At 35.4% G+C, this 288,358-nt stretch overlaps 10 protein-coding genes across 20 annotated transcripts; 2 read left to right on the top strand and 8 right to left on the bottom strand.

Moving 5' to 3' along the window:
• Window positions 1-32,028: 32,028 nt before the first annotated feature.
• On the bottom strand, window positions 32,029-63,274 carry INPP1 (Inositol polyphosphate 1-phosphatase). The gene is made up of 8 exons (XM_051210010.1): window positions 62,880-63,274; window positions 62,013-62,379; window positions 60,215-60,329; window positions 59,195-59,392; window positions 53,709-54,011; window positions 47,330-47,595; window positions 44,131-44,246; window positions 32,029-41,363 (listed from the first exon to the last, which is right to left on the bottom strand). Exons 2-5 carry the CDS (start codon window positions 62,235-62,237, stop codon window positions 53,872-53,874), a joined length of 678 nt encoding a protein of 225 aa, XP_051075496.1. The 5' UTR covers window positions 62,238-62,379; window positions 62,880-63,274; the 3' UTR covers window positions 32,029-41,363; window positions 44,131-44,246; window positions 47,330-47,595; window positions 53,709-53,871.
• A 9,388-nt stretch (window positions 63,275-72,662) lies between these two features.
• STK39_1 (STE20/SPS1- proline-alanine-rich protein kinase) lies at window positions 72,663-116,879 on the bottom strand. 2 transcript variants are annotated; one of them, XM_051210008.1, is made up of 13 exons: window positions 116,499-116,879; window positions 116,346-116,464; window positions 116,199-116,307; window positions 110,841-110,982; window positions 106,940-107,114; window positions 103,356-103,457; window positions 99,071-99,256; window positions 97,642-97,746; window positions 96,474-96,995; window positions 88,730-88,832; window positions 84,680-84,748; window positions 78,434-78,495; window positions 72,663-74,369 (listed from the first exon to the last, which is right to left on the bottom strand). In XM_051210008.1, exons 1-13 carry the CDS (start codon window positions 116,593-116,595, stop codon window positions 74,271-74,273), a joined length of 1,890 nt encoding a protein of 629 aa, XP_051075494.1. In that variant the 5' UTR covers window positions 116,596-116,879; the 3' UTR covers window positions 72,663-74,270. The 2 variants fall into 2 exon arrangements, with proteins under 2 accessions (XP_051075494.1, XP_051075495.1); XM_051210009.1 differs by lacking the exons at window positions 72,663-74,369; window positions 88,730-88,832; window positions 110,841-110,982; ... (1 more) ...; window positions 116,346-116,464; window positions 116,499-116,879 and having other exon boundaries at window positions 76,066-84,748; window positions 106,940-109,018.
• A 7,773-nt stretch (window positions 116,880-124,652) lies between these two features.
• MS3_00002423 (uncharacterized protein) lies at window positions 124,653-134,566 on the bottom strand. 2 transcript variants are annotated; one of them, XM_051210006.1, is made up of 9 exons: window positions 134,470-134,566; window positions 132,322-132,424; window positions 132,152-132,286; window positions 132,055-132,117; window positions 131,791-132,019; window positions 131,598-131,757; window positions 131,427-131,563; window positions 131,095-131,124; window positions 124,653-130,977 (listed from the first exon to the last, which is right to left on the bottom strand). In XM_051210006.1, the coding sequence occupies exon 9, from the start codon at window positions 126,593-126,595 to the stop codon at window positions 125,510-125,512; it is 1,086 nt and encodes a 361-aa protein (XP_051075492.1). In that variant the 5' UTR covers window positions 126,596-130,977; window positions 131,095-131,124; window positions 131,427-131,563; window positions 131,598-131,757; window positions 131,791-132,019; window positions 132,055-132,117; window positions 132,152-132,286; window positions 132,322-132,424; window positions 134,470-134,566; the 3' UTR covers window positions 124,653-125,509. The 2 variants fall into 2 exon arrangements, with proteins under 2 accessions (XP_051075492.1, XP_051075493.1); XM_051210007.1 differs by lacking the exon at window positions 134,470-134,566 and adding exons at window positions 133,624-133,909; window positions 133,989-134,016 and having other exon boundaries at window positions 130,286-130,977; window positions 132,055-132,286; window positions 132,322-133,576.
• A 4,068-nt stretch (window positions 134,567-138,634) lies between these two features.
• Window positions 138,635-165,260, top strand: POFUT2 (GDP-fucose protein O-fucosyltransferase 2). The gene is made up of 11 exons (XM_051210005.1): window positions 138,635-139,375; window positions 141,089-141,204; window positions 141,254-141,334; window positions 144,021-144,283; window positions 146,419-146,594; window positions 147,401-147,591; window positions 148,454-148,526; window positions 150,621-151,002; window positions 152,901-153,030; window positions 161,241-164,195; window positions 164,238-165,260. Exons 2-10 carry the CDS (start codon window positions 141,137-141,139, stop codon window positions 161,545-161,547), a joined length of 1,671 nt encoding a protein of 556 aa, XP_051075491.1. The 5' UTR covers window positions 138,635-139,375; window positions 141,089-141,136; the 3' UTR covers window positions 161,548-164,195; window positions 164,238-165,260.
• A 126-nt stretch (window positions 165,261-165,386) lies between these two features.
• On the bottom strand, window positions 165,387-192,392 carry MS3_00002421 (uncharacterized protein; the record flags this gene model as incomplete). 2 transcript variants are annotated; one of them, XM_012939274.3, is made up of 12 exons in its annotated part: window positions 165,387-167,159; window positions 168,318-168,610; window positions 170,968-171,683; window positions 173,890-174,776; window positions 175,524-175,992; window positions 180,847-181,553; window positions 182,333-182,476; window positions 186,881-187,042; window positions 188,316-188,401; window positions 188,446-188,546; window positions 188,588-188,720; window positions 192,236-192,392. In XM_012939274.3, the coding sequence occupies 12 exons, from the start codon at window positions 192,390-192,392 to the stop codon at window positions 166,719-166,721; spliced, it is 4,296 nt and encodes a 1,431-aa protein (XP_012794728.2). In that variant the 3' UTR covers window positions 165,387-166,718. The 2 variants fall into 2 exon arrangements, with proteins under 2 accessions (XP_012794728.2, XP_051075490.1); XM_051210004.1 differs by lacking the exons at window positions 180,847-181,553; window positions 182,333-182,476; window positions 186,881-187,042; ... (2 more) ...; window positions 188,588-188,720; window positions 192,236-192,392 and having other exon boundaries at window positions 173,890-180,780.
• Window positions 192,393-214,435: 22,043 nt separating this feature from the next.
• Window positions 214,436-236,066, bottom strand: MS3_00002420 (uncharacterized protein). Its single transcript, XM_051210003.1, has 12 exons — window positions 235,606-236,066; window positions 235,359-235,547; window positions 235,247-235,321; window positions 235,087-235,182; window positions 234,604-234,699; window positions 223,130-227,992; window positions 222,170-222,248; window positions 221,948-222,136; window positions 220,860-220,934; window positions 220,715-220,810; window positions 220,289-220,384; window positions 214,436-214,869 (listed from the first exon to the last, which is right to left on the bottom strand). Exons 7-12 carry the CDS (start codon window positions 222,236-222,238, stop codon window positions 214,717-214,719), a joined length of 678 nt encoding a protein of 225 aa, XP_051075489.1. The 5' UTR covers window positions 222,239-222,248; window positions 223,130-227,992; window positions 234,604-234,699; window positions 235,087-235,182; window positions 235,247-235,321; window positions 235,359-235,547; window positions 235,606-236,066; the 3' UTR covers window positions 214,436-214,716.
• Window positions 236,067-242,529: 6,463 nt separating this feature from the next.
• On the bottom strand, window positions 242,530-250,548 carry MS3_00002419 (uncharacterized protein). Its single transcript, XM_051210002.1, has 8 exons — window positions 250,165-250,548; window positions 249,494-249,634; window positions 249,262-249,450; window positions 249,136-249,210; window positions 248,976-249,071; window positions 248,842-248,931; window positions 244,697-246,953; window positions 242,530-242,709 (listed from the first exon to the last, which is right to left on the bottom strand). Exons 2-7 carry the CDS (start codon window positions 249,557-249,559, stop codon window positions 246,801-246,803), a joined length of 669 nt encoding a protein of 222 aa, XP_051075488.1. The 5' UTR covers window positions 249,560-249,634; window positions 250,165-250,548; the 3' UTR covers window positions 242,530-242,709; window positions 244,697-246,800.
• Window positions 250,549-252,871: 2,323 nt separating this feature from the next.
• MS3_00002418 (uncharacterized protein) lies at window positions 252,872-257,472 on the bottom strand. The gene is made up of 6 exons (XM_051210001.1): window positions 256,958-257,472; window positions 256,726-256,914; window positions 256,617-256,691; window positions 256,378-256,473; window positions 256,232-256,327; window positions 252,872-253,713 (listed from the first exon to the last, which is right to left on the bottom strand). Exons 1-6 carry the CDS (start codon window positions 257,024-257,026, stop codon window positions 253,564-253,566), a joined length of 675 nt encoding a protein of 224 aa, XP_051075487.1. The 5' UTR covers window positions 257,027-257,472; the 3' UTR covers window positions 252,872-253,563.
• A 4,306-nt stretch (window positions 257,473-261,778) lies between these two features.
• Window positions 261,779-272,987, bottom strand: TSPAN12_1 (tetraspanin 12). 8 transcript variants are annotated; one of them, XM_051209997.1, is made up of 6 exons: window positions 272,657-272,822; window positions 272,408-272,596; window positions 272,285-272,359; window positions 272,146-272,241; window positions 272,007-272,102; window positions 261,779-261,983 (listed from the first exon to the last, which is right to left on the bottom strand). In XM_051209997.1, the coding sequence occupies exons 1-6, from the start codon at window positions 272,720-272,722 to the stop codon at window positions 261,966-261,968; spliced, it is 540 nt and encodes a 179-aa protein (XP_051075486.1). In that variant the 5' UTR covers window positions 272,723-272,822; the 3' UTR covers window positions 261,779-261,965. The 8 variants fall into 8 exon arrangements, with proteins under 8 accessions (XP_051075486.1, XP_051075479.1, XP_051075480.1 ...); XM_051209993.1 differs by lacking the exon at window positions 261,779-261,983 and adding an exon at window positions 266,968-267,481 and having other exon boundaries at window positions 272,657-272,987; XM_051209994.1 differs by lacking the exon at window positions 261,779-261,983 and adding an exon at window positions 266,968-271,964 and having other exon boundaries at window positions 272,408-272,987.
• Window positions 272,988-282,950: 9,963 nt separating this feature from the next.
• On the top strand, window positions 282,951-286,934 carry MS3_00002416 (uncharacterized protein). The gene is made up of 8 exons (XM_012939281.3): window positions 282,951-282,989; window positions 283,038-283,120; window positions 283,169-283,338; window positions 283,409-283,597; window positions 283,657-283,731; window positions 283,786-283,881; window positions 283,928-284,023; window positions 285,815-286,934. Exons 3-8 carry the CDS (start codon window positions 283,183-283,185, stop codon window positions 285,977-285,979), a joined length of 777 nt encoding a protein of 258 aa, XP_012794735.3. The 5' UTR covers window positions 282,951-282,989; window positions 283,038-283,120; window positions 283,169-283,182; the 3' UTR covers window positions 285,980-286,934.
• Window positions 286,935-288,358: the final 1,424 nt, after the last annotated feature.

Genomic DNA, 288,358 nt, shown 5'->3' with positions numbered 1-288,358 from the left:
ATAAAACTAGAACAAGAAGGGAGATAAGATTGATTTTTAATCTGTAGACTATTCTGTCTCATGTTTGTATCCATGTGAATAATAATAAAGAAAAGAAGAAAAAAAGAAAACGACTAATCGTGAAAGGCAAATTAAAAGAAGGTAAAATAGGAGGAGTTAAACAGAAGAAAAGAAGTGTGAATAAATAGAATAGCTCAATGATATTTATTATAGAATATATACATAGTTTATTGTGGAATATACTAATGAAAAACTTAGACCTTGGAATAGTGAGCTATTTCCATGTAATAATTAATAGTTCTAGATTGATTAACAAAAAAAAAATAAGACTTATGTAATGGTATATTTGAAGCGATTACAAGTTCATTTAGTCTGAGAACGGAACAAAAACTCTATGACCAAAGGCTAATAAGCTAAATATTACGATACAGCCTAGACTTGCTAACTAGAGAGAGAAGTACAAGTTTTAAATAGGGAAATATATTCCGTAAGCAGTCAGAAGCACGAGCAAATGTATATATACATCATAAAATTTTCCTTGGTAAGCGTCAAAAAGTAGCATACTAAAAGATACAATGAACCAATAGCGTTTAAGATTCTCCCAAGTGGGAAATACGACATGAAGAATAGAAGTTTGTGCTGACAATGTCGTTCAGAAGAAGAATGATGAAAACTCCACGACTAAACCATCCAGCTCAGAGAACAAAACACCACCAAAATATCATTCATAGTATAATACGTCCAGTATGTAAAATTTTTGTTCAGTAATTCCAAATGAGAGACATTCATTTTTATAGACCTGGATTTTTAGTTTTGATGGTTAAACCCATGAGTCGGTGTAAGTTAAACCACCATTGAAAACATGGACGTATTAGATGGTTGTTTCGTCCTAATATGGGTCTTCTCAGGCTTGTGCACCCATAATTTCGCATGCGGGACTCGAACATAGGATAATCGGTTTCGCGTGAACACTTAACTTCTGGACTATCGAGCCGGCGTCTACTGGTGTTAATGTCTTTAGTGTTGGTACCATTTTGTCACTTAATGTTTATTAATCATCCTATTTACTAGTGTAGCTTTGTATATCGCTTTTTCTCAGCACTTTATTCATTCGTATCCATCATTGTTCTGTATTATTCTTTCTTGGTATTTTAAAGAAATATTGCATTTTGTATTGTGTAGGATAACAAGAGCTCTACCTGTAAATGGAAGACTCTTTAATGTTGTTATGTGTTTGTAATTAGTTGGGGGCGGCCAAACCAAAACGTGGAATCAGTCCACAAAGTCACTAACTTGTTTTCTTAGCCACATCGGTAGATGCAGACCACTTGGTTGGGGTCTGCGTGACTACCGTATTAAATGGTTAGAGACTCTGGGTGACGTGTTTCAGAATCGATCACAATGGCGTAGATGTGTACACCCTCTGTCTTCCCTTAAACTCGCTTCATTTGTTTTCTACAAACTAATTCTTTCTTCATGTACTATATCCTTATATGCAATCTTTGTTTCATATATTACCACCATTGACTTAACTCCTTCTATGAATCCGGTGTCCATCTTGTTGTGTTAATGAGGTATGGCAACTTGTACCGATGCATATATGTGCCTGGTCCTACGTTGTAGCTGACTGACTGAATGACTATGTTTGTAATTACTAGATAGAATTTTTCAATTTTTGTAAACAATTCACAGATACTATTCAGTCAAACTTCAAGTTATCCGCTTCATCTATAAATATATCTACAGTTTCGCAAAACGAATTACAAAAGGTAATTGAAGACTCAATAAAGTACGATACACACAATTCATTGATGTTTGCTTAGCGATGAATCTATGCAAATATCCAAGTGCTGTAGGAATTCAATTGCAAACTGAATACCCCAATGGTAATATCCCAAACTGGGAAACTCAATTGTCTTTATTTTAAATCGCACAGGGAGCATCATTTTTTTAAGATCATAGGGATGCCTTATTGATGAGTACCAAGTAGTACGAAGCTCAAATAAAAAATTTTCCTGTCGACTATCGTCAATCGCCTGATATATCCTTCATAGCAACATAAAATTCTCTTAGTTTTTGTTAAGAAGTTGTATGCAGTGGTAATTTTTACCATGACGGAAGTGAGACGATCGTCATTAATTTCCATGACAGTTGGCCCAAGAATATCATTATCTTGAATAAAACTGGAATGATGAATCAATTAAAGTCTAGTCAACGGTTACTAACTAACTGATCTGTTACTCCGTGTGAATAATGTAGTTCTACACGAGATAACTTATTGTTCAAATAGTTCTTTGATACTAACATCTTCCATCGTGACAAAGATCCAAATTCTGAGAAGAAATATAAATTTCGTCAAAATTCCCACATGTAACTAATTGATGAATACCAAATAATATAAAATCTATGTCAACTAAGGCTTTCTATCGATCACCTTCAACAAATCAACATCGTGGATGCGTACTGCTGAGGAATCCCATACTGGGACGAAACGGCCGTCCAGTGCTTCCAGATTTTCCATAGTGGTTTATCTTCAATTGACTCATGATTTCAACTATTGCAATTACTATACATTGAGTTGATTATTGGCTTATATTAGTTGACTTATGAAGCTAATGATGTGCATGCGTTATTACACTTATAAAGCAATTACCATGCATTTACTGAATTTGGAATTGTTGGGTGTTTTTTTTCCCAAGATCTATAATAATCTGTTGCTATTTCATTATTATGCATAACATGTAAATAGTGAAATGATTAAACAGGTGAGTAGACATAGTCTTTATCTAGAATTTCCTATGGTTTTTCTTTCTGACACTTATTTTTGATTCATTTCTCTCATTTTCTTTTTCAAGCAGAACAAACATTGAATTGTGTATGACAGGTTATAATGGAGATTGTTACTTTACGTGACACCCAAATGTTTCATGACTGGTTATATAATCACTTATTGTTTAATTGAGTAGAAACACATTTATGTAGACAGACATAAGTGATTATAATGAAAGATACAGTACAATTCGAAATGGGAATTTATGGATAATTTAAATAGTTTTAATAATTAAATTCATGAGTCTACCTAAGCTAGACCACCACCGAAAACTTGGACAGCTGTTTTGTTGCAGTATGAAACTCCTCAACAGTAAGCACCCACAATCTTACACCAAATTCACCAGCTAATAAGAGAATGGATTAATAATCGCATGGTTGAAACTCATTTCAAAAGAGAAACACAACCAGAACAAACATTCAAACAACAACCATACAGTTATATATAAAAACTAATCATCTTTCAAGTCAATAGAAGAAAGTACTAGAGACAATTGTAGGTAAATTTTAATAGTTCCCTTCTCTTTGAAGTACATGCTGATAATGTTGTTCAGGAGAACAATGTATGTTTCATAACCCAACCTTTCAGATTAGAGATTACAACACTTTCAACAGATGGGTGCTTCATTGATGTTAAAGTGTCGCACTTAATCAGAGACTAGAATGAAATTCCTATTTTTATTAGGTTCTACTGGCCTTATATGTTTATGACATTACCTCTTCAACAGTAATTTCCTCAATATTACAATAAAAAAAACAGAAGCAAAACCAGATTTGAATAAGCGATTTTTCATACACTCCGAAGAAGTTACAGTGTAATATAGAGAGTGTATTCATACAGTAAAAACAATGACCGTTCGAGTATATACTGAATTAACAAATTAGAAGAAGTAACCAGTCAGACAGTAACCGTAATCATTTGTTAATTATGAAAGGTCGGTTATCATTGACTCGATTTTTATTCGTCAGAATTACAACTCATTAAAAAAAAGAAGCAATCAGATAAATTGATGGAGCTCCTAGAAGGTGTAGATCATTGGTTCTATTCACTAGTTTCCTACGTCATTATTGATTCCTTCGAATTTTCAAGGAATTTTCAGTATGGAGTTGTGAAGATTGTTGAATATAATTGAAATAACTAATTGACTTAAATTAGACAACTACTGAAAACTAAGAACCACCGTTTAGCTGTTTTTCTTCCTAGTAAGTGACTCCTTAATAGTGAGCACCCATTATTCTATCTAGGATTAAATTCATAGTCATCAAATAACTTAATGATAGTGGATATTCTTTCCATCAAATCCTTTTTGTTTAAAGTAAGAACAGCATACCTACAATTAAAAAATATCTGCGACTCAGAACAACTGTCCTCAAGCCAAAACCAAAGTCAGAATTTTCAATGCAAATATCAAAACAGTTCTACTGTATGAGGCAGAAACTCGCAGAACTATCACAACCATCATCCAGAGGATACAAGTGTTTATTAACAATTGTCTACGCAAAATACTTCAAACACCTTCAGCAACAACCTACTGTAGGAGCGAATAAACCAGATCCCAACGGTGGAAGAAATCAGGAAGAAGTGCTGGAATTGGATAGGACACACATTGAAGAAACCACCCAACTGCGTCACAAGACAAGCCCTCACTTGGGATCCTCAAGGTCAAAGGAGAAGAGAAATACCAAAGAACACATTACACCGGGAAATAGAGATAGATATGAGAAAAATACACAAGAATTGGATGGAATTAGAAAAGAAGTCCCAGGACAGAGTGGGTTGGAGAATGCTGGTCAGCGGCCTATTCTCCATTGGGAGTAACAGGCGTAAGTAATTGTTATCATACAACTAATATGTAATTGATCCAAAGATTGATTAAAAAACAAACTAAACTAAACAGATTGATAGTTCATGATGTTTCTTGGTTTTCTTTTTGAATTATAACACAATTCAAATCCTTCTTTTTAGTACCGGTTTAATGATTCAATATAATTCATTTTTGTTTTATTAGAATGTTTGTAAAACAAACACATTGGACATTGTACATGATGAATTGAATTCATTTCATAATTCAATGGTATTCAATGGTATTCATTGTTACTTTCTCACTTTCGACATGATTCAATCTTATAAAACTGTTTCCCTTTTTTTTCTTTCTTTAAGAAACAAGCAAATATTTCAACTGATAAACATAATTATAAAGAGGGGGGTGTAGGGTAGGGTAGGGTAGGGTGGGGTGGCGTGGGAAATGTTTGTTTTAGTTTAATTCCTTGAGTTTTAATAGAAAACAGAAACACTTTTTCTATCATACACCTATGTGTTGTTTTACTCTTTTACATTTTGATGGAGTTTTGTTTCACCTGAGTTACAAGTTTTCTCCACCAACTCTTTTACATGAAAAAAATATACAAACGTTTTTTTTCGTTTGCTTGGAAAAAAAAGAGATTATATTTTTAATCAAAGAATTATTTATTTCATTAGTTGAGATCATAAGTTAATTGAAACTAGTCCACCATGGAGAATTTGGAAGTACTGAACGGACATTTCGTACCATTGTAGGAGTCCTCAGTAGCGCACATCTACAAATTCACGTATCCATATATCTATTAGAATCTCTTGTTTCTGTGTGGGTGAGGATAATAAAGATTAGTTGTTTGCTTAGTCAGATTGTAGTGTGGGTTACTTATATCCACATAAGTAGTATATAACAGTGGTTAGGCATAGAGTGAATTTCAGCAGAAGATCGATAAAGAAAGAAAGGGAACGGCACGAAATAAGTATGAAAATGCATGAACAATGAAATCTGAAACAGTGGACTGATACTTGCAAAATGAACAGTGAAGTTTGAGACGACAGATTGATATTTTACAAATTAACTATTTACTATATGGTTCTCAGATTCTATTGAGATGCTCTGTAATTTCATTGCAAATACATTCGATTGTCTCCACTCGTATCCTTGTTCACTACATGATTAGTAGATAGTCTGTCAGCCGTTAGATGACTGTTATATTCTCCTGTCCTTATTATTATTATTATTCATTGTTTTTGTACTGTGTCGGTTTTCAGTGTGGAATTATATTTACGTTCTAATCAGGCTAACCATGTGTTCTTTATCTTCTGAGTTGTGTTGAAGTTCTGTAGAATAGACACTGAGAGGGAATCTAGTGTAGATATTCGTCTAACATCCCATTCTTATAAACGTGGAAAACTGAGCATTATGAAAGTTTCCTTATTTGCCACAAGGTTTATTATTAAAAAGGTATTTTTGAAAATGCTTTTTTTTTATTTTTAAAGAAACACACCAATGCAACTGACAGTAGTTATGTAACCATAACTTATAATGTCCGTATATATATATAAATGGATATAAGATCATATGTTCATTAATGGGTACGAACAAAATGCTTTAGAATCATAATTACATAATGGGTTTAAATGACTTAAATTAAAGGGTTTGGTTGGAAGTTATATTAAACACACTTTAGTATAGTATAGCAAGAGTGTATATAAATTTAATAGACTAAATAGTGTAAATGTATATACCTTATGTAAGTGAACATGTCACAACGTTGATTGTGACAACAGCTCAAACGGCCAGAATTGAGTGATTACATAATGAGTAAACGCTGATAGCAATAAAATGAGTTTTTGAGCTCAGTTAATGAAATAAGATTAATAATCTACAAGGTATTTGAAATAATACTCAGTGATATAATGGTTGAGATCATTAGTCAATTGAAGCTGGACCATCATGGAGAACCTGCGAGCAATGGAGTGCCGTTTCGTCCTATTGTGGGACTTCTCAGCAGTGCTCATCCATAATGACCGCCTTACAAAATTCGAACCCAGGACTTATCAGTTTCACTTGTGAGCGCTAAACCTGTAAACTACTGAGCCGGCATCCAACGGTGTTAATGTCTAATTTCAATCAATCCAAGAAATTGAGAGATACATCCAACATTGTCATCAGTGAGTTACTATCTCACAACAGACCCGATTGAACTCCAGTGATCATTGATTGTCACTAGATCTGCAGGAAATATCTCTTGAAGCCAGTCACTATGTTGAATAATATCAAAAAGGGTGTTTTGTGGATATTACAGTAATTTCAATAGTTGAGTTCATGAGTCATTTGAAGTTACACCACTACGGAAAACCTTCTGATGAATCCCATACTCTAACAAAACATCCAATCAGTGCTTCCAGGTTTTCCATAGTGATCTAGTAACTACTAGATTGGTAGATGTTTATCTTAAATTCTATGTTATTTGAATGAATCAACTAACTAATTGGTATTTCTAATATTATTATAACTACAATATGAACAAGTTTAATTGGCTTAAATTATTTTTTTCATTTGACTGGATCACCAAGATGTCAACATCTGAAGGGAAGCACGGGGTACAGTGGACATCTAGGATGAAGCTGGACGATCTAGATTTCGCAGATGATCTGGGTCAACAAAAAATGCAGGAGAAAACGATCAATGTAACACCTGTCTCAACATAAGTTGGTCTCAACATACCTAAAAGGAAAAAGTAGGATTCTCCGATACAACACAACATGCAACAATCCAATCACAGTGGACAGAGAGGCTTTAGAAGATGTAAAAACCTTCAAATATCTGGTCGGCATGATTGCTGAACACGGTGGATCTGATGCAGATGTGAAGGCGTGGATCAGTAAAGCAAGAACAGCATATCTACAATTGAAGAATATCTGCAACTCAAAATCACTGTCTGTAAGGCAACACCAAGGTCACAATTTTCAATACAAATATATAGACTGTTCTACTATATGGAACGGAAACTCGGACAACCACGAGAACTATCACCCAGAAGATACAAGTGTTTATCAACAACTGTCTACACAAACTACTTCAGATCCGTTGACCAGACACTATCAACAACAACCAACTGTGGGAGAGAACAAACCAGATACAAGCGGATGAAGAAATCAGGAAGAAATGCTGGAAGTGGATAGGACACAAATTAAAGAAAACACACAAGTGCATCATAAGTCTATCCCTCACTTGGAATCCTCATGGTCAAAGGAGGAGAAGTGGAAGACCAAAGAACACATTACACTGAGAAATGGAGAAGAACGTGAGAAGAATGTACAACAATTGGATAGAACTAGAAAGGAAGGAAGAGTGGGGTATAGTGGGTTGGAGAATGCTGGTCAGCGGCCTATTCTCCATTGAAAGTAACAGACGTATATAAGTAGTAAGTAATACGAACAAGTCAATTCATTAAATAATTACAAGTTATTTTTTTATACAAATAATACTACTATAATTGGTTATTGAATAAATGTGTTTGTTTTAATTCTATATACACAACTTGAACATATAGATTTATGTATATACCATATACATATATAACACTACTTTTATACACTGCTATAGTTTCCAATAGTAACAATAATGATGAAACATTAAAACAAATTCAAAATGATCATAAAACTTCATCAAACATAATGAGAAAAGTATGATGGTATCTATGTAAGTCAACAATAAAAAAGAAAACACACCATAGAAGACATGGAGATCAATATGATCAATAAATTTTAATGAGAGACAGAGAGAGAGGGGGAAGGGAAGAAAAAAGGTGAAAAGGAAACATTAGAAAAGGTCAACAATGAAACTGTTCTTTTCCTGTTAATTAAGAGATAAAAGACAAGAATTACAAAATTGTGTGAAGAGTGATTTAATGATATTACTATTATTTTTAGTAATGGTAATAATAATAATAATAATAATAATAATAATGGTATCTATAATGGTAGTAGTTGCATCAGTATTAACAGTAGTAGTAGTAGTAGTAGTAACATATGCAATAGTAAAGTATAATTAACAGTAGTATGCTTACATTGAACATAATTCATGTGTTGGTTAACTGTTTGTTATAAAACCCATCGAAACAAAAAAGAAAAAGGAATCTTTACTGGCACTATATATATATATATACTTCTATTCCCTATTATTATGCAACTAATGTAATAGAAATACAGAATAGTCTACTAAATTATGATGATGATAACCATTGGTATTTTTGTTGTTATGTAAACATTAATGAGTATTATGTAGCTTAATAAATTAAATATTTAAAAAAATGGTATGTAAATGGATTGAGTTCCAGTTTGATAGACCGAATAAATAATAAGCAATGGAATTTGATGAAGTTTTATCCTCTTTGCTGAATAGTTTGGTTATGGAGCTTTCATTGTTTTTTTTTTAAACGATATCATCAGCATAAACTTCATCCATCTAGGCTACAAATCTTTCCGATCATCTCATTAAGCAATGAAATCTAGAACAATCAGTTCATCTCATTTGAAACTTGTCAATTGAATATAATCACATCTAACATGTTAAATTCTATAGAATGAATTATAATGGTGAGCTTGAAAGGATTGTTTGAATGATTTTAACATTGTTTTTTTGGTTTCATTCAGTTAATCATAAAAGAGAAATATATGAATGAATAGTTACAATTGATTGCTGACTGGGTGGTGATCAATGTCATGTGTGTCAAGTCCTTATTTAGTGCAGATCGAATGCTATTGATCAGCTACACCTTGCTGACGAGTGCCAAGTAGCACAAAACCCGAGTCCAGGGTGTCCTGTCGACTACCTTCAACCACCATCTAATGAATGAATAGTTTATAAGCTTAGGATTATCATATTGATTTAGTAATATGGCTTAGGATTACAAATTACAGTTAAGATGTGAAGCATAAAATTTAAGATTAAAGTAACGGTTATTAATTAGGATGGGAATTTTACAATCAAATTATAACGATGAGTACACTGATTACCTATCGTTTCAAAATAACGATATACCAATTATTTATTAGCATCAATGTCATCGTTATACTAAGCATTCTCCAACCCACTATACCCCACTCTTCCTTCCTTTCTAGTTCTATCCAATTGTTGTACATTCTTCTCACGTTCTTCTCCATTTCTCAGTGTAATGTGTTCTTTGGTCTTCCACTTCTCCTCCTTTGACCATGAGGATTCCAAGTGAGGGATAGACTTATGATGCACTTGTGTGTTTTCTTTAATTTGTGTCCTATCCACTTCCAGCATTTCTTCCTGATTTCTTCATCCGCTTGTATCTGGTTTGTTCTCTCCCACAGTTGGTTGTTGTTGATAGTGTCTGGTCAACGGATCTGAAGTAGTTTGTGTAGACAGTTGTTGATAAACACTTGTATCTTCTGGGTGATAGTTCTCGTGGTTGTCCGAGTTTCCGTTCCATATAGTAGAACAGTCTATATATTTGTATTGAAAATTGTGACCTTGGTGTTGCCTTACAGACAGTGATTTTGAGTTGCAGATATTCTTCAATTGTAGATATGCTGTTCTTGCTTTACTGATCCACGCCTTCACATCTGCATCAGATCCACCGTGTTCAGCAATCATGCCGACCAGATATTTGAAGGTTTTTACATCTTCTAAAGCCTCTCTGTCCACTGTGATTGGATTGTTGCATGTTGTTTCGTGTCGGAGAATCGTACTCTTCTCTTTTATATATGTTGATACCTACTGTTGTTGAGGTTGCTGGTACACTGATCGTCTACTCCTGCATTTTTTATTGTATATGCGATAATAGAACCAGATATGTCTTAAATCTGGCTTTAATCAATTTCTCTATATAAAAAGTTTATTAAAGAAGGTAATCATTGAAAAGATTGCATGATTTCTTTCATCATTTTTTTTCCTCATTAAATCAAATTATCATTATTATTAATAAACATTTACACTGATTATTATGATTATGATTACCATTACCATTACTGTTACTATAATGATGATAATGGTGATGAAGAAGAAGAAGAGAGGAAAAAGGATCATTGAATGTTTTCAAGTTGAAAGGAAATAAGATTGAATTGTTAGGTGAATGTTTAAATTTCTATTCATGTTCATGAATTTTTCTTTTTCTAATTATTCATTTATCATTTTTTTGTCATTCTATATAGTGTCCCTCTTATTTCAATCACTATCGTTGCGTGATTATTGAAAGTAGTAAAACGAAATTAATGACTTTAGCCAATTGCCAGTAAAATACATGACCCTTTTTTATATAAGAAAAAACACATTCATACTACTTATGTGTAGCTAAGTATTGTGAACACAAATTATATGTATCGCTCAATTTCATGGATTAGATATCAACGCAATTAGTCCTGGGTTCGAATCCCTCTAGGTGGGATTGTAGGTGCGCACTGTTGAGAAGTCACATACTATGACGAAACCGCCATCCAGTGCTTCCAGGTTTCCTGTAGTGATCTAGCTTTAACTGACTTATCATTCCAACTATTGAAATTAATTTTTGATTGAAATCATGAGTAAATTGGAGCTAGACCACCATGGGAAACCTGGAAGCACTGAACGGCCGTTTCGTCCTAGTTTGGGACTTCCAGGTTTTCCATAGTGATCTAGTTCCAATTGACTGATGATTTCAATCAAAAACTTGACAATCTCCACAACCTCTAAACTGATATTAAAATTACTATCATGTTCATAAAATCCCCTTCTGATACAAGTCATATTTATTTATTTATTTATTTGAACACATATATATTGGTACAGGAGTGCGCCAAATATATATGCGCCACAAAAAACAATGCGAATTTAAGGAGAAAAAGAAAAAAGTGGGGAACGTAAAAAAAAGATATAAAAAAAGACAATAACGAAGAGATTGGTGTAAGGTAGTGTAGTAATAATAATAGTAATAATGATGGAACAGAAGGTTACAATCAGAAGAAATCTTTCAGTTAAGGAAGATACAACCACGTTTTATGAAGAAGGTAAAAGAAGGTTGCAGAAGGATCGCCACTGGCTTCTATTCTGAGCCATATCCGATAACGTCTCTAGCCACTGTGTAGCACCATATCTCGGACCCCAGACAGGGAGTCGTGAAGGACCAACAGAAGCCAGTACTTTACAGCTTTCTTTCATGCCACGACGCCATGTCATGCACTGACCACCTCTCCGCTTCTTCCAACCAGTCCCAGAGTCGGCAAATAATGCACGACGTGGAATTCTCTGGGACGACATTCGGAGAACATGTCCAAACCACCGAAGTCGGTGTTTCAAGATGGTGACACCAATTGCATTACCGTCTCTGTGCCCGAACACACGATGCCGAACCTCTGCATTACCAACATAGTGTTGCCACTGGATGTCAGCAATCCTTCAGAGAGAGCGGTGATCGAACACAGAGAGTCGTCTAACGTCCTCAACTCGGAGAGACCAGGTTACACAAGCATAGAGCAAGACTGCTCTCACCGACGCGTTGTAGATCCGACCTTTTATAGCCAGACTAACATGACGAAGGCGCCAAAAATGGCCCAGATTGGCATAAGCCGCTCTGGCTTTCACTATACGTGCATTGATCTCATCACTCACACCCCCACCAGCACTTATGCAGCTACCTAGATACACGAACCTCTCGACTACTTCTATCTGCCCACCATCCAGGGTGAGTACAGGATTGGAATCCTGCCAGTCTTGTGGAAGTACTTTGCACTTCAAAGGTGCAAAGCACATACCATACCTACGGACACTGATTGCCAACTAATTAAGTGTGGATTGCATGGCTTGGGCGTTATCGCGCAGTAAGACAATATCGTCCGCATACTCAAGGTCGAGAAGTCTTTCTCCAGGCAACAGATCCACACCGCCATTACTTAAATTCATCAGAGCTGTTTCCAGAATGTCGTCGATGGCAAAGTTGAAGAGGAATGGTGAGATTGGGCAACCCTGTCTAACCCCACTGTTCGAGTGGAATAATCGAGAGAGGTGGTTGTATGCTCCCACTCTGCCTGAGGTGTTTGTATATAGGCTTTTAGGATGTTAATAAACTTCTCAGGCACATCCTTCTTCAATAGACAATTCCAGAGAACAGTCCTGTCCAACGAATCAAAGGCAGCCCTGATGTCAAGAAACACTACGATTGTTGGCCTTTGAAAAGTATGGCGGTGTTTTAACATTTGGCGGAGGGTGAATATATGATCAATAGATCCTCGACCAGAACGAAACCCAGCCTGCTCCTCGCGAGTCAATCTTTCTCGGGTTTTGAACAACCTACGAAGTATGACGGAAGCCAATAGCTTGGACGCAATCGGAAGTAGACTTATCCCCCGATAGTTGTTACAGGAACGACGTGAACCCTTTTTAAAGATAGGGACAACTATCGACTCATTCCATGACGTTGGTACACTCTCTAGTTCCCAAACCTTTGTAAACAACGTCGTCAATTCCTTAGTCAAAAAGTCACCACCATCTTTAAAAAGAGTCGGAGGTAAGTCATCTGGGCCAGGTGATTTGTAGCGTTTCAAGAGTTGGAGTTCCTTGCGGATTTCTGCCTCATTTGGTGGATCAGTCGTCACCGGCCATGGAGGGTAGGACAGTCTGACCGATGCTGCCGGAGCAGCAGGCCAGTTGAACTGCCCTTCGAAAGATTCTGCCCATCGTCCAAGACGTCGATGGATGTTAGTGATTGGCATCCCGTCGTCCTCACAGATTGTTTCGCTCACACCAGACTTCTTGCTACCAGTGTCTCGGATGAGCTGGAAGAGCTTCCGGTAGTTACCAGATGCAGCTGCTGCTTCTAACTCATTAGCACGCTCCGACCACCAGGCTTCTCGGTCCTTACGCAAGCTTTGCCTAATTTCCTTACGTAACAACACGTACACACGAGCAGATGCAGATGAAGACAGCCAGTGTAGCAGCAGTCTCTGCATCAGTAGGCCTCAGTATACACAAAGAGAAAACCAAAGTCCTCAAATTCAAAGCGGATAACAGCAATCCAATCACTTTTCATGGAGAAACTCTGGAAGATGTAGAATCCTTCACATACCTGGGAAGCATAATCGATGAACAAGGAGGATGAAATGCAGACGTACAGGCGAGTATCGGCAAAGCAAGGGCCGCATTCCTACAATTGAAGAACATATGGAACTCGAAACAACTTTCAACCAATATCAAAGTCAAAATCTTCAATACGAACGTTAAGGCAATTCTACTGTATGGAGCTGAAACTTGGAGAACTATGACAACCACAATCAAGAAAGTACAAGTATTTATAAATAGCTGTCTACGCAAGATACTCAACATCCATTGGCCGGATACCATCAGCAATAGCCTTCTGTGGGAGAGAACAAACCAACTTCCAGCTGAAAAAGAAATTAGGAAAAGACGATGGAAATGGATAGGACATACATTACGCAAATCGTCAAACTGCATCACGAGACAAGCCCTAACTTGGAATCCTGAAGGGAAGCGAAAATGAGGAAGGCCTAAGAACACATTGCGTCGGATAATAGAAGCAGATATGAAAACGATGAATTACAACTGGACGGAGCTAGAAAGGATTGCCCAGGACAGGGTTGGATGGAGAATGCTGGTGAGCGGCCTATGCTCCTTCACGAGGAGTAACAGGTGTAAGTAAGTAAGTAAGTAAGTAACATCTTTCGTTTATGGTCAAACTCACGGTCACCCGGAGTAGACCGACGGGTTTCAATGAGTTGTAGGGAACCTGTAGAAACCCAGTGCTTATAAGCGGGACGTTTTGCGAACCCACAACTGACTGTACCCGCCATTTTCATGGCGTCATGCAATTGCAACCAATGCTCATCTATACTTTTCGGTGGTATGGTAGCTAGCCTAGAAGCTAGCTGGATTCGATACTTACTTGCAACAGGAGTTGCAATCAACTTGCTGACATCAATCCTTTGATGGCGATCACTTCGTTGTCCACTGAAAAGTATGGTGAGATTGGCGCAGACCAAGGCATGGTCAGAGTCCAGATAGGTACTCCAAAAGGAGCGGCAGTCTTGTACACAACCACGCCAGCGGTAGCTGATCGCGATGTGATCAATCTGAGTCCAGGCTTGAGATGCAGAGGGAGGGCGCCAGGTGGCCCATCGGCGATGACTGTGCCGAAAGTTAGTGCTAGCCAGAAATATGTTGTGGTCTGTGCACAGTTGCAGTAGACGGTCCCCGTCATCTGTCTTGCGACTAACAAGTCCCCATCGGCCACCTAAACGACCCTCCTCTGTGCCTAGACGCCCGACCTGAGCATTCAAGTCTCCGGCTAGTACTACAATATCTGTCGAACGCACTTTCTGAAGAAGGACAGATAACTGGTGGTAAAACTCATCCTTGATTGCATCCGGGCTGCAATCTGTCGGGGCATAGGCGGAGATGACGAAAAGACATCGTTTCTCACGCCGATTTCTTCTCACTTTGATGGAACTTTCTAATCTAACAGCACATAACCGACTGTTAATGGGGATCCAATCGACTAGTGCTGCCTCAGCTCTAGCGCTTAGTGCGACACCAACGCCAGCAAGACCAGACGAAGATGCCACAGGGTCCCCGGATAAGCGCACGTAAAACAAGCTTTTCGAAGCGATAGATGGCGAGCGAATTTGTAGTACTTCACCAGAGTCTTGAATACGGGTCTCGGATAGACAGCAGACATCGATATGAAGACTTTCCAAAGACATAGCCAGCCCTATCTGTTGTCCAACCTGCATAAGTGTGCGAACGTTGAAGGCAGCCAGTTTTAATGGTGCACGTGGTTTTAGAAACACTGCTTTAGTACTCGTATTCGGTGGTAGCATACAATTTTCAACCAGGCAGTGACTCGATAACGTTTAGATAGAGCCGGATTCACACCACAGACGAGCTGCTGTATAAGTCGAAAAATAAGTATACACAGAGTGGGAATAAAAGAGGGTGAATAAATGACGTAGTAAATAATAATAATGATAATAATAGCAATAATGATAATTGAATCATTTGAATGTTCGTCGAAGCAAGAGAATTAGTTTCCATGATCATAGACAGTTCAGTTCATTAATTGCGTGTGGGCTGCGATACTGCCCAGGTGCCCAGACCGAAGCAGGTGGTTATCTTAGGGGGCCAGACCCCGGGCCTTTGACCTAAGGGTCTAACCCACAAGGCAGTGGAGCATCGTAAGGAGATGCAGTCCCATGGTAGCCGGTGACCAAAAATTGGTCCGTACTCCATTTGTTCCCGCAGGATACTGGTGCCCATGTGCACCATTGGTTTGGGGTCCGGTTAAAGCGCCGGACATTTGCTTTTCGTCCTCTCGATTTCGTAAACAAACCCTCGCCACGAGAAGACAGTGAGTAGGACTTCCCTGGCAGAGGCTGTATACGCGTGGCCGTGTGAGAGTATTTCGAGAGGGAGGGCGATCCCACCCCGCTCTCGGCCATACCAGGGCATTTGGGGGCAAATTATATCTTTTAAATCATATACAATAGTTTGTAGATATTATAAGTAAATTTGATTGAACCTAGTTGATATATGATGTATCGTATGTGAAACGCTGAAACATTTGAAATTCTCGATGAAACAAACCATGAGGACCTCATCATTCAGTCCCTTAACACGAACTAAAGAAGTCATAAGAATACATTTTTCTGCTCAAAGCTTTAGTTAACTATAGTTCTATACAAATCATTCCATTGAAAATGGTGTTATCTCTATAGTAAATAATTCAAATATAAGATCTCTTCCTGTTATGACTTTATGTCCGGCTTTTTATCACGTGATTTATCTACTAATCAAAATATGACCTACACAATCTTCGCAACTGTGCCAAACCAATGACGTTCGACCGGTATGGGCAACCTAGCGTCCTTATTGGTCCTATGTCCGCTTAGCTCGTCCACTTGAGTCCAGAACACCAATACCAGCTTCCACTATGCGAATCGAATCGAATCGTTCATTTCACACATACTGGGGTTTATATATCAATCAAACAGACCGCAACGCACCATAAAATAGAAAACAACATTTGTACACAATAAAACCAAAAAGTGACTGTGAACGTGGGAGGCAGTAGTTAATAAACTGAACATAACTTAAGAACAGTAAATCGTACAATAATAAATTATAGGTCAAAATGAAGCTTATAATAAGGGGAATATAAATATACATAATCTAATTATTGAATAGCTATACCATAAGAATATATAGATAATATTAGTCCATTAATAGGTCTCAGCAGAAGTTACTCGTCACTTAATCTTCACTAGGATATAACACTTCCCTAATTCAACAAACTTATATTCTTTTGTAGATGATAAAAATTATACAATAATGAACTGATATTCAATATACATTTTATCCTTATTCATATTTAGATATTTTGTCTGTTATTCTGTCTATTTTCTATTTATTATTGACTGACTTTATTCAATTCAATTAATTCTCAAATCTCTCCGAGGAAATAGGGAAAAAACTAAAACTGAAACTAAACTTTCTCCATAATAATAATAATGATAATAATAATATGAATTGAACATGTAACGTTACTTTTTGTTTTCGCCGTTATTGTCGTTGTTGTTGTTGTTGTTCTTGTTGTCATGACATTTATATTCTTGTGTAATTTACTCGAATGAGAGGAGAGAAGTCTATTTATTTATTTATTGAAACAGGTATATATATCCAAGTTTCTATGATTGTTACATGAATTCGAATCGATTTTTATTTGGGTGAGCGGGGGGGGGGAAAGAAAGGGACGAACTAGTTTAATTTGCATATTATAACTTATATCATTGAACATATTAGATGATGAAAAAATTTAGTAATTTTTTTGTTTTGTTTTTCTTTTAATACAAAGTAACTCGAATATAAGTTGAAGGTAAAAATACTTACTTACTTACTTACTTACTTACTTACTTGCTTACTTACTTACTTACTTGCTTACTTATTTACTTACTTACTTTCTTACTTACTTACTTACTTTCTTACTTACTTACTTACTTACTTACTTACTTACTTACTTACTTACTTACTTACTTACTTACTTATTTACGCCTGTTACTCCTTATGAAGCATAGGCCACCGATTAATTGTTGTTCATTCTTCTCATGTCTATCTTCATTTCTCGGCGTAATGTGTTCTTTGGTCTTCCTCTTCTCCTTTGGCAAAGTGTTATTCTAATCATTATAAATTAATTTTTAGAAAAAATACCAACACTACTGGGAATTAATATGTCTCATATTTGAATCGCATATATTTACAAATATTTAACGTTGATTACATAACATGGTTGTGGTTGAACAATTTAGGGTTTTCTTGGAAATTATTCAGTTTTGAAATTGAATTCATGATCGTTGTATAATCACTGAATCAAATAGCTTTTTTCTCTTTCAGGAGACCAAGTGTGACTGAATGAGTTTCATAAGAAATCATAGTGAATATTTTTCAGCACGTAACAATGACTTCTAATGTGTTTATTGATATAGAATAATAAGACAGAAGGTTTGCGGTTATTTCCTGAAATAGAGTGTGATGTACATTATGCACTGTTTTTAGGTAGTCAGGATGGTAGTGTACCTGAATCGGAGTTCGTGAATTGTAAAAGCGCCTTACCGCATAGACTACTAATTTTAAAAATTAAACGGTTCACATTGCTGGCCTCGCTACAATCACTTAAGACCAGTAATGGTACCTGCTTCATATCTCTCGACAAAATTGAGAAATACAATTCAGCACTTCCTATTAGAACTCTCTGAGCTCCATAGATAAAGAACAACAAAAAATGAAAGGAAACTTTTTTTCAACTGTAAAAAACCGTCGATTAAGAGTTTCAGCAAAGTTTCAATGGAAAATTGAAGTTTTATTCTAAGGGATATTATTGTCAAATTATTCAGATGGAAACCAAACGATAAAAAACTTGTGTAACCGAATCAGATAATAAGTAACCTGATTCTGGTAATTCATAAACAACAACTCAACTTTTTGTATAAATTATCTTACTACTTATTATTGATAAGTAGCTCATGCGGTAACCAATCATTTTTAGTAACTTGTAAGATGAGACCATAATTTACGGACGACCTTTGAGCGATGCCAAAGTGACCTTGAGAGTGTCTACCTAATTCATCATGAACTGACATCAGCCTAAGTGCCAAGAAGTTATTTGGACAAATGGGTGAGTGAATTTCGTACCAAAATCCATGACCTGTTATTCTAAATCTGATTGATTCGTCCATAAATTATAGTCTCGCCTTCAGCTCCGCTGTATTTAGAACATTTTGAGGTTTTACATATCTTAAACGATATTTCAGTTTTCTGGATAAACATGACCTTTTTCATTATACACTATGAATCTATTAAACGAGACAATTTGTTTCTAACTTATATTCGTTAATTGTCAGTGTTTCTATGTGGTAGAGCTGTATTGTGTTGTATAATTCATAGAATACATGATAGTTTGTATTTTATAATTTCTTGTCTATTCTTTAGATTAGACAGAGGGAAATAGCTATTTAATAAGTTGAGCATTTAAATACAAAATACTACATAAGGCTGATGATGTTAAAATGCTTCTTAATGAGATGTTGGCATATAGTATAGATATATGGTATACTTTGCTTTTAAAATATTTCCAAATCTATATAATTGTATGTGTATTTCTAAATCATCTTACTATGGATTAACTAAGAAATTGTAAATTGATTGGAGCTGAACTTTTACTATTAGGAGGCGAATCATTGTTTTGAATAATTTAGTATTCACTCGAAGATCTGAAAGTTTAGAATTCGACCCCATATCAGATGTTGAATGTATAGTTCTATGGAATCCTATAGTTGGATGAAAAAGCTAACCAGTACGTTCTGGATCTCAATGTTATCTTATATGGGATTAGTCTGTTTGAATATCTGGGTTAACTGTTCTTACCATCTAGATATTTCAACAAGTTATTTGTTTTCTTGTTTGTTTTAACAGATCATTATGTAAATTAATTGCACAAGTTATTCAGGTGCGTTTATGAAAAGTGTATAACATTTCGTTGTACAAGTTACAAAAGAGCCTAATCAGTGATATTGTGGTTGCTGGTGATATGCAGCGAAAAGATTGTACATTAATCATATGTTGATTCCTGAACTTCTGACATCTAATTCGCAATCACTCAATGTTTATTGTTAGTATCGATCAAGAAATAAGTAAAGGAAACTTGTTCAAATACTTTGTGTTGAGGATTCTATATTGTATAAAGCTAATGGTAATAATAATAATGTGAGGCGAGACTATAATTTATGGATGAGCCAATCAGGTATAAGATAACTGATCTCGGATTTTGGCGCGACATTCATTCATTTATTTGGATAAATAGAGTTTTGATATTATAGCTGATATTAGTTCGTGATGAAAACCCTAAATCTTATTCTTAACCCTAAACATCAACTGTAAATAGGAATTCTGACTGCTTTATAACCCTCATTTAGTCATAATCAGTAGGTGTTCACCCTCAGGGTCACTTCAGCATCTCTCAAAGGTCGTCCATAAATTATAGTCTCACAATTGATTGATCACTGGGTGGTGACCAATGTCATGCATGTCAAGTCCATATTTAGTGCAGATCGAATTCTATCGACCATGTTGCAATGTAAATCACCACTCTAGGTGACTAGACACTGCGTGCACTATAAATTGAGATTAGTGGTTGGAGGTAGTCGACAGGAAACCCTAGATCCGGGTTTCGTGCTACTTGGCACTCGTCAGCAAGGTGTGCCTGTAGTCTTGAGGGAACTGGTGCTCCCTGGCGGATCCGACCCCGTGTCACCCAGCTTTACAGTCAGAGATGTTACCACTGAGCTATCCGGGCCGCGACTGATCTCCTGTAGGACTGAGATGTAATCACAATTGATTGATCACTGGGTGGTGATCAATGTCATGAGTATCAAGTCCTTATTTATAGTCTTAAATTAGAGTCTCACTTATTTTGACGGAGTTTTGTTCTCTGAGCTGGATTGTTTGGTCGTGGAGCTTTTATCATTCTTCTGAACGACATCATCAGTACAAACTTTAGGTAGAAGTGAAGTGTTCGAATTTCTTCACATATGTTTTAAAGGTCTAAAGGACAAATTGTGAACCATATGTGGAGAAATTTGAACACTTCACTTCTACCTGAAGTTTGTACTGACGATATCTCTTAGAAGAAAGATGATAACTTCACGACTAAACCATCCAGCTCCGAAAACAAAACTCCACTAAAATCATCCAATTGAGCTACAAATCCCCTCTACCATCTCAAAACAATGATAATAATAATAATACCTACAAATTGAAAATTTATTCCGATAGTTGAAATCACGAGTCAATTGAAGCTAGACCATCATGGAAAACCTGCAAGCACTGGACAGCCGTTTCGTGCTATTGTGGGACTCCTCAGCAGTGCGCATCCACGATCTTGCCCCCCCCGTAGCGAGACTCGAGCCCAGGACCTATAAGTCTCACGCGCGAGTGCTTAACCATTAAACCGTCCAATGCTTCTAGGTATTCCATGGTGGTCTAGTCTCAATTGACTCATAACTTCAACTATTAAAATTACTAAAATCTCCACAAAACCCCCTTTTGAAATTTTATCCTCTTAACAAGACAGAATAAACTTTAAAAAACAAATAACAAAACAAAAGAAAGAAAAAAATGAATAAAGAAATAGTAAACAGTTTTGAAAGAAATTTTAACATAAAAAAAGGAAAAACATTGTTAAAATAAGGTAAACATGTTAGTGACAAGTTTCCCTATCTTAGTTCACATATGAGTATATACATACATATACATATACATCAATATACACCTTACATGTGTTATTGGTTTTTCCAAAATTAAGTTGACCAATTGAGTATTATTGTCATTAGTATCAGAAGGGGTTTTTTGAAGATTGTAATAATTTCAATAGTTGAAATCATTAGTCAATTGAAGCTAGACCATCATGGAAAACCTGCAAGCACTGGACAGCCGTTTCGTGCTATTGTGGGACTCCTCAGCAGTGCGCATCCACGACCTCGCCTCGCGGGATTGTTTACCTTATTTTTTTTTAACCTTAACCATTCCAGTAATGTTCAATTCATTTTGTGATAAGGTTTAGTAAAACAAAACAAAAGAAAAAAACAAACGCAAATAGGGAACATTGTTTATGTTATTTTAAAAACTATTATTATTATTATTAGTGACTACCTTTAAGAGGTATTTCTTGGAGTTGTGGTGAGAAGCATTGATCAATGGAGTTCAATTGGGTCTGTTGTGATGGAGTAACTCACTAATGAAGTTGAAGTTAGACATTAACACAATTGGATGCTGGCTCAGTAGTCTAGTGGTTAAGTAATTACGCGCGAAATCGACAGGTCCTGGGTTCGAATTTCTTGAGGCGAGATTATGGATGAGCACTGCCGAAAAGTCCCATACTAGGATGAAACGTCTGTCTAGTGCTTCCATATTTTTTTATGATCTCAACTATTGAAATTACTATAATATCCACAAAAAACTCATTCTGATATTAATTAACATATGCACACTAGGACGGTCTTCAAGAGGTATTTCTTGGAGTTCTAATGAGAAATAGTGACCAGTGGAGTTCAACCGGGTCTGTTGTGAAATAGTAACTCACTGAAGACAATGGTAGATGTGTCTCTCAATTTCATGAATTGATTGAAATTAGACATTAACACCGCTAAATGCCAGTTCACTGGTCTAGTGGTCGTGGATGAGCACTGCTGAGTAGTCCCATACTAGGATGAAACGGCTGTTTAGTGCTTCCACGTTTTCCATGATCTCAAATTACTATAATATCCACAAAAAAACCATTCTGATATTATTATTTACATTAAAATAGTATCGTTTAAAGAGATAGAAATAATTAGTGTTCAGCCCTTATAATGGTTACAATACTAATTAATCGTTTATTTTGATATTTAATAACTTAATTCTTTTTTGAAATTTAATCCTTATAAGATTATGTGATGTAATTTGTATTTCGTGTCATTGTTAGATTGATAGAATTGTTCGTAGCCTCTCCCGCTCCATGCTTCACAATATCATGGTTGATTTGATAAACTTTAGAGAAATTCATTAGAAACCAAATAATTCATAATGGATGAGTGATCATTAACTCTGTATGGAACCCTTCTGGGGTTATTGTCAGTTCCAAAAATGGATAAAACAATAGGGTTGGATATCGGGTCAGTAGAAAACAACCATGTTAAAAGAAACTAACTAGAAGAATCATGAAAAGCGCCTAAGCTTGTCTTTAAGAGTTAAAGGATCTTCATTTAAAAGAATTATGACGCGTCATTGGGAAGCAGAGATTCTTCGAAAATCATGTGGCCGATGTTCCTTCTGAAAAGCAGAACAATAATTAACGCATCCATACATAATGTCTAAACAATGGGAGAGAACGGGAGAACCAGTTATATGGCTGCGGAAATGGGGAAATACAATTTGCCAGTTCTCGAAGTAAGTGATACCCATTAGACCCAAGTTGGACAGAAACGGTTACACTCGGGAAAGACACTGCTGTATACTGGTCACGAAGATAAAAATGCTTGAAAAAGAGTTGCATTGATACTGTCAGAAGAAGCACTAAATGCACTTATAGGATGGGAATCTCATGGATTCAGGATCATCAAAGCATCTTTTAAAACTAAGTAGGGGTTATAGCAAATTCTGTCCAGTGCTATGCACCCACAAATGATAACTGCGGCGAAGACAAAGATCAATTTTATGAAAGGCTGCAATCGTTCATAGTGAAGTGTCCAAGAGACGACCTCACAATCCTGATGGGAGATCTAAACGCTAAGGTCGGAGTGGACAACACTGGGTATCAAGTCATACATAGAGGGCAGCTTGGGTGCATCTAAGCAATTTGGACCTCGCAGATGACCTGGCCATTCTATTCCATACACACTAACAAATGCAAGTTAAGACTATCACTGTAGCAGCAACCTTTACAGCAGTAGGTCGAAAAATTCACAAGGGAAAATTAGGATCCTAAACTACAACACAGTGAAAATCAACCTAATTACACTTGATGGAGAAGCTTTGAAAGTAGTGGACACTTTCAAATATCTGGATAGCATTGTCGATAAAGAAAGAGGATCCGATGCACACGTAAATGCAAGGGTTGACAAAGTAAGGGCAGCTTTCCTAAAGTTAAAGAACATATGGAACTCAAAACAACCGTCAACCAATATCAGAGCCAGAATTCCCAATGCGAACATCAAGAAAGTCCTACTGTACAGAGCTGAAACTAGGGAACTACTACGACCATAATCTAAAATGTGCAGATATTCATAAAAAGTTGTCTACACATGATACTCAGTGTCCGCTGACCGGATACCATCTGCAACAGCCAACTATGAGAAAGAACAAATTTATTTCAATATGAAGAGGAAATTAAAGGAAGATGATAGAAGTGGATAAGACATACATCATGGAAATCACCAAACTGCACCACGAAGCAAGCGCTAACTTGGAATTCTGAAGGTGAAAGGAGAAGAGAAAGACCAAAGGACACATTACGTAGGGAATGAAAGTCAGACATCAAGAGAATGAACTTCACTTGACAACAACTGGAAAGGAGAGTAGAGGGCAGAATTGTTTGGATAATTTTGGTAAGCTGTATATAGTCCACGATGGGTGAAAGACGCAAGTATTATTGGACAAAAAACTGGTGTTGTATGTTCTACTTTCATTAGGTCTTAATTAATTATGGACCTATTATTTAGTTTACCTTTCACTTATGATTTAGCTAAGTGCATATTGTAATTTTCTATTTATGTTGGTGTATGGTCAGCAAATTACTGTATATCATTGGATTTGTTAAGTCTTAAAACGAAGAGGATCACATTTCAGAGAAGATATCTGCTCACTATTCCCGTCTTTTGATTGGACACTTGGTTGGTTGTAACTCGACGACCGATAGGTGTTAAAGTCTCGGTAGGTATTCACTAGTCACTGGGTTAATGATGAAATGGGTCATCGGTCATAGAGGTATGGAGTAAATTTATTTAGTAGTCAGACTAGACAATACAACAGTTCCCGAAACAACGGCTCAGTTACATGGGCTCCATCACAACAAAAAAACATGCTCTATCTAAAGATATAACGTATGAAAGTCCTTTTTACAGTAATCATAAAAATATGAAACAAAAATGGGCTTTGAACCTTGACAAGAGGTGTTTTTGAAGCACCGCCTTGCTGATTAGGCTATCAACCTACTAAGATGGCTGTGACATATGTCATACGTTTCCGGTGACTAGCTATTATAACCTGCCATGTTGGCTGACGAGCGAGTAGATTGGAAAAATGTTACGAATGAACAAATCAAGACATAGCATCCGTTTATGATGTCACTGATTCACAATCTAAATTATTCTTGAAAGACCAGAAATCCTAGTTGAATGCCTTGTAATGTTGGCGATTTATAATTAGAATACATTGATTCCCCATCTTGCTTTACACCTTGTCTTTCACATCATTTCTAACTTTCACCCTTTCAGTTCATTTTCATAACTTCAACTATACTTCTCATGTCTGAATCGTTATCGTCTTCTTTTTGTATATTTACTAATTATCATCTCTTTTCATCTTATCAACTTTGTCTCTTCTATAGCTGAAATGTGATACTAAATTGCTATCACGAATGGACGAATGTGAGGCCACTATTAGAGACCTAGAAGTACTGTAAGGCCATCTCGTCCTAGTATGGGACTCCTCAGTAATGTGTATCCACGACTCCTCACGCAGGACTAGAACTCAGGACCTATTGGTCCCGCGCACAAACGCTTAACCCCTAGACCACTAAGCCGGTGAAGGCGGATGTGCCTTGCTGAATAATCTCATACTGGGACGGAATGGCCGTCCAGTGCTTCCATGATTCCAATGGTGGTCTAAGATTGATCCATTCATGATAATAATTTAAATTCAACAGACGATGCTTGTCGAGTTCTTATGTACTAATCGAGATGTGTCACTTAACTTTTAATCAAACCATTAATCTTAGTGACTTTACACTTCATCCCCTATATTTTGAAGTCGGTTGATGATTGAAGGTAGTCGATTGAAAGTCATAATCCACAAAATGCTTCGTCTCAGTTTGGACTTGTCAGTAACGCTAATATGGAATTTTGAACTACCTAATGTTACACATATGATTTAAACTTACATCATTGAGTGTCAGAAGGTATTTAGGAAGTGTCGTTATAGTTACGTGGTGTTGCTTTACTTGTATCTTCCTATTGTTATTTAGGACTGAAATTGATCAGTTTCTCTCTTATTGGCATATGTACATCCTGTGCGGACTGCCTCGATATAGCCTTAAGTCACAAGCTTTATAAACAAGGATGGGTAGTAACTAGCAAAGGAATCACCGACTCGCGTTTCGTCCTATTTGGGACTCGTCAGATGAATATACCTGTATCTCAGTGTCAATGTTCACTCTGGTACTCGAAACCAGTACTGTTTGTTTCAAATGTGATCGCGTTATCCACTTAGCTACTGAGTGCTGATACCCACTTGCTTGTGTATTTGGAGTGAAGCTTAAATTCACTTGATATTGTTCACTTGAATCTTCTGATTGGTGTTTAGGACTACAATTGATCAATCTCTTATTGATATATGTGCATGTTGTGCGTATTGTGTTGATATTGTCAGGACGCGTCCTGGGTTCCACTGTTAGCCACTATCCATCATTTCTTACAAATTAAAACTAGTTTACTTCCCGATCACCTCCTTGCTATACGTTTTATTTTTTGAAAATATTCCTAAAAGCCCTTCGAATTCATGGAACTGTGGTTTTGTCAACAGGGATGTTTCTCATACATTAACCGGAAAATTGAATTGTCTTTTTTGATGTTTGTCAGATGTGATTAACTTTGGAACGATTTTCTTGACTTCAAATCATTAGTTAGAATTTTGTGCAAAGACGATTTTCTTCATTGTTTGGTTATTGAATTGGGGATTGTAAAACACCAGAGGCTAAATATATTTAATGTTTCATTAATGACTAGATGTTAACTAGCTTTCTTTGCCCCCAAATGCCCTGATACGACCGAGAGTGGGGAGAGTCCGCTCTCTCTCTCCAAATGCTCTCACATAACCACGCGTATATAACCTCTGCCAGCGAAGTCCTACTCACTGCCTTCTCGTGGCACTACTGTTGTTTACGAAATTGAGAGGACGAAAAGTGAATGTCCGGCACTTTAACCGTGTTGGTGGACATGGGGAGTCCACCTAGGGGAGTCGGAAAACCCTGATTCCAAACCAATGGTGCACATGGGCTCCAGTATCTTGATGGAACAAATGGCGTATGAATCAATCGTTGGTCACCGGCTACCATGAGACTGCATCCCCTGACGTTGCTCCACTGCCTTATGGATCGAACCTTCAGGTCGAAGGCTCCGGATGTGGCCCCCTAAGAAAACCACCTGCCTCGGTCTGAGCACACGAGCAGTATCACAGCTCTTACACATATCAAATGAGATTTGTGTGGCGCATATGTATTTGGTGCCTCGTTGTACCAATGTCTATGTGTTAAAATAAATAAATAAATAAATAAACTGTCTTTCATAACTACGAGCTGAAATGGCTCACTTACCGTATTTATTAGATAGACTACATAGACTGATCAATGATGATGGGGAAACTAAGAGTTTCTACCTTATTATTATTTTTGATAAGATAATCTCTATGTCCTTAAAATAGTTCATTTAGAATAATATTCATATTGTACATAAGATACAAAAAAGTGAATTATCTGAATTATTTCGCTCGAATTTCCAGTGAAGTAATAGAAGTTATATAAATGGTTATCATTGAATGGAGGATGCTGCTTAAGATATGTTAAGTATGCCTAATGCCTTGATGAGACTTACCATAATCAGACAAACATTATCTATTAAAAAAAGGACAATATTTAAACATCATAATAATAATGTTTTATTCTCTATAGATTGATTTCACTTTGAATATCATTGGAAATCAGAGAGTAGTGGAAAGTGGTAACTTCCTAGTATAAGATTCTTCAGTAGTACACACTTGGGATAGAATCTAGAACGTTCAACTTTTACGCTTAAACATTAGGACTTGTCTATTGGCATCCAATGGTAGAATTTCAACTACGGTCAGTTTATAATATACAGCGGCATCCGTACAATCAAAGTGAATACAATTTTCTCATTCTTAGTACGTCTGAACTTACTCAGACACGATATTCCGCTAGAAATTTAAGAGAATCTTGAAGTAAGTCGGTGTTGAGCCGACTACTAAAGTTTAGTCGAGGAGAATTTGCCAAGGTTGGTTTGGTTTGTATGCGCTGTTTGTTAATGGTACTACAGGCGATATCCGTCTATGAAGAATACAACTAACAGATTGAACCAATCTCTATCAAACTTCTACAACCAGAACAAAGCTAACGTTCTAAACAATATTGTTATACTAAGGCTTCGTGCTCATATATTTTGTTTTGCACTATTCAGTTGTTGAGTGGTATTAAATATAATATAATCTAGGCCTTAATATTGATGAACCATGTTAGTAATCTGCTACTAGTCCAATTGATTTTACTTCACAATACACTTTAACTTTACGACAGTTGGTTTTAAACTATTTAACAGAAAACTCTACAACTAGGTTCCATTTTACATGGTGCTTATCAGTAGACATTATCTGTAATCTAGAGGCAGCTGCTATATTCCACATAGTTCGAAACCTTGCTATTCGGTGTATGTTATTATCTGGAGTTTAGATTCTTGCTATACTGAGTACTACCTGAGCATTCGAACGCTAAAACCCTCCAAGTTGCAATTGTAAACACAGAAGACAAATGAGAAGGAATGTTATTCCAAAGTGTCACGTGGACCTCAACCAAGTAGTCTATTTTTGCCAACATGGCTGAGACCAGAAGTTAGTGTCTTCAAGCACTGATGCCACGTTTTGGTTTGGCCGCCCCTAACTTTCTTCCAGCCACCCCCAAGACTATTCAGCATAGCACGTCGTAGTAATCGGTGTCCAGGCACGTGGCCCAATCCATCTCTGTCGATGAAGATTTACGATCTCGTCAACTGATTTACCATCATTCCCTAATACCCTGCATCTAACCTCACTATTACTTACCCAGTGATCCGAGAAGATGCGAGCAATATATCTAAGGCATCTGTGGTCAAATACTAGTAGCTTACGAGTATCTTCAACTTTTAATGACCGCGTTTTGTATCCGTAAAATAGAACAAAACGAACTTCCGCACAGTATATTCATTCCCCAAACTGATAGACGGATACCTCTCCTTCACCATTGGTGACGTAAGTTGACAAAAGCTAAATGAACTTTCTAAATCTAAATCAATACCATTTGGAAATACATCAATAGTCAGTGAATGAACTTTATCTTGAATCAATATGTAACTATCAAAACTAATTTCCTCTTTTCTTTCGAAACTGTAAAATGTATTATCCATTAAAACTTTCATCTATATAATCATCTTTAATTTATTTTCGAATGCTGTGTTCTTTTTCTTTTTAATAATGAATAGATTATATTTTATAGAATGTTTCTTATAATGAAAAGAACTTATAATATTACTGAAAAGAAATTTAAGGACAAATATAAGTAGTATATGTTTCATCAATAGAAAGTGAAATGCCTAGAGGCAGAAAGTTAAGAAGATCGAAAAAAAGGGAACTAGAACAGAAATTGGTGAATGTAGAAACGAAGAAACAAAAAAAATCTGAGACAAGTAATGAATATTTGACAAATGAAGTATCTACTGTATGGTTCTTAGATTTTACTAAGAGATTCTGTAATGTTGTGCTTGAATACATTTGGTTATCCCCGATTGTGTACTTATTTATTACAATATCATTAATTAGAACTGTACAATCGTATTTATAGTCAGTTAGTTTATATTAATCATTGACAAAATAGACTAACCAAACAAGCAATCGATAACTTGTTGAAATATCTAGATGGTAGGAATAAGTAGTCTAGATATTCAAGCAAATCGTTTCATCTAAGAGTTTACAGAATATATTCTAAATCTTCGAGAAAAAACCTCCAAAATTCATTTCATATCTATACAAATAGTTTCATATATTCATTGAAATATCAATTTCAATTTCAATAGTTCTTGTTGATTGTTTTATGATCTTTGATTTAATCCTTTAATAATAGGTCATTATCCGATTATAGAGATTGAATATTTTAACGAACAGATATAAATGACAACTTTGGTTCTTCAGTACTATACAACAAATTAAGTTTATTGGTCAGTGTTTCAATCTTGTCAATTAAGATTTAAAGCTTGTTTTTTCAAAAGTAAACTATAAGTTGATCTTAGTTGTACTAATATTATTATTATTAGACAGATTGAGCTGTCAATAAAGTAAGTAATTTTAACAGTTGGATTCATGATTCAAGATAAGCTAGATCATCATCATCATTGAAAACCTCGAAGTACTGAATAGCTGGTTCGTACCAGTTGGAGGAACTCTCAGTAGTGCGAATCCATGATCCCACATGTGGAACTCACACCTAGCACCTTTGGTCTCGCACGTGAACACTTAATCTGTAGATCACTGATTCAGCATTCGACGGTGTTAATGTCTAATTTCAATCGATCCATGATCTTGCTCAACCCCTCGTTCATGATCTGAGGTGGATAACAGTCTTTACTCGACACAGATTGAACTCCACTAGTTACGACTTCTCATTAGAACACCAGGAAATTCATCTTGATAGTAAAATAAGTCTTCGTTTCAAAGAAATGATAACTAGATAGTTCCGATGAATAATGTTCAAAGTTTCTTTTCTAGTAACTTCGCATTTGTAAGTGATTGACCATAAGAAAAATCTCCTAGGTCCTACTAATAAATCATGACTCTCGAACTTAGATCATATCGAAAGTATGGTAAGCATTACCGTCAGGGATGAATATCTAAAGACGGATACCCTGGAGAAATTATGAATGCATGCCATCGACTAGTCTCATTCTAGGATATTTACACAGTCTGTTACTTCCTAGTTTTAAATGGTTATTTAGCTTAAGTCAGTTCATAATATAAACTTGGAATTTAATATCTTGAATTATTCAAACTTATTAACTTACATCTCGCTGAATCTATTACATATTCTGGAAATACTGTCATTCTTGCTTTGTTTAAACTTGTGAGAGGAAGATTCATGAAATAAAAATTCTCAAACTACCTATTATACTCTCTATTTTGTTAATGCTTATTACTACTTAAAAGTCTAAAGAGTCCTCAGCTGTGGCATGCCAACGATCATTTAACCAGTGTAGAGTCATTATAATTGATGGCATACAAATTTAACTGAATCAACATATGGATAAGGTAGTTATTATTCATATCGATCTCTAGGTTTCACTAGTTGCAATAAATTAACTTTTTGTCTCAGATGATTAGTTCCTTTTAAGCGACCTGTATAGACTGTTGAATTGTAGAGATACAGGTGATTAGATACAGTTACAGCAGTCTATGTTAAGAAAACGTTCAAATAATTCGAAATTTTATTTAACTACTTATAGTGTTTGTTAGTAGTCTATTGATCAAATGGATAATCACTATGGGGATTTGTGGAAATAGTGTCATTTTCACAGTTGAAATTACGAGATCATAGAAACTACACAATCATTGAAAACTTGGGAGAACTGAACGGCCGTTTCGTGCTAGTAAAGGACTCGTCAGTAGTGTACATCCACGATCTCGCAGGCGGAATCCAAACCAAGGACTTTCGGTCTCTCATGAGAACGCTTAAACTCTAAACCACTGAGTCGATATCGAGAGTTGCCGATCCAGTGCTTCCAGGTTTTCAATGATAGTCTAGCATAGATCGATTTGTGATTTCATTTGTGAAAATTAAATAATTTCACATTTAAATTGGGGGGTATTTATGGGGTTTGTAGAGTTTTCATAGTTTCAATCACGAACTAATTTTAGTTTGACCACCATCGAAAACCTGAAGGCACTAAACGATCGTTCCGTCTTAGTATAGGAAGTTTCCTCAGGTTTTCTATGGTTCTTTACCAAATATCGGTCCATAATTTAAATTATAAATAACCATGTTTTATTTCTTCATTTTCCTTATTTCCATCATTTAAGTATATGTTAACTAATTATCAATAGATAAACAGAGTGTGAAATTTGATCTTAAGGCATTAATGTGTTTGTCGATATTAATATTGTTAATGTTATTCTCTTCCTATGAGCGACGTTTATCCGGTTAATTTCCCCTATAATAAAACATATAGGTAATCAAAGCACAATAACAATAATCATAATAAATATATTTCTTGTTATATCCTCCCCCCAAATGACTTGATGTAAGCCATTTATTCAGAGGAAATAAATGACTGAATTAACACAAGTTTGAACAGAGCAAAGAAAACAATAAAAATTTGTTTTGGTACAATCAAAATCATAATAGAATTGAATATGTCAATGTCAAGTTATTCTTCGTCAAGGCGAATCTGTATGGACTGTCATATATTAATTTATGCATCAGAATTTGGATATGAAAAGTGTATTCATTTCGAATATGAAGTAGTGGGGTTGAAATTTGATGTATGTGTGTATGTATGTATGTAGATTTCGGTCGCAACAACTATATTTGACACTATAGGGGTTGTAGAGATTGTTAAGTTTTTGATTGAAATCATGAACCGATTGATGTTAGACCACCATTAAAAACCTTGAAGCACTGGATGGCCGTTTCGTCCTATTGTGGGACGCCTGAGCAGTGAGCATCCACGATCCCGCGCGCGAGACTGAAGGTCCTGGGTCCGAATCCCGTGAGGGGGATTGTGGGTGCGCATTACTGAGGAGTCCCACAATAGAACGAAACGGCCGTCCAGTGCTTCCAGGTTTTCCATGGTGGTCTAGCACCAATCGATTCATGCTCTCAATCAAAAACTATATTTGAATTAATTTATTCTCGATCATTTATTTATTTTGAACAAGTGACTTACATTGAGTCATAAAACGTCCGAGACACAACTTTTGTACTCAATGGAATATAACAAAAATATATTTATTATTAACTCTGTACCCAATGCTCAATTTATTTGTAACTATCATGTCCAGCCTTGGCATTATTAATAATGATGGATTATTTATTCCTATAGGAGGGACAATAACAGACTGAAGGATAGATATTTCATGTCGAGATAGTAAAGAAGATTTGTAGCTTAGGTGAATTATGAACAAATACATGACCAAAAAGTCAGATCTAAATGGAGATGCAATAAAAATAAGGAGGCATATAATGACAAGTTAAAAGGAAAAAAACAAACAATCAAGATCGATATCGACAGAATAAGCTGAGAGTAATATATGAAGTAGTTCTAACACTTCACTTCTACCCGACGTTTGTACTGATGATATTGTTCAGAAGAACAATGAAAGCTTTACGGACAAACTATCCAGCTCAGAGTATTTCATGTTGTTTGTAGCTTACTACCTGAAACCTAATGAGTTTCAGTGATATAATAATCATTATTTCAGTTACATAACTTGGTTAGAATTATTTACAAATGTACTTACTTACGCCTGTTACCCCTAATGGAGCATAGAAAGCCGACCAACATTCCTCAAACCAATCTGTCCTCGATCTTCCTTTCTAGTTCCGTCCAATTGTTATTCATCCTTCTCATATCTATCTCCATTTCTCGATGTAATGTGTTCTCTAGTCTTGAAGAGTCCAAGTGAAGGCTTGACTTGTGACACAGTTAGGTGATTTCCTCAATGTGTGTCCTATACACTCACAGCACTTCTTCCTAATTTCTTCCTCCACTGCAATCTGGTTTGTTCTTTCCCGTAGTAGGTTGTTGCTGATAGTGTCTGGTCAACAGATCCGAAGTATTTTATGTACACAATTGTTAATAAACTCTTGTATGTTATGGATAGTGGCTTATTTACAAATGTAATAAATGATAATTAATACGATTTATACTAAATTGGAGCAAATTAATATTCTCTTTCATTACCGTTCATTAATGTTGAAAGTCATTATTTAGCATACGGAAGGTTCATATTATTCTATCGTCGTTACTATTTTGATGTGGTAATAAGCATCAGGACAAGGTAGTTGAGTATATCCATCATTCTATTCATAATTGAGTTCTCATTAGATTTGATAGGTTGATGATTAACAGCAGGAACATCAAAGAGTTGATTCAGCTTTGTGGCAACTTGTTTTACTAATATTATTTCATGTTTTTTTAACTGGAAATATTTTCAGCACGGTGGATCTGATGCAGATGTGAAGGCGTGGATCGACAAAGCAAGAACAGTATATCTGCAACTGAAGAACATCTGGAACTCAAAACAACTGTCAACCAACATCAAACTTTGAGTTTTCAATACAAATGTCAAAACAGTTCTACTGTATGGGGTGGAAAATTAGGAGAACTCTGAAAGCCATCATCCAGAAAATACAAGTGTTTATTAACAGTTGTCTATGCAAAATATTTCAGATACGTTGTCCAGACACTATCAGCAACAACCTACTACGGGAGAGAACAAACCAGATTGCAGTGGAGGAAGGAATTAGGAAGAAGTGCTGTGAGTGTATAGGACACACATTGAGGAAATCACCTAACTGTGTCACAAGTCAAGCCTTCACTTGGACTCTTCAAGACTAGAGAACACATTACATCGAGAAATGGAGATAGATATGAGAAGGATGAATAACAATTGGACGGAACTAGAAAGGAAGATCGAGGACAGATTGGTTTGAGGAATGTTGGTCGGCTTTCTATGCTCCATTAGGAGTAAGTAATTTTCAACAATCAGATGTATGAACAAATCAATGATTGTTCTATAGGATTATTTTCTAAAATTATGATGTAATGAATGAATACCAAAGTTCACTTTATGATAATGTATAAAAAAAATTGTATCATTCTTGTTGAAAGTATAGTAGTTTAAAAATACACACATATTAATTGATGACGTTTTCAATCATAATAAATTTGCTTCAAAACGACGAAGATATAACCGAATTAATGTTCTAAATAAACTTGACAGTATAAGCGGCTAAGACTATTGATTTATAGTGGTGACATTCAACGGTTTAGATTCTTCCGTTAAATCCTGAGTAACTGCCTTGATACTGAAGATGCCACGGATATAAGGAGTTTGACAACGCTTTAACCAGTAACACCTTCGAATATGAATCGTGCCCACTAAGTGAAATTAAAAGACAGAAGCGAGGAGGTTCGAAGATATATTTGATAGGCTATCAATATATCGAGGATCGTCTGATCTCATCTGGCTAGCGATTGCAGGGGTTGTTGAGTATTGCGTTCCCACTCATGATCTGGTGCGGATGCATGACCGAGCACCTTCAGCTAGGTGAATCCATTAAAACTAATGTGGTCAGAGTCCAATGTCGAAGACTTACAGAGCTATTTATTTTGGGGATTTATTTACCGCTACAATATTATCTTCAATTACGAATTTTTGATATATTTAGATTATGGCTAGTAGTAGGATTCAAGATATTCGTTTCACTCTATTCAGTAATATTCCTGCTATGATTATGACTTATTATACATTCAATAGAAGTGAATATATCCTTATTTTTCCCTTCAAAATATATCATCCATTGATAAACATTCATTTATTGATTGATTACATTCAACTGAAAGCTTCAATTTATTAATGTTATATGTCAGTGACCTAGGACTAATTATACACCCACGTTTTGACCTCAATGAGAGTATATCTACTACAAATAATAATAACAACAAGTAAAAACCTTTTGTAAATCATTAAATCTTCTTCTATTGAAACGGTTTAGATAATTACGGATAAAAATTTATCAAAATAAACATCATATATATATATATATAATTGTTGCTCTGATTGTGAGAAGAGGCATCAGCCTCGTGACTTCCGAAGGAACTGGGCTTTCATCATGAGGCGTCATAACTCTTTTAAATGAAGACGTTCTAACTCCCAGGGTAGAGTTTAGATGATTTGAATTATTTTTTCTGGTTAGCGTTTTTTTAGTGAGTTAGCTTTCTACGAGATGAAGTCGCTAATTTCATGCCCAACCATACTCCTTTACATGGGCTTAGGACCGGCAGTAACTCTAGAAGAGCTACAGGCGGAGTTATGTATAGATATACTACTACAGATACAGTTGGATAAAAAACATATTATCACCACTGTCATATTCGTTATAATAAAATCAAGTGAAGAGTTTAAACTTTTGTAAGTGTTGTATTGTGTTTGCTGGGGATGTTAGAGCCCAAGAACTCGCTTGGTAATACTTTATATTGTAATTTTATCTCAAAATTTTGAATTTTCTTGTTTTCGCGCCAAAAGCGCTCATTTTTACCTTCATGTCGTATCTTCCACTTGGAAGGATCTTAAACGCTATCGGTTCATTTTATCTTTTAGTATGCTATTTTGTAACGCTTCCCAAGGGCAACTTTATGCAGTTGTATTGAGCATTCAATGTTATTAAATCTGAATATGATATTAATTCTATATGTTTTAGCGTGTATTTTGTTTATTGAGAATTTAAATGCATGCAATGAGATATTATTTGAAGAATATTTTGGTTAAAGGGTTTGTGTATATTATTTTGATTTATTAGCTGCATTCTTTGTAGACTGACATTAGTTAGGATATAACTGAAAACCAAGGAGCAATGGACACCTGATCTTCTCTTGGTATGTAAAATCTTGAGAGTGCTCTCCCATAACGATTCTAGAAACTCAACTCAGTGGGCAGTTAGCATATTATTTTTATACTATTGAGATGGAACCAAGCAGTTCACATTTCAAATTCTTGTCATTTCACAATACGACATAATGATCGTTTATCGGATTACAATTAGCATAATATTTAAAAGATTTGGGTTCAATTTACAGCAGGATAGTAGATACTGATTGCTGAAGCATTATATACTAGTTAGGGGATAAGTTTGCATCACTTCCTGGTTTTGAGAAGTAACCAAATAACAGTTGAATTCATGAATCAAGATGAACTAGATCACTATCGAAAATCTGGAAGTACTGAATGGCTGGTTTGTCCCAGCTTGGGGAACCCTCAGTAGTGCGCATCCATGATCCCACATGTGGAACTCACACTTAGAACTGTTGGTCTCGCACGTCAACAATTAATCTCTAAATTAGTGAGTCAGTATTCAACGGTGTTAATGTCTAATTTCAATCGATCTATGATCTTGCTCAACATCTCGTGGATAACAGTCTCTACTCGACACAGATTGGACTCCACTAGTTACGACTTCTCATTAGAACACCAGGAAATTCATCTTGAAGCTATTCACTATTGAGCACATGATTATTAACAGTATGGGGATTTGTGAATATAGTAGTATTTTAACAGTTGAACTCACGAGTTCATTGAATAAGAAATAAATAAGTTAAATGTTGTTGTAAATACATCACACAAACAAACACATAATTATTATCCATTTATCCCTTTTAAAACTATAAAGATAAGAAAGGAATGTGATAAAATAGTGAACTTAATACCATTATTATTATTACTATTCCTGTTATGTAATTCACTTGAGTTATATAATATACCCTTGTGGGCCGGGGTAATTTTACATTGGTTTTCAGGAGAACCAGACACCATCCGAACTTTCACGTGACAAGCCAAACAGTACAGCCCAATCCCGTTTAGCAGGAGAATCAAATACCGTATAGGCTTTAACGCTACAATCTGAATAGTACAGCTCAATCCTGTGGCGTAACCACACAGGTACCAAGCACCCTGGTGGACCAATGTAATTCACTTACCAATTAGCAATCTATCCATTCAACTATGAGTATTGTTTCTATGTAATAAGAAACAATGATGTAATTCAATTGTTTAAACTAGAAAATAATAACCAGAAAACAGGGTTCGAACCTAAAAAACCCAATAGTCATATCTTTGGTGCATTATTATGTTTATTACATGATAACAATGAATAAATTTAACATATTTGAACAAAAAATTAAATAAAGTAACAAACAACAACAACAACAACAAAAATAATGATCAATTCATCATGATAAAGAACAAAATAAAACTGCATAATAAACGATCAATACAATAACCTCATGTGTATAGAATTATTGATTGAATATTCATAAATTATTGATTCATTATTCATTGAATGATGATCAATTGTATCCATTCTACTTAACATCTATCATGATTTATTGATAAGTTATCATCATTTATAATTCTACCTATAGCTTTTCTAAAGTTACTGCCGATCCCAATCCCAAGTAAAAGAGGAGGATTGGACATAGGGGTTAGTTAATCTATCTCACAGAAAACTAACTCGCAAACACAATGCTAACCATCATTTAGTTAAGTTAATCATAAATAATTGGTTAATTTATTCTCTTTGTGACTAAGGTAATAATGAATTACATAATAATCCATAATTACACTGTGTTAATGATACATGATTGTTTATTACATGGAATGAGATAAAAATGAAATATGTTACTTATATTCTTCTTCTTCTTTTTCTTTTTTCTTCCTGTTTCTATGGATAAAAAGGACAATGATCCATTTGTGATTTAAGAAAAAAAAAGGAAAGAAATGTGTCACAATTCTTTACTAAACTTTTTCTTCTTTACCTGTCTCTATGTGTATGTGTATAAATCTATTGTTATATGTTTCTATTTTTGATTTAATGCAATATGAAGAAGAATTTGACTAGCTATCAATGGATTACGATAAGCTAATAAGCCATTACGATTGCAACATTTGGAAAGATTGACCGAGTTGAGTGACTATCAATCGGAGAGAAGAAAAAAAGGGTGTAGAGACAAGAGAGAGAGAGAGAGAGAAAGTGAACGATAAAAAAAAATAGTGACATTATGATTTACATCACGAATTGAGCTTAGTTAGACAACTGTTGATAATCAACGATAACTGAACTGTATGAATCTACAGCTTCACCAGTGATTGAACTAAATACTTTCATGTCTTATAGCATTGAGTCACCTCAAGTGTTTTTTGCATTTCTAGCTCCAATGAATTTGTGATATTGTGTAACTATCTTACAATATCATTAGTGGTTTCCAACTATACATAGAACATGAATGACCTATTCTGATTAATGCTTCTCAACAGAACTCTGGGAATTACTTCTCGAAGCTATTCATTTAAGAGTACATAATATTTGTTAGTGTAAGCGGCTCTGCAAAAACAGCTTACATTAATAAATATTGTTCAGAAATTCATTAATTGTTTTATGCAATCAATCCAATTAATAAATTTCAAAGTGAAGTTTTTTTTCGAGAATATACAATGAAAACTTGCTAAAACTTATCAGTGACTGTTCTGTATCTTGATACAAGTAGAAGTGAAGTGAGTTTACTTCTACCTGAAGTTTGTGATGATGATGTTGTTCAGAAGAACGATGAAAGCTCCACAACCGAACCACCCAGATCGGAGAATAAAACCCCATCAAAATAGAACTACACCTTATACATGTTTTTAAGGATGTATTGAACTTGAGAAAACGAAGTCATATGATGTATGTGTTTTCAGAACATCTTTTAATGAAATTTTCATGCTGTGAAAATGATCCAACTGAATGTATAACATTACAGATAAGGATCTATCCATCTATTTGTCTATATTGCTAAAGTATATATTAATCGTAAGGTGATTTTTGTAAATAAGATGTAATTAGCACTAGAATCTAAGATATCCCTTTTGTTTTATATGAGATTTCACAGGTTGAAATCATGAGTCAGTTGAAGCTAAACCACCATTGAAAACCTGGAAGCACTGGACGGCCGTTTCGTCCTAGTATGGGACTCCTCAAGAGTGCGCATCCACGAACCCCCCCCCGCCGCGGGATTCGAACCCAGGACCTACTGGCTTCGCGCGCGAGCACTTAACCATGAGATTTGTCAGTCAGATGTACTTTTATCTCAATATTAATATACAGATGAATACCTAAATCCAATGTCATACACTTCGAACATCCATCTCTTTAACTCTTGAGTTTAAATGATCACTGATTTATTCAATGGATATAAAGTTATTAGTAAGGGTTTATAGTTTCTTGTTTTTTTTGATAAAATTTACAATAAACTGAAACACGGCAAGACTATAATTTATGGACGAGCCAATCAGAAACATTTGAGGGATTTCAAAGTCACAACGCCAATTTGAGTACCTGATGCTCACGTACGATCGGTTCACAGCGGATTTTAGAGAAAAACATGACAATTGGGCGACTAGGACAAATAGGATGAATAAGAAGTTCCTTTATAATGTGATTTTGGTAATCAAATGACTTAAGGACCTTATGTAGACTACCATGATGGTGTTGTCTTTCGATGCAATATATGTTGGAGGAAGAAGTCTGCTAGAATAGGATTTTTTCGCTCTATCCAGAATGAGACTAAGGCAAATTATGAAAGTTGCTGCGGACTATATAATAGAAGCACCAGTAACACTGGCTACAGTCAGGTACTACAATATATACGGATGATTAAAGAGCATAAAGATATCTTTATAGACTTGGTTATGTGCATCGTGTCCTTATTGACAAGTCACCTTTCGTGGACATTAGAACCGGAGTACAAACAAACAATGTTGGAGCTATATGGTCGAGGCTGAGAGAGCTTTTGCGACCTTATCATGGCTCCAGAGACCGATTATTATAGAGTCATATGGATGATTTCCTCCACTGTATGCATTACGATTTTAGAACCTGTGAACCTCTTTATAACCTTGACAAATTTTTGAACTATGTAAAAGAAATGTATCTACTTTCATTCTTTGGTTTTGTACAATACATTTTCAATAGTTAAGATCATGAGTCAATCGAAGCTAGACCATGATGAAAAATCTTGAAACAACGGCCGGCCGTTTCGTCCTATTGGGGGACTCTTCAGTAGTGTGCATACACGACCCCGCCTCGAACACAGGACCTATGAGTCTCGCGCGCAAACGCTTAACCACTAGACCATTGAGTCGGCCGGCATCCAACGGACAGTGCTAATGTCTAACTTCAATTAATCCATAAAACTGAGCGACACATCTACCATTGTCATCAGTGAGTTACGATCTCACAACAGACCCGATTGAACTCTACTGATCATGGCTTCTCACAAAAACTCTAGGAAATACTTCTTGAAGTTAGTCAGTAGTGAGCATATGTTGATTAATATCAGAAGGGGTTTTTGTGGATATTATAGTAGTTTCAATGGTTGAGATCATGAGTTAATTGAAGCTAGACCACCATGGAGAACCTGGAAACACTGGATAAGTCCTGGGTTCGAATCTCACGGGGAGCGAGATTATGAATGTGTACTGTTGAGGAGTCTGACAATAGAACGAAACAGCCGTTCAGTGCTTCCAGGTTTCTTATGGTGATCTAACTTCAACGGACTCATGATCTCAACCAATGAAAATAATAACAATAATGACAATAAGAACAAAAAACAAACAAACAAACAAATTTACTTGTATCTCTTCTGATGATTTTATAATATTGTAATTAATTTGATATTTATGTAAATCATTCATTATTAATTGAATGATTAGATTGTAATTATTTGATAATTGTTTTTGTAATAATAATAATTTAATAGAATTTAATGCATATTTTAATTGAATAATACCACCACCTAATGAATTCATGATTGTATGTGGTCCACATGTATCCCATATAAATGTATTTGGCTAATTATAATAAAGAATAATATATATGTTAAATAAATAGTTTTAATAATATCATTGTCAATATATAATTCATGTTAATAGGATGTAAGTAAAAAAAATACACAACTAAATTTATTTATATCATTCACTTAGTATTGTTTTGCTTGAATCTACCCATTGAGGTTTAAGACCGTAATTGATCAGTTTGTTATTGGCATATATGTACATACTGTACGTATTGCCTTGATATAGCCTTAATTTACAAGCTTTATAAGTAAAGATGGATAGTGGCTAATAGTGGAATCCGGTTTGACGCGCATTTCTTCCTATTTACTTATATTATATTTGTAATGTGAAAAGTGGAAATGTTAAAATGATTGAATCTTTGTTTGATTCGAGATTTTATGCTAGTATACACATATTAGTAAGAGATATATCTTTAATCTTACAATGGTTGATTTATTTTTTATTGTTTGATTATTTATTGTAAATATCTCAATTATACAGGAGATCAATTTAAAACTGAATAGCTAAGTAATAACATCTGTGATTGAATGAAGTTTTGAAATATTAATTATCGGAAAACTACGAGAATATATTACTATAAAATATCGACTCGTACGAAATATAGATCTAATCCTCTGTCAATTGCTTTCAGTTGTCTAATATCAAAATATAGTACAAGTGATAAAGGTTTATATTGTAACTTGGTCAGCAGAATTATAGGATTTAGGCAAACAAGCCGTTCGTTGCCATTGAGCGATTAGTCCCTATGCATCTGGAGATATTATTTAGCTACTCAAACTAAAGTGGATAGAATAGGAATTGAACTTGTATATCTATGAGTGAAAATTTAGTGTTTGTAATCACTTAACTTAACGGAGATGATTTGATAAAACAAATTGGCTCTAGAGATTTAGAGGTCAAACGTTCGCGTGGTAGACCTAAGGTCCTGGGTTCGAGTTCCACATGCGGAATCGTGGGTGCAAACTGCTGAAGAGTCCCGTACTGGGACGAAACAGCAGTTCAGTACTTCCAGGTTTTCAATGGTGGTCTAACATTGATCGATTCATGATCACAATCAAAATTACCTCTGAATAAGAACATTAAATGGAATTAATATGGAAGATTTGATAACAAAGACTGATAAGTGAAAACTATCAGCGAACATGTTTTTTTAATTCTCCTTCTTCTTATTATTATTAATGGCTTTGTCCAATATTATGTTAGTAAGAATCTGAAAATGGACAAAATTCACTTGGTCTTAAGTATTGTCTGGGTATACTTAAACTAAAGAACTACAGAACAGATCATAAGATCTACAAATTCCGTTGTAAGTACGACACAATTATGTTCGAAAAAAGTCAGCGTTTTGAACTTCGACCAATTCGCAATGTGATACGACAATGACTACGCATCACTGCTAATTACTGAACGAACTGTCTACTAAGTTGACTCCATAGTTCACTGCTCCACACTGAAACTTCATAAAATTTTTCTGAAAACGAGGTTTCGTCCTATGTATGGGGTTGTGGATGTTTATCATGAATAAGTTCTTTACTTTAATAATTACCCAACTGAAATTATTTTATAATGTAAACTGTAAAATATGATAATTATATTTGTGTTTTTCCTGAATGCTCTGGATTTGAAGAAGATATAAATGAGTAAAATTCTATGATATTGATATTTCTTCTCCATTTGAAATCAGTAAATGTAAGTTATTAAGTAAAACAGAACTTGGTACCTTGTAGAGGAATAGATTGTTGATAAACATTCTTTAATCAAAAACTGGTAGTCTGATACAAAACAAAACTTGTATTTTGTCTCTGTATCAAGAGTTTTTGATAGACAAACAATGAAATGTGATATAGCTTTCATGATAAATGAAGCGATTGATTTGTCAAACTTATTCATTGTTTATTATGAAAATGTGCATCGGTATAGACCACCCATCGTGTGTCATGAATTGGAGAAGTTTGGAATGATTTCCTATTATTCCTAAAATATTGCTAGTCTATTGGGTATTTGACGCTAGAAGCATGAATGTTATCTCTACACTCAAAAAAGACGCTGGTCTAATTTTTCTTTCTCTAATGTGAACTCGTCCATCACAAACTGAAGACGTAGCTTTTGTTCTAAATATCCTATTTTACCAATGAGATCGAAGCAACCAGTTATCATTACTGTTTATCAGTTGAAAGTAATCGTCCAAATAATCCCGCTAATTGTTCATTCACATCATATCCTTAAAGCGCCGTATATATCTAATACTTTTAACATGTAGTGACAGATGATATAGAAGTTAGTTTGAAGGAAACCAGAGGTGGAGAAAACAGAATGTGCTATCGCTACACAAGGTCCTTAACTACCGAACTAAGACGTATTCGTAAGTGCGAACCTGAAGATTGTTGTAGCCAGTGGTTCGAGACGTTGAGTGATGTGGTTCATAATCAGTCACAAGTGAGCAGATGGATTCTGTCTTTGTCTTCTATTAGGTCTTAAAAATATTTTGCAATTTTTATTTCATAAATCAACCCTTTCTTGTTGAATTACATTGTCTATGCCCAATGTTTTTTATAAACGCTAACGCTGTTACTCCCTCTACTACTTTGGAATTTGTCTTGAAAAAATTCATCTCACAATGTTGATGTGATGTAGAAACTTAAATCGATGTACATAAATGTCACGTTCTACTTCTCTAATCACTAACCAACTAATCGACTATTGTAGGACATTATGATGAAAGACAAGAGTAAATTATGAAAATGTGATTAGAACTACTTACTTCCATTAAAATAAATGCGTCCACTTGATCTAATATTACACATAATTGCTTAAAACCAGCTCCGGATGATGACAAAAACACAACATTGACTAAATCTTGATTAGCATCTTTATAGTCTAAACAATAATAATAGTAAGAATGATAATAAATGGAAACAATATAAATAAAACATTGAACATTGAATTAATATGAGGATATAATAGAAGAGTTTTATTGTTGGGTTATTCATTACAAATAATATCCATAATGGATTGTGTAACTTCTTCAACAATTAGAGAACTAGGTGATTCCATAACCACATCTGTTTGTCTGTATAAGTCTCCTTGTGGGGCCCGTAATTTTGTCCTCATTTAGATCAAACGACGTTGTCGAAAGGGCTTTCCACTTTAGTGGCCCGTGGATCTGACAGCATGGAGATTGTAATGATGATTGTTATTGGAATATATATATATCGCCTATCTTCGTATATAATCATCAACTTAAATCGCGTTAGTCAATAACGGAATTAAATAAGTCGAATAACGAGAATGGACTTGTGAATACATATATTTTGTATATAAGGCGAGTGGAATAGAGAGAAGAGGAACGACGCAGAGTGGAGATGGAGGGTAAGCCAACTCCCATTTAACCAAGCGTTAATCAATACCTATAGCTACAGACATGTGATGAGTAATGGGATAAGAAATGTACACACACCTACGCGCTCATATAAAAACAGTCAAGATTGATAAGCGAATAAATAAAAAGGTCAGAATGTGACTCAAGTAGAATGAATGAAATGGCCTGTCCGAAACATAGAATAAGGTATATGGGCTTAACATAATAACCGACACCACATCGTCGAAAACTAAAAAAGTAGGTGGAACGTAAGCATAGATCTACAGTTTTAGTTATGTCTGAGGGAATTAATGAGTATTGTTACTTTAGTTCAGTTTCAAAACTTAAGAGATTATATACAATATTTAAAGTCTTCCTAACAGGAACATTAATGAACAAAGAACAAACATAAAAAAGGTTGACATCAGCTCATTTTCTTCCATATGAACAGTAGTGATAATGTCGTTGAATTCACTAGAATTTTTTATTCCGAATTTAATTATGATTTCATATGGTTTAAGAATATTAGATAGATATTTAATAAGACTGAATGTAGATGAATTAGTATAATCAACCACTGTTTATAATGGAACATCCGTTTAGTGAATTTTGGTAGCCCATGAAATCTAAAAGAGCTGCAGTTTTTTGGTTATAGAGAAAACCATAGAGATGGTCTTAGTTTAAATTTTAGAGTCTTGAGCATCAGAGGCGATATATATATATATATTCAATGAGAATTTTTTTAAAACTTACCTCAGATCCAAACACACATACATACAACTATTATCTTAACATATCTCTACACACCAGATATCTCATATGCACGCACTGTAGAAAATTCTTACTTTTAATATTTTTAACATGATAGCATATAATGGACCGGAGAAACATGTACCTAGATATATTCGATAATTTTGATGTTTGATTATATTTTCTTGAAAATACTTGAACCAGATCACCGAGCAAAACATTAGATTTACATAAAATTCAATCACTAAGAATTTACAAATATAATTTGTCTCAATGTCTTATGCGCCACACAAATCTCATTCGATATGTGTGAGGGCTGTGATACTGCTCGGATGCCCAGACCGAAGCACGTGGTTTTCTTAGGGGGCCACTCCCCGAGCCTTCGACCTGAAGGTTTGATCCACAAGGCAGTGGAACATCGTGAGGAGATGCAGTCCCATGGAAGCCGGTGGCCAACAATTGGTTCATACGCCATTCGTTCCCGCAGGATACTGGAGCCCATGTAGAGCATCGGTTTGGAGTCAGGGTTTTCCAACTCCTCTAGGTGGACTCCCCATGTCCATCAACCCGGTTAATGCGCCGGACATTCACTTTTCGTCCTCTCAATTTTGTAAACAACAGTAGTGCCACGAGAAGGCAGTGGGTAGGACTTCGCTGGCAGAGGCTATATACGCGTGGTCATGTTAGGGCATTACGAGAGGGAGAGTGGACTCTCCCCACTCTCGGCCGTACCAAGACATTAACTCAGTACCCAACTACTATGAACCTATTCGTTCAGATTTAGACGAAAGTTCTTATAGATAAGGAAACAATTAGAGTCCAAATATTATCATTATTTCATCCTTTTTAAAATGAATGGCATCTTGATTATACGATTCCTAAATATACAAGTAATTGAAAATATTATATATACATGTAAGTGTCCACATGCATCACAAGGCAAGCCCTAAGTTGAAATCCTGAAGGGAAGCGGAAAAGCGAAAGACTAAAGAACACATTACGTCGGGAAATAGAAGCAGATATGAAAAGGACGAATAACAACTGGAAAGAAGTGGAAAGTATTGTTTAGGACAGGGTTAAATGGACAGTTCTGGTTGGCGACCTTTTCTCCTCGACGTGGAGTAACAGGCGTAAATAAGTAAGTAAGTACACTATAAACAACAAATAAATCTGTAGGTTGTATTTGTTATATCCGAGCGAAGATTAAATCACGAGTAACTTCTAAGACATATTAATTGATTAATATTATCTATACATTCTTATGGTATAACTATTCAATAATTAGATTATGTATATTTATATTTCTCTTATTATAAGCTTTATTTTGTTTGACCTATAATTTATTATTGTACGATTTACTGTTCTTAAGTTATGTTCAGTTTATTGACTACTGCCTCCCACGTTCACAGCCGCTTTTTGGCTTTATTGTGTACAAATGTTGTTTTCTATTTTATGGTGCGTTGCGGTCTGTTTGATTGATATACAAACCCAGTATGTCTGAAATAAATGATTCGATTCGATTCGCATAATGGAAGCTGGTATTGCTGTTCTGGACTCAAGTGGACGGGCTAGGCGGACATCGGACCAATAAGGACGCTAGGCTGCCCATACCGGTCGAACGTCATTGGTTTGGCACAGTTGCGAAGATTGTATAGGTCATATTTTGATTAGTAGATAAATCACGTGATAAAAAGCCGGAAATAAAGTCATAACAGTATTCATCAAAGATTGATATTAATTAAGATACTATTGAGGTAGAGAAAGTAGTAGCTCCTTATTGCATCCAAGTATACAATAAAATACTATTGAAAATTGTAATAAAACTAATCACTGATATTAAATATAAACTTACTATGGAATAAATTAGTCAAACGACTAAATTCTACAGAACTACAAGCAAGTTTTAAAATTGGTTTCTCTTCATTGAATACACGATCTGGACAAAGTACATCAAAAAAATTATCTGGAAAATGTAGATATTTAGGTAAATTTAAATTATCCAGAGGATTCAATAAAGCTGTTTTAGAACAATTATTTGAATATTTAGTAATAGGTAAAGAATTTCCAGAATCAATAATATTGAAACCCCAAAATATTCTTCCATAATTATATAATGAACTAAATTATAATAATAAAATAAAAAAAGATGAAAAGTTAATTGAATTTAAGTAATATTATATACATTGAGATCAGTTAAATGGTATTAATATTAATTTGATATTATTATATGACGTCTCAAATTTTAAAAGTAAATGACATGGGTTCGAACCTCACAGTGAGCATCATTTTCCTTAAGATTGAAGATACACTTTACTGATAAGTGGCAATTAGCATGGAAACTATGTTGTACAGAATTCTTTATCGACTACTTCTAGTCATGTAAAACAAATATATTATTATTTGTCAGTCAGTTACTTGGTTGCTAGTGAGCGCCCCCAATGCTCCTTCACGAGGAGTAACACATTCTTATTTATTTTAACACATAAAAATCGGTACAATGAGGCACCAAATACATATGCGCCACACAAATCCCATTCGACATGTGTGAGGGCTGTGATACTGCCCGGGTGCCCAGACCGAGGCAGGTGGTTTTATTAGGGGGCCACTCTTCGAGCCTTCGACCTGAACGTCTGATCCACAAGGCAGTGGAGCAACGTAAGGTAACATGTTGACAGAAAGAAACTGAAAGTTCTGAGTATTATGCTTATAAATTCAAAGAGTTCAAAATGGAAACTATATTTTAATCAAGTTCATTCTAAGAAATCATTATAACAAAAACTAACTGACTGATAAATAATAATATATTTTTTTTACATAACTAGAAGTAGTCGATAAAGAATTCTGTACAACATAGTTTCCATGCTAATTGCCACTTATCAGTAAAGTGTATCTTCAATCTTGAGGAAAATGATGCTTACTGTGAGGTTCGAACCCATGTCATTAACTTTTAAAATTTGAAATGTTATCACTTATGTATTCTAACGTTGACTGATTTCCTGAATGCTATCTGCTGACTATCTTCAATCACTTAATAACCTGAGATAATTTCTAGTTGTTAACATGGGAACTAACCAACTCAAAAATAACAGTATGCTAATCAATATTGATCATAGTAAGAATAATTACTTACAACGAACAAATTCTTCATAAACTTTGCATAACAGTTATATTAAACAAAAAGGAAAACATATCATTACACTTATTTACGTAGTATCAATCATTAACAAATAAAGGCCATACATTAAGAACCCTTCGAATTCATTCATTATTTAACATCATTGAGTAAAACGGTATAATCAATAGACTATTAGAGTTTTTGAGTTTAAATCTGATCATAAAATGAAATTTATTTAAGAGAATTATTATCGAAATCATTAGAAGAAAAAGTAGCTATGAAGTTTTAGTTAGTTGCTGTGGATGAAATAAACAAATGAACTACAATTAGTGTAAGGATTACTGTAGTTGTTCAATTTGAATTAAAGATATTCAGTTACCATATTTGATTGAATACTGGCTCTCGATAAAGATAATATACTGGTAAAGTTAAAATTCATTGATGTATATTTGACACAATTTGGGAAAAGTTATCTAATTCTATCTGAAAGGGTTAACATTTTTTCGTAGTTGATATGAAAGATATTATTTATTCAGACGTTACTGATATACGTGCATCCTAAACATCAATACTGAAGTGCAGACACATCCAGCTGACGTATTTCGAACAGGATAAAAGGAGCGTCCTAGATTCCACTGCTAGCCATGATCCATCTGTTCAACTTAACACATATCAGGATGATCCGCACAGAATACACATATAGTAACTATAGCCGATCAAAATTTAGTTCTAAATATCAACAATGTTGAATAGAATGAAATCTGTATGTTGTATTCCTCTTGTTAATTGCTATGTAACATACATTATTGATATACAACCTGTTACAAAAAATGATATATTTCACAATGGTGTTTTTTGATGTAATGATTTATCAAACTTATCCTCATTAAGGTATAAATATTCTAAATCATCGTAAATTCAACAATAATAAAAAAATAATTTCATCAGACATGAATGCAAAATGTATCCAGTAAAATAAAATAGATCCTGAATGAAATAAATCTGATTCTGGTGTAACTGTCAAAGCAGCTACATTGGCCTAACAGAAAGGAGGGTAATATCTTAGATTTTTTGAAGATGTTCCAAAAAGTCCCAGAACAAGAGGTAGAAAGACTCTAAACAGTACAATCACCAAACATCACCTTGATGCAGGACATCTGGTAGATATCTTGCAATTCTTTAAGGTGACTAGTAAGCAGACAAACTCTAGTCTTCTGAAGTTGACTGAAGCCGTTACCAAACTGACTTATGTGTTCACAAAGAGATAGTTATTCATCTTTCCTTACCTTGGTGACAAATATTCCTTTGCTGTATCTTAAAAAGAAAATTTTTCTTCTTTTTCTTTAAACTCTTCCCTGCATTTATTACGTCATTGAGTTTTATCTCAACTACACCCTAAAATCTTGAGACATATTGCCGAATATATCGCAGCCCCACTGACTGTGATATTCAAAATGTCACTTGACCAAGGTGTGTTACCTATGGACTGGAAGGACGCAATCGTCACTCCCATACATAAAACAGGTCTACGACAAGTTCCATCAAATTACAGACCCGTAAGCCTCACCAGTGTTGTAATTAAAATACTGGAAAGAATAATCAAACGGACCATAACGGCATTTATGGAAACCAATAACTTGCTGAACATGGCACAACATGGTTTTAGAAAGGGTCTATCCTGTACAACGAACCTCCTTATAGCTAGGGAGCTCTGGATTAATGCGCTAGACAACGGAAACTCAGTGGATGTTGTCTACATAGACTTCAGTAAGGCTTTTGACAAAGTGCCAACTAATAGACTGCTATTGAAGTTGGCAAACCTTGGTATTGCCGGACCTCTTTTAAAATGGATTAAGGATTTCCTAGTAGGTCGTAGGCAAAAGGTAAGAATAAATTCCAAGTGCTCCATCTGGAGACCAGTACTTAGTGGAGCACCCCAAGGTTCCGTCTTAGGTCCTTTACTTTTTATAATGTACGTTAATGATCTTACAAGTATAGTACAGTCTCCAATGTTATTATACGCTGACGATGTAAAAATTTGGCGAGTAATAACTGGAGACAAAGACGCATTTACTCTTCAGGCGGACTTAAATAATATGATAAACTGGTCTAAAGAGTGGCTAATGCCTATCAACTCGGAAAAGTGTGTCTACATGCACTTGGGGGATTCAAAGGTTAATACGTACAACATAGGGGATGTGTCATTACCCGTAGTCCGGTCTCATAAGGACCTAGGGGTGACAGTGAGCAATGATCTTAAGACGACGGCCCATTGCCGGGAGGTCGCAGTTAAGGGGTTTCGAACCCTCTGGGCTTTAAAAAGGACATTCACTAAGCTTGATACTACCATGTTCACCACATTATACACATCCTTAGTGAGAACTAAGTTAGAGAACTGTGTTCAGGCTGCAAGCCCCTGTTTAAAAGGTGACTCAGACATACTAGAAAAGGTACAAAGGGCAGCTACGCGTGCAATTCCGGAACTCCGGGGTTTATCATATAAAGAGCGGCTTGAAAAACTGAACCTCTTTACTCTGTCCTATCGCAGACTAAGGGGAGATCTAATATTGATGTACAGAATACTGAGAAATGATTTCGGACCTAACTTATTCTCTCTCTTTCTTCCCACTAGATCGGGACACCTCAGAGGACATAGCAGGCGAGTAGAAAAGCCAAGAACGAACAAAATACCCGTGGCATACAGGTTTTCACACCGAGTCATCAATACTTGGAACCTCCTGCCTGAAGCAGTGGTGTCCGCACCTTCAATTGACTCTTTCAAGAGAAAACTGGACACTCACAGAAGCATACTAGAAAAGGAATAACATAGGCCGTAGGCCTTCTGTCCTTACTACACAAATCTGAAATCTGAATCTTTCAAATTAATAATCTTATTTTCTCAACTGAGCTCTACTCATTATATTCCTATCAATGTTTACTCATTATTTAATCACTTGTTCTTAGCCGTTTGAACTGCTGTCACAATCAATGTTGAAGAATGCTCTTTTACATAAGATATATATATTTACAATATTCAGTCTATTCAATTTATTTATACCCTTGTTATACTATACTAATATGTCTTCAATATAACTTCCAACCAAACTCTTTTATTTAAGTCATTTAAACCCATTATGTAATTATGATTTTTAAATATCACAGGTTGTAAGCAGCTGATGAGAACCAGACAAAATCAAAATGAATTCATGCTATTCTGCTAGAATCTTTGTTTTTATTCTTGCTCTTTTCAAGATTATATCACTTGTGGCTCAGTTTATTTTAAATATTATACAAGAGATGTACTAAAAGGAATAATGTATTAAACTCCACAAAGACCATAATCAGATAGCCTAGTTGATATAGATGAATTGTTAGTAACTTAATAGATCATTGTCAAGTTAAAGAATGTCCACTTTTATTCTGTTTCAAACATACTCTTAATCAATTGAAAATATCTTACCTAGTATGCAATAACATCATCTCAGTTGATAAAAATGTTAGATACCAACTATAATCAATGTACCATTTTTACACAATACTCAATGCTTAGCATTAGAATTATGAAGTGGTAAAGTTCTATTAAACATCTACTAAATCATAATAAGATCATTTGTCTATATTAAGGAACTTAATCATATAAGATTACTGATAGTTACCGGATGCTGATCTAATCTACATTCAATTAGCTTAAAATCAATGATTGTAACCAATAATTCATTAGAACAATACATATAAGCGAACAATATTGTTTTCAATTAGATTGTCATCAGGTTTTCCTCTAATATACATGAATATTTATATGAAAATTTTAAACCAATCAAGGCAATATGGGTCAATAATCACAATGAAATAGGATAAGTCTCTACACATAATAGGTAATAGTACAAGTTGATAATAGGAATAGAGGTGTACTGATAGTAGTTAGAATAATAAAATAAAATAGAATAACAAAAGTCATATCAACAGTTAAACATTGGAAATAGAATGTCAAACAAACATGGGTAAATAGAATTACAATAGTCATCACAAAACATTAAAACCATCATGTAATAAGAAGTGAGTAAATAATTAGACAGTGAAGAATACAAACGGAAAGAGGCGGAAAGTTACAGACAAATAATGGATGTGAAAATAAGGTTAATGATGACAAAAATAGAATGAAATAAATAAATAATAAAATGCAATAAAGGATCATTTGCTAAGGTACAACTGATCATGGAAGGGGTAGGAGGGTTACGAATTTCTTCTGTACACATAAATTGAGGTTATCTGTACGAATTCCAATGGCTTCAGCTATATGTAGGAGACAGGAACGAACTCCGTTGGGAAATGATGGAGGTATACGATAGATCACTCGAAATGTTTCCGATTTATCTACAGTATGATCGTTATCTACGTTGTCTACGCAAAATACTTCAGATCCGTTGACCAGACACTATCAACAACAACCTACTGTGGGAGAGAACAAACCAGATTCCAGTGGAGGAAGAAATCAGGAAGAATTGCTGGAAGTGGATAGGACATACATTGAAGAAACCACCCAACTGTGTCACAAGACAAGCCCTCACATGGAATCCTCAAAACTAAAGGAGAAAAGGAAGACTAAAGAACGCATTACGCCGAGAAATGGAGATAGATATGAGAAGAATGAACAAGAATTGGATGGAATTAGAAAAGAAGGCCCAGAACAAAGTGGTTCGAGGAATGCTGGTCGGCTTTCTACGCTCCATTAGGAGTAACAGGCGTAAGTAAGTAAGTAAGTAAGTATGATCGTTATCAATAAGATGTGCCAAGATAGGACTGACTCTTTATAAACCAAGCTAGTAGATGTTCACTCATTCGTTGGTTAAGTTGCCTGGTAGTATACCTGATATAGCGATCTTCACAGGAACAGCTGAATTTGTGATTATTGATTACTGGTTTAACATTTTCGTATATTTTAAAGGAAAGCCTGATGACGATCTAATAATAAACAATTGTTCGCTTACATATATTGTTCTAATTTTCACAATAGGAATCTTTAATAATTCAATAATCAAACAATAATAATATTAGTAATAATAATAATAATAATAATAATAATAATAATAATTATTATTATTATTATAAATCTTACTTTATTTCATCAGTTGATAAATGATTATCATTATTAGGTGAATTGATAATATTATTTAAATAGAATGGTTGATTTATAACACCAATTAATGGTAAACCATTTGAATAATCAAATAAACCTAATAAAATTGTAACATTAATAAGACCACCATGATAGAAACGTATTAAACTTGTTGGATTATCAAAAAATGATTAATTTGATTTAGATTATCTAATTCTATACCAGATAAATGAGTAGATGATGAATTAGTTGAAGTAAAATGAAATTTATCAAATTGATCTTGAGCATAATCAGCTGTTGAGTCTATAGAAAGAAAAAAACGGTCAAAGAAAAAAGAAACAAAAATGAGAAGGGTATAAATAGAAATAAAATTAAGTATAATAATAATAATAATAATAATAATAATAATAATAAAGATATTAATGAACAGTATCAGAAGGGGTTTTGTGGAGATTGTAGTAATTCCAATAATTGAGATCATGATTCGATTGAAGCTAGACGACTATGGAAAGCCTGAAAGCACTAGACGGCCGTTTCATCCTAGTATGGCATTGATCAGCAGTGCGCACCCACGATCACACCTGGCGAAATTCGAATCCAGGGCCTATCAGAACTATCAGTTGTGAGATAGTAACTTACTGAAGACAATGGTAGACGGTGGCGCAATTTCATGAATTGCTTGAAGATAGATATTAATACCGTTGGATGCCGCCCGGCTCAGTGGTCTAGTGGTTAAGCGCTCACGTGCGAGACTGATAGGTCCTGGGTTCGAATCCCCTAAGGCGAGGTCGTAGACGCACACTGCTGAGGAGTCCCATGATGTGACGGAACAGCCGTTCAGTGCTTCCAGGCTTTCCATAATGGTCTAGCTTCAAATGACCCATGATCTCAACTATTGAGATTAAATGAATGCTGTTACGTAGATTACTTTAATAAATAACTTTCGATGGTGTATTTCATCTACTCTACTCTATATATTGACGTCTGGACATCTGAGTTCGTTCCGTTTTCATGTTTATAATAAAATCTATTCTTGGACATGTACAATTTTAAAGTTTTACTAGATAAGACATATAATGTAAATTTTTATGAACGGTAGAGTAAGAATAGATGGGTTGATCGCTCGTTGAGTAGAAGGATATATGGAAAGAGCTACTTTGTTTGCTAGTACACATCATTCTAGTTTCACTTTCATCCGCTACAAGAAAGTCTGATTATATATCTAATAAGCAGAGAAAAAAGATCTCAGATGATACCATAAAGAAGGAGTTGGAGTTTATTAATAACACCGATGTAGATCGGTTACACAGGAAATTTTTAAAAAAGTACATGCATCTGCGGGAAATAAGCTGGGGATATTGACCACTCGACAGAAATATCTGTTCTTAAAAATACAAATCAACGGGGATGTGTTTAGATAATCCCGGTATTCTAAATTAGCGAGGGCAGCTAATATGACATTCTACGCAGCCAACCTTGAGTTGACATTTCCTTGTAGGCCAGTAATGTCTAACCAAGAAAAGGATAAGTTGAGATGGTGGAGAAGATTTGTAGCTTAGGTGGATGATTTTGGTGGTGTTTTGTTCTCTGAGCTTTTATCTGAAGTTTGTGCTGATGATGTCGTTCAGAAGAACGATGAAAGCTCCACGACCAAACCATCCAGCTCAGAGAACAAAACACCACCAAAAAGGATAAGTTACCCAAGTTTGCCTCCTCACTGTGCATCTACTAATCCAGCTGCTCCTAGATAGGTAGCTATATTAGGCCTACCACCAGGCGACTTAACCAACAAATAATTGAAAAGCTCCCAGCTTGTTTTGGAAAGGGCAACACAAAAAAGAAACTCAGCTCTATTTTGGCAAACCTGATTGACAGTGGTTATATGGTGGATAAAAGTGAACCGTTTTGAGTGATCTATCGTATACGTTCGTCATTACCTAATGGAGTTCTCCTACATACAACAGAAGCTATAGGGATCTGAACCTAAAACCCTAAATTATGTGTTCAGAAAAAAAATCGTAACTCATCTATCGCTTCCTGGGTCGGACATGACTTAATAAACGATTTCATTGATTTTCTCACATCCTGTATTTGTTTGTCACTTTTCACCTATTTTCGCTTCTATTCTTCACTATGTAATTATTTACACATTTCCTTTTATGTAATTTTAATGTTTTGTGATTATTATTATTATTATTATTATTATTATTATTATTATTATTATCAGTTTGTTTATTGAAGCTTGACCTACTTCCTATATTGAACTATTGCCCAGAATTTTTGTTATTTTCATCAATACTACTAGTACATCTGTCTTCTTTCTATCATTTTGTACTGTTTACCTGTTAATTTTAGTTATTCAATCTGTTTTATTGTGATCATTGATACATAGATTGTCTTGATTGGTTGAATATTTTCATATAAACATTCATGTATATAAGAATGAAGACTGATGACAATCTAACTGAAAACAATTTTGTTCATTGATATGTGTTTTTCTAATTTTCACAATGGAAATTATTAATATTTTAAGAACATTGTGTTTCATTAAATGAACAGTAAGGCTTTTTTCAATTTAAGAGTAATGATTAAGATATTTACCAACACAAATGAATATTGGTACTGAATGCCCCCAAATGCCCGGGTACAGTTGAGGTTGGGGAGAGTAAGTGTTCCCTCTCCAAATGCTCTCATATGGCCACGCGTATACGGTCACTGCCAGGGGAGTCCTACTCACGGCATTACTGGTGTTTACGAAATTGAGAGGACGGAAAGCGAATGTCCGGCGCTTTAACTGGATTAGTGGACACGGAGAGTCCACCTAGGTGAGTTGGAAAACCCTGATTCCAAATCAGTGGTGTACATGAGTTCCAGTATCCTGAAGGAATAAATGGCGTATGAACCAATCGCTGGTCACTGGCTACCATGGGACTCCATCTCCTTACGATGCTCCACTGCCTTATGGATCAGACCTTTAGGTCGTAGGCTCCGAGTTTGGCCCCCTAAGAAAACCACCTGCTTCTGTTTAGGCAACCGAGCAGTATCACAGCCCACACACAAATATAATGGTTTGTGTGGCACATATCTGTTTGATGCTCCTTTTTATCAATATTTATGTGTTCCAATAAATAAGTCATTAACTTAATAGTTACGACGACGGATGTTCAAAATATCAGTCACTGATCAAAAATTATATTTACTTTAATTAGTTTAGGCGACTAAACAGTGTTACATCTCTTCAGATCTTTAAAACTTTTTATTTAAACCTTACTATTTTATAATATATTTTGTTTAAGTTCGAGTTTAGTGTATCCCATCAAATCGTTTGCCAAGCCTTCAAAGACATTTTTAAAAAAATTATAATATTGATCTGGCTCTTCTATCTCACACACAACAACAAATGCAGGAGAAGACGACCAGTGTAGCAGCAGCCTCAACAGCAGTAGGTCTCAACATACACAAAGGGAAAAGTAATATTCTGCGATACAACACAGCATGCACCAATCGAATCACACTGGACGGAGAAGATTTGGAAGATGTAAAAGCCTCTACATATCCGGGCAGCATGATTGATGAACACGGTGGATCTGATGCAGATGTGAAGGCGCGGATCGGCAAAGTAAGAGCAGCATATTTACAACTGAAGAACATCTGGAACTCAAAACAACTGTCAATCAACACCAAACGTAAAAGTTTCAAAACAAATGTCAAAACAGTTCTACTATATGGGGTGGAAACTTGGAGAACTACGAAAACCACCATCCAGAAGATACAAGTGTTTATTAACGGTTGTCTACGCAAAGTACTTCAGATCCGTTGACCAGACACTATAAGCAACAACCAACTGTGGGAGAGAACAAACCAGATTCCAGTGGAGGAAGAAATCAGGAAGAAGTGCTGGAAGTGGATAGGACACACATTGAAGAAAGCACCCAACTACGTCACAAGACAAGCCTTCACATGGAATCCTCAAGGCCAAAGGAGAAGAGGGAGATCAAAGAACACATTACACCGAGAAGTGGAGACAAATATAAGAACAATGAACAAGAATTGGATGGAACTAGAAAAGAAGGTTCAAGTCAGAGTGGTTTGAGGAATGCTTGCTATGCACCTTTGGGAATAACAGGCGTAAGTAAGCAATAATATTGATAACTAAAGAATTCGTGATAGAAATTTTATCCTACTTAACCTCTACAAACTTTATTCTAGTCCATTTTAATGTTCCTAATAAAAAGAGAAATATTTTCAAACTAGAAAAAAAGACTTTTGATTTATGATAACTAACAATTGATTCATTAGTCTTTAGATTAAAAACAATAAGTTGATTAGTGAATTAAAATAACGATACATTTTATTTTGATCTATCTATCATTAGTTACTAATAACCTATAATATTTTAAAATTAAAATAAAGATTGAACATTAGAGTACATGGATAGATGAAGTAGGTTCGAAGTTAATATGTATAAGTTTCAGTATGGTGTAACAAGAATCTAAGTAATTTTCCTACATTATTTTCCTTTGATAAATTTAATTAGAGCAAGAATATCAAGATTTGTAAAATAAAATGAATTTAACATATCGTTTCATGGAATCTTAATAATTGGTTGCAAATAACCTGAAGTAATATTCGCAGTAAAGATCTGACGGAATTTAGTCAATGAAGTAATGATGTTCGAAACAATAATAACCAAAAGACGAAGACCTAAGAGTACAGTGAAGGTTGACGTATATTGAAGAAGAAAATCACTAGTCATACAAAATAAAGAAGATGAGGTTATAGTTACTGGCAGTTACAGTAACTGATTACGTAAGTAGTCGATATTTAGTTTATTTTAGTTCAGATGATGTTAGATGGTTCAAAGTAAGTGATAACAAACCATGTATAACCTAGGTTTTGTACTAGCTGACATTCGTCAACAAGGTATACTCGGCGTTGTTGGAGAGCTGGTGCTCTATGTGGGATTTGAATCCGTATATTCAGCTTGATACTCTGAAACGCTACCTTAGTGCTACTTGAGTCACTCTAATTCTTTATTTGTTTCAAATTTTTATAGATCATGATAATAAGTGTAGGTATTAACATCAAACAAGGCCAATTGATAACTTTTGATGTCTACATATTATGGATTGTAAACAGATGATGAGAAAAAAACATGATAAAGTGAAATAAACCGTTATATTCTTCTACTGATCGAACCATTATTAAGTCCTTTTCAAGTTAGTAGCATAAATCTGTTTATTAAACAAATAGGCCTTGTAAAATGCGCAATTTAAAAATCCCGGAGAAATAAACATAAACAAAACTGAACTATTTAAAAGTTTTGGTATTTGGGTGGCTGTTGGATTCAAGACACACATCTCGCCTTATTTGGAGCTTGGCAGAATGTACATACACACCAGTATTTATGTTCGTAAACCCTTGCTAAAAGTGGATTTTCCATGAAAAATTTGTAAAAACAGCAAAGTGAATCCAATCACACATACCTATTGGATCGATCCATACACCAAATGTTCCAATATCAGAATATTTTATATCGGTTATTTTAAATAGTGAATTACAATTGGAGATCAAATCTTCCCAAATATTACACACTGAAAATTGTGTCTGAAACGATTCTAGCGGTCGAAAACAAATTTCACTTAATTGATTTGCAAAATCTAAATCGTTGCCTAAAACATCAACTGAAAAGTTAAAGATAAGAAATGAATCCGATTATACAGTCATAAATTTTAGTAAGAAATGTTATATAATGGTGTAAATAGCCGTTAATAGTTACTAGCATGTTTATGCAGTTACGATTTTTAAAGTGATGCATCTAGTAGAGAGTTAAATTCAAAGATTGTGCAAAACAGATTCCCAATGAACATATAATATAGAAAAATTGCAAGTCTGAAAGTCAAGTATTCTATCTTTAGAGGAGTAACCGGTAAGTACCTCTGCGAAGAACCATTCTAAGATGAAGTAGTCATCTTTTTTTCTTTTTGTTCTAAATCGTCTCAAGCCGAAGTGAAACTAGGGTATAAACTGGCCAGAAATTAAATAGCTCGTACAAACTTGAAATTCTAAAGATAAAATGTGAGCTCAGAAGTCAGACAAGAAAATAAGAATCTAATATCAAATAATGTCTACCATTAAAGGCTTTTATATAAAAGTATACACGGTGAGAATTGGTCTAAACTGCACAAAACTAGCAAATTACTACTTTGTTCGTGAACAGCTGAGTTAGATGTAAACGATAATTATTCTGCTACTGCACTTCGGTTTGTTTTATAGCATAATCCAAATAGCGTTTGACTTGCCAAAGAATTTCGCCGTTCAGCTACTTCAGTGATTACTAAAATGAGGGCATGTCAGTGGTTAAAAAGCTATCATCAAAAATTTATTGATGCGTAGCATCTGTTTTGTATGCGTGCTCATCATTAACTATAATGAATACACGAAAAAATGCTTTCTCATTTCACAACCTTCATGAAAATGCAATAAAAAGAAAGCCACACTCTTACCTAAAAGATCAGCGAGATTTTCTCTAGAAGATAGTTGAATTGTCACTGTTTTACCGGAACTACCAGAAAAACGATTATTTTCTTCACCAAACACCGAATTATTGAATCCAGGAAACTGAAAGTTTTAAAGTTAATGCTTTGATAGTACTAAAAAGTTCTATCAAAAATTTTGGGTAAGATCAATATATAACGTTACAACGTCTAATAAACATAAAAATTGTGTAATATAACTAAACTTTGCTTATGTAGATAAAAGAAAGATAAGCGACGATATTTTTTGTCAGTTTTATTTAATGCAGGAGCACTAGTATAACGGTCAAAGAGCTCGGCGTTAAATAATCAAGCTTAAGGCTTGAATCTTGCTCCATTCAATTTAGTTTGGAAAGTCACATAGCACTGAAAAGACCATATTCTATACTTTCTTTAATCTTCAACTTAGCTACTGAGTAATATCTGTTGTTTTGTATGGTTTGGTTATATAGGCTTGCGTGCTTAGACTGTTCCTTGAACATACAACTTCCAATTAGCTCTTTGTTACATCTGAATTTCATCTTGAATAAACTGCAGCCACCAATCTCCAATTTTTCCCGACTTTGTTTCCTATCGCTGCTCATGATTACTGATCAAACTTTAGTTCGTTTAAATTTTCGGTTGTCTTTACTTTGCAGAGAATTTAAAGTTTGGCAGGATGAGTTTAGGAGCACTTATCGACTTGGCAGATGCCACCCAAATCCATTGGTATTGCTTAGTGTTTTGGTTTAAGCCATAGGTGAATGTCATCAGTGTTTTTACAATTTCTCAAACACTATTGGAAGCTGCAATGGATTGGACATCACCTTCATGATCGACCAAGCGCTTCTATAGTTTCTCCTGTGATATACTCTTTGCGTTTCCGCTGCCAAGCTGAGGCATAGGTAAGAGGTGGAAAGATAAATGTGAGAACCGTAATAAAATATACGTTTACACTGATTATGTCACCGAGTAAGGAATGCCACATTATTGTGCAATAGATTAACTATGAAGTTTTTCATGAAAGAGGATAGATTCCCCAAACGTAAAAGCGTAAGTAACTTAGATATTAATTAATCGACACATAATCGAATCAAACTGGTTTAGACAGATTTAATCATGAATAGGGGAAGTTTTATCATAGTAATATCAAAGTAAAATTCATAAAGTAACTGCTCAACTTTCTTGAATAATAGCTAGATATCGGATGACCAGAAACGAAACTGAACGCTGAATACATCGTGGGTAATGATGAATGCATTTATTTTACAATAACCTGAAGAAAGTGCTTTAATGTCAAAGATACAAAAAGGATAATAGGTGCTTGTTCCGTTTACAAAACCCAGCTGTGCAAAAACCATTTCGAACGTGTGCATTTTTAGAAGATCACAGCAAGTGTTGTTGAAGGAGAGTGTACAAGTTTTATAACAACTATTATTTAAGTGCGATATTTGTACTAACTGATGATTCCTTTGTACTTGATTACGTGCTTATTACGAATCACAAAAATAATACGTTAATTTGTGTTCATCTGGTTCTACCTGCCTTAGATTGCACTATTTCGGGTATTTTTAGTTAGCATATGATTTCCAAATGCTTCTAATTATCGGAATAAATTCACACTATTCTTATAGGAAAAGTCATCCCTGTATATCTTTGAATAGTTAGTTAATTTTGGGATCTCTAGCTCACAAAAGGCTGTCCGGCTATTCACTGCTTGATCTTTGGTTTGAAAATGTATCAAGAGGGAACAAAATCAAATACAGCGTTATCAGTGAGAATAACTTACAAGTAAATTTAGGTCGTACTTTACAACTTCTTGAATTAATACATCGGCCAAAGTTTTGACATCTACGCTGAATCTTAAATTAGCCTCAGTTGAATCTTTCACTTGAACAAGTGTTTGAAAGATACCAGTTTGTCTTTTAATTGTACGGGCTATTACGGCAGCTTTTTCGCTGCATAGAATTAAACTTTTTAACAACTGGACACACAATGGATCAGTTTTATTCATTTAGTATGTAACTTTGCTTAGCATTCCAGATAGATAACAGCAGTATATGGATATTAGCGAAGAATGTTTATAACAGAAAGCCTTCAGTTCTTAAAATTTATTTTCGCTGGTATATGAACCATATCATAGCTTAGATCTAAAACTGAAACGGAAAATTCACTCATATTAGTTGGATAATGAATCGATTAACAAAATAAAAGTAGAAACTCACTCTTTCCGTTTACACTAAACATATGCCAGCTATCTGCGAAACGTGTTTACTGAGAATACAAATCTAACTAACGGCGCTTGAAAGTTCTTTTGCAACTGAATAACCTTCAAACCGAGTAGATATTTAAAACTTTATTCTGAAATCGATAAGTTTAATGAAGAATACTAGCTAAAACACATAATAATTAACTAACATAATCACAGAATTGTACTGTGCACCGTTACGGTACTTGTACATGTACAAAACCAGGGAATATATGCTGTCTTTTGAAAAACTCCAACGGAATTAGTGATGAAATCGACTTATCCATATGGATACATATATATCACTTGAATATTCATAAAATACTGAATACAGCAGATTATTACATCGACGTTAGTCTAGCTGAAACTCAATGAAACAACTTTATAATCTGTTAGAGTAACCATTACCTACAATTTGTGTGATACTTGTGTATCATACAGATTTAGATGGTATTGGTCATAAATCCAAAAATGAATAGTTCCTTTTGTTAGTGAAATATGATAAATTTTACTGCTTTTTCTCTTAGCATCGAGCATAATAGCTTCAGCAAAATTTCTCATTGACATGGTAATTGTTTTTGGTATAAAAATAATGTAATCCACGTGTATTACATATTCCACAGTATATAATGGTTTGTCAATAGAAAAATATAAGAGTAAATTCACAAAGATAAATGGTTTATATCAAACAGTAACAATGTTCGGTCGTTATTCTGACTTAGAGTTACACTGCTTACAATATCACGGTGATACGCGAGTTTAGGCAGAAAATGTGAAAAAGCCGCTTAAAAAGTTAATGTTTGTTACATTCAAATGGTTCAAATGGTTCAAATGGTTGTGGACGGAATAGAAGAAGCTTTCGCTTAACAGGCTTCCGTGTCTAGTAGCAGGGGATCACCAAATCCTCCAGGCAGGAACCTAGGTATGTTAACAATAAAAAAGGAAAAGAAATTGGTAAATCATAATGTGATGCTGTCCTTGGTCCTTAAGAATAGGTCAAGTTGCCTCTTGAAGGACTCCTGAGAAGTCGCTTGGACTAGCTCGGCCGGCAGCGAATTCCAGCTTTTGACAACTCTTAAGGAGTAGAAGTTGTGTCTACATTCCGTCTTGCTATGTTGTGTTTCCAGTTTCTGGGTGTTACCCCTTAGATTATTATTCGAACTAAGCTTAAGTAGGTGTTTAAGAGGATGTCCAGAAGTGTTAAGAATACTATAAGCCATTAGTAAATCACCTCTAAGACGCCTATATTCTAGTGGGTAAAGGTCTAGTGAACGGAGGCGTTCTTCGTAAGGCTTAGATTTGAGTCCTCGAACTGATTTCGTAGCTCGCCGTTGGATACGCTCCAAAGTGACCTTGTCCTTATGGAGTGAGGGGAGGAGTACTATGTTTCCGTACTCTAAATGGGGACGGATGAAACTATTGAAGATTGTATGGAAAGTTCGTCCGTCAAACTGTCCAAAAATGCGCTTCAACGTTACCAGTGCAAGGTTTGCTCGGAAGGCATTTTTGTCACAGTTAGCGTAAGACTTTAAGTCATGGGGCACCAGGACTCCTAAATCTTTTCGACTTGGGATACTACTAGAGAGGAGTTTCCTAAGTTGTAACTGTAGTTTGCGACATGTCGCAGATGGACTACTTTACACTTTGAAGTGTTAAAGGTAAGTCCGTTATCGTCTGCCCAACTTTGAAGTCGCGTCAGATCCTCCTGAAGTGCCTGTGTATCGTCTTGGTTGCGTATCTCTCTCCAAAGTTTCACGTCGTCGGCAAAAAGTAGTAAGTCTGACGTTACCTGTTGAGGAAGATCATTTATGTAGATCAAGAAGAGAAGAGGCCCTAGTACTGAGCCCTGGGGGACCCCACTAGGACATTCCATAGCCTGAGATAAAGTGAAATTAACCCTAACCTTAAAGTGTCGATTTTTAGGTATGAAGTAAGCCAATCGATTAGAGGTGGTTTGATACCTAGTCGTTTGAGCTTGTTGATAAGACACAAGTGGTTAACCTTATCAAAAGCTTTTGAGAAATCAAGGTAAATGACATCAACCTTTCCCTTGCGATCGAGGATGCTTGTCCATCTGTCCACCGCAGTCAGCAGGTTGGTTATACAAGAGTAACCCTTCCTGAAACCATGCTGTTGGGGTGAGAAGAAATTTAAGGACAGTAGATAGTCATTTAAACCGTCGCATATCAGGGACTCCATGAGTTTTGAAGGTAATGACAGAAGAGCCACCGGCCGATAACTTGAAGGTTCATTGCGTCGACCACCTTTGAAAATTGGTGTGATGTGAGCCAACTTCCAGTTTTCCGGTAATTTGCCTCGGCTAAGCGAGTGTGAAAACATCACGCTAAGCGGCGTTGCCAGGATTGAGGCTGCCTCCTCAGTATGGCAGGATGAACCATATCCGGGCCAGGAGAAGTGTCAAGTCTTAAGTGCTGCAATTTCCGGAACACCAAGTCAGCGCTTAGGTCCACTTCAGAAAGTCCTGTGGAGTTGGAGATGAGACTGTCGTCAATAAAGTTGATGTCAGCCGGTTGAAATGTTTGAGAGTAATGGGCTGCCAGAAGGTTAGCGGCGTCGCCATCGTTGTTGGTCGGGCCGTTAAGACCTAGCAGTTGAGAAACTCCTGTTTTGGCTTGACGAAGAGAGGCTGCATAACGGAATAGGCTTCTAGGGTTAGAGGCGAATTTGTCCATAAGCTTTGTTTGGTACTGAAGCCTGTCTTCTCTTATAGCCTTCGTGCATGTGTTCCTGATATGTTGAATTGACTTAACAGTTCAGATTGACAATATCCTAATGCTCATTACGTAAACAGTCTTTTGTATAAATTTAATGGCGCAGATAGTTGTCAAGATCAGAAATGCTTAAAAGCTACTTTTAGTTTTTTAACAATGACTACAGAGGAAAAGTAACCTAGACTCCTCTAAAATCACGAGATGAACTGTATTTTCGAAAGCCTGGACTAGTTACAAAATATGCTGTCTGTGTATTTGTGAGCATCGATTTTCGGGATTTTTAAATGGGTTTAATAAAATCAATCTATATATGCCACAGGTATTCGGAGTATGAAAACGCTTTTACATGTAACACCGTTATGATCGAAATATGCCAACCCAAGGAAATCAGAAGTCAGAAGTAAAGTTTTGTTCCGTGAACAAGTCGTGCTGCAGTGCATTCAACGTCAGCTTTCATCGCATTGCGAACACCGGGTAACAATAGTTGACGAGCGTCAGTCGACTTTCAATTGTTAGCATATGAGAGTGAAGCTTTCAGCTCTAGGTGACATCGTTCTGACAGCTCGTTAGCTTGTGAGTGGTGTGTGGTCGTTCGGAATCGTGTGACCCGCAATAGTGTAGTAAGACGATCGAATATTCCAGATTCGAACTAAAATCCGCTGTCTGTGGTAATAGTCGAAGAGCGACCACTCAATATTCGACGAAGGCGTTGGCCACAGGTTTAGCAGTAACGTCTTTAGTGGATACTAATTTTGGCTATCGTGTGAAATGGCCTGCATACCTTAAGAGATAAGGGTATTAATTTGAGTCCGGTAATGGTCTTAAAAAATTAAGGTTAACATGGTCGTAACAAGCATCAGGTGTTGCGAAGCGTTAAAGGGAAGATTATTGTGCCTAGTCACCTTAAATTTTTCGCAACCTACACAGGGGCATGCCTATCCCCTCACGTGTTCATCCATACTAGTTCAGAAAATTCGTTCTGCTATGAGCATGATGGTTGCTTGGACGCATATAGGCGAAATTCAGTGCGATATATTGCGGACATTGTGTCGATAATGTTTCGACATTGCGTGCTAATTAAAAGGACGATTGTATTTTTCCTCACTGAGTAAATTATATTGTTTTGATCGTTTGCTACGTATCAAGACTACTGTTTTCACTTTAATCGAATTTATTTCAGTTAAAGTAATCGATTACAGCATCGTTTCTGTTTCCAAATTAGTTTGTCGTCGGTGTTCCAAAAAGTGCAGTGATTTTGTGATTGTTGTGATTATTCTTGCTTTTGTGTAATTATTGTATCGAAAGCATTCTTGGTCCAAATCAAAGTACTTTAGTTAAGGTTTGAAATCTTGCTGAAGTTTGTCTTGTGGTACCCTTTTGCTCGTTGACTGACACTATGTTCATATTATGTTTTACACCTTAATCTGACAAGAATGGTTGGTAGTACTCGCAAATGTGGACATACAAACTGTTTGTTCCTTGTGGAGGAAGCAATACAATGTGATGAATTCAAAAAGGGGTTCCATAAGATATGCACCCGTTGAAGTATCACTGCATAAAAAAGATGTTCGAAGCCTAACTCACATTGGCTCTGCATGTTTTGCTGCTCAAATAAGACGTTAGTAATACGGGAGGCTATGAGCCTATTGGCTTTGGCCTGTAAGAAGAACGATAGCTCATGCGCTGATAACACGAGCACTGGCAATGACAAATGTGTCAGTGTAGTACGTGCTGTTACGAGACGCCTTAAACAACCGACTTTGACGGACGGAAAATGAAATCTCCATTATCAATAACAAGGGGGGCGGTAGTACCGCCTAACGCTGACATTGGTTACCATGCACCCCTATTAGAAACTGAAGGTCTGGATAAAACTGTCACCGCTCAAAATAGTCCCAGTGTCCTGAGGGATGAAAAATGGACTACAGTACGGAGTAAGCGAAACGAAAAGAAAGAAGCTGTAGGCAGTACGCAGGTGGTTAGGAAGTCACTGGTGGACTCCCATTGTGAGTCACAAAATGCACTACCAAAATCTGATAGTAAGAGAGAAACCCGCCCTAGCGTGACTGAGAAGAAGAATCTAATATCGTCGAATATTATTGTGAGCAAACTGCTGGGGTCAAACGATCCTGATCCAAAAATTAGACACACGCATTATTTGGAGAAGCTGGGAGAATATATTAGTAGTATTTTACCAGATAACTCTAAAGGGGTTAAAGAAAAAAACTGGTAAGAATAGGCAAGAGGACTGAGGACATTGTTGAACCACGACCTTGCAGACTTCTTAAGGTAATCCTAGGATCGGAGAAACAACGGGATCTTCTGTTAGGTAGTGCTCGTTGTCACGACAGTTCCAACATCCAAGTTAGACCTGATATGTCTCTTGAGGATAGAATAAAAAGGAAGAGAGCACTAGCTGAACTTGAAACCCGTCGGCAAAACGGTGTTAAGCGTCCAATCCAATGTGCTCCAAGAATATTACATCTATATATTAGTCTTCCCGAAAGTGAATGTTAGTGAAATCAATTCTCGTCATAAAAAAATTTCCAGGGAAATCAAAATTAATTGAATAAAACAACAACGAAACGTGGAAAAATTGGACATCACAACGAGACAAAGAAAAATTTATAAAGTTCAGCTCTTAGTGTTATATTCTTTGCGTCGCAGCACATCATTCATCAACCACGAATGAAATCATGGCTGGCTAACTAATGGGATTTCAAAAACACGAAACATAGATCATGAGCCAAATAATATGTCCCGGTTACAGCTTGCTCGTTTGTTCCCTTTCTAGCAAGTTGAATTTTCTCGTATGGTATAGGTCATCTTTCTGTTTGCAATATCTATCGAACAAGAGATTAAGAAGTTAGAAGTAAAAAATGTTGAATACTGAAAATTAATCTCTAAGGCTATTCCGATAGCACAATCAAACAACTGATTGTGGAAGTACACTTACACGATGGCAACCACGAGTATCTTTCATGCTTGACTACTTATCCTGAGAAATTAGATTTCATTAGTAGGGGGTGAATACGTACATAACAACCACACCACCTGTGTTGCATATCTGGAAAGATAGTCTCAGGGTGTCTAGGGCTTATGAGGTGAGATGGTTATTCTACTGATTTTCCAAGACTTATAGGCAGAATATGCAAGTTCCTACAAACAATTTCATCAAGCTGTAAGCACTATATGTTTAAGGGGACCCACAAACAAAAACATTAGTTATATCTAAGGTCTTGTAGCGTCGGTTATTATGTTAAGCCCATATACCTTATTCTATGTTTCGGACAGGCCATTTCACTCACTCTACTTGAGTCACATTCTGACCTTGTTATTTATTCGCTTATCAATCTTGACTGTTTTTATATGAGCGCGTAGGTGTGTGTACATTTCTTATCCCATTACTCATCACATGTCTGTAACTTATTTTTGTGTGCCTATAAATATTGGTTAACGCTTGGTTAAAGGGAAGTTGGCTTACCCTCCATCTCCACTCTGCGTGGTTTCTCTTCTCTCTATTCCACTCGCCTTATATACAAAATATATGTATTCACAAGTGTAAAATCCAAACTACGGTTTGGACTGATGGACAGTTGTCTAGATGAGTTAGATACACGCCGTCGCCCGTTTGAATCCAAATCAAAGTAATTGGGTAAGATGACGGTTCTATAATTTATCATAAATTTAAGTGTACATTATTACCTAAACAAATATAACCCCTCAGCTATCCAACCAATAATTGTTCAATTGATCAAATCTAAATTACAATAAATAAGAAAGTTGATAAAGGATGCAAGAAAATTACCAATCACCACAAATAAATGTTGTTCTATCCTGTCTGGATAGATCACGTACAGATTCGTTCAAAAGGTAATAATTGGTGGCTCTACAACACAGAGTGCTTTCAATTCTGGAAGAGTGCTTCAATTCACAACCAAAATGCACAATTTCAGTCAACACAGGTCAAGCAATCAAAAGCAGGAACAAACCGAAATGGCTGCCGCCCAGACTTAGCATAAAGTAAAACAACATAAGTGCAGTTCGGGAAGAAACACGGGGAATTAGTGAATGTGTAGTAAAAACGAAAACTATAATAAAATACAAATATTAACAATTCAAATGTAGTCAAAAAGTTAACAATGTACAACTAAGAGGATCAATAGGAACAAAGTGCAAGTATATACATGGAGGGATTTTCACAAACACACAAAGCATTCAAAATGGATCTTACAACAAGTCCATTCTCGTTATTCGACTTATTTAATTCCGTTATTGACTAACGCGATTTAAGTTGATGATTATATACGAGGATAGGCGATATATATATTTCAATAACAATCATCATTACAATCTCCATGCAGTCAGATCTCGGGCCACTAAAGTGGAGAGCCCGTCAACAAACATCGTCCGATCTAAATGACGACAAAGTAGTGGGCCCCACTAAAGTCTGCACTAATATCCGATACCTACAAAATTATGTGTTGGAAAAAGTTCACTATTACATATAGATTAACGCAAGTGTTTTTGCATAGACGTTTTGTCAGAGAACGATTATTTTGTACTTTTAACAGGATTAGAAAATATGACCGAGTTCATTTATAGTAGTGACCTGAGATATATGATTGTACTTATGGTGCATACATTCTATGTTTAGTTTTACAATCGGTCAGATAAAAGTGACAGTAAAAATAGGCAATATTCTCCACTTCATCAAAAACATCTAGCAAGAAAGTTAACGACGTCTATATAAAGGGTGATTATTGTTTGATGATTTACGCAGTTGTTGGTTATGGTAATCTCTTAGTGATCAAGGACAGGTTTGAATTTATTTTGTCCACGACATTAATTTTTTTTTGCTGGACGATCTAGCGGCTTATAAAGTGTATTTCTCACTCTTTGGCATCCACTATTTCGTATTCTATCATATCATCTTACAACCTGCCTAATAAAGAGAAGGTTCTGTCGATTCCGATAACCTGCATATACTTAAGTCAGAATTCCTTTGTTATTCGCTATTCAACTATGTGGAACAGACTCCCAGTAAATCTCTGTCGCAGTGAAACTATGACCCGGTTCAAAAGTCTTCTTGATGACTTTCCTTCCGAAAGTGGTTTGTCACCTATCAACTATCAGTGTGATTACCAGTGAGCTATACAAAAAAGGTCCGATATCTATCTAATTGACAGTAAAACAAAGTAGAATTTTTGAGATTTTTTCCGTTTATTTTACTTCCTTCCTTTTCATACAAATTGATTATACCTTACAATTAATTGGCACTATCATATCATCATTCTAAAATACTACTGTATAAACTTTGATACTAATGTCAAGTTTTACTTTAAATCGTATTACATCAATTTACTTACATTCACCCGTTTACGTAAATTAGAAAACTAATGTCTTCCTTAAGTGGTCGATATTAAATATACCCGCATTATCATGATTGATCATCTGTCACTTTAGTCGCTTCTTTCTTTTCTCTCTCTCACTCTCGTTTCTTTCTAAATAAATATTATTCTCCATCATTCGAAGTTTGTGACTATGACGCAGTACCCTGGTATTGCATTTCGATATATTGACTTTTCAAAATTCATTTTAACTTCACCACGTATATATAACCTGTACAAATTGATATTTCACAATTATTCTCGGCTTCTGTGGGAGAGAACAAACCAACTTCCAGCTGAAGAGGAGATTAGGAAAAGACGATGGAAATGGATAGGACATGCATTACGGCAATAATCAAACTGCATCACGATGCAATCCCTAACTTGGAATACTGAAGGGAAGCGGAAAAGAGGAAGGCCAAAGAACACACTACATCAAGAAAAAGATGAATAGCAACTGGAGGAGCTGGAAAGGATTGCCCAATACTGGATTGGATGGAGAAGGCTGTTGGGCTGCTTATGCTCCTGCACGAGGAGTAAAAAGTGTAAGGAAGTAATTATTCTCGCATCATTTTAAACTAATGCTGGACAAACTTGTATTGTACCGTCAAATCTTACTGCATTAATGTTAATTGTAAGATTCATTTTGAGTGTTTTGTGTGTTTGTGAAAATCCCTCCATGTATATACTTGCACTTTGTTCCTATTGATCCCCTTAGTTGTACATTGTTGTCTTTTGATTACATTTGAATTGTTAATACTTGTATTTTTTATTATAGTTTTTGTTTTTCTTACGCCTTCACTAAGTTCTGTGTTTCTTCCCGAACTCCATCTGTGTTGCTTTACTGGACACTTGTTCTTGGCGGTAGCCATATTGATTTACTCCTCCTTTTGTGTGTGTTCTGTCCAGTCAGGATAGAATAACGTTCATTTGTTGTGACTGGTAATTTTCCGTCATCTTTTACCAACTTTATTATTGTAATTTAGATTTAATTGATTGAACGATTATTGGTTGAATAGCCGGGTGGTAATATTTGTTTAGGTAACGATTTACATATAGATTAATGATGAATTATAGAACCGCTATTTACCCGATTACTTGTTTTGATTTCGACGGGCAATGGAGCGTGTCTAACGTACCTGGACGGCTATTCATCTATCCAAACCGTAGTTTGGAGTCTACATTATTTATTATTTTTTTGGTACATATAATACCATTTATTAAATTCTTTACATATTTCATGTGCCTTTTCTTCATTCTTTTAGTTTAAAGTCAACTCAATATTCTTCTACACTTAACAGAACCTATTTGAATATGGCGAATATTATGTAAACTACCTATTAAAGTGATGAAGATTCGGTAGGTTTTATTAATAATGAGCTTAACAACTGATCACATATTTCGATATACATTGACTATCTACCAACAACACAACGACGTATCCTACTTGTAACACAGATATCTGTAGGTATATGAACACCTTATTGGGAACAAAAAGACTACAAATCTAAGTTGGCTTATAGTATGTCTGAAGTGTATTTACAAGTTCATCCGCAACGTTTCCAATGCAACAAGTATCAAATACAGCACTTTCCCACTACACATAAGTTTAAAGAACATTTCAAGCCCTAGTTTCACTGTATATTTTCTGTATGCTCAGCCGTATTACACCGATACATTTGTATCAAAAGGTATCTAATAACTCAAGAACTATGAATGAAAATGACACCCAAACGTGAAAGTCACGACTGAATGAAAAAAGAAATGAGTGTTAAGTGCAAAATCTTCTTAAACATTGGAATCCCTCTATTTTCCATTTAACAAGTATGATTTTCTTCCTTATCGTTCTTGGTGTTTGAATACCAGTGTAATCTGGATTTGTTGTACTCTTAAATATGATTATTTGGTAGAATATGAAATGTTTAACTTTTCAGTGAATTTATTAGTTAAATTTCCTGGACTATCAGCCAATTGTGGGAAGTCGATGGAGAATTATAGACAACACATAGATAGGTTAGATTCATACTAGAAAATTTTTAGTTTCAATGAGTTGAACATATAAATATTGGTACAAGGGGGCACCAGATACATATGCGCCACACAAATCTCATCTGATTTGTGTGAGGGCTGTGATACTGCCCGGGTGCCCAAACCGAAGCCTTTCACCTAAAGGTTTAATCCACAACGCGGTGGAACAACGTTAGGAGATTCAGTCCCATGGTAGCCGGTGACCAACGATTGATTCATATGCCATTTGTTCCTTCAGGATACTGGAGCCCATGTGCACCATTGGTTGGAAATCACGGTTTTTTTGGTTAAATCGCCGAACATTCACGAAAATAGACTTTACCTGAGCTTGACATGCTACTTTAAAATAACTAAAAAAAGTCAGCACTAATAATATGAGCAAGAACCAATTTGAGTCAACAAAATTTTATTAAAAGGGATAATACATAGTTTTTTTTGTTGTTGCTGAAAGTCATTATGCAAAATAAAAGCTGTCAGAAAGAAATAAGACAGAAGAAGCAAGTGTAAAAATGTAGGACAGTTTAACTACGTTGTATGTTGAAAAAGAAAAACAAACAAAGAATTATGGCTGACATGCACACATATACACACCACTGTCATTAACTTATTTCGATTCCCAATGTTGCGACGTAGCAAAAGAATTGTTTTCTTCCTAACATGCGACTTTCGGAAAGATTAAATGGTCATTACAGCAATTACACAGTAGAAGTTTTATTGTGATATATGTATATATGAAAGATGAAGAGAAAAGTGAACAACTGAATATCTGATTATGATTGATTGTTCATTAAATTTATGGAAAATTGGCAGAGAACATAAACTGCATATCAACAATTTAAAAGTAGATTCATAATGTAGTTATAGTTTTAAAAAGGAGAATTAAGGTAACAATAGTAATCAAATGAACACAAACTAAATTATGGATATAAAAAATAATATCTCATACTGTCTAGTATACAATTGATGTTCCCTTTCCCCCCCCCCCAAAAAAAAATAAAATTATGTATTTCTATACTGAACATACATATCATTAATTGTTTATAAGAAGGAAGACACACTTGTTAAGACAAGCATAAACAACAAACACATACATTTTAATATAATATACACCATAGAATTTAAAGCAGTCAGTTGAGTTATCCGTCAATATGAATATATAATCGTATCTAATTCTCACTAAGCATATTTACTTATATAATTAACAATCAAACTGAAATAATGCCAGTGATTGAGTAATGATAATAATAATAATGATTATGAATAGTAAGAGAGAAGGGTAGATAGCGATGCTTAGGAAGTGAATTGGAAACAAATGAATGAGAAGGACTGTAACAAAAAGAAAACATGGCTTTTTATTTCTCTGAAATCTTTTTATTAGTGTGTAGTGTAAAACACACACATACACACGAAATAATATAGCGAGTAACAGAACAGTTTTTTGTACTATTAGTAGTAGTAGTAGTAGTAGTAGTAGTAGTAGTAGTAGTAGTAGTAGTAGTAGTAGTAGTAGTAGTAGTAGTAGTAATAGTATGGGAGCTATTCATCATTTGGAAAAGGAATATATAAATAGACAGATCATTTCTATGAATAAACTTGTAAAATGCCGATTGTTTAGTAATCATCATTATGATGTGTAATAATAATGGTTTTCATGTTGTTGTCGGTGTACTAATTAGTCGAATAAGTACTTTTGCATAACCATGTAATTCGGATTCAATTGGAACTTGACCAGCAGCTGGTTGAGAATTCTAAAATCAATAAAATAATAAGTAAAGAACATGATCACTGAAGTAACTTTAACGTAAGTTCATAAAGTTTGTTCAACTTATATCATGTTAAACGATGATATGGGTGAGATGTAAATTTCTCAATCGAAAAGGTGATGTCATATATGTATATGAGTTTGTTCCATTACAATTAATGATTTCGAAAAAACCCTACCAATCTTTGAAGTATTGCTGGTGCATACAAAAATCAATGTAATAAGTAATACTGATGTTGAGTAATGGTATTTGAGTAAGGTGGGAATTTAGATATTGAGTTTATGGATCATCATTAAATGACAGTTGAAATATGGGTTTAGCAAGTTCAACTACCTCGACATCCACAATAAGAGAGAGGTTAAACAATGTGTTAAGAGTGGAAAATCTAAGATCTAACATTGGTTTAATTGATTGTTGTGCTGATAGATGGTATTCATCTAGGACTGATATTACACACTCAGTCAGTCAGCTACAACGTAGGACCAGGCACATATATGCATCGGTCCAAGTTGCCATACCTCATTAACAAAACAAGATGGACACCGGATTCATATAAGTAGTTAATTCAGAGGTGGTAATATATAAAAGAAAGATTGCAATAAGGATATAGTACAGGAAGGAAGAATTAGTTCGTAGAAAGAAAGATATGAATCAATTTTAATCTCATAGTTTAAGAGAAGATAGAGAGTGTATACACCGACGCCATTGTGATCGATTCTGAGCCATGTCACCTACAGTCTCCAACCATCGGTTACGACAGTCACGCGGACCCCAACCGAGTAGTCTGCATCTACCAACATGGCTCAGACTAGAGGTTAGTGACTTCAAGTACTGATGCCACGTTTTGGTTTGGCCGCACCTAATTCTCTTCCAACCATCTCCAATACCGGATAGCATTGTACGTCGTGGTAATCGGTGTTCAAGCATATGTCACACGTGGCCCAACCATCTCAGTCGATGAAGATTCATAACCTCATCAACCAATTAACCATCATTCCCTAATACCCTGCGTCTAACCTCACTATTACTTACCCGGTGATTCCAGCAGACGCCAGCAATATTTCTAAGACATCTGTGACCAAACACTAGTAGCTTACGCGTATCCTTTACCCTTGATGGCCACGTTTCACAGTTGTGAAGAAGAACAGAACGAAATGCAGTATACTAATCCTTTTATTGATAGACGGATATCTCTCCTTCACCATAGATGACTTCAGTTGGCGAAAGCCAAACGAGCTTTTCGAATCCGCGCTATTTTTACACACACTAATTATCGAGCATCTTACTATAAAGCGTCTCTCAAACTAAAAAGCTGAATGACGTAGATTTGCCTTCTTTCAAAGTTCTCTAAAACATTACACATACATCATCTTGACAACTAGAAAATATCACGAAAACCAACTACAGCTATTTGTTTTGTTTTTTTCTGACAATTATCTAATATCAAAGCATTGTATGCATGGTATATAATCTCTTAAATTAATAATCATTATAGAAACTTGATCGATAGAATTCTTTGAAAACTAAACCTGATTAGAACTTGGTTACTAATCAGTGTGATCAATCAATGAAATGGATATATTATTACAACTATATTTATATATATGTAGTATGATATATAATATAAATATTGATACTAATAAATAAGTGTATTTATTACTGAATTGTTTAAGCAAGTAATCTCTATGTTTTTATACAAAAATTTTTTTGAAAGAAAAACGAAACTTCATTCTTGTTTGTTTGTTTGCTTTTTGGAAATCCACTTTGAAGTAGATTGTAAGTGATACATATTGTCTGGAGTTTTATAAGTCAATAACAAATAACTACATCTCTATTTATCTATATTGAGTAAATACTATTTCAATGGTTAAGATAATGAGTCAGTTGAAGCTAGACCACCATGGAAAACCTGTAAGCACAGGACGGCCGTTTCGTCCTGTTGTGGGACTCTTCAGCAGTGCGCATCCACGACCTCGCCCCCTGCGAGATTCGAACCGAGGACCTACTGGTTTCACGCGTGAGCACTTAACCACTACTATAATATCCACAAAACCCATCTGATATTAAATACTATTTACTATGTTATAATGATACCTTAAATTAACAGAATACTTTACGAGTAATGTATGTAACAATGGTACTAGGTAATGTAGGCTCAAATCTTGTCATTATGAGCATTAATTCCATTAAGAGTGGAAATATATCTTGTTAGCAATTTCAAACTAGTTAGCCTCTCGATGGTAGTCTACAAATAATAAGGATTTTCGAAAGCTACATATAGGTAATATAGTTAGCTGCAAATTTACAAAACGTGTGGCTTAAGATCAACTATACAAACTTATACGGTAAACGAATCACAGGTAGCTAAATGAGAATGTCAATTAGAAGTAACTTGAAGGACAAGTGTATATCATTGGCTAAGAAATGAATTGATTTCCCAAGGGGTATATATATATATGAGTATTTATGTATTTTATTCTATACCCCAAAATACTTTCTCGTCCATTCTTGTATTCACGCTCAACTAGTGAGTTGGAAGGGTTAGCGCGTAGCACGTTGTGTATTTAGTATCAGATTTCGGACATTACCCTTTATAACAAAAACTTGTAGTTATTAAATGAGTTATATTGCTAAAAGCTCGGTTGATTTATAACTGAATAAGGACTAATGTTGTTTTCGTATCACCCTATTTGGTGCTGATCAAATTTTAATGATCAAGTTGCAGTGTGGCTACTAATCTAAGTGGTTAAACATTATGTTTGTACTAGATCATTGTAGATAACATCTCAGCCCTACTACGAATCAATTGTGGCTCAAAAAGCTTAGAGGTAAGATCTCAGATTGTGAGGATAGGTGATACGGATTTTAACCATACAGGAAATATTAATGCCTTCAAGATTGTGGGTACTTGATAGGTCGGTTAAAGTAAGTTGTGACTAGCTGATGAGTAAAGAAAGATATATCTGGTCACATAGAATAATAAGAAATTAACTTATATGTAAAACCGATTTCATTTTCACCTCACTTACTGACCGTCTTGTATTGTGTGATAAAATATTATTACTGTAGCTTATATCTGGCTCTTAATCAGTCGTCGAATATTCATGCGTGAATGTACCTTGTGAACAAATATCATATTATATTGATCTAGTTCTAAGTCCAACTCATCTAATTATCTAGTACTAAGAAAAACTACCCTCATATACAATATACTGATAATTATCTAAGCGCTCGCGCGCGAGACTTATAATTCCTGGGTTCGAATCTCGCGGGGGACGAGACCGTGGATGCACACTGCTGAGGAGTTCTACAATAGGACGAAACGGCCGTCCATTGCTTCCAAGTTTTCCATTGTGGTCTAGCTTCAACTGACTCATGATCTCAACCATTGAAATTACTATAATATCCACAAAATTCCTTCTGATATTAATTATCTAAGAGTCATGAAAATCAAATTTAACTAATCGACAGTTCAAAACATGTAGCAATATACATGTAATCAAGTTATATAGAAGAAAATTTAAGAAAGTCATGAAAGTTATTGTCTAGATATTTATCATATTATCATTAGATCTCCTTGTATTATCATGTTTTAATATTCTCTTACTTGTAAGCGTTCATTTGACTTACAAGCTATTGTTATATGTTTTACTATTCTAGATTAATTATCAATTATTTAATTCATCACTGCTTGGTTGTTGTAATACTTATAACTGAGCTGTGTATATATTGTGATGTTTTTATAAGTTGTTGGAGTATAGTCTGGTATTTGAGGCATATTACTGTATAAGTTTTGAAATATGAATGAATAGCGTACAAATAGAGAATAAATCTACATGTTTTTATTTTATTTTAACACATAGATATTGGTACAAAGAGGCACCAAATACATATGCGCCACACAAATCTCATTTGATATGTGTGAAGGCTGTGATACTGCCCGGGTGCCCAAATCGAAGCAGGTGGTTTTCTGATCTTTTCTTTTTGAAGATACACAATAAAAATGAAAATATGATCACTAATTATGTGTTTGAAAACCAACAACTTACTAATGGTAAAATACGTTCACGTTCACTTGGATTACTGACCAATTCACTCATGTGATGTGCAACTACAGAAATATAATGGGAAGATAAACAGATGAAAATAAAACTATTGGTTATATAATACTAACCTGTACAGAAATTAACAAAACGCAGCAATGTATACATAATGATGGGATAATAAAGTGAGATAATATTGATTATAGGCAGGTTAAATATTGATGAGACTATAATTTATGCACGACCTTTCGATGAACACCAAAGTGACATTGAGAAAATCTTATTTGCTACGATCTAAAAAGAGTTACATATTAAGGTGAAAATTTAGTACAGGAATCTAGAGTTAGAGTTTATCTTTTCATCACGAATCAACATCAGTTATAATACTAAAATGCTATTTAATCATATAGATGAATGAATTTCGTGCTACAATCCGAGACTCGCTATATTAGACCTGATTGGTTCGTCCATAGACTCACCTGAATATTCGTATAAAACTAAGATAGTTAGAATGTATGTACTACGTGTACCAGATAACGAGGTTATCTAAACAAGCGTATGAATTTTTTATTACCTAACTGATGTAATTTCGACAATTAACCCAAACTATAAATGTGTGAGTTTGATTAAATCAATGTCTGCACCCCAATCTTTACCTATCCTCCAGTTGGTTGTAAACACAGGTAATCAATAACTTACCCACAGTCGATTAACACTCAACACACACACATACTCTTCCCTGTGTGATTGCTTTCTGTACGCTTGTGGATTTTACTAATTATTGAGAATAAACTCTCCCCACAACTAGTGTTCTGGCATACAAGTAAATTCATAATACTACTAGGAGATTTGGCCTGCTTAAAATACTCAGTTGACCGAGAGGAATTAACCTCAACAGTAGTATAAAAATAGATTGGAAAAAAGTCCAGAAACAGTCTGATTAATATGCTTTATTACTACTCCATAAAGTCAATAACTGTTGATTTAACTTATATCGACCAACTAACATATACTAGTGTAATTCAATGAGATAGTATTGTAAACAATGTTTAATAATGTTATATGTCATTGATCAAAATCTATTGTCATGAAATAGGTGCATTAATTTCTAATCTCTTCCTAAATTTCTAAATGTATCATATTACTTCATACATTCGGATTTTGTTATTTTGTCCATCCTTTTGCATAGTTACTCCTTCAAGAGAATTTCCTTATGATCCACACAGTAGTAGGAAACAGGATTAACATATAATTGATTAGTCACTGAGTAGTGATTATAGTTATTTTTCTCTACTCTTTCTATCGATCAAGATGCCATGTGGCCACTAATCTAAATGACACGACATCATCTGCTGGTAGCACGAATAGGACAATGGTAACAACTTGAACTGTGAAGTTGGATAAATAAGGTTTGAATCCACTAGGAAGTATTAGCCCCTTTGGGATTACAGGTCAAATAGTACAAAAAGTAGATTATTATTATTATTATTATTATTATTATTATTATTATTATTATTATTATTATTATTATTATTATTATTTGGACACATGAATATTGGTACAAGGGAGCGCCAATATATATGCGCCACTCATACATGAGTGTCCTACTGACAACCTTCAATTACCTAATAGGGGTCAATGTAAATTTATGACACCTGAAAAATTATTTTATGGACAGGTTAATTGAATGAATTAACAGGCATTACTTAATGTAATTCGTTACAGTTCACCAATAGCATTATAAATGCAAACACGCACACATACATACATACACAGTTACATGTAAACCAATCCTTCCCTTTTTTCATATTATTCCATTAATCAATTGGAAATTGTTTACTTTTAACAAGACTTATTGAATAAAGTATAATTTGTGTGTGTGTGAGGGAGACTTGCATTTCCGTGATGTTTTTTCTTAATATAATGAAACATACACACATATCAGTTTGTGCTGAAACTCAATGTTTAAATAATCATCATTTGGTTATTGTGTTTTTTATTCTTATAATAAAAAAGAAATATGACAACGTAGATTAACATAACATAACTTTAAAGGTTTAATTCCACATAACTTAACAATAGCATAGACACATAGAAGAGATTAAATAATATCAAATGTAATGGAGATTTAGAAATAATAATTGTAGAATGTGGCTACCAGTGGCCTGCAATATGTGTGCTTCGTCCTATTTGAGACTCGTCAGCTGGATGGACCTGCATACCAGGATCGACATTTACTCTAGGATTCAAATTCAGTACAGTTTTCTCCAAACTCCATCGCGTTATCTACTTAGCTACTGAGTCCAGATAGGCATTAACTTGTGCAAAGGTACAGGATAACGAACATCAACACTAGGGTGTATGTAGATTCAGATAACGAGTTCAAAATAGGGTGAAATAGGTGGGTTTTTTTTTATCTCACTGCTAGCCATAATACAAATATACTAAAACTTCGATCAAACATTTGCAACATAGACATATGGTTTTTGCCTACATATGGGGGGGAGGGAGAAAAGTTTACTGATACATAACTACCTAGAGTAAACCCTACAATAACAGAGCGATTATGTATTCCATTAAAATAGTAAAAAAAAGTAATCAACCGTTACCAAGACACATATTACATATTGAAACAGATTTTCAAAGATTTGTGAATAAATACTTTACACAGTCCTATTAATTAACGTTGAAAAGCTACATTATAAATCTGTATGTAGACAGAATAGATAAGTACACAAAATTAATAATCATTATTAATACAATTTCTCCTGGCTTACGATCATAGATGTACATTCTTGAAGTCTCACATTAGGACGAAATAGCTTCATAGTTTTCAGTGGTTGTCTAACTACGATTAATCCATTATATAAACTATGCAAGTTCAACAATTACTTACAAGCCCTTATAGCAATAGAAAGGACCGATCACAATTAAATTATGCATAGGTGACTAAAATTCAGTTCTACAGGTCAATAAAACACTATTTCTATCTTAATTAACCCATTTTCTAGATAATAGTGTCACTATAACAATACTGATTACTCCAATATATTCAGTTATATACTAAAAAAAGATCATATCCAGTTGTAAATACTACTCCCAAATTCTAATCTTTTCAATTTTTCATGTCCCTTTCTTTTTTCTCTTTCCAAATTTATTTCACTGGATTATGCTCTTTAAATAACATCTTCAAACCCTAATGTTTCCGATTACTGCTTATACTTTTACTACTTCTACCACTATGAGATTTGAATCGACAATTGTATCTGCGTGCTAATGTTGTATGGCAACTCGAACTGATGTACGTACATTTATTTATTTGAACACATAAATATCGGTACCGCCCCCAAATGCCCTGGTATGGCCGAGAGTGGGGTGGGCCCGCTCTCCCTCTCGAAATGCTCTCACACGGCCACGCGTATACAGCCTCTGCCAGCGAAGTCCTACTAACCACCTTCTCGAACCAATCGTTAGTCACCGGCTACCATGAGACTGTATCTCCTTACGATGCTCCACTGCCTTGTGGGTTAGACCTTTAGGTCAAAGGCTCGGGGAGTGGCCCCCTAAGAAAACCACCTGCTTCGGTCTGGGAACCCGGCCAGTATCACAACCTACACACAAATATGATGAAATGTCAATATTTATGAAACGTACATACGAAGTTCTGTGTTGTTGACTGACTGACTACTTTAAATATTAGAATGAAATATCTAAATTGTAAAAATTAATAAAAAAACAACCTAAACAGTTAAAATGTTTTATAAACGGATCTTTGTCATAAAATGCATTAGATTAAGAAAACTGTCATAATTGAAGAAGTTTATTAAAATCAATTGAAAAATAGAGAGAGAGAAACCATTTTAGAAACAAACAACCATATTTTCAACTGTATAAATTTAATCATTCAAATCAGAAAAACAAACAAACAAACAAACAAACATGAGAATAACTATCAGATAAATTTATATCATTTACATAATAAACACAACTGCATAGCAATAGCAAATAGTGTTGATATGAAAAAAAAATAGGATTTCAGTAGTGAACAAAACGGGTATACAGCACACACACACACACACATACATACATACATACATACACAGTACCGTTGCATAAAAGGTGGAAATGGGTTTATGTCTCATATATATATTTATATCATCATGAGAATAGTTTTAAAACTCTGCCTCACCTAAAATGACCTTTAATGAAATTGATAAAACATAAATTTCATACATGTAAATCATAATCTAAATACAATCGTGTTTAGATTGACATAGTTATTCGATTCATATGTTTTGTTGTTAGAATACTACAATAGAAAAAAGGTGTAAATGATAACTAGGTTGACACAAACATGCACATACACATACACACAAATTGATACTGAACAGTTATCGATACTAATATACGATTAATATACTACTAATGATTTAATTTACTTAACATTGAAGAATTATACAATAGTGATAAATTCAGACATAGTCGAAATTCCACTTCAATTAAGTTAAATGTAAGACCACTGAGCCGGCATCCAATGGTGTTAATGTCTAACTTCAACTAATCCACGAAGTTAAGCAACACATCTATCATTGTCTTCAGTGAGTTACTATCTCACAACAGACCCGGTTGAACTCTACTGGTCACTGCTTCTCACTAGAATTCTAGGAAATACTTCTTGAAGCCAGTCACTAGTGAGCATATGATGATTAATATCAGAAGAGGTTTTTTGTGGATATTATAGTAATTTCAATAGTTGAGATCATGAGTCAATTGAAGATAGACCACCATGGTTGGTGGCTCAGTGGTCTAGAGGTTAGCCACTCGCGCATGAGACTGATAGGTCCTGGGATCGAATCTCGCGAGGCGGGATCGTGAATGCGCATTGCTGAGGAGTCCCACAGTAGGTCGTCCAGTGCTTCCAGGTTCTCTATAGTGGTCTAGCTTCAATGGACTCATGCATTCAACTACTGAAACTACTATAATATCCACAAAACACCCCTTCTAATATTAAATGTACGAGTTAAATACACTTTACGAATTATTTACAAAAATAAAATAATCAAGGTTCAACGCTGATTGAAAATATGCTAAATTTATTTGAAGTACATGATTTAATGGAAAAGTGAACACAATCATTCTATAATCAAAATACTGAAAATTAGGAAGCGCTAAACACTTGTTGCGACTGTTTAACAATGAATAACCCTATCTTAAATAGCAAACAGGTAATACAACAATTTAAGTATATTGTTTTCGAGCATTAAGTGATAGATCAAAAGACTCTTTTCAATTTGCTGGGATTTAAAAGAACGATTAGTATTACTAGCCCTTGTATACAGTGGAACTCAAAGCTGAAAATGTAAGTCCGTACTTAATAGATGAATGATCATAATCACTAAATTAACAATGAACATAAAACTCGTCAGTCACTGAGGTAATGTTCATATTCTCAGCATCAACAAACTAGCGATATAACAAGACAACCATCGATCAATACCATCATAATATTACCACTCAGATTTGCTAATCACCAGCTACGATAATCATGCGGACCCCGATAAAGTAGTCTCCATCGAGTTGCATCACACAGTTTAGAGATCATTGACTTAATGGACTGATGAGAGGTTTTCATTTGGCCGCCTCTAGCTTTCCGCTAATCTACTCATATATGAGCCAGTATTACTCGTCAAGGTAGGATTGCTGATCATATGTATTACATGTCCTAGCTATCTCAGTAGATAAAGGTTCACAAGTTTGTGAATCAACTTATCATCCTTACCTAGTGTAGTGAACAGAACACCAGTGGGGACAATAGAATGTATTTAACACAAAATTACAGGACTTGTTAATAAAATCTAACAATCATAGAGTAAATGCTTAATTTGTAAAATGCCCACCAACTGTCTCAAAATGACTCAGACTTCATTGTTCTTGCATTTTCATACAAATTGCATTCTGTTTCGATTCTTTACTGTTCGATCCTCTTGTCTCTCTGCTGCCAGACCTTCTGTTCATGACTAACACCATCTACTACTTATGTCAATATAAGTACCACACGCCACACTAATACTTAGTATTAAATCTCGAAATTGATCACTCAACAGTCTCAACTTACACGAGCAATAACATCGGAAGCGCCTATTATGTCATATTAGTAAGTTACTACTAACCTTAACTTTTAGAAACAAAACAATAGGGCATAAAAATAGAAAAAAACTGGAAAAACACATGAACAAAAAATTGAACACTAACCCAATAATGAATCACAACCATCCAGTAAATCGGCTTGGACTAGTTCACGTGCTAAAACATCAGCTGAATCTGTAAAAGTCAGGAAAGAGAAATAACCATCAAAGAATATTATCACTTCAGTACACTACAATTAAACAGAAAAAACATATAAATCATTATATATTATAGATCAGATAATGTTTATTATACATGAAACAAAAAAAGCAGCAACTTAAACTCACTTTCATTGATAGTGCAAGTATGAATTTTTCGAAAGGGTTGGAGAGGAAGATAATCGATTATAACATAAAGACTCAATTTACCAAGTACATTATAAATTGTGTATGTAGACGGATTTGAGCGACGTTACTTATGCTTGTCAGCTAGTAGTGATATTATGTGATTAGGTAAAACCGAAGTAGGGTGGTGTTGAAACTGGCGACCTGATGACTGATAGTGAAGTGGTTGAAACATTAAGGCCGCTGTCCCATATTTATACGTATTAGGTGCAACGTTACTCGGTTTAATATTTTTATCAAGGATTAACTCTTGATAATTTAAGTTATATTACAGTGATATACATATTTATTCGAAAAAAACTGTGACAACGCAAGACACGAGAATATTCGCCACAGTTAGCTTTTCTCGGTTATAATATGATCTATTGTGAGACATGGATGGAGAATACACGACAGCTAAACAAAGACGACGGAATAAGATATTTGATGATATTGGCTGGCTGAAATAAGGGTGAGATAAAATCGATCGTCAGATAATTTTCACAATGAGACTAGGTATAATTCGGCTTTGCAGTCAGTTTGAATTTATTTGCGGTAATGGTTGGAAGAAAAATATATCATCATAGCTTCATTAACGAGGCTTGAAGAAGGTAGCAACACTTGAGTTATACGTTATTGCAAAGGTTAGAAGTGTTAAGAAGAAATCATGGAAAAACAATGCAGCACAAACATGAATCGATCTAAATCACCACAAATTACGTCATAGAAAGACGTAAATGTGGTAGGGTTCAAATCCAAAACTGGATAGTTGAGTGGTGTTAGCGATGTGTGAGAGAATAACTCACATAGTTTTTATTTTCACTTGTAGGGTCTAAAAAAAACGTGATAAGTAGTCTGTCATGTCAACCTGGAAATGTGACCGCAGAGATCAATAGATAACTTATTGGTGCTGATCACGAAAGACTTTTTTGATGGTTCTTGGTGTATCAGTTAAGTACGTCTATAACCTTATTGCAAGGATCGAAAATTCATGGAGGTATGGTAGTTTTAGGACTAACATTTCCTAAACTACAGCACCTGGGAAGTTAAAATCGGTGATTTCGATTATATCTAGGATACACCATACTAGAGGTAAACTCTAGTGCAGATGGGAGTATAACTTCATTGTGGCGAATAGAATTTCCTTCTTGCGGTCTTACGGGTTTTTCCTAATCTTCTAACTGATACAATACGACATTGGAGAAGAAATCATTAAGACTACAAATAGCTCGAATAGTTCGTTGAAACAGATTAAGCTAATCACCACAATCATAGGGTAGCTTCGGTGGGTTACGGTGGGCTTGGTTAGATTTCATGGACTAATAAAATTGGAGCTCGTTGAGTATTTATTGACTAGTGTTACTGAGTATTAGCAACTGTTAAAACAGTCAAATAGGGTATATATGTGTATCCGGTCGAATATAACAGCACATCATATGATTCTCATACATCATCCAAGGGAACTCAGCAGATTATATATCGTGAAATTTCGGTAATATATATATATATATATATATATATATATATATATATATATATATATATTGAGTGGAAGTGTGCATGCTACTTTCATTAAATGAAACCTGTATTTTGATAAACACATGTTAATTTCGATGGATAGTGTATAATTATTAATTGGTTAATTTGTAAGTCTAGATTTTCTTTAATTGGTGGTTGTGAGTGATTCAGCCACGTAAATCTATTTGCGATCTTTGTTTACTACCCTGTGTCTAAACACAGCACTGTTCACTCGGCTGTTCTCAGGATACGCGAGTAATGCTTACAAGATATCCAAAATCAAAAGCATGCAGCCTAGAAAAGTTTTATACTTTCTTAGACGATGTGATCTTACATTGTTTCATAACTAGTTTGATGTCAATTTCAAGAAAAACTGTTGAATATCAAATAGTAATGAACAAGTAAATGATTGTGTGTATTTGTGTGCATAAGCCACAAAGAAACGGTGGGGAAGATTTGTAACTCAGGTGGCCGTAGTCGCGACCAAACCATCCAGTTCAGAGAAAAAAACTCCACATAAACAAACCACAAATGTGATTACTAGATAGTTCATTCAATCGAATGATGCCGTTGAAATACAAATCAATTTCAGTACACAGACCCGAAGTCAATCATCAACGAATTTTAGATGTTTTCATTTTTGCTACATGAAAATCGGATTACCTTAGAGACATGTGATATCATACAGTTCGATTATTAATCGGTCAAACTACTATTTTATTTTTAGATAAGTTGGTAAGAAACTATTGACCTAAAATGAATAAATGTGCTACGTTATTATTCTCACCCTGTTAAGAAAGTCCCTATTTTGATCTTAATCTCGAACTGAACTTCAGTAAACATCCAACCTTTACATAGATTTATGAGATCAATATGAATCATTCCGATTTATACAAATACATTGTCAACCATTAGTTTTAGCAATGAAGGATATTTTGTGAGTCAGTCGTTAATGAACGCGAGAAATAAAATTGTACAGATGATGATGGAAAATGATCTTTTGACTTGAGTTTACCATTTCTGTCAGACAGTTGAGATCACTGGGAAAAGTAAGGAGAAAAGGTTAAAACAACCGCGACGAACTTCCGGCTAATTCTTTGTTAGTGAGGAAGCGGCTTTTGCAAGTGGATCTTTTATGGAAGAGGAAGCAATAATGTTGCGATGTTTAAAATGCATTTTACACTAAAAATGAATCTATCAACACCTACAGAATAATCTGCCTGTAAATCAAAAAGTTAAAGACATATAAATTCGCCTATATGGACATAGATTGGCTGTCTTCTGGGAACCCAATGAGCACCTAAATTGATTTCTATGCGTTTCCATTTTCTTCTTAGTCAGGGTTCGGGTTTTCATCACGAACTGGCATCAGCTGTAATCCGAAAAAGCCTTCTATCCGTTTAAACCAATGAATTACTCACAAAAAATTTAAAAGGTACTATCTGATTAGTTTGTCCACGAGATCATGCACCACCAGGCTAACGTTTGCTTTAAGATGAAGGGTTTAATGTGAGAATTTAGGGATATTGTCGATTTGCCTGTTGCATACCAACTACAGAGACAGCATCTGATACATCTAACACCATAATTCCGACTCTACGGTGGTGAAAAATAACTTTTCGCCGTTATCTTGAACGGTTTGAGCACCATACAAAAGTATTTCTACTGTTCGTGAAATTTGAATTTTGAGCAAAACACAAAATTACTTTCATGATTCTGATTCCCCTGACCCTATAATATAATTTTGCCAAAATAAGAAATAAAATAAAACTGAAGATTTAAAGGAAGAAGTGAATGCAACTGCACCGTTACGATACAGCCAATGTAGCATCATTTTACCCTAAGTAATCAACCATTGATAATGATTAGCTCACACCTTTCAAATTACATATCTGAAGCTATCAACGTTGTAGAGGCTTGGGTTCGAGATAATTCCTTAGGCTTTGTTTATCAATCATCACAATAACCATTATTAAATAAATCCCAAAGGTGTATGAATTCAGAAGGCAACGCGAAGAGTCGATTACAGTTCCAACCTACTCTTCTTATGGGAGTTATCATTACACAATAGCTTGGTGGGTTCATAAGTAAAGCGTTATTTTTCATTATATCGAATCGAAAAAGAATCATAGCCTCTCATTAATCAACTTGACATTTTCCTTCATCTTGAAATTCAATGAAGCCTATCAGTTTATTCATTGATGTCAGTAACGCGCTTAGTGTTTGAAGTATTAAAAATAAAGGTTTGAAAGCGAAAAAAAGAAAATCAATCTACCTTCTCCTGGGACATAATTAAAACTGATATCTTGTAGTTCATTATTCTGCTTCGGATTACGTTTACGCAATGTTATTCGATAGCATAAACCACTGCCACATGACTAGACGGTTGGGAAAAAATACAAAATCATCAGTATGGAATTAAATTTTAAGTTTTAGTTAAGTGTATTCATTCAGCAAACATATTCAAAGAACAAAAACGGCTTTATATAAACGAAGAATCCTTGAAAAATGGAAATCAAGAAATTCGGAAGTGAATATAGTCTCAAATTGATCAGCAACGTCATAAGCAGACTTATCATGAATATAATACTGTAGTAGATCCCCAGTAGTGACTAACACGATAAATAAACAGGACAAAGGTAGGACTGTATATAACATTTTATTTATTTTAACACAGATATTGGTACAAGGAGGCACCAAATACATATGAGCCACACAAATCTCATTCGATATGTGTGAGGGCTTTGATACTGACCGGGTGCCCAAACCGAAGCAGGTGGTTTTCTTAGGGGGCCACACCCCGAGCCTTCGACCTGAAGGTCTGACCCACAAGGCAGTGGAGCATCGTGAGGAGATGCAGTCTCATGGTAGCCGGTGACTAACGATTGGTTCATACGCCATTTGTTCCTTCAGGATAGTGGAGCCCATGTGCACCATTGATTTGGTTTAGAATCCGGTTAAAGCGCTGGACATTCGCTTTTCGTCCTCTCATTTTCGTAAGCAACAGTAGTGCCACGAGAAGGTGATGAGTAGGACTTCGCTGGCAGAGGCTGTATACGCGTGGCCGTGTAAGAGCATTTCGAGGGGGGAGAACGGGACAACCACACTCTTGGTCATACCAGGGCATTTGGGGGCAGTATATAATATAGTAATAGTTATTGGTTATTTTGACTCTAATCGACGCACAGTTCCTGGTTTATCTAGAACTGTGAAGGTTTTCGATTCGTTGATATTAATCCCTCATCTCTGAAATATCGAGAAATTTCGTTTTATTTGTTTGACCTACAATTTTTACGATTATTATAACTAATCTGATGATTTTAAAATTATTGGATAAAGTGTTTGATCTGAGATGGTGGCTAGAGGTGGTCGACAGGAAACCATGGACTAGGTTTCGTGCTACTTGGCACTTGTCGGCAAGGTGTACCTGTAATGTTGAGGGAAGTGATGCTCCCTGACGGACTCGATCCCGTGTCACCAAGCTTCACAGTCAGAGACGTCACCAATGAGCAATCCGGGCTGCGACTGAGGTCCTGTGAGACTGAGATGTGTTTACATTTGATTGATCACTGGATATTGATCAATGTTATGTGTGTTAGGTTCTTCCTATTACAGATCGAATGCTATCGACCAAGTTGCAATGTAGACACTAGTCTAGGCGACCCGACATCACGTGCACCATATTGAGATGAAATGGTGGTTGGAGGTAGTCAACAGGAAAACCTGGATAGCTCATTGGTAGTGTGTCTGACTGTTGTTGATATTTTAACTGAAATCTGATTAGTATTAGTCGGTATCGGTGCATTCTGTATGAACCAGCTGGATACAGGTATTGTGACACAAGTTTACATAAAATCAATGGAATATGGCTAGCAGTAAAATCTAGGACAAAGTTTTGATCGTATTTAGGACTCTTCAGCTAGATGCATTTGCATCAAATAATTCCACAAGTAGCTGAATAGATAGAGCGATAGCGCTTGAATCAAAAGAACTAGGTTGAAGTCCCGGAGCAAAAAAAGGACTCTAGTGTGTAAATACGTTCAGATGACAAGTCCTACGTAGGAAGGAGTGTGAATCTAAGATTCCACTGTTAGCTACATTTCCTCTTTTGCAATACATCAATTTAACTCCGCCTGGAGTCCCTCCGGGGGCTACTGCCGGTCCCAAGCCCGGATAAAGGAGGAGGGTTGGGCATGGGGTTAGCGTCCCCATCCCGTAGAAAACTAACTCGCTAAAAAAACGCTAACCAGAAAAAATTATTCAAACCTTTTAAACTCTGCCCTGGGAGTCAGAAGGTGTTCATTTAGAAGAACTATGACGCTTCATGATGAAAGCCGAATTCGTTCGGAAGTTATGAGGCCGATGCCCCTTCTGACAACCAGAGCGACCATTTATTTAGGTACATGGAATGTTCGTACAATGTGGGACACCGGAAGAGCCTTCCAGATTGCTGCGGAAATGAGAAGATACAACCTAGAGGTACTTGGGATCAGTGAAACACACTGGACACAAGTTGGACAACAACGACTAACTACAGGAGAGTTCCTGTTATACTCCGGCCATGAAGAAGAAAATGCACCACATACACAAGGAGTTGCATTGATGCTGTCCAAACAAGCGCAAAATGCACTTATAGGATGGGAATCTCATGGACCAAGGATCATCAAAGCCTCGTTTAAAACAAAGAAAGAGGGCATTTCAATGAACATCATCCAATGCTGTGCGCCTACCAACGACTACAATGAAGACGCTAAAGATCAATTCTACAATAGGCTGCAGTCAATAGTCGAGAAGTGCCCAACAAAGGACCTGACCATTCTGATGGGAGATTTCAACGCCAAGGTTGGAACGGACAACACTGGATATGAAGACATCATGGGACGACACGGACTGGGAGAAAGAAACGAAAATGGTGAGAGATTTGCAAATCTATGTGCCTTCAATAAGCTGGTCATAGGCGGCACCATATTCCCACATAAACGCATACACAAAACCACATGGACTTCACCGGATCACTCTACACAAAACCAAATCGACCATATTTGCATCAACAAAACGTTCAGGAGGACTATAGAGGACGTGAGAACCAAGAGAGGAGCTGATATAGCATCAGATCATCACTTACTGGTCGCCAAGATGAAATTGAAACTCAAGAAGCACTGGACAACGGGGCAGACAGTATCACAAAAGTTCAATACGGCCTTTCTTCAGGATACTAACAAACTCAACGAATTCAAGATAGTCCTCAGCAATAAGTTCCAGGCCTTTCATGATCTACTCAATGGAGAAGGAACTACTGCGGAGAGCAACTGGAAGGGGATCAAAGAGGCAATCACTTCAACATGTCATGAGGTCCTGGGTCACAAGAAGCACCACCACAAGGAATGGATCACTGTTGATACACTGGATAAGATTCTAGAAAGGAGGAACAAGAAGGCAGCGATCAATACCAGCCGAACAAGAGCAGAAAAAGCCAAGGCACAAGCTGAATACACGGAAATAAACAAACAAGTGAAGAGGAGCATCAGAACCGACAAACGTAAATATGTGGAAGATTTAGCAACGACGGCGGAAAAGGCTGCAAGAGAAGGAAACATGAGACAATTGTATGACACGACAAAGAAACTCTCTGGAAATCGCCGCAAACCAGAACGACCAGTGAAAAGCAAGGAAGGCGAGGTAATCATCAACATTGAAGAGCAACAAAACAGGTGGGTAGAACACTTCAAAGAACTGTTGAATCGACCAGCTCCACTGAACCCACCCAACATCGAAGCAGCACCCACGGACCTCCCAATCAATGTTGGCCTACCAACAATTAAAGAAATCAGCATGGCCATCAGACAAATCAAGAGTGGCAAAGCAGCAGGACCGGACAACATCCCAGCAGAGGCACTAAAAGCAGACGTAGCGGCAACTGCAAGGATACTCCACATTCTCTTCAATAAGATTTGGGATGAGGAACAAGTACCAACAGACTGGAAAGAAGGACTACTGATCAAAATACCGAAGAAAGGCGATCTCAGCAAGTGTGATAACTACAGGGGCATCACTCTTCTCTCAATACCGGGAAAAGTCTTCAACAGGGTATTGTTAAACAGAATGAAGGACTGCGTAGACGCCCAACTTCGTGACCAACAGGCAGGATTCCGTAAGGATAGATCGTGTACATACCAAATCACAACTCTACGGATCATTGTGGAACAATCAATTGAATGGAATTCATCACTCTACATCAACTTCATTGACTACGAAAAGGCATTTGATAGCGTGGACAGAACAACACTATGGAAACTTCTTCGACACTACGGCGTGCCTCAGAAGATAGTCAATATCATACAGAACTCATATGATGGATTACACTGCAAAATCGTGCATGGAGGACAGTTGACAAAGTCGTTCAAAGTGAAGACCGGTGTTAGGCAAGGTTGCTTACTCTCACCCTTTCTCTTTCTCCTGGTGATCGACTGGATCATGAAGACGTCAACGTCTGAAGGAAAGCGCGGGATACAATGGACATCTAAGATGCAGTTGGATGATCTAGACTTCGCAGACGATCTGGCCCTTCTATCCCAAACGCAACAACAGATGCAGGAGAAGACGAACAGTGTGGCAGCAGCCTCAGCAGCAATAGGTCTCAATATACACAAAGGGAAAAGCAGGATTCTCCGATACAACACAGCATACAACAATCCAATCACAATTGACGGAGAAGATTTGGAAGATGTAAAAACCTTTACGTATTTGGGCAGCATCATTGATGAACATGGTGGATCTGATTCAGATGTGAAGGCGCGGATCGGCAAAGCAAGAGCAGCATATTTACAACTGAGGAACATCTGGAACTCAAAGCAACTGTCAACCAACACCAAGGTCAGGATTTTCAATACAAATGTCAAGACAGTTCTACTGTATGGGGCAGAAACCTGGAGAACTACAAAAGCCATCATCCAGAAAATACAGGTGTTTATTAACAATTGTCTACGCAAAATACTTCAGATCCACTGGCCGGACACTATTAGCAACAACGTACTGTGGGAGAGAACAAACCAGATCCCAGTGGAGGAAGAAATCAGGAAGAAGCGCTGGAAGTGGATAGGACACACATTGAGGAAAGCACCCAACTGCGTCACAAGACAAGCCTTCACATGGAATCCTGAAGGTCAAAGGAAAAGAGGAAGACCAAAGAACACATTACGCCGAGAAATGGAGATAGACATGAGAAAAATGAACAAAAATTGGAAGGAACTAGAAAAGAAGGCCCAGGATAGAGTGGGTTGGAGAATGCTGGTCAGCGGCCTATGCTCCATTGGGAGTAGCAGGCGTAAGTAAGTAAGTAATACATCTATTTATTTATTTTGTTGACAATTATCATAATAATATGCACATGTTTCTTGTAATCGATTATTTCATGGTCTCTTTCGCACTAGAGAGATTACTTACTTCACTAATCTATAAAATGGAACTTATATGAATATTGAGAGAGATTAGGATTATTTTTCCAAAGTGCACTAAATAAATGTAAGCATGCAAGTTACAAGTGTTGTTGAACCGGATGAAAGGTTAAAGCGTTCAGCTCCCAACCACTACGCCACAGTTTCAAAAATCATTCTACTTGCTTCAGTTTATGGAAACCACCAAAATCACTTGCTATTACACTCAGTGCCGACAGACTGAAAAGAAGGATAACTCATCAAAATACCAAAGAAAGGAGATCTGAGCAAGTGTAAAAACTACAGAAGCATCACACTAGTATCGGTACCATGAAAAGTCCTCAACAGAGTACTGTCGGACTGGATGAAGGATTCAATAGACGCTCACCTTCGAGATCAACAGACAGGATTCTGTAAGGACCGATCGTGCACAGATCAAATCGCCACACTATAGATCATCTTTGACCAATCAATTGAATGGAATTCGTCACTATACATCAACTTCCTTGATTATAAGAAAGCGTTTGACATCATCAATAGGAGTACATTATGGAACCTTGTTCGGAACTCACTAGCAGGTAGCTGCGATAATCGTCAACATCAGACAGAATTCACATGACGGACTACACTGCAAAGCCGTGCATGGAGGACAGTTGACAGATGTATTCCAAGTAAGGGCTGGAGTCAGACAAGGCTGCTTACTCTCACTCTCTCTATCTCTATCTCGTTTTTCTCTTTCTTCTGATGGTTGACTGCAATATGTATGTCTGCACATTTCAGCTAAGGCACGGAATACAATGGAAAGCTTGGATGCAAATAGACGATTCGAACTTCGCAGATAAACTGACCCTTCTACCTATACACACGAGCGAACGCAAATCAACACAGTCACTGTAGCAGCAGCCTCTACATCAGTAGGCCTGAATATACACACAAGGGAAAAATCAACATCCTCAAATACAACACAGGAAACACCAACTCCATCATACTTGTTGGAGAAACTGTGGAAGAGGTGGAGACTTTCGCGTATCTGGGTAGCATCGTCTATGAGCGTGGAGGATCCGATGCAGACGTAAAGTCAAGGATTAACAAAGTAAGGGTAGCATTCCTACTATTTGAGAACATATGGAACTCAAAACAACTGTCAACCAACATCGAAGTAACAATCTTCAATATAAGAGTCAAGTCAGTTAGTTCTAATATACGGAGCTGAAACTTGGAGAACTACTACAACTATCATCAGAAAGGTACAAGTAGTTCTAAACAATTGTTTACACAAGATACTTAATAACAGTTCGCCAGATACTATCAACAACAGCCTACTGTGGAAACGAACAAATCGACTTCCAGTTGAGGAGGAAACTACCAAAAGTCGATGGAGGTGGATAGGACACACATTAAGGAGATCATCAAACTGCATCATGAAGCAAGTCCTAACATGGAATCCTGAAGGTAAACGTAAAAGAAGAAGGTCAAAGAACATACTGCACTGAAAATTGGAAGCAGACATAAATAGGATGGATATCGACTAGAAAGGATTGCTCAGGACAGAGTTGGATGGAGAATGGTGGTGAGCGGCCTATGCTCCTCCATAAGGGGTAACAGGATTAAGTAAGTACGTATGCATGTTACACATAATATTAAACACATAAAACATCTTATTTGTCAAACATTAATGCGTACATATATGTCAATGATTAATATCACCGATACTTTCTGTCTAGAAGTAATATACGCCAACGTTGAACACCAGTATGTCTGGGATAGGGGTGAGCAATCTTTTCTTTATATGTAGGGGACATTCATAAATTGTAAATATCGAATGGTAATTCACAGTTCCAACTAAAATTAATTCACGACAGAGCAAATATATTAGCCAGTATCTCACTAATAAAACTTGGCTGAACTCCATCAGTCTGCGTAGTCCATCATTAAAACATTTTTTCGACCGCTTTCATATTTAAAAAAAACTTGTCGCAACTGGATGATAAAACTTGAACAAGTGATTGAAGATACTCTATTTAAATAGTCGGTACTTTTTCTGCTGGGATAATAATAATGATTCATGTGTCTCGACCGCTTTTTTTTTCAAAATTATGTCAAAATTGTGTGATCTATGAAGAAGACAATAAATACTGGCCATACACAACAAGAGATGAATAAAGAACAAATGATATGATCATCAATTGTTAATATATTGGCGTTATGTACATCAGCAAATATTAAATGTGCTGATAAGTTGTACAATACATGTACAGATTGAAGGAGAGCGAAAGATAACATCATAGCAAGAAGTGATTTTATTTCCTATATAATGAACCAGGTGCTACTTATATATAATGACTAATGATATCAACCAGTTAGCTAAGCTAAAAGTAGGTTGGATATGGGGTTTGAACCTGAAACTCAGATATGCTTTATTATTGAGTATCAAGTTGTACGACATCAGGGTTATGTACGGTTTCTTTTCTACTACCTCAAGCCACCTAATACCATAAATCTTAATATTATTCCAGTTGAAACCTTTCAAATATTAATAATGCAAAAACCAAGTTGAAACGTTCATGAGGAACGACAAAGACTTACAGGATCATTTGTTTGAGACTGTTGTTGTTGATTATCAGAATCATCAGTTGTCAAAGTGCTCGAGAACGCTGCTGCCATAGCACTAATCGAATTAGATGTCTCTGGAGAGGCAGGTGTACACGCTGGAGCAGGTGGAAATGACGATGATGATGACCCAGACACCGCAATATTATAGTTGTCTGTCCTATCTAAATGTGGTATATTACTTCGTGGACTAATACCACCAACAGTTTCATCAACAACTGGTAGTGCTGTTGGCATTGCCATCGTTGCTCCAGTTGCACGTGCATTATTTACTTGATTAGACGCAGATGAACCGATTACAGCAGTTGCATTTGTTTGAGTTAATAATTCTGATGGAAAATCAAATCCACTAGATGAATTACAAGGTTGGAGTACACTACCAGAACGATCAGTATATGAAGTAACCTTATAGTCATTCTCATCACTATCATCATCACTATCAACACCACTATTAGATACACGTCCCACTGTATCGAAATTCCATTCTGTACTGTTATTCTTGAAAAGAAATTTTGTTAGACATATAATAGGCATTTAAACTCGTCATAAAAAGATAAAACTAATATTTATTTAATAAAGAAATTAAATAAGGTCGCAAAAATTTTACTTTACCACTCTAAATCGGATTATCACAGTGAAACACTTATAAAGTTTATAAGCGGGGCGGTAGATGTGTACCACAATGTCGGCAAGAATAGCAACATGATATCAATGTCAAGAAACAGAATCCTTTTCGTAGTAAGCTATTATAAAATATATCATCAATGGTAAGGTTTAGACAAACTGTAGATGGCAATGTAGTCCAGGAAGACTGTTTCTTTTTACAAAGAATACAATATCCGCTGAACTACTAAGTCTAGATAGCTACTAACATGGTTAACGAGTATGATATTTACATCATTACTAGTAAAGGTTTTAATAATAACGGCGTGATAGTTCAAACCCTTTCTAGTAGTGATGTAAACAACATAACTGTTGAATAAGTTAGTGGCTAACTAGACTCAGCAGATGTGTCCTCAGTAGAAGGAAACGTGGGTCTTTGATTATACTGCTGGTTACAGTTCATTTGTTATGATATAAAATACTCGTTAGTCAGTAAAAGAAAGAATAATACAGTTTGACATACAAACACAAGTACACGTACCTTAGGATCACGCTTTTCTGATCGATCATCCGGGTGCTTATTGATACGAGAAATAGGAGGTGGCATCTCACCACCAAGCAAAACTCGACAAAGTAATTCTCGATCCTTTAATAGTAATAATAGTAAAAACAATTGGGTATAAATAAAAATGTTATTAATGAATTATTTGAAGTGTGAATGTTGGAAACCTTTTATAGAAGCCTACATCTATAAATAAACCTATACCTATATATAACCCAAAGTTGTTTATAATTTAAAATATGGAAAAAGGTTTTTTTCAAGAAATATACACTTGATAAGCAGAGCGATAGATAAGAAATGCATGCAGAAGTGTACCCGACGAATACAAACTCACATCGCTTGCATTAAACAATAATAATTTACATGGGAAACTGATGACATAGATTAGTCACTGAACAGTGACTGTTTGTCTAGTCGTTTTTAATACTGATCGAATCATGACAATTAAGTTGCAATATGGCAACTAGTCTGTGTGACTCGACATTGTAGCCCAAAAATAGGAAACCTTTTTTAGACAGTGAAGCATGGTTCTAATTTAACAGGGAGCATCAGTCTCCTCAAGATGGCAGTTACAAATTACCGACAAATGCTAACCAGCACGAAACCTAAGTCTATGGCTTCCTGTCCAGTGCTTCCAATCACCAAACACGGAAACCGACAACAATCGCAGAACAATGAATCGAAGCCACACATTTGTATGTTCTGTAATGAGAGTGAATCAGGGAAACTTGTCGATATATGGACCTTACAGCTGACCAAAAAAAGTATTATTGTGAAATTTTAGCGTTGTTGACACAATAACGATGACTATGGCGACATTCTAAAATTTAGTACCATTCCAATTCTTGTAATAGGGTAATATCAAGTAATTCGCACCAGCTCCCATTGGTTATCAGAGCATATAAAATAATATATATCCAGCTGAAGAGGAAATCTGTAGGTGGATAAACCAAACATTGTCGAAATCATTAAACTTCAACATAAAGTAAGCCTTAACTTTGAATCCTCAAAGTAAAAAGAGAAGAGCCAGAACAAAGGACACACTGAGCTGAGAATTAGAGCCAGGTATCAACAGAATGAGTAACAATTGGCAACAGCTGGAAAGGAGAGAGGAAGACAGAGTTGGTTGGAGAATCCTGGTTGGCGGCCTGTGCTCCACGAGGGGTAACAAGGGATATATATATATATATATATATATATATATATCGTAGAACCGGAATATTTACAATATATTTAAATAATTGTTTATCGAGTTTTTAAAACGGTTGAAAATTATTCGAAACGATCCGACATAGAACATGTTTCTAAAATGGGAATAATAAGTATGAACAAACTAAATATAAATTTAGTATAACAGTAATTATAGTGATTTATAAAAACTTAACAAGGTCATTTCAATATAGATTACCTTCGCTTTTGATTTGATATAAGTATGGCTAAGTAATTCACGAGCAGATAAACGTTGACCTGGATCTTTCATAAGGCAAGCTTTGGTGAATTTACGAAATTTGTGTCCATAATTTAAATATTGATTGTTAACTGTTGCAACACTGTCAATATCCGGTGAATCATTTTGTAATGTAAGCATTAATACCTTTTATTGAAATGAATTACAGGAATGGGGTTAAGGGTGAGAGAAAAGATAGAAGTGAATGATCAATAGTTAAAATAAGTCAGGTATATTATCTCTTAATCTTGGAAAAATACTTACACCTAATATTTGTCAAATTCATAGTTTCCACTTGAATTATATTTTCCTAAGCGTAATGTTTGATATTGTCACTGATAATGTTACTACGTCTACCACTCTGATATCAGTCTTGATAATTTCATCTTGGTATCCTGATATGATATGATAACTTGGACTGATGCAGATATGTCCCAGATTGTCTGGTGTCTATGACTGACTGGTTGTTAACCGTCATTAATTTGAATGATGGTGAAGCTGTCATTGCTTTTTCTGGACAGTAAAGTCATCAATAATATACAGGTCTTGATTTACACAGTGAAGAAACATTATGTTTATTCGACAGAGGGTTTATATGAGAGTATAAAATATCAAATAAAACTTCCTAGTTTTTCAAAAAATATTCTACTCTGCAGTTATACTTTCATAAACATATGGTACAGTTTTCTATAAGTATGTTGAGGGTGGATAACTTTCTTGGCTACAAAACCCGTTCTCAGCCACAAGAAGATTGTCGTAGATCGAAATCCCACTGTAGATTCCAGGAAGCACAGTAGTGTCAATATCCATTTCGTAGATATAGAGTGGTCCAAAGTCGAGTATATAAATATATGTACTCGGTGAGTTACTCTTAATCATAAGCTTACAGATTTTATTCAACTATTCTCCTTAAAGGGACTGACTTTTTTAATGAAGTTTTAAACATACAGCTAATTTTTAAATTATATAAGCATTGTACAAGATGAAAATACTTGACGCTTTAGCTACTTCACTGATTAGTTTGTAGTATTTTTGGCACATGCTTGAGGAATCGATTATTACGTAATATGGGAAAATAGCAACAAAGGGTTGATGATCACTACATTTTAGGGATCACCAGTTGTCAACGTAAATGGGAGGCTGTTATCCCTAACTTTCTGAATGTTCGCTAAGTGTGTCGCACATAGCACTTTCCGTAGTTTTTTCTTCATTTAACGAATTTTGTTTATCAGAGTATGATTTTCATTAGGGATTTTATTTCAAGACCTAACGTATCACATGTTTGTGTTTTTATAAGGCGTCAGGCATCTACCGACATGGCTCAGATCAGAAGTTAGTGGCTTCAAGTACTGATACCACGTTTTGCTTTGGCCGCACCTAATTCTCTTCCAACCATTTCCAACACCGGTTAGCATTGCACGTCGTGGTAATCGGTGTTCAAGCATATGTCACACGTGGCCCAACCATCTCAGTCGATGGAGATTCACAATCTCATTAACCAATTTACCATCATTCCCTAATACCCTGTATCTGACCCCCTATTACTTACCCGATGATCCCAGCAGACGCCAGCAATATTTCTAAGACATCTGTGACCAAACACTAGTAGCTTACGCGTATCCTTTACCCTTGATGGACACATTTCACAGCCGTGAAGCAGAACAGAACGAAATGCCACGCAGTATACTCATCCTTTCATTGATAGACGGATATCTCTCATTCGTCATAGGTGACGTAAGTTGGCGAAAGCTAAACGAGCTTTTCGAATCCGTGCTGAGATTTCATCAGACACCAACCAATTAGGGCTGATCAGACTTCTAAGATAAGTGAAGTTGTCGACGCGTCCGATTACTTCACTCCCTATCATTAGTTCAGGTGTTGACGCAGACCAGTCCTGAAGCAACAACTTACATTTAGAAGGAGAGAAGTGCATTCCAAACATTCTGGCATTGTTGCTTAGTGCTACCAGAAGACTTTGCAATTTATCAGCGTCTTCACCAAACAGGACTATATCATCTGCGTATTCTAAGTCGATAAGTGGACCTCCTGGATGGAGATCGATACCCGAGAATTCAGTCGATGACAGCTTTATTTCCATCAGTAGATCTATGATGAAGTTAAACAAAAATGGAGAAAGTGGACAGCCTTGCCGAACACCACTTGAGGTTGCAAAAGTAGATGACCGTTCGCCATAAGCTCTGACTCGACTAGTAGTGTTCGAGTAAAGAGCCTTCACAAGGTTTAGGTACTTCTGAAGTACGCTACAGAATCTCGCGATCTACCGAGTCAAATGCTGCTTTTAAGTCAAGAAAGACCACCATTACCGGACGCCGATAAGTATGCCTGTGTTCTAGAACCTGACGAATGGTGAATATGTGGTCGATGCATCCATCCAGCTTGATTCTCTCGTGTTTGCAGTTCACGAGTCTTAGTTAGGCGTCGGACAATTATCGAGGCTAGTATTTTAGATGCTATATTAAGTAAACTAATCCCTTTATGGTTGTCACAGGATGATTTTGACCCTTTCTTATACATTGGGACGATCAATTATTGTGACCAGCCAGATGGGATAACATCCAACTCCCAGATTTTAGCTAAAATATTAGTCAACCTAATCGCTAAAATTGGACCACCATCCTTAAAGACCTCTGGAGCCAATCCTTCTAGACCAACTACTCTTCTTCGTTTCAGATTAACTATAGCCTTTTCAACTTCAACTAAAGTTGGGGGACTTACTTCAATGTTCCATTCACACAGTCTGGGAATGGAGGGTGGTTGTAGAGTAGCTGAAGGTCAGTTGAACTGTTCTCTAAAATGTTCCGCCCATCGTTCCAAACGTCTGGACTGAGAGCAGATGAGAGTGACGTCTTTTTCCGAGACAGTTTCACTTACACTTGACTTATTAATTCCAGTTTCTTTTATTAGTCTGTAGAGCTGTCTTGTGTTCCTTGTAGCCGCCGCCTTTTCCATCTCTTTTGCTTTCGTTGCCCACCACTGCTCACGGTCGTTCCTTAGACTTCTGCCTAACCTAGATCTGATTTGTTTTCGCTCTTCATCGTGTTCAGAACCTGATGAGATGAGTTTACGAGAATCCATCAGTGCAATAGACCTTGAAGAAATCCATTGGTTCTTTGTAACCCTGTGGTTTAAATCACTGATAGATGTCACTGCTGTTTCCATAGCTGCTTGTATATCTTTCCGAGCAACATCTGGGTCAGCCTCGTTCTCAGGACTACCTAAATGTGACCTCAGTTGTTCCTGGAACCTACTTTTGGTTTTCTCGTTACTCAATTCAGTTCTAATGGGTCTTTTAAGTGTGGCTTTTTGCGTCCAGTGAGGTGCAAGCAGATGTGTGCCCGTATTAGGGCATGGTCGGAGTCCAAGCAGGTACTCCAGAATGAGCGTCAATCTTCTATCGACCCTCTCCAATGATGACTGATGGCAATATGGTCTATTTGAGTCCATCGTTAGTTTGGTGTAGGGGGTTGCCATGTTAGACGAAGTCTCTCCTTATGCTTAAAATTTGTGTTTGCTAAAAGTAAACGATTGTCTGAGCACAGTCGCAGCAGACGATCACCATTATCTGTTTGCTGTGCCGGAATACTAAAATACTCTTTCTATTTGGTTTAAGCCACCTACCTGGGGATTAAATTTACCTGCTACGAGTACTATGTCTGAACGTTTAGCTTTCTGAAGAAGTTCAAATAGCTTTCTGTAAAATCCATCTTTTGCTTCATCCGAGTTGCAGTCGGTGGGAGCGTAGGCAGAAACGACAAAAAGGCAACGACGTGTGTCCCTATCCTTCAGAGTTCTTTAGCCGAACAGCAAATAAGCGACTGTTAACGGGGATCCACTCTAATAGTGCTTGTTCCGCCAACATGGCTACGATTAAAAGTTAGTGACTTCAAGTACTGATAACACGTTTTGGTTTGGCCGCCCCTAACTTACTAATACATTAATTACAACTAGACATAGTACAATGAATGGAATTTCCTACCTTTTCCGAAATGATGTTTTAAATTTACAATTGACATATTTTTGATGCAGTTGATATCTTAACTGATACAAAAAATAATAATTTTAACATTGTTTAATTTATTTAGTAGTATGTATGCTTTATTTTGGGCATTGTAATAGAATAATTATGGGTTCATAAGGGTACGACCTGATACTTTTTTAGATTAATAAGAATTACATAATAAATGAATTATTAAATTATGATACAAGGAACCTCGATAAAAATTACCTTCATTGGTGCAAATTTTGCATAAGGAGCTTGACCAGTTGCCATTTCAATAGTTGTAATACCTAATGACCATATATCTGCTTTTTGATTGTAACCACGAGCCTGGAAATAATCAAATTACATCATTTTATTGAATTGAAATTATAATCAGGAGAAATAGACAATTTAACATCTATGTAACATGTATAAGTTCGTTTTATGGGGTCCAAAATAAACAGTGGTACAATTAAAAACTATCTTGATATGAAATACGTTATCGAGGTTCAAATGAGAGGGACTATCACGGATGAAGTTCACTCATATTGAGATTGAGTTATTCATCAAATAATGGATGGAATGATCGTCATGCTATTTTACAAACTCATTGAAGTTGAAAATACTAATCATCAGATTTTAATTAGGTAATACAAAAGTCAATTGCTCGTTGTGAGACCTAGAAGTAGTGCGTATTCGACCCGTGATGAAGTAGTCAAAGGTGAGCATTGTTCAGAATTAACACATCAATGGTACCTGAACTGATATCAATGGATGATAAAACCAATCGCCAAGTCATCTAACTAATTCAGTGCCTAAATAATAACTTTCTTCCTGTAAAATAATTCCAACGTACGAGAGTAAGAAGCCATAATTTTCATGCAATTGACCATCGACGGTAGTAGATTATGTGTGTTAAATCATGAGTGGGTCGAAGCTCCTAAGTTTGAGTTATTTCGATTCGGAAACTTAAGGAATATACAGAATTTTACTCATCGAAACACTCAAAAGTCCTCGAATTTGATCTTGTTTAAAGGAATATCGTATGTGTATTAGCTCTTTAAACGGATTCTAGTTTATTTTGTGGTTTGTTTAGAATCTATTTACATAAGATAATTATAAGTTAACAAATAATCTAGAACTACTTCGTTGAGTTAGCTGTATACAGTGTGAAGGACATTTTTGGTTTAGCAGAAGTAATAGAACAAATAGATGTATCAAATAAACTTATAGTTTCATATGATATAGTTTCACTGTTCACCATTAATCCCCTTGAAAGAAACAATTAACATAATTAGTCAATACTTGCAACGTCTGTATATTCATGTCATAAAAACAACTCAAGCAACTGCTCAGATTGTGCACAACGTAACAATAAATTATACCTTTAGATAGATGGTGTCACTATAGGAAGTTCTTTAGCCCCAATGCTTGTAGATATATTTGTAGCAACTTGGGGAAGAAAAGATTACTATCAGTTATCAATGAAACTGAACTTTATGTAAGATACGCTGAACATAATTTTGCTCTGTGTAGCAATATGAATTAGACAAATCAAATATGAGAAAACTTCGATAAAGTCTACCCCAATATTAAATTTGCAATGGAACATCTCTTGAAGAAATTATAGAACCTAATAAGGGTATATATATCGAAAAAAAATCTGGAGTGGCAAATACCTACATTTTCACATCTTTTGGCCTATAAGCTACAAATACGAGTTGGTGAAAACGCTCTACCACAGAGCCAGAAAATTTTCTTCACAAGAAAAACTTGAGGAAGAATGTATGGAAATAAAATATTATCGGTGTGAAAACTGATGTCTTGAATCAACTTGAAAGAAGTGTATTACCGAATACCAAGATAAGGTGAAAGTGTACAAACCCGAAAAGAAACAAGTTCTTATATGAATGTCATCCAAAGGGAATCAAATCAAGAATAAAATTAACCAAAAACTAAGAAGTCTTAAAATGCATATTTTCGCCTGCTACATTGGTTCACTGCATACACTAGTCTCAGTAATACAAATAAAAGTAGACAGGTAACCACCATAAGTCATCTACTATTGCGTACATCAATTTACATACATCCACAAAATAATGTACATCGGAAGAAAATAAAGACTGGTCCCAACTTGCTTTGCTAAACGTATTCCTAGGACCTTAAGTCTTCCAGGTAAAAACAGGCCCCGTATTTCAATAGTACGACACCTGCTAGACACATGCGATAACGTTAACACCAAACGCGTTCAAAGTAATCAATAAATAGTCTAGTTTTATCTTATTTGTAGAGATCGTAGCAACCAGAAAGGTTAATTCTGACCTCTGTGTTTCAAAAGAGCAAATGATTAACCTACAACTTTTTTGGTACACAAGAGTTAATTAAGCATTTCGACCCCTTTTCCTTCTTTTTTTTAAAATAAACTATAATCGGATTGTAATAGATGAAATTCATATATCTTCACTTTCATTCCATACTTATTAAATCAAATTTATCATATTATGTAATAATATTATCGTAACTATTCTAGAACTATCATTCTAAACAGTTGTTTTCCGAAAAAGTGTTAAAAACCCGGATTTTTAACATGGTTTATATTCCACATAACCTATTCATTATTGATAATTCTTTTTTTGTTGTTGATGGAACATCATTTTAATCATAGGAAATAATGAAACATATTAGCATGTATATGTAGCTGAAGAGAAGATAATGAAATACAATGAATTCATTGTATTTTGAAAATCAGACAACGATGGTGCAGTTTCAACAAGAAATCAATAAAAAAATTGTGATTCAATAATTAGATGCCGACTCAGTGGTCCAGTAGGTTAAACGTTTGTGCGCGAGACTGAGGGCTCTGGGTTCGAATCCCGTGAGGGGGATCGTGGAGGCGCACTGCCGAGGAGTCCCACGGTAAGACGAAATGACCGTCCAGTGCTTCCAGGTTTTCAACGGTGGTCTAACATCAATCGATTCATGATCTCAATCAAAAACTTAATAATCTCCACAATCCGTATACTGATAAGCCCCCAAATGCCCTGGTACGGTCGAGAGTGGGGAGAGTCCGCTCTCCCTCTCCAAATGCTCCCACATGGCCACGCGTATATAGCCTCTGCCAGCGAAGTCCTACTCACCACCTTCTCGTGGCACTACTGTTGTTTACGAAAATGAGAGGACGAAAAGTGAATGTCCGGCGCTTTAACCGGATTTCAAACCAATAGTGCACATGGGCTCCAGTATCCTGAGAGAACAAATAGAGTATGAACCAATCGTTGGTCACCGGCTTCCATGGGACTGCATCTCCTCACGATGCTCCACTGCCTTGTGGGTTAGACCTTCAGGTCGAAGGCTCGGGGTGTGGCCCCCTAAGAAAACCACCTGCTTCGGTTTGGGCACCCGGGCAGTATCACAGCCCTCACACATATCAAATGGGATTTGTGTGGCGCATATCTATTTGGTGCCTCCTTGTACCAATATCTATGTGTTAAGATAAATAATAAAATAAAGTATACTGTTAATTAGATACGTAGGTGAATATGAGGTGTTGAGATGTAGGCTATGAGAAAAATCTTTTCTCTCTAAAGCTACTACTCATATTTTATGATGTTGGAGTTCAGTTTATTACTTTTTTAAAGGTAAAAAAGGCATCTATTTACATTTCATGATGAGTCGATGCTGACAACACAGTGTACATTACAGTTTTATGTAACAAAAACTTGAAATGATCAAATTAAAATTCACATATATAGCAATTAATAATTGTAAATTAAATGTTATTAAGGAGAGAGAGAGAGAGAAAAAAAAAAAGTAATAATCATTATTCGTACTTGTTGCATAACTTCCGGAGCCATCCAACAAGGTGTACCAACAAATGTATACCGTCTTAAATCAACACTACCAGTTGCAGTAAGCGGTTGAGTAGCTAAAAATCCAGCAACTCCAAAATCTGCTATTTGAATGATTCCATCATCTTTGACTAATAAATTACCACATTTTAGATCGCTGTATTTAAGAGTAATGATATTTTAGTGAAATAGGTATATAGAATAAAAAAGAAATAAATTAACTTATACAAATTTATGTTGTATTATGATATTTAATCGAATGAGTAAAAACTTGTGAAAAAGAATCTCTGTGCTAATGTGGTATGGCAACTCGAACTGATGTACATGCGTACGAAGTTCTACGTTGTTACTGACTGACTGAGAAAAAGAATGATTTCACCTTGTAATAAAGCTGACATTCTTTACAAAACAAAAACAAGAAAAACAGAGATGCTTTATCAAGTCATCTACTATAATGTACATGGATTTCAATCATAGAAATTGAAGAGGGAGGTTGATTATGAATACAGTGATCTTGAGTGCCGTTAGAAGTATGGATCTCAATCAGACTTTAAAGAATTAATATCAGTAAACGAGTTGACATTATCCAGCTATGAAAAATGTAGCCTGATCATTTGTGCACACGAACAACTGAAGCAAGTTGATATTCAATGTGTTCCTATGCAAAAAAAGCTGTCAAAAACGTTTATATTATAACGTTTTTTTATTACATATCTATACTTAGTGATAGCTGACGTAAGATCCGGTACGAGTATGTATCGATTTACTTTTCCTAACACATCAATATGAGGGTAGGACAGGAGATTAATAGCAGTACAAAAATAAACATTTGAAATATTATCAGTATGGGGAAGAGTTGTAGAGATTTTATAATTTATATTGGGGGATGAATTTAGTTGAACTACTAAAAGCTCAGAAGCACTGGATAGTTGCTTCCTACTGCTACGAGACTCGTCAGTAGTGCACATTCATGAGAAGATTCTGGATTGAACCTAGAACATTCAGGTTTCGGGTGGATCATCCAACGGTTTACATTTGTAACTTCGATCGATTAGGGGTATTGTGCAACGAGATACGAATGTCCTGGGTTCGTTCCTCAATAGAATCGTATATGTACACTGGTAAACAATCCCGTGATAAGACAAAACAGTTGTCCAGTACTTCGTGATTTTCAGTAGTTGTCTAACTAAGGCCAATCCTCAATGTAAACTGCGCAATTGGATATAATGTTTTTAGAAAGACAAATGAGATCATATAGTATGAGAAGTGACATTATGCTTAACGTTTACAGGGAGTTAATGAATGCAGCTACATTACTATGACCCATAGTTGGTGGTAGATAACCTAACATTTCAACTAACCAAGAATCCTGCATCATTCGACATGATCCTAACCACCAACCAATAATATCATGCACTACTGGAAGGATATCTCGGATTTAGACACTTCTAGCCATCAGTTCATGAAGTCACTCAAAAATGAACTGAGCCAAGTTAACAGATGTAGACTATCTAGTTGGGGTTCGCGTGATTATCGTAACCATTGGTTGATGACTTTGAATGACATGACTGAAAATCGTTTGTAATGGCGCAGGTGCATACACTTTTCATCCTTTTCCAAATTTTATGCTCAATCCTCTCTATTTCAATAATTTGTATTTTCTTGGATTGTATCTTGGATACTTAATCTTTCCTATTAACATTGATACTACTATTACCTCGACTGTTATGAGATTCGCCCTAACAATTCACTCTCGCTGTGCTAATGGGGCATGACAACTTGAATTGATGTATACACATACCACATTCTACGTTGCAAATGACTAACAGACAGACTTCGACCCCTCTAATCTTCTTTTAACCTATCCTGATGGTATCCGTCATTCAAATGTTACTGTAAGGTGTAACATAGAAATGTAAGAATACGTAGATTGATGTTACAGTGAACGTTTCTCATAAACTGTCAAATAAAAATCTTGAAAATATTCACTGGATAGTACATTAATAATGAAGTTCACTAAAACTATGTATTAAGAGATGGGTTCATAAGCTATTGATTGCCATTTATTGGATTTAACAACAGAATCAAAGGAAACAAAATTTAGTTGGTTAAGTATGATAGGAATCTAGAATTAATTTATTTTCCATATCAATAAACTAATCATTTAAATTGACTATCTAGTGACATAGTTTAAGCATAGAGTTTCAGTCATATAAATACTGATTTAAGAAAAAGAGAATTCGTTGAAAAGAACATTTCCTTCGCTGAATACTCTTTTTCTTATTCAACTGACAATGTAACCTTCAGCAATAAACTATGTACTGTAAAACAAAAAAACAATGAACATTGCGAGGTATGTGAATTCAATTCATTTCGTGTGTTTTAAATCTTATACAAGCGCACATAGTTCAAAAGATAGTTTTAGTAACGTTAATAGAATTAATGGTATTCATCTAAACAGAAAGTATATGATTTGTTTTGATAGGAAATCTTTATTTTCCAAAGTCCCACTAGAAGAAACTATGGATATCCTATGGAATCACGCTAATAGGATTGACTTCTCAAAAAAAAGAAACGAAAAGAATGATTGCTGTCATACATAAAAAAATGTTCAGTCCCAATTTAGTGAAAAAGAAACTATGGATAAACAGGTCGGTCCTATATTCGATGATATTTTTCAAGCACAACTAGAAAACGCTAAACTACAAGATATAATTAAAACCAAACATTATTGTATTTGGTACTTTCATAATATAAGATGAAAGAGATCACATTGACCAAATATCTAGACGTTTCAATTAGCCTCATCTAAATTATAAAAAATTCACATACGAGAGTGAAGTACAAAAAAAGCAGAGAGAATTTTCTGAATTTGACAATAACAAGACACGATTTCAGGTTCTATCTACCGTAAGACTTCCTGAAAAGTCATATTTACACTCTAGCGATTTCCGTTCGGTGTCACACATAGAGGATCCACCTAGGGGAGTTGGAAAACTCTGATTCCCAACCAGTCGTGTACATGGGCTCCAGGATCCTGAGGGAACAAATAGAGTATGAACCAATCATTGGTCACTGGCAACCATGGGACTGGATCTCCTGAATTTGCTACAATGCCTTGTAGATTAGACCTTTAGGTCAAAGGTTAGGAATGTGGCTCCCTAAGAAAACCACCTGCTTCGGTTTGGGCACCCGAGCAGTATCCTAGCCCTCACACAAATCGAATGATTTATGTGGCGTATATCTATTTGGCGACTTCTTGTACCTATGTTTGTGTTTAAATAAATAATAAATAAAACGTCACCATCGCTGATCGTGGTTATTATATGAACTCTAAACAAGTAGGCTGTATCTACCAATATGGCCTAGATCAATGGTCAATAACTCTATGGAGTAGTGCCACTCATTTACCAAGTATACAGGTCTAAGTACTGTTTTAAAGCAAACTGTTTTTGAGGACTAGTGATACTCAAACCGGCTCCCTGAACCAAAGTAGGGTGGGTGGGGTTCGAACTTGAGACATACTACTGGTTACATACTTTTTCACTCAAGTATCATTACAACATAGCCCCGTACACTTTTGATTAATTTTGAGATCATGAAACTTAAAATTCAGAGAGAATTTATTGAAATCATTTATAATGTAAAATAGATAAGAATATAAAAGTCAATATTCAGCCGAAAAAAAGTACAAAGCAGTTGACTGAGCAAAACATATATATATATATATATATGAATAAATTATTTTTCGGAGGAAACTATGACAAGAAGTTATTTTAATATTTTTACATATTACAGTTAGTATTATAGTCACTTGTCATTTCTTACTTAAGAATAAAATCGAATGGTAGCTGGTAGATTAATATTAATTAGAAATGCTCACCGATGAACTAAACCATTCTCATGAATATACGCCAATCCACGTAGGACATCACGAAGAATGGTAGCAATTGTATTTTCATCGAATACACCGTAAGTGATATCTCGTTTATTTTGTGTATACTTGATAACATCCAACAATGATCCTATAGAGAAAATTATTATTTTGATTTAAAGACCACATATACAGTTAGTATTTTAAAAGAAACATCAGATATATTGAAGTATGATGAACTCATATAATTACACTATCGACACTCTAATACAATTTTTATCTGACATTCAAGGTATTAAAATCACCAAAGTCGAAGCGATAATATCTTCCAACGCAACAGCTTTATTACCTACCATCAAATCAAATCTGGCGAAAGACTACATCCTTGAGAAAATCGCTACCCAGACTTCATCAGGAAACGTTTATCGAGCCGATTAACAAACACAAAATTAACAGAAAAGGTCAACAGACAGACAATCTTACTCAACGAAAGAGATATATTTAAGACCGTAAACAGATTATTAAGGGCGCCCAAAATGGGTGTACCCCACAAGCCCACAAAATCTCCACACCAATGGTGGCTGATAATACACAATTACTTTGATTGTATTTATCTAGTAAGCGTTCCTGCACTAAGATTATTATTATTATTGCTCATTTACCAGGTGTACAGACTAGTGTACTTATTCTCAAAATACACAGCCTCTCAAACGCAACGTGGAACCTGGGATATATGTACATCGGTTCAAGCTGCCACAACATACGCTAAGGGCGATTACTTCCTTACGCCTGTTACCCCTCATGGAAGAGCATAGGCCACTCACCACCATTCTCCATTCAACTCTGTCCTGAGCAATCCTTTCTAGTCGGTATTCATCCTATTTATGTCTGCTTCCAATTTTCAGTGCAGTATGTTCTTTGGCCTTCTTCTTTTCCATTTACCTTCAGGATTCCATGTTAGGACTTGCTTCATGATGCAGTTTGATGATCTCCTTAATGTGTGTCCTATCCACCTCCATCGACTTTTGGTAGTTTCCTCCTCAACTGGAAGTCGATTTGTTCGTTTCCACAGTAGGCTGTTGTTGATAGTATCTGGCGAACTGTTATTAAGTATCTTGTGTAAACAATTGTTTAGAACTACTTGTACCTTTCTGATGATAGTTGTAGTAGTTCTCCAAGTTTCAGCTCCGTATATTAGAACTAACTGACTTGACTCTTATATTGAAGATTGTTACTTCGATGTTGGTTGACAGTTGTTTTGAGTTCCATATGTTCTCAAATAGTAGGAATGCTACCCTTACTTTGTTAATCCTTGACTTTACGTCTGCATCGGATCCTCCACGCTCATAGACGATGCTACCCAGATACGCGAAAGTCTCCACCTCTTCCACAGTTTCTCCAACAAGTATGATGGAGTTGGTGTTTCCTGTGTTGTATTTGAGGATGTTGATTTTTCCCTTGTGTGTATATTCAGGCCTACTGATGTAGAGGCTGCTGCTACAGTGACTGTGTTGATTTGCGTTCGCTCGTGTGTATAGGTAGAAGGGTCAGTTTATCTGCGAAGTTCGAATCGTCTATTTGCATCCAAGCTTTCCATTGTATTCCGTGCCTTAGCTGAAATGTGCAGACATACATATTGCAGTCAACCATCAGAAGAAAGAGAAAAACGAGATAGAGAGAGTGAGAGTAAGCAGCCTTGTCTGACTCCAGTCCTTACTTGGAATACATCTGTCAACTGTCCTCCATGCACGGCTTTGCAGTGTAGTCCGTCATGTGAATTCTGTCTGATGTTGACGATTATCGCAGCTACCTGCTAGTGAGTTTCGAACAAGGTTCCATAATGTACTCCTATTGACGATGTCAAACGCTTTCTTATAATCAAGGAAGTTGATGTATAGTGACGAATTCCATTCAATTGATTGGTCAAAGATGATCTATAGTGTGGCGATTTGATCTGTGCACGATCGGTCCTTACAGAATCCTGTCTGTTGATCTCGAAGGTGAGCGTCTATTGAATCCTTCATCCAGTCCGACAGTACTCTGTTGAGGACTTTTCATGGTACCGATACTAGTGTGATGCTTCTGTAGTTTTTACACTTGCTCAGATCTCCTTTCTTTGGTATTTTGATGAGTTATCCTTCTTTTCAGTCTGTCGGCACTGAGTGTAATAGCAAGTGATTTTGGTGGTTTCCACAAACTGAAGCAAGTAGAATGATTTTTGAAACTGGCGTAGTGGTTGAAAGCTGAACGCTTTAACCTTTTTACTACGATAGGTTTATATTGATTAACTGAAACGTTTGGTATAAATTAGTGCAGATTACCGGTGTTAAAGGTAATACTTACCAACTACTCATGTTGATCGATGGAAATATTGAATAAATTAAATGTCAAATTATAATTTTTAATTCATTGAATTCTACATAATAACGAACACAACTGAACTCGAACGACAGATAAGGGATAATTATATGCAAATCATCTTTGGCTTGGTTTTAGAAGACTAATACACATACACTAAAATTAAGTCCTAAATGACTTTTTACGAAAGGTCTTTAGTGAAGTTATGATCTGGGTGGAATAATAAATTAACATTTAATGCGATCATATCTTAAGTGATTAACGATAATGTAGAAGAGGTGATGTAGGCACAAGTATACAACAGACACGAACATAAATAAACACAGAAAAATGCAATAAATCTAGCTGTCATATATGACAGGAGTATAAAAATGGAAAGTTGGGAGAGATGGAAGGATGGAAGAAACGGAAAAGAATAGAAATGAACGGAGATTTAGAAGATAAGGAAAAGATACACTGATTTCATTACTTTGAAAGAAGTCCAGCCACTAATTTTTACTATATTCAGAACTCTGATCATAAAGACTAACCATTCCCACACCACTTAAGTTAGTGATTTTATAAACTGGTACCATTGTGGCAATTAGTTTTGTTACACGCCTACGTGATTTATTCCAAAAGAATAACCATAGGACGGATGAATTATCTTAACATTTCTAGTCATTCTGTCACTTATAAATGTGACCTTGAGGATGTGTGCATGGTGGTACGTATGTGTCTACCTACTTGATTAAATCACTTTCATGCTTGTAAGTACAGAGTCACCCATCATTCAATGAGTTGAATATTTCGACCACTAAAGTTCACATGTATTTAGTTTTGTCTCTTATCGTTCGTCTGCGCTGCCGAATATCTGAAATATTTTCCCTCAAACACTATCGAATTTCGTTTTTTATATCTACGTTATTATTAGAGAGATCAGTCGATAAAATATATACAAAGTAAACAGGGTATATATTTCACTAGCATCAATATCGTTCGATCATACTAGAGGGAGATAGGAATTAAACAATGTCATAGTTTATTTACTCTCAACTTTTTTCTAAGCCTCCTTAATACAATATATTATATATATACACGAGCAAAGGCTAATCAGAATATTTGAAAGTTTGGTATTTCATGGTTATTATAAGCATTTAGTCTAAGACAAAGTAGTTTAGTCAAACTAAACGTCTGATAATTTTTATTTTATCTATAATCCCCCTATGTGGCTAAGTTTGCTAACTTGCTAACTTGGCTAACTTGCTCTAGCCATTTCAGTGGATGAAGGATAACAATCTTATCAACCTATTTATTAACTAATACATTGAATCTAGCGTTAACGTTACTCTTTGGGAGACTTTATATTAAGTGAGAAATGCTTCAAAAACACTTCACCAAATACTTACAAATGGCGCCCGGTTTCATGTTGGAGGGTTATGGTACACGTACAGTAATCCTAATCAGTTGTATTATTTATATCTGTACATAGAAATCCTGCTACGGTAACATATGGTTTAGTCCGGCAAAATCCAAACTACTTTTTACATAAATGCTGGTACTTTGACAGCTACCCTTGTCTTAAGATTAATGTAACCTACTTGAATGATACAGTTTTTATTGTCAAACTAAATAATGATTCGGAAGAATCATGAAGCATCGATGACGGACATATTGACATCTTTTATATTCACTCTAGGTGTTTCTCATACCGCATCATATCAAAATTCTCATTAAACAATCTTGTTTGTGTATTTAAAGGTGATGAGGGGTTCTTAAATAAATACATTAACTTCTGAGAATACGGAAAATTGTCTCTAGATGTATTTCCATGAAAAATTCATACATTTCAATCGTCACAGGTAAAAAATCAGTTTTCTAGAACCTGATATAAAGTAATCACTTGATTGATATACCCACAACCAGGTACAAGCTTTACTTGGGTCCCTCTAGATCCAGTTGAGTGTCAAATGACTATAAAAAAAACCATTTAAAAGTGAATATCTCTTATGGTTATCATAGGAAGATTCTGGTTTTTTATGAACTGCAAAAAAACGGAATCACAGGTTATCCTTAAATTATAACTAAGATTCATGTAGCATACTAGTCAAGTACATGTCATGTACCCAAATTGAAGTCACACTTTACTCGACAGCTAACGATATTAATCAGTTGTTCAAGTGGGAGTATGTACGGTGAATTACGAAGATACCCAATTGATTTAACCACTGATCCACTGCCCCATAGCATAAACAATTATCTCTAAATATACCTAAACTAAAACTGTTGCTACACGTAAGTTGGAATCTTTTCAGACCCCGAAGACGTTCGTCTTATATTCAGACTGTTAATGAGTAGTGTGGCTGAAGTATAGTTGAAGACCAGTCCAAATATTTCTTAATGTTTTGCAAATCACTCTATCTGGCATGCATGGCTCCTACTTTATGAGTCTCACTGACTTCATTATTACATTCCATATCGTCAGTCGACTCCCACTGATCAGCGTCAAAGCAAGCTTGAAAAAATAGTGCAAAGGATTTTTACTTTAAGATACGACATATATAAAAGTATTATCACAAGGAAATTAACCTTTTAGCTATCCACGTCTAAACAGAAGATCTGACATATGGATACAGAATGTTACAGGAAAGGTTAGACCTATACGACTTATAATAAATTAAAAGAGCGATGCAACTAGCACGATATTTTGCTGGTGTTATACTAGTCATCGATTTTATGAGAAGAATATATCCATTACTTCTCGCATACAACTCGTCAAGTAACGTCCTGACTTGCGTTGCTCAAAGATCGTCCATAAATTATGGTCCCACCAAAAATTACACATCTTAAGGATCTAAAAACATATTACAGCTATTGGACAGATGTATCCACCACAGTTGAAAAAATCACGTTGGAAATTACCTACTGCATATATCGTCAAGTAGAACAAGCATTATTACTATTATCATTCCAAGTGGATAAAGTACACACCACCAATCATAAAAATGTTTGCAAAATAAGTTTACAAACCTCTTTGACATAGATCCATGATTATGCACAGTTCTGTCTGGGCAACGAAAGAGGCGTAGTACGCAACTATATTCTCGTTTTTCATGTTCTTCATGGATTTTATTTCTCTCTAATCGAGTTATCGATAAAACTGAAGTTACAGCTTACGTTTATTTCTTCTAACGATGCGGATGTGCTGCATTTTTCAAGATTTATTATTTTGATAGCACATTTCTTTCCATTTGAGGGACAAAGAGCTTCAAACACAGTAGAAGTAGCACCCTGACCTGAATTTATTGTAAGGTAAGGCTCAAAACAAACCAATAGACTTTCCGAATTCATATGAGGCCTTCGTCATTGGCCATTGAATCGGTGTCTCACAGAGACTACCGGTTGAGCCAACAGTCGACTCAGTCATACTCAATATTTACTATTTTAAATTAGACTTTGCACAGAAGTAATATGCCTTTGGACCTTTCCGCTCTTTCGTTCCAACGACCTTGAGTTGTTAAATTTGATGCACTCAGCATTTGAACACGTGTAGGATCTCATGTTTTTCTGGTGTTATTATATCTGGATATCCTGTTGCTGGATGACATTTTAAATAATTTTTGCTCACCGCTTTGTAGTATTTTTTCTTAAAAGTAGCGATACAACAGTTTATTCAAAGTTTCATAAAGTCCGTAAAGGAACTTAATGTTGATAAGAATCACTACACAATTTTAGACTCTCCAAATGTGTATGAATCATAAACTTACACGAATTTGGAAATGTTACATAACAAGTGTGTTTTAAAGTTGCATCTTTCTCCTTAAATAGCAGACGCACCTACTGTACTGAAACTAGTAAAATCTTAATTCGATAGTCTTCAGTCTTCAGTAATAAGGATAGTAGGTTGATGAACCTGTGTTAATCCTGACACATTGCTCTCCAGTGAAGGTCCAGCTTTTCCTTGAAAGTATTCACTGATGGGGCTGATACCACTTGTTCGGGTAAGGCGTTCCAATGATTGACGACTCGATGAGAAAAACGGGATCCCACTTTAAGTTTATTAGATCGTGGTTTATGAACCTTCTTGCTATGACCTCGGAGATTATTAGTGCTGGAGGGAGCAAAAAGATAAGACATATTAACACCCAAATCATAATTAAAGATACGAAATGTCACCTCGTGTCCTACGATACGACAAGGGGAAAAGATTTAGGCGTTTTAAGCGCTCATCGTAAGGGAGTCTAGAAAGACCCTTCACTAATTTCGTTCCCACACGCTGGACACACTCAAGGGAGTTAGTATCCTTTACCAGACACGGGCTAGCTGCTTGGATACAGTACTCTAAATGTGGTCTAACATATATGGGATATAAAATTCGAAACGTTTCCTCGTCAAAAGATTTGAACGCTCGGCGGAGTGACCATAACGCACGAAACCCTTTGACAGCGGCTGCTTTGCAATGCGCAGTTGTTTTTAAATCATGACTTAATATTACTCCTAAGTCCTTATGCTCTTGAACGCATGGAAGAGGTTTACCCTCAATAGTGTATCGGTAACTATTACCGTGACCGACGTGCATTAGTACACTCTTCCTAGCATTGATTTCTAAGCCCCACTCTCGAGTCCATCTAACTAAATCGTCTAAGTCAGCTTGAAGATCCACATGATCAGCCGCACTTTTTATTGTTCTCCAGATTTTTACATCATCCGCAAACAATAATGTCGACGACCTAAGTAACAGCGGTAACTCATTAATGTAGAGAAGGAAGAGCAGAGGGCCTAAGATGGTGCCTTACTTATTTTGTTTTGTACATGATCAGAACTATCTGTAGTTATTTGCATTATAAAGAGGTATCACTCAACCTAACTGCTGCATTTCACCACATAATACAAAAGATAACCAATGCAAATGATTTTTCTGGATGGTCGCCGCCTGCTCAAGTTGGATGGGAATGTTATGGCCCTCCATCCTATGTTGAAGTCACACCTCGTGGCAACACCTGACATGAATCAGCCTATCGTGGTATCCAGATAATGCGGCTTCATCGATGACAGTATAGAACTTACGGGAATTTATTTGAAAAATTTACTAGCTAGATTAATTTGGAAAAATGAAGTGCAACTGCAGCTGTTTGGGCCAGCCCATGGTGTGTGATAGATAGACTGGCGATAATTTTTCTTAACCTTGACAATGTGGAGATAGACCTGACAACCTTATTTTGTAAATAGTTTTCAATGTTATTTCTATTTGTTTTGTCAATTTTTCACTGTATGTACATTTATCATTAAATGACTGTACGTGTTGTTTTAGTCAACGACCTTGAACACTTTTTCCGTTGTAATTCTAACATAGCGTGACACACATTTCCGGTTGTTCACAAATACACTATTACGCACATACCCATTGTTCTATTCTCGCTCGTTACCAAGTCAATTGCGTTCTAAACTGGATATTATCCTCATTTCAGACTGCAGTGTCATTCTCATTATATCCTACATCAAAGAAACTTATTGGCGTCATATTTACCTCTGTGGAATTATTATGCATTTATAATTGTGGATTTTTGAGACCAAAACTCAACAGAACACGCAACGACTAGCCGATTTAAGTAACGTCCCTAATTTGTTATTGCATTTGTAACATTTAACTTGTAAATATTAATATTACTATTGATTGCTATTAACTTTGTTGATACTTTTGCGTTTATATATTGTTTGGTCCACCACAATTATTTGGTGAGCCTCGATTATTTTTTTATAGACATTTGCTATATATATCTACATAATTTTTTTATTATTATTAATCGGCACGACACCATATTTTTGTTTTTGTCATTATGAACTCTCCGGGTAAACTTATTGATATTGATAGTTCACCGACCAACCTTCTAAACTCTCTACAACCAGAGGATAATGTTTTAAACTCAATCAACGCTATCTCGGAACTAAGATTACCAACGTACGGTGTTAATAATCCCAAGGATCTGGTTTGCACAGGTTGAGGCATTATTTTTGTCGAGAGGTATACGCTCGCAAGCGACAAAATATGCATACATCGTTGGAGCATTACCCATAGAAGTGGCAGCAGAAGTCGGAGACCTGATAGATAACGTACCAGAAGCGGACCCATATGACAAAATAAAAGCCGCAGTAATCCACCGTACTTCGCAGTCTGATGAAAAACGCTTACAGCAACTACTCACCGCATGCGAGTTAGGGGACAAAAGACCTTCACAGTTCCTTAGACACATGAGACAACTAGCAGGTTCATACAAGTTAGATGAAGCATTACTTAAGCAGATGTGGTCACAAAGGTTACCTTATAGCGTCAGACAAATTCTCAGCGTATCAGGAGCCACTGTCAGTCTTGATGATTTAGCAGACATGGCCGATAAGATAATAGAAATATATCCCGATAGTCGGGGAATTAACGCTGTACAACCCGCTAGTAGTGATGCTATGAACCCTACTCTTGACATGCAGCAACAAATGGCACACTTAACACGGCAGCTAGCATCACTGCAGGCCACTATCTCCACCATCCATTCTCGACCTCCCAGATCTACGTCCAGAAGGAGATCAGTATCCAGACATCGTCTTAGGTCACCTAAGCGGGCAGCCGGAATTTGTTGGTATCATTCGAATTATGGTGAGAAAGCACGTCGTTGCACAAAACCGTGCAACTTCACGGCAAGCAAGCCAGACCATCAGGGAAACGAAGTGGCCAGACAGTAATAGCGGCAGCTGTTACTGGCCAACATGTCAGCCGCCTCTTCCACATCACGGATCGTATTTCTGGCTCAGACTTTTTAGTCGATACGGGAGCAGAAATCAGCATCATCCCACTCCATCTCTCACGCAGACAACATACGACAAGCACTAAATTGTCCTTGGTAGCGGCTAACGAATCAGTTATCAAAACTTATGGAGAACAATCTCTTATATTAGATCTCGGGCTCCGTAGAAGATTCACATGGGTATTCATAGTTGCTCAAGTCAAACGACCCATCCTCGGGGCCGATTTTCTTAGTGCGTACAACCTGTTAGTTGATATGACCAACAAGAGATTAATCGACGTAAACACACGTTTACAGGTAAGTGGTACACTCTCCAACGACAACGAGATCCATGGTGTTCGAATAATGAAACCTGTGAACAACAACTTCAACGACATTCTAACAGAATACCAGTGCATTACGAAATCAGATTACCAAAAGGAAGGTAACCCACAGCTGGTACAACACCATATCACTACCACCGGACCACCTATTAGCGCCAGGGCGAGGAGACTACCACCAAGCAAGTTGCAAGTAGCTAAAAGAGAATTCGAACATATGATGCAACTTGGTATTATCAGACCATCCAACAGCCCCTGGGCCTCGCCGTACCAAAGAAGGACCAAGATTGGCGTCCGTGTGGTGACTATCGACGATTAAACAATCAAACCATCCCGGATAGGTATCCTATTCCACATATACATGACTTCGCGTTAAATTTACATGGTAAATGCATCTTCTCGAAACTCGACCTAGTGCGTGCATACCATCAAATTCCGATGGCACCAGAAGACATCGAGAAAACAGCCATCATCACACCCTTTGGCCTGTTTGAGTTTCTAAGGATGCCATTCGGATTAAAAAACGCTGCGCAGACATTCCAACGCTTCATGGATAACGTAACAAGAGGCCTTGATTTCGTGTTTGCCTACATCGACGATGTTCTCATTGCAAGCTCATCTTTAGAAGAGCATATCCAACATGTCCAGACCCTTTTTGATCGTTTTAAAAAACATGGTGTCGTCATCAATCCTTCGAAATGCATATTCTCAGTCCCAGCCTTAGAGTTTTTAGGACATTACATTGACTCTCAAGGCATCAAACCACTCCCAGAAAAGGTTGAAGCTATTACCAATTATCCCGAACCAACCTCGGTGAAGTCATTACGACGTTTCCTCGGTATGTGTAATTTTTACCGCCGTTTCTTACCACATTGTGCTGAAGTATTACAGCCATTAACCGATCTGTTGAAAGTCGACAAAAAAGGTACGAAGAGAGAGAAGAATCAAACATTCAACCTATCTCTTGATGCCAAAACAGCGTTTGAAAAAGCAAAGTCGATGATAGCTAATGCCACCATGCTACAAATTCTAAATACTGACCCCACAACCCACTTAATTCTGTGTACCGATGCATCTCAAAAAGCCGTCGGGGCAGTATTACAACAACAGGTAAACAATATGACTACCCCCATAGCGGTTTTCTCCAAAAGATTGTCACCAGCCCAGGAACGCTATAGTACCTTTGGACGGGAGTTACTTGCTATCTACTTAGCCGTTAAACACTTTAACTTTTTACTACAAGGACGAATTTTTACCATCATGACCGATCACAAACCTTTATGTTACTCATTCCACACATCGTACGACCGACATTCACCTCGCGAAGCACGACAACTGGATTACATCTCCCAGTTTACGACAGATATCCAATTTGTCAAAGGACACACCAACGTCGTAGCTGACGCATTGTCACGTAAGGACGTAAATACCCTGTTACGTAAACAAGACATCGATCTAGAAACCATCGCAAAACTACAAGTAGACGATGCAGATTTGAAGGCCTGCCAGGAGAAGTCTAACTTGAACCTTAAACCAGTACCCATCCCTTTCTCAAATACATCTATCATTTGCGATGTTTCAACGGGTAACAATCGCCCTTTTGTACCTCTAGCATGTCGTCGACAGGTATTTCATCAACTGCATGACCTTTCTCACCCAGGAATCAGAGCCACAATCAAATTGGTTACTGAGCGTTTTGTGTGGCCAAAAATCAATTCAGATATGAAACGATGGACGCGAAGCTGCCTACAATGTCAACGCAGCAAGATTCAGAAGCACACGATCAGTCCAGTTGGCAAGTATCCCCTGCCGGAAAAACGTTTTCAGCATATCCACTTAGACATAGTTGGTCCATTGCCACCATCTAATTCATTCACTCATATTCTCACTGCGGTGGACAGGTTCACAAGATGGGCCATAGCATGCCCTATTGCTGATACTTCTGCAGAAACAGTAGCCGGCGTATTCCTTGACCGTTGGATAGCAAATTACGGAGTACCTTCTATCGTCACTACCGACCGTGGTCCCCAGTTTCAGTCTATCTTATTTCAGGAATTCACAAGACTTCTGGGCGTGAACCACATCAAAACAACAGCCTATCACCCAGCAGCTAACGGCTTGGTCGAAAGATTTCACCGCCAATTGAAAAGCTCGCTGATGGCACAAGATGATACGACAAAATGGAGTGACGCATTACCACTTGTACTCCTGGGTATCCGTTCAACTATAAAGGAAGATATAGGTTGTACAGCCGCTGAGCTAGTTTACGGTACAACCCTTACATTACCAGGTCAACTAGTGGACCCAAACACTTTAACACCAACGGACCCAAGTCGTTTTGCTAGCCAACTGCTGCAAACCATGCAACGAATCAAAGCCATACCGCCTCGTGAACATAACAATCGAATACAACTCAACAGAAATCTAGAAACATGCAAGTTTGTCTTTGTTCGAGTTGATGCTGTTAAAAAGCCATTGAAACAACCTTATGAAGGACCATATCAAGTAATTAAAAGAACGACCAAACACTTCATAATCAACAAGTGTGGAAAGAAAGAGACTATCGCTATCGATAGAATAAAGCCTGCTTTCTACGAAGCACAACTTGACAAAGAACATACTATTTCACTGAACCAACCCCGTCCAGCAACCACCACTACAGCAGACAGGGAAGAAAAACTGAGTATCAAACCTACTTGTTTAACGCGCTCAGGCAGAGCTGTAAAAAAACCCAAACGCTATGTACATTTCGCCGAATAAAAAAAATCTAAACAAACAATTACTGATGTACTATACGATTATACTCACCCGATTTTTCCCAACAAAATCCATGATTTTTTTTTCCTTTTTTTTACAGTGTACATAATTAACCATATTTTTTTCCCACAATTATTCGTTTTGTCACATTTTTTCTTTCATAGAAAAAAATTTGTTACAATAATAAACGAGTAAACTCTATTTAATTATTCATTTGTTGTACACACACACACACAAAAAAAAATAAGCAGTTCATTTTTTTGGGGGTCAGTAACAGTCTGCACATTATTATCATTGTTAGCAAACCAAGCTTTTAAATGACGGTATTCTCATTACTTTTGTTTGTCATGCTATGCCATATCACCACTATTTTCACTCAATAACACACTGTATATTGTTAACGTACATGTCATACGCATCTCCACATTGTTAATTGGTTATTATTGTAAATATTTTTTTTTGGTATAAAATTTTTATTATTGTTATTTAAAGCAATTAGTCCCTTTTATAAATTTCGATAGAACAATAAGAAGACGGAGTTGATCTGAAAAATGTGATGTATTTGCGCTATACATTTCGAACAATCTGGTCACACATATACTTGTCAAGGCATTTTTATATGAAAATTAATAAAGGTCAATTAATAAAGGTCAGACAAATAAAAGTACAATTAAATAACTAAGGGGGGAGAAAGAATAAGAATTTGTCGCGTTATCCTAGACCATAGAATGACTTAAGGATTACCAAGGTAAATTCAAGGTTACGACAAATTGTTTTTGTACACATAAGGGGGGTTTAAATTTACGAATAGCTAAGGCTTCAATAAACTTAAGAATTCGACCTTGACAATTTCTATACAACGTTCTAAATGCTGTATTAATGTTAATTTTGTGTCCCGTCTCAATTATGTGTTTTGCTATCGATGAACTTGGTTTTCTACCTCCTACATTAATCGGATCATTTGACACACACTGATTTTGAAGCCATCTGGGCACATGTTCATTGACCCTTGATTGCATTGTTCTGATTGTTCTATCGAAATTATTGTTATTGTAACCAGTGTTACCTCCGGACACTCTGGGGGGAGCTATGTGGAGATAGACCTGACAACCTTATTTTGTAAATAGTTTTCAATGTTATTTCTATTTGTTTTGTCAATTTTTCACTGTATGTACATTTATCATTAAATGACTGTACGTGTTGTTTTAGTCAACGACCTTGAACACTTTTTCCGTTGTAATTCTAACATAGCGTGACACACATTTCCGGTTGTTCACAAATACACTATTACGCACATACCCATTGTTCTATTCTCGCTCGTTACCAAGTCAATTGCGTTCTAAACTGGATATTATCCTCATTTCAGACTGCAGTGTCATTCCCATTATATCCTACATCAAAGAAACTTATTGGCGTCATATTTACCTCTGTGGAATTATTATGCATTTATAATTGTGGATTTTTGAGACCAAAACTCAACAGAACACGCAACGACTAGCCGATTTAAGTAACGTCCCTAATTTGTTATTGCATTTGTAACATTTAACTTGTAAATATTAATATTACTATTGATTGCTATTAACTTTGTTGATACTTTTGCGTTTATATATTGTTTGGTCCACCACAACAAAGATCAGCAAACTTTCAAAGGTTCAGTTGCTTATCCTATGGATGTTTTGGTTGGGACTCAATCACATGTCAATGGCACTACAATACTCTTTTTTAGGCAGAGATGAATAATAAGAGTTTTGAATATACCCTGAAATGTGGGAAGGGGACAATTTCATGGCTTTTAAGACTATTTAAACTGATTGCATTTAAACAGAAAGCAGAGTCTTGGATGAAATAATATTTAAGTACATTTTCAGGGAATTTAAGTGTACGTTTCGTTTTAAACGTATATCGCAAAATACAGGACTGAAAAGGTCGTTGAAACTTTGAAATACATATGACGTTTTAGATTTAGACTTCTTTATTGTCAGTAAACGCTTAGCTCCAGTCTCCCTTCGTAATAACACGTTACATAATCGTTCGGAATGAATAACAATTATCCCTGTGTTAATTCGCGGATTGTTGGTAACCCATGTATAAGATTTCTATTAGATTATAGGAACAGTCAGAAAACACCGCTTATGCAGTCGTCCTAGTTAGACAATGTCAGGGAATAATCTTGCGAACACATAATCATTTCACATTCGAGAATTATGAAAGCTCAACTATCTATATATAAATTCGTACAGTGGAATTTTCAGGACACGGTATACTGCTCCTCGTGTTCAGTAAATCGCAAGTTCTATGCCTTTTTCTTTGCTACTTTTCCCATGGTGTAATCTCTCCAGATGAGATGGAGGTTTTTCAAAATAGGTACAAAAGCAAACAATGAGTAAACATTAAATCATCTGTAGGATTGTCTAGACTTTTACCAATTTATATAAGAATACAAACGTTTAGGACATTCTATGGATTCCTAAACTATCTTTTCTTCGTACAACTTTCTAGACTTACTGAGGGTCGAGGCACAAGTATTCCGAACTTTTCGATACTGAGATTTTGTCTCATCATTCCCCAGTAACCTAAATCTATCCCACACTTTTCTTTTCTTACGGAGGATGCGGACCTCCCCACTGAACCATGGTGGAGAGTTTCTCGGCCCTCTTGGTGTAGTCCAAGGAATGTGGGGTGTGGTAACTTTTATGTACAAATTTCGAAATGCGTCCCAAGCCGTTTCATTTGAGGACTCTGGGTCTATTGTCCAATCTACTAACGATGCTGAGTGCATGATATCTGGTATATTTGGTTTCCAGACGTTAGGTCTGGATTGGGCTGATGAGTGCTCGTGATTGACAGTTATATGGAAGTCAAAAGTTAAAACTGAGTGATTACTTTTACTTAGGGGTGGCATGTAATGGTGGTTCGTGACGTCATCCTCATAGTGAGTCAAAATAAGATCTAGTAAGGATGATTCAGTGTCCGGGTCGTACCCAGTTGCTTCTTTCACATGTTGCATTAGGGCACTTGTGGTAACCGCATCAACTAGTTCCTGCTCGAAGGAATTTTCTGATGATTCAGTTCGCAGATTTTCCCAGTCTACCATAGGTGCATTAAAGTCCTCTAGGATTAGACATCGACCACTTTGTGACCAAGTATTGAGACTGCCTAGCAGGACTTCATTTACCTCATAGCTTGGACTGCGATAAACCAAACCAATCAGCAGCTCTTGTCCCTTGCATTTCAAGCGGCAACTAACTGATTCACACGTCCCACTCTCATGCGATACTTTGTCGATAATGGCGAATGGGGTAGCATTCCTAATGAATAGAGCTACTTCCCCTCCTTTACGCTTTTGTGTTCTGTCGGCCCTTACTAACGTAAAACCCTCGAAATCAAGTTCCATACTATCTATAGCCTGTGTCAGCCAGGTTTCTGTAACTGTGATTATGTCTGACTTTGTAGAGTCAATCTGTACACTTAGTTCCGATCGCTTATTAAGTAGGCTTCGGGCATTAGTGTAGCAGATCCGAAGCCTTTTTAAGTGGCTTCGTGCTTCACCCATAGTGGCTTCGGCATCATCCTCTGTCGAAGCCGTACAACCCGAAAATTTACAATTTTCAGGTCCTTTTCGCCAGCATCTAACCTAGGTCGTAGTTCTTATCCGGCTTCCCGTCTTTTTACGTGGTCTGCCAACGGCAAGTCCTCACAGATAAAAACTCCTGGACCCTTTAATTTATGTCCATTCTGTAGTCGCGTTCATTCGAAGATTTGAATACTACTTTAAGCAGTCTGGATTGATTAGACTTCAAGTTCACTAGACTACCAAGCCTGTACACCCTTAGTTAGGTGACTTCGGTGATATTCTGAGGCATGAGTTGATTAAGCAGCTGTTTAATCAGCACAATGTCATGTTCAAAACAAGTTTTTGGTCCAGAACTCTCACTCTCCTTGATTCTATGAGAAATGACTGATCTGTCACCGTGATCAGTCTTCGATTTCTCGACTACTTTTATGGGGGCAGGATTCCCTTTTATATCCTTATGTTGTCTCTTCCTTACAACCTGTACCCATTCGTCAATGTTGCTATGAGAAGCAACCACAGTTGCGTCAAACACACTGTGGGATTCCGTAGGGTTGTTGACGATTTGGGAGGTTATGTTTCCCGCTAGAAACCTATCAAGCCTTGTGATTGCGATTACTAGGCTTTTCCTGCTGGATACCATTTAGAAAACTGGGGACAGAAGAAAGTTCCTGAGTTTTTGGTTAAGACGGACCTCTTTGAAAACTGTGTTTCCTCCTTTGGTCGGTGTGAGTCACCTGTTTTCGAACTCACCTGAGTTTGCTTTACACCAATCTGCGTGTCGACAGAGCGAGTACTATTCGATGTTTCCCGACCACGCTTGTCACAACAATTTTTTGCGGCATTTACCAATGAAATGGCCTCGGTTACCAAGCTATTTGCATCCAAACAGTACTGTTGACAAAGCCATACGTAACCGTTTTTACTGAACCGTTTCAAAGCCGCAGGCGGTAACTTTGTGCAAACATCGTGGTACCAGACTTTTCACTCATCGCACTGCATGTTGCTTTTAGCGGAATAACGACAGCCCGGACGTTTACACTGTCCAGTCATTAAACAGGGTTTTTTTTAAAAAAAGAACTAGACGCAATGACCAAACCGTCATATATGAACTACTAAGTGAATGGTTTTCCCACAATGGGAATACATCTCATGCTCCAGATATCAACATAAAGTGCATCAGAAAAAACTATCTTAGCACCATAAACTTCGACATTAGGAGTATACATACCGCCATTAAAACCCTTAAGCCAAATGCAAGTTCTGGTGCCGATGATATCCCTTCAATCGTTTATAAAATGTCAGGGCCGGACATACAGACGCTACTACTCAAAATATACACATTATCTTTAGAGACAGGTATATATCCGGAAACCTGGAAGGTAATGTATGTTCTTCCCAAACACAAATCCGGACCGAGAAACCTGGTCGAAAACTACAGACCTATAAATATCACTCCAGTCATATCACGCATAATGGAAAAAGTGATACAAAATCAACTACCTGATCACCTACTTAAGGAAGATCTAATAGACCCCTCATAACACGGCTTCATTAGAACAAGGTCGTGCAGTACATGTCTGATAGACTTATTTAACGAGGTTACTCGTATACGCGACCAGAAGAAACTAGTTATTATACTATACTTCGATATTAAGAAAGCCTTTGATAAAGTACCTCATTATCTTCTAATCAATAGACTTAAGTCAGTTAGAATTATAAATCCTCTTTCGCAATTGATCAAGTCTTTTCTTACGAACAGATATTAAATAACCAAGAATAACTCTAAAACATCTACACCTCGACCAATAACCAGTAGTGTTGTGCAGGGTAGTGTCTTGGGTCCATTGCTCTTTATAATCTACATCAACAATATATGCAAGTGTTTTAGCACAGGTAAGATCCACCTCTATGCCGATGACTTAAAAGTCATCTATAAAACTGACATTTGCGATTTAAGTAGTACTATGCAAACAATCCAACATGAACTCAACATGGTAGACGACTGGTGCAAACGCTGTAGGTTAGAGCTCAACACAGAGAAATGCGGCTGGTTATGTATAGGAGACATGTCTCTTGAAATAAAACTAACACTTAGCAACCACACACTGCCTAGACTGTCATTAGTAAGTGACCTAGGGGTACGTTACTCACACAGTCTTAATTTATCTGAACACATCTCAGCGAAAGCATCCAAAATGCGGAAATTGCTTGGCTTCATCCTCCGTAATTTCTATCAAAATGGATCTAAAATCCTTCTTTATAAAGTTTGTGTGAGACCTATCGTTGAATACTGCTCGTTCTTATTTTCCAACCTACGCCTATCTGATGTACTGAAAGTGGAAGGAATACAACAAGACTTCACCCGACAAGTACTTAGGACTGACTCAGTCATGACTACAGTACCCGATGCCAAGTCTTAGGAATAGCACCCCTTTGGGAGAGAAGGCTTAGGTCTAATTTGATTCTCTACTTTAAACTACTCAAAAACCTTACTTATTCAACATATAAGATAGTTCTTGCTAGAGATTCACATGAATACGAACTTCGAAACAAAGTATCTACGGTCAAGTTTGAGAAATACAGACCAAAAACTCGGGAAAACTTCTTCCTCGTCAAGCATGCCATAATATGGAACAGTCTTCCCTCCGAAATTTACATGGCGGATGAACTACATACGTTTGTAAAACTGCTTGATCAAGCCCTCACTTGCACTGATCTTGCACGTACGAACACACCTGTGCCCCACTCAGACATCGTAGGCTCTTTCCATGTTTAGACCAAAATAGACTTCAAGTTCAGTTTGCCTTATTTTTCCTACTTTGCAGTTGTGCTAGTTACTTTTTCCACCCTAATTTTGCACTAGAAGTAGACAGGTAACTCACTGAACCTATCGATACTGTTCAACTAAACTCGGTCGCTAGGGGACACTCACTACCACCCTAAAAATTCAATAGAACCGTATAATCGACTGCCTACTACCAGTGGTCTTGCATCTATGGAGCCTGTTACCAATCAACTGGTTAGGACAACACAAAATAACATCAGCACCAAGTTACTGTGAGTTTCTACCTGTTTATCCTGTATTAACTTTTTGCTCTTCTGCACACTATGTTGACTACCAATTAATATTATTTCTCCACTCGTTACCTTATCTACAACTCATATACTTCTATACTTTTCCGCCTGCTTTGATAAACAACCATCCTACATTATACCCTTCTTAATGCTTATACTCTGATTGGCAAACTATACTTTATACTACAGTCAACAAAAGCACTGCATCGATGCCTTACCCACAGTCCATAGCTTGTAACTGCCTGGTAAGCTTGTTTTCCAACGCTCATCACTCAGACTCATGTTTCCAATATTATGCTGGATTAGCTATTCTACTAAGACAACCTATAACATGCTAACTCGGGTTTTTACACTAGGATTGTGTGGCTGGCATCGGGTAGACAAAAAAAGGAAAAGTTAGACAACAAAAGATATGGTCATTAGTATTCTTAACACTTCACCCTCTATATACACACCCTTCTAAGAAACCGCTCTCCTTGTACCAACCTTGACTTCCCTTCCTTCATGTGAGCTTACTCCAACTTGTTGAACGACACAATTCATTGTTCTTTATTGCTAGATTCTCTTATATTGATCCTCCTACTTCATTTTACTCTAACAAGAGATAATATGAATTTAATCCCAGGCTCCCAACTTTGGGGAAAATCGAGTCGATTTTGGGGAAGCCGCTATAATAAATTTTGGGGAAATTTTGGGGAAATGAGAAAAAAAACCCAAAATTTCCCCTGACCTGGGGAAGTTTGGGGAAATTTTGGGTAAGTTTGGGGAAATTTTGGGTAAGTTTGGGGAAATTTTGGGGAAATCCCCAAAGTTAACTGAAGTTATTGGTAATGCAACTGACTACTGAATTCTTGTAAGTAGTATAAAACAATATACAAAAGCACAAATACACTATGGTGACGTCTGTTAAAGCCTGCGAAGCCGGGTGAAAGGGGAACGGACACGATAGTTATATCATTTTGAGGAAGCTTCCCCAAACCTTTGGGTTTTCCTGGAAAACTGTTTTGACGCAAAAGCTTCTCGAAAGCCTATCGACATCACGGAAGACCTAGGAGTATGCTTACGTACATTTCTTACTGCGACGTTTTATTACTTTTCGTCAATCGCGCATTGCTAATGAAACCTAATGTTAACCGATTTGTCGCGATTATCAAAAGACTGATTTATGAAATATATAAATGTTTATTACAGTTAATAAAATTACAAATGAATCATTTGTACAAAGTTTTTCATTGCGTTGTAACAGCAACACCTTACGTAGACGTAGAAATGTCATTGATAATGTTCTAAAAAATAAATAAATAAATCATTTGTAGTGTATAATAACGTGTCAAGATATGTGAAAGTTTGGTGATGTACCAACAGTATAACAATGTTCTTAATAATGCGAACAAAGAACTTACAGTTACGTCTGATAAAGCCTGCGAAGCCAGCTGAAAGGGAAACATACAAGAGACAAGTTATATTACTTTGAGTATTGATCACAAAGTCATAAGCTGTTACAGTAATTAAAGTACAGTGATTATAGTGATAAATATAATGAAAATTAACATCCTGTGAATTTTGGGGAAAACCCCAAAGTGAACTTCAGTTATTGGGAATACAACTGAATACTTCATTTTATTAAGTGGTATTAAACAATATACAAAACAGTAGGAAGGGGAACGTGTAGGAACAATGTGTGACAAAGTTAACATATGTATTATAACAAACAAATTAAGTAGTTTTAGCTCACCCTTTCTTTGGATCGCCATCCACGTTTATGTACTTTATCTCTTGCGTCATGCAAGAAGGCCTGGCTTGCTGTAGCCATGGCGTGCGTGATCTCCGTTTCCGAACAGGTCGCACTCCGGAAGTGTGAACACAAAGCACCTACAAATATGTTGATACAGTAATGTGGACTTACTTTGAACCGTGGAGTAAAATTTGTATTTACTAATCCCGAATTTTCTTCTGGTTCCGTGCAAGGTGTACGTGTTTGCCAGTTCCGGAGAAAGGAGGTATTTCAGACAGGCTTTTGCTGATTTACGAAGATCATCACATAGTAGATGGTATAATCTTCCCATCTAAAATTTCTTCAAACACCGATTACAACTTACGAAATGATCCCGGAATTTTTTGTTCTCTAAAGCTGTCTCTAAAGAACGCAACTCGTCATGCGTTCGTAATGGGAAAGTGATTGCATCACTATCCATTTCCTCTGTACGCCCGTGAGTTACACCCATGGCTAAGCGTTCATACAAAAATAGCATTTTGTCTATTTTCGTAGACAGCTCACTGACCGATTTCAGGAGCGTTCTTAACAGTTTGTTTGTATCATCGCACAAACTTTCGTTATCAGGAATAAAGTAAATGCAACTTACGGTTTATCACCTTCAGTCGACGTACGTAGAATTGGTGGTGATGAAAGGTTAGCTTTCGATGAACTAATCTATGAGTATTGATAAAGTAGGTACAAACCTCGCAATCGGAGAAAACGTTCCTGTTGAAATGTTGACAACTGGAAATTCCACCGGGGCAAATCCAGCCTCAACCTCAGCAACCTCTAGTTCTTCCGAGGTGCATAGATAATCATTAAGCTTTCGTTTGACAGTTCTAACACAAATGATATAAGAAGTTGAACAATTTACCTTTTTGGTTTCTTAGCGTCACAAGGCTGCGTTTCATCGTTAGTTGCGATGTTAGTATGCACATTGTAGATTAAGTGTTCGGTACCGTAACACCTTTCGTAACCTAATAAAAAGTTATTAATGTAAACCCTAACACTGTTAGCGAATATGCTATGAAACTTAGGGTGCGATAATAAATAAATAGACAAGGAGAGTGACTGGAAGTTTCTGTACATTGATAATGGTAACCTATTCTGAAGAACTACAGGTCCTAAGTATAATAAGAACAACCGACATTCAGTTGCTTTCCATACAGAAACTTCATTAAGTGAACGACATTTCCGTTGAAAATCGCATGTCGTGTGTTGTCTACATAAGTCTAGTGCATCATTTATTGATGCGATAATTGATTGATCCATCCTATTAAGTCGCTTAAGAGCTAGCTCCTTCCATAATGAAACAATTTTTTTGGTAACACCTAAATATATCATATGCATGGGTTCACAAGGGAAACATTTAATCATATCCACTGGCAGATTTTCAAATGAACTTCTGCCACGATGATGGATAGATTGGGACCTACAACGAAAAGTGACATCACTTCTTAAGTCGTGTTCACCATTGGGGAAAGTCATTCGACCACCCATTCGCGTCCCTAAGACCTGACATTTGTCACAGCCAGCGATACCATTGTGTCCCACAATGTACTTGACGTTGCTGCGAGCTGGAGCGTCACAAATAACAGCAACTAATTTAACTGTTAAATGTAAGTGATACTTATCTACATTAATACCTACTGTCAGCAACTCCTGTAACTCTGTTATAAGTGTTGCTGACATGTCGTTGAAATCAGATGGTTTTACTTCACCACCGTAGATCCCAACTACGAAAACACTACTAACTAGTGGAGCTACTATACGACCTAGGATCGGCCACAGCTGTTGGTTAGAGCTTTTGAACAAACTTAGACCATCGTAGTTTAACTGCAACTGCAATTCGTTGAAACGGATTCGACGAAGCCAATGTCCTGAAATTCTCAAAAGACTGGATTTCAATCCTAAATGGTAATACGTTCCAGAATCTAGGATCTTAGGCTCCACGTTGTTGCATCGACGTAGAACACTTCTGACGGACGTTGGAAGTTCTGGATACCGCGCACGAAAAATGTCCAGTATTTGATCAGCCTTCTTTATGCTTATATAACCACCTTTCATCATTTCAATGACCATTTTGTCTAACTCGTCTTTCACCGAAAGATGAATGGTTGGGGACATTTCTGAAATTACACAACGTATAAAATTTTAATAATTAAACAGATTATACCGTTGATTGTGTTGTCTGAACATTGGACGTGACTACATGAAGCAGTAGCTGTATCTGTGACAATATTAGCCCACTGCTCTGTAGCTACGGTAATACGCGATTCTGTGACGACAACTGGATTGTCTGTCTCTTCGTCACAGCTCGGTAACTGACACTTCTTTATAAACTGTGCTTTCATTTTCCTCAACCTTCTGTAATAGGTTGATCGGGAACAACTAAACAACCTAGGGTATTTAGTGTCTGCTGCCCGCCTTTTCGCAATCTTATCGAGCTGTCTATTATTATTCTGAAAGAAATAATTCACTTAAGTAAAACTGAACATAGACAGCAACCAAATTTCCCGACCTGCACTGCAAACAACTCACCTCCATAGCTTTCAAATTTTGAAAAAGTGCTTTAAAACCGACAACTCTTTGTCTACTTATTGTTGATGTATTAAAACAAGACCTGGAATTCCAAAGATTATCCCTCATCAAAAGTCTGTATTGAATTAAAATGTAAATTTCTCTATTCAAATTTACTACTGTGAGGCTTATTTATATTATGTCGATGAAATTTTAATGTGAAAAAATGCGCTACGGCAATTTTGGGGATTTCCCCTAAATTTCCCCAAAGTTTGGGGAAAACTATTTCATTTTGGGGATTTCCCCAAAAGTTACCCAAAGATTGGGGAAGGTTTTTCACTTTGGGGATTTCCCCAAAATTTCCCCAGAATTTCCCCAAAATACCCCAAAACTTCCCCAAACTTTGGGGAAGGCTATTTCACTTTGGGGATTTCCCCAAAATTTCCCCAAAATTCCCCAAAATTTCCCCAAAGCTGGCAGCTTGGGATGTAATTTATTATACCTCTGTCCGTTCTACTACACAATGTTAAGCAACGTTTGGCGTTTTTATCCAAGTGCTTTGCTGCTCTTCTGTTTCTCTTTTTTCTTCTCATCCAGAAATTTGCTCTGAAGGTACAGCTATGAAACTTCTGACGTTTGGAACAAAGTTGACGTACGCGTCCCCTCAAGGTCACAGTTTACAGCAAGCGCTCTACGGGTATAATTTATAACAACTATAAACTTAATAAGTTGCGAAGCATTTTGTGAAACAACAAGTGTTGTAATTTGTAGATCATGTCTGTAAAAATGGCGTGTACCTGCGCATGCAGAAATATATATTATTATTATTATTACTACTCAGAGACAAAAATGATCTTTGACCAAAAAACAGGAAAAATGTAGATTGTTATAAGCAACGGTACTAACAAATAGAATGGAAAACGAAGTACTCAAAAGTAATGACGACAAACTAATTTAGAGACAGAAATGATACACTAATCAAATACTGAAATAAATTCAATTAAACTCAAAACAGTAGTCTTGATAACGAGTTACAAATCTGGAGATAAGACTGTCATGAACATTTATCGGCCGATAAATATTACTCAATTTATCTCTAGCATTATGGAAAAAATTATAAGTGATGAACTTTCCAACTATTTACTCGCTGGAAAATGTATCAATGATACTCAACACGGATTTCTTAAAACTCGATCTTGCATGACATGTCATCTTGCCTTCTTTAATCTAGTCTATTCTCTGCGTGCCCAATGCAATCTAGTCTTAGTGCTATATCTGGACATTTCTAGAGCCTTCGACATGGTTAGTCACCAATTTCTTCTAGATAAACTCGCATTGTATGGGGTTCGAAATCCTTTGCTAGCTGGCTTTGATTGCTTTTTCAGCAATCAACATCAAGTAGTTAAAATTACCTCTTCATTGTCCAAAGCTGTCCCTGTTAGAAATGGTGTAATACAAGGCAGTGTCTTAGGCTGTTTGCTATTTTTAGTGTTTATCAATGATATTTGTGAAAGTTTCTGTGTGAGTAAGCCCCTTCTATATGCAGATGATCCTAAAGTATTATATTCATTTTCTCCACATGAGCTGAACAACGTGCAAAATTGCATCAACATGGAGCTTAACAAGGTAGCTCCGTGGTGCGTAAAATGGTAACTGGAGCTTAATACAGATAAATGTGGATGGATATGCTTCGGCGATACATCACTGAACCTAGACCTTACCATAAATGGAGGAGTGTTATCCATGATACATACAGTAGTAGATTTAGGACTTAGATACTCCCATGACTTGTCGTTTACAGAGCAGATATTGAAACAGACCTCTAAGTCTCAACGTCTAGTAGGTTACATAACTCGAAACCTTTACAACAATGAGTCACGTATTTTAATGTACAAAGTTTGTGCTCGACCACTTGTAGAATATTGCACGTTTATTCTCAGCAGTGTACGCATAAAGGATAAATTAAAGCTGGAATTAGTACAGAGACGATTTACACTTCGTATTCTTGGAGCAGATTGTACCTTCACTTATAATTCTAGATGTAACAAACTTGGGCTAGACCCTTTATGGAAGAGGAGACTCGAACTAAATCCTATAATCTTTCTCTTCAAACTGCTTATTAAACTAACCTTTACATCCAATCACGTGATTCAATATGCAGAAACTTCTCATTATGACATCCGTAATCCTTTGTCACCAGTGAAACGAACTTATCATAAATCATCTCTTTATATGAACTACTTCACCTGTAAATTTTCTAGACTCTGGAATAACCTTGTAGAATTATGGTCTACTATGATATTAGTACTGCTCTAATAATAGACCTAATCCTAAATTTGTAGATTTGTCATGATATAACTGCCTAATCTATAAGATCTTACGTTGAAGTCACACCATCGACTACACCAACTCACTGTATCGTATCAATTACCAATACATGATGTAGAACAAGGTTAGGCTAGAGAAAGAACAATATATTTAATATGAATAGAAGATATAAGGTAACATTCAGCAGAGACCACGCCTGCATGGCCGAGCCATGCCACTCGATCAACCCCAGTCCATTCAATTCATTGTTCGCGCCTTCTCCACTGTTAGGTATTTCTCCGCGTTAAATATTGAATATCTATTTTCTGAGTAGTCTCGTGTTCACAGCTTTGTGGATTGTGCGGCTATTGTCCAATGCCACTACAACCTACCATAATCTATCCGTACAATAAAATCACTCCCACTATTTGTTCGCTGCATCGATGCATATTGCTCCCCTGAAAATGCATTGAATGTTCTAGCACCTGTAAGTGTATCTCATTCCACAAGTGATATTATGGGAACTTTGATGTTTAGCCATTCTTATTAGTGAATTCCCTAAGTATAACCAGCTACATGCTACCACTTTACGTTAACACCGTCCCTAGCAACTTTAACTAATTTGAATAACATCTAACATCAACAGTATATCACTGTGTCACATGACGCACTCATTTAGGTAGACCTGAATAACATGTTTTTGTACTTATTGCTTTGTTGTTCCGTGCTCTCTGTTTTCGGTTTAATTTCTCGAATTTTAAATAATTATCATTAATTCGATCTGGCACACGAAATGACCTAAATTACTCGTTCATAAATCAACAGGCTGTCCATTTAAGAAAAGTTAGAAGTTTCCAGCTGATGCATTGGATCGCTGTAATACATGTACTACCTTAACAATTACTGAACTAGTATACTTAAAATTTTCTTCTATCACATCAGTTTCAGTTTGGGAAGGACAGGAGGCCTGATGGCCTGTGTTAGTCCTGGCAATGGTGGTCCCTCAGTTGATCCAACTTTGTTTTGAAAGAATCGACGGATGGAGCCTCAACCACGTGCTGAGGTAATGAGGTCCACTTATTAATGATTCGATGGGAAAGTCCAAAGTCAGCTGACAAGTAATTTGTTCTGGACTTGTGAACTGTTTTGGAATGTCCTCGTAAATTCTCTGTTTTCAAAGACAAGAAAAATGAGGGCATATCAGGTGCAAATTTGGCACTAAGCAATTTGAAAACTGTAATCAAGTCGCCTCTAGTTCTACGATATGACAACGGGAATAGGTTCAGCTTCGCCAGTCGAGATTCATACGGAAGCTTCGCTATTCCGGGAATCAGCTTAGTCTCCGTTCTCTGAACCTTTTCCAGAAGCTCACTGTCCTTTTTTGAACAGGGGCTGGTCGCTTGTATGCAGTGCTCAAGTTTAGGACATACGAACACTGTATACAAAGTCAAAAACGTCTTAGCGTCAACATGACTAGAAGCCCTACGTATTGACCATAAGGTTCTAAAACCTTTGGCGGCTATTGCACGGCAGTGTGCAGTAGTCTTTAAGTCTTGACTAACGATAACTCCTAAGTCATTATATGTCTGGACGACAGGTAGCTCAGTGTTATTCATCGTTTATGCATCTGTACCTTGATGACCGATATGCATCACAACACACTTGGAAGTATTTATCGGCAACTGCCATGTTTGAGACCATTCAGATAACTTCTTCAGGTCATTTTGAAGTTCTGAGCTATCACATCGTATCGTTCTCCGTATCTTGACATCGTCAGCATATAGCAAGACCGATGATGATGGGAGACGAGGAAGGTCATTTACATACAAGAGGAATAGCACTGGCCCCAAAACTGTACCCTGGGGCACTCCACTAAGCACAGTTTCCCAGCTAGATAACTTTGAGTTCACCCTTACTCTTTGTTGACGCCCAACTAAGAAGTCTTTTATCCACATCAATAGATTGCCTCCAATCCCGACTTTTCTTAATTTATATAACAGCCGGTTGTGCGGAACTTTGTCAAAAGTTTTACTGAAATCAATGAAGGCGATGTCTACAGGTAGCTTTTGGTCCTTAAGAGCGCACCAGCTTTCACGAGCCACTAATAAGTTAGTGAGACAAGAATAACCTATTCTGAAGCCGTGCTGTTTCTTCGAGAGGATCCGGTTTTTATCGAGATACTGAAACAGCTCCTTCCGGATAATCTTTTCTAAGACTTTAACAACCAAACTAGTTAGGCTAACGAGGCGGTAGTTCTCAGGTTTGTGTTTCGTACCTGTTTTGAAGACAGGACTTACTATGGCGTTTTTCCAGTCTTTTGGTAAACGACCCTGCGTAACGGATAGGTTAAAGCATGTACTTAAAGGGCTTGCAACGAAGTTAGATAGTTCCTTCAGTAGCCTAGGATGTAATTCATCGGGCCCCGTGGACTTACCTATGTCAAGCTTATTTAGCAGACCAAAGACATCGAGTTCTTTGATGGGCACGCTATCCAGTGTGTGTGTGGGATCTGCATGCGCTGATGGGAAGGGTGCTTCTATGGTGTATATATTGCTGAAGTAGTTTGAGAACACTTGTTTGTTCTCTACATCTGATGTTACTATTTATATCAGATTAATCACGCCTGTAAACTGGCTTGAGTTCTGTAGTTATTGTTCAGAATATATTAATTATTACTATTATTATTATACGTAGTAAGCGATCAAGACAATAGAATTTACTCAGCGAAGAAAAATACCACTGTCCTTTTAATTAGCGCCCTGGTATAAATTAGTGTAATTTCTATCTCATATATTTAAACAATGACTGGTTTCACATATATTTTTCATGTCGTATTATGGAATTGAAGTTGAACTTTATTATTGTTTTTGTAAGCTCAAACTGAAACTGAAATATATGATGACCTTGATACGCGGTTTTTTGAACAATTCGTCACAGGATGCAGTTCTGATTTATCTACTTTGTACAGATTTAAGCAAAATGCGGTTAGCTTGTCGGTTTTTCTGTGAACGCTTTAAATGAAAATGAGGATTTTGTTGAGGAAATTTTGATTCACCTACACTATATTTATATTTCACAGTGCTGTTGAAATATAATTATAGGTATTTTTCTCACATTTCCAAATACTCCACAACTTTTTTGTGTAAAAATCACAGTGCATGAAAAGCCTAAGTCTCTCGCGCTATGGGTTTACTATTGTTGATCCTTGTATGGAATATCACGGGCTATGGACAGCTTTTAACAACGTGAATATAGCCCGCCTCAAACCCGCGAAAAAACAATGAATTTTAGCCTAGGCTAGAAGTACTTTCACATAATTTTAAACGTTTGTTATTTGTTGTACAGTTTTTGATTGTATCTGTGCAAGTCATGGTTTTTCCTTTTACACATCAGGAAATGTGATATGAATTCTCGGTCATTTAAATCACTAAAGCTGTTTTTAGTCCTAATTACTCAGGCAAACGGCATAATATTTACGACAATGACTGAAACGCTAGGTTATACAGTTTCCGGTCTTTACCTAAACACACGTTTCCCAACTCTTATTCTCTTTTATTTACTTTTTTTGAAGATGTTTAAACAGTATTTATATCCTAGGATATAACATAGAAAGACCTAGTGTTATGTAAATCCCTGCGCTATTGTCAGATATTTCTTTGGTTTTGTAGATCATGAGCTTAGAGTATATCTTGAGGTTTCCTATAATTGGATGTTCTGCATGTTCCGATGGTATCCCTCCATTTCGAGATGAACACTCGTGATTCGTTAATACTCTTCTAGCTTCTCGAGGCTTGAAGTGTAGTTTGGAATACTTTAATAGCGAAATCGCTGATCTTCTGTCCATTCTTAAACTTTTCCCACGTAGAGAGGTAGATTCCCTTTCATATTTTTATGCCATAAACAAAAACGCTTTTGTGTTCGATACTTTTCGATGTGAGACCTGTTGTTATTCCATCATGATTTTTCGAAAAATAAGTCAACTTCCAAAATTATAGTTTTGGATGAGTCTTGGTGCCAGATTTTTCAAATAAAATCTGGACAGCATTTAGTAGACTTTGGAGTGGTGATGGAAAGTAGTTTCAAAACTTTCTAGATTCCCTTAAAATATCAATAATTTACAAGATTTTTGACGCTTCTAGTTTCTCAGCGAAGTTTAGGATTTTATTCGAGCTTCTCAATCTCTGATAATTCTAGACAATGAAACCTACTTTACAAGTAAACTGAGCTTCTTGGCTAACGTTTTTGTTTAGAATCTAGTTATATCCTCCTACTGCCCGTATATGAGTTCGGACTGACGAACTACTAGTTGGATGACGAGTAATTCAGTTAGTAGTCCGCTTCTCCATACTGCGAGTTAGCATGTCGGATAGCTTAAAATTAATCTAGAAACAACAGGTACTTCTAGTCTTCACTTTTATTCACACCTCACACTGGATTTTGGCAAATTCACTTATCTCCTGTTTATACATAACCTTGTTTACTTCAGTATCTATTGTAATCTCTTTGGTTTCTGTGCCGTTTTATCATCCAAAGTGAAATCGTTGGGGTCGAATACAGCCTAGTTTATCACCAGCATATAATAAATCGGGTTGATTACAAATAACACTGAAAAACTAGTTGTTTCTAATTTGAATTTTTCTCGTGACTTCACAAACTAGTTTTTTTTACAGGAGACATTCTTGATTGTTACAACAACAAGTTAGGTGTATGATGTTTTATAAGGTAACTTTAGTATACTGATATGTAGCGTTTCATGTTTACTTATGATGACATCTTAAAAATTTCGGTGGTGTTTTTAATTTTTTTTTCTATAGATAATAACTTTCAATCGGCTACAAGTCTTCCTAAAGTACTACAACAAAATGAATTTATCCTGTATTATCCTACTAACTTTGGCATATATGCCAAGAGTTTTCATTTACGGCAAAAGGTATCAAATAATCCATTTTCGAGCACGTTTGCATCAATCACTTTTTCAGATATTTATTTTATGATGTGTTTTATGGAGAAGGTTTCAATTTGAAACGTGATGTTTATATTCGGATTGCCAATACAGTACGGTAGGTGTGATTTTTTTGAATACAAAATGCATAAAATAACAACGCAATATATTTAATAAGTACGGAATTTTGCACCTCACTTTAAACTATACATTGTTTCGCAATAGGTGTAAATAATAGTGTCCACATGCCTAAATCCAATTAGACAAGGCTGGGTTTGAACTCTTAACTCGGTTGTTCAAGGTTCAGTTGTCCGACGATTAAGCTGTCGTTTCAGATAGTGATGTAATTATTGTCACTAGTAAGATTACATAATTCAAAATATTTTACAGAACAAATTTAATTTTTGTGTTCAAATAACTCCCTTTTTTAATTTCACGCAAACATGACTATAGGTTGTTAAACTTTGATATTAGTTTGTTCACTTATCCGTTATATGTTATCTCTGTTTATCGTGACGTAAATTGCGAGTGTGTTTATAGATTTATGACAACACAAATGTAAGTAAGGATCCTCTAATGGAAGTTTCGGCTTCAGAAAGCTGTTTTATTTCCACTCAGTGTTTGGATAGGGAATTAAATGTCTGAGTGTTTGTTAGTTTACTAATGCAGTGGTATTTCATCCTATTAGTTGCTTTTAGAGTAACTCAGTAGTATGAAGACAATTTATTTACAGTGCCTAATGTGTATTAGTTATTTGCATTGTTTTCATTATCATACATTGAACATGTTAACTTGGCAGATCAAAAAAAGCAATTAAGGAACAGTGGTGGAAACTAAACTATGATTCGAAAATTCAGTATGACGTGTTTTATTTAAAGTTCATGACGGAACTAATGTACAAAATACTAGTTTATTTACCCAGCTTTGTGGGCTGCTGTAAGTTCTGGTGGTACTTCTTAACTGCCCAAAGCAATAAAAAGAGGGAATGGGGTTTGGACATAGGATCTGTTGATGCTTCATTCAGTAAACTTCCATTTTGAAGTTTACACTAATTATCATAACGGATATTTGACTCGTTTCTTGTGCTTTATAGACTTGCGTCAACTTCGTATAACGTTATTTATTATCTGAAGGAGCGACTTGTTCTTGGTTACTTTGACTTTCTAAGAGAAAATAGCGTGTACGAAATTTATTTTCTTGAGTTCTGTCTCTATAAATTCATAGGAGCTTACCCTTCACATAACCTCGGATCACACGCCGATTAGGAAAGGTAATGAGAAGTTCAACCGAATAGAACGTTTTTTTAGAGATCTTGAATGTCTGTTTTTTAGTATTTTTGCCACAGTATCTTCTTTAAACTAACTGTTCATGAAGAAAGCCTTCTTTGATGCTGTGAAAACTCTTTCACATCGTTGTTTTGGCTTCAGACTTTTTTCGATGAATCTAGGTGGATATCCATTGTTGATCAGTGTCTGCCTTAGTGTACCAATTTTGATATCGATTGTATCCTCGATGCGGATGCGTTTCATCCTTGAACAGAGAGAATGGATCAGGTTTCTCTTTTGCTTCAGTGAGAATTAACTTTAAAAATTCGTGTATTGACCATTCCATGTCGGCTTTCTATATATCATTCTTTGTAGGTGACCGTCAGGTCTCATTTTTACCGAAACATCTAAGGAGTAAAATTCTGAGTCCGACTCTGATTTCATCGTGAACTAAATTGATTTATGACAGTCACTGAACGCGTCCAGAATGTCTTTGACATTGACATTTTTCTCACAAATAATGAAAGTGTCGTCTAAGTATCTCTTATATAGATAGAAGCTTTCAATTATTAGTCCAAGTATGGTGTTTTTTAGTTGATATTAGTCATTTCATTTTAACTGTGTGAAGGCTATCATACTGCTCAGGTGCCTAGACCAAAGCAGGTGGTTTTCGTAGGGGGCCACACCTCGAGCCTTTGACCTAAAGGTCTGACCCACATGGCAGTGGAGCATCATGAGGAGATGCAGTCCCATGGTAGCCAGTGGCCAACATTTGGTTCGTACGCCATTTGTTCCTTCAGGATCCTGGAACCCATGTGCACCAGTGGTTTAGGATCAGGGTTTTCCAACTCCCCTGGATGGACTCTCCATGTCCACCAACCCAGTTAAAGCACCGGACATTCGCTTTTCGTCCTCTCAATATCGTAAATAACACCCCCGCCACGAGAAAGCAGTGAGTAGGACTTCCCTGGCAGAGGCTGTATATGTGTGGCCATGTGAGAGCATTTCGAGAGGGTAGGCAGGCCCTCCTCACTCTCGGCCGTACCAGGGCATTAAAATGAAATGACAATGATTATTAGACATAAGTTGACATTAGTTCGTATTGAAATGGAACTACCGAGTGGATCTTTCTGAAGTTAGAAGCAGGGTGCTGAGTAACAATGGCAAACCAGTTGATGAGTTAGTGAATCCTTATCTATTGAGTTGGCCGAGCTATGTAGTATGCATGATCAACAAAGTTTCTTCTTTATACGCAATATCTGCTGGTGTACGTGTCAAGTCAAAGAGCACTAGGATTAGCCAAACTAAAAAGTGGCATCAGTTCATGAAATTCGCCTTGATAATTTCTTCTTGATATGCTTATGTGATGTGACAGCTTGAAATCTGTCAGGTACCACACTACTTACAACTAATTGACTTCATGAATGAATGAAAGTGACAATTTTGCACACATTCTAATCGCTAGCGGAAATCTTAGTTTGAAATTTCCCATTTATTTGTGTTTTTCAGTTTATTTATATTATCACGAATTTTTTACAGTCTTTTAAGAGACCCAAGCCAAATACCAAATTTTGCTCTACACGACATAAACGTAAAAAATTTAACTGGTGAAGATTGGATTCTAGTTTTACCGCCTTGGGGTCCACTTCCTCATTGGTTCAATGACAGATCATATGAAAGATATACAAATCATAGTTATTTTAATAATTGGTCAGGCATTCCATGGTCAATGTTTTTTGATTTAAACAGCCTCTCATTATTTATACCAGTTATGGATTTAATTGAATTTCAACACAGTAACGGTAAGTGATTTTGATTTCAATTTTTAAGAAATGCCTTTTTATGCATAAATAATTAAATAATAATATGCGGTTTATTTACCAAGTAAGGGTATTATGCACCCAATTTTGAACAGGAGATTTTATGTGTATGAAGACTAATGTGACTAACTGCGCTTTCCTTACCAAGATAGGATAAAGTTTGTTAGATGGAAAGTTATTTTTTGATCTAGGTGTTATAATAACGTTAAAATGATTGATAAACTGAAGCGATATTTTCTTTTAAGCAGTTAATTACTAAATTTCAACCAATTAGAGTTTACGAGATGGAAATTGTTATAACTTGAAAAAGCTGATTTTTCTTGATACAACCGCGTATAACTGAGCACTAGAACACCAAACCCTTCCAAGTCGCAATAAGAAGACAGAAGACTAACGAAGGAATATTATTCCAAACAGTGTCAAACATAGTACAAAATTATCAGGTATTTATAGTTTTTAGTGAGAACGAAATCATCATTACAGTCTTCCAATCCGCGTACAGGGGGTTATTAGCATTATCCAATCGGGAAGTTACACGTTGGAATTCTAGAACATTCTTCCGACAGGTGATTGGATGGAACGTCTTTGGCTCCTTCTGAGCCTCTTACAGCTTCCTCGAGTTCACCGGTGGTCCGTCGTCACAGAAATAATAGACAACAGACTAAATATTTGAATATGTACAATAGAATTAAACTTGTCATCTGTATATAGAAATATCCAACCGAGGTACTATGAATTATCAGATACATGTTTAGTTTCTAATGGAAAATGAAAATGCTGAATTAATCGATGATTCTTTACTTCTTTCTGTTGTAACATTAAGAAGAATGAAGGTTATTATATTTATAAAGAATGAACTGCAACTTGTAGAAAATAAATTTCAGTTTTGTGTTCATCTCACAATTATATACTTACATTGCTGGTTAAGTTCAACCTCGGCACTTATAATAAATCGCAAACATTATTAACTTTATTTGATATTAATAATTATTCCAGTCAGTCAGTCAGTTACTTTCAGCCTTTCCACACCACAACAACACGACGAGATGAAATCAAGAAGTCTAATGACAAAAGCAGTCAAAATAGTGTAGTAGCAACGATAATGTGAACGGATCAAGATTGGGAAAGTAGTTCTAAATAACAGAGTTTTATCGTATGTATGAAGGAGTATTAGTGTAAAAGATGACAATAAGGGAAAGAATCTGCGCTTATTGCGAGAAGTTACGAAGCATGTACATAATACATGTACATAGCCTTCAATCATTCATTTACATCACTGGCCCTACATCTGCAACCTGAACCGGCTTCTCGTCTGTTCTCCAAGTATTCTGTCTATGCCGTGCTGTTGCTGTACTGATCTTCTCTCCGTCTGACGACTGTTACAACTTGGACACCACCTTCCGCCACATAATAACTTACAAGCAATCTTGTGAGTAGCGCCTGCTACACTAGGACGGAAGACCAAGGGTAAAACAAAGACTAAACGTGTCTATACTACATTGTTCAATTCCGAAACGTGTCTCAAATCACTGGTCGTGCTTATCGCACGCACCCCACTTAGGTTGTCAAAATCTATCAACATGGATTCATTGATTGATGTCACATTTTGGTCGATGTTGGCTGTGGGCAAGCCTACTTAACGTATACAATATTATCATATGGTGAATTGTTTAAGGTTAGACACTAACACTGCTAGAAGCCGGCTCAGTGGTCTAGAGGTTAAGGGTTCGTGCACGAGACTGAAGGCCTTAGTTTCGACCACCACGTGTGGAGTGCAGGATGTCGGCTGTTGATGAATCTCATACTAGGACGAGATGGCCACCCATTGCTTCTTGATTTCCAATGGTGGTCTAGGTAAGATAAGTTTATGATTTAAACTGTCAAAGTTCTACATTCTCCCCAAATCTCGCCTAATAACATGTAATGTTAGTTTATTAGCTCGGTTGATTGGTTGCGTACTGTCAGTCAATAGACAATGTTTGAACTTAGGAAGTGATTACATTGATTTTTGCACGTAATTTCGGATATTCAGTACTTTTTATATGAAAAAGTAAATGACCTTACTATTATTATTTTCCAAAAAATTGCATTCTTAAAATTCATTTTCATAAATTTAGTATTGGATTCACAACAATCATTATTAAACAGGTCATCCAATCATCCATTGACAATCGATTTAGCTCTTCAGTTAGTTCGTGGAGATTTTAATGAAAAATTGGGGCAATATTCAAATGTTAATAATCGTAAAGTAGATTTTTGTCCATTTGAATTACGTGAATTATATCGATTAAATGTAAGTCGATGATTAACCAACCATCTTATGTTCATTTTAATGTTCTCGTCTCATGTTATCCACATCGTTATCAACGTATACAACTCTTCCAGTCATTTTCTCGTTCATTTAGCAAGTGAATGAGGGCTAGATATTAGATTATGACTTCCGTTAGATATTTTGTCTCAAGCCCTAATATTCACTACGTATATGTTTTTCATCAGGCATATTAAGCTATGTTCTATTGACATATTACTGATAATCCCAGATAGTTGGAATAGAATTTTTAATGAAAATTACGTTTTCACTTACCAAATAAACGAAAAGTTAACTGAAGGTACTAAATACAACGGATTTATTTAAAATTGAAAACGTCGTGGATAAACTCAACGTTTTCCTTTTGTTTTGCTTCTAAAATATACTCAGTTATTGTTCTAACCAACTTTTATTAATTAGTCAGTCATATGCAACATAGTAGGAACTGGTGAAAATGTATTTCGGTTAAAATTGACACGTCTCACAGTGACGCAGTGACCCAGCTACTGGATCATCATCTGACGGTATGGCTCTGACTTTAGTCAGTTTGTTATGTAGCATAACAATCATCCAGGGATGTTGTTGATAGCTGTTTTACTCCTGACATGTAAGATTAAATGATTATTCACTATCATACTATAAAAATCATCAAATAAGGATCGTTAGAACGTATAATCTGTTAAATTTATTCACATTTTAAACCATATACATGTATGCCTATCAAATCAAATATTGTATTGTGCTTGTGAACTGCTATACTAAAAATATTCATTAATTCAATTCTTATGTAGGACTCAACATTGTCATCATCATCGTCATTCAGTCGACCAATAGAATTATTTGAAGGAAGTAGTTTTAATTTACAAAATGGTATATTACCAATGAGAGCATCTGCATATGATTGTATCACTGGAGATTTAGAACCTGTTCATTTAGCACCATTCTTAATTCAATTAATTGAAAATTCTGAAAAGCCTATTACGTAAGTTTTTGTTATCCAGCTATATGTTTTCTCATTAATGTATTTCAATCAAATTTCTGTCGTTTACCCAAATAAATTGGTTTATTTTACAACAGTTAGTTGACTGTAGTGATTTATTTAATTTAATTTGTAATAATGTACTCAATTGACAGGATATTTTTTATCAGAATGGGTTTTGTGGAGATTTTTAGAAATTTCACTGGTTGAAATCATGAGTCAATTGAAGCTAGACTACCATGGAAAACCTGGATGCCGACTCAGCGGTCTAGCTGGTTAAGCGCCTGGCGCGAGACTGATAGGCCCTGGGTTCGAATCTCACGGGGGGCAGGATCGTGGATGCGCACTGCTGAGAAGTCCCATACTAGGACGAAACGGCCGTCCAGTGCTTCCAGGTTTTCCATGGTGGTCTAAGTTCAACTGACTTATGATTTCAACCAGTGACAGGATATTTGTTATTACTTATGATTTGATGAGTAAAGGAGGTTTTTTATAATTTAATGGAAGGAGATTTTGCGGATTGATTTTATTTATAGGCTGTACTTGTTACAGATTTATCTCAATTAGGGCTTAGCATCGAAAACCAGATGACACTGGACGGGTGTTTCGTCCCCTCATGGGACTCTTCAGCAGTGGATTGATGAAAAGGATTGAAAGCAAGACTTTAAAGTCTCGTGAAAAGTATTCAATCACCCAAACCACTATATCAGAAACCTGTGATACATATTTCCAACTTTGATTAGTTTGATAGATAACGTGACAATCATCCATTGGTAGATTGTTATATAAGTTCGTCACAGTGTATAGTATCAGGATTTATTAATTTCAATATGAACATGTGCGTATATTTTTACCGTGTTTACAGGACGTTATACTTAGACTCAGCTCAGTCGATTATACACGGTCATTGGAGTGAATGGAGTCAAGAATATTGGACTGTAAGTTTTCTTTCTATTATTTCTATGTATAGATCATTATGGTTAATGTGAATCAGTCAGTTAAGGTGATCAAAAAATAAGTTCATATTTTAGAATTATATTAAAATGAATCAGATTTAAACATAATATCAGTTCATAACGTTATTGATTGTTGGTCTTAGGTGAATGTAATGAATACTTTTAGAGACTATAAGGACAAGAATCTAATAAAAACACAATGAAAGTGAATATATCAATTTTTTGTAGAACAGTTTTAAAAGTTCCATATCTCTTAAATATTCATTCTCACTTAACAAAATCCAAATTCATTTTACTTATTAGTGCAATGGAATCTCTTGCAGGGTCATGGGTAGATACTACATAGAAGTTTTGGAATTAGAATGAAATATCTATCCGGTACTCATATATATTTTAGCTTATTTAAAAAGAGATAGGCATTTTCATGTGGTAGTAGTTAAAGAGTTTGTTTGATCAACATAATTTCTAACATTCTATCTTCAATAAATCAAGTGACATTTAAGTTGAGGTTGAATTCTGTGAATATGGGAAAGCTAAACAAGTTTCAGTCTCAGCATTGTATCTATTATCGATCAAATTCAGAACACATACGCTACTAGTATTCTCCGACCTGAAAGTCTATCAAACAAACACCTTAATACACGTTAGGCTATTTATTCACATACGTATAGTTCGGTTAGAGCTTACTTGAAGTGGCTATGTAGAGTAGTTCTCGTTATTAATATAATCGTAAAGGCAATATTTCCTTTCTATCTGTTGGAAAGTTGGTTTTCTTTCAAAAGAGTTTATCATCGACTAACTCAGCAAAGTTAATATATTTCGGTTAATTGAACATACTTAGAAAGTGTGGAATCTTTAAAGAGTAGATGGATTGATGTGATAATTATCCTGTTTCTGCTATGGAAAACAGCTTACAACACTAACCGAATTTCATTCATTGAAAACTGATTTGTAATGTATGCCAGTTGGTAGATTTACGTGCACCCCAGAAATAAGTTATGTGTGTGTGGATCTATAAGATAAAGAAGTACAAGAGAGAACATGGGTTAACAATTCAGTAAATACACATGTAGAATGTACTTTCACTAAAAAATGAAAATAAATTATGTCCATTAGGTATGTACGAGCGTCAAATCAAGGCAATTTGGAAATTGAAACTAGCTAATTCGATAACAGTAAGATTTCGAATGCGTTACACAGCTTCTGCTGGTGAAATAACATTGCCTTAGTGCTTTTGTGCATCTTTAATGCATTTAGGTCTGTAGTAAAGCAAGTGATACTGATATGTTTTCTAAAAATCAAATGTGCGTTGTAGATTTGATATCTGTCTGGTCTTGAGCAAGCCATTATAAAACCTAAAAACTAAATGCAAAGTTTGATCGTTAGTAGACTTGCCTTTCAAATGATGTATTCATTAAGTGGTTGGAAACAATAGGCAGGAACCCTTGAACCAAGTTTTCATCAGAAAAACATATCTTTAACATTGAGGTGACTGATTCTCCTTATAAGCTGCGAACTCGGATCATTCAGTTACACACTCTGAGTCGTTACTACTGAGCCATTTTTGCCGCGATCAAACTCTTCTGGGTCATATATTTACAGTTGTTTACTTCATTGATATCATCTCAGGAGGCGGAGTTGAGTGACATAAGCTCTAAACCATCAGAAATTATCATTCTTCTCGAGGTCGCAGGTATTCCTCGCTAACGATTGTCATCTAGCATGAAGCCTAGGTTCAGGACTTCCTGCCAACTACCTATAACCACCTAACAACAAAACATAGTTCAAGTAATGTGGCCATATTGCAACTTAATTGATAGAATAAGATCAACACTAGAAACTTGATGAACATGACACAGTCAATACTCGGCGATCAATCGAATCCAAACGTCATATTCGATTAACTAGCCAATTATAAGTTACACATTTCTAATAAATTTTATTTGGTTATTTGCAAGTATTTCGAATAATGTGAACCACAGTATGTTTAATAACATTTGGTCACTTTCTAATATCTCCTTTATACTGTTATGCTATCATTTCTCTGTTGTTGTACATTACAAATTTGATATTTAGGTACGTCGAAGCATTACAATAGCAAAACATTTACGTGATATTGGTGATAATTACCGTGGAGCTTATTTACATTCTAATGATATTTCAGATCGTACAGTATCACCGTCAATAGTTGAACATCTTGGTCCAGGTTCCAGTTGGTTACGTCCACAATGGCCACTTTCACCAGCTCTAGGTGGACCATATGTAGCAGTTCATTGGCGTCGTGGAGATTTTGTTACTACAAGTACTAACGCTACAACAACAACTGTTACTACTACTAGTCGATCTCCTAATAATGTTTCAGCAGCCCAACAAATTCTAAATGCTGTCAAGATATTTAATCAGTATGAAGATCATTACATCGATACAATTTATCTAGCCACAGATGCTAATAAAGAAGGTTAGTATTAAAAAAAAAACTTATATGGACAGTAGTGAAGAATATTTATTCATATCTTCATTCTATTCCGTTAGAGGTGGTCATAATAGTAGTAAAATACCAAAAATGAAGCCTCCATCTATTAACAATGCAAAATCAACTTGTGTTTTTTGTTTATATCACTTGGGAAAAACGACTTCACCATAACGCGTATACATATGTGTGTGTGTGTGGTCTGTCAGTACAGGGTTTTAGAGATTGTTGAGTTTCATTGAAATCCTGAACCGAACATCGTTAGATCACCATTATGTCTGTTAATGATGATAATAATAGATTTGCTTTACAATGATATCAGAGAGTTTATATGAATATCTTAATTAAGAAACTGAAAATGTAGGTTGTAATGAGCCTAAATATTTACCAAGATAATGTTAATAGATTAATAATTATAAAAGAAAGCTTAGATCATGTGACAATATGAAATGTTGAATTTCAGATGAACTGTAATCAGAAACAGCATGGAAACAGAAATAAGTTGGTTCGAGGTAAAATATCAATAATGAGAAGAGATAAGAGAAAAGATGTGATGACATTAGATTAGCACTTTGGAAAATATGTGTACATCTTGAACTGTATAGCTTTGAAAATGAATTCGGATGGAGGAGAACCCTTCTTTGAATCAATCTCAATGGGTATATTTTATTTATTTACTTGCTTACACTTGTTACCTTTCGTGGTGGAGTGTAGGCCGCCCACCAGCATTCTCCAACTTATTCTGTCCTCCACTCTCTTTTCCAGTTTTTCTTCCAATTTCTATTCGTTCTCTCTATGTCTGCCTCTGATTCCCGATGCAATGTGTTGTTTGGTTTGCCTCTTTTCCTCCTGCATTGGAAAATCCAAGTTAGGGATAGCCTGGTGATGCAGTTTGGTCGTTTCGGCAATCTGTATCCTATCTACCTCCAGCATCTTTTCCTAATTTCATCATCAGCTGGAAGCTGGTTTGTTCTCTGATACTTTAGGTTGTTTTTTATATCTGGTCAAGGATCTTGAGTATCTTGTGTGAACAACTTTTATAAATGCATGTACCTTTTTGATTATGGTTATAATAGTTCTCCAAGTCTAACCCCGTACAATAGAACTGTCTTAATGTTAGTGTTGAAAAATCCTGACTTTGATGTTGATTCACAGATATTTTGAGTTCCATTTACTTTGTAATAAATATCACAGTTTTAAAAAAGCCATGAAATAAGTGCACAGCTATATTTGATTAAACAAAATTAATGATCAGTTAGTTGTATATAGAATATAATTCTTAATTAGGAAAGTCAATTTACCGATTTATACTACTTTTGTATATCGCATATAGAGACGTTCACTTTAGGTAAGTTGAGAAAATCTTGTTGCAGCAAATCTTTTACACCTAAACCAATGTGTAGCGGAGACCCACACTATCAGTAATTGTTATATATTTCATCGGTATACCAACACTAAGATATTGGTTGATACTTTCAAAGAATCCTATTTAGAAGGAGCCTAAGCAGGCTATCATTTATGCAATCATGTTGTTTAAGATTTACATTTCTCTCCTACTGAGAGGGTCACAGTTACTCACATGGATTTATCACGTTTTGTATGCTGCAAGATAAAGATGATCAAGCACAGAGGTTTGCCAAACACCCTCAGCTCAAAGGAGTCAATTTCCATAAGTAATAACTTGATCAGATTGAAATAACTTGGAGAAATTCGACCATTGAAAATATAAAGTCTACTTGGTCTGAAAATGTTTATTAATCTCAAGTTATAGTATGTTGAATGTGTTATTGTGTGATACTTCAAAACTACTGATATTATGTAATAGAAGTAGTATATTTTTGAACCATCATTTTATTTATTTTCTATTACATTTATTCCATATCTAGAACTAGAAAATCTAAAAAGTTTACTTTATCCACTTCAAGTATTTCATTTTGAGCCAACTGAATCCGAGTGGATATCTTATGGCCCAGGTGGTTCAGCAATTATAGATCAATGGATTTGTGCACATGCTAGGTATTTTATCTGTTAAATACAAATTTTTACACTTTATAAGGATTTATATTTTATCATTACTAATATTAAGGCGTGAATTTCTGTTACTCTTAGTTGGCACATGTGAATTCCTTGATATTTTCCCTTTCTACTAACTTTCTTACGCCTGTCATCCCTCATAGAGCAGCATAGAATGCCCACTAGGATTCTACAACTAATACTGTCCTTCGCTCTCCTTTCCAGTTGTTTCCAATTTCTATTCATTCTTTCGATGTCTGCCTCCGGTTCTCGATTCAATATGTTTTTAGATCTTCTTCTTTTCCTTTTCCTTTCAGGATTCCAAGTTAGCACTTGTCTCGTGATACAGTTTGGTGGTTTCTTCAACAGACGTTCCATCCACCTCCAGCATCTTTTCCTAATTTACTCCTCATTTGGAAGTTGGTTTGTTCGTTTCCATAGTAGGTTGTTGTTGATAGTATCCGGTGAACTGACATTGAGTATCTTGTGCAAACAATTGTTTAGAAATACTTGTACCTTTCTGATGATAGTTGTAGTAGTTCTCCAAGTTTCAACTCCGTATAGTAGAACTAACTGACTTGATTCTTATATTGAAGATTGTTACTTTGATGTTGGTTGACAGTTGTTTTGAGTTCTCAAATAGTAGGAATGCTACCCTTACTTTGTTAATCCTTGACTTTACGTCTGCATCAGATCATCCTTGTTCATCGGTGATGCTGTCCGAGTAGGTACATGAAAGTTTCCTCCTCTTCCAGAGTTTCTCCATCAAGTATGATTGAGTTGATGTTTTCTGTGTTGCATTTGAGGATGTTGATTTTTCCCTTGTATATATTGAGGCCTACTGATGTAGAGGCTGCTGCTACAATAGTTGTCTCCACCTGGATCTGTTGATGTTTATGGGATAGATGAACTGGGTCTTCCTTTTACTAGTTATAAGTTGTTTAGAAAAGACTGATTGTAGCTAGTAGAGGAATACAAAATGCATATTTATTCCTATTCAGGCCTTTTCAGTTGAATCTACATGTAACTCGGTGGTGAATTAGTTTTTTTCGATGCAATAATTGTTCTAAATGAAGTCGTGGGTTTATTTAAATTAATTTTATATTTATTTTTGCAACACTCCTAATACTTCTCCATAAATCATGAGTGAATTTATTACTCAGTGAATTATAAGCACCGACTGGAGATATTTCTGGGTCTAACCATGGTTTCTATTGTTTATTTGCAAGCGTCTATTTATAAGGCGAATGTGATGAAATTAGAGTGTTGTTCTTTTATACAACTTTCTTTGCTTTTAAATGAATAAAATTCACGATATTGTGTAACCATCATCCATTACCTTCACTGGATAAATGTCTTATACCTGACATAGTTGATCGCAGAATGTCATGAAGTTAGATACTAACTAGTGGTTTAGAGTTTAAGTGTTTGGGTGCTAGATCGGAGGTTCTGGGTTCGATTGCTCGATGCAGGTTTGTCGATGAGCATTGCTGATGAGTCTCGTACTAGGAAACAATAGTCCATTACTTTTAGGTGTTCAATAATGGTCTAGCTAAGATCGTTTCATGATTTAAGAACTATGAAATTTCAATAGTCTCTACAAAGCCATATGCTAAGAATAATGTTTAGTGATTATATTCTTATACACTCTTTAACTTTTTCCATATTATTTCTAAGTAGTCTTTTATGTACTACATCGTGTTTAGAAAGAAGTATGGTAGGAATAATAAGATTTGGTTTCATTTCTATTTTTCTGTTTATAGATCAGGTTATCTTTGTAAACTGATAGAACACATAGTAGTTCATAATGAGTAATATATAATTTAAATCTAATCACAATATTGGTTAATCACTTGTTGTCAATGAAATTGTGAAACTATAGATCACATTGTTATATCATTTTAAACACTCATATGTATATATTTGTGTACCCAAATGAAGCTGACGATACTGCTTATAGTTATACAGTTGATAAGAGGCAACTTATTCAATAAAATTGCAGTTTAAAAACTGTTTGACGATGATATAAAAGTTTCATTATTTCGAGTTTGTATTTATACTACTAATTAAACTGAATAATTCTGTTAATTAAATTATACGGTTGTTTTTTCAGATCAATTAACGCAAATCATTCAGTCATTTTTTTATTTTGATTGCATGTTGGTCAGTAAACGATAACTATATTCCCACTTAATAATAAGTTTTTAAAATTATAGTTCAAAGATTTTTCTGGTGATATTCAGGTAGAGACAGGTATCTACCTCAAACAATGAAAGATGGTTGCGCAAATTCGCTGGATTGGTTCAAATTAGATATTAACACCGTTGGATGCTGACTCAGTAGTCTAGAGGTTAAGCACTCGCACACGAGACCGATAGGTCTTGGGTTCGAATCTTGTGAGATGGGATCATGAATGCACACTGTTAAGGAATCGTAATATAAGACGAAATATTGATCCAGTGCTTCCAGGTTTTCCATGATGGTCTAGTTTCAATTGAATCATGATATCAGTTATTGAAATTACTATAATATCCACCCCTTACCCTAACCTTAACCCTAAACCCTAACCATATGGACGAGTTTCTATACCATATGCATTATGAATTCAGAACCTCTGAACCTTTATCAAACCTTAACAAGTTTTTAAATCATGTAAAAGAAGAATATCCACTGTAATTCATTACCTACAATATATTTTCACTCTATACTAACTGTCTTCTGATTGACTAATAATTGAAATTGCTCAAACGCTTCTCATTGGCTCGTCCCTAAATTAGAGTCTCCCCGTCCCATCTGTTGTAACCTCTCATTATTCACCTTTCTAAAATCCGCTGTGAACCGATCGTATGTTAGCATCGCGTGTTGAACTTGGCTCCGTGACCTTGAAATTGCCCAAACGCTTCTGATTGGCTCGTCGCTAAATTAGAGTCTCGCCCTTTTCCCCCTCTCTTTATTTAAATAATTGTCCAGAATGTAAGTCAAAATAAAATAATTTTTATGCATTTTGTAAATCATCTTGTCATGTATACTGATGATAAATGTACATGACTGTTTTTTTTAAAAAAAAATAATTTTTCCACTATTTCTTAATATCCTCATCTTGTTCAATGATGAATTACCAATCAATGTATGAAGATAATAAAAAAATGGATTGTTTTATGTCCAAAATTACTTTGTATTTACCATTCATGATTGTTATTATTTTTTTATTTTAGAAAATTCAATTCGATTGTTTGTTTGTTTTTGTTTTCTGCCAATTTTGTTTATATTCAATTCAGATTTTTTATTAGAAAGTGATTGTTACATTTTGTATCTAAGTGTTCCTATATGTGACTTTATTAAATTTTATTGTAATATCAAAAGGGGGTGTTTTGTAGATATGATAGTCATTTTTTTAAATCGTTAAAATGATAAGTTAGATGACTATGATAAATTTGAAAGTCAGTCAATCAGTCAGCTACAACGTAGGACCAGGCATATATATGCATCGGTCCAAGTAGCCATACCTCATTAACACAACAACAAGTTGAACACCGGATTCATAGGAGTGGTTAGGTCAAAGGTGGTAATATATAAGAGAAAGATTGCATATAAGGATACAGTACAGGAAGAAAGAATTAGTTCATAGAACGAAAGATATGAAGCGATTTCAATCTCTTAGTTGTGATCGATTCTGAGCCATGTCACCCACAATCTCTAACCATTGGTTACGATAGTCACGCAGATCACAACCAATTAGTCTGCATCTATACCAACATGGCTCAGACTAGAAGTTAGTGACTGTGTGGACTGATGCCACGTTTTGGTTTGATCACCCCTTCATTTCTTCTAACCATCTCCAACATCGGTTAGCATTGCACGTCATGGTAATCAGTGTTCAGGCATATGTAACGTAAATCTGAAAGTAATTGAATGATCATTTCATCTTATTATAAGACTTGTCTAATAATTCCAAATAAATCATCAATACACATATGCATAAAATAAATCTTGTCTATAAACTAGTTTATTTATTAATTTTTATTCAATTAATTAATAAATTATAATAATAATTAGAATGATAGTTAATTATTAATAATTAGATATTCTATTTCAACTCTCTTTTTTTTACATTCTTTTTATTGATTTCTGTTCAAAAGATAATGATTATAATTAGTCTTGGCATAAAACAATATCATTCAATGACTCAAATATATAATCAAACTAAATTTGGTTTACTCGGTTACATTACATGTTGCATTATCTTCTATAACATATATATATATATATATATATATATATATATATATATATATATATATATATATATATATATATATCCGAGCGAAGATTAAATCACGAGTAACTTCTGCTGAGACATAATAGTTGACTAATATTATCTATACATTCTTATGGTATAACTATTCAACAAGTAGATTATGTATATTTATATTCCTCTTATCATGAGCTTTATTTTGACCTATAATTTATTATTGTACGATTTACGGTTCTTATGTTCAGTTTATTGACTATTGCCTCTCACGTTCACAGTCACTTTTTGGCTTTATTGTGTACAAATGTTATTTCCTATTTTATGGTGCGTTGCAGTCTGTTTGTTTGATATATAAACCCAGTATGTGTGAAATAAATGATTCGATTCGATTCGCATAATGGAAGCTGGTATTGCTGTTCTGGACTCAAGTGGACGAGCTAGGTGGACATAGGACCAATAAGGACGCTAGGCTGTTCATACCGCTCGAACGTCATTGGTTCGGCATAGTGCTAAGATTGTATAAGTCGTATTTTGATTGGTGGATAAATCACGTGGTAAAAAGACGGACATAAAGTCATATATATATATATATATATATATATATGGATTGTAATTAGAATTCACTTCATATACATTATCCAAATACAATTTATATGGATTGGTAATATCTATTAATCCACCAGAGTGCTTGGTACCTGTGTGGTTGCCCCACAGGATTGAGGTATACTATTGAGATTTTAGCGTTAAAGCCTATACGATATCTGGTTCTCCTGTGAAGCGGGATTGAGCTGTATTACATGGGTTATAAAATTTAAGGCTGAGCGGTATCTGGCTCTTCTATTGAAAGGGATCGAGCTGTACTGTTTGGGTTGTCACATAAAAGTCTGGATGGTGTCTGATTCGCCTGAAAACCAATGGAAAATTGGCCTGGCCCACAATGGTATATTATATAACTATATATATCATTAGATAGGTTGGGAATGCCAGTTACAGTAGAGTAACGTCAATTGTATGTTTAAGTGTATATATGTGGCACATCTACTATAATCTTCCTATTTGTCATTATTTCTTGTTTTCCGTTTATCTATTCTATTCTAAATTTCTTCTTCATTTTGATTTATGTTTATTGTGATCATACTCGTAAATGTGTTACTTGGTGCTTTGATCACCTTGAATGAGTTTCAATATTGTTTCTTTATCAATAATCATAATCTTTACTCATTGTAATCGATGATTATTGTTATTTATAAATATAAAGACTTTGTTTCTTTGATCGGATTCAATTTAACAAACACAATAGAAATAACTTTAAATGCTTTTTCTTCTTTTTTTCTAGTTAAATTCTGTCTATTATTTACTAGAAAAACACTTAATATTACTCTAAGTATGGTTCTCTTACTTTTTTTTCGTTGTTATCTATTAATACTACTCATTTACTACTACTGTACTGAACAGAACACGGGGGGGGACAATCGAATGTATTTGACACAACATTACAGGACTCGTTAGTGAAATCTAACAATCATAAAGTAAATGTTTAATTTGTAAAATGTCCATCAATAATCTCAAAATGATTCAAACTTCATTATTCTTGCATTTTCATACAAATTGCATCCTGCTCCATTCTCTTGTCTCTCTGCTGCCATACCTTCTGTTCACGACTAACGTCATCTACTACTTATGTCAATATAAGTAGCGCACACCACACTACTACTACTGTTGCTATTATTATTACTAGAAAATTAATTATGATTGTGAATATTCAGTAATTCACTGTTTTTTGCTTATTTTTTTTTAGAAAAAAATGTCGTAAAATAGAATCTATATGTAGTTGATGACATTGTGTCCCATGGCAACTAAGTTATTTTATAGGATTATACAATTTATAATTTACTATTATTTCAACATTGCTTTGTTGTTTTGTTTTTGTATTTCAGTAAAGTTGAATAGATTTAATTCAGGTTTATTATGTTGGTTAATATTGGCAGTTGTTTAGAACTTTAATTATAGATAAATGATATTTTCTCATTCTTATAATAATAATAGTTTAATCAGTGAGATAAAAGGCTTTTTTTTAGTATATCTATATATTCACTATTGACATGTTGATGGTTTTATTAAGTTTTCAGTGTAACACATTAAAGCTTGAAATAGAATGAAATGATTATTTAGTGGTAAATCATTCGAATTTTTTTTCAATTACGTTGAAATGTCTGGAGTTGATCAGTCTCTATTGATATATACTTACTTACGCCTGTTACCCTTCGTGCAGGAACAAAGGCCGCCTACCAGCACTCGCCATTCAACGATGTCTTGGACAATACTTTCCACTTCTTTCCAGTTTCTACTTATCCTTTTTATTTCTATTTCCCGACGTAATGTGTTCTTTGGCCTTCCTCATTTTTCGCTTCCTTTCAGGATTCCAAGTTAGGGCTTGTCTCATGATGCCGTTTGATGATTTCCGTAATGTATGTGCTATCCATTTCCATCGTCTTTTCCTAATTTCCTCCTCAACTGGAAGCTGGTTTGTTCTCTCTCACATTAGGCTGTTGCTGATAGTATCCGGCCAATGGATTTTGAGTATCTTGCGAAGACAATTATTTATAAATACTTGTACCTTCTTGATGATGGTTGTTGTAGTTCTCTAAGTTTCAGCTTCGTACAGTAGAACTGTCTTGGCGTTCGTATTGAAGATTCTGACTTTGTTGTGGATATCAAAATCCAGTTTATAAATCTCAAATGAGTTGAAACATGCACTCCATAACATCATTTCTAGTCATAGTCCATCTCTATTTAAAAAAAGTAGTTAGATTGTAGGTTCAAACATAAATCTCCATACTTAAATCTCAATAGTTCGATAGTGTTGCAAATCGAATCCTTAAGAATGTTTAAAGCATTGAATAAGTTTTTTGAAATGTTCATCGTTTAATCAATTAAGTCAATGCAACTGTTACGTGATTACAGTGTGATATTAAAATGAAAAGTATTATACAACTAATTCCGTTAATCAAATATGGATAGTGACTAGCAGTGGAATCCAGTTTGATGCGCATTTCGTCCTATTTGCCTGTAGAAGTTAGGTCTTATGTTGAGATTAGGATTTAGAGTTTAGTATACATTAGATATGAGTAAGGCTTAGACCTATTATTGAAGTTATAGGTAGTGTTCAGGGTTAGAATTAGAGTTTAGTGTATTTGTAAAATATTTCTACATTCTAGCCATAACGTTTAAGAACCTGTAGAAAACCTAAAATAAGTTAATTGATCATTTCAAAACAACATATTCTTTACGAATTCTTTCGTTTTATATCATATATTTATATAAATTCATTTTATATTGTTTGTATCTTCCCATTGATGTCTAGAATTGCAATTCATCATTCTCTTATTTACATATGTGCAACCTGTTCGGATTGCCTCGATATTATCTTAAGTCACAAGCATTATAAGTAAAGATGGATGGTAGCTATCAGTGGAATCCACTATACGCATTTCGTTTTATTTAGGACTCTTCAGCTGGATGTACCTGCTTCTTAGAGTTGATGTTCACTGCAGGACTCGAACCCAGTACCCTTCACTTCAAACCCCATCACATTATCCACTTGAGCTATTTAGTCTTGATAGCCACCTACTTGTGCAATGGGCTGAACTTATAAATTCACTTGGTATTATTTACTTGAATCTTCCCATTGTTGTTTTAGGACTGCAATTGATTAGTCTCTTATTGATGTATGTGCATCCAGTGCAGATTGCCTCGATAAAGGCTTAAGTCATAAGCATTATATAAGTCACTATCCATATTTTCTTATATTTATATTTCTCATTGATGAAAAGGTGTCCTAATCTCAATGTTATCCAATCATATAATGAAGCTTTTTTTCAATTTTGAACTAATCTTTTATAAAACTGAATTATCATTGTCTATTTCTTATATGTATCTTTTTCTTTAATATTCATTGAAGATATTTCATTGGAACTAGTTCATCGACATTTACTTACCGTATTATTGAAGAACGTTCAATTATGGGCTTTTTATTAAATACTACCTTAAATAATTTCTGTTCAAATGGACCAATCTATTTATATAAACCAAATTATTATAATACAGAATTATCTACATGTCAATCATTAACTGAATGGCCAGTGATTTATGAAAAACAATACACTATCTCATCGTCATCATCATCATTATCACCAGCAGCATCATCATTATCACCAATGATCAATGATAAACTACATTTAAGTAAATATATTAAAGATGAATTGTGATGTTGGATAATGTTTAACATATAGGAAGAGACTGATAGAGCATATTACCCATCTACTATCACTACTACTACTACTACTACTGCTGCTGCTGTTACTGGCTTCGATCGTTCTCTCCTCTATGTTCCTTTCCTTTTTGTTTGTGACTCTCATGATTATTTAGATTATTATTACTGTTTTCTTTTGCGTATGTATATATATATATATATATATATATATATATATATATATATATATATATATGTTTGCATAGTTGAATTTGTTATGCTAAGATTTCAGATCTTCGAAAGAAAAACATATTTCTTTTAATGATAATCGTTTGTTGTATCGTTATTTTTTTCAGTGTTAAATTTTCAATGGTTGCCTATATGATACCATTAGTCCATCTTTTATATTATGAAGTGTTATATCTTGTAACTGCCTATTAGAGAGCAGTGACTTATTGATCGGATCGATGACGCGTAAACACGTGCGAGCAGTTTAGAGTTCTGATTTGCCCCGCTTTCCGCCTAGCTCAGCCAGATAAGTTCAGAACACAAGTCTCAGCCTCTGCAATATGAATCGTTATATTTCAAACATACTGAGTTTATATACCAATCAAACAGACCACAACGTACCATAAAATATGAAAATAACATTTGTACAATATTTGGCAAACAGGAAAATGGCACGTGAAATAAATATTGACCAATAGGAAAATGATACCATTTCACGTCAAAGGATAGCATTAGACTTAACAGGATAATTTTCGGGATATTTTTCTCAATATCCCAACATGAAGTTCATCAGTTTTCATATAATCACTCCTTGTTTAGTAATAATAATCATATGCTTGTTCATTGGTTACTAGCTATAAGAGGTGATTCTAAAAGTTCTTTTTGAGATGCCGTGACTAATAGAGTTCAACCATGTTGGATATGAGATAGTTATTCATCAATGACATCGGCAGATGATCGTGCAATACCACAAATTAATTGAATTTAGAAATATAAATCATTAAATGCTGACTTGATGGTTCCAAGTTTAGACACTTAGTGTGAGACCTGAAGGTTATAGGTTTGATCCTCGGTGGGGCTTTGCGTACGCACTAATTAGCAGTCCTATAATAAAACAGAGGAGATGACCGGGTGTTCATGGTTTTTAATAACTATTAAACTGAAATCTGTGACAAATTATGTTATTTTTTAGTCAAAAAAGTCCTTTCAGTTGTTTCGCTTTAATTTTTATAGCTCATAATAATTAAGGTAGTGAATCTTTATCAACCGACGTAGTTGGGACAAGTACTACGTATGCCCAATCGCCTACCTCAACGTTCTAGTTTTGCTAGTCTAGGAGTAGGTTGAAAGAAAGATAGGTGTAATTAGACCAGGAAGTGATATCATTTTTTGAAGTAATTAACTATTGGATTGCTTCATGAAGGTGAGTGCAGGCTACCTGGTCAGTGTGATTTTCGTAACCAATAGTTCGAGACGTTAGGTAACATGTCTTACAATCGTCTGAAATAACACAGATGCATTCATTGATTTTTCTTTTCTTAGATCTTGTTCTTAAGGATTATCTTATACATTTTATTCCATGGATTCATCCTTTTTTCCCGAATTATCTTGTCGATACCTTATCTTTTCTACTGTCACTGATACTGTTACTACTTCCACCGCATTTTTCTTCCTAGTTTCTATTTAACTCTGCAAATACATTGTGGTAACTTGGGACGATGTATATATGTGCCAGGTTCTTTGTTTATAACTTACCATACAAGACTTTTTAACTATATATATCACAGAAAATCTATATAATCTGACTAATCATTCATCAGGAAGCTATTGCTGAAAAATGAAAAGTGCCCTGGTAACCATGCATTATTTTGTTTTCTGTCCTAAAACTAATCTTGAAAGTGAAATTCATTTCATAGTTCCCATTTATATTTCATTTGTGCATGTGTAAAAATTGACTAAGAAAGTCAATACATCAAATGTTCAATATACTGGACATATATATGAAACGTTTTACTGGATCAAATGAATTATTTATTGAATTGTGGATAAATAATGGAAAAAACTAGTTTTACTATAAATCGATATGATAGTCTGTTAACTATTATATTAAAGGCCTATGTAGTGTTCACTGGTCATCCAATTCTGGTACTGATATACAAGCTCAACCTGTTACTTCAAATTGAAATATTGGCACAAACCCATCCAGAAATATAGATCTGTCTCCCCTCAAGATTTCCAACCAATAGCTCATATCTATTACTTCAGTAATTCAAACCAAATATTGACAAATGCAGCATACATACGGAACTTATCATTCGTCCTTGAACTGATGTATCCTATTGGTCCAGTGTGTTTCTGTTTCAGTTTATCCATAATTCTGTTTGAACAGATTATTTTATTGTTAAACTAATCAATTTAAAGCATTCGACCATTATTTTGTGGTAACTAAATCTTTGTTCAGTTGTGAATAAGTAACTGTTTAATTTGTTTATTCTGGTTAGTATTTTTTAGCAGGATTGTTTTCTACAATATGAGGTTGCTGACTCCATGTCCAATCCTTCTCCTTTACTCGGGATTGGAATCGTTAGTAACTCGAGAATGCTGGCGAGCGGTCTGTGTTCTTTCATGAGGGGGTAACAAGTGACAAATGAATAAGTAATATTTCTTTACAAATCACACGACAAGTATTATCTTCAGATATTCTTGTGGTTCGGTAAAATGTAAGGTATTAAATAATGGAGAAGAGCGAATGTGTTCGTGTTATTCAATGCATCCCGTTTCATGATGAACGTATTATTTCACCGAATCATATCATTCACCTAACTATTTGAAATGCTTCATTCATTAGATTATATTGTTCTCTTAAATGTCTGTTTGATGTCACTCTTCAGTGTCTGAATTTTTCTCAACGATCCATTGATTACAAATGGTCAGTAATGTTTTCTTGTATTTACTATTGTGCTGAAATGAAACGTGCATTTATACCTCGAAGATTAAGACATTAAATAGTAACATGACGAATAAATTTGAGGTTTATCAACAAGCGGGATTTCTATGCTACTATAATAACCTTTTGTAGTATATGCTACTTATGTTGACAGATATAAGTAGTATGTAACACCGATCAGAAGTGGAATGCCTGTTAAGAGAAGGTTGAGAATATTGAACCGAAGAAAACAGAAATGAACGGAGAATTGGAGTAATCATGAAAAATGCAAAGTACGATTGATGGAAGATTCACAAATGAAGTATTAAATGTATGGTCCTCATATTTTGAGGATGAACTCTGTAACTTGGCATTAAACAATAAATTGGTCTTTCCCAACTGAGTCTTCGTTTACTACACAACTATTTCAAATATTATTGATTGTCTGGCCAGTTATTTCGTATTATTCATTCAGGCTTACATCTAATAAACTAGTTTCCTCAATATACAATTGAAATTCTTTAAATCGTCTGGTGTGTGACGAAATCTCAGCACTGATACAAAAGGCTCGAATAGCTTTTGCCAACTTGTGTCATTTATGGCGTAGGCGAGATATCCATCTACCAGACAAAGGACGGGTTTACTGCGCAGCAACTCGAACTGATGTATGTACGTACGAAGTTCTACTTTGTTGATGACTGACTGAAATCGTAGATAGAGAGATTAATTGTTTAAGTTAAAATAAATTTCCATCACGGATTGTAGTACTTTTTTGACCCTATATTTGACTCCAGTTAAATCGTATGATGAGTGTTATCGAAATATAAATGCTGTTAACCCACGTATATTTTTTATCGACGTAATTCGCATTAGAGAACAATGGAATAAAATAAGTCAAGTACGAGAATTAATTCTGAATACGTATAATTCATACACTCATTGATCTAGACAGACAATCAGAGAAACAAAGTGTTGCGCAGATAAGGCTAGTGAACCAACTCGCTTTGATCAAGCGTGACTCAATATTTATATTCAGAGAAAAATAAATTACAGACAAGTAATGAAGCAAGTGTTAACTTGGTATCATAAAGGGAAACGGAGAAGAGGTAGATCAAAATATATTTTGTCGTGAATCGGAAGCAGACATGAAAAGGATTGCCAGGACAGAGTTGAATAGTACAGGAAGAAATAATCCGTTTGTGGAAAGAAAGATATGGAGCAATTTTAATCTCATAGTTTAAGGTAAGACAGAGGGTGTATACACCTACTCCATTGTTGATCGATTCTGAGCCATGTCACCCACAGTCTCCAACCATTGGTTACGATAGTCACGCGAACCCCAAACAAGTAGTCTGCATCTACCAACATGACTCAGACTAGGAGTTAGTGTCTTCAAGCACTGATGCCACGTTTTGGTTTGGCCGCCCCTAACTTTCTTCTAACCATTTTCAACACTAGACAACATGGCGCGTCGTGGTAATCGGTGTTCAGGCATACGGAACACGTGGCCCAACCATCTCAGTCGATGAAGATTCACAACTTCATCAACTGATTTACCATCATTGTCGTAAGTAGTATGAACGGAAAATATAATTCGAACCTTAATTTTTCTATCATGACCATCATTGTCCTGAGAACAATATTAATATTCATTGTAGATAACACTTGCAAAACTACAAAAAACAAGGTCACATAATATAAAATACATTTTAAAAGCTTTGACAATGTACAAGAAAAAAAAACATGTGAAAGAGTTCACTCACAAACACACATATATTTATATATTCATTCATATATATTGTTTGTCTCTTTTTTTTTTATAAAAAAAAGTGGACTTTTAAGTAGGAAACTATTAAAATTCCAAGTGAAATTGATTATCTCACATGGATACAAACAGACACTCACACACACACACATACACACCCCTACTCATCTCATATACATGTATTATTTTAAAACTAAGATTAGATAATTTGTTTTTGGTTCATAAAAAGAAAAGAACACAATCATCAAAATATACATTTGTTAGTTGTGGTCAATAATAATTAGGAATTGTTGAATACTATGGTAATTATGATGTAAATTGTTTTGTTTGGAATCTGATTGTCATATGAATTGTTTTCCTGTACAATGTTGAAAATAATGATACGTAAAGTATAATGTATATCATATTTTGAATGGATAATCCATAGAAGATATAAATATATAAACAACAGAATGAAGATGGGAAGTACTATCCGATGTAATTCATATTATTTTTTTTGATCTCGATTAGTTGAAGAGAACATCCATGAATTTGGATTAAGCAACATCCCTCCAATTAATGGTTGACGTATTTGAGTTGGATTAAATGGTGAAAGTGTAGGCAGTTGGGATAGAGTTGAAGGTTGTTGTGGTGGTGGTGGTGGAGGCGGAGGAGGAGGTGGGGGAACTGTACTCATCAGTGCCCAAAAATCATTAGATGGAGGACGTTGTAACGATGTTGTTTGATTGACTAACGATTGTGACCAATTCTGTCCACGAAATAGTGTAGTTGGTAATTGTAAATTATTCTGTGCTGGAACTGTTGCTATTGAACGTGTTTGCTGAGGTGATATCATAAAAGGTCCAGGTACTAATGGTCTAGGAGTAATAGGCATTCTTGTCATTGGATCATAAAACATCATATTTGAATGAGTTAGTCCAGGAGCTACCTATAGATAATAAATCGATTGAATAAAAAAATGAATGATCAAAAATTGATAATAACAAGAGATTGAAATGCTGATATTGCAACAAACTTGAGTGCTATTCCGACTCTAAGCGGACGATATAACCATTTTACTAATAAAACCTTAGAATTGAACCATGTCGCAGGTGATTATATTCTTTTAAATTGCAGTCGAGGAGATAATTTTAATCAATGGTTGGATTATTATTATTTTAACACATAGATATTGGTACAAGGAGGCACCAAATACATATGCGCCACACAAATCTCATTCGATATGTGTGAGGGCTGTGATACTGCCCGGGAGCCCAAACCGAAGAAAGTGGTTTTCTTAGGAGGGCCACTCCCCGAGCCTTCGACCTGAAGGTCTGATCCACAAGGTGGTGGAACATCGTAAGGAGATGCAGTCCCATGGAAGCCAGTGACCAACAATTGGTTCATACGCCATTTCTTCCCGCAGGATACTGGAGCCCATGTGTACTATTGGTTTGGAATCCGGTTAAAGCGCCGGACATTCGCTTTTCGTCCTCTCAATTTCGTAAACAAAAGTAGTGCCACGAGAAGGCAGTGAGCAGTACTTCCCTGGCAGAGGCTATATACGCGTGGCCATGTGAGAGCATTTCGAGAGAGAGAGAGAGAGAGAGAGAGAGAGAGAGAGAGAGAGAGAGCGGACTTTCCCCACTCTCGGCCGTACCAGGGCATTTGGAAATGTTGCATAACACTGCCTGAAACTAATTGCAGTGTTATAATGGTTATCTTCATTCTTTGTATCTCGATATAGTTTAAGCTATCATCCCATACTTTACATTACTCGATCTTGTCTGTTTCTATATATAATATTTCATCGTAATAGATATTATTCCCTCTCTTTATGCTGGTGTGAAATACGAGCACTTAAGCCCATGCACAATGATGTTTATTCCGTTTTATGTTTTCTCTAATTGACTGATGATATAAAAGTCATGATAATTGGGATTAATTGTCAGTCAGTCATTGTGACCAACTTGATCTCGTGTGTTGTTACAGGGCATGAGTGCTGATGTCACTTCGTAGCGTTATCTTTACCGTACTAAACGAATAGAAATTTTATTGTTCAATTATATATAGAGAAACACATTACAAACAAAATTCTTCAGTATACCTGTGAATTCGTTATAGGCATGTTAGGATTATTATTCGCTGTTAGTACAGTTGGTTGGATCATTGATAATTGTGTTGAAGGTATATTCATTGAATTGACAACAGGAATTGAAGTAGTATTGTTCATAGAATTTGAAAGATTACAAAATGGTAATCTATATCCAGATGTTAATGATGGAATAGGAGAAGGAGTAATTGAAGTCTGTGAAACGATACTATGAGGAATATTTGACAGAAAAGATTTTGGATCCGTTCCATGACATGAATTGGGAATTAAAAAATCCGCTAAACTTGCTAGAAAATTACAAATAATTGGAGGAAAATGGGCAACATAAAAACAGTTTTGTGTGACTATGACTAAAGAACCACTTAATTAAATTATACACTATAGATGGTCCGCGTGATTATTGTAAACAATGGTTAGAGACTTTGAATGACAACTCAAAGTTGTTTGCAATGGTTCAAATGCATCCAAACTGTGTCGTCTCCAGATTTTGAGATACTCAATTTTCCATAACTTTTTCTGTGTTTTATTTCACTAATTCATATATTATTTTCGAATCGTATCTTCTATGCCTAATCTTTTCCGTTACCACTATCACTACCTCTACTATTCTGGGATTCGGCCCGACAATTTCATCTCTCTCTGCTAATGGGGTATGACAATCTGAACCGATGTACATATTTACCAGGTTTTACATTGTGACTGACTGATAAACAAGAAAAAACCCAAGAATTCAAATCTGAAAATTATGTTTTATTGTCCTATAGATAGAAATCACAGTTTTATGGATATTTTATGACCAAATAGCGTTTAGTGTGGGCCCAAATGAAAAAAGAAGAAACCATTCTAACTATCACTATACAATAACTGACCTCGCCTGTCACACGACAACAATGCCATTACCACAAGACACAAAATCGTCGATTATTTCCAAACGCACACGGTAGTGATAAGTTTAAGTAAATATATTCACCAAACTTCTAAGAGTATTTTATACACATATCATGCGTAATTCACCTGCCAACTACGAGCTTGTATACTTGGGATTGAGATATATTTTAGCTATGTTACTTGTGTGGCCTCCATCGGTTTATGTGGAGGGGAGTTTGAAACCGAAAATGTTAAATGTTTTAGTCACTTCTACAGTGCTTACTACACAAGTTGTTTTAGGCAAATGAAGATCGTTTGTAACTTCGAGATATATTATTATTATTTATCAATTTCAGAAGGGGCTTTGTGGATTTTATTAGTTAAGATCATGAGTCAATTGAAGTTAGACCATCATGGAAAACCTGAAAGCACTGAACGGCCGTTTCGTTCTACTGTGAGACTCTTCAGCATTGCGCATCCAACAGTAGGACGAAACAGCCATCCAGTACTGCCAGGTTTTCAATGGTGATCTAGCTTCAATTGACTCATGATCTCAATTATTATAATTTATTTATTTAATTAATTCACTGTGTTCATATAGTTTTCTTAAATTGCTTATTTTAATTTCATATACCTAGTACTATTATTCATTCTTACCATACATCTGTTTAGAATTCGTGAATAATTTTATTTTACAATCATAAATTTTAAATGGTGTATTTTGCTGATCAGTTTTAGGTTTATTAATTTGGTATGGCAACTCCAACTGGTGTACGTACGTTCAAAATTCCACGTTGTTACCTACTGGAAAACCTGAAGAGAATTGATTGAAATGCATATTCTCAATTGATATATTAAAGTCTGTACGATTATCGTAACAAGCAGTTGGAGATGATGAAAGACACAGTCAGCCAGTAACAACGTAGAACTTCAACGTACGTACATCAGTTCGAGTTGCCATACCACATTACAACACAGATGCAGTTGTCTATTCAAATCCCGTAGTGGAATAGGTAGTGAGAGTATAAGCAGTAATCCGAAAGATTATAGTTTGAAGATATTATTCAAGGAGTATAATTCAGTGAAATAAATTTGCAAAGAGAGAAAAGGGGGATGGAGAATTCAGAAGATTATAATTTGGGAGAACACAAAGAGTGGATGCACCTGCGCCATCGCAAACGATTTTGAGCCATGTCATTCAGGGTCTCTAACCGTCGGTTGCTATCATCTCGCGGTCCCCAACCAGGTAGTCTACACCTACCAACATGGCTCACTCAGTCCACTTGTCAGTGACTTCATGGACTTGTGCCATGTTTTGGTCTGGCCACCCCTAGCTTTCTTCCAACCGAATCCAACACCGTAAAACATAGCACGTCGAGGCAGTCGGTCGTTGGGGATATGTAACACATGTCGCAGCCATCTCAACTGATGAAGTTTCACCACGAGAACTGATCGTAATAGCAAAGATGTATTAAATCACTGTCTCAAGATATTCACACTTTCAATTCAATAAAATCAAAATTTCTCGAATTATAATGTCTATGTTTAATGTTTCCTACTACCAATGAGTTCGTTACTACTTCTACTATTCTGAAATTTATCTTGATAATTTCTGTCTTGTCGTATTGATAATAGTATAAGAGCTTTTTGGAAATGAAACAATATGCTAGATTCTACGTTGCTTATGATGGATTAACAGTGTACACTTAAAGATTAAGAATATTATTTTGATATTAGAAGTAGTGTAGTAACAAAAACCAGAAAGAGAACTACTTACATGCTGGTGTACCAAACGGATGAAATGATATCAGAGATTGATCTTTATCATTATTACCCGATAATAATAAATCATCTTGTCTTTCATCTAAAGTAGGTGTATCACCACCGCCTGGAGAACTATCACTATCATTACTACTATTCATAGAGTTAATTTTATCAAAATCAGAGAATTTCGATTGTTTTTCATTGTCATTATTTATTGAAGTTTTAGAAACAGATGATGATGATTTTTTATCGATCGAACAACGTAGTAGATCAGAACTGGTAGACGATGATGAGATAGTCGTTGTGGTCGTAGGAGTAGTACAAGATAAAATAGTCACATTAGTAGTAGATAATGCATTGGTGGTTGATGATGGAACATTTGTTTTACTGTTATCTTCAATATTGATAGCATCTGAAAATCTGGATCGTTTGACACATGGTATATATGAATTATTAGAAACATTCGTTGTTGTTGCTATTGTTGCATTGGTCGTTATTGCTTCTTGAACGCAATCTATTGATTTAAAATCATTATTGGTAGATGACAATAACAATGGATCATTCATTAGGTGGTTAGTTTTCCAACATAAATCAGTGGCAGCAGTTGTTGTTGTTGTGATAGTAGTACTAGTAGAAATAATTGTATCATGAAAAGATTCCAGAACAGGGTTACTGGATGGAACAGGGGAAGTAACTGACAGTGTAATAGGATTCGATTGTGCTGGGATGCTACAACAACACATGAGGACATGTAAACAAGCGGGAAAAAGAAAAATTTAATAAGTAATAAAAAAAATATACTGAATTTCAAATCAATAGGCGCGTTAGATAAAATGTGATTTATTATCCTAATTTAATTACTACATGAGTGAAAAAAAAATGAGTATGACTGAGAATCGTTCACAATGGTGTAGATATATTCACTCTTTATTTTCCTCTCGATCTTGGATTCTAGTAATTCTTCGTAGATACATTCCTATTTGGTTTTTTGAAACTTTATTCTCGGTGCTTGGTTCCTTTTTTATTGTTGGTGCTACTAAGTTACTTTAGTCTCTTTTATTGTAAATCTTCTTAATTTAATCTCATCGTGCTAATGGAGTATAGTGACTTGGACCAATGTATATCTGTAACAGGCTTCACGTCGATGATGACTGACAGCAAACAGACAATATAAGTATAGAGCATGGGACAGATGCATACTGACCCAAGTTGCTATACCTAATTAGTACAACCAGATAGAAATAACGAAAGAAATTTAAATAATATAGTAGGAGTGATAAAAGAATGAATAAACTCTGTGGAGCATGGTTTGAAAAGGAAGAGTGGTAAGATATGTATGAAGGAATACTGAGACTTAAAATCGAGAGGATAGAAGAAAGTGAATTCACATTTAACCCATTGCGAACGATTCTGAACCATGCTACTCAACGTATCCAACCGCTGGAGTGAGGTTATCACACGGACCATAACAAAGTAATCCTCATCTATTAACTGTCATATTGTGGAAAAACAATTGCCAATGATAATAAAGAAGAAAGAAATATGTAGAGGGGCATAAACGAAATGAATGAAAATTGTACAATCAATTTGAATCTGTATCTCACCTAATATATTTGAATAACATTGAACACTTTTCAATAAATACAAAATTGTGTTCTATTTGTAAATGAATAAGAATCTAATGTATGCACTTGCTTTTATTATTCATTGAATGGTTTGTTTTTGTCTTATTATTTATTTATTTTAACACATAGATATTGGTACAAGGAGGCACCAAATACATATGCGCCACACAAATCTCATTCGATATGTGTGAGGGCTGTGATACTGCCCGGGAGCCCAAACCGAAGAAAGTGGTTTTCTTAGGAGGGCCACTCCCCGAGCCTTCGACCTGAAGGTCTGATCCACAAGGTGGTGGAACATCGTAAGGAGATGCAGTCCCATGGAAGCCAGTGACCAACAATTGGTTCATACGCCATTTCTTCCCGCAGGATACTGGAGCCCATGTGCACCACTGATTTGGTTTGGGATCCGGTTAAAGCGCCAGACAATCGCTTTTCGTCCTCTCCTTTTCGTAAACAACAGTAGTGCCACGAGAAGGCAGTGAGTAGGACTTCCCTGGCAGAGGCTATATACGCGTGGCCATGTGAGAGCATTTGGAGAGGGAGAGCGGACTCTCTCCACTCTCGGCCGTACCAGGGCATTTGTTTTTGTATCCTGCTTATACCTATAAATGTGACAAAATGATTAAAGTCATTGAATTTTGAAATTTGCGCATTAAGATAATTGTTCTCTCGATACTGATCAGTTTATTGCTTTATACAGTTAATTAATTCACCGGCTAGCATGAGGGATTGCATCTCCTGACGTTGCGCCACTGTCTTGCGAATCAGACCTATATAGGTCAAAGGCTCCGAGCGTGGCCCTCTAAGAAAACTACCTGTTTCGATCTGGGCATCCGGGCAGTAACACAACCCACACACAAATCAAGTGAATTATGTGAAGCATATTTATTCGGTGCCCCTTTATATCAATATTTATGTGTTCAAATAGATAAATAAAATAAACAAAACCAGGTACTTGGATATAAGATTCAGGTTAAGTGTAAAAGCTAGTAATACTACTTGATTACTACTCAAGGAGAAATAGACACAGTTTAAACTTTGAACTTAGTGATCAAAAATTGAACATCTAGTCATTAAACTATTAACTCCGCCTAGATTCCCTCCGGGGGCTACTGCCGGTCCCAAGCCCGGATAAAGGAGGAGGGTTGGGCATTGGGTTAGCGACCTCATCCCGTAGAAAACTAACTCGCTAAAAAACGCTAACCAGAAATATTACTTATTAAACTATTACTGTATTCACTATACTTTTACTGTCACAAAAAGATTTTAATACAATAATTAATTCAATTTATAAATGACTATTAATTTACTTTTTCATTAAATTTGATAGTCCAGTTAAACGAGAAATAACAGCAAATGGATCTTCTATCATTTTCTTATTTACATTTTGATGAATATTTGTCTCACAAGATGATGATGATGATGAAGAAGAAGAAGTTGAAATGGGTAGATTTTTAATAGAATTTAATGAATTCATTATTATATCTTGTTGAATATTATTAGGTGATAATAATGGAATATTACTATTAGACAATGAAGAAGTAATATCATTCTCAGTAGATAATGATGATGATGTGGATATTGACAGTGGTATAGATGAAAAAGGAGAAATAAATGAAGAAATTGATGTTGTCATAACATTAGAAGAAAAATTGAATGATGACGATGATGATAACAACGACGATGAGGAGGAAGATGATTTTGACGATTGTAAAGATGATGATTGACATAGATTTTTTAATATATCAATAGCGGATAATTTTTCCGACTGGATAATTTCACAAGAATTGACAGATGATTGTTCAGAAGATTTTGTCAACTCACTACTACTGTTGCTACTAGCACTACTAGTAATAGTCGTATTGATCTGTTTCAAATTCAATAACATTGGTGGTGGTGCTGGAGGTTGTGGAATGAATGAGTCGGATTTGGTCACAGGTAAGATATGATGCTGATGGTAAGCTAGTTCATTTAATGTTGAAGGAAGGGGAGGTGGTGGACTGAAAGAATGTTGACTATCTAATCCCCCAACAACAAATGGTGGAGGCGCCGGAGGAGGAGGAATACGTACAGACGTAGGCGGCCGTGGTGGAGTTGGTTGCATAAAAGATTCAGATGGCACAGTCAAGCCTACTACTGGATTGTTGGGCGAAATGGTAGGAGTTGTAGGATTATTATCAGATGCTGTTCCAGTTAGCTATGAAAAAAAGTCAGAAAGGCCGTAAGGGAACGGTATCTTGTTCATACTGAATAGAAGTCGTTATGAACAGACAAATTAGTGGTCATGGACATATAATGCTGAGGAGTTGCATACTAGGACGAAAGAACTGTCCAGTTTTCTCGGATTTTTAGTAGCTGTCGAACTAAGGTCAACCCGTGGTGTAAACCACGGTCTCATTGAATATGATAAGAAACAACCACATTAATTCTTTCTGAAATCGTTGGAAAACTAATCCGTTACTTTATTTATTTTTAATTGCCAAGCTTTATGACTCAATCTAAACTAATTCAATGTATTACGTTACTATAAACCAACTTGATTAACACAATTTATGAAATTTGGGAATAATTTACGATGATTACAGTTTCCGAAAAAATCTTATAGAATCATACAACTTTTAAGTGTAACTACGCTATAATCAGCTTATTATTATTATTATTATTATTATCATTATTATTATTATTATTATTATTAGTAGTAGTAGTAGTATTATCATTATCAACCTCAGTTTGAATTTGAAAGAAAGTACACAAGGACAGATACCATCAGTAGTCGACGACGCGTCACACATCCAATGATTTACAAAACAATATATTATGCTATACTGTTGTTCCTAACTCATCTGTGATGGACACAACGTATAAACAATTAAACTAATCTCAATCAAAACCTTTCAATTAGACAATAACTTTGATAATCAGGAAAAACAAACATAAAACTTACGCAGTTTATTGGTTTCATTACATTACATTTCACTTCAGTAAATATACGCCAATCTTTATCTTGTTGTGAGCATACATCAGACTGATCATTTGGATTTACTTTTTTATCCAGTATGCTTTGATTTGTTATATCAGAAGGTTCTTCGCCATCTGATACTTCCATATTATCTTCTTCATCATCAACAGCGGTATGACTTGTTTTATTTATCGTCTTATCATGACCATGTTGTTGTTGATGATGATAATCACTGACAGTATCTTTATTATTCTGAGTATTTGAACTGGTACAAGTTGAATAAACAGTTTTATGTAAACTTTTAAATTTATGAGAATAATTGTTGGCATTAACAACAACGGAAGTGTCATGAGGATTCATTTTAGGCATATTTGATAAAGAATTAATAGGGTTAACTTCTGAAGGATTGGTAACTATTGGATCTTGTAATTTTGAAGTTGGGATCATTTCCGGTCTATGTGGGTAAGATTGAATAATAAAAAATGTGTCGTAAAATAGCAACCATTAAAAGGATTAGAAGTTAATATTCCTCACGAGCCACTTACCTGCTTTATCCTACATTACGGCTCTTTTAGATATAACAAACAGATAACTTTTCAGAGATTTTTTAGCGATTTAGAAAACGCAGTCCTCTGATAGCTTTGAGCAACAATACAAGCGTGATTGTGATTCATTTCTCTAATTCTAAGTGGAAGATGTTGCTTTAGAACTGGTCTTAGTTAACGTCTAAACCAATGATAAGAGGTAGCTGTTGAGTACATGGATATCTCATCAACTGTGGTGAGTTGGTATCTGGCAAAATTTATTACAGGTTGATAAAGTTCGTTTAGCTTTTATCAACTTGAGTCACTTATGGTGTCTTCCTACAAACGAAGCTCTGAGTAAGCTTGACAACTTTAGACCGCTGAGATAGAATCCATTGTAATGGAAATTAGGAACTTGATTGGTAATGTTACACCACCTGACAATTGGTGATAACTGTTTTAATTCCTCTGTACGACTAGCCTCGAACGTCCTGGCACAGGAGAGAGTAGTAAGTTCGCTCTCCCTCTCGCAGTACTCACATATGACGACGTCTATATTGTCACTTCCAGGGTAGTCTTACTTTCCTTCTGGCGGCGGCGTTGTTGACGAAATTGAGAGGATGCAAAGTGAATGGCCGAAGCTTAAACCGGGTTGGTGGGCACGGAGGATGCGCCTCGAAGAGATAGAAAGCCCTTATTCAAAATCAGTGGTAAACATGGGTTCCGGGAACCTGAGGGAACAAATGGAGTATAAACCTATTCTTGATCACCGGGTACCATGAGACTGCATTATCTAACGTTGCTCCACTGCCATATAGATTATACCTGTATTTAAAACTCTAGTGAATTTGCTCTCCATCTGCCCATTTAAAATCTTGTTTCACATGCGTTTATCAAAGGACCCTGTCGCATCTTCGTCTGGTCGCACTGAGCGCTAGAGCTGAGGCAGCACTGATTGATTGGATCTCCATTAACAGTCAATAATGTGTTGTTAGATTTAGAAGGTCCCAGCAAAGTAATAACAAGTCGGTGTGAGGAAAGATGTCTTTTTGTTACTTCCACTTACGTCCCGACACATTGCAACCCGGATGCGATCAAGGATGAATCCTGCCACCAGTTAAGTGCTCTTCTACAGAAAGTGCGTTCAACAGATATTGTAGTACTAGCCGGAGACTTGAGTGTTCAGGTCGGGCGTCTAGGCACAGAGGAGAGTCGTTTAGGTGGCCGATGGGGACTTGTTGGTCGCAGATCAGATGACGATGACCATCTACTGAAACTTTTCGCAGATTACAAACTGTTCCTGGCTAGCACTAACTACCGGAATAGTCATAGCGGTGTTACCTGGAGTCCTCCCTCTGGATCTCAAACCTGGACTCAGATTGGTCACATCGTGATCGGCTAACGCTGGTGTGGTTGTGTACAAGACTGACACTCCTTTTAGAGTACCTATCTGGACTCTGGTCATGCCTTTGTTTGCGCCAACCTTAATTTACGTTTCAGTTAGCCAATAAACTTATCGTCCTAAACGGATTGATGTCAGCAAATTGGCTGCAATTTCTGTTGTAAATAAATATCAAGCCGAGCTAAGTTCAGAGAAAACTATCAACCCACCGGAAAGTATAGATGAGCACTGGCTGGATTTGGATGACTCCATGAAAGTGGTGAGCAAAGTAGCTTGCGGTCCCACACACACTCAGGGAGTTGCTCTAATGCTGTCCAGAGTAGCAAGAAATACACTTGTAGGATGGGAATCTCACGGATCCAGAATCATCAGAGCATCATTCAAAACACAGAAGGAGGGGATCACAATGAATATTATCCAATGTTATGCCCCCACCAATGATAGCAACGACGACATTAAAGATCAATTCTACGAGCGGCTGCAATCAATCATAGAGAAGTGCCGAAGAAAGGACCTCACCATTCTGATGGGAGATCTAAACGCCAAAGTCGGAATAGACAACACCGGATATGAAGATATCATCAGACGGCATGGACTGGGAAAAAGAAACGAGGATAGCGACAGATTTGAAAATCTGTGCATCCAACAAAATGGTTACAGGCGGCACAATATTCCTATACAAACGTATACACAAAGCTACATGGGTATCACCGGACCACACTACACAGAACTAGATCAATCATATTTGCACCACTAAAAGATTCAGGTCAATGGAAGACGTGAGAAGGAGGAGAGAATCTGACATAGCTTCAGATCGCCATCTACATGCTGTGGCCAAGATGAAACTGAAGCTAAAGAAACACTGGACAGCTGGGGAAACAGCAGTACAAAGGTTCAATACAGCCTTCCTACAAGATACTGACAAACTCAACGAATTCAAGATAACTACCAACAACAGGTGACAAGCCTCACAGGATCTACTGAAAGAGGGAACTACTATGACGGGCAACTAGAAAGCGATCAATCAAGCACTAATTTCAAGGTGTCAGGTGCTGGACGGCAACGAGCAACATCATAAGGAATGGATCTCTATCGAAACCCCGGAGAAGATTCAAGAAAGGAAGAACAAGAAGATAGCAATTGACAACAACCAAACAAGAGCAGGGAAATTTAAGGCACAGGCTGAATACACTGAAGCAGCCAAGCAAGTGGGGAGGAGCATTAGAGCTGACAAGCAGAAATATGTGGAAGACCTAACAAGGACAGTGGATAAAACTGCAAGAGAAGGAATTATTTATTTTATTTTATTTTAACACATAGATATTGGTACAAGGAGGCACCAAATACATATGCGCCACACAAATCTCATTCGATATGTGTGAGGGCTGTGATACTGCTCGGGTGCCCAAACCGAAGAAAGTGGTTTTCTTAGGAGGGCCACCCTACGAGCCTTCGACCTGAAGGTCTGATCCACAAGGTGGTGGAACATCGTAAGGAGATGCAGTCCCATGGAAGCCAGTGACCAACAATTGGTTCATACGCCATTTCTTCCCGCAGGATACTGGAGCCCATGTGCACCACTGATTTGGTTTGGGATCCGGTTAAAGCGCCAGACAATCGCTTTTCGTCCTCTCCTTTTCGTAAACAACAGTAGTGCCACGAGAAGGCAGTGAGTAGGACTTCCCTGGCAGAGGCTATATACGCGTGGCCATGTGAGAGCATTTGGAGAGGGAGAGCGGACTCTCCCCACTCTCAACAGTACCAGGGCATTTGGGGGAAACATCAAACAACAAAACTAACAGGGAAGTATGGTAAACGAGAGAGACAGGTCAAGGACAAGGAAGGCAAGCCAAGTACTGCGATTCAAAAACAGAGGAACAGATCAGTAGGGCACTTTGAGAAACTCTTGAATGGACCAGCTCCACTGAATTCACCGGACATCGAAAGCAGAACAAACAAACCTTTCGATAGATGTCACTTCACCAACGATCGAAGAAATCAGAATGGCCATCAGATAAATCAAGAGTGTGAAAGCAGCAGAACCTGACAATAAACCAACTGACGAACTGTAGCCAGACACAGAAGCAACTGAAAACATGCTTCATACACCATTCAGGAAGATCTGGGACGAAGAACAAGTCCCATCGACAGACTAGAGATAAGGATACCTCATCAAGATATCAAAGAAAGAAGATCTGAGCAAGTGTGAGAACTACAGAAGCATCACACTGCTATCGGTACCAAGAAAAGTTCTTAACAAAGTGCTATCGGACCGGATGAAAGATTCAGTAGACACTCAACTTCGAGATCAACAGACCGGATTCCGCAAGGATCGGTCGTGCATAGACCGAATCGCCACACCATGGATCATCTTTGTGTAATCAATTGAATGGAACTTGTCAATATACATCAACTTCATTAACTAAGAGAAAGCATTTGACAGTGTGGATAGGAGGACCTTATGGAACGTTTTTCGACAATGTGGAGTGAGTAGCTGAGATCACCAACATCATCTGGAATTCATACGACGGACCACATTGCAAAGTGGTGGATGAGAGACAACTGACAGACGCATTCCAAGTAAGGACCGGATTCAGAAAAGGCTGCCTAAATCTCACCCTTTCTCTTTCTTCCGGTGGTTGACCGGATTATGAAAACCTCGACATCTGAGGGGAAGCACGGAATACAATGGACAGGTTGGATGCAACCAGACGATTTGGACTTCGCAGATCACTTAACTCTCCCATCCCATGCACACCAAGAAATGAAAGTCAAGACGGACAGTGTAGCAGAAGCCTCTACATCAGTAGGCCTCAATATACACAAGGGAAAAAGGAAAATCATCCAATACAACACAGAGAACACCAGTCCAATCACACTTGATGAAGAAACTCTGGAAGAGGTGGAAACTTTCACGTACCTACCCGGACAGTATCATAGATGAACAAGGATGATCTGATGCAGACGTAAAGTCAAGGATCGGCAAAGTAAGGGTAGCATTCCCACAGTTAAAGAACATATGGAACTCAAAACAACTGTCAACCGATATCAAAGTAAAAATCTGAATTCCTAACGTCAAGATAGTTCTACTGTACAGCGGTGAAACTTCAAGAACTACTACGACTATCACCAAAGAAGTACAAGTATTTATAAACCATTGTCTAGGCAGAATACTCAATGTCCGTTGATCGGATACTATCAGCAACAGCCTAATGTGGAAGCGAACAAACCGGCTTCCATCTGAAAAGGAAATTTTGAATTTTGCGCAAAAATCTTAAATATTGTCTATTTGATTTTGACTGACTTATTCATGTACTACAATTTTATCAAATAATAATTTATATAGTATGTAAAATGAATAAAGAACATCAAAATTAGTTACCTGGAATTATTATCATCATTAGTTTTAACTAAATTAGGTAATGTTGGATTTAATAATACTCGATAATCTACATCACCGGAAGCATCACAAACTGGTTGAAAAATAGGAAAACCAAATGGTGTTGGCTTACACATTGATTGAAATGTTTGGGACTGATGCATTGATGACTTGGAATCACATTCTTTACCAATTGTAGTAGAATTATTTGATTTAACAAGTAAATTGAAAATATTTGATGATTGATTATTGATTCGATTAGTTAAACTATCTGTGATTACTTTTGAGGATATATCAATCGGTGATTGATTATTAATGATGTCGGAAGAATATTCGATATCTTTTTTATTTAACAATTTTGTGTTCAATTTTTCAGTTTTGTCATTATTGTTGATACTACCGTCTTCTTTATTAACATCGATATCTTCATGGTATTCCAAGTCAACGCCAACACCATCATTATCATCGTCGTCATCGTGATGAGTAAATCCATCATTTAAATCTTCATAATATTCATCACCTGCATAAAGTGATTCATTTAAACAGTTCTCTCTGTTGTATTTTGTTGACTGTTTATTATGATCAGGTTGACACGTAGTAGTAGTAGTAGTTCTAGATGGTGATGACGGTGATGAAGTATGATCCATATGGATTAAATCATGCAGTTGAGAAAGTGTCTTTGTAACACGTTTTCCGTACGTACCATAGGCCTAACCGAATAAAAGACACAAAAGGCGACGTGAAGTAATTTTTAAAAAAAAACAGAACAGAACACAAACGCTGATGCATGTTTCATTTTATAGTTACAATCTTGTGTCGAATATACCATATATTCCAGGTAGTTTATCTACTTGCATATATACGTATGCAGTTATTAGTTAGCGTTAGCGTCACGAGGCAAGCCCTAACTTGGAATCCTGAAGGGCAACGGAAAAGAGGAAGGTCAAAGAACACATTGCGTCAGGAAATGGAACCAGATATGAAGAGGATGAATAACAACTGGAAAGGATTGCCCAGGACAGGGTTGGATGGAGAACGCTGGTGAGCTGCCTATGCTCCTTCATGAGGAGTAACAGGCGTAAGTACGTTATTATTTTCACTCTTTTTGTAAAAAAAACTTGCTGAAATATCTTGTATTGAGAATTCTATATTGTATCAAAAGTATACTATTGAATAAAGTTATTTATATTAATAATAATAACCTGTTCATCATCTCAGAATTAGTTGGTTCAACTAAAATAAAATAATAAAACTGATTGGGATTGGACATTAACATCGTCGGATTCCGACTCAGTGGTCTATAGGTTAAACAAAGGTCCTAGTCTCGAGTCCCGCTTGCGGGATAGTGGATGAGCACTGCTGAGGAGTTCCACACTAGGATCGAAAAGCCATCTGGTGCTTTCAGGTTTTGAATAGTAATCTAACTTAGATGGATTCATCATTTCAATGTAATACAACTGTGTTAGATAAGTAATGCCATAGAACTTACATTCACAACGACAGCAACTTCTTTCAATTGTACATTATAATAAATTTCTGCACCTTCTAGTATACTTTGCAACGCATTCATGTGTTCCAAGCGTTCTTCATATTTCTTATATATAAATTCTAAATGTTTACAACACTTATCAACCTAATTGTTTAAAAAAAACGTTAATGAAAATAACAAGAGTATTAGTGAAATAACTACAAGAGGCTAAATGTTTACGATCGTAAATTATCACACTTTATTGGTTACAGATCAATTATTTGTGTGGGTATCAAATACATGGTAAATTGTTTAATAATTTAATCATGACCGGTTGTTACTTCTAGATTTAAACACTATGTGCAAAGATACAAATTTCAGATAGTCATGATCGGTGTAAGATCTGACACAAACGTTTAATAATTCGAATTCACCACACCACATCAGTATAGCAAGACAGGAGATTAACCAAATCAATAACGAAAGTGTTAAAATAATGACAGCATCAAACTTAGCTTTTTAATGATTGCTCTTCAAATATCTATCCGTATTTCCTTGCGACATCACAGTAACAGTGAGGAAGACAATCTTCATTGTTCATTCATTTTTTGCCATTAGTATATTGCTATGTTTGGAGAGATTACAAGATCACCTAAATCGGCGAACGGAACGAAGGATTAGAGACACAACGACAAGACAAGCTTAACTATTCCGATGTGTCCCAGCCCCACTAACCCAAATACCCGGTTCCGATGAAGGAAAGGTATATTCAACAAGCAGCCAGAAATATGAACAACAAGCACACAGCTCAAGCGCATAAATACAGCATAAAAATGTCCTTGGGAAATGTCACAAAATAGCACATTAAAATAGGGGACGAACCAACGGCATTTAGGATCCTTTAAAATGGGAAATACAATCTGAAGATAAAAATGAGCGCTTTTGGCGCAAAAATAAGAAATTTGAAATTACAAAAATACGACGTTTATCAAGTGATTTCTGGGGATCTAGCATCCATAACATATATTCAGTAGGATAAATAATTCGTAATAATACTGTTGTGGGTAGTGCGTCAACGTGTCTGTTAAGTAGTCCAAACTAGTTGCATGGTAATCTGTAAGTATATGACAGCTAGGTGAATGTAGTAGTAAGATGTATTTTATAGGAATATCGGTGTGAAATACAATAGTGAAATATTTGTAACGACCAACTATACTAAGGATAGGAGGTCTTACTATCTTGAATTTAACTTTAGATAAGCAGTTTAAAAAGTTCAAAATGATGGTTTAGAAAATTCCCATTTTGGTTGATTCTAGTCAAAGTTTCGCGAAATAATGTATTTCGCAAAGATTTAAACAAACATCTTAAATAAGGCGTTTTTCCCCATTTAGTTCGTTATATAAAATGAACGGTCATTTCACTAGACACTAAATTACTGTAAGAATAAATATGGTCAAATGAGAACGTTTAGGTGTTGATTCCCACATTCGACTGGATAAAACGAAATTATCCAGTGGATTATTCGAAATGTATTATTTGTACTCACTTGATGACCCATATAACAATTAGATGGACCAGTCTAAAACCTTCAACTGACCTTAACTAGTATCCCTTCCTAACCAGATGAGATGATATTCAGTGACGGACATGCTTGATTATATGCTTGATGCAACTAGTTCCATAGAAGCCAAATTGGCAAGTGAATGTGGATGAGGTGGAATTAGGAAATGTATTCTTATTTTCGGTCATAACGATCAGTTGGTTGTGAAATAGGGCATATAACTTAGCTGAACATTTATTGTAGCTTTCTCCACCCAATTTGTGATTAATTTAGTAGAACTGTCGTTTAATAATCGTAAATTCAAGAATACACGTTTATTAGGAACTGTGGTTATCTCTGATTTTATCCCAGCCCGGGGGTCATTCGACTAATGTTAAGTCTTAATGTTACTTTGAATTATAGCTAATGCAAAGTGAAACTGCCAAGTAAACAAAACTGGTGTTGTATAATATTTTACAGATTAGTTCACGGTAAAGTCATATGATTATTTACCAGATAAGAGCACGTCATGAAATTACACAAAACTTTAGACATACTATTTGATATGTCTTGTCATTTAATGCTACTTGTTATATCTGGTCGTCGCTGATTGTTGTGTCGGAAATGCTTATCACTTATACTCGGAACGAGGGACCTCTCCAATTCCCACGACACGACAGTAAGAACACAAAGACTGAACGTGAAAATTTATTAACCCCCAAAACACAACGATGACGACGATCAGATATAAAAAGTAGCATTAAACGACAAGACATACCAGAGGCGATGGGGATGGGATTTCGGAAAAAATTGAAAAGACATATTACTATTATTTCAAAGTTGTTGTCATACTACTATGAACAAAGCTACAGTAGTAAAGCAGTATATACTAAAGAAAAGCTAAGGAGAGATATTTTTTATTTATTTGGACACATAAATATGTATGCGCCACACAAAACAATGAGAATTCAAAGAGAAGGAAAAAGAAAAAAGGTAAGGAGAGTAGAAAAAAACAATAACGAAGAGATTGGTGTAAGGTAGTGTAATAATAATAATAATGGTAATAATGGGGAAACAGAAAGGTACAACCAGAAGAAATCATTCAGTTAAGGAAGATACAACCACTTTTTATGAAGAAAGTAAAAGAAGGTTACAGCAGGATCGCCACTGGCTTCTATTTTGAGCCATATCTGATAACGTCTCTAGCCACTGTGTTGCACCATCTCTCGGACCCCAACCAGGGAGTCGTGAAGGACCAACACAAGCCAGCCATTTTCAGCTTTCTTTCATGCCACGACACCATGTTATACACTGACCACCTCTCCGCTTCTTCCAACCAGTCCCAGAGTCGGCAAATAATGCACGAAATGGAATTCTCTGGGACGACATTCGTAGAACATGTCCAAACCACCGAAGTCGGTGTTTCAAGATGGTGACACCAATTGCATTATCGTCTCTGTGCCCGAACACACGATGCCGAACCTCTGCATTACTAACATAGTGTTGCCACTGGATGTCAGCAATCCTTCGGAGAGAGCGGTGATCGAACACAGAGAGTCGTCTAACGTCCTCAGCTCGGAAAGGCCAGGTTTCACAGTCATAGAGCAAAACTGCTCTCACCGACGCGTTGTAGATCCGATCTTTTACAGCCAGACTAACATCACGAATGCGTCAAAGATGGCCCAGATTGGCATAAGCCGCTCTGGCTTTCACTATTCGTGCATTGATCTCATCACCCACACCCCCACCAGCAATTATGCAGCTACCCAGATACACGAACTTCTCGACTACGTCTATCTGCTCACCATCCAGGGTGAGTACAGGATTGGAATCCTGTCAGTCTTGCACTTCGAAGGTGCAAAGCACATACCATACCTACGGACACTGATTGCCAACTGATTAAGTGCGGATTAAATGCCTTGGGCATTATCGCGCAGTAAGACAATATCATCCGCATACTCAAGGTCGAGAAGTCTTTCTCCAGGCAACAGATCCACACCACCATTACTTAAATTCATCAGAGCTGTTTCCAGAATGTCGTCGATGGCAAAGTTGAAGAGGAATGGTGAGATTGGGCAACCCTGTCTAACCCCACTGCTCGAATAGAACAATGGAGAAAGGTGGTTGTATGCCCTCATTCTGCCTGGGGTGTTTGTATATAGGGCTTTTAGGATGTTAATAAACTTCTCAGGCACACCCTTCTTCAATAGACACAAATGATGAACTGTCTATATAAGGGGAGATAACCTGAATTTTATACAAACTTCATGGGGGATGAGTGAAAAAAGGATGTACAGTAATACTAGTGGATCCCAACAGATAATAATATATATATGAGCAACAACAACAGCCATAGATAGTGATTTGTGACCAGTAAAACTGGTTACTTTACAGTTGAAAAATTAGGTTTTCAAGACAGGAGTATCAGGCATCTTTTCAATAATATTAATCTTCTGGAAAAAATTTTAGGAAGCAATAACGGGAAAATGGTTTGAAATGGAGTGAATTCGTTTCGCTTTGTTTGCTTTATATACTTTTAATATACACAGAAATCTTAGAAGGAAAGTTTTAGAAAGATGAGTTTGTATTTATCATTCATAAGGTAATTCACTTTACTAGTAAAGAATAAATATAATTACTATCCATTCAATTTATCTTGAACTTAAATTAGGCGTCAATCAAGTCCTATAATCAGGGTTTATATCCAAGCCTTTCAATTGATTCACTTTCAAAATGCGCCATGAAAGAATTTATAGTTGGCGAATACACTACTCTAACGAAAAAGTGGTTAAGTGGTTAGGGTATTCCATTTCCAGCAACCGAAATACAACTTGGACGTCCGACTAAAGGTTTGAACGATGGTAGAGAATGAATAAGACTGATTTTTTGTTATATTTTCCTACTGTATCTGTGTAATTATATTCTTAGACCTATCTACATACACAGAGATACGAGTGCTCGCGTTCATATAAGCATCAAGATTGTGGTGCATTGTTGTTTATTTAAAAAATAAATTGTAATAAACTTACTTGACCTGTTAATGATCGACTTTCTTCTTTACTTTTTAATGAACTAACAGTTGATGAGATTGGTGTACCGTAACCAAGTGGGTTAATATCGAATTTTCCGTGTGATTCACAAATTTCATCTAGTTGTTTTATCTTGCGTAACGTATCAAGTAGCTTCTCAGGCTATTTAAGACAAAACATTAGAAGTAACTTGAAATCTATTAAAAGTTGAGTGATTGCAAAGAATATTATCTTGGAATTATGATACCGATGAACTGTAATACAGGAAAAACTTAAATTGTAATGCTGGTTGACAAGGATCCAAATACTACAGGGAGTATTAGTTGCCCTAGGTTTCTAAACACACCTTTCTACCAGTCACCAACTAGCATAGTCCAATGTTTCCTGATAATCACCTTCAGCTATATGACATCGAAACATTCTATGAGATATCAGGTAACTTACATGATAGGCATAATGCAAATTGGTTGGTAGAATTTGAATAGCATTATGAGTCAGACAAATGTGACAGTGAATACTATTACGAGACTAATTAGTGCAACGAAACATGATTGTCCAGGTGTGAAAGTTAATGACACAGATTAATTTGTCAAACTGAAGATACTTTGATTCTATCGAACAAACTAAAAATACTACATGTAGCTTAAAAAGTATTTTTATTTATTTATTTTAACACATAGATATTGGTACAAGGAGGCACCAAATACATATGCGCCACACAAATCTCATTCGATATGTGTGAGGGCTGTGATACTGACCGGGTACCCAAACAGAAGCAGGTGGTTTTCTTAGGAGGCCACACCCTGAGCCTTCGACCTGAAGGTCTGATCCACAAGGTGGTGGAACATCGTAAGGAGATGCAGTCCCATGGAAGCCAGTGACCAACGATTGGTTCATACGCCATTTATTCCCGCAGGATACTGGAGCCCATGTGCACCATTGGTTTGGAATCCGGTTAAAGCGCCAGACAATCGCTTTTCGTCCTCTCCTTTTCGTAAACAACAGTAGTGCCACGAGAAGGCAGTGAGTAGGACTTCCCTGGCAGAGGCTATATACGCGTGGCCATGTGAGAGCATTTCGAGGGAGAGCGGACTCTCCCCACTGTCAACCGTACCGGGGCACTTGGGGGCTTTAAAAAGTATGCACCTAATCAAACTATCAACCATATCTAACTTATTGTTACTATAGTGTAACCTGATCGATAGAATTTAACTATCCTCATGGACTGGAAAAAAATGACACCAGTTTACTAATTGGTGATCGAATTCCCTGGATTAAGTTCCCAAAGGGGTTCGAGAGTTTGATCTACAAAGTGGTTATAAACACGGATGAAATAAATATTTTGTAAATCCCTAATAGCCATCAACTATTTTCATAGATATGATGTGGTTTAAAAAAGAGCAAGTGTATTTTAGTGGTTAACTTAATTACTTACATTAAAGTTTTTAACTATACTATCTGCATTACTATTATAATGTGATGTTGGAGTTATATTTTTCTTATCGACTTGTTCTGTAGCATCTAAAAAAGGAAAAATACTAATATACATGAAAGAAATGGCTTACTTAGTTTCTGTAAAAGCTGTTCAGTAAACTTGGTATCGAAGACTTTACGATAGGTCCAGTAATTAATCAACTTTGTAAGCTTAGATATAAATGGCCCAGGTCTGTATATATGTGCTCAATTTTAAGAAACAACAAAACTAACTTTAAAAATTGTGCTGCTTGCGTTACGACAGGTTTTAGTGCTTCACCGAATTCAGAGACGCCATATTTAGAACTTTTAGTAAGAATTTCATTTGCCACATAAAGTAGAGCTAATTGGAAACTTGGATTGTTAGCTAGCATGATAAAAAGAAAGATGATGAACAGAATGTATTTTATTGCCCAAAATAATTACATTACAACGCAATATACATGATAAGCTGATTAAAAACAACCGACAATGATATCAATACTCAATGTTACTTTCATTTGGAATTTTATCGTGTTTGTACCCTGTTACTGTGTTAAAGCGAATTATAGGAGCTGGAATCGATTTTCGATTACACTAGATCCTACGTTGTCCGCGAACGAGACCGACTGGCTAGTCAGCGTTGCGTAACGAGCACGTGAACAACTCGATTATAGTCTCATAGTTTCCATGAGTTGTAATTGTCTAATCAATGGAAGTTATTACTTGGAGTCTATATTCAGATTAAAATAATCACACTATCCTATGATAACAATGCTTATAGGAGTCCTAACTAGGCATTTTTATGGGGTCCAGACGATCAAAATACAATTAGTTATTAGATGTGAACGTGATGTAATTTGGTTGTTTTCCATTTCATCCCTTCCCTGTAACTATTCAGCATGTTAGCTATCTTCTCGTTTCTGTTCAGTCTGGGGCTTAAGCCAATAATTTGGTCTCGTAAGGAGGTATCAGTTGACTAAACATACATAAAAATTCCACTCTATCTATTAAACATATTGTATTTACTTATTATAACAGTTCAAAAACTCAATGATCAAATCCTAATTCACTGAACAATAATAGACCTAAGCCTAGCCTTACAGACTACCACTGGGTAGCCGAATAGTACGAAAACGACCATTGACTACAGATGAGTCAGTCTACCATGAAAACATTGAAGTGTTTACTGAGTGCCAAAGCCATATTTTCTTTTGATAAGTAGAAGTTTGTGGGGTAAAAGTAGCTATAGAAGCTACAACACTGCTCAAGGCAAGCAGATATAAAGCTAGAGGAAGACTAACAAGGATTTCAAGTCAGGGCTTGCCTTGTGATGCAGTCTGGTGGTTAGTGTAAAGTGTAACCTACTCATTTCCAACGTCTTTCTCAGCAAAAGGTTAGTTTTTTCGTTAATCTGCTGTGAATTTCTCAAGTAGGAATTCCGTATTTGTTTGTAAGTAACGGACAGAACGGTAGTCAGAAACGGAATAACGTATATGGACTTAAGGAAATTAACAAACTTAAACAATGAAGCTACATATAGGATTCAGAGGAAGACAGAAAAAGAATCTACCTGGAACATTGTGACCGGTTTTGAGCCATGTTCTCTAAGATCTGCGACCGTATATTACGACTATTTCTCAGAAGAAAAACAGAAAACAGCGACCTCCTGTCACGACTACAAATCTATGTTAAGGATTGGTCTGGTCGTTTTTTGCATTGAATACGTATTCTCTGTCTAATGTTAGCCAACATGCAGGTGCTAAGATCAGTACCACATGTGATGGAGGTTTATAATGTGTGCAAAACAGAGTGGAACGAGGTCGGTGAACCAGAGATCGGTTATGAGTAGTGAAGGCATAAAAGATAACTACTAGTAGTTGAAATTGCAACTTTTCACATTTTCTATAGTGATTTTCTGAGCAGGACATTTAATCAGTATGACAGTGGCAGTGTCTGTCATTGAAAGGTGTACCTCAGAAGTACATAAACCTTGTGAAGGCTCTTTACTCGAACACTACTAGTCGAATGAGAGCTTATGGCTAACTGTCATTTGATTTTGCAACCTCAAGTGATGTCTCTTAAGACTGTCCACTTTCTCCATTTTTGTTTAACTTCATTATAGACCAACTGATGGAAATAACACTCTCGTCGAATGAACTCTCAGACATTGATTTCTTACTGTGAGACTCACTTGTCGACATAGAATACGCAAACGACATAGTCCTCTTTGATGAAGACGCTGATAAAATGCAGTCTTTTGAAAGCATTGAGCGAAAATGTCAGAATGTTTGAAATTCGCTTTTCCCCATCTAAATGCAAGTCGTTGCTCAAGGACTGGTATGAGTCAACACTTGAACTACGATAGGGAGTGAAGTAGTCGAATATGTCGACAACACTTATCTTGGAAGTCTGCTCAGACCTAATGGGTTGGTGTCTGATGAAATCTCTGCACGGATTCGAAAAGCTCGTTTAGCTTTCCCCAATTTACGTCACCTATGGCGAAGGCGAGATATCTGCCCATCAATAAAGGGTCAGTCAGTCAGTCAGTAACAACGTAGAACTTCGTACGTACGTACATCAGTTCGAGTTGCCACACCACATTAGCACAGAGATGCAGTTGTCGATTCAAATCCCGTAGTGGTAGAGGTAATAAGAGTATAAGCAGTAATCGGGGAGATCAGGGTTTGGAGATGTTATTTAAAGAGCTTGTGACTGAAGGCAATATCGAAGCAATCCGCCCAGGATGCACATATGCCTACATCAAACTGACCACATGCAGTCCTAAACATCGATGGGAAGATACAAATAAAATCAAAATCAAGTGAATTTATATGTATGTATGTATGTATGTATATATATGCAAGAACAAGAAAGAAGTTACTTGGTGTTAAAATCAAGGAACCACTAGGAGTCGGTGATGTAATAGTTGAGTGGAGTTCAGAGACAGATAAGATAAATTGTGTGATAATTTTAGAGGTAATAAAGGATTCATGGAATTGAAAACTGATAAGATGGGTTACGTAAGAAATGAATAGAATTTGAAGAGTTCACATAATTTAAGAGAATCAAGTGAGTGGAAATGTATGAGTGAAAGGGTGGTTTAAGAATTCTGCGAAACATAACCACTAAGAGTAGAAAATACTCGTAAGCTACTAGTATTTAATCACAGATGTTTTAGAAACATCGCTCGCATCTGCTGGGATCACCGGGTAAGTAATAGTGAGGTCAGACACAGGGTTTTAGGGAATGATGGTGGATCACTTGATGAATCTTCATCGACTGAGATGGTTGGACCACGTGTGACATATGTCTGAACACCGATTATCATGACGCGCAATGCTGACTAGTGTTGAGAATGACTGAAAGAAAGTAAGGGGCGACCAAACCAAAACCTGGCATCAGTCCACACAGTCACTAACTTCTGGTCTGAGCTATGTTGTTAGATGCATACTAATTGGTTGTGGTCCGCGTGACTATCGTAACCAATGGTTGGAGACTGTGGATGACATGGCTCAGAATCGATCACAATGGTGTACGTGTATACACTCTGTCTTACCTAAAACTATGGGATTAAAATTGCATTGTATCTTTCCTTCTACGAACTGATTCTTTCTTCCTGTATTATATCCTTACACAAAATCCTTCTTTTATATATTACCACTACTGAACTAACTACTATGACTATACAACAGAAGCTAAACTTGTATACCAGTTAATTAGCGATTCTAGTTAACGAAGAAAAACAATTCACATATAAAATGAATTAGACATGAGGACACACTGAAAACCTAGAAAAAAAGTGACAGAGAAACGTTTTACAATTAAGTGAAAAATACGACATAACGATTGAAATAAGAACAATTTGCAGTTAATGTGCCAAAATGAAAATGTAGGACATACAATTCTTAAATATTTCCAACCACTGGCTTGAGATGAAATCTGAATGCTCTGCCTGGATTAGCAGAAACGATGCCACATCTTTTACGTGTTTAGATGACAAAGAAACCTCGGTCAGTTTGTGGCGTATTTGGTCTCTAAGTAAGGAATTAGCGTCCATTTGGATGCATCCAACAGATTTTGAAAATCCCGGAGTTTTCAATTACCTTGAATAGGTCCAGATGTTCAATCTCCTGAAAGAAAATTAAGATTGTCGTATATAGCATTAAAAGGTTGTTTTCATTATATATTTTTTTCATCATAAAAATTTATTTTAGAGATGATTCTGGCAATCTGATCCTATTTTGGGCCGTTTACATTGACCTGATCAATGAACACGAGCGCTTTTCGAAAATAGTGTATCATTAGCAACACGGTAGGATAGAAACGACTTTAGGTTCAAAGTTATTGAGTAGATGATTGGTTGCAGCAATATCTTCATGGGAAGTTGCAGTTAGCTGCAAGCTAATCGAGATGTGAATGAATACGTATATTATAGGGTGACTTTAACTGAAGTTCCAGCCAACTATTCGGCTCGATGACCACTAATGGAATCCAGATCTTTCACTGCCTAGTCTTCACGACTTAAACCATTCTCTGGTAATTTTCACATGGAACTCAGGTCATCTAATCTGCGTCAAGGCACAGTAAGGTGGTCTGACTTCTCGTACCACCTTGTGGATGATTAACTTCGAAATTCTGGAGTACCCACCCTCTCTACTACTTTCAGGTTGTCTGGCCGAAGTTGGAATAAGGGGTTTGGAGCTTAAAGGTGGTCCGCAAGTATAGATTTATCTAAGGTTGTGTTTAGTGTGGTGAACATTTGGGATCTGAAAACCTCAGCTGCGAGCATGGTGCATTGGGCGCTGGTCTTAACATGGTCCAATATTACTACTTTAGATAATCACGAGACCGGACCAAGACCACAGATGCTTTTCCGACCATGTAGTTGTTTGCCTCTTGGTGTCGAATGTGCATGTTATCACACCTGGCCGCATTGATCAGGGCTTGTTTTGATTCAAACGAGCTTAGCGGAAGGTATGAGTCGACCTTGAGTGCAGAGGGAACTTCATTCTCCGTTAATGTCATCAGAATAAACTGGCATTGTGAACTTAATAGTAAACGGGATTCCATATACATACAGGGACCTTCACAACTCCTTGGTTGGGGTCCTAGAAATGGTATAACGCAGTGGCTAGAAATGTCATCAGATATGGCTTACAATAGAAGCCAATGGCGATCCCGCTGTAACTTCCCTTTACTTTCTTCATAAAAATGGACGTAATTTCTTTAACCGTAAGAATTCTTTCTGGTTGTGCCTTTGCTAACTGAACTGTCCTTCTCATTATTATTTCATTATCATACACTAATTTCTGCTGGTAATTGTTACCCTTTTTCTTATACGCACCCTAAATTCTCTATCTCTTCACGTTCTCATTGTTATTGTGTAGCGTATATGTATTTGGTGCCCCTTTGTACCAAAGTTTATGCGTTCAAATAAAAATATACATAATGCATAAAATGTAAGACACCTAGAACACAGCCTTTAGACGCTCAACTAAGTACTAGTTCGCATGATGAACATTTGAAAATTGAACCTGCTTTCAGTCTATGATCAATCGGAATGATTACAATCTGTCAATGGTTCCCAAAAATATTTCGCTTGAAGCCAAATATAAAAATCTGAGATTTTAGTGCTGTTACTTATGGCTCGCTTTAACTGTATAGGAAAGACTAGTTGTTGCAAAAGTTCATTATTCAGATCGTTGTACAGAACAGTTGGAGAGTGCATCTCTAATTCTTTATGAACAAAGTTTTTAGCTTATAATATGGAATAATCAGAAACATAATGCTTACGCAAAATATGTAAGTAAATAAATACTCACATTATAATGTTTCGAAATTGAGAAGATATTTTTGGCCAACTCTTTGCAATCCAACTAAAGATATTACATCAACTTCTTTAGCCTTTGATATGACTCAAATTTGGATGAACGTATGAATATGCTATAAACATGCAATTAAGTCCGTATATTACCTAGGCTTACTCCGTTTGTGTGAAAGCGGTAATAAAAATCCAAATACGAGTGGCGTTGAATGAATTTATCTCAAACACTCGTGTACTCAGGCAGACAATCAGAACAAGAAGCGACGCCGAGAGGAGGAGGCGGATGAGCCAACTTGATTGGATAAAGTATCGCTCAACACTTATAGCCAGGCAAAAATAAGCCACATACATGCGATGAGTATGGTAAGCGTTGTACACACGAATGCTGATGTAAAGACAGTCAAGCAAATAATTGACAAGGTCAAGATGTGACTCAAACAGGATGAACAAGCTGGTTTATCTAGAAGCTAAAACAGCCCATATGAGATTGACATGGTATTAGACAACAATGGAATATCTTATCAATTATTTTATTACACAGAAAAACTTCGGTTCAGTTTCGGCAGCCAAATGGAGGATTTCTAACTCGTTCAGTGTTCCACCTTCTTATTCTTATAATCTGTAGCGTGGCGTCGAGTTGAGATTAACTATGAACACCGCTACCAAGAAACACGTGCCAAATAGATCAGAAGGCGTAAGAAGCTCGTTCCAAATGACTCCATAAAATCCCCGAGAAGCCAAATATCAGAAGGCAGTTAATGGACTAAGTCGAGGTTTATTTGCTGGCGATCTCGTGGTATCGAAAGGATACCGAGATCGTGCCAGGATACAAGCTTGGTTACAGAACGTAACCGAATTCGCGCGAAGTTACAATCAAAGTGTAAGTACAAGAATGGAAGCACAAAATAGCTGTCATTAGCACAGTCAAACAAAAGCACGGTAAAACAAACACTGGTACAGTTGGTTATAATAATAATTGTTTTTATTAAACCAGTCGTGTTCTCGTGATAAATGTGAGTCACTACAAATCAGTGGCAACTCCTGCCCAGTCAGTATTCAGAGATAATATATGAATCTCATATACTTCACTAGCTTGTTGTCTTGGCAGCGTTCACCTTCTTCCCACAAATTATCGTTTATTACTTGTTGAACGTGCTCTCTGCATGAGGTATTAAGGGAGTGGAGGGTGATAAAATGAAACAATAAAATCTGAGGAATTGCCACGAGAAGTCTACTTGATACCATGTTGGTGAGGTGAGATTTTCTCATGTTCTGTCTGGCTATCAGGTGTTATCATACCTGCTTTTTTCGTCATCTCAAGGTCGAAAGTGAAGAGGAACCCATATTTTTTGGAAATAAATAAATGAAGTCACTCAAGCATGAAGAACTGCTCCGCTGTTCGTATAAAATAAAGGGATACAAAACGAAAGTTGAAATTACAAAAATAAACGTTTGGTCTAGTAGAAAATACTGGTAATCTGGTAGGAAATAGATACTATATCGACGTCTTGGGCACGAATGCGGATTGAAACGGAACGTTACAAAATTTGTATTTGTCGCCTAACTCGACTAAATACATTACCTTTGGTCTGTAATGACCGCCTTTTGTGATCGGATTCGCAAATGGAGATACAGAAAAGGTCCACTAGATTTGTCCAAAGAATTCGACATTATTTCGAGATTTCACTGCCAATGTTGCGTATTAAATGTTCACGGGTAATTTACTTGATGGTTTAATCGTTTTTTTCTGTCTTCTTCTGGCGGAGAAATCCAGAAGACCGGTTACTTCCACTGGCCTAGTCTGCACACACCACTCACATCAGTTGAAGACCCTTCTTTCGTTTGAGACCTAACGCTGTTGTTGTGATGTTTCCGACTTATGTTTATTGTTCAAGTGTGGATCGCTCATGTACTTAATATAAAAACAAATATAACTCTTATGCATCAAAAGTTGAAGGCCCAAGGGTGGGTTGGCAGTGTGTCAATTAAGGCTACTACTATTTCGGTGCCACTCTTGTCTTCTTTAAAGTTTTTCTAAGATGACTTACATTGACTATTGAACAGTTGTATAATATTGACACGAGAGAACCCAATGGAAACGGCATAGTCTGGCCACCGAGCACATATATATCTTCTTGGTCTTTACAGTGGACATATTATTCCATACCTAACCTAAATGTATCCTTTACAGGTTCATACTATCAACCTATGTCTGCCACAATGGGACGAACAGTATTACCAGTGTTGTGAATTCGTAATGAGATTTAGATTAGGTGGTCATATCACGGCAATTCTACAACGTTGGATTAGTTTTATTATTATTACATTGGTGACATTGACTTTAGAAGACGTTTATCACTCCTTATATTCTCCATATTCGAAAGGAATTTGATAAGTGGTACTCAATCAAAAACATTCCTAAAGTCAGTATAAGCAACACCTACCGACTTTTCGTTTTCAAGCGAATTTGCATGTCTTTCACATTCCATAAAGATGTTAGTCGTCCAAGATAATCCTTTCGCGAAACCATCTTGTTCACTTATTAACAAGCTGTTGAGTTCTGAAAAGATCATAATAGCTTTTTGTAAATATTTTTCCAGTAGAGTGACCTGTGTACCTGTACTTGAATGGATGCTGTCTGAATCTTGCATTATGAAGCCATAATTATGTCCCTTTCAATTTACAGGTAACTCACCAAGTGAAATCCTCATTATAGTGTTCAGAGGTTGATTAGTGAATAGTGCATTTCGTATCAGGTTTTTAAGGTGTAGCTAATCCGATACTACTCATTTTCCCATCGCTAAAGAAATATACGTTGAGTTAATCGTCTTAATTGATATTCACTGTGAGTAGTCGATTTAATGGTAAGGGTTTCGAGTGTAGTCCCTCACCACGAACAATTGTGGAAATTTAGAAGGGAATCAGAGCACACTCAATACTGATTAAAACTTGTTTTGTGGGTATCTTGTCAGTGTCCTTCAAATCGAAATCTTTCGTCCATAACAGAACATAAATTTATCTTTTGTATATAGCGTATCTCACGACACTAGTTTTATCGGTGTGTGACAACTTAGGTTGATTGGTTAAGACTTGGCCAACAACGCCCTCGTAATATCGAAGCATTATGGCACAAGTATTCACTCACTTCCTGATTTTGTATGAGGGTTGTATTTCCTTTAATTGAAAAACGTGGTGAAAAGTTCTGCTATTCAGCTTCAAGAAGTGAATATTGTTCGCAGGATGTGCAAAAATATGGGCTAATGGTCAGTCAAGAGAACAAATTTGCGACGCTATAACAGGAAGTTGAATTGTATTACATTATTGGAATGGTATCATATAAGTATGAAAAAATCACATTATATATGTTTTCTTCGATAACATTCTCTTGTCCTTTTTACTCAAATGTATCCTTGCTAGTACTATTGTCTATATTTATGCATATTTATTTTTAATTTTGGTTTATTTCTGATAGTAATACCACATTTTTTAGGTTTTTGCTGTGTGGTCAATTCTTGGGTGTCCCTGGAATTGTCGACTCTCAGTTTGCTTTCATGGTGCTTAGCATTTTTATTTCTAGCAACCATCGTATTGGACGACCGTCTTTTTGTGAAACAGCTCGAGTTAGATGATCGATCTGTCCCTGGTGTGGTAGATGTTAGATTTCGTAATTGTTAGGAAATTAATGGTTTTCAGCAGTTAATGACTCACTTCAGGGCTATTTAATTAGTGATGTTTCTGTCTTTTTGTTAGAACACTATTCCAGGATTTTTAGTAACTTCTTTACATTTTTACCGGGCAATTGTCGCATATGCTTAATGTTCGGCTATTTACTGTTTCTGGTTGATTACACAAGTGTGTCATCACACAGTGGATGTACCTGATGGAGAAAGCATTGGTATTGTATATTTTGTTTCATTTTCAATGGCATCTATCTATTCATTAACATTCGTCTTTGTTGCGATTTACAGCTTCCCTCGTCACTATTAAGAATTTACCATCCGTAATAACCTCTTTCTTTTGGCTACAAATAAATATAGGTCCATGAAGGTAGGCACAAATGTGTAGTGACACACAGTTACTGTACAGGAGAAGTTTAAAACGTCTGACAGTTGTCATATTCATTTATATATCGGATTCTCTCCTTCTCAACGTCAAAATCTCCCAAGCATTTTTATAGTTATTGATCATATGGGACAGGCTTTACCAAACAATGAAAAATCAACAGGAGCATTGTATTAGTATTTTACGATCGTGTATCATAGCCACTTGTTTTGAGACATAAAGTCAAGTACTTTAGTTCTATACGTTTACTGGACCCCTAACAATGCATCAAACCTGGGCTAATGAGTTGGCTGAGAGATTTCAACCAGTTTAAAATCCCGACAATGTTCTTCGCCAGTGTGATGTCTGAAACCTTGTCAAGCCCATGCGAGTTATTCTAGCTTCAAGACAGGTCCGTTTATTAATTCTTCTTGAGTCACATTTTGATTCAACTAATTATTAGCTTACTAACATTCAGTGCCTTGATATGACCGTATGTGTGTTTGTAGGGATATTGGTCTTAACCCCAAAATCCTCAAAGCTGAACATTAGATGACTGGGAAAACAGATATTCGGGGTCTAACGCGGAAAGAAGGCCAACAATGGTGAACGCGGGGATATTCATTCAGTCGGATGGCACGGCTCCGTCTTGCAGAAGTGGTCATTTTGTATAACTTGACTTTATTCACATTGAATATATTGTCCTATTTTCAGCCTAAATGTGTTCTTCAAAAGTAGTATGTATCACATTGTTAATTGTTACAAGACGATGAGTCGGTGTAGATAATGATGTGACTTCCACGTAAGATCATATAGATTAAGCAGTCACATGATGACATATCTACAAATTTAGGATTAAGTCTATTCTTATAATAGTACCAATGACAAAGTAGACTATGGTTCTACATCGATGAGCCCGACATTTGTTGTGAATCGAGCAAGTGACAAAAAGATCAACTGCACCAAGCACTTTGGAACTAGTCACAATATTGCGTGTTTAATCATGTTGCTTTTGGATCATTACTACTCGTCACAAATGGCCTTATGTATGTCAAATCTGTATGAGGATCTAATTCTTGAAGATAAACCATATGTTAATTACTTATGCTATTCATGATATGTCCGTAACGTATTTTCGTTTGACCATCAATATGAATTCTCGCTTGATTAAGTAGAGTTGGGTCACTCACCTTCCCCTCTGTGCGTTATTTTGTTTCGCTTCGCTCTCTCTTCGCTTTGCTGCCCCTTATTCTGAGTCTCTGTCTGTATAAAAAAATGCCTGAAATAAATCTCTTCAACCCCACTCGTATTTGGCTTCTTATTACCACCTTTACAAAACCGGGGTTGGCCTAGGTAATATACGGAGTTAAGTGTACGTTCATAGCGTATCCATACGTTCATCAAAGTCGGTGTCACTTCAGTTGGCACCACAAAAACAACACAATGGAATTGATTGATACCTTGTCTTTCCTTAAAGTACATAGAAGCTTAAAACGACGTAGGTTGTACGACCTTAGAATCAGTCAGTGATACGACATTAGTCTTCTGAGGCCAGCCTGTCAACAACGGTGACAAATTCCAATCCAGTTTATCACTTATATTCATACTTACACAATAAAGTTTTAAGCTGTAAGAATAATATCTAGGTTTGTATCATGTGCATTCTTCTTTGTTGTTAGAATAATAGACCTAATCCCGAAATTGCAGACTTTCCATCATGCAACTACCTGATCTATAAGATATTATACGGAAAACATATCATTAATTATTCTGACGCGTCCTACAGTGACAGTCTGCAATATGGTTTTTAGGACTTCTGAGGAACACATTTGGGCAGAGCATAAAATAGTATATTTAATATGAAAAAGAAGTTAAAAAAAGCGACTTCACTTACATCATCAAGCCATGCTGTACAGATTCTATCTTCCCGCGTTCACCACTTCCGACCTTCTCCATGGTGTCAAACCTTGAGTGTTAATCCTTTCAGTAACCGTACTTTTGGTTTCGAGGATCGTGTGGTTGAGAGCCAACATAATTACCAAGCTGCTTATGTATCCACGGTACTTCCATTTATCATTTTATACACAATTTATAAATCAGACGTTCATAAATGAAGTAATCGTTAGTTTTTTGGTCCTATTAAGGCGGTACACTATATAATTATCTTCACAGTTAAAGATTCACGGAGGCTTTCATCGACACGTCCATACGTTCTCCAGTCATTTTCCAGCTCGGAATACAAATTAGAAATGAATTCATCAACTTTTGTCACATATCCAAAACATGGATGATTTAGCAGCCATGTGCGTAAACTGTCTAAAACATTCAACTGGCTCTTTTTGAAACCCTGCTGTTGTCGCTCAAATAGAAACTGTAATTGGTCGGAAGAAATAGCCATTTTTTGAATCAGCACGGTAATGAAAATTACTGTACGACTAACTAACAATCAATGTCGTTGAATGACACCGGCGAGAACCCTGTATGCTGATTACTGGGAATAATTACACTGAACTTTGTCCAATTACAAGCTGATCTTGATTCGTTAATTTGAAGGTTGAAGGCTCGGAAATTTTTTTCACCACGTCACCAGTTATTATATTTAGAGTGTATTGAAATATTCGAAAAATGTCTGTTTGATGTTAATACAGTATTCGAATTATCGTATGAACTAGGAATTCCAGGATTAACGCAATTGAATTAAGAAGACACAGGCACAACGAATGTACTGTATTTAGAATTCGAAATCAAGCATTCAACCAGTACAAAGGTATCATTAGTTCATTCAAACACCACATCCGCCACAGCTTAAATTGGAGTCTAGGTGTTTGTAATCAATCGTTCGTTTTCTTCTCAAATTCATCCTGAGTCTGTTTGACATTGTATTGGATAAATATTCTGTATTATCTAGAATATGCTCATTAGCATTAGAATTAACAATCGAAATTGGAACTGACTCACCTGGTTCCTGAAATTGTATTTGATCTACATGTCGACTGTGTGTACTTAAGTCATCGATATCTAGAATTCGCACCATCGATTTTCCGACATTCTTCAGAACAATACCCGTAGATGGTCGAAGATCATTTCCTCGATAGTATGTAACTTCTGCAGACTCCAAACATCTCATATTCGACCGAAGAATTCTTCCTTTCAATAGCTTCGCTGGAGTCTACTTCGTCACCGAATGTTTGGCATTTCTATATTGCAATAGAAAGGTATCTACTCCCCTCTCCAGCTCAGTAAATGTTGAGGGGGCTATAGAATCAATAGCAGTCTTTAATGTCCTAACAAAATTCTCTGCCTGACCATTAGAACACGGATGTCTGGGAGCAGTAAATAGATGTTTGCACCCTATACCGTTCAACCAGGTAGTGACTTCATCTGCAGCAAAATGTGAGCCATTATCAGTCACCAACACCATGGGAACCCCTTCTCGACTAAACACCTTTCTTAATGCTTGTATTGTGAAATCAGAATTTGGTGAAGTTGTAAAAAAACTTCAGGCCACTTTGAAAAAGAATCAATGACTACTAGTGCGTAGTATTTACCAAGAAATGGTCCACAATAGTCAGCATGAATCCTCTGCCAGGCCTCAGACGATACTGGCCATGGCACCCACTTCGAAGGATGATTTTTCAACTGATGACATTTCTCACAATTGTTTGCCGTACGACATATATCTGCATTTATCTCTGGCCACCAGCATGTGAGTCTTGCCAAGGACTTCATTTTCTCAACACCTAAATGACCACTATGAAGATCTTCAAGAACAGATTTACGCAATAAAGGAGGAATGACAACACGATCATTTAAACACAGAATACCATCAGGAGTAGTAGATAGCTCATCCCGCTTTGAAAAATAGATAGGAAATCTACGTTTCAAATTAGCATTCCAACCTTTCCTTATAGCACTGAGTATACATCCAAAATATCTACGAGTTTCTCTAATGAGATCTGAACGTCTCACTGGTAAAGGTTGCACTAACAAACAATCCGAAGTATTAATAGGTTTATCTTGTAATGACTGTTGAGAAATGTAATCAACATGTTGAATCTGTTTGGCACTTCTGTGCTGAACCGTATAGTCATATGCACCCAAAGCAATACTCCATCGCTGAACCATAGGTGCTGAGGAACGTGCTAAGAATTTTTCAGGATGACAAATAAACTTTGAAGCTTCATGATCAGTAACAATAGTGAATTTCTTTCCGAATAAATATTTATGAAGTCTTTTAACAGCCCAAAACACAGCTAATGCTTCCCGCTGAGTCTGTGAATATCTTTGTTCAGTAACAGTAAGTTTGCGTGAAACACAAATAGCTGGTCTACCTTCCTGTTCCAAAACTGCACCAATTCCCACAGGTGATGCATCAGTAATAAGCACAGAATGTATATTAGGGGAGTAAGTTCGAAGAACAGCATCACTTTGAAGAAACTTCAGTAGACTTCGTAAGCATGACTCTTGTTCCTCACTCCATTTGAATGAATTGGATGTTAAAATATTAAATAAACAATTTGCACGACAAGAAAAATTAGGAATAAAGCGGGAATAGTATTGAAGAGCACCCACTAGTGAACGTAATTCTGTAAGATTTTTCGGAGACGGTTCATTAGTCAGTGGAGCTAGTCGTTTCATATCTGGTCTAAAACCATCACCATCAACTAGGTATCCAAGGCATCCAAAACTAGATACACAAAATGAACACTTATTTGGATTCACTGTAATATTCTTCTCAACTAAACGACGCAATAAAGCAATAAGTCTCTGGTCATGAACTACCTTATTAGAACCATGAACAATGAGATCATCTTGATAATCTTCAACACCTTCAAGATCACTAACTGCTTTATTCATAACTTCCTGAAATATGGCTGGAGAACAACTTAGACCAAATGGAAGGAAATTGTATTTGAACAGAACAAAAGGAGTGTTAATTGTCGTCAAAACAGATGAAGATTCATCTAAAGGAATTTGAAGATAAGCATCTTTTAGGTCAACTTTCGAGAACACTTTAGAACCATGAAGTCGATTTAGAATATCTTCAGCTTCTACCGTCGTGCACGTTTGCTTCAACAAACGGGAATTCAGAGTTAATCTATAGTCACCACAAATTCTAGGGGTCTTGCCGTCCGACTTCAGTGGCGTAACGATAGGAGTACCCCATGCTGAAGACTGAATTGGTTCAATTATGCCTTTCACACACAAATCGTTTAATGTTTTATGTACTGCTTCTCGAAGACCATAAGGAATTATTCGTCTTTTAAGAAAGACGGGATCACCCTGTACTTGAAGTTTTATAGGCTTAATTTTCATACCTCCACTGCACTTAGCACACATAGCTATCAAATCTTTAAGTAAAGTATCCGAATTCTCTTTAGAAACTAAGAAGGACAACTCCACCTTAAGCCTTTTCAAATTCTTTAAACCCAATATTGACAGTCCTGTTTCGCTAACTAAAAATTCACAAGGTATGTATGAAGAATTATCATCTCTGATTAGCAATTCACAACATCCTCGTATGGGCAGTCTGTGTCCAGTAATCCCCAGTATTGATACTTCAGTGGGTCGTACAACAACGTTAGGATCTAAAGCTTTCAAGTTCTTGAGTGAAATAATGGACTCTGTACTGCCTGTTCCCAGAATAAAGTCATGAAATGAACCAAGCGATGTATATAGTCGCTTCTGAATATGAGCATTACCTTTCGAAATAGTAGACAAAGATAAATGATCACTAGAAACATCCGAATTATTGAAATTTAAATTACAAGATTTAGTACAGCTCGAAGCAAAATGGACAGTAGCTTTGCATACTGACTGAATGTGTCCTACCTTACCACATTTAAAACATTTAGCATTACGAAATATACATGAATTGCGAGCATGAAACTTTCCACATGATAAACATTTACCAAACTTCATCTCACCTTTGTGATTTGCTTTGTAATTCCTTGTTGAAACACCTTTCATATTTACACGAGAATAGGAATCACTGTTAAATGAACGCAAGTTTGATTGACCCTGAGATTGAAGTTCATCACGACGACTAAGCAAAGTATTAGAAATCTTCATCGACTGGATATCAAGTTCGTAGTTAATACATGCAGTTCTAGCATCTTGAAAGGAACAGTTTGGCATTCTTAACAGCTCTCTTTCCAAACCCGGTATGTTAATTCCTGCAATTAATCAACCTCTCAGTTGCACATGAAGTTGATCACCGAAATTACACTTGGCAGCTTGTTTCTGTAATTCAAGGATGAATTCCCGACCCTTTTGGTCATTTTGACGAACCATCTTATGAAACTTCGCCCTTTCACGGCATTCAAAACTGGTGCATTTTACATGACTTAATAATAGCTCTTTAAGAGTTGCATAAGGGAGTGAGATGGGTTTTTCTGGATATGCCAAAGTTTTTAATAAACTGTACGCTTCTCTCCCAATGAATGTCAGAAAATGTGCCACAATTTTATCACCTTTAACATCTTTCTTGGTCATGCTCCAGATTTCAAACCTTTCCAAGTAATCCTCAAAAGCTTCAGGAGTTGAATGAATATCTAACTTTTCCATTGCAGGCTCCATCGCGACGCCAATATAGTATTCGAATTCTCGTATGAACTAGGAATTCCAGGATTAACGCAATTGAATTAAGAAGACACAGGCACAACGAATGTACTGTATTTAGAATTCGAAATCAAGCATTCAACCAGTACAAAGGTATCATTAGTTCATTAAAACACCACAGTTAAGTTCAAAGAAAAAAATTATTTTAAACTTGAAGGTCTAACTATGAAAAATAGGTCATTTAAATTATATGATAAAAACCTACTGAGTATAGTATCTAAGCAATGTGTTCAGATTATCTATACAAGAAAATATGAATTGAAAAGATATTTTCAATATAAATGAATAGAGTAGTGCTTTTAATTTATGCATTTATTAGTTTTTATTGATAGATGAATTATTCACTGCATAATCTATCAGTTAATGATTTTAAAGGTGTAGTCAGTCAGTCAGTCAACTACAAACGTAGGACCAGGCACATATATGCATCGGCACAAGTTGCCATACCTCATTAGCACAACAAGATGAACACCGAATTCATAGAAGTAGTTAGTTCAGTAGTGGTAATATATAAAAGAAGGATTTTGTGTAAGGATATAATACAGGAAGAAAGAATCAGTTCGTAGAAGGAAAGATACAATGCAATTTTAATCCCATAGTTTTAGGTAAGACAGAGTGTATACACGTACACCATTGTGATCGATTCTGAGCCATGTCATCCACAGTCTCCAACCATTGGTTACGATAGTCACGCGGACCACAACCAATTAGTATGCATCTAACAACATAGCTCAGACCAGAAGTTAGTGACTGTGTGGACTGATGCCAGGTTTTGGTTTGGTCGCCCCTTACTTTCTTTCAGTCATTCTCAACACTAGTCAGCATTGCGCGTCATGATAATCGGTGTTCAGACATATGTCACACGTGGTCCAACCATCTCAGTCGATGAAGATTCATCAAGTGATCCACCATCATTCCCTAAAACCCTGTGTCTGACCTCACTATTACTTACCCGGTGATCCCAGCAGATGCGAGCGATGTTTCTAAAACATCTGTGATTAAATACTAGTAGCTTACGAGTATTTTCTACTCTTAGTGGTTATGTTTCGCAGAATTCTTAAACCACCCTTTCACTCATACATTTCCACTCACTTGGTTCTCTTAAATTATGTGAACTCTTCAAATTCTATTCATTTCTTACGTAACCCATCTTATCAGTTTTCAATTCCATGAATCCTTTATTACCTCTAAAATTATCACACAATTTATCTTATCTGTCTCTGAACTCCACTCAACTATTACATCACCGACTCCTAGTGGTTCCTTGATTTTAACACCAAGTAACTTCTTTCTTGTTCTTGCATATATATACATACATACATACATACATATAAATTCACTTGATTTTGATTTTATTTGTATCTTCCCATCGATGTTTAGGACTGCATGTGGTCAGTTTGATGTAGGCATATGTGCATCCTGGGCGGATTGCTTCGATATTGCCTTCAGTCACAAGCTTTTTAAGCAAAGATGGATAGTGGCTAGCAGTGGAACCGAATTTGACGCGTGTTTCGTCCTATTTGCGACTCATCAGTTAGACGAACCTGCATCCCAGAGTTGATATTCACTCCGATATAGGAAACCTTTGTCATTCCAACTCTTTACATTCACTTATGTCAATCGTTCCATACTATTTCTTATCTCAATGTGAAATTCTAATACATATCAGTGGTCGTAAGCAGCTGATGAGAAACCAGAAAATATAATGAATGCATATTATTCTGCATCAGTATTTATTCTGGCTTTATTTACATTCGATTATCCCCATTTGTGTTCTTTTTACTACAGATAGTAACTACAATCCAATTTAAAGGATGTAGTATGTCATTTTTTTCTAAGAAAATCATATATGCTACATTTTATACATGAAAAATTCATCGATATTTCATCAACTAGAACTAATCGCATGGATTTGGTTCACTACAACTACTACTACTACTACTACTACTACTACTACTACTACTAATAATAATAATAATAATAATAATAATAATAATAATAACGATAATGTTATTATTATTATATACAACATTTAAATCCATATGATATTAATATTACTATTTATGTGTTAATGTGTCTGGTATTGATTGCTGCCTTATTGTTCTTCTTTTCTTGAATCTTATCCAGTGTATCCATAGTGATCCATTCGATGTGATAGTGCATTTTGTGATCCAGAACCTCATGACATGTTGAAATGACGCATACATTTAGATCACTTTATTATTATTATTATTATTATTATTATTACTATCATCGTAATATACAACATTTAAATTCATATTATTGTTTATGTGTCTTATTCTTTAAATCTTATTCACTATGGTAATAGAAATGAGTAATTAGGAATGTAGAATAATATGGAATTTTTCTAATGTTTTCTACTGAAATGGATATTTATGTTTGATATTGTAAAGTTTTATTCAACTATTTCATAATTAAATCAAATGACTGATTTTGTAAAGTTTTAAAGTGAAGTCATTTCATTTGTATAATGTTATATCCTGAAGAGAATATTGAATGGTAACTGTCGGAATCCATTGATGAATCATTATGATACATATAGATGTATTGTACGATTGTTAAGTAGCTAAACTATGCATATTCATCTTCATCTTATGATAAGCTTCATTTTAATCTACAGACTATTATTATATGATTTACTGTTCTTGAGTTATGCCCAGTCTATTAATATAAAGTCTCCCATATTCATAGCCACTTTTGAATAGAACTTGTACAAATGTTATTTTCTATTTTATGGTACAATATGGCCTGCTTGGTTTGTATATAAATCTAATATGTTTGCAAAGATACTTCACATTCTCGTTAGCGAGATTTCGGATGAAGAACGAGTACCAAGAGAAGGGCCAAAGAAAGGCGATCTAAGCAGGTATGATAACTACAGGGGAATCACTCTTCTCTCAGTACCGGGAAAAGTCTTCAACAGCGTATTGTTAAACAGGATGAAGGACTCCGTAGACACCTAACTTCGTGATCAACAAGCAGGATTCCGTAAGGATAGATCGTGTACAGACCAAATCGCAACTCTGCGGATCATTGTGGAACAATCAGTTGAATGGAATTCATCACTCTACATCAACTTCATTGACTACGAAAAGGCATTTGATAGCGTGGATAGGACAACACTATGGAAACTTCTTCGACACTACGGCGTAACTGAGAAGATAGTCAATATCATACAGAACTCATATGATGGATTACACTGCAAAATCGTGCATGGAGGACAGTTGACAAAGTCGTTCGAAGTAAAGACCGGTGTCAGGCAAGGCTGCTTACTCTCACCCTTTCTCTTTCTCCTGGTGATCGACTGGATCATGAAGACGTCAACATCTGAAGGGAAGCATGGGATACAGTGGACATCTAGTATGCAGTTGGACGATCTAGACTTTGCAGATGATCTAACCCTCCTATCGCAATCGCAACAACAAATACAGAAGAAGACGACCAGTGTAGCAGCAGCCTCAGCAACAGTAGGTATCAACATACACAAAGGGAAATGCAAGATCCTCCGATGCATGACAATGTGAACCAATAGAATCACAATTGATGGAGACGCTTTTGAGCATGTAAAAACCTTCACATATCTGGGCAGTATCACTGATGAGCATGGTGGATGTGATGCAGATGTGAACGCACGGATCGGAAAAGCAAGAGCCGCATTCCTACAATTGAAGAACATATGCAACTCAAAACAACTGTCTGTCAACCAAATTCAAAGTCACAATCTTGAATAACAACGTCAAGACAGTCCTACAAACGAAGCTGAAACATGAAGAACTACTACAACCATCATCAAGAAGTTACAAGTATTTATAAATAGTTGTCTACGCAACATGCTCAACATCCATTGGCCGGATACCATCAGCAACAGCCTTTTGTGGGAGAGAACAAACCAGCTTCCAGTTGAAGAAGAAATTAGGAAAAGACGATGAAAATAGATAGAACACAAATTGAAGAAATAATCAAACTACATCACGAGATAAGCCCTAACTTGAAATCCTGAATGGAAACGGAAAAATGAAAGGCTAAAGAACACATTACGTGAAGGAATAAAAGCATATATGAAAAGAATGAGTAGTAACCGGAAACAGCTGGAAAGGGTTGCCCAGGACAGGGTTGAATGGAGAATGCTGGTGAGCTGCCTATGCTCCTTCACGAGGAGTAACAGGCGTAAGTAAGTAATATATATATATATATATATATATATATATATATATATATATATATATATCAATATAGTTCTTATAATCTTAGTCTTCTTATTTATCAAAGAGACTAATTATTTTTACAATAATAAGCATTAAACAACTAAACTTTACAAAATCATATTTCTTTTCATTAATTCAGTAAGATCACACACACACACACACACACACAAACCCCCGTTTTATTTGAAACAAAAATGATTGTCATGTTTTATATGTTCATTACTGTCTATTATACATACACAAAAAAAAGATAACTGATTATAAATGTATTAAAGTATTACTTAAAAATTCTAACAACACTACTATAATTAGTAAATGATGATGATGATGATGTAAACATAGTTACTACTTCAAGCAGAAATATAAAATGAAAAAAAAATCGATTTTATGGTACTGTATATTATAGATTGTTTATCTTTTGATTTATTTATGATTTGATAGTGTTATATCCCGATAAGCCTAATGAATGGTAACTTTTGGGATCCATTTATGGACCAATATTATGAGTATGTTATTGTCGTATAATTGTTATGTAACTAAACTGCTCATATTTCATATCCCTCTTATTATGAGTTTTATTTCGACCTATGAACTATTATTATATGGTTTACCATTCTTGAGTTATGGCCTGTCTATTAATTACTATCTCCCTCATTCACAGCCACATTTGGCTAATTCTTGTACAAATGTTGTCTCCTATTTTATGGTACGATGTGTTCTGTTTGGTTGGTGTATAAACCCAGTATGTTTGAAATAAATGATTCATATTGCAGAGGCTGAGATTGGTGTACTGGAATTAACACGTTGGGCTAGTCTAGAAGAAGGACCGATAGCGACAGCAGACTGCTCATACGAGTTTTAGGCGTCATAGTTCCGATCGATAATTCGCTCCTCTGTAATTGGCGGTATCGTTATCTTATACATTAACAAGGCACACTGGCCACAAGTCACAACAGATAGTAAATTGAATCAAATATTCAATTTAATACTTTACAGAATATTTTGGTGAATCAAGTACTGTACCATTGAATGAAGTTAATACAAATGTCAAAACGGTTTTATTGTATGAATCTGAAACATGAAGAATTTCTACAACCATTATGAAAGAGGTATAAGTATTTATACACAATTACTTAATATCCATCGATTGGATACTATCAGCAATAGCCTTAATGTACGAGAGAACAAACTAGCTTTGAGATGAAGAGGAAATTCAGAAAAGACGATGGAGGTGGATAGGACATGCTTTGAAGAAATCACCAAAGTGCATCATGAAGCAAGCGCTAGCTTTGAACGTTGAAGGGAAATAGAAATGAGGAAGACCAAAAAACACACTGTGTCGAGAATTGGAAGCATATATCAAAAGAATGAATAGCAACTGAAAAGAACTGGGAAGGATTGTTCGGGACAGAGTTGGTGAGCGGCTTATGCTCCTCCATGAGGGTAATAGGCATAAGTTAGTAAGTATTTCCTGTACTCACAGTAATAGTTGAACTTGAGGGTTGGAGGTAGTTGATAGAAATTTATGATTCTGTTTGGTACTAATCAGCAAGTCTATTAAACGTGAGAAACTAGCAATATGTTCGATAGAATTTGATTAGCACTATGGTTTAGACAAAAAAGGCATTAATCGTACTTAGTAAGACAGAGTAGAAAGTCAGTAATCATTTAGTTCTATAACAAACAACCAAGTAAACGATATTCAAAAGTACGCAAATGAGAACACTTTATATTATTATTTTGTTCTTGAGTGCTGTTGGAAGTATGAGGGCGGTTATCACTTCCCAGTCTCCTACACCATGGAAGGGTCATCCAGTGTTATAGTTATGATTTGTATTACAGACATATACAATTTGAAACTTACCACCACTAAAACTGTAAATCTTACATCAATTAATCACCAATAACATCTAATTTATTTCATTTTCTGGATTATTCAATCTGTGTTGGGGTCATCATTGTTCATTTCTAAGATGTCTTATTACAATACGAAAAAGTCAAACTGTAATTCCTGATTTCCAATGATCGCATAAAGTTAGCTCAAGTTAGCTCATGACTTATGGTATAAAATTCAAAATTTTCTATAAACCTTCTTTATTAATAACAATCATGTACTCACTGATATCTAATCTCGAAATGTTATTCCAAAGGTTCTTGTGAAAAGTCACGATGATATTAGGTGAGAGGCAGTTACTCACAGATAATAATGGTAAGTAATTAATTACATAATATCTCAAAGTGATTGAAGTTAGAAATGTCAACCATTGGATAACGACACAATAATCTAAATCCAAGAACCTCATACCGAACTTCAAATGTTTTAAGCTTAGTCCTCAGTAGAGTCGTGAATCTTTACTTATGAGGAATCATAAAACAACTAACTAGTACTTTCTAGCTTTAAACTATTATCTAACTAAAGTTAGTTCGTGATGTAAACTATGAAATTCAATTAAGTCCATATATCCTCCTCTAAAGATTCATTTACTTCTATGAATTGTTTACATTAATTTGTATTATGTAATTCATGTATTAAATGAAATAAAGACGAAGAAATGAACAATCATTTATCAAGTATATACTACTTATCATAAGTATGGGTAATTATTAAGTCTAAGTGTTAAATGACAGTAGAATTTTGTTGATAGATCACTTTACATAATGTTTTCAGTTTAGGTGTTGTGGAGATTGCTAAGTTTTTGATTGAACTTAACAATCTCCACAACACCTAAACTGATAATTAACATGTGCTAACTAGTGACTAGCTTCGTGAGAAAATTCTCGGAGTTCTAGTGAGAAGCCGTGACCAGTGGAGCTAGTCCGCGTCGGGTAGAAACAGGTGTCTATCTCAGTACAATGGAAGATGGTCGCGCGATTTCGTGGATTGGTTGAGGTTAGACATTAGCACCATTGGATGCCAGCTCAGTGGTCTAGTTGATTAAGCGAATTCCGCGAGACTGATATGTCCTAGGTTCGAACCTCGCGGGGTTCGGGATCGTGGATACACACTATTGAGGAGTCCCATACTGGGACGAAACGACTGTCCGGTGCTTTCAGGTTTTCCATGGTGATCTAGCTTCAATTGACTCATGATCTAAACCATTGAGATATACATTAGTCGAAAGATAACTTTCGAGTTACTTAAATAAACACAAGGAAATCAATTTCATCTATCAAAAGCTATATATATTATTACAAACGGAGGTATTATCACTGACACATTTAGTCCACTATTGATGTGTTAGTCTAGGACACCTGAATAAATTGTAAGTATTACGTGTTATAATCTATTTATTATGATATTTATATATTAATTATGGCAACTGGTTCCTAAAATATCACCCATATCAACAAAATACGCATAACAATGTAGATGTAGAACAATTTTTAATGGAATTAAATTTTCAATATGGGGTTTGTGGAGATAGACCAATGTTAGACCACCAGTGAAAACCTGAAAACACTGGATAGCCGCGTTTCATCCCAGTATAGGATTTCTCACCAATGTGCATTCACGATACCGTATGTAAAAATCGAATCCAAGATCTTCAATCTCACACGTGCGCATCTAGACCGTTGAGTCGACATCCAACGGTGTTAATGTTTAACTTCAATCAATCCACAATATTTCAAGATCATCTTTCATTGTCTTCGGTAGGTAACTGGCTTGCATTCAACACGCTTAATTTATTAGTTTTCTACAGGATCGTTAAAATACAGAGAACCCTTAGCAGTGTATTATATGAAAGTATTCGAACATTCCCCATTCATATTTGTCAAAACATGTTTACCGAAATACATCTGTCAAGTCCAATCAACTTGATTAGACTGACTTGTTAGAAGTATTTATTAATCATAATGTCTTGTCAATTGCTGTAGAAAAACTCTGAATCACTCATAGTTTTCATATTAGTCAGTGATTTTGAATGCTGTTAGAGGTATGAGGGCAGTTATCACTTTCCGGTTGCTTACACCATGGAAAGGTTCTTTCAGAGGTACATGAAAATAAAATTGGGTTATGGGTGGTCTTAGTGAGCTGAGTGAGTAACTGCAGTGCCCAAGGGAAAACAAATTTAGGCCGATCACACACGACCTTTTTGTGAGTAATGTTCGTGTTAGCTCCGTACTTGTTGAGACCTTACCACCAGACACAGAAATCCATGGGATAAGGCGAGATGTGCATTTTTAGGGTAAACCTTTTCTAACCCCACCTCTCCTTGTGGAAAGGTAGCATCATTGTCATGCTGATTGTTTGAAAGAAAGACCTTACTGCCGTCACACCACTGTACAGTCAGCAGTATGACTTCACCTTCAGATCTTGAGTTTACTGCTTTTAGTCTTACCGCTCTTCAACTGACCTGTCTAGTATGGTAGGATCTTGTCTGTCAGCTACAACGTGGGACCAGGCACATATATGCATCGATCCAAGTTGCCATACCTCATTAACACAACAAGATGGACACCGGATTCATAAAAGTAGTTGATTCAATAGTGGTAATATATAAAAGAAAGATTGCATATATGGACATAGTACAGGAATAAAGAATTAGTTTGTAAAAAGAAAGATATGAAGCGATTGTAATCTCATAGTTTGAGGGAAGACAGAAAGTATGTACACCTACTCCATTGTGATCGATTCTGAGCCATGTCACCCACAATCTCTAACCATTGGTTACGATAGTCACGCAGATCACAACCAATTAGTCTGCATCTAACAACATGGCTCACATTAGAAGTTAGTGACTTCAAGCACTGATGCCAGATTTTGGTTTGACCGCCCTTAACTTTCTTCCAACCATCTCCAATACCGGATAGCATTGCACGTCGTGGTAATCGGTGTTCAGGCATACGTAACACGTGGCCCAACCATCTCAGTCGATGAAGATTCACAACCTCATCAACTGATTTACTATCATTACCCAATACCCTGCGTCTAACCTCACTATTACTTACCCGGTGATCCCAGCAGATGTGAGCAATATTTCTAAAATATTTGTGATTAAATACTAGTAGCTTACGAGTATTTTCTACTCTGAATGGCCATGTTTCGCTGTCGTAAATTAAAACAGAACGGACTGCTGCACAGTATACTCGTCCCCTAATTGATAGACGGAGATGTTGCCTTCGCCGTCGGTGACGTAAGTTGGCGAAAGTCAAACGAGCTTTTCGAATCCGTGCTGAGATTTCATCAGATACCAACCCATTAGGGCTGAGGTAGGATCTTGAGAAACTACTGTTCTAGTCAGTATAGCTCAATTTGTTTCATCACAATAGGGAAGCTCAACCATCACATCATGATTGGAACAACAATCGTTGGTTTCCTATCCACACTGATCATATCAATTCATATAAAATGAAAGTTATCATTCACAATTAATAAGATTCATACAATTAATTCAAACAATTATTTATTCATAACACAGAAAACAGTAAGGAGAAAAACAAATCAGCAACAACAACAACAACATTCAATAGTCTTTAATAGAATGAATTAATCAATCAATCAATGAATAATCAATAAATCATTCAAATCAATGAATTACATAAATCAATCAATAAATTGATCATAGTAACAATGAAATATCCTTTTGATCAACAATAGCATGTTGATTTATTTTATTGATTTATTGATTTTTTTTTTCGAAAAAAAAATTTTAAAAAAAAAAACATAATTATGTACATAAATTTTTTGTATCCATAGTTCTATTAAGCATTAAAATGGAAATAATTAAATAAACCCCTTGTATAATTGAAAATATAAAACATAATGAAATGAATACAATTGTATATTGTTGTATATAATCAGTTAATATATGAACACAACCCTGTTAAGTAAAAGTTGTTTTTTTTTATAAAAAGAAGAAAAGAAAAAGAAAAAGAAAAGAAATATATGAGATCAATCAAAAGTTTAGATAAATTATGTCATAAAGGAAACATGATTAGGGATTATAAAACGGATACCTATAAATATTCTGGTACGGATGAGAGTGGAGAGAGTTATCTCTCTCTCTCTCTAGCTCTCTCTCGAAATGCCTTCACATGGACACGTGTATACAATTACTGACATGGAAGTTCTACTCACGACCTTCTCGTGGTGGGGGTAGGTGTTTACGAAATTCAGAAGATGAAAAATGAATGTCCGACACCTTAACACGGAGAGTTCACCTAGAGGAGTTAGAAAACCCTGATTCTAAATCAATGCTCTACATGGGTTCCAGGATCCTGGAGGAACAAATGACATATGAACCAATTATTAGCCACTGGTTACCATGAGACTGCATCTCCTTACGTTGCTTCACTGCCTTATGAGTCAGACCTTTAGATTAAAGGCTTTGGGTGTAGCCCCCCTACGAAAACCACCTGCTTCGGTTTGGGAACCCAGGCAATATTCAAGCTCTCACACAAATCGAATGAGTTATGTGCCGTATATTTATTTGGTGCCTCCTTGTACCAATGTTTATGGGAAATAAATAAATGAACAATTCTGATGGAGTTTTGTTCGCTGAGATAGATGGTTTGGTTGTGGACCGACATCATCAGTACAAAATTCAGGTACAAGTGAAGCGTTCGAATTTCTTCACATAAGTTTGGCAGCTTGTCCTCTATACTTCGATGTTGATTGGTTCTTGTTGATCTTAAACCAATCATTGTTTACTTTATTTCGGTTGTATCTTTCATTATTTTGATTTTTGTTCCTATATTTGTCCATAATTTTCCTTATGGTCAATAAATTGAATCGATTTCAATATGCTTGTTGATTGTTGATTGACCTGAGTGTCAAGCTTCTAAAAATTCCTTGGTGTTTTTGAAGTTACATCTATCCAAAATTTCCACAGTTGTCCATGTGTTGATGATGTCGTTCAGAAAAACTATGAAAGCTCCACAACCAAACCATCTAGTTCAGAGAAAAAAACTCTATCAAAATCATCCACCTGACCTACAAATCTCCACTATCTCAAAATTACAATTCTGTTTTAAGTAAAAGGTTGAAAAAAAGAGCAGAAAAAATAAGATACTCTTAATTTAAATAATAACTAGAATATCATTGGAAACTAAGGAATTACTGGTTAGCTATTTCATTGTAGTGTGGAACTTCTATCTAAGATCAAGTTTTACTTTAAACTATAAAGTCTTCACAAATGATCCTATACTAAACGACAAACTGAATATATTCAAATCTGAACTTGATAAGTGATGTTCTTGATGTAATGGTGACTCAGTGTGTTGATCAGACTCAATGGAAAATGTTAATAACAATTAAGATATATTTTATTTGAATAACTAACAGTAATCTGAATTCATACTAGGACGAAACGGCCGTCCAGTGCTTCAAGGTTTTCCATGGTGGTCTAGCTTCAATTGACTCATGATTTCAATCAAAAACTTAACAATCTCCACAACACCTAAACTGGTCATTTCATTAACGTTCATTCATGATTAAGCAGGTTTATAGTGGAGTTTTAGTCAGTAATTTTATGACAAAACTAAGAATAACAAACATTACATTTTACAGTATAGTGTGTTGAATAATTGCAGACAACTTTGAAAATTATAAACAGAGATGGATAGTGTCTAGTAGTGGAATCCATGAAGCACGTTCCGTTCTATTTGAGACTTGTCAGCTAGATGTAACTTCATCTCAAAGTTGTTATTCACTCTGGGACTCGAACCCAGTACTGAGTGAAGTTATAACTTTATAACTTATCTAAGTAACAATAAGATAAACATCTAGCCTGAATTTAATTTGATCATTTTGTATAAAATATGATTATCCAATTAATCAAACATTTACATATAAACTTCACATCTTACCACGGATACAGAAGGCTCGACTAGCTTTTGCCAACTTGTGTCATTTATGGCGTGGGCGAGATATCCGTCTATCAACCAAAGGATGAGTTTACTATGCAGCAGTTCGTTTTGTCCTACTTTATGGCTGTGAAACATGACCGGTAAGAGTAGAGGACATTCGTGGGTTACTAGTATTTGATCATAGGTGTCTTCGAAACATTACTCGGATATCCTGGGACCATCGAGTGATTAGTGCAGTTGTTAGGAAACGGGTACTAGGTAAGTATGGCAAATTAAGTGATGAAGTGGTGAAACTTAATCAGTTGAGATGGCTGGGACACGTGTTACGTATGCCCAAACACCGACTGCCTCGACGTGCGATGTTTTATGGTGTAGGAGTAGGTTGGAAGAAAGCTAGGGGCGGCCAGGCCAAAACATGGCACAAATCCATGAAGTCACTGACAAGTGGACTGAGTGAGCCATGTTGGTAGGTGTAGATTACCTGGTTGGGGACTGAGAGATGATAGCAACTGATCATTAGAGACCTTGAATGACATGGCTCAAAATCGTTTGCAATGGCGCAAATGCATCTTTGTGTTCTTCCAAATTCTAATCTTCTGGATTCTTCACGTCCCTTATTCTCTTTCCAAATTTATTTCACTGGGTTATATTCCTTGAATAACATCTTCAAACCCTAATGTTTCCGATTATTGCTTATACTTTTACTATCTCTATCACTACAGGATTTGAATCGACAACTGCATCTCTGTGCTAATGTGGTATGGCAACTCGAACTGATGTACGTACGTACGAAGTTCTACGTTGTTACTGACTGACTGACTGATTAACTGTATTGATTATTATATGAGTATCAGCCAAAAACATTACATTGGATGAATAGAAGGAAGTCCTTCAACTTAGATGTAATAAACATATTACACAAGGTGACCTCTCAAAATGTAATCACCAGTATATTTAAACATATAAACGAAAAAAAAGTCAACTAGCCAAGAAGATTTCATGAAATCATACAAGTCTATGATGTTTTTCAGTCGACAGAAAATGTATCTATCAAATGTCTGAAGGTGTATTTGTATTTTCAACTTGATCTGGCTGTTAGGGTTTCTTATGGCCTTATGACATAAAGGTTATTTCATTATATCCTAGTTCTTCAATTCTACCACTTATTACATTACATAACTATTAATTACAATGAGACTATCATTTATGGACGAATCAATCAAACATAAGATATCGATAGAACAATGAGAAGATGGAGTTGATCTGAAAAATGTGATGCATTGGTGCGTTATTGTTCGAAATGTAACGCACCAACACATCACATTTTCCAGATCAACTCCATCTTCTCATTGTTCTATCGAAATTTATGAAAGGGACTAATTACTTTAGATATAAGATAACAGGTCTGAGGTTTCGGCGTGAATTACATCCATCCATTTGGCTAAACAATGTTTCGACATTTTAACTGATGTCAGGTCGTGATGAAAACCATAAATTTAATTCCTAACCATAACTATCAATTGTAAATCATTATTTTAATTTGTCACACTGGTTTATAACCCTCATTTAGTTTTCGTTAGTAGGTGTACATTCTCAAGATCACTTTGGCATCGCTGAAAGGTCGTCCATAAATTATAGTCTCAACTTGATTGCTTCACTTTTCAAATAACTGAACTTGACACATATTATTCATGGTTATAATCAATGTTTACTTAACTATCTTATTATCTAACTAAGTAAACTCACTTACGTGGTTGTTTGACTTTATGTTAACTGATTTTCCAGCACATTCTTTGTCATGTGATATTTATCTGAAACATCTTAATCAATCTTCTTTTTTAACTTTGTTACTTTACATCACATTCTAGCTTGAACAACTGTTGAAAGGCAGAAAATACTGAACAACGGTACTAGTTTAGTGTGAGACTCTTTATTAGTGCAACCAAGATCCAACAGCTTCAGACCTCTCAGTAAGAGCTTGATCTTTAGATCACTATTCTGGGATTAAATGATGTACATTTTTAACATCAATAAAATTACCATATCATGCGACCTTACATGGTTAATATCTACTAGTTATAGCTTCTTATTAGAACTTAGGGAATCATCTTCTACTGTTAGCTTCTGTTAAACTAGTAATAAACTTTTAGTTAAGTAGATTGTAGAATTTGGATCTTTGTTATGTAAATTACTAAAATTTTCTGCATTAAATTCTAATCAGCTTCATTTTATAAGGTGTAATGAGGACTGCTTTCAAATCTGAAATATAATAGTTTGGTACATCTGATGAGGATTAAAAGTGATTTAATAAATAAAAATGGGAAGTGGCTAGCAGTAGAATTCAGGGCGCTCGTTTTTTCCTATTTAGGACTTTAGCTAGCTGTGTCTGCATTCGAGTTGTTAAGCACTCCGGAAATCGAACCCAGTATCGTTCACTTCAAACGTTATTGAATTTTCTACTTAGCTAGTGATAGCCATTTGCTTGAGCAATGGGGTGAAGTTTAACTTGACTTGATATTATTTACTTGGATCTTCCGATTGATATTTAGGACTGTAATTGATCAGTCTCTTATTGCCATATGTGCATATTATGCGGATTGCCTCGATATTTCCTTAATTTACAAGCATTATAAGCAAAGATGGATAATGTCCAGTAGTAGAATCCAGTTTGACGCGCTTTTCGTCCTATTTAGGACTGGTCGGCTAGATGTACCTGCATCACAAAGTTGATATTCACTCCAGGACTAGAACCCAGTACCGTTCTATTCAAACGCCAACTTTCAAACAAACAATACGAATTGTATTAAAACTTCACCCCATCGCACAAGCACGTAGCTAACAGGACTCAGTAGCTAAGTGGATAACGTGATGGCGTTTGAAGTGAACGATACTGGGTTCGAGTCCCAGGGTGAACACCAACTCTGAGATACAGCTACATCCAGCTGACGAGCCTCATACAGGACGAAACGCGCATCCTGGATTAGACTGTTAACCACCATCTATCTTTGTTTATAATACTTGTCAATTAAGTCAATACGCTCAGTATGCACATATGCCAATAAGATACTGGTCGATTGTAGTCCTAAATATCAATGAGAAGATTCAAGTAAAACAATACCATATGAATTTGATTTCAATAGTTGATATCATGAATCAATTAAAGCTAGACCATCATGGGAAACCTGGAAGTACCGTTTCGTCCTATTGTGTGACTTTACATCCGTGCCTCATGGAATTCCCACCCAGGACTTATCAGTCTCGCAGGCGAGCTCTTAAACACTAGACCACTGAACTGGCATTCAACGGTGTTAATGTCTAACTTTAACTAATCCACAAAATTCATCAGTTTAGGAAAAATCCTAGAATACAATGAAATTGTATAACATATATATCAGTTTAATTTATTAAGAAATAATCCATATATTGACTTACTCTTGCATAAACTAAATAACCGATGATACAAGAGAATGGTATATTCAAACCCAATTTTCTATAATCCAAATAAGATTCAGCTCCACAACATTTAAACTATCAACAACAACAACAAAAGTAAGAAGAAGAAAAAAACATGATCAAAATGAATGTCATATACAAGTTAGACATTAACACCATTGGATGCCAGCTCAGTGGTCTAGTGGTTAAGTGCTCGCACGCGAGACCAGTAAGTCCTGGGTTCGAATCTCGCAGGGGGCGAGGTGGTGGATGCGCACTGCTGAGGAGTCCCACCATAGGACGAAACGGCTGTCCAGTGCTTCCAGGTTTTCCATGGTGGTCTAGCTTCAACTGACTCATGATCTTAATCATTGAAACAAAAAACATTTCAATAATGTAAATAAAAAAGATGAAATTTGTCATTACTTCACTTTGTAAATGATCCATTTCCATTTCATATTGAGGTTTTTCATAATAGAATTTCACAGTATCTAATAATGCACTATGAGTAGTTGTATAGAACTATAGAAATGAAAGAATACATATTATATTGAATTCTAATGAAACTAACTTGATCATACATTACAGCTGATGTTGTTGCTATACCAATTTCAATAAGTGTAACAATACACAAACTAATTATGTGCTAAATAAAATAAAAGAAAAAGACAACTTAATTTGATATGAATACAGCTTTTAATACATTGTATAGAAATTGTCAAGGATGAATGGTTAAGTTTATTGAAGGTTTGATTATTTGTAAATTTAACCTCACCCCTCGTTCCCTTATGTGTACAAAAACAATTTGTTGTAACCTTGACTTTACCTAAGTAACCCTCAAGTCATTCTATGGCCTTGGATAATGCGATAATTTCTTATTCTTTTTATACGATATAAGAAAAAAATGTTTCTTTCCACTTTGTCACCTTTCATTTAATTGACCTTTATTAACTTTCATATAAAATGATCTGGTAAGTATATGTGCGACCAGATTATTCGAAATATATAGCGTAAATATATCACATTTTTTTATTGAGATCATGAACCGATTGATGTTAGACCACCGTTAGAAACCAGGAAGTACGGGACGGCCCTTTCCTCCTATAGTGGGACTCCACAGCAGTGAGCATACACGATCCCACTAGCGGGATTCAAACCCACGGCCTTCAGTCTTATGAGCGAACGCTTAACCTAATGGATCACTGAGCCGGCATTCAATGCTGTTAGTGTCTAACATCAACCAATCCACGAAATTGCGCGATCATCTTCCATTGTACTGAGGTAGATACCTGTCTCTACCCGACACGGATTAGCTCCACTGGTCATGACTTCTCACTAGAACTCCGAGAATTCCCTCACGAAGCTAGTCACTAGTGAGTACATGTTAATTATCAGTATAGGGGTTGTGGAGATTATTAAGTTTTTGATTGAGGACGAAATGGCCATCCAATGCTTCCATGTTTCCAACGGTTGTTTAACATCAATCGATTCATGATCTCAATCAACAAATTAATGATCTTCATAAACCCTATTCTGACATCACATTTATTCAGATCAACTCCCTCTTCTCATTGTTCTATCAAAAATTTTTTAAATGGAACTAATTGCTTTAGAAAATTTAATACCAAATAAAAAGAAGAATCATTGAATAATACATACCATTAAAGCAATTGAATTCATTGGTTTCCATAATCCAATATATCCAATTAATGCAGCTATCAAACCGAAACATCCAGTAAATAGAATAGTTGGAATGATAGCTGATATTGGTGTATTTAAAATGGTTGTATATTTTGATAAAGTATTTTGTGTTATTATACCTAATATAAGTAGTATAATGTTAAATATCTTTTTTTTGGTGAGTAGAATTATACTACTTACAACAAATAAAGTATTTAATGTAATAAATATTTTCTGCCAAAATTCTCTTGATAATGAAACACACATCATTTTCTTAATTCTAAAAAAGAAGGAAAAAGAAAAAGAAAAGAAATTTAATCACTGGGTTATTATAAAATGAAGTTTTAATGTAAAACATGGTTGTAGTGAAAAAAAAACACCATTATACTGAATCCAAATGTCAATCAAATAGATTATTGCATCGATGGGTATAACAACTTCGACAATCAATTTACCCTTACTGTTGAGAAATTGTATAAAAATCTGTTTTTACATAGATCAAATATGTCGTCAGTTAGTGTAGAATACAATTAATATTTATATAGATAAATATTACCTACTTACTTACTTACGTCTGTTACTCCTCGTGAAGGAGCATAGGCCGCTCACCAGCATTCTCCATCCAACACTGTCCTGGGCAATCCTTTCTAGCTCCTTCCAGTTCCTATTCATCCTTTCCATATCTGCTTTTATTTCCCGACGTAATGTGTTCTTTGGCCTTCCTCTTTTCCACTTCCCTTCAGGATTCCAAGTTAGGGCTTGTCTCGTGATGCAGTTTGACAATTTGCGTAGTGTATGTCCTATGCATTCCCATCGTCTTTCCTAATTTCCAATTCAGTTGGAAGCTGGTTTGTTCTCTCCCACAGCAGGCTGTTACTGATGGTATCCGGCCAATGGATGTTGAGTATCTTGCGTAGACAGTTATTTATAAATACTAGTACCTTCTTGATGATGGTTGTAGTAGTTCTCTAAGTTTCAGCTCAGTAGGAATGCTGTCCTTGCTTTGCTAATCCTCACGTTTACGTCTGCATCTGAACCTCCTTGTTCATCGATTATGCTTCCCAGGTATAGATAAATATATCTGAGTTTTAATGAAATCAGTAATATCATCATCATCATCATCATCCAAAGCATCATCATCATCATCAAATATGTGCTTACCATGTATAATTGTAATTTGTTGTAGACGTAAGAAATATTGGTTTCTGCCTTTTATGTAGCACTTATACGTGTTGTTATTTCAAAATCGATATTAATGATGATTGATTGTTGAGAAAGACCCAAACAGGAATGAGAAACGTTACATAAACACACACCCATTTAAATGTGATTCTTTTAGATAATGATGTAATGATCCATGTATTCATGTTTAGGTAGAGTATGGAAATGGAAAGAAGTTGTTTTAAACATAATAATATTGTAATCGATATCAAATATTTATTTTTTGTACTTGAGTTTTTCAATAGTTCTGTTTTATATTAATTAAAGTAATTGTAACGAAAATTACTGAAATGTGTATTTACTTACTTACTTATTTATTTACTCTTGTTACCACTCGTGGAGAAACATAGGCCGACCACCACAATTCTCCAACCAATTCTGTCTCCTATTCTTTTTTTATAGCTGTTCTCAAATACAATTCATTCTTTTGATACCTGCCTCCAATTCTCGACTCAATCTATTCTTAGATTTACCTCTTTTCCTCTGGCCTTCAGATTTCCAAGTTAACGATTATCTCGTGTTGCAGTTTGATGATTTCTTCAATGTGTGTTCTATCTACCTCCAATGCCTTTTCTCGATTTCCTGTTCAGTTGTCAATTTGTTTATTGTGTGCTATAGTAGGTTGTTGTTAATTATATCCGGTCAACGGATGTTGAGTATTTTGCGTAAAGAATTGTTTATGAATAGTTGTACATGTTTGATGATGATTGTGGTAGTTCTACATGTTTCAGCTCCATACGGTAGAACTATCTTGACGTTCGTATTGAAAATCGTTATGCTGCGCGGTGTCTGAGACCTGATACTGATGCCTAAATTGCTATGTGCTCACCACCCAAACTGATTGTTTGAGCAAGAGGACGAGAGTGGAATAAAAATTCTTCTGGGCTACCAAACAATATGTATAAATACTCATGTACGTATATACATATCTATCCCTTAGAAAATGAATCCATTTCCTAGAAAATGATATACATTTGTCCTTCAGGTCATTCCTAATTATCTTGGCTTACACCATGAGGCATCATAACACTTCTCTCAACTCAGAGGATAGAATTTAAATGGTTGAATTGGTTTAGTCTGGTTAACATTTCTGTTTTATTTCCAAGATTGTTTTCTACCAGGATGGGTTTGTCGACCCTATTTCTAACTCTCTCCTTTATCGAGGTATGGAAGCGACAGTTTCTGTATTAACATGGAATATAAAATTCGATCAAAATTCAACATACATCAATCATTTAGTGAATAGTTAAGAAAGTTGATTATACTTATCTTACAGTTAGGAACTATGGATTACTGGAAAGTTATTTTGTTTTATCATATAGAGTGTTAGACTGATGTCACGGATAACAGAAGATAATATTCACATGATATTCGAAAGTCATAAAAAATAAAACTGTAATCACGTGGATACTAAGTTAAATGGTCTAAAGGTACCTCTGTGGTGTGGGTTACTTATATCCACATAAGTAGTATAAAACGGTGATCAGGCATAGAATGTATTTCAGTAGAAGATCAATAAGGAAAGAACGGAAACGGAATGCAGTTGGTATGATTGTCCCGACTTGTGTTCTTGTTGACTACACATATGTCACCTTAATGATAGCTTATTCGGTTAGCCTGGAATTTGGTTGGTTGTTTGTAGGTGTCATTACCAAGGTTTGATTTGATAATTTCGAATAAATTGAGCATTGGGTTGATTGTTATAAATAAAAATTATATATTTGTAATATCCCGATGAGTAGAGAAATTAGATTTCCTGACGTTTCGTGACTTAGTGTAAATCACTTCTTCAGAGAATAAATAACCAAATTAAAATTAATCCAAATTTAAATAGTACAAAGGAGCAAGGCAAGAATAATATTTGATCAATCAAAAAACAGGTACCTGTTTATCTCTACATAAGTGAGTATACATTCATTATGGTGACGATTATTGTAAACTAACTTCTTTTGTATAATTGAAATGATCTAAAACTAATCAAAGAATATATTTTCATTAATCATTATATCCCTTTATAATCCCATTATACTATACTTGAGTCATGATACTTGTATTGTATTTTATTGTATTGTATTTGACATGAATCGATTATTTGAGGTAATGAACACTTGAACAATAGTTATATTTCTTAAGTTATTTTGAGTGAACACAACACAGTCAAATGATCAATGAGTGAATGTTATGTCCTGATGAATAAGCAGCCAAACTCCAGTTTTCTGAAGTTTGCTGAATCCGTTGCTATCAGACTCCAAAAACTCGATATATGTGTTCAAAAAGAGATAGTTATTAATCTTTCCTCACCTGGTGACAAATATTCTTTCGCTGCATCAATTGAGCTCTACTCATTATATTCCTATCAATGTTTACTCATTATTTAATCACTTGTTCTTAGCCGTTTGAACTGCTGTCACAATCAATGTTGAAGAATGCTCTTTTACATAAGATATATATATTTACAATATTCAGTCTATTCAATTTATTTATACCCTTGTTATACTATACTAATATGTCTTCAATATAACTTCCAACCAAACTCTTTTATTTAAGTCATTTAAACCCTGTTTTTTGATTGATCAAATATTATTCTTGCCTTGCTCCTTTGTACTATTTAAATTTGGATTAATTTTAATTTGGTTATTTATTCTCTGAAGAAGTGACTTAAACTAAGTCACGAAACGTCAGAAAATCCAATTTTCTACTCATTGGGATATTAGAAATATATTATTTTTATTTATTGGTTTGTTGTTGTTCATAGCTATGTAATTGTTGTTTGTTTGTTTGTTTGTTTTGAATGTTTTCTGTTTTCACCTGTTCTGTCACACTACAATGATCAATAGGAATCGGTTAATTTTAACTCTACTTGAAAGGAAATGTGTAATTATTCTATGTGAACATTTACCTACAAAGATTTATATTCGTATAATTAATTGAAGTATGGCATAATAATGAAAAATGTATTAAGTAATGTACTAAGATGGATAGTCGCTAGCAGTGGAACCCAAGATGGGCGTTTCGTCTTATTTGGCTCTGATTAGCTGGATGCACCTGCATCTCAGTGTTGATGTTCACTCTGGGACTCAAATAGAGTACCATCCTTTTAAAACCCTGTCGCGTTATCCACTCAGCTACTAAGTCTCAGAGTGAACATCAATTCTGAGAAGCACACACATCCAAATGACGATTCCCACATAGGACGAAACGTGAGTACTGAATTCCACTGCTGGCCATTATCCATCTTTTCTTAGAGTGCTTGTGAATTAAGACAATATCGAGTCAATGCACGCAGTATGCACATATGACAATAAGAGATTGATCAATTACAATCCTAAACATCAATGGAAAGATTCAAGCAAACAATATCAAGTAAATTTAAACTTCACCACATTGCACAAGCAAATGGTTGTCAGGATTCACTAGCTATGTGGATAACGCAATGGCGTTTAGAGCAAACGGTAATGAGTTCTAGTTTTGAAGTGAACATCAACTCTGAGATGCAGGTACATCCAGCTGACCAGTCCTAAATAGGATGAGACGCACGTCCTGAATTCCACTGCTAGCCACTACCCATCTTTTCTTAGAATGCGGCGAGACTATAATTTATAGACGAATCAATCAGATATAAGATAGCGAGTCACGAATTTCGGCGCGAAATTCATCCATACATTTGGCTAAATAGAGTTTTGACATTATAGCTGATGTCAGTTCGTGATGAAAACCCTAAATCTAATTTTAACCCTAACCATTAACTGTAAGTAAAAATTCTAACTGCTTTATAACACTCATTTAGTCCTAATCAGTAAGTGTTCATCGTCACTCAAATGTCGTCCATAAATTATAGTCTCACCTAGAATGCTTGTGAATTAAGACAATATCAAGTCAATACATATAATATCCATATATACCAATAAATGACTGTTCAATTACAGTCTTAAAACATCAATAAAAAGATTCAAATAATACAACAATACCAACCGAATATTAAACAATATGTTGATATTCACTTGTATCTTCCCATTGAGGTTTAAGACTGCAATTGATCAGTCTGTTATTGGCATATGTGCATACTGTGCGTATGCCTCGATATTACCTTAATTCACAAACTATTTGTAAGCTATTTGATGGATAGTGGCTAGCAGTGGAATCCAGTTTGACTCGCTTTTCGTCCTATTTAGGACTCGTCAGCTGAATATACCTGCATCTCAGAGAGTGGATGTTCACTCTGCGTTAAGTGAAGTGTTATGTTGATATTCCTACTATTCAAGATTCATATTCTTTGAGCAATTCATTTAAGTATACAGTTGTTTACATATTATGTAATAGAAACAAGTAACCAAAAAAAGAACAATGTTTGTTTTATTCTTATCATTAATTCTGTTGATTACATAATAATGATAATAATAGTAATAATGGCCCAAAAATAATAAACAACGGTATCTATGCAATACAGATTGTCAAATGTGATATATGACATTACTTTAATCAATAATGATTCAATTTGTATTGATGACATGATTGTTTATGATTATTGTTGTTGTATTAAGTAAACAATTTAAAAAGGAATGAAAAGAAAAGAGAAGAAAACAATTGGAGTTTATCATCTTCATTATCCTACTCCATTGGGAGTAATAGGCATAAGTAAGTAAATAAGATTTATGGTGATGCATTTTTTGCAGTCAATGAATTTTTAAATAAACAAATAGAGATAATCACATAAATAGCTTTAATAATACCAAATACAAAGCACATAGTAATTAATGCAACGATATAATGTTGGGCATAATCACTGAATGCTTCTACACAACCCTGATTATATTACACACAAAAAAAAAGAAAAAAAAAAGGAAAGTGATGAATTATACAATTGTAAATCAATTTTGTAATGTTAAGCAAGTTTAGATTATGTTATCATTTAGAGGTGATACAAATAGTGTCATATTGAAACGAAGATGTAAATGAGCTAACAACTGAATATTTTATACAGCCCAACTGTGTCATTATTGAAATGACATAGTTTATGTTTCACTAAAAGCCCAAACAGCACAAAAGTGTTTGTGTCTATCAATTTACATGTATATGTGGTAACATGTACATTGGGGAGGAGCAATAGTGATTTGCAATTAAGGATGGGTGAATACATACCAAAATGGCTACAAAAACAAATGAATTTCAATGGTCAAATAAGATCATAGGATAGACAAACATCATCCTCCATTGCGAAACATTTGATTGAGACTGGTCAGAAACTTGACATAATGTTAGCATTTGTAGTGTTGTACAAAAGCCTTCAAGGACGTATACTAAGGTTCATTGAAGCTTTCACTATACAGAAACCGAAACCCCCTTTATGCATTCAAATACAATTTTTCCTTAACCTTAACACCTCCCCTGGTAATACTGATCTATTATCCAGAGTGGTTATCACATTATTTTTCATCTTCGTTACGGCTTACCTTTAACCTAACTAGTTGACCTTTTAATTTTCATATAAAAATGTCTTAACAAGTACATCATATGTGATCAGATTATTCAAAATGTATGGCGTCTTCTCATTGCATTATCTAAATTTCTCAAAGGGACTAATTATCAGAAGGGGTTTGTGGAGATTTTAGAAATTTCACAGATTGAAATCATGAGTCAGTTGAAGCTAGATTACCATGGAAAACCTGAGAGCACTGAACGGCCGTTTCGTCCTATTGTGGGACTCCTCAAGATGCATATCCTGGAGTTCTAGTGAGAAGCAGTGACCAGTGCACTTCAACCGGATCAGTTGTGAGACAGTAACTCACTGAAGACAATAGTGAATATGTGACTCAATTTCGTGGATTGGTTGAAGTTAGGCATTAGCACCGTTAGACGGTGATTCGATGGTCTAGTGGTTAGGCGCTCGCGCGCGAGACTGATATATTCTGAGTTCAAATCCGACGAGGCGGGACCGTGGGTGCGTACTACCGATGAGTCCTACAATAGGACGAAATGGCCGTTCAGTGCTTCCAGGTTTTCCGTGATGGTCCAGCTCCAATTTACCCATGATCTCAACTGATGAATTTACTACAATTTCCACAAAACCCCTTCTTATACTAATTCCTATTAAGTTTCATTACTTGGTAATATTATGTGGTTTGTATACAAGTCTTCAATGTATGAGTTATGAGTTAAGTGAAGTGTTAAAATCAAACTGTGGATATTCATTTGAACTTAACAGTTTAGAAATTTCTATATAGTATTTAAATAAATATTAAGTGAGTTGGGGAATGTTGCGCGGTAAAGTAGTAAACTTTAGCATCGGTTTAAAGGTTAGAAAATGGTTCAATTTGTGTCATTTGTAGATGCTCTGTTACGTATAAATTCAGTGAAATAAATCAGTTAGATATTGTGTATGGAAATTAGCCCCTGAATGTCGTGGTACGGCCGAGGGTGGGGAAAGTCAGCTCTCCCTCTCGAAATGCTCTCACATGGCCACGCGTATACAGCCACTGCCAGCGAAGTTCTACTCACTGCCTTTTTCACGGCATTACTGTTGTTTACGAGATTGGGTGGATGAAAAGCGATGAAAAGAGCTTTAACCCGGTTGATGGATATGGAGGATCTACCTAGGAGAGTTGAAAAACCCTGATTTCAAACCAATGCTCCACATGGGCTCCAGGACCCTGGAGGCACAAATGGCATATGAACCAATTATTGGCCACCAATTACCATGAGACTGCATCTCCTTACGTTGCTCCACTGCTTTGTTGGTCAGACCTTTAGATTGAAGGCTCTGGGTGTGGGCACTCTACGAAAACCACCTGTTTCGGTTCGGGAAGCCAGGCAATATCCAAGCTCTCACACAAATCGAATGATTTATGTGGCGTATGTGTATTTTGTGCCTCCTTTTACCAATATTTATGTGTTCAACTAAATAATAATAAAGGTATGGCAGGCGAATTATTACGTTTTGTTAACTTAAACCATAAAAGCAATAATAGTTTTGTTACCAATAGTGATAATAATAATAATAATAGTCTTGTGATTTAAATATTTAATGAGTGACATATGAGAGATCTCATAACAGGCAATTCATGTGGATTGTGAAAGATTTCTAATACTAATAAATGTTTACAAGAAATGATTTTTATGCATTTAGTTACCGGATTATGAATAGAAAGTCGTTTCTATCTAATTTAACTTAATTGATAAACCGAAATCAATAGAATCTTTCATTAAATATTTGATCGACTTCAAGAGATTCTCCTGGAGTTCTAGTGAGAAGTTGTTACCAGTGGAGTTCAACCAGGTCTGTTGTGAGATAGGAACTCACTGAAGACAATGGTGTACGGTGGCGCAACTTTGTCGTATTATTTCTCTCACTCTATCTGATCCATAGTTATTTTTGATCATGGATCTTAACAATTTCATTTAACATATATGTAGATTCAAGTTAGTATTCCATGTAAGTCATATTAACATGAACAACTGTATTCTATTTTGTTTGACAATCCTACAGTTCATATGTTTTCACGGCGAGACTCTAATTTATGGACGACCTCTTAAGGAATCTTAAGTGACCCTGAGAAATATTAACCAATCAGCAGACAGTCAGCATAGAGTAAAAATATTTTATACAAAACCAAGGAAATAAAGTGGATTCACTTCTTATACGTGGTTCAAAAACTTGTCAAGGTTAAAAAAAGGTTCAGAGGTTCTAAGATCGTAATGCATGCAGTATAGGAAATCATCTATACGGCTACAGAATAGTCGGTATCTGGAGTCATGATAAAGTTTCAAAAACTGTTTCAGCCTCGACCACATAGTTTCAATATTGTCTGTGTGCACTCCGGTTGTTGAGTGCACAAAATGCTACTTGTGGATAACGACACGATGCATATAACCAAGCCCATGTAGGAGTGTGTACGCACTCCAAACACCCGTATATATTGTAGTACCTGGCTGCAGCCAGTGTTACGGGTGCCTTTATTATCCAGTTCACAATAATTGTCGTAATTTGCCTTATTAGGAATTATATATGCGGTTTTTATCACGGACTGACATCACCTACAATGCCAGAAATTTATTTAGCCAAATTGATGGAAGGCTTTCAGCTTAAAATTCGAGACCTCTTATCTTATACCTGAGTGATTCGTCCACAAATTATAGTCTTTCCGCTCAATTGTCACGTTTTGTACAAAATTCCTTGTGAACCGATCGTACGTTAGCATTAAGCAGAGAAGTTAGCGCCGTGACCTTGAAACCTCTTACACACTTCTGATTGGCTTGTCCATAAATTAGAGTCTCGCCGTTTTCACTTTAAACGATACACGTTAACCTTAACTTGACCAATTTTTAGATCATTCATTTAGATATATTGAATTGTTGAGTCTGAAAAGAATTGATCCTAAAGAATATTCTTCATTCAATATATTAATCTTTTAATATGATGGAGATCTTTGAATGATTTCAAATGTCATTTGTGTATAGTTTCTATAACATTTCTTAATCTGATTATCTCTACATAAGTGAGTATACATTCATTATGGTGACGATTATTGTAAACTAACTGACTAACTATTGAATAGATTATAACTTCTTTTGTATAATTGAAATGATCTAAAACTAATCAAAGAATATATTTTCATTAATCATTATATCCCTTTATAATCCCATTATACTATACTTGAGTCATGATACTTGTATTGTATTTTATTGTATTGTATTTGACATGAATCGATTATTTGAGGTAATGAACACTTGAACAATAGTTATATTTCTTAAGTTATTTTGAGTGAACACAACACAGTCAAATGATCAATGAGTGAATGTTATGTCCTGATGAATAAGCAGCCAAACTCCAGTTTTCTGAAGTTTGCTGAATCCGTTGCTATCAGACTCCAAGAACTTGATTTATGTGTTCAAAAAGAGATAGTTATTAATCTTTCCTTACCTTGGTGACAAATATTCTTTCGCTGCATCAATTGAGCTCTACTCATTATATTCCTATCAATGTTTACTCATTATTTAATCACTTGTTCGTAACCGTTTGAACTGTTGTCACAAAAGGGCGGCCTGCTTGAGCATCTGGGCTACCTGTTCCTGCCATCTAGATATTTCAACAAGTTATCTATTTTTTGTTTGTTTTAATATATCATTATGCCTATTAATCGCATAAACTATTCTGCTACGTTTCTCAAAAGTGTACAAAAAACTCAATAAGAGACAATGTGGTTGCTGGCAATGTACAACGAAAAGAATGTACATTATTCAGATGTTCATTCAGTGAAACTGTTAACATCTAACTGGCGATCACTCAATATTTATCGCCATGACCGACCACGAAGTAAGAAACGGAAACTTGTTGAAATACTTGGTGCTGAGAATTCTATATTGTACCAAAAATATAATATTGAATAAAGCTTATAATAATAATAATGTTGAATGTTCTTCTACATAAGATATATATATTTACAATATTCAGTCTATTCAATTTATTTATGCCCTTGTTATACTATACGAATATGTCTTCAATATAACTTCCAACCAAACCCTTTTACTTAAGTCATTTAAATCCATTATGTAATTATGATTCTTAAATATCACAGGTTGTAAACAGCTGATGAGAACCAGACGAAATAAATGGTATCTGTTGGAATCTATTTCTGAACTAATACCATACATTTTTATTTATTGTATAATTAGGTAACTAAACTACTCATATCCGTGTTCCTCTTATCATAAGCTTTATTATGATCTATGAACTATTATTATACGATTTACCATTCTTGACTTATACCCAGTCTATCAATTACTACCTCCCACATTCACAGCCACTTTTAGATAGGACTTGTACAAATGTTAATTTCTATTTTATGGTGTGATGTGGTCTGTTTGGTTGGTATAAAAACCTAGTATGTTTGGAATAAATTATTCATATCGCAGAGGCTGAGACTGGTGTTCTGGAATTAACAGGCAGGGCTAGACAGGAAGATGTGAGGACCGATAAGCACTATAAACTGCTCGTACAGGTTTTATGTATCATTGGTTCAGTTGATAATTCACTGTTCTCTAATCGGCTGTATCATTACGTTATAGATTAATAAAGCACAAGGCCACAAGTTATAACAATAAAATTAAGATTTTTCTTAATCTTATATTGAACAGGAAAGATAGTATATACAAGAAGTACTATTTTGTAGGTTAGAATTTTGTTGTTAACTAATCGTATAAGGATAATGATATGACCAATAGGACTAGATAATAACTAACCGTCGGATTGTATAGAAATATGCAATGTTAATTAAAAATAGAATAGCTATCTAACATTTGATTTGTCATACAATACTTCAATAGCTGGTAACATATCGCAAAATTTTTAAGACAACAATCATTCACTTAGAACTGTATAATACTTAAGACAGCCTGTTTGAATATCTGGGCTACCTGTTCTTGCCATCTAGATATTTCAACAGATTATTTTTTTTTGTTTTTGTTTTAGCACATCATTATGTCTACTAATCTCATAATCTATTCAGGTGCGTTTCTGAAAAAGTGTACAATCTTTCGTTGTACAAGTTACAAAAGAGCCCAATTCATAGACATCGTGGTTTCCGGAAATACGCATTGAAAAGAGTATACATTATTCAGATGTTGAATAACTGGACTGCTAACTTATAACTGGAGACCATTCAATATGTTATTGTGAGAATCGATTAAGCAATACGAAACGGAAACTTATTGAAATACTTTGTTTGAATAGTTGAGATCATGAGTCGATTAAAGCTAGACCACCATGGAAAATCTGAAAACATTGGACAGTCGTTTCATTCTATTATGGGACTCCTCAACAGTGTGTATCCACAACCGCGCCTCGCGGGATTCCAACCCACGACTTATTAGCCTCACGCACAAGCGCTTAACCACTATACCACTGATAATTCTATATTGTATCAGAAATATAATACTGAGTAAAGCAACTAATAATAATAATAATAATATACATAATGTATTTAGCTTGAATGAATATTGAGAACTGTATGTAAATGATCACAGAAAACAGGATAGATCATAATACAAAATGAGAAGTATCATGGAAACAAACTGTTTACCGAAGAACACGAGTTCAGAGATAATGCTCTCAGTAACATAGTTGTACTACGTAACAATGACAATTTGTAAAGGATCACTTCCTAATTGTCATTCTATTCTGATAACAATGAACAAATATAAACTGTTTATATTCATTTTATCTAATATGAATCTGTTATATCGACTAAATTAGTTGATTACGTAACATCTATAATAATGAAACTCTAATGAATTCTTTTCGGCGGCCTATGTTCCATTGGGAGTAACAGACGTAAGTAAGTAAGTAATGAATTCTTTATCAAAATCATCATTATACTTTAGATATATAAATCATTAATCATAAATAATTTATAACTTACTCTTGCATAAACTAATGTACCAATAAAACAAGAGAATGGTACAGTTTTATTTGTTTTTACATAATCCAAATATGATGTAGCTCCACAACATCTATACTATTAAAAGTAAATGAAATGTAAATATATTTATGTAATATTATTAAAACCAAATAATAGAGTTTTGTTCTCTGAACTCGATAGTTTGGTCGTGCAGCATTCATTGTTCTTCTTCTGAATGACATTATCATCAGCATAAACTTTAGGTAGAAGCGAAGTGTTCGAATTTCTCCACATATAGTTTACAGCTTCTCCTGTACAACTTGATGTTGACTGATTGTTGTTGACCTTAAAACCTATCACTGTTCACTCCTTTGATATTTCTCAGAAGAATGATAAAAACTTCATGACCAAACCATCCAGTTCAAAGAATAAACCTCCATTAAAATCATCCACCTGAGTTATAAATCTTCTTGATCATACCAAATATTTACATAAATAACTTACGTTTCTTTGTAATTTATCCATTTCTACTTGACAATAAGGATTTGAATAAAATTGTTTCACAGCTTGTAGTACTGAATGATTAGCGGCTGTTTGAAACTATTTAACAACAACAATAACAACAACAAATATAATCAAATCATTTCATAATATATTAACTAACTTTTTCTCCCGTAGTAGCTGTCGCTGTTGCTATGGCAATCTCAATAATCACTGCAAGACATAAACATGCAATATGCTATTACATAAGTAATCAATATAAATTTGTTATTTACTAGTATGACAATGAATTTTTTCGGTTTCCATAATCCAATATAACCAATCGTTGTACCAATTAAAATAAGGCATCCTATAAATATTGCTATTGGAATGATAGGTGGTATGATTCCAGTTAAAATTGTACCGAATCTATTCAATGTTTCTAATCCTTTAATACCCAATGCAAGTAGTACAATACCAAATATCTTGATTAAAAAAGTTAATAAACATGATCATAGTGATGAGAATAGATGATTTACTTACAACAAAACAACTATTTAATACAATAAATAATTTTGTCCAAAATTGTTGGGGTAGTGACAAATTCATACTGGTTGACAACAACAAGATGATTTCGAATCGAATTGAAGGCAGCAACTGATTTCTGTAAAACAAAACTAAGATTCAAGTTTTCTAAGGTTTAGTTGTTTAGAAACAAAAAAATGTGCAAAATACCTGTTGTAACACATTAATAAACTGTATGTGTTACATTGTATGTTCAATGATAATTCATATACATTTGATGTATTTGTTTTGAAATTGTAAGTTGTCAAATCATGGCGAAGGATTTTGTTGTTGTTGTTGTTGTTGAGTCAGACTAATATGTGATCTTATTCATTTGTACACATGCAATGTAATTATATTGTGGATGTGTTGATGTAGAGATGTCAGTTAGACATATTTGTAATGTTATACCAGTTATGCTTGGATTGAGTACATCCATATATTTCACTTATTATGTATGATACAATGAAGTGTATTGGTATATACATTCTTGTAATTAGTTAATATAATATTAACAAATCAGATAAGGGAATAATTAATGAAGTGTAATGCCTAATCATAATATGATTGAAATTATATGGATTGAGATCCCGCGAGCGGGATTGTGGATGCGCACTGCTGACGAGTCCTAAAATAGAACGAAACGGCCGCCCAGTGCTTCCACATTTTCCATGGTGGTCTAACATCAATCGGTTCATGATCTTAATAAAAAAACTTAACAATCTTCACAATCTCTAAACTGAAATTATACTGTTAACTTTTAATTCAGTAGTATGTAAGTAAATTGAAGAAGTGCTTGCAACATTCTTAAGAATAATGCACTTAGTATTGTTTTACTTGAAATATCCTATTGATGTTTAAGACTGTAGTTAATCAGTCTCTTATTAGTATATATGCATACTGTGTGTATTGTTTCGATATCGCCTTAATTTACAAGCATTATAGTAGCTAAGGTAATGGGTTCGAGTCCCAGAGTGAACATCAACTCTGAGATGCAGGTATATCCAGGTGACAAGTGCCAAATAGAACGAAACGCGTCTCAAACTGGATTCCACTGCTAGCCACTATCCATTTTGCTTATAATTCTTATGAACAGTTATTATTGTTTGGATTATCAAAGTGATGCAAATGTGATAAATGACTGAAGAATATTTATTGATTTCATAGTGTAAAAATCTTTGTTCGGTTAAACTTTATATATGTTAATTACATAATTACGCCTGTGACTCTTTTTAGACATGCAGAGGGCGCTCACTAGCACTCTCTATCTGACCTTGTCATGAGCAAACCTTTCCAGCTCTTTCCAGTTGTTATTCATCCTTTTCATATCTGCTTCTATTTCGCGACGTGATGTGTTCTTTGGCCTTCCTCTTTTCTGTTTCTCTTCAAGATTCCAAGTTAGTGCTTGTCTCGTGATGCTGTTTGATGATTTCCACAGTTTTTTTCTTATCCACTTCTAAAATCTTTTCCTAATTTCCTTTCCAGTTGGATACTGGTTTGTCCTCTCCCAAAATGGGGTGCTGCACATGGTATCCGACCAATGGATATTGAGTATATTGCGTAAGCAAGTATTTTTAAATACATGTACCTTTTTCATAATGGTTGTGGTAGTTCTTCAAGTTTTAGATCTGTACAATGGGACTGTCTTGACGTACAAATCTTCTATTAAAACAGAATTTACTATAATGAACAATGACATATAACTCCTTGAGTTAAAATGGTTACTATGATATAATTCATTATTTGTACAATGCATTCATTCTATGGAAGGAAGTGAACAAAAAACTCTGTTAAATCATTTTTAACTAAACATGAATCTCATAGAAACATAAACAGTCTGATAAGTGTGAAAATTCACCTTCTTCATACATATAAACGTGAAAGCAACATTATGGTATAAATTCAATCAGAAAAGATTTCACTGAATCATTTCATATATTATCAGTAATTATGATATATGTGAATTTTTGGCAAAACTAGTGAATAGTGTATCAACCTACTGATAAAATGAAACTCTAAACCATAACATTTGGACGATGAAATCGATCCAATTATAAATTGTGCTATTCGAGAAATATATACAACGAATGGGATAAAATTTTGAGTGTATAGAATATCAATGATATTTCATGTTTTTAAGATAGTCAGTAGGAATTTATGTTTGACTACAGTGTTTTATCTTAGTTGGAATTGTAAAACGTTACTTATTTACTTACTTACTTACTTACTTACTTACTTACTTACTTACTTACTTACTTACGCCTGTTACTCCTAATAAAGAATGGGCCACCGAACACCATTCTCCAACCCACTCTGTTCTGTGCCTTCCTTTCTAGTTCTTTTCAATTGCTGTTCATTCTTCTTATGTCTATATCCATCAATCGGCGTAATGTGTTCTTTGATCTACCTCTCATCCTTTGGCCTTCACGATTCCATGTGAGGGGTTGCTTTGTGGTGCAGTTCGGTGCTTTCTTCCATTTGTGTTCTATTCACTTCCAGCTCTTCTTCCTGATTTCTTTTTCTGCTGAAATGTGGTTTGTTCTCTCCCACAGTAGGTTGTTGTTGATAATGTCTGGCCAACGGATCCGAATTATTTTGACTAGATAACTGTTAATAAACACTTATGCCTTCTGGATGATGGTTGTGGTAGTTCTCCAAGATTCCGCCTCATATAGTAGAAGTGTGTTGATATCGGTATTGAAAATTCTGACTTTGATGTTGGAATTATCAAACGTAATATACTTAAACATTTAAAGAAATTGATGCTCTACATGTTATTTGAAATATGAATCAGTGATTGCTTTGAAATAAATAAAATTGTCAATCACAATGTATCTGAGTATGAAAAAATCATTTAATCTCTCTGTTGATCATTATGACAATGTGTAAAGTGGGTGAATTAATCTAGACAAGTAGAAATTTACAAGCTATATACATATATGCTTTGTATTTGTTGTGAGTAGTATGAACAATGTTTATTAAAAAATAGGAGTAATTGATGAATAACTTACTGGACGATGATGTTTATCAACGTATTCATGAAGATTAATTGTTTCTTTTCAGATTTGAGATAAAGAATAATCCAGATGGTCAAGTAGTCAGCTTCAATGATGCCGAATACAAAGGATAGATATATTATTGTTGTCATTATGTAGTCTTGTACATATTGACAGATTACCTTAGAACAACCGTGAGAAGAAGAGGAAAGGTTATATACAGTTTAAAGGGTATATGAGATTGATAGAAATAATAAATTTTTTTGTGGAACATATCATTTAAAAGTCCGTTGAACTCTGATTGTGATAAAATGTCGAAGACAGATTTATATGTAAGGAATTCTTAGTAATTCCATGGTGTACTGTTAGGCTTTTCCCTTGTTTTGAAAGTTACATTTCTATCAGTTTACTTGTTCTACTGAGGTGTATGATATGCGGTATTCTGTTTAACGTCGGTTAGCTTGATAAGGTTTATTACTTTACCACTCTCTTTTGTATATTTTCTACAGTTACCTGCTAATCAAGAAGTTTTTACTTGGTAGTTACTGATAATGTAGTGCTTTTTGTTCGTATAAATAATTTAAATACAAAAAACTATCTACCAAGCTAAATTTCAATTATGGATTTGCTAAGAATATGGATGCTGACCATATTAATCCTGATATGAAGTAGCTCCCTTTATTGTGTAATTATTCATTCTGTCAAATGGAACATATAAAGATATTTTAGACTGAAGAAAAAAAAGGAAGTTCATGTATATCATGTTAATTATAGGTGTTAAAAACATGAAAGTGTAGGGGTTAGTGTTATGGACAAATCAATCTATTCATTCTTCCTAAACCACATTTCTACCCTGTCTATTATTCACTTATTAACCTTGACTGTTTCTATGTAAGCGCATAAATGTGCATTTCTTATCTTACTTATCTCATGTCTATAACTTCTTTTTGTCGGACTATAAATATCGATTCACGCTTGGTTAAATTGAGTTGGCTCACTCACCTTCTCGATTACGCGTCATTTAATTTCGCTACTCTTTCCAACCAATGATTGTACAAAGTATTCATATTCAAACTACATTCTTGTATTTGACTTATTTAATTCCGTTATTCACCAATGCGATGTAAGTCGATGATTATATACGAAGATTAGCGATATATATATGTATATATTTCGTTACCAAGCAGCAAATGATCAACCTGAATTCAGATCTCCAGGTCACTAAACAAAGGAAATTACTCAGTTTGTTAGTTATCAGTAGCATTAAGCTGTGGTGTTATTTTTAAATTATGTTAATACATTGAATTACTGAACACTTAGCGATGATTCAATTGAAGTTTACTGATTATCGGACTGTTAATGAAATTTATAGAAATGGGAGTTCTACTGAACGGAGCTGAAACTTGGAGAACTACTACAACTATCATCAAGAAGGTACTAGTATTTATAAATAGTTGTCTACACAGGATACTCAACATCCATTGACTGGATACCATCAGCAACAACCTTCTCTGGGAGAGAACAAACCAGCTTCTAGCTGAATGTGAAATGAGGAAAAGACGATGGGAATGGATAGGACATACATTACGCAAATCACCAAACTTCATCACGAGGTGAGCCCTAACTTGGAATTCTGAAGGGAAGCGAAAAAGTGGAAGGCCAAAGAACACATTACGTCGGGAAATAGAAGCAATTATGAAAAGGATGAATAACAACTGGAAGGAGTTGGAAAGGATTGCCCAGGACAGTGTTGGATGGAGAATGCTGTCTATGCTCCTTCATGAGGAGTAACAGGCGTAAGTAAGAGAGTATTTGGAATGTAATTGACTTATTTTTGATGTTAAACTTATCCGTAATATGTTCATAGATATCTTCATAGTTGATTGTCGAATACCCTCAATGTGACAGTGGCTTTACTAAATGGATATATAAACGTGAATTTCACAAGCATATTTTTCAAGGATTTTAGTGATTACGACATCACAAGAAACTTACAGTTCTTGTTGTCATGATAAATGATCAAACTTCCTTCTAAAAAGGATTTATTTAAATGAAACCAACCTGGATCAAGCATTACACGAACGATTAAAATGTGATTACTAAGAGACAGTCGAATCAATACAAAGGACTGAATTGATAAGGGATCGAGAGAAATCCAATAAAAGTTCTTATGGGAAGTGGTTAGCAGTTATATCAAACTAATTCGTAAAATTGAAAGAACAATGACCTTACTTAAGGGGACTGCTTATAAACATTGAAATCAGAAGGAATACTGTAGTTGAGATTCTGTGAATTCGACTTTCAATATACATGAGAAAAAACTTTTATCCATCTATGTTTCTGATTCTCTTCAAACAATCCTTCGAATAACTGGAGTAATGCGCACACAGTATTCACCATACTACAACATGAATAAACGTCATGCTACATAGTTCACAATCAGATTCGTTAGGTCAGATGTACTTTGTGATAAACTAAATTTGCGTATTTACAAGAGAGATGGTTGGTTTTAGAATTATTTGAGGCAGTGAGATTATAATTTATGGACGACCTTTGAGCAACGCTAAAATGGTCTTGGAATGTCCATCTGCTCACCAAGGTTAAGTGAGGGTTATATATTAGTGTGAGGAATTACAATGCGAGGATTTACAGTTGAACGTTGGGATAAGGAATTAGATTGAATGTTTTCATCATCTATAATGCCAAAATGGTATTTAGTCAAATTGTGATGTGTGCTACCGATGTCGACAGATATAAGTAATATGTATCGTCAATGGAAAGTGAAGAAGATCAAAGAAAAGAGAACGAGAACGATCGGTGTGGGAACGAAAGAACAATGAAGTCTGAGATGATTGATTGAAATTTACTGTATGGTTTTCAGATTTTACTAAGATGTCCTGTAATTTTGCATTCGAATGCATTCGATTGTCCCCACTTGTGTTTTCGTTTACTACAAAATGAGTGAATTAATATCGCCCCGAAATACAAGATCTGTTATCGTAAATCTGATTGGTTCGTCCACAGATTACAATCTCATCTCTGAGGCTGATCCATCTCCACAGCACTCAAACTATAGGCGAATATGACGAGTCCAGTAGAAACGATTATTACAACTTACTGGAATGACTGAAACCTTTCTGTAAATTATCGAATAAATTTTCCATCCACTGAATTTTACGATAATATTTAGGGCAAATTCACTAACGATTGATTGGCTGTCATGAAGAACAATGAATAGGCAGATTTCTTTCATTGAATTCATTCAACAAAATCGATCTTTATTCAGAGCTCATCTCATAGAAACGTCGATTTCAGTGAGAGTTGTAACAGACAATCCAACGATATGCTAATCACAGATATCAATCAGAAACGTCGTTTGATATGAGGTCACCGTTAGAAAGAAAATATTCTTCAGGTGTCACAGTCTAACAAATCCTTTAAAAGCACCAAGTAGACCAAGAATTCCTTTGAAGTGATCGTTGGAAAAATAGTTAGTGTAGAAACATTCAAAATTATTATAAAATTAGATAGGACGTCTAATGATCTGAAAAGCAATACTAGTGAAGTTATGCTAAACACCTTGACGAAGATGTTGTTACAGTTTGAGTGAGTGAGTGAGTGAATGAGTAAAATAAAACTGAGTGTAGTTTACGATAAACAGAATGTTTGATATGATGAACACACTTTTCCCATAACATACTCGTAGATCCCAATCGATTTATATCTAACTGAACGATGGTGAATAATCAAGTAAACTGACTCAAATGTTCCGAGTACTAAACACTGAACGACTGAAGATGGGTTAAATAATATTAGATGAATGAAGAATGCTGGTCGGCAGCCTACGCTCCAATGGGAGTAACAGGTATAAGTAAGTAAGTAATATTAAAAAATTCACATTGAAAAATGTTAATTGAATTCTTCTTCACATTATAAGCGTCATCATCATCATTCATGTGTTATCAAACCATAATGTGATGTTCCCTAGATGTAACATATTGTTCATTTTCACCTTATTCAACACATGTTATTTGATTGTTGATATGTTAGTGTTGTATATAAATGTATATATTACCAAAAGAGAACAGTAAGTAAACACGAGACATTCTTGTAGGAATGATATAGTTGAATAATTTGGTATGTGTTATATTGAATGTAACTGGGGTTTTTGTTGTTGTTTTTGTAGAATTGTGAGTTATTTATAGTGTGATAAATCAATCAATTAACATTTATTGTGCAATATGGTTTATTATGGTTTTATGTATTAGTAATGTACAGTTCAGTTGTAAAGCTATTAATGAATAATTAGAAGTAAACATGAAACTGTGTTATCGCAGTTACTAGTTACTAGCAGGTAGACCTATTTGATGAGGTCCCACTTTTGACTGTTTTTATATACTTATAAAATTCATGTCTTAGCATCATTTAGTGTTATAAATTACTATTTTATAAAAGCAGAGAACATTCATAAGAAAATCTGCAAGTACATGGTTACTTTACATAATACTACTCTGTTCAGTTGTTATAACTGTCACAATTCAGGTTGCTTACCAGTTTTTATAACGGAACAAAGTTGGATATAATGCTAGGCGATGAACATGAAGATTTTGTGGTATATTAACCATAAATAGTCAACTGATTTTTACAATAAGTAAAATAGAATAAATAGAACTAACTCTGGGACTCAAGTACATCGAGCTGACGATTTCCAAATAGGACGAAACGAGCGTCTTGAATTCCAAAATTAAAATGTCATGTATCGTTTACTTATCTCGTAACTAATCAAATTTAAATTCATCGATCGATAATCTCGTTAACCCTTGGAAAGCGAGACCGAAGGTCCTAGGTTCAGATCCCGCGAGTGTTATCGTGTATGAGCACTGATGAGAAATCCCGTACGAAGACAGAACGACTGTTCAGTCCTTCCAGGTTTTTCATAGTGGTCTAGCCTTAATGAACTCATGAATTTAACTATTAAACCTTGTTCTCATTACTTCTCATCAATGTAATTTCTGTGTTTGAAAAAAGGTTTATAATTTCCCTTGTTCTTTCTTCTACCTAGAACATATACTATTCTATACCTTCAGCAGATCAATGCACATTGATTTGCTTTTTGAAGAATATGCTGTAGTTCCCATTTTTTAACAGTAATTATTAATTTGAATATTTTTTTACGGTAATAGTTTTTTAAGTATGTTTACAAAACGAATCAATAGTTGTACACAGCATTAACCGCAAGATGATAGCAACCGATGGTTAGAGACCTTGAATGACATGACTCAGAATCAGTTGCAATGGCGCAGGTGCATACACTCTTTGTTCTCTCCCAAATTCTAATCTTCTGAATTCTTCATGTCCCTTATTTTCTTTCCAAATTTATTTCACTGTATTATACTCTTTAAATAACATCTTCAAACCCTAATGTTTCCGATTACTGCTCATACTCTTACTACCTCTACCACTATGGGATTTGAATTGACAACTGTATCTGTGTGATAATGTGGTATGGCAACTCGAACTGATGTACGTACGTACGAAGTTCTACGTTGTTACTGACTGGCTGACACGGCATTAACGATTCCTAAGTGAAAAACTCTTAACATCTTCGATGGACATGAAGATATGTTGATCAGTTTTATTGACAACAAATGAAATTCCATACATATATATTGCACATAAATGACTCGAGACAAGAAAAAATTGTTCAGATGTTCATTTAATGTTTATATCCAATTAGGTATTCGATCTCTAATGATATTAATCTGCATCTGTTATTGTATTATTGTTATAAATTAGATAGATTTTATTGTAGTTGAAACATGAATTGTGTATAAATCATGTCAATTGTATCTCATCTTAAACTTATCCTGATCATATTAGTTGGTTATCCGATATAGTACGTTTCATACTGTTTTTCATATTGTTTTCTTGATTAGCTTTGTTTTTTTATTACTGGGCTGATCAAAGCGACTTCCCAGGAGTCTTTTAAGAGGCAACTTGATCTATTCTTAAGGTCTAAGGATAGTATCATATTATGATTTACCAATTTCTTTTTCCTCTTTTATCGTTAACATACCTAGGTTCCTGCCTGGAGTTATTCGTGATCCCCTGCTAATAGACACGAAAGCTTGTTAAGAGAAGGCTTCTTCTATTCCGTCCACAACCATTTGAACCATCTGAACCATTACTGTCTATGTGTCTAGTTGGCTATTCATTTCTATGCATAAATGTTCTTAACAAGTGTATATGTGGTCATATTGTTCGAAGTGTATTATGTTAATATATAACAACATAGTTCTGATAATCTTTGTCTTCTTATAACACTATCGCAATTTATCAAATGGACTAATCACTTTTGATGGAGTTTTATTCTCTGAACTGGATGGTTTGATCGTGGAGCTTTCATCGTTCTTCTGAACGACATCATCAGCACAAACTTCAGATAGAACTACACTAATCAATTTACATACTTATGAATGTTGTCTCAGATTAAACACTATTTCACTGCTATTGATTGAATTTCCACGGATCTTATTTACTGAATTAAAATATCCATAACATTCAAATTTGATGTGTTATTAATACTTAGATTATCTGTCACTTCCGTATCTTAATTATAAAGTGGTTGATTTTCATATTAATCATATTCATTTGATGAAAAGTTTAGATCTAAAATATGGTATAGATTTAACTCTATCGATCTCTTCAAGGTTCAACAGATCACAACACTCAACTTGAATAATCAAAATATATCAGAATGGGTTTCGTGGAGATTTTTAGAAATTTCACTGGTTGAAATCATGAGTCAATTGAAACTAGACAACCATGGAAGACCTGGAAGTAATGGACGGCCGTCTCGTCCTAGTATGGGAATCCTCCTCAGAAGTGCGCATCCAAGATCCCGCCCCCGCGAGATGCGAATCCAAGATCTATCAGTCTCGTGCCAGGCGCTTAACCACTAGACCACTGAGTCGGCATCCAAGGGTGTTAATATCTAACTTCAACCAATCCATAAAGTTGCGCCACAGTGGCGCATCCAGGTTTTCCATGGTGGTCTAGCTTCAATTGACTCATGATTTCAACCAGTGAAATCAACAATATAGTTAAATCGACTAACGTTTCAAAATTGAAAAGTCCTTCTATTATAACAATATTCACTTAATACTATTGTGAAACGTCAAACAAGAAAGATTAATCCTGTTGTAAAACTTTTAAAATAACATAAAAATATTGCACAAGCAATTGGCCGTTGGGAATCAGTAGCTAAGTGGATAGTACATCGGTGTTTGAAACGAATGGTACTGGGTTCAAGTCCCAGAGTGAACATCAACTCAGATGCAGGTACATCCAGCTGTCGACTCACAAATAGAAAGGAACGCGCGTTGTAGATCCCACTGCTAGCTACTATCCATATTTGCTTATAATACTTGTGAATTAAGGCAATATCGAGGCAATCCGCATAATATGTACATATGCCAATAAGAGACTGATCAATTACAGTCCTAAATATCGGTGGGAAGATACAAGTAAACAACAACACCAAGTGAATTTAAACTTTACCATATTGCACAAGTAAATGGCTATCAGAACTCAATTGCTAAGTGGATAACGCAATAGTGTTTGAAACAAACGTTACTAGGTTTGAATCTCACAGTAAATATCAACTCTGAGATAAATGTACATCCCTCTGACGAGTTCCAAATGGAATGAAACACGCGTCAAACTGAATTCCTCTGCTAGCCATCATCCATATTTTCTTATAATGTTTGTAAATTAAAGCAATATCGAGTCAATTCTCACAGTATGCATATATGCCAATAAGAGACTGATCAATTACACTCCTAAATATCAATAGGAAGATTCAAATAATACAACAATACCAAATAAATTTAATATTGATATTATTTTAACCAATCTGTTGTTATGGTGATTAGTGTGAAGAAGTTTTTCAAAAGAAAACAATTTTTAAGAAAAAAAATTAACAAATAACAAAATTGAATGATGATCAATGTTTCCAAAATGTAGAAATCAAAACTGTTCATGTATAAATTTGACATAACAATTCAATCTTTATCAACAATGTCATTAAGATCAATGATATTCTATTGTAGTTTTGTAATTTATAATGTTGTTGTCCATTTTGTGTTTGTGTGTGTGTGTGTGTTGTTAATGTTAATTTTACACAGATGAATTTCCCTTGTCAACTGTTTTACGAAATAATAAAATTGATATAGTTATATATATCCCTTTTAAAATTGCAAAAATAAAGCATAGATACATTAACAGTATAATATATTGTTGCATGTATCGAGTGATTGCTGCAACACAACCCTATTATGATAATGAAAAAAATAAGAAAAAAACCCGGATAAAATCAATGGAAAATTATTAGTTTAGGGGTTGTCGAGATTGTTAAGTTAGACATTAACACCATTGGATGCCGGCTCAGTGGTCCAATAAGTTAAGCGTTCGCGCGCGATACTGGAGGCCCTGGGTTCGAATCCCGCTAACAGGATCGTGAATGCGCACTGCTGAGTAGTCCCACAGTAGGACGAAGAGGCCGTCTAGTGCTCCCAGGTTCTTAATGGTGGTCTAACACTAATCGGTTCATGATCTCAATCAAAACTGGGAAATTATTGATTACATAAAATAAATCAATAAATGATTAAATAGTATATGGAGATATCGATGATAAATTAATTCATTCATTAAAGATATTTAATTGTTTTTGATGGAGTTTTGTTTTGTGAGCTAGATGGAGTTTTCGTCGTTCTTCTTTTGAATGACAACATTATCAGTACAAAGTTAAGGTAGAAGTGAAGTGTTTGAATTTCTTTACATGTGGTTCATAGTCTGTCCTGTAGACCTCTATGTTGATTGATTTTTGTTGACGTTTAAAGCTGTCATTGTTTACTTCTTTGATATTACTCCATGACTAAACTAACCAGCTCAAAGAAAAAAGCTATCAAAATCATCCTTCTGAGTTATAAATCTTCTCAAATATCTCAATATCTCATTGAGTTAATGCTTTACAATTAACCATCATCCAGAAGGCATAAGTGTTTATTAACAGCTGTCTACGCAAAATAATTCGAATTCGTTGGACAGACATTATCAACAACAACCTACTTTGGGAGAGAACAAACCAGATTCCAGCAGAAGAAGAAATCAGGAAGAAGTTCTGGAAGTGAATAGAACACACATTGAAGAAAGCACCGAACTGCATCACAAGGCAAGCCCTCACTTGGAACCCTGAATGTTAAAGGAGGAGAGAACGACCGAAGAACACATTATGACGAGAAATGGAGACAGATATGAGAGGAATAAACAACAATTGAATAGAACTAGAAAGGAAGGTCGGGGAGAGAGTGAGTTGGAGAATGGTGTTCGGTGATCTATTCTCGATTGGGAGTAACAGGCGTAAGTAAGTAAATAAATTCATGGGTTATAATTTCTGAAGTGTTCTCTCATCACCCAGTTATTTTAGGCGTTACTTTAATATAAAAAGTAGCGTTATGTAGAATATGATATCATAGACACAGTAGACAATGAGCTGTGGCAACTTGAAGCGATGCATATATGTGCCTTGTCCCATATTGTAACTAACTAAGACAAATTAAAAATTGTTTTCATAGGTAATTTATCACAAACATGAGAAATACATTTCATCCAAATAACTTTGTACTTTAGAAATTTATCAAAATATTCACTGGCGATGAAGTTAAATACACAAATTCAGTATAATTGATTATCAAAATAGTATGATTATAAAATATATCAGATGGGTTTTGTGGAGATTGTAGTAATTTAAGTGGTTAAGATCATGAGTCAGTTGAAGGTAGACCACCATAGAAAACCTGAAAGCACTGGATGGCCGTTTCGTCCTATTGTAGGACTTCTCAGTAGTGCACATCCACGACCTCACCCCCCCCGCAAGATTCGAACGCAGGACCTACTGGTTTCGCGCGCGAGCACTTAACCACTAGACCACTGAACCGGCATCCAACGGTGTTAATGTCTAACTTCAGTTAATCCAGTGATTCCAGGTTTTCCATGGTGGTCTAGCTTCAACTGACTCATGATTCTAACCATTTAAAATATATATTAAAGTAGTAATCGAATTCAGCACAGTTTTGAATAGATATATGAGATGATAAAGAGGAGTACAAGATCAATAATGACAACTTTTACAATGAATAATCAATAAATATGAACTTACAAATCCATATGATGTAGGTTTACAAGAAGATGGTGTTGTAGAATGTATTTTTAAATAATCACGAAAATAGGAAGCACCACAACATCCAAGCTATAACAACAATATCCATATCAAACTATTTCAATAGAACTTACAGTCATTTGTAAATTATTAAATTCATTTTTAATATCAAAATCCTTATGATAATGTACTACAGATTCATGTAAGGAAGAATTTACTGTCATAAAAAACTAGAATAAAAAAGAATTTAAATGATATAGGCATGTTAGTATTGCATCATTTAATCAAACTAACCTGATCCTTAGAAACAGCTGACATTGTTGCTGTGCTAAATTCGATAATTGCACTAATCATTAAACCACCAATATGCTAAATATAAATACATATATATCATTGATGAATGTATTATATATTACTTACAATCAATGCAATACATTGTTTTTGTTTTATTAAACCAATTAAACCAATTAATGCAGTGATTAGACATAATAATCCACTAGAGATAATCATTGGAATTATAATTGGTATAGCATTATGTAATATAATGGTAAATCTGCTTAAAAAATTCAATTTATCTATACCTAATGAAATAAGTACAATACTGTATACCTGAAAATGGATTAATAAAAAAAGATTACAATATATAACTTACAATAAATATAAGATTTGATAAGATAATTATAATTTTCCAATATTTTTCTGCTATTGATAAGATCATGATGCCTCCCCCCTTTTTTGTCCTTGTTTTGTTGTTGTTGTTGTTTGGTTCGATATTGATAATTGAAATTAGTTGCTATGAGATATAATAAAATATGAACAGTTTATATATTATACATCATATTGAATTAATATAAGTAATATTATTCCTTAAAGTGTATGTTCAATGATATATATGGATATATATAATGCACACTATGTAAATTCTTTTAACTTATTCTCTGTCTAATTATAGTAAAAAACTTGTTTAGTAATTTGTCTCATAGTAACAAACAGGTATGTAATTAAATGACTTAGTAACATAGAGTTTTTGTTTTTAAAAAATATTCATAATCATTTAATGACATTATTATTATTACGTAAATTGTATTGTATGTATGTTTGTATTTCACTATGATAAATCATTTTGTGTATAGTATTATGTATAACTGTCAATTAAATAGTTGACTTACATCACAATTACTCAGTAACTAAATTTTAATAATTTTGATTTTTTTTGTTTTAAAATGTTAATCATATGCTTTTTTTAGCTTGTTCATATTGTCGAATTATTCATTTATGAATAAATGAAAATATTTGTAAAGTATATATTACTTACTTACTTACTTACTTACGCCTGTTACTCCCTATGGAGAAAAAGAACGCCAAGAAGCATTCTCCAATCCACTCTGTACTGTGTTATCTAATTGTTGTTCATTCCTCTCATATCTGTCTCCATTTCTCGGCATAATGTGTTCTTCGGTTGTTCTCTCCTCATTTAGCCTTCAGGGTTCTAAGTGAGGGCTTGCCTTGTGATGCAGTTCGGTGCTTTCTTCAATGTGTGTTCTATTCACTTTCAGAGCTTTTTCCTGATTTCTTCTTCAGCTGGAATCTGGTTTGTTCTCTCCCATAGTAGGTTGTTGCTAATAGTGTAGACAACTGTTAATTCTCTAGCTTTCCCCATACAGTAGAAATGTGTTGACATTTGTATTGAAAATTCTGACCTTGATGTTGGCTTACAGACAGTTGCTTTGAGTTCCAGATCTTATTAAATTATAAATATGTTTCTGTTGTTTTACTGATCCGCGCCTTCATATCTGCATCACATCCACCATGCTCATCAATGATGCTGTCCAGATATGTAAAGGTTTTTACATCCTATAAAAGTTCTCCGTCAAGCATGATGCGATTGTTGCATGTTGTGTTGTATGTAATGAAAAAGCGTACATATTACTGTTGTGTTTTTCGAATCACTTTGATCCCTGGACAATGATTAGTATGAGTATATTTAAAAGGGTAGTCTTATTGTTTATCAAACACCATAAACAAGTGATTAATAAACTATGCTAATAATGTCAGAAAACATTTCATTCAAATTTAAACTAAGATTTATAACAACGATTAAGAATACTAATGAGATTGTGAACAGTTAGATTTATTCTCGAAGAAATATGTTAATATTTACCTTACTATAGAATATGTTAAATCCCAGTATTTCAAAATGTTCTAATCAAAAGTTCTGCAGCGATAGGTAATTCCCTGAAATAGTTAACTTTGTAAGCATTCGACAATGATCTTCAGAATATTAGTTTTACTAAATACACCACTAGTTGACGACATTCTGTCAAATAACTGTACCAGATTACATTCTGTGTTGCCTCACGAGACAACGGAATCAATTTTCCTACTAACCATCATAGCTCTCTACTCAAATCGATTTTGAGATCATTTTAATAATAAAAATATGAGCACCATTGTCGCCAAATTCTTTTAGTTTTTCAAAACACCTTCAATTGTTTTGAATATCATGTTAAAGTTTTTAACCTAAATCGTCTTATCGGTTTGTTACAGAATCGATCACAAAGTGATGGTCATCAGTACTTATTGACACATCGCAACCCTTCCTCAATGATAAACTGAAGACTAGAGGATATCTTAAACGCATATCGCATAAAACTACAGCAATACAACTAGTGTTATTAAATACATCTTACATTCCTATCAATATGTCACATTTGTTTCAGTGAGTTATCTAATGAACTGAGGTATCCACTAAATACTTTAGAATAAATGGAGTTTTGTTAACTAAATCTATCCTATTTATTGGTTGTATGATTTATATGGGTCTGTACTTTTATCTTTCAGAAAGAGAGTCATCCCACAAATGATTGTTCACTTTAACGTCATCGAATCGCTTAGTTAATGACAAATGATTTTACAATCATTTTAAGCAGTATTGGTCGATAATAACTCAAACGTCGAGACATTCGATTAAGGATTAACATTGAAATTTTTCTGTATCACATCTTATCATTTGAAAGTATCAGTAAATTAACTAGAAATAGCTTTTAATTAATAGCATGAAAGAGAAATAACTAATTTTGAACATGGTTGGATTGGAATATAATAACTAATTGATATTTATAATGTACATTTGCGTCATGTTCATCTCATCTATGTTTAATAGTTTGACAATATGTACTTGAGTCCCAGTCCAAAAGTCTATAGGCTAAGAGTATGTGTTCAAGATCAAAGATCTTAGATTATTTTCCCATATACAGGCTCGTATGTACCCAATTCTGAGGTGTTCTATAATCAGACTAAACCTCTATTCAGTACTTCCACATTTTTAATGATTGTCTAACTTTGATCAGTTGATGATTTCAATGATATTATGAAATTTGACAGTTCAGAATCAATTGATAGATTTGAACTTTGCAGATGACCTAGCAACTCTATCTCATACACACGAAAAAATGCAGTTGAAGTCAACTAGTGTAGCAGTAGCCTCTACATTAGTAGGCTTCAACATACACAATGGAAAAAGCAAGATCCTCAAATACAACACGGAGAACACCAACACAATCACACTTGATGGCGGAACTCTGGAAGATGTGGAATCCTTCACATACCTAGGAAGCATCATCGATGAACAATGACGATCAGATGCAGACGTAAAGGCGAGGGTTAGCAAAGCAAGAACCTCATTCCTACAATTGAATAATATATGGAACTCAAAACAACTGTCTGTCAACCAATATTAAAGTCACAATCTTCAATACGAACATCAAGACCATTCTACTATTCGGAGCTGAAACATGGCGAACTATTAAAACCATCATCAAGAAGATACAAGTATTTATAAATAGTTGTCTACACAAGATACTCAACACCCATTGGCTGGATACCATCAACAACATTATTCTATGAGAGAGGACAACCTAACTTCCATCTGAATAGGAAATGAGGAAAAGACGTTGGAAGTGGATAAGACATAAATTGAGGAAATCATCAGACTACATCACGAGATAAGCCCTAACTTGTAATGGTGAATGGAAGCGGAAAATTGGAAGGCCAGAGAACACATTACGTTGGGAAATGGAAGCAGATATGAAAAAGATGAGTAGTAACTGGAAAGAGCTGTAAAGAATTGCTCAGGATAAAGTTGGATGAAGAGTGATGGTGGGCGGCCTCTACTCGTCTACGAGTAGTAACATTCGTAACTAATTAAGTATTATATTTAAGTATATAAAGTAATCTCACATGTTAAACTTTCTAAACATTTAATCGAAAGGAAATTTCTATTTGTTGTTTAGAAATAAATAAAATCTCGCATGGGCCGAGGTCGTGGATGCGCACTGCTGAGGAGTCCCACAATAGGATGAAATGGCCGTCCAGGGCTTCCAGGGTGGTCTAGCTTCAACTGACTCATGATCTTAACCATTGAAAAAAATATCAATCAAGAAGTCATATATATAATTTATATTACTGTGATGAGTAGTATAAATGATTTGGCAACAACAACAACAACAATAATAATAATAATAAAATTTTGAATCTTCTGTCAATTAACACATAGGAATAAAGATGTAAGTTAACATTTAAGAACAACAATGAAATGACATGAAATAGCATCTTGGTCAGTTTTATTATGTTCCCCCCTTTTGTTTATAAAAAAAAAATCAATAATATGAAGTACATATCTATCTGATTCCATTACATTCATCAATATTATTATTTATTATTCTATATAGATAAATTATTCTTATTAGATTTACGATAAACAAGAATTGAAATAGCCAAATAGATTGCTTTAATAATAGCGAATGCAATACATATATATATTATTATCATAATAGATTGTTCTATATATTCATATAATGCTTCAGCACAACCCTATGAAAAATATAAAAAAAGTAACATTTAATCAGTTATTTATAAATAGGAATATAATTCAAATGGATCATTTAAAAAAGTTTTAAAGTTGAATGATAAAAAAATAATGTTACTTACTTACTTACGCCTGTTACTCCTTGTGGAGGAGTAGAGGCCGCCAAACAGCACTCGCTATCCAACCCTGTCCTGGGCAATCCTTTCCAGCTCTTTTCAGTTGTTATTTATTCTTTTCATATCTGCTTTTATTTCCCGACGTAATGTGTTCTTCGGATTTCGTCTTTTCTATTTCTGTTCAGGATTCCAAGTTAACACTTGTCTCGTGATATAGTTGTAATATATGAAATTTATAGCATAGGAATAGCTATAGAAATGTGATGTAGTGGTTTACTGTTCAAAGTGTCTAACAGTCAACTAGTAGGTTACAGGTTCAAATGACTTCAGTCCAATCAGAAGATTAGTATTACAAGCTTTAAGAAACTTGGATATGAATTTAGTTTATTGATCAAACTGTATATTTCATTGGTAAAATTTTATCAATCTTAGAAATTCCATAGTAATTGATTTTGTATTCAACTGAATCGTACACATTATATGTAAGTATTGAAATGTAAGATATAGTAAGATTCTTTGATTGCTTTATTTTGTTTGGGCATGTTGATTGTCATTCTAAACAGAATGATTGGTGTTTGCTTCATATTGAATTAACTCTACAGTAATTAGATCATCACATAATTCTGATAAACTTTGTCTTCTCATTGCATTATCGAAATAAGCAGTAATCAAAGTAATAAAGTTCTAGTGAGAAGTAGTGACCAATGGAGTTCAACCAGGTCTGTTGTGTGATAGTAACTCACTGAAGAAAATGGTGGATGTGTCGCTCAATTTCGTGGATTAGTTGAAGTTAGACATTAACACCGTTGGATGCCGGTTTAATGGTCCAATGGTTAAGTGCTCGCGCGCCAAACCAGTAGGTCCTGGGTTCGAATCTCGCGGGTGGTGTGAGGTTGTGGACGCGCACTGCTGAGGAGTCCCACAATAGGACGAAACGGCAGTCTAGTGCTTCCAGGTTTTCCATGGTTGTCTTGCTTCAACTGACTTGTTAGGGATGCAGAGAAAAATATACCAATAATTATCGTGTTAAGTCTGTTGGTGTCCTTGGACGTTAAATGGACATTTCCTATTGGTGGATATTTATTTCACTTGTCAAATGTTGTTTTCTATTTTATGGTACGATGTGGTCTGGTTGGTTAGTATATAAACAGAGTATGTCTGAAATATAATGATTCATATCTCAGAGGCTAAGACTTGCGTTCTGGACTCAACTGGCTGGGCTAGTCAGGGAAGCGGGACCAATCGAGGCTCTAGGCCGTCCGTACGTATTTTACGTGTCACTGAATCGATCGATAAATACGCTGCTCTCTAATCTTTCAGTCAAGGACACAACAATTGGCACGGGGTAAGAATCGACCCAAGTTCAAGTCATAACATGACTCATGATCTTAACCATTGAAATAAGCTTAATAGTCAATAGATTATTTAAGACGTATAGCGTTTACATAAGTATTCGTAACATTAATGACATTGAAAAGTGAATTTAAACCAGTCTTTCTCAACATATATGAATTTGATATTGTTAATAAGTGAAGATAGCGAACGAGCCTTAAATGAAACAAAACTCATTGCTGACTATAAACTATAACATATCCTATGACTGGTCCATTGTAACCAAATAACACCAGCTAAGACTGATCGAAATTCAGCTCATAATATCAGTACCAGAATGATTAAGATTTTTACTAATAACGAAATATACATTTTAACATATAAAATTTTTGATGGAGTTTTGTTGGATAGTTTAGTCGTGGAGCTTTCATTCTTCTTCTTCTTCTTCTGTACGACATCAGTAAAATTATGCACAAACATAGGGACAAAAAATCAAATCAATAAAAGATACAATCAAAACAAAGAATTAAACAATGATAGATTTATGATCAATCAGAATCAATCAACATCATAATGTACAAGACAAACTATGAATCATATATGAAGAAATTGGAACACTTCAATTCTATCTTAATTTTATGCTGATAATATCGTTCAAAAGAAGAACGATGAAAACTTCATAACTAAATCATTCAACTTAAAGAATAAAACTTTATCAAAATGATCTACCATAGTTAAATTATCACAAGAGATTTTGTGGAGATTTTAGAAATTTCACTGGTTGAACTCATGAGTTAATTGAAGTTAGACAACCATGGAAAATCTGGAAGCACTGGACAGCCGTTTCGTCCCAGTATGGGACTCCTCAGCAGGGTGCATCCACGATCCTGCACTCCGCGAGATTCGAACCCAGGACCTATCAGTCTTGCGCGTGAACACTTAACCATTAGACCACTAAGCTAGCCGACATCCAACAGTGTTAATGTTTAGCTTTAACCAATCCACGAAGTTGCGCCATCGTAGTTAAATTAATAAAATAAAATAAATATAAAATTTTACTTAAATACTAACTTACTTTTAAATAAAGTGCATTTCCTTTTTCACAAGTAAATGGTATATAATTTACAAGTTTAGCATAATCTTTTGATGATCTAACACCACAACATTCAAACTAAAAATAAAAAAAGAAGATACAAAATCTAATTCATTAGAATAACTTACATCTTTTTGTAAATTATCAAATTGATTTTCATAAATTGGATGTTTCTGATAATATTGTAACGAATTCCATAAAGATTGATTTGCTGGTTTAAAATACTAAAAAAAGAAAAAAATAATTTATGTTAGATACAATTTGTCAAATGTAAGTCATCATCATCATCCAAAGCATCATCATCATCATCGAAATCATCATCATCATCATCCAAAGCATCATCATCATTATTAGCATAGTAACTAACTTGATTATTTGATACACTTGAACTAATTGATATAGAAATTTCAATAATTGTTGCAATAATCAATCCAATAATATGCTAATCATTATATAAAGGAAATATAAATAGTTACCATGCAAATCAAGATATTTTTCTTCTTCCATATCCCAATAAATCCAATGAATATACTTAATAAACCAAGAAATCCACTACAAATAATCACTGGATATAGAATTGGTTTAAAAAAATCTAAAATTATATTATAATTTGATAGGATATTCAATACTCTGAAAGGTAATATTAATAATGCTAAATCAAATATCTTCATTATTATTTTAATTATATGATTGAATAATATTACTTACAATAAGTAGTATATTGAATACAATAAATAATGTGTTCCAATACTTTTGTATTTGTGATAATAATATCATCTTTATTCAATAATTTAATATGGTATAGTAACTAATCTCTTATTGTCTCTTATTTGAATTATGATTTATACAGTTTGTTTTGTTACCAGTTATATGAATGACTGATTTTTTTTGGTTGTTTGTTTTTCCATACAAAAAAAAGAAGGTAATTCATGCACATTAAAATGTAACATTGTAGGTTGTAAAATTCCTGAAGAAAAAAAAAGTTTTTCTTTTTTGGTTGTTGTTTTTGCTGTTGTTATATTGTAACATATATGAAACAGTATGATACTCTAATATGGTGTTACTATGCATGTTTTTTCATATGTTAGTCAGATAAAAACTTTTATTTTTTGGTTTCTGTCTTAGATCCTATGCATATTTTTGTTCTAAATTATACCTGTTATTATTAAGAGTAAATTGGTATTTTGTTTTTATCATGTGAATCATTGAAAATGATGTCAGCAATCTAGGTACTTAATATTTTCATGAATTGGTATTTGTAGTCATGAATTATTTAGTATGTAATAATTGATTTCAAACAATTTAACTTCGATGTGATTGATTCATGAATGGTTAACTGGAGAGGAATATATGAGAGAGAGTGTTGTATAACTTGTATGCCCTGTTTATTGTATAAGATAACGATACCGCCAATTACAGAGGAGCGAATTATCGATCGGAACTATGACGCCTAAAACTCGTATGAGCAGTCTGCTGTCGCTATCGGTCCTTCTTCTAGACTAGCCCAACGTGTTAATTCCAGTACACCAATCTCAGCCTCTGCAATATGAATCATTTATTTCAAACATACTGGGTTTATACACCAACCAAACAGAACACATCGTACCATAAAATAGGAGACAACATTTGTACAAGAATTAGCCAAATGTGGCTGTGAATGAGGGAGATAGTAATTAATAGACAGGCCATAACTCAAGAATAGTAAACCATATAATAATAGTTCATAGGTCGAAATAAAACTCATAATAAGAGGGATATGAAATATGAGCAGTTTAGTTACATAACAATTATACGACAATAACATACTCATAATATTGGTCCATAAATGGATCCCAAAAGTTACCATTCATTATTCTTATCGGGATATAACAGAGAAAAGAGCTAGAACTTAGTCAACTTCATTAAAGCAAACGAAAAAATACCAACCGGAAACATCATCAGAAACGAAATCAAGTACAGAAAACATCAAAAAGGATCAGCCTACTATACATAAGAAGCATATTAGAAACTACAACGAAACTTCGATAATGATATTAGAAGACGAAGATTATCAGAACTATATGATATATTAGCGTAATACATTTCGAACAATCTGGTCACACATATACTTGTGTGTGTGTGGTCACACATACATAGGGAGGAGTAATCGTGATCTCAACATTAGGGTGGGTGAACATGCACCCAAATGGCTTCAGAAACAAATACAATTAAATGACCCAATAAGAACAGTGGATAAACATCCATCATCCTCTATTGCTAAACATATAATTGAAACAGGTCACGAGATTGATCTAAACTCAGCTTTCGTAGTGTTGTATAAAAGTGTAAAAGGGCGTGTATTAAGGTTTATTGGAGCCTTAGCTATACGAAAATTCAAACCCCCTTTGTGTGTTCAAAAACAGTTTGTTCTTACCTTAAACCTACCCTGGTAATATTGACTTATTATATTGAGTGATTACGTTTCAAATTGTGTTCACATTATTATTATTATTACTCTTATCATTATCCTTATCTCCTCTTACCCCGTTTCCTGTCTAGTTGACCTTTTATTTTTATATATAAATGCTCTTAACAAGTGTATGTGTGACCAGATTGTTCGAAATGTAATGCGCTAATATATCACATAGTTCTGATAATCTTCGTCATCTAATATCATTATCGAAATTTATCAAAGGGACTAATTGTTTTAAATTTCTTAAAAGAAGACTCCCTGCACATACAACGAAACTGTTGTAAACCTTCAGAATAGAGATGTTGTACACAAACCAATAAAATCACTACAATCAATCCTATGCAAACTAAAGGATGAAATAATAAAAAAGACAAACCAAACATCATCTACAGAATAAATTGTGTTAACTGTATAAAACACTACATCGGACAAAGCAGACTCCCTGTTCATCTTCGCCTGCATGAATATCAATTAGCAGTCAAACATGATGACATATCCTCACTTATATCAATACACGTAGGCAACTGAAGACACACATTCGACTGGAAAAATTAGGAAATTTTGGATAGAGGCTATTCCATAACAAAACCAGAGAATTTTTAAAAGCTTGACACTCAGATCAATCAGCATTCAACAAGCACATTGAAATCGATCCAATTTATCAACCAATGAGGGAAATTATGCACAAACATAGGAACAAGAATCGAACTAATGGAAGATACAACCAAAATAAAGAAATAAACAATGATAGGTTTAAGATCGATAAGAACCAATCAACATCGAAGTGCATAGGACAAGATGAGAACCATATGTGGAGAAATTCGAACACGACCAAACCATCCGACTCAAAGAAATTAGTCAATCATAGATGATTTAATATGAACAGATTGATCGATTGCTTCTAGAATTCCTCAAAACAGATCGGTTCTTCTTGAGGTAAATGGTAATGATACTTTCGAGAACTGACAAATGATATGATACATGAATTGTCGTTTGCTTAGATCTTAGTGTTCAAAAATAAGTACAAAACGTTTAACTTTATTTCAATTACTGAAGTCCTGAATAACACGAAGATTCCGTTTATACGGTTAATTATTTTGAGACTGTAGGAATTTCGAAAGGGGAAGTGAGACTTTCTTTATATGTTCACTTTTATATTAAAATAGGACAAGTTGATTGTCGGTGTTCTCTATCTCAACGCTCCATAGATTTTCGGTTCACGATTCTAAGCTACAAATACATCAAGTAATTTACGGTGTCCGAAACATAAAACCGTTCTACTGTCTGACTCATGGTTATTATTATGAAATATGATTCCTTTTATTCAATGAATCTCTGCATCCTTATGATTATTGTGCATAGCTACAAGATCTATTTACAGACAGTACAGAGAAACGTTACTGAAGGGAATAGCTTATCAGTAACTAACTAATCATTTTTAATTTATTCTTCATAACAAACAAAGTATTGATTGAATTCACTTGACATTGCTTGCTTGTACCTACCTATTGTTCTTTAGAACTGCAATTGATTGCTCAATAGAAATCTTGTTCCTGATAACATATATCCATTTAGGACAGATGAATATTTCTTTGACGCTGGTGTTTGTGTGTATGTTTATATTCTGATCCAAATTCAGTAATCTAATGAAGTTGTATTGTATAGTTAAGTACATATTCTTTGTTCTGAATATCATGTTGACAAAGAAATGGTTAAGTTTGTACTTTGATAATTTGTACAGATAAGATTCATTGAGTTCTTCATAAGAAATACCCTATGTGGTTTTGTGCCCCTATGAACGTATAAAGTAATGATACTGCCAGTTAGAGATTAATGATTTATCGATCGTACCAATGACGCGTGAAACCCGTACGAGCAGTCTAGAATGGTTGTCGGTCTTTCTTCCTGCCTAGCCTTGCCTGTTAAGTCCAGAACATCAATCTCAGCCTCTGCAATATGAATCATTTATTTCAAATATACTGGGTTTATATACAAACCAAACAGACCACATCACACCATAAAATAGGAAACAACATTTGTACAAGATGAAGCCAAAAAGTGGCTGTGAATGTGGAAGACTGTAATTACTAGACTGGGTATAACTCAAGAACGGCAAATTGTATAATAATAGTCTATGGGTCAAAATAAAGCTCATAATAAGAGGGACATGAATATGCGTAGTTTAGCTACTTAACAATTATACAATACAAATATTTGTACCGTATCGGTCTATAGATAAATCTAAACAATTACCATTCAATATTCTCGTTGGAATATAGCACCCTACAAATCCACTTTTGTATTTCAGTAGATAGAAACTGTGATAGGTTTGTTATTAGCCGGTTTAAGTAGATTTTCTAAAAACTGACCGTTTTACAAAGTCATCATCTATTTAGCTCAGAAGCATTATCTTCTTTCAGATGAGTCAGCGCAATATCGTGATTTGACATAAAGTCTTTCTAATAACTTTGCCGTGAAACAATCTTTATTACGTATAACTAACATTTCATTCATATACTTCCTAAATAAAGTTACCACACTGATGATATATTATGTCATATTTTCAAAATGTGACATTTAGTAACTAATATTAGTCTATAACACCCATTCATAGTATGAAACTCCTTAGCAGTGCTCAAAGTTGATCTCGCTCGCGGGATTCGAACCCAAGACCTTCGATCTCGCTCACCAGTTCTTCTATAGATGAACTGTATATATAGATAATATTAGTCATAATGAATTATTAGATTACTCATTTTTTTTTAAAGGAATCCATGAAAAAAATTAATTTTAATACAGTAAACTTTGAAATATTGAGGTTAGCTTCGTGATCATAACATATGTCTTAAGAGGTTTTAATAGACTGGAGTTTGAGATGGTGGAGAAGATTTGTAGCTTAGGTGGATGATTTTGATGGAGTTTTGTTCTTTGAACTGGATGGTTTGATCGTGGAGCTTTCATCGTTCTTCTGAACGACATCATCAGCACAAACTTCATCAAAAGACTGGAGTTTATTTATTGTAATCTACCTTCTGATGAAATAATCAAAATGAACTTGTTAACATCATAATAAAACATAGATAAAAAGTTTTATTTATCTTCACTACTGTAACTACATTTGAACGTTTATCAGTTTGAGAATTACAGTAAATGATGTAATTTGAAATTTTTTTTTGAAGCATTGAAATGTTTAGTAGTTAGAATAAAACTTTGTTTTGTTTTGAGAGCTGCGAGATTGTTGATCGTTATCAATTGATTATGATTTCAATCAATTCTGGTATTCTAAATTGATTTGAAGAAAAGGATCAAATTGAACATAGATACTTTTCAATTGAGTATCAATTTATAAGTGAGAAAATGGTAGCATGAGAGTCAGTGATTTAACAACGAATAGTTTGTTTTTCTTAGTGTTCAATGCATATAGACTAACTGTAATAATAATTTTATTTTAAGAAAAACATGAAGTACTGTTGGTGTAAAACATTTACCAATAAAAGTGAAGATGCCACAGGTATTCAGAGTTTGACAACGCTTTAACCAGTAACACCTAATATGAAGCGTACCCACCAAGTGAAATCAAAAGACAGAAGCGAGGAAGCTTGAAGATATATTTGATGTACTATCAATATATCGAGAATCATCTGATCTAATCTGGCTAGCGATTGCAGTAGATGTTGAGCACGGCGTTCCCACTCGTGATCTGGTGCGGATGCATGACCGAGTGCCTTCAGCTAGGTGAGTCCATTAAAACATGTGGTCAGCATTCAATGTCGAAAACTTACAGAGCTATTTATTTTGGAGATTTATTTACCGCTACAAAAGTAATCTCATGAACTATTTACATATGCTGCATTAATCAATGTTTTTAATGACATCAAAAATGTCATAATTTGGTCACTATCCAGAAGTCAGTTAAAAGCTTAATTTTGGAACATCTACTGAATTCCGGTCATTCCGCCTCACCAGAAGCCCCCTTCATTATTGTACATGGTTAGAAGTGTTAGCTCAACAGGAATGCAATCGAAGAATTACTATACAACATAGGCTATTTCTATCCACTAGTTTAAGTCAAACCCTTGCGTATAAAAACAGTTTGTTCAGTCCCTCATTCTTTCATGACCATAACCTCTCTCAATTATTAATTCTGTTAATTTTGACACACTTCAAATCTTTTTTCATAGTAACAAAGGAATTAAACTTCTTACTGCTTATTCAGTAATACATCCGACCTTCTGGGATTCGAACCCAGTATGGTTCGCTTCAAACGCCATCACCTTATCCACTTAGCTACTGAGCCCTGATAGCCATTTGCTTGTGTAATGGAGTGAAGTTTTAAATTCACTTGATATTGTTCACTTGTATCTTCCCATTTCAGGTACATATGTAGTGAACGTGAACAACTGTGGGGACGATTGAATGCATTTGAATAGAAAACTACACAATATCTCAGTAAAATCTGAGAACCATACATTAAATACTTCATTCACAAAATGTCAATCAATATTCCCAGACTTCACTGTACCTTTATTTCCAAAGCAATCCTTCTCCGTTCTAGTTCTCTTTTCTCCGATCTTCTAAACTTTCTGCTGCCAGACATTTCATTTTCGATTGATGATATATACTACTTATATCTGTCCACATCAGTAACACAAACTACACATCCATCTAACGAGTCTAAAATAGGACGAAACGCGTGTCCTGAATTCCAGTGCTAACTATCATCCATCTTTGATCATTCACCTAGATTTGTGTAAACGTTTTGAAACTCTCCCACACTGTATTGTCGAAATCGACTTAATTCATAAACTAGATAGAAAACGTTTGGACAGAACTAGGGTCTTAAATGTGGTCAAAGGAGTAGACAATCAAAATAAATATACGGACAACGATGGGTTAAAAAAGTAAAACTCATCAAGATCAAGGTTGACAGGACAAGCTGTATATCATACGTGGAGAAATTAGATTACCTCACCTCTAATTGAAGTTTATGCTAATGATGCTATACAGAAGAACAATGATAAATTCACGAATAAACTGTCCAACTCAGAAAACGAAACTACCTTATAATCGGACATATCATTTTACAAAATTCAGATAATTACTGTCCTCTCTTCTGTATATATTTCAGATATCAATGAAGATACATAGCTGTTTAGCGTTTTTTGCAGCAAGAGTTTGTCTATGGGATGGGGTTGCTGAACTCATGCCCAACCCTCATCCTTTACCCAAGTTTGGGACCGGCAGTAACTCTAGAAGAGCTATAGGTGGAGTTGAAGGTATATATGCTTAACGTACTACATATTTTATGATGCTTATTTTCTAATGAAATTACATGTTGGTATTATAACTTTTCATTTATCAGTATATAATGTGATGAAGATAGTGTTGTAAGCCAATGAGGCAAAAGCATGAAATAAAATGAATTTATGATATTTTACTTCACTTCTTAATTTGACTAAAGGCAACTAATAGTTAGATCATTATGTTGTTAGGAATTAGACTGAGTAAAATCAATAACATTTAACTATCAATATGGGATTGCAGAGATTATTAAGTTTTTGATTGAAACCAGGAATCGACTGATGTTAGACTATCCTGTTGTGGGACTCTTCAGCACTGTGTATCAACGGTCCTGCTAGCGAGATTCAGACCCAAGGCTTTCGGTTTCGAGCACGAATGCTTAATCTCTAAACCACTGAGCCAGCATCCAGTGGTGTTAATATCTTGCCCCAACCAATTCACAAAACTGCGCGACCATCATTCATTGTACTGAGGTATATGCCTGTCTCTACCTGATATTGATTAGCTCCACTGGTCACGGCTTCTTATTAGAACTCAGAGGATTCCTTCACGAAGCTAGTCACTAGTGAACACATGATAATTATCAGTATGGGGTTCAAATCCGGCGAGCGGGATCGTTGATGTGTACAGCTGAGGAGTCCCACAATAGGATAAAATGACCGTCCAGTGCTTCTAGGTTTTCAATAGTGGTCCAACATCAATTGATTCATGATCTCAATCAAAAATTAAAAGCTAATTTTGAGGAGTTATTGAAAGATGTCTTAATTATAAATTCAGAAATAGTAATTACATATAATGGTATAACTTTTCTAAAAAAATTATGTATTTAATAGAAGTGTCATTCAACCTTGAAGAACAAAGAACACATTACGCCGAGAAATAGAGGTAGATATGAGAAGAATGAACAAAAATTGAATAGCACTAGATAGGAAAACCAAGGAGAGAATGGACTGGAGAATGCTGGTCAGTGGACTATACTCCATCGGGGGTAACAAGCGTAAGTAAGTATTTAAGGCACGTAGCTAGCAGCTCGTTTTATGTATATGCAAACAATTTGATATCACATGATTTCCTTCATCAATGTAAATGTAAAGAGATTTTGAAAGCCATTTTCTCTTTTAAATCTCTCTTTTCTACTGTCTTGTTTTCAGTGACAGCTAACTTTGAAATTTATCTTACCATGTGATGCCTTCTAAACTAAACTGTAATAATTGGTATTTTGGTATCAATATGGAGACTACCCTAAACAATATAAATTGAATGTTGATGTAGAAGCTATTGGAATCAGATAATCTATGTGAAGGCCGGACGCTATTAGAAACAACCAACTGTGAGAAAGAACAAATTAGATCCCAGCAGAGGAAGAAATTAGGAAGAAGCGCTGGAAATGGATAGGACGCACATTGAGGAAAGCACCCAACTGCATCACAAGACAAGCCCTCACATGGAATCCTCAAGGCCAAATGAAAAGAGGAAGACCAAAGAACACATTACACCGGGAAATAGAGATAGACATGAGAAAAATGAACAAGAATTGAATGTAACTAGGAAAGAAGGCCCAGTACAGAGTGGGTTGGAGAATGCTGGTCTGCGGAATATGCTCCATTAGGAGTAACAGGTGTAAGTAAGTAAGTAAGTAATCTATGTGAAATAAGAAGTATGATTCTTTTGATGATAGACGAACTAGACTCAGTCGAATTCTTTCTCTCTATGTAATTTCACACTCATTTTATTTATTGTAACAGAATAAGTGAAGTAATTTTGAAAACCGAGAACCGATTTTTTGATGGAAATTTCCAGCTCCGTTCTAATTATCTGACGTTTTCGAAGTTGATCCTCGGTGAGATCATGGGAGAGAAATGTTCGTGGATCTCATGCTAGGACGGAATTGATGTTCAACATTTCTTGATTTTCAATTATTATTTATGGAAATCATTTGCGGATATGAACTACGATTGTCGAAATGGGAAGCCGATTCCTTGACGAAATCATGTTTTTAAATATTAGTTGGATATGTATTTGTAATAGACACACCTATTTTATCAGTTTGTACAATAGTATTCCAATATTGATGATACAACAATGAATCGGTTGGTGGTTTCATATCTTCAAATATCTGTCTTTGTATGAATCGGTCGTTCACAGATCAAATTACGTCACTACGGATCATTGTCGAACAATTATTTGAATTGAACTCGTCACTATACATCAACTTCCTTGACAATGAGAAAGCGTTTGATAGTGTGAACAGAAGAACATTATGGAAACCTTCTTTGACACTATGGATTTCCTGAAAAGATGATCAACATTATCCGGAATTCATGCGTCGGTTAACGGTGTGGGGTAACTGGAGTAAGTAAGTAAGTAAGTAAGTAAGTAAGTAAGTAAGTAAGTAAGTAAGTAAGTAAGTAAGTAAGTAAGTAAGTAAGTAAGTAAGTAGTAGGTAAGTAGTAAGTGAGTGGGTGAGTAGTGAGTGGTGGGCAAGGTAGAAGTAAGTGAGTGAAGTGAGTGAGTGAAAGTGAAGTGAAGTGAGGTGAGTGGTGGTGAGTGAGTGAGTGAGTGAGTGAGTGCAAGTGAGGCAGGTAGAGTGAAGTGAAGTGGTGGTGAAGTGAGTGAAGTGGGTAAGTGGAAGGTGAGTGTAAGTGGGTGAGGTGAAGTGAAGTGGTGGCAGAGTGAGTGGTAGTGAGTGAGTGGGTGAGTGAGTGAAGTAGTAAGTAAGTGAGTGAGTGAAGTGAGTAAGTGGCAAGTAAGTAAGTAAGTAGGTAAGTAAGTAAGTAAGTAAGTAAGTAAGTAGGCAAGTAAGTAAGTAAGTAAGTAAGTAAGTAAGTAAGCAAGTAAGTATGTAAGTAAGTAAGTAAGTAAGCAAGTAAGTAAGTAAATAAGTAAGTAATTAAGTCATTTAATCTTTGAGTATACTTAACATCATATATAAGTATTGTCCATTGTTTTACATAAGAAAAAGTTTGACTTATTGGTATTCTGTATTCTCTTATATTTGTACTGTTAATAATATTGAATAAGAAACAAAAACAATCGGATGGTATGATGTAATAACAATATGACGTAATGTTATGTAATGATAGTCATTTGAAAAATGAAAAAAAAAGGACATCCTCCTCATGTTAAATGATTTGTCATTGGATATTAAAAGTAAATAAATAATCAATAAATAAATAATCAATAATTATCAATTTTATTGGAATGATATTGATTTAATTGTTTTTTTTTAAGAAAAAAAATATTTTTTTCTTTTCTTTTTTTCTTCTTCAATAGAAAATATGAAAACATTGAGAGTTTCTTTTCTTTTTTTTCTTTCAACAACATTCAAGAATGTGTGGATCTTTACCAGTAGATGATCTACGTATCATCCAAATTGAAATTAATATATAAATAATTTTAATTATTGTAAATATAAAACATAAAGCCAATATTGGATCAATATATTTATAAGTGTAATTATTTAATACTTCAGCACATCCCTGTGAATTGGATAAAAGAAGAAGAAAAAGAAAAAGGTTTTTTTTGATAAAGTAATAAAGAAGGAATTCTAAGTAGGATATTTTATATTCATGTATACATGAATGGTTGATTATTGTACAGAAAATTAGATTAGATTGATGAAGTTACGAAGTGTTTTTCATACAGAGATAAAGTTTCAATGGGTTCTCTATTGGATCCTATCATGGCTGATTGTTTTATGGCCAATTTAAAAAATTCGGTACTTTGACCAATAATTAAGAGATTTCATTTACGAGTTGAAATCATGAGTCAATTGAAGCTGGACAAACATGGGAAACCTGGAAGTACTGGAAGGCCGTTTCATTCTAGTATGGGACTCCTCAGCAGTGCGCACCCACAATTTCGCCCACCCCCGAGAGATTTGAACCGAGGACCTATCAGTCTTGCGCGCGAGCACTAAACCGGCCGGTATCTAATGGTGTTAATGTCTAACTTCAACCAATCCACGAAATTGCATTTACATAAGAGATATATGGATGGTACTTTTATTGTTTGAGAAAAAGATATGGACCTCAATGAAATTTTGAATAGTTTCAATAACTGCCACCCCTCAATTCATTATTATTTTCTTTATTATCCTTGTCTCCTCTTACTCTACATTTCTAGACTAGTTGACTTAACAAGTTTATTATGTGTGATTAGATTATTCGAAATGTATAGCGCTAATATAGTCTTCGTCTACTTATTAACCTATAGAAACTGAAACACCTTAAACAAACTGATAACCTGAAAAATTTCCATATTGATACAAGCGATTAATATTGTTTTGGATTAGATCCTCATCGAGCTTTACTCTAATATGCAGTAATGTATTTATATATGCATATGCGAAATGAATTAAACCAATCAAGGAAGTTTATGAGTCAATGATAACAATGGAATAGATTACATAATAAGTGAAAAGTACAAATTCATAGTGAGATAACAGGTACACTGTTTTTGATAAGAATAATAAAAGCTCAAATTAATGTTACATAATCGGAAATAGGTCAATGATTATAGAAATATAGAGTGTGAGATACCAAGCCTTTTGTAAGCAATGGTGGATAGTGGCTAGCAGTGGAATCCAAGACACGCGTTTCGTCCTATTTGGGACTCGTCACCTGGATGTACCTACATATCAGAGTTGATGTTCACTCTGGGACTCGAACCCAGTACCTTTCTCTTCAAATACCATGGCGTTATCCACTCAGCTACTGAGTGCTGATAGCCACTTGCTTGTGCAATGGGGTGAATTTAAATTCACTTATTTCGAGTCTCAGAATGAACATCAACTCTGATAAGTGGGTACATCCAGGTGACGAGCCCTATGTAGGACGAAACACGCGTCGTGGATTCCACTGATAGCCACTAACCATCTTTACCTAGAATATTATTTTATCTTTTTTAAATCTTCTGCCTTGATTAGATTAAGATGAGACATTAAGCAAGGGATTTATTTGTGGCTTGTCCTCAAAGAATATAATCTACATGATTCTTATATAATTGATTTACACGAATATGTTACTCACTTATTTAGGTACTTTTTCTCACAAACTAGACTGATTGAAAGAAGAAAGCTTCTTGTTCGAACATCTCATTTGGAACTTCTATGTTTACTTAAGCCAAGAAGGATATCATGATGAAAATTGGTTTTTTTTCGAAACAATATTTAAGTGCACATGTATACGTTATATGTCTATTCGATTACTTATTCATTGTACATAGTTTACTGTTTTCAGGTTTACTTGAACAATACATATTTATGGACAAACTAACAATGTCACTATCGGGTTTTGAAGATTGTTGAGTTTAGATCAGTATCTGGAATTGATCAGTGTTAGACTGTCATTGAAAAACCGGAACCACTAGACGGTTGTTTCGTCCTACTATGGGACTCTTCATCAATGCTCATCCACCACTCCTCATATGAGATACTAGGACCAAACAGCCGTCCAGTGCTTCCACGTTTTCAGTGATGATCTAACATTGATCCATTCATGATATCAATCTAAGCTATCTATGTTTGCTATTCTCTATGTAGACAAGGATAACCAGTTTTGGTGCTATATCTGGACATTTCTAAATCCATCGACATGGTTAGCCACCAATTTCTTGTAGGTAAACTCTCATCTTATGTGGTTCAAAATCCTTCGCTAGCTTGGTTTGATTCCCTTCTCAGCAATCGACATCAAATAGTTAAAGTTAACTCTTCATTGTCCAAAGCTGTCCCTGTTAGAAGTGGTGTAATACATGGTAGTGTCTTAGGTCCTTTGCTCTTTTTAGTGTTTATCAATGATATTTGTGAAAGCTTTTGTGTCAGTAAGCCCCTTCTATATTCAGATGATCTTAAAGTATTATGTTCATTTTCTCTACATGAGCTGAAGAATATGCAAAATTGCATCAGCATGGAGCTTAACAAGGTAGCTCAGTGGTGCTTAAAATGGCAACTGGAGCTTAATACAGATAAATGTGGATGGATATGCTTCGGTGATACATCAATCAACTTAGATCTTACCATAAATGGAGAACTGTTATCTATGTTACATACAGCAGTAGACTTAGGACTTAGATACTCCCAAGACTTGTCGTTTACAGAACAGATATTGAAATAGACCTCTAAGTCTCAACGCCTGGCAGGTTACGTAACTCGAAACCTTCATAACAATGAGTCATGTATTTTAATGTACAAAGTTTCTGTTCGACCACTTCCAGAATATTGCACGTTTATTCTCAGCAATGCGCTCATGAAGGATAAAATAAGGCTGGAATCAGTACAGAGACGATTTACAATTCGTATTGTTGGAGCTAATTGTACCTTAACTTATAATTCCAGATGTAATAAACTTGAGCTAGACCCTTTATGGAGGAGGAGACTCAAACTAAATCTTTTTTTTTTCTTCTTCTTCTTCAAATTACTTATTAAACTATCGTTTACATGCAATCACGCGATTGAATATGCAGAAACTTCTCATTATGACTTCCGTAATTCCTTGTCACTGGTGAAACAAACTCATTCTAAATCATCTCTTTATATGGGTTACTTTACCTGTAAATTTTCTAGACTCTGGAATAACCCACCATAATCCATCCTTACGATAAAAACACTTTCATTATTTGTTCGTTGCATCGATGCATACTGCTCCTCTGAAAATGCATTGAATGTTCTATCACCTGTGAGTGTATCTCATTCCACAAGTGAAATTATAGGATCTTTAAGTGTTTAGCCATCTTTATTAGTGCATTCCACAAATAGAACCACCTACATGCTATCACTTCACGTTAATACTGTCCCTAGCAACCTTAACTAATTTGAATAATATCTAACATGAACAGTATATCACTGGGTCACATGACACAAGCATTATGGTAAAGCTGGTTGACATAAATTCGCTTCATATTGTTTTACTTGTATCTTCCCATTGTTATTTACGACTGTAATTGATCAGTCTCATGTTTGTATATGTGCATCCTGTGCGGATTGCCTCAGAGTTGTTGTTCACTACGAGACTCGATACCAGTACCGTTCGCTTCAAATAACATCGCGTTATCCACTTAGTTACTGAGTCCTAATAGCCAATATTGAGGTAATAAGCACATTTTGCACATATGTCAATAAGAGACTGATGGTAGATTCCAGTAATTAATACCAAGTAAATTTAAACTTCACCACATTGTACATGCAAGTGGCTATCAGGACTCATTAGGTAAATGGATAATGTGATGGCGTTTGAAGCGAAAGGTACTGGGTTCGAGTCCCGGAGTGAATATCAACTCTCAGATGCAGGTACATCCGGCTGACGAGTCCCAAATAGGATGAAACGCGCGTTCCACTGCTAATCACTATCCATCTTTGCTGATTGAAATATTCTAGTCATTATTGCTTTGTTGTTCCGTGCTCTCTGTTTTCATTTTAATTTCTCTAATTGTAAATAATTATCAATAATTCATTCTGGCACAGGAAATAACCTTAAATACACCATTCATAAATCAACAGGATATCCATTTAAGAAAAATCAAAAGTTCCCAGCTGATTTATTGCATTGCTATAAAATACATGTACTAGCTAAACAATTACTAAACTAGTAAACTTAAAACATACAATGTTACTATTTATATCAAATTGATCATGCTTGTAAACTGGTGTGAATTATGTCATCATAATTTTCAGAATATATTGTTATTATAAGCAATGATGGATGGTGGCTAGCAGTGGAATCCACGACGCTCGTTTCGTTCTATTTGGGACTCGTCACCTTGATGTACCTGCATCTCAGAGTTGATGTTCAATCTGGGACTCGAACCCAGTGTCGTTTGCTTTAAACGCCATCGCTTTATCCACTTAGCTACTGAGTCCTGATACGCACTTGCTTGTGTAAATTCACTTGGTATTATAATCTTAATACATGTGTGAAATTTATTCAAACTGTTTACTTTATCATGATTATGAAAATTTAGATTATACTTAAATGAAACAAATTTATACAATTTATAGAATTGACTTACCACTGTGTAAATAGTTTCATTATTTTTACAACTTGCTGGTAAACTATTATTAGTTCTTCGATAATCTGTAAACATTGAACTTCCACAACATTTATACTACAAGTGAATGTTGTAACAGTAAAGTATACAATCAACTTACATTAGTTTGTAATTGTTCAAATTGTTCATGATATAATGGATGTATATCATAATAATTCAATGAATCCATCAATGTATAATTAGCATTTGTAAAGAACTAGATTATAATAATAAATAAGATTAGAATGAATTAAATCTACTTCATTTGGTGTCATTACTGTACCTAATGATATACATAATTCAGTAATTGTTGCTATAGTCATACAAGTAATATGCTAAATACAATAGTATAATAGTTATTATCTAATTAGTGATATATTTACCAATATAATAACAATTTGATTTGGTTTCATTATTTTACAATAACCAGTAATTGAACCAATTATACCAATAAATCCTGTAAATATAATTGTTGGTAATATAGGTGGATTAATTCCTTGTAATATTGTCTTGAATTGTCCCAAATCATCTTGTGCTTTAATACCTAATGCAAATAAAATGATACTATATACCTAAATATAATGAATAATAATAATAATAAAATAGGATTAAATCAATATACGATTAGTTACCAAGAAAACACCATTTAAAATAAGAAATAATCGATTCCATCCTTGTTCACTTAGTGATAATTTCATATTGTTCAATCTTGATAAATATTAAAATGAATTAACTTTAATTTTGTTGATGAAATGAAATAATTTTAATCAAATTTAATAATGAATCAAGTTTTAATTTAAAAAATTTTTTTTTATTTTTTAGTTGATATACATGTATCTATGATTGTGTGTACGTGTTCGCTTAGTAACTAATGCACATCTTGTCAAATCAAATAATCACTGATATAATATTCTCCTGACATATAAAAAACATGAATATACTTTTTCATATGTTAGTATAATAGTATCTATCTATCTATCTATCAATCAGAAACCCCTTCTGAAATTAGAAATATGTAAGAAAACTTTTTTTTCATTTCGAATATGTATGTATTTCTATTTGTATGTGTCTAACAATCTGATAAGGTGTTATGACGTATACCTATCAGATAACAATTTATACTGTATGAAGATGAAATTTTGAAAATTACCACAATCAGAAGGGGTTTGTGGAGAGTTTAAAAATTCCACAGATTGAAATCATGAGTCAATTGAAGCTAGACCACCATGGAGAACCTGGAAGTACTGGACGGTCGTTTTGTTCTAGTATGGGACTCATCAGCAACGCGAATCCACGATCCCGCACTCCGCGAGATTCGAACGCAGGACCTATCAGTCTCGTGCGCGAGCGCTTAACCAACTAGACCACTGACCCGGCATCCATTGGTGTTAATGTCTAACTTCAACCAATCCACGAAGTTGCGCCACCGTATATCATTGTCTTCAGTGAGCTGATATCTCACAACAGACCTGGTTGACCTCCACTGGTAACGAATTCTTACTAGAACTCCAGGAGTATCTGCTGAGGACTCCTATACTAGGACGAAATGGCTGTCCAGTGCTTCCAGGTTTTCCATGGTGGTCTAGCTTCAGTTGACTCATGATTTCAATCTGTGAAGTTACCACAATCGTCATTAAACTAGTACTGTCTATGTAAGATAATCATTGTTGGTGGACCGGATACTATAAGCTACAACTTACTGTGAAAGAGAACAAACCAACTTTCATCTGAAAAAGAAGTTAGGAAAGAATATTGAAAGTGGTGGGTGGGACATACATTACGGAAGTCATCAAACTGGATCCTGAGGTAAGTATTAATGTGGAATTCTGAAAGGAAACGGAAAAATGGAGGATCAAAGTATCCACTGCGTCAGAAATCGAAAGTAGTCATCAAAAGGATGAATAGCAACTAAAAAACAGCTGATCAGAATTGAACAGGACAGAGTTGGGTGTGGAATGCTGGTGGTCAGTCTATACCCCCTCTACGAGGGGTAACAGTGACTAATGTTTGTACATCTGAATTCAGTAGTTGAATGGAAAACCCGTTCAGTATCTGTGGTGAGTTGGATTGAGTGCGAGCCCTAGGTTAAACGTCAACACAGGGATTCAGGTACATCCAACTGAATAGAATAAAACACATGTTTCGAATTCTACTGCTGACTACGATCACTTCTATAAAAATTATTGGTTTTCTTACCTTTATTTCTTAGTTAACAATAACGTTATCATTTCATTGTCCATAACTAATATGCGCCACACCTCAACCTATAAGTTTGACTGGTGTACATATGTGAAATAAATATAGAATTCAGAATACAATATTATGGTCTATTTTCCCAAAAGTCCCATTTATCAATTTTTATCGTCTAAAATGTAACATGGTTTATTTATATACAGCATAAAATCAAATCATTGTAAGGAGTCATTTAGGTACTGTAAACTATTGCGCCATATAATATTCCTGAGAACAGATTAAAATCAATCAGCTTCATAATTTAGAATATAAACTGTTGACAATTTCACAAATTGAAATCATGCGCACTGCTGAGGAGTCCCATACTAGGACGAAACGGCTGTCCAGTGCTTTCAGGTTTTCCATGGTTGTCTAGCTTGAATTGACTCATGATTTCAATCTGTGAAATTTCTGAAATCTCCACAAACTCCTTCTGTTGACAATTTTGTTGTTGTTGATAGAACAATAAAAGATGAGGTTGACCTGTATAATGTGATACATTTGCACTACATATATTTCGAAGTATCTAATCATACATATTCTTCTCAAGATACTCATAAAAACTAACGAAAGTCAATTGAGTAAAAGGTTAAATAAACATGACATGATAATTGTAAATATTATGAAGAAAAAAGTACTGATACTTTAAGAGAAGAATAGGAAATTGTCATACCAACGGTCACCAGGACATACCCAAGGCTACGACAAACCTTTACTGTTTTTGATGGAGTTTTGTTCTCTGAGTTGGATGTTTTGATCGTGGATCTTTCATTTTTCTTCTGAACGACATCGTCAGCACAAACGTCATAGAGGACTAAACGATGAAGCTAAGAAGGATACTCACTTCAGAACAATTGGAAATCCTGACAACAGCTATCGAGATATCATGAAAACGACACAGAGAACAAAGAAGAAACACCCTAAAGAAGAAACTTATCAACTTCTCAAAGCCATCCATGGAAGAGAACACAAACAACTTCGTGGTAAATTGTCAAAGTAACTACCAACAAACGTTAAACCTTTACTGTGCACCTAAACAGGCTTTGAATAGGCAATAGCCAAGGTTTCTATAAACGTAAAGATTAGCCTTTGGTGATTCGTATATAGCACTTTAAGAGCTGCGTCGATGTTAATTCTAATGAGAAACCATAACCGGTCGAGCATAATTCATACCGGGTGTGTGACAGATATCCACCCTGGGCAATGAAAGAAGGGTTGCGTAAGATCATGGATTGATTAAAGTCAGACAGTGACATCGTTTGATACCGGCTCAACGATCTAAAGGTTAATTGATCGCAAGCAAGCGCGAAGGTCCTGGGTTTAAGTTTCGTGTTAGGGGTTGCGGATGAATACGTATGAGTCCGAAATCAGAACAAACAGGCCATATTTTTTTTTCAGGTTTTCATTGATGGTCTGAATTGGACCAACTCTTAATTTCAACTGCGACAATGCTACAATCTCTGAAAATCCTCATACTGATAACATTAATAATTTTTCAACAGGTAAAGTCAGACAGTAATTTCTGATAATTAGTGATAATAATTAATCGTGGCAGTACTTCTGTTAATTATCCTTTTTGGTCATTATCGCCAGCTACGACGTAAGAAAATATAGGACACTGGTCTTTACATGATTAAACTCCACCAAAATTTATGAATGAACTCTATAAGCTAGAAGCGCGATACAAACAAACACCTCCTTCAAGAATAAGTATACGAAGGATGGTGATTGGAAGAAAAGATAACAATCAAATTGTATAGGAAAATGTAGTATGCATTTCAGATGGATACATTTCTGACGCAAAATGTTGTAATCCAATGAATAAACCTTGTTTTTATTTGCATTACTTATGTATGAAGTAGTGTTCCAGTGAATAACAACAATTAGTTCAACAATCATTCATTACAAAGACTTTTTATGCTAAATATTCCATTAGTTTTGAGGTGGTAACAAAGATTTGTAGCTCATATTGATGACTTCTATTGATGATTTAATTCTAAATTTTTCATTGCTTTCTCAACAAAGAAACGTTAGCACATTACTTAATAAAATGTGATTACAAAAGTTTAATAGACTGTTCCTTTGACATTGAAACTCCGCCTGGAGCCTCTGTGGGGCTACTGCCGGTCCCAAGCCTGGATAAGGGAGGAGGGTTGCTCATGGGGTAGGCAATCCCATCCCATAGAAAACTAACTCGTTAAAAACACGCTAACCAGAAGAAATAGTTCAAACCATTTAAACTATGCCCTGGGAGTTAGAAGGTCATCATTTAGAAGAGTTATGACACCTCATGGTGAAGCCGAGTTCCTTCGGAAGTCACGAGGCCTATGCCTCTTCTGACAACCAGAGAAACCATTTATGAAGGAACTGCTTTACACTGACTTTTGTTCATATGCAGAAAATTTATGGTTTTTATAGCATTTCAGATGGCCTTGGGCATCTGAAAAATTTTAGAACGCTACTAAATACAACAGTATAGGCAATTATTCAGTCAGAAATGCAACATGTGACTTTTCAGTTTCTAGATGTTTCTGGCAAAACTCCTATTGAATGCTAATTGAACAACATGGTTCTCGGTGTTTTCAGAGGCTTTTTTGTCTTTTTTTCGAGGAATTTCCTGGATCTCTCCAACACTTGAATAACTAATATTTTTACAAATTGTGAAGAAAAGATTTATGGGCGTCGTTACTAATGAACATTTATTGTAAAAGTGTCTAATGAAAATGTTCTCAGTAACATTTGAATGATTTCATTGATTAATTAGTAAAATTCATGACTAGTAGCGCAATTTCGTGGATTGGTTGAAGTTAAACATTAGCACTGTCGGATGGCGTCTCAGTGGTCTAGACGTTAAGCGCTCACACGCGAGACCGATAGATCCTGGGTTCGAATCCTCAGGAGGGCGGGACCGTGGGTGAGAACTGCTGAGGAGTCCCATACAAAGATGAAACGGCTGTCCAGGCTTCCAGGTTTTTCATGGTAGTCTAGCTTTAATTGACTCACGATCGAAACTATTGAAATCTGTATTTCATTTTTTTGACCAAACATCCATTTACAGCATAGTTGCATACTCGCATATTATTGAGCATAATGAACAAGTAATGAATATAAAAGCAAAACTGTATATGTAGTGTTTATATACTGATTTATTGATATCACTGAATCTAGTTTTAATTATTCGGATTCAGATTTGTGCAGTAAGGACAGAAGGCCTACGGCCTATGTTATTCCTTTTCTAGTATACTTTTATGAATGTCTGGTTATCTCTTGAATGAATCAACTGGATGTAGGGACATCACTGCTTCGGGTGACATGTTCCAATAATTGATGACTCAGTGTAAAAACCTGTATGACACGGGTATTTTGTTCGTTCTTGGCTTTTCTACTCGCCTGCTATGTCCTCTGAGATGTGTCAATCTAGTGAAGAGAAAAAGAGAGGATACATTAGGTCCAAAATCATTTCTTAGTATTCTATACATTAAAATCAAATCACTTCTTAATCTTCGATAGGACATAGTAAAGAGGTCTGGATTTTCAGACCGCTCTTTATGTGTTACACCCCGAAGTTCTGGAATTGCACGTGTAGCTGCCCTCGGTAATTTTTCCTGGATATCACAGTCACCTTTTAAACAAGGGCTTTCAGCCTGAATGCAGTTCTCAAGCTTAGTTCTCACTAAGGTTGTGTATACTGTAGTGAACATGGTAATATCTAACTTAGTGAATGCCCATCTTACAGCCCATGGGGTTCTACACTCCTTAACTGCGACCTCCAGGGAATGGGCTGTAGTCTTAAGATCATGATTCACTGTCAAATCCAAGATCCATGGGAAACTGGACCACGGGTACAGACACTTCCCCTATACTATAACTATTTACCTTTGTATCACTAATTTAGGAGTTTTGAAGTATATATATATACCAGAGAAAGCATATGTATAATGCAAATCTAATTATACTAATGATGTAAAGCTAATTTCTATATTTGTGTTTAGGATATAAATATGTGAAAGCCAATATAACTGTTTTTATTCAATGTGAAATATAAAATTTTCTCTTTTATTTTCTAGATGTTTAACATGACAACAAAAAACGTTGAAAGAGATCTGACTTGAATATTTTAATACCTACATTAAATGAAAAAAAAATTTACAATCATAATGACTCATTACAATTTTAAAGTAGGTAACTTTACATATTACAAAGAGTACAGATTAAGTAATTAACATTGAAATTGAATCTACCCTAATCGACTTTCAGAAAGTTCTAATTTGAACTAATAAATTACTCCTGTAACTCTTCATGGAGGAGCATAGACCACCCACCAGCATTCTCCATCCATCCCTGTCGTGGGCAATCCTTTCCAGTTATTTCCAGTTGTTATTCATCCTTTTCATATCTATTTCTATTTCTCGATTTGATATGTGCTTTGGCCTTTTGCTTTTCCACTTCCCTTCAGGATTCCAAACGAGGGCTTACATCGTGATGTAATTTGATGATTTCCTCAATGTCTATCCTATCCATTTCCATAGTCTTTTCCTAATTTCCTCTTCAAATGGAAGGTGAACTGTCCTCTCCCACAGAATGGTGTTGGGTGAACTGATTGAAGACTATGAATTTGTCATTACCAAATGAAAAATTTTGGGCAAATTTGCTTATCTTATCAAATTGTTTTGTTTTTTCAATTGTAAGTTACTTTACATTTGTTCTTTCATCATACTCATCTATCTAATCAAGATACTTTGAAATTATTCTTCTGATATTTAGAATCACGTCATTAATGAAAATATCTCAAGTCGGTATTATTCTACTAAGGTGTTACACTAGACAATGGTTGGTGGCCCGTTATTCACTAACGCCAGTCAAGTAAATAATTATCTACGAGGATAGCTAGGATGTATATTTTGACAACAAACATTCAAACAATACTACTGGAGTCAGATCCAGAGTCACTAAAGTGGTGAGCCGAATGTGTTTCGAACACGCAACCTTATGATATGAAGTCAGATCTGGGGCCAATAAAGCAGATCACTAAAGTGATGAGCCCGTCGACAACATCGTTCAATCTAATCGACGTCAAAATGAAGAGTCCTAATAAAATATTTCCAAGGATCAGTTTCGCAGGTGCCTTCGATAAACTGGCTGCATGTATCGGAACTTTCGGATTATGAAAGAAGAAGAAAATCATGATCGATGTAGCAAATAAAATATACAAACGAAATATGATACAATTTCTATTGATATTCATGTTTAGCATCTCATTGCTTTAGCTATTGCAAAGCAGTTATCGAAACTGGTGTTGCGACACGTTCATTTATAAAACCAAACAATGTTGGTTGTGAAAGCATTGAACTCATTGAATACTAACACCACCATCTTTTTATTACAGTCCCTAATGAAACCTGACAATCAATTAGAAGAATTGTCATAGTAATATTATACATATCTTGTGTATCCAGGCGAATATGACCATCTGCCAATTGAAGTAATATATTATTGAATAGTTTGTTTTAAGAACTATATTTTCAGAAGGGGTTTATGGAGATTTAAGAAATTTCACAGATTGAAATCATGAGTCAATTGAAGCTAGACCACCATGGAAAACCTGAAAACACTGGACGGCCGTTTCGTCCTAGTACAGGACTCCTCGGCAGTACTCATTCACGACCCCGTCCCCCACGAGATTCGAAGTTGAAGGTACACATTAACACCAATGGATGCTGGCCGGCTTAGTGGTCTAATGGTTAAGCTCTCGCGCGCAGGACTGACAGGTCCTGCGTTCGAATCTCGCGGGGCGTGGGATCACGGATGCGCACTGCTGAAGAGCCCCATACTAGGACGAAACGGCTTTCCAGTGCTTCCAGGTTTTCCATGGTTGTCCAGTTTCAATTGACTCATGATTTCGATCTGTGAAATCACACTTTCTTCGAAACATTCAATTTATCTTCACTTTAAATGTGACTGACCTATTTACATAAGCTTATTACCCCTCATGAGGAGCATAAGCCACCCACCAGCATTCTTTATCCAATCTTGTGCAGTGAACGAGAAAACAAGTGAGAATGTATCTAAACAAAATTACAGAACATCTTGCTAAAATCTGAGAACCATACAGTAAATACTTCATTCGATCGTCTCAGACTTTTCTGTCCATTCATTTTCACACTAGTCCATCTTTGTTTCTATTCTCTTTTCTTCGACATTCTTAACTTTCTACCGTCAAGTATTTCACTTTCAATTGATTATACATACTACTTATATCTGTCGACATCAGTAGCACAAACCACAAATGTGCTACTCAATCCTTTCCAGTTGTAAATTTGAAGTTAAAATGAGTTCTAAAGTAGGACACGTTTTAGTTCCAAAACTTTTTCAAAATGGCGACAAGATTTATGTACGAGTAAGTTAATGATAAGATTTTTTCACAATATATGTAAAAAAAACCCAAAATAGTCATTATTTGTCTTATTTACATGATTATCATTAACTGGTAAACAAGTTTTATATTTCTTCTTTCATACAGGTTGTTGTTTGCATTCATTTGTAAGAGTTGTGGTTGATCAGTTTCGCTCAACATGTGATCTTCTTGACTGGATTGCTTTGGAGATGCTAATAAGTAGAATTAAACTTCATCCTTGTTCCACAATTCACTGGGTAGTTAGTTTCAATAGCTTAGTGGAGAAGGCTGTAGGTGCTTGAAACAAAGGGTACTAGGTTCGATTATTAGGAAATATATTTACTTCAAGATGTCGGTGTATTCAGTTAACAAGTCCGAAAAAAGAGAGTACCAGTAAACCGAGTTCCACTATCAAACACGATCAAACGTTTTTCTTTGAAAGGTTAATACTTACGGACTAATTTTCTCATTTAATGTAAATTGTCTGTTTGATTAATATCTGATTTTATATATAGACTTTCTCAGTGATAAATTTGATTAAAATGCATACGACAAACGTAACAACTACTTGCAAACCAAACAGAATGGTATTGATTTCATAAAGACGTTATTTATACTCTATATCATAGTATCAAAAAGGTTCACAATAATATAGATTAATAAGAAGAGAAGCAAGTATTACTTACTTAGTTACGCCTATTACTTACAGTGGAGCATAGGTCGTCAAACCAGCATTATCCAAGCAAGTATGGAAAGACTATAAAAAATGTTCAGATGTTAAATTGTGTGAAGATTGAGTTCGACAAGACAAGCTGTTAGTCATATGTGGAGAAATTAGAATATTTCACTTCTACCTGAATATGATCTTACTCAATGCATGAAATGTGATTGACAGTTCACTGTGTATCAAAACAGATTACATTTACCATTATCATTTTAACGTCGACTATTTGTAAGATTACAGCTAACAATTTGATAAACTAAATACATGAGGGAAAATATAACATAGGAATCACTTACAATTGAAGGATTTGGTTGTAAAACTTTTATACAATTCAAATATATCAGTAATGAATACATTTTGTGAAGATGAGATCATTGCCTTCAATTCATTCATGCCTGGTCCTATGTTGTGGAATATGACTGCTGTTAGTCACTGACGTCCAGCATATAATACGGCTCAATCTTAACAATGAGAAAAGTTACCTGTCTCAATAAACCAACACACAAAATGGAATAACATTGGCTTCATTCATTAATCTGTGGCGAATACAACGTGTAGATCAATCTAATCTCCATTAAACTTCAACTCAATGAAAAACTATGAATCGTTCGTATCTCATCAGTTTTGAGGTCAGATCATTGTGATATCAAGTTGAAAATGCTACTTAATTTTAATAAGTATCTAATTTCAATTGTAACAATTTATGAATAAATAAGTGGCTTTGATTCATATTCAACAATCGTACACTGTAAAATGAAGAATTATCTATTGAACAGTTGGTTTACTTACTTACATTACACTTGTTACTCCCAATGGAGCATAGGCCACCGACCAGCATTCTTCAACCCAATCTCTCCTGGAACTTCCTTTCCAGTACTATTCAATTGTTGTTCATTCTTCTCATATCTGTCTACATTTCTTCGCGTAATACGTTCTTTGGTCTTCCTCTTCTCCTTGAGGATTCCAGGTATGGGTATTATCTATTGAAAAGATTGATCTACCTAGAATTAAATGAATACAAAACAGAATAATCAACAGCTCACTAATCAGTTTTCATTGACCTATGCAACATGTTTCTATTTCATCTATTTCATCGCTAATTAAGTAGTATCGATGTGATGATTATTGTTATCATTCAAAATCACAATACATTACCATAGGATTAGATTCCACAGGTTGAAATCAAGAGTCGATTGAAGCTAGAACACCATGGGAAACCTAGAAGCAATGAACAACTGTTTCGTCTCAGCACGCGACTCCTCAGCAGCGCGCATCCACGATCCCGAACCACGCGGAGCTCGAACCCAGGACCTACTAGCTTCAACCAATCCACGAAGTTGCCCCACCGTACACCATTGTCTTCAGAGAGTTGTTATCTCACAACAGAACTGGTTGAACTACAATGGTAACGGCTTCTCTCCATGGTGGTCTAGCTTCAATCGACTCATGATTTCAACCTGTGAAATTTCTAAAACTCTCCACAAAACCCATTCTGAGAATTAGATTCCTTTAAATAGTCACATGTATTGCACCATATATAATTAGTGAAAAATAAGCATACAATCATGTTTTGCATAATGAATTACATCAATGATTATCTACATAATACATAACAGTATGCATATCAATCTATCAAAAGCTTATTGACATTTGTTATGCGTAGGCTAAACTCAATCATTCATTTTTTCTTTTACTCAGATACAGGCTCACTGGCAAATCATCAACAAAAAATGACATAATCAGCAGGTATGCAGTTTAATTAAAAGTCAATTTCGAATGGAATAATCAAAATAGAAAGGGGTTTCCGTATGAAATTCATCAACAAGAATAGAGATTTCCTGAACACAACAAAACTCTTGTGGCAATTCCCCTACAAGATCATCATCCAGTTCAAAATCATGTATTTGTCAATAGTTGGACGATATTCAACAAAATTGTTCGTTTTCTTCAATTGCCTTTTTATTGTAAGCGATAATTTCTATTGATTTGTTTCTCTGTTGTTCTATTCATTTCATTCTTTATGATGCAATATAGACAATTGGCAGTATTGTGGTTGCATTCGGCATGAAACTACCAACCAATTTATTTGGATATAAGAGGATTTTACAAGCAACTACACCACCCATCTTCCTAACTGCTACTTTCTCAGGAACTCTTGGTATATTAGCTGCATGCATCGGAATATTAGCAATATTGAGTGAAAGAAACATGATCATGTATCTGGTAACCATTGAAATATTAATGCATATGCATATGCATTTTTATCCAACTTTTACGTTTAGCATCTATGTACTTTGACCATTGTAATAATTATGGAAATAGGCATAGCGTTGACATCCTCTTTAATGAAAGATCAAGTTAGTTCATGTCTGACATTGTACGTTGACTTCTAATTACTTTCACGTAAACAGTTCTTCACTGAAGCTCATCGTTCGTTAAATACGAATGTTAAACAATATTGGACAAATCTTCGTTATCAAATAGAATTTGATAATTTACAAACAACAGTAAGTGAATAAAAAACCCGTAAATATGTTAACTCTCCAAATACAGTTCCGTTGTTGTGGGGCTTATTCATCCAACGATTATCCACATATTAAACAACTTATACCGATTTCATGCTTGTCTGGAATAAAACCATATTCACTGGTAAGTAAATATTTGATTGTTGTAAAACACTCTAATTGCATATGAACCCATTGAAAGCTTCCAATTCTGAAGGGAGTTTCAACACTGAATAGGTAAATGTCTGAGGAAATGTTTGACGTAACATCTCTGCATGTTATTGTTAACAAATATAAAGCGATATCCGTGCTATAATAAACCAAGATATGTCCAAGGCTTGAAATATCCAGTTAATTTATTCAAAAGTATACATTTTACACTATGATTTAACATGCTTCCTACATATTCTTAACACATTCTATTCACAACAAATTGATTGGTCATATCTACGTAGTAAATTACTACTCTTCTCACAATTCACCTAGAACACATGACCAATGCATATTTGTAACGTTCAGTCTCAAGTTCACAGATGCTGAAAATTTACATCCTGAGATTCTCAATTCCTTGTTACATATACTTGTCATGTTAACGTTGTTCTATCCATCTTAACTTGATTTTGTGTATATTCAAATAAATATACTAGGACGGAAAGGCCTTCCAGTGCTTTCACCTTTCTAATGGTGATCTAACATTGGTCGATTCATGATCTCAATCAGAACTCAAGCATCTGCACAACTGTATACTGAAAATAAATATACGTGAATTTATGAAGTAGGATACAGAATGAACACTGAAGAACAAGACACCTTGATTGCATGGAAGTTAATGTAAAAACACGTCTAAGAATATTGTGCAGAGAGATTTCATAGCAGTCCATAAGTTCCATTGAGTTCACATGTTGGCAATCGAAACAACATAGAAACGTCATTTGAATTAAGTATATCTAATGGAAAATTGTATAATTTCGGAATAAATTTATGGAAGATTGAGAATAGAACTATTTGAGATTTTGGTCATTTCGAAAGAACAAATGGATTATGTGTATATATTTGCAATACTGGAAGATGTTCACCAAGATACTCATCCATTCTGCCCTAGTTTCTTAATGGAAAACTGTATGTGGACAGTTAAAATGTTTCGTTCTAGTAAGAAACAGATGGTTGTCTTATTTTCGTTAGTTGTCTAATTAAATTCAGTTCATCATGTAAACTACGAAAATGAGGCTGTCTCAATACTTTCCGTAGATTTCCTTCAACAATACTAGATTTTGTGGCATACTTATCAGTTTACTGTTGGTTTAGTGTTGTAGAAGTAGCTATTGTCCTAAGTTGGAAGTTGCATACATCCAAAGCGATTCCATTTGCTGATCACTCTAAGGCTTATGTCATTTATATCGTAATGTCTGCTTTTCAAAGAAGGACCACATTTATCAATCTGGTCATTGAAAAACCTCCACCGAATCACATTATTAACATAGTCGATACAGATGGATCAGTTATGTGAACACAGCACCACACGTTTCAAAGGAAATACATTTTTTGTTTGATGTATAGAAATATTTAATTAAGAATGAATGAACATTACTTGATTTTTGGATGCAGTGCTCATATCTTACTCAATACACCTTCATAAGGAAGGGTGATTAACTTGTTGTATAGATAGCTTCCAATGAATCATTTCATGCAAACTAAATTCCACAAATCACATTCAACATTTTCATCTCAAGCTTACCAGTTATTCGTCATTCACTCACTGCTTTCCATGTTTCGTAGACGAATATTGAAATCAACCAAACAACCAAACATCGTTCTCTATGGTCAGATAGATGGTTGATTCACTTGTTTTGAATATTACATGGTACTAAACATTTGTTTCTTCACAACTATTCATAATTAATTAACACTATATAGTTTCTTTATTTAACATACACAGGGATGCATTGATGCATTGAATGGATTTGTACAATATTACAAAAACATTCTGATCTATTTATGCTTCAGTTTTGGAATAATTCATGGTATCTACTTGGTGTTCTCAGTTGTGATGGTTTGTAAATCTAAACATGGAAACATTCGATCTACACAAACCTCTTGTTGAAATGAAACGAAGACTACTGATGAGGATTGAATCTCGGCCGAAATTTCGCATGAATAACACTTAATTATTGTTGATAAAATACTATTACACTTTTACATAACACTTGTTTCATCAATTTGTAACTTATACATTTCATTTGTGTAATAAATCGCACTAATATTACAGACTTACATAGTGAAATTTAATAATCATAGTCTAACACTTTATTTGCAAAACGTTCATTATTTGTTTCAGACTTTATTGTTTCTGCATTACCATACCAATTGCTTTCTATTATTGTTCTTGTCTTCTTGATCTTAATCTTCTGTTGCCAGACATTCTCTTTTTGACTTGCGTTATATACTACTTATGTCGTTATAAGTAGCACAAACCACAAAACTCGTATAATTTATAGTAGCTTAATCTGTACACCTATTAAAGACTGAAATATATTTTACTGTAATGATGGAACTACGTTGATAGGATGGATTCACTGATAGTTGTGATAGCAAATATCATAATATTTGCGGCCTGATTGAGTATCTGAGCCATCAAATGCCCTGGTATAGCCGAGAGCGGGGTGGGTTCTCCCTCCCTCTCGAAATACTCTCACACGGCCACGCGTATATAGCCTCTGCCAGTCAAGTCAAACACACAAATCAAGCATATCTATACAAATATTTACAATCGATATTGTCATACAAAATTTTTAAACACTAATCAATGAGTTCATTAATTGACCGCTATTTAACATTTAATCGATAGTTCATCAACTGACCTATTTACACATCTAATCGATAGGTTCATCAACTGACTGCCATTCAAACATTTAATCGATAAAATGATCGATAAGATAAAATTTAAAAATATGAGTTTGGGGATCTATCGTCCCCAACACACTGCCTTGTGGGTTAGACCTTTAAGTCAAAGGCTCGGGTTGTGGCCGCCTAAGATAACCACCTGCTTCGGTCTGGGCACCCGGGCAGTATCGCACCCTACACACAAATGATGAACTGTACTGTCGATGATTATGGAAACTAATTCTCTTGCTTCAACTAACAATCAAATGATTCAAATTATTATTACCATTATTATTACTATTATTATTATTATATTACTATTATTGTTCTCATTATTACTATTATTATTATTATCGTTATTTATGACATCATTATTCACCCTCTTTTATTCCTGCTCTGTTTATACTTATTTTTTCGACTTATACAGCAGCTCGTCTATGGTGGAAATTCGACTGTATCTAAACGTTCTCAAGTCACTGTCTGGTTGAAAATTATATGTTACCACCGAACATGAGTACTGAAGCAGTTTTTCTGAAACCACGTGCACCATTCAAACTGGTTGCCTTCAACGTTCGCACATTTATGCAGGTCGGACAACAGATAGGGCTGGAAATGTCTTTGGAAAGTCTTAATATTGATGTTTGCTGTCTATCCGAAACCCATATTCAAAACCCTAGTGAAGTACTACAAATTCGATCTCCATCTGTCGCTTCGAAAAGCTTGTTTTACGTGCGCTTATCCGGGGACCCTGTGGCATCTTCGTCTGGTCTTGCTGGCGTTGGTGTCGCACTAAGCGCTAGAGCTGAGGCAGCACTAATCGATTAGATCCCCATTAACAGTCGGTTATGTGTTGTTAGATTAGAAAGTTCCATCAAAGTGAGAAGAAATCGGCGTGAGAAACGATGTCTTTTCGTCATCTCCGCCTATGCTCCGACAGATTGCAGCCCGGATGCAATCAAGGATGAGTTTTACCACCAGTTATCTGTTCTTTTTGAGAAAGTGCGTTCAACAGATATTGTAGTACTAGCCGGAGACTTGAATGCTCAGGTCGGGCGTCTAGGCACAGAAGAGAGTCGTTTAGGTGGCCGATGGGGACTCGTTGGTCGCAGGTCAGATAACGGGGACAGTCTACTGCAACTGTGCACAGACCACAACCTGTTTCCGGCTAGCACTAACTTTCGGCACAGTCATCGCTGATGTGCCACCTGGCGTCCTCCCTCTGCATCCCAAGCCTGGACTCAGATTGACCACATCGCGATCAGCTACCGCTGGCGTGGTTGTGTACAAGACTGCCTCTCCTTTTGGAGTACCTAAATGGACTCTGACCATGCCTTGGTCTGCGCCAATCTCACCTTACATATCAGTGGACAACGAAGTGACCGCCACCAACGGATTGATGTTAGCAAGCTGGTTGCAACTTCTGTTGCCGAGCCGAGTTAGCTTCTAGGCTAGCTACCATTCCACCGAAAAGTTTAGATGAGCATTGGTTGCAATTGCATGACGCCATGAAAATGGCGGGTACAGTCAGTTGTGGGTTTGCGAAACGTCCCGCTTTTAAGCACTGGGTTTCTGCAGGTTCCTTACAACTCATCGAAGCCCG

Source organism: Schistosoma haematobium, chromosome 1, assembly GCF_000699445.3.
Source record: "Schistosoma haematobium chromosome 1, whole genome shotgun sequence".
Classification (NCBI taxonomy): Eukaryota; Metazoa; Platyhelminthes; class Trematoda; order Strigeidida; family Schistosomatidae; genus Schistosoma; species Schistosoma haematobium.
The sequence above is the reverse complement of the archived record's forward strand: the minus strand, read 5'-3'. Positions and strand labels throughout refer to the sequence as shown.

Excerpts from the sequence above, each read along its gene's own strand:
- INPP1 (XM_051210010.1), bottom strand. The coding sequence starts at position 62,237 with ATGAATAAAACTGATCCATTGTGTGTCCAGTTGTTAAAAAGTTTAATT. Across the intron at positions 60,330-62,012 it reads AGTACGACCTAAATTTACTT|TTTCCTGGATTCAATAATTC; the intron begins GTAAGTTATTCT and ends TAAAACTTTCAG. Across the intron at positions 59,393-60,214 it reads AAATCTCGCTGATCTTTTAG|TTGATGTTTTAGGCAACGAT; the intron begins GTAAGAGTGTGG and ends TTAACTTTTCAG.
- STK39_1 (XM_051210008.1), bottom strand. The coding sequence starts at position 116,595 with ATGACTGAGTCGACTGTTGGCTCAACCGGTAGTCTCTGTGAGACACCG. Across the intron at positions 99,257-103,355 it reads CAAAATTTGCACCAATGAAG|GTATTAATGCTTACATTACA; the intron begins GTAATTTTTATC and ends TTTCAATAAAAG. Across the intron at positions 96,996-97,641 it reads CAGAAAAGCGTGATCCTAAG|AATAACAGTACAGAATGGAA; the intron begins GTACGTGTACTT and ends TTTCTTTTCAAG.
- MS3_00002423 (XM_051210007.1), bottom strand. The coding sequence starts at position 133,801 with ATGAAAGCACAGTTTATAAAGAAGTGTCAGTTACCGAGCTGTGACGAA. Across the intron at positions 133,577-133,623 it reads TTCAGACAACACAATCAACG|AAATGTCCCCAACCATTCAT; the intron begins GTATAATCTGTT and ends GTGTAATTTCAG. Across the intron at positions 132,287-132,321 it reads GACGCTAAGAAACCAAAAAG|AACTGTCAAACGAAAGCTTA; the intron begins GTAAATTGTTCA and ends CATTTGTGTTAG.
- POFUT2 (XM_051210005.1), top strand. The coding sequence starts at position 141,137 with ATGAATTTATCCTGTATTATCCTACTAACTTTGGCATATATGCCAAGA. Across the intron at positions 141,205-141,253 it reads GTTTTCATTTACGGCAAAAG|ATATTTATTTTATGATGTGT; the intron begins GTATCAAATAAT and ends TCACTTTTTCAG. Across the intron at positions 144,284-146,418 it reads TGAATTTCAACACAGTAACG|TATTGGATTCACAACAATCA; the intron begins GTAAGTGATTTT and ends TCATAAATTTAG.
- MS3_00002420 (XM_051210003.1), bottom strand. The coding sequence starts at position 222,238 with ATGATGTGTGTTTCATTATCAAGAGAATTTTGGCAGAAAATATTTATT. Across the intron at positions 222,137-222,169 it reads CATTAAATACTTTATTTGTT|ATATTTAACATTATACTACT; the intron begins GTAAGTAGTATA and ends ACCAAAAAAAAG. Across the intron at positions 214,870-220,288 it reads GTTATTTAGTTTATGCAAGA|GGTTGTGTTCATATATTAAC; the intron begins GTAAGTCAATAT and ends TTTACTTAACAG.
- MS3_00002419 (XM_051210002.1), bottom strand. The coding sequence starts at position 249,559 with ATGATCTTATCAATAGCAGAAAAATATTGGAAAATTATAATTATCTTA. Across the intron at positions 249,451-249,493 it reads TATCAAATCTTATATTTATT|GTATACAGTATTGTACTTAT; the intron begins GTAAGTTATATA and ends ATCCATTTTCAG. Across the intron at positions 248,932-248,975 it reads TTAATAATTTACAAATGACT|CTTGGATGTTGTGGTGCTTC; the intron begins GTAAGTTCTATT and ends TTGTTGTTATAG.
- MS3_00002418 (XM_051210001.1), bottom strand. The coding sequence starts at position 257,026 with ATGATATTATTATCACAAATACAAAAGTATTGGAACACATTATTTATT. Across the intron at positions 256,692-256,725 it reads AAAATATCTTGATTTGCATG|CATATTATTGGATTGATTAT; the intron begins GTAACTATTTAT and ends TATAATGATTAG. Across the intron at positions 253,714-256,231 it reads GAAATGCACTTTATTTAAAA|GGTTGTGCTGAAGCATTATA; the intron begins GTAAGTTAGTAT and ends TATTTTTCATAG.
- TSPAN12_1 (XM_051209993.1), bottom strand. The coding sequence starts at position 272,722 with ATGAAATTATCACTAAGTGAACAAGGATGGAATCGATTATTTCTTATT. Across the intron at positions 272,597-272,656 it reads TTTTAAATGGTGTTTTCTTG|GTATATAGTATCATTTTATT; the intron begins GTAACTAATCGT and ends CATTATATTTAG. Across the intron at positions 272,360-272,407 it reads ATCAAATTGTTATTATATTG|CATATTACTTGTATGACTAT; the intron begins GTAAATATATCA and ends TATTGTATTTAG.
- MS3_00002416 (XM_012939281.3), top strand. The coding sequence starts at position 283,183 with ATGAAATTCATCAACAAGAATAGAGATTTCCTGAACACAACAAAACTC. Across the intron at positions 283,339-283,408 it reads TCTTCAATTGCCTTTTTATT|ACAATTGGCAGTATTGTGGT; the intron begins GTAAGCGATAAT and ends GATGCAATATAG. Across the intron at positions 283,732-283,785 it reads CCTCTTTAATGAAAGATCAA|TTCTTCACTGAAGCTCATCG; the intron begins GTTAGTTCATGT and ends TCACGTAAACAG.